Below are 288358 nucleotides of genomic sequence, written 5' to 3'. Positions count from 1 at the left end.
GACTGATGACAAATAAATAAAAGAATAAATAGATGAATGAATGAATGAATGAGAGAATGCCGCCGCCAGTTTAAAAGCGACACGTGCATCCCTATGATTACCACAGCACTATTCTCAAAAGCCAAGCTCAGTGTCCACCAGTAGATGAACATTGGAATATTATTCCGTCATATGAAAACAAATCCTACCATTGGCAGAAACATGGATGGTGTGAGAGTGCATCATACTCAGTGCAGTAAGGCAGGCAGGTGGAGAAACACAAATATCAAATGATTTCACTCGCCTGTGCAGGAGAACCAAGAGACCTCCGAGGAAGAAAAACGGCACCAGAAGAGTGCACTAACAGTTACCAAAGGGAAAGGGATGGAGGTGCACAGGTGGGAACGGAGCAGTAAGTCAGGGGGAGCGGGGGACAATGTGCACATTACCTTTGGCATGCATAAAGTGGAAGGGGGGCATGGGGAGGGACGTACAATGCAGAGAAGACAACAAGGGATTCTACAGCATCTTACTATGCTCATGGACCGTGACTGCAATGAGGTATCTGGGGGCATTTCGTTGCGGGGTCAGTTTAGTCAACCACATGTGACTCACGTCGATGTAGACTAATGATAAATAAATAAATAAATAAATAACAGATATCTAAGTGAGTAATTGACTAACTAAATACATTCACACATCCATACATACAAAAATAACCACTAGAATACAGCAGCCCAGTTTAAAAAAGACCTCTGAACCCGTATGATTATCAAGCACTATCCATAACGGCAAAGGTAAGTGTCTATCAGAGGATGAACAGTGGAATATTATTCTGCCATATGAAGAAACCAATCCTACCATGTGCAACAACATGGAGGGAGGTAGCGGGTATCACGCTCAGCGAAATAAGCCACGCAGAGAAAGACAAGTGTCAACTGATTTCGCTCACCTGGGGACTACCGGAAATAAGAAAGGGAGTGATAGAACAGGACAGTAGCACCCGCAGCGAACCCAAGAATGGACTCACGGTTACCAAAGGGAATGGGACTGAGGAGGACGGGTTAGGAGGGAGGGGAGAGAGGGAAAATGGGGCAGTACGAGTGGCACACAGGCTGCGGCCCGGCGGCGTGCTTAGGTAAGTCCGTATAACATAGCGATGATCAGCAGCACTTCTACGGCATATTCCTGGGCTGTTGGACAGCCACTCTTACGGGCTACGTGGTGGGGACTTGACAGTGGGGGTAGTCTAGGAACCATAATGTTGTTCATGTAACTGTGAAGTAGTGTCAACAAAATTAAAAGGAACACACAGTACCTTGGCTCTGGATTCCATTTACCCTGATGCTGTCAAGTTGGTCAGTGTCCACCTCACCGGAATCACACCTGCTCCTCTCAGCATACACATTATGTCTCTAGGACAGAGGAACCACTGTGACATCGTGGAATCTCCAGGCAACAGTGATGCGCTCACAAACTTCACCCACGGGGAGGGGCACTGCCCAGCCGTGGAGAGCTGCATCATCTTACCAAACATTAGAGTTACTTACCTACATATATATATATATATGTATATGTATAATGATATCACTCATCATTACAGTCTCAGAACAAACAAAAAACTGAAGAACAAAACAGCAGCAGTCTCAGAAAACCCATGAATGGACTAAAAGTTAACAGAGGGAAAGAGACTGAGGTGAATGGGTGGGCATGGAGGGATTAGGGAGGGGGGAAGTAAGGACACATTAGAATAAGAATATATAATGTGGGAGCGGGGGTCACAGGCAGGGCTGCAAAACCCAGAAAAGACAAGTAGGGCTTCTACAGTATCTTACTATGCTCATGGACTGTGACTGCAATGGGGTATCTCGGGGCACGTGCGTGATGGGAGGAGTCTAGTAAACATCATGTTACTCATCTAATTGTGTATTAATGACACAAAGATACACAGATAGATAGGTAGACAGATAAAAGAATGCATGAATGAATGGATGCATGGAAGGATGAATACATACATACATACATACATTCAAACATACATACATAAAGAATGCAGCAGCCCAGTTCAAGAAAGACATCTGCACCCCTAAATGTATGGCAGCACGATTCTCAATAACCAATCTACAATTATATAACAACATTAAGGATACTGGACTGCCCAGATCATCCAGTCGCCCCCGCAGACCCCATTACACTCACTGTTCACCAGCAGAGTAACATGCTACAGAATCACTGCTTGAATTCTCTGAACTATACTGCCTTCCCCATAGAATTCCCCCCCACATTATGTGAGCTCATCGTAATGCCCCCTTAGCAGCCTGCTCCCGTCCTTCACAACCAGCCTCCCTAGTCCATTAAACTTTGCTACGTTGGTGATGGGGGGAGTGTACTCAACATGATGTTATCCACATAATTGTAGACTGATGACAAATAAATAAAAGAATAAATAGATGAATGAATGAATGAATGAGAGAATGCCGCCGCCAGTTTAAAAGCGACACGTGCATCCCTATGATTACCACAGCACTATTCTCAAAAGCCAAGCTCAGTGTCCACCAGTAGATGAACATTGGAATATTATTCCGTCCTATGAAAACAAATCCTACCATTGGCAGAAACATGGATGGTGTGAGAGTGCATCATACTCAGTGCAGTAAGGCAGGCAGGTGGAGAAACACAAATATCAAATGATTTCACTCGCCTGTGCAGGAGAACCAAGAGACCTCCGAGGAAGAAAAACGGCACCAGAAGAGTGCACTAACAGTTACCAAAGGGAAAGGGATGGAGGTGCACAGGTGGGAACGGAGCAGTAAGTCAGGGGGAGCGGGGGACAATGTGCACATTACCTTTGGCATGCATAAAGTGGAAGGGGGGCATGGGGAGGGACGTACAATGCAGAGAAGACAACAAGGGATTCTACAGCATCTTACTATGCTCATGGACCGTGACTGCAATGAGGTATCTGGGGGCATTTCGTTGCGGGGTCAGTTTAGTCAACCACATGTGACTCACGTCGATGTAGACTAATGATAAATAAATAAATAAATAAATAACAGATATCTAAGTGAGTAATTGACTAACTAAATACATTCACACATCCATACATACAAAAATAACCACTAGAATACAGCAGCCCAGTTTAAAAAAGACCTCTGAACCCGTATGATTATCAAGCACTATCCATAACGGCAAAGGTAAGTGTCTATCAGAGGATGAACAGTGGAATATTATTCTGCCATATGAAGAAACCAATCCTACCATGTGCAACAACATGGAGGGAGGTAGCGGGTATCACGCTCAGCGAAATAAGCCACGCAGAGAAAGACAAGTGTCAACTGATTTCGCTCACCTGGGGACTACCGGAAATAAGAAAGGGAGTGATAGAACAGGACAGTAGCACCCGCAGCGAACCCAAGAATGGACTCACGGTTACCAAAGGGAATGGGACTGAGGAGGACGGGTTAGGAGGGAGGGGAGAGAGGGAAAATGGGGCAGTACGAGTGGCACACAGGCTGCGGCCCGGCGGCGTGCTTAGGTAAGTCCGTATAACATAGCGATGATCAGCAGCACTTCTACGGCATATTCCTGGGCTGTTGGACAGCCACTCTTACGGGCTACGTGGTGGGGACTTGACAGTGGGGGTAGTCTAGGAACCATAATGTTGTTCATGTAACTGTGAAGTAGTGTCAACAAAATTAAAAGGAACACACAGTACCTTGGCTCTGGATTCCATTTACCCTGATGCTGTCAAGTTGGTCAGTGTCCACCTCACCGGAATCACACCTGCTCCTCTCAGCATACACATTATGTCTCTAGGACAGAGGAACCACTGTGACATCGTGGAATCTCCAGGCAACAGTGATGCGCTCACAAACTTCACCCACGGGGAGGGGCACTGCCCAGCCGTGGAGAGCTGCATCATCTTACCAAACATTAGAGTTACTTACCTACATATATATATATATATGTATATGTATAATGATATCACTCATCATTACAGTCTCAGAACAAACAAAAAACTGAAGAACAAAACAGCAGCAGTCTCAGAAAACCCATGAATGGACTAAAAGTTAACAGAGGGAAAGAGACTGAGGTGAATGGGTGGGCATGGAGGGATTAGGGAGGGGGGAAGTAAGGACACATTAGAATAAGAATATATAATGTGGGAGCGGGGGTCACAGGCAGGGCTGCAAAACCCAGAAAAGACAAGTAGGGCTTCTACAGTATCTTACTATGCTCATGGACTGTGACTGCAATGGGGTATCTCGGGGCACGTGCGTGATGGGAGGAGTCTAGTAAACATCATGTTACTCATCTAATTGTGTATTAATGACACAAAGATACACAGATAGATAGGTAGACAGATAAAAGAATGCATGAATGAATGGATGCATGGAAGGATGAATACATACATACATACATACATTCAAACATACATACATAAAGAATGCAGCAGCCCAGTTCAAGAAAGACATCTGCACCCCTAAATGTATGGCAGCACGATTCTCAATAACCAATCTACAATTATATAACAACATTAAGGATACTGGACTGCCCAGATCATCCAGTCGCCCCCGCAGACCCCATTACACTCACTGTTCACCAGCAGAGTAACATGCTACAGAATCACTGCTTGAATTCTCTGAACTATACTGCCTTCCCCATAGAATTCCCCCCCACATTATGTGAGCTCATCGTAATGCCCCCTTAGCAGCCTGCTCCCGTCCTTCACAACCAGCCTCCCTAGTCCATTAAACTTTGCTACGTTGGTGATGGGGGGAGTGTACTCAACATGATGTTATCCACATAATTGTAGACTGATGACAAATAAATAAAAGAATAAATAGATGAATGAATGAATGAATGAGAGAATGCCGCCGCCAGTTTAAAAGCGACACGTGCATCCCTATGATTACCACAGCACTATTCTCAAAAGCCAAGCTCAGTGTCCACCAGTAGATGAACATTGGAATATTATTCCGTCCTATGAAAACAAATCCTACCATTGGCAGAAACATGGATGGTGTGAGAGTGCATCATACTCAGTGCAGTAAGGCAGGCAGGTGGAGAAACACAAATATCAAATGATTTCACTCGCCTGTGCAGGAGAACCAAGAGACCTCCGAGGAAGAAAAACGGCACCAGAAGAGTGCACTAACAGTTACCAAAGGGAAAGGGATGGAGGTGCACAGGTGGGAACGGAGCAGTAAGTCAGGGGGAGCGGGGGACAATGTGCACATTACCTTTGGCATGCATAAAGTGGAAGGGGGGCATGGGGAGGGACGTACAATGCAGAGAAGACAACAAGGGATTCTACAGCATCTTACTATGCTCATGGACCGTGACTGCAATGAGGTATCTGGGGGCATTTCGTTGCGGGGTCAGTTTAGTCAACCACATGTGACTCACGTCGATGTAGACTAATGATAAATAAATAAATAAATAAATAACAGATATCTAAGTGAGTAATTGACTAACTAAATACATTCACACATCCATACATACAAAAATAACCACTAGAATACAGCAGCCCAGTTTAAAAAAGACCTCTGAACCCGTATGATTATCAAGCACTATCCATAACGGCAAAGGTAAGTGTCTATCAGAGGATGAACAGTGGAATATTATTCTGCCATATGAAGAAACCAATCCTACCATGTGCAACAACATGGAGGGAGGTAGCGGGTATCACGCTCAGCGAAATAAGCCACGCAGAGAAAGACAAGTGTCAACTGATTTCGCTCACCTGGGGACTACCGGAAATAAGAAAGGGAGTGATAGAACAGGACAGTAGCACCCGCAGCGAACCCAAGAATGGACTCACGGTTACCAAAGGGAATGGGACTGAGGAGGACGGGTTAGGAGGGAGGGGAGAGAGGGAAAATGGGGCAGTACGAGTGGCACACAGGCTGCGGCCCGGCGGCGTGCTTAGGTAAGTCCGTATAACATAGCGATGATCAGCAGCACTTCTACGGCATATTCCTGGGCTGTTGGACAGCCACTCTTACGGGCTACGTGGTGGGGACTTGACAGTGGGGGTAGTCTAGGAACCATAATGTTGTTCATGTAACTGTGAAGTAGTGTCAACAAAATTAAAAGGAACACACAGTACCTTGGCTCTGGATTCCATTTACCCTGATGCTGTCAAGTTGGTCAGTGTCCACCTCACCGGAATCACACCTGCTCCTCTCAGCATACACATTATGTCTCTAGGACAGAGGAACCACTGTGACATCGTGGAATCTCCAGGCAACAGTGATGCGCTCACAAACTTCACCCACGGGGAGGGGCACTGCCCAGCCGTGGAGAGCTGCATCATCTTACCAAACATTAGAGTTACTTACCTACATATATATATATATATGTATATGTATAATGATATCACTCATCATTACAGTCTCAGAACAAACAAAAAACTGAAGAACAAAACAGCAGCAGTCTCAGAAAACCCATGAATGGACTAAAAGTTAACAGAGGGAAAGAGACTGAGGTGAATGGGTGGGCATGGAGGGATTAGGGAGGGGGGAAGTAAGGACACATTAGAATAAGAATATATAATGTGGGAGCGGGGGTCACAGGCAGGGCTGCAAAACCCAGAAAAGACAAGTAGGGCTTCTACAGTATCTTACTATGCTCATGGACTGTGACTGCAATGGGGTATCTCGGGGCACGTGCGTGATGGGAGGAGTCTAGTAAACATCATGTTACTCATCTAATTGTGTATTAATGACACAAAGATACACAGATAGATAGGTAGACAGATAAAAGAATGCATGAATGAATGGATGCATGGAAGGATGAATACATACATACATACATACATTCAAACATACATACATAAAGAATGCAGCAGCCCAGTTCAAGAAAGACATCTGCACCCCTAAATGTATGGCAGCACGATTCTCAATAACCAATCTACAATTATATAACAACATTAAGGATACTGGACTGCCCAGATCATCCAGTCGCCCCCGCAGACCCCATTACACTCACTGTTCACCAGCAGAGTAACATGCTACAGAATCACTGCTTGAATTCTCTGAACTATACTGCCTTCCCCATAGAATTCCCCCCCACATTATGTGAGCTCATCGTAATGCCCCCTTAGCAGCCTGCTCCCGTCCTTCACAACCAGCCTCCCTAGTCCATTAAACTTTGCTACGTTGGTGATGGGGGGAGTGTACTCAACATGATGTTATCCACATAATTGTAGACTGATGACAAATAAATAAAAGAATAAATAGATGAATGAATGAATGAATGAGAGAATGCCGCCGCCAGTTTAAAAGCGACACGTGCATCCCTATGATTACCACAGCACTATTCTCAAAAGCCAAGCTCAGTGTCCACCAGTAGATGAACATTGGAATATTATTCCGTCATATGAAAACAAATCCTACCATTGGCAGAAACATGGATGGTGTGAGAGTGCATCATACTCAGTGCAGTAAGGCAGGCAGGTGGAGAAACACAAATATCAAATGATTTCACTCGCCTGTGCAGGAGAACCAAGAGACCTCCGAGGAAGAAAAACGGCACCAGAAGAGTGCACTAACAGTTACCAAAGGGAAAGGGATGGAGGTGCACAGGTGGGAACGGAGCAGTAAGTCAGGGGGAGCGGGGGACAATGTGCACATTACCTTTGGCATGCATAAAGTGGAAGGGGGGCATGGGGAGGGACGTACAATGCAGAGAAGACAACAAGGGATTCTACAGCATCTTACTATGCTCATGGACCGTGACTGCAATGAGGTATCTGGGGGCATTTCGTTGCGGGGTCAGTTTAGTCAACCACATGTGACTCACGTCGATGTAGACTAATGATAAATAAATAAATAAATAAATAACAGATATCTAAGTGAGTAATTGACTAACTAAATACATTCACACATCCATACATACAAAAATAACCACTAGAATACAGCAGCCCAGTTTAAAAAAGACCTCTGAACCCGTATGATTATCAAGCACTATCCATAACGGCAAAGGTAAGTGTCTATCAGAGGATGAACAGTGGAATATTATTCTGCCATATGAAGAAACCAATCCTACCATGTGCAACAACATGGAGGGAGGTAGCGGGTATCACGCTCAGCGAAATAAGCCACGCAGAGAAAGACAAGTGTCAACTGATTTCGCTCACCTGGGGACTACCGGAAATAAGAAAGGGAGTGATAGAACAGGACAGTAGCACCCGCAGCGAACCCAAGAATGGACTCACGGTTACCAAAGGGAATGGGACTGAGGAGGACGGGTTAGGAGGGAGGGGAGAGAGGGAAAATGGGGCAGTACGAGTGGCACACAGGCTGCGGCCCGGCGGCGTGCTTAGGTAAGTCCGTATAACATAGCGATGATCAGCAGCACTTCTACGGCATATTCCTGGGCTGTTGGACAGCCACTCTTACGGGCTACGTGGTGGGGACTTGACAGTGGGGGTAGTCTAGGAACCATAATGTTGTTCATGTAACTGTGAAGTAGTGTCAACAAAATTAAAAGGAACACACAGTACCTTGGCTCTGGATTCCATTTACCCTGATGCTGTCAAGTTGGTCAGTGTCCACCTCACCGGAATCACACCTGCTCCTCTCAGCATACACATTATGTCTCTAGGACAGAGGAACCACTGTGACATCGTGGAATCTCCAGGCAACAGTGATGCGCTCACAAACTTCACCCACGGGGAGGGGCACTGCCCAGCCGTGGAGAGCTGCATCATCTTACCAAACATTAGAGTTACTTACCTACATATATATATATATATGTATATGTATAATGATATCACTCATCTTTACAGTCTCAGAACAAACAAAAAACTGAAGAACAAAACAGCAGCAGTCTCAGAAAACCCATGAATGGACTAAAAGTTAACAGAGGGAAAGAGACTGAGGTGAATGGGTGGGCATGGAGGGATTAGGGAGGGGGGAAGTAAGGACACATTAGAATAAGAATATATAATGTGGGAGCGGGGGTCACAGGCAGGGCTGCAAAACCCAGAAAAGACAAGTAGGGCTTCTACAGTATCTTACTATGCTCATGGACTGTGACTGCAATGGGGTATCTCGGGGCACGTGCGTGATGGGAGGAGTCTAGTAAACATCATGTTACTCATCTAATTGTGTATTAATGACACAAAGATACACAGATAGATAGGTAGACAGATAAAAGAATGCATGAATGAATGGATGCATGGAAGGATGAATACATACATACATACATACATTCAAACATACATACATAAAGAATGCAGCAGCCCAGTTCAAGAAAGACATCTGCACCCCTAAATGTATGGCAGCACGATTCTCAATAACCAATCTACAATTATATAACAACATTAAGGATACTGGACTGCCCAGATCATCCAGTCGCCCCCGCAGACCCCATTACACTCACTGTTCACCAGCAGAGTAACATGCTACAGAATCACTGCTTGAATTCTCTGAACTATACTGCCTTCCCCATAGAATTCCCCCCCACATTATGTGAGCTCATCGTAATGCCCCCTTAGCAGCCTGCTCCCGTCCTTCACAACCAGCCTCCCTAGTCCATTAAACTTTGCTACGTTGGTGATGGGGGGAGTGTACTCAACATGATGTTATCCACATAATTGTAGACTGATGACAAATAAATAAAAGAATAAATAGATGAATGAATGAATGAATGAGAGAATGCCGCCGCCAGTTTAAAAGCGACACGTGCATCCCTATGATTACCACAGCACTATTCTCAAAAGCCAAGCTCAGTGTCCACCAGTAGATGAACATTGGAATATTATTCCGTCATATGAAAACAAATCCTACCATTGGCAGAAACATGGATGGTGTGAGAGTGCATCATACTCAGTGCAGTAAGGCAGGCAGGTGGAGAAACACAAATATCAAATGATTTCACTCGCCTGTGCAGGAGAACCAAGAGACCTCCGAGGAAGAAAAACGGCACCAGAAGAGTGCACTAACAGTTACCAAAGGGAAAGGGATGGAGGTGCACAGGTGGGAACGGAGCAGTAAGTCAGGGGGAGCGGGGGACAATGTGCACATTACCTTTGGCATGCATAAAGTGGAAGGGGGGCATGGGGAGGGACGTACAATGCAGAGAAGACAACAAGGGATTCTACAGCATCTTACTATGCTCATGGACCGTGACTGCAATGAGGTATCTGGGGGCATTTCGTTGCGGGGTCAGTTTAGTCAACCACATGTGACTCACGTCGATGTAGACTAATGATAAATAAATAAATAAATAAATAACAGATATCTAAGTGAGTAATTGACTAACTAAATACATTCACACATCCATACATACAAAAATAACCACTAGAATACAGCAGCCCAGTTTAAAAAAGACCTCTGAACCCGTATGATTATCAAGCACTATCCATAACGGCAAAGGTAAGTGTCTATCAGAGGATGAACAGTGGAATATTATTCTGCCATATGAAGAAACCAATCCTACCATGTGCAACAACATGGAGGGAGGTAGCGGGTATCACGCTCAGCGAAATAAGCCACGCAGAGAAAGACAAGTGTCAACTGATTTCGCTCACCTGGGGACTACCGGAAATAAGAAAGGGAGTGATAGAACAGGACAGTAGCACCCGCAGCGAACCCAAGAATGGACTCACGGTTACCAAAGGGAATGGGACTGAGGAGGACGGGTTAGGAGGGAGGGGAGAGAGGGAAAATGGGGCAGTACGAGTGGCACACAGGCTGCGGCCCGGCGGCGTGCTTAGGTAAGTCCGTATAACATAGCGATGATCAGCAGCACTTCTACGGCATATTCCTGGGCTGTTGGACAGCCACTCTTACGGGCTACGTGGTGGGGACTTGACAGTGGGGGTAGTCTAGGAACCATAATGTTGTTCATGTAACTGTGAAGTAGTGTCAACAAAATTAAAAGGAACACACAGTACCTTGGCTCTGGATTCCATTTACCCTGATGCTGTCAAGTTGGTCAGTGTCCACCTCACCGGAATCACACCTGCTCCTCTCAGCATACACATTATGTCTCTAGGACAGAGGAACCACTGTGACATCGTGGAATCTCCAGGCAACAGTGATGCGCTCACAAACTTCACCCACGGGGAGGGGCACTGCCCAGCCGTGGAGAGCTGCATCATCTTACCAAACATTAGAGTTACTTACCTACATATATATATATATATGTATATGTATAATGATATCACTCATCATTACAGTCTCAGAACAAACAAAAAACTGAAGAACAAAACAGCAGCAGTCTCAGAAAACCCATGAATGGACTAAAAGTTAACAGAGGGAAAGAGACTGAGGTGAATGGGTGGGCATGGAGGGATTAGGGAGGGGGGAAGTAAGGACACATTAGAATAAGAATATATAATGTGGGAGCGGGGGTCACAGGCAGGGCTGCAAAACCCAGAAAAGACAAGTAGGGCTTCTACAGTATCTTACTATGCTCATGGACTGTGACTGCAATGGGGTATCTCGGGGCACGTGCGTGATGGGAGGAGTCTAGTAAACATCATGTTACTCATCTAATTGTGTATTAATGACACAAAGATACACAGATAGATAGGTAGACAGATAAAAGAATGCATGAATGAATGGATGCATGGAAGGATGAATACATACATACATACATACATTCAAACATACATACATAAAGAATGCAGCAGCCCAGTTCAAGAAAGACATCTGCACCCCTAAATGTATGGCAGCACGATTCTCAATAACCAATCTACAATTATATAACAACATTAAGGATACTGGACTGCCCAGATCATCCAGTCGCCCCCGCAGACCCCATTACACTCACTGTTCACCAGCAGAGTAACATGCTACAGAATCACTGCTTGAATTCTCTGAACTATACTGCCTTCCCCATAGAATTCCCCCCCACATTATGTGAGCTCATCGTAATGCCCCCTTAGCAGCCTGCTCCCGTCCTTCACAACCAGCCTCCCTAGTCCATTAAACTTTGCTACGTTGGTGATGGGGGGAGTGTACTCAACATGATGTTATCCACATAATTGTAGACTGATGACAAATAAATAAAAGAATAAATAGATGAATGAATGAATGAATGAGAGAATGCCGCCGCCAGTTTAAAAGCGACACGTGCATCCCTATGATTACCACAGCACTATTCTCAAAAGCCAAGCTCAGTGTCCACCAGTAGATGAACATTGGAATATTATTCCGTCATATGAAAACAAATCCTACCATTGGCAGAAACATGGATGGTGTGAGAGTGCATCATACTCAGTGCAGTAAGGCAGGCAGGTGGAGAAACACAAATATCAAATGATTTCACTCGCCTGTGCAGGAGAACCAAGAGACCTCCGAGGAAGAAAAACGGCACCAGAAGAGTGCACTAACAGTTACCAAAGGGAAAGGGATGGAGGTGCACAGGTGGGAACGGAGCAGTAAGTCAGGGGGAGCGGGGGACAATGTGCACATTACCTTTGGCATGCATAAAGTGGAAGGGGGGCATGGGGAGGGACGTACAATGCAGAGAAGACAACAAGGGATTCTACAGCATCTTACTATGCTCATGGACCGTGACTGCAATGAGGTATCTGGGGGCATTTCGTTGCGGGGTCAGTTTAGTCAACCACATGTGACTCACGTCGATGTAGACTAATGATAAATAAATAAATAAATAAATAACAGATATCTAAGTGAGTAATTGACTAACTAAATACATTCACACATCCATACATACAAAAATAACCACTAGAATACAGCAGCCCAGTTTAAAAAAGACCTCTGAACCCGTATGATTATCAAGCACTATCCATAACGGCAAAGGTAAGTGTCTATCAGAGGATGAACAGTGGAATATTATTCTGCCATATGAAGAAACCAATCCTACCATGTGCAACAACATGGAGGGAGGTAGCGGGTATCACGCTCAGCGAAATAAGCCACGCAGAGAAAGACAAGTGTCAACTGATTTCGCTCACCTGGGGACTACCGGAAATAAGAAAGGGAGTGATAGAACAGGACAGTAGCACCCGCAGCGAACCCAAGAATGGACTCACGGTTACCAAAGGGAATGGGACTGAGGAGGACGGGTTAGGAGGGAGGGGAGAGAGGGAAAATGGGGCAGTACGAGTGGCACACAGGCTGCGGCCCGGCGGCGTGCTTAGGTAAGTCCGTATAACATAGCGATGATCAGCAGCACTTCTACGGCATATTCCTGGGCTGTTGGACAGCCACTCTTACGGGCTACGTGGTGGGGACTTGACAGTGGGGGTAGTCTAGGAACCATAATGTTGTTCATGTAACTGTGAAGTAGTGTCAACAAAATTAAAAGGAACACACAGTACCTTGGCTCTGGATTCCATTTACCCTGATGCTGTCAAGTTGGTCAGTGTCCACCTCACCGGAATCACACCTGCTCCTCTCAGCATACACATTATGTCTCTAGGACAGAGGAACCACTGTGACATCGTGGAATCTCCAGGCAACAGTGATGCGCTCACAAACTTCACCCACGGGGAGGGGCACTGCCCAGCCGTGGAGAGCTGCATCATCTTACCAAACATTAGAGTTACTTACCTACATATATATATATATATGTATATGTATAATGATATCACTCATCTTTACAGTCTCAGAACAAACAAAAAACTGAAGAACAAAACAGCAGCAGTCTCAGAAAACCCATGAATGGACTAAAAGTTAACAGAGGGAAAGAGACTGAGGTGAATGGGTGGGCATGGAGGGATTAGGGAGGGGGGAAGTAAGGACACATTAGAATAAGAATATATAATGTGGGAGCGGGGGTCACAGGCAGGGCTGCAAAACCCAGAAAAGACAAGTAGGGCTTCTACAGTATCTTACTATGCTCATGGACTGTGACTGCAATGGGGTATCTCGGGGCACGTGCGTGATGGGAGGAGTCTAGTAAACATCATGTTACTCATCTAATTGTGTATTAATGACACAAAGATACACAGATAGATAGGTAGACAGATAAAAGAATGCATGAATGAATGGATGCATGGAAGGATGAATACATACATACATACATACATTCAAACATACATACATAAAGAATGCAGCAGCCCAGTTCAAGAAAGACATCTGCACCCCTAAATGTATGGCAGCACGATTCTCAATAACCAATCTACAATTATATAACAACATTAAGGATACTGGACTGCCCAGATCATCCAGTCGCCCCCGCAGACCCCATTACACTCACTGTTCACCAGCAGAGTAACATGCTACAGAATCACTGCTTGAATTCTCTGAACTATACTGCCTTCCCCATAGAATTCCCCCCCACATTATGTGAGCTCATCGTAATGCCCCCTTAGCAGCCTGCTCCCGTCCTTCACAACCAGCCTCCCTAGTCCATTAAACTTTGCTACGTTGGTGATGGGGGGAGTGTACTCAACATGATGTTATCCACATAATTGTAGACTGATGACAAATAAATAAAAGAATAAATAGATGAATGAATGAATGAATGAGAGAATGCCGCCGCCAGTTTAAAAGCGACACGTGCATCCCTATGATTACCACAGCACTATTCTCAAAAGCCAAGCTCAGTGTCCACCAGTAGATGAACATTGGAATATTATTCCGTCATATGAAAACAAATCCTACCATTGGCAGAAACATGGATGGTGTGAGAGTGCATCATACTCAGTGCAGTAAGGCAGGCAGGTGGAGAAACACAAATATCAAATGATTTCACTCGCCTGTGCAGGAGAACCAAGAGACCTCCGAGGAAGAAAAACGGCACCAGAAGAGTGCACTAACAGTTACCAAAGGGAAAGGGATGGAGGTGCACAGGTGGGAACGGAGCAGTAAGTCAGGGGGAGCGGGGGACAATGTGCACATTACCTTTGGCATGCATAAAGTGGAAGGGGGGCATGGGGAGGGACGTACAATGCAGAGAAGACAACAAGGGATTCTACAGCATCTTACTATGCTCATGGACCGTGACTGCAATGAGGTATCTGGGGGCATTTCGTTGCGGGGTCAGTTTAGTCAACCACATGTGACTCACGTCGATGTAGACTAATGATAAATAAATAAATAAATAAATAACAGATATCTAAGTGAGTAATTGACTAACTAAATACATTCACACATCCATACATACAAAAATAACCACTAGAATACAGCAGCCCAGTTTAAAAAAGACCTCTGAACCCGTATGATTATCAAGCACTATCCATAACGGCAAAGGTAAGTGTCTATCAGAGGATGAACAGTGGAATATTATTCTGCCATATGAAGAAACCAATCCTACCATGTGCAACAACATGGAGGGAGGTAGCGGGTATCACGCTCAGCGAAATAAGCCACGCAGAGAAAGACAAGTGTCAACTGATTTCGCTCACCTGGGGACTACCGGAAATAAGAAAGGGAGTGATAGAACAGGACAGTAGCACCCGCAGCGAACCCAAGAATGGACTCACGGTTACCAAAGGGAATGGGACTGAGGAGGACGGGTTAGGAGGGAGGGGAGAGAGGGAAAATGGGGCAGTACGAGTGGCACACAGGCTGCGGCCCGGCGGCGTGCTTAGGTAAGTCCGTATAACATAGCGATGATCAGCAGCACTTCTACGGCATATTCCTGGGCTGTTGGACAGCCACTCTTACGGGCTACGTGGTGGGGACTTGACAGTGGGGGTAGTCTAGGAACCATAATGTTGTTCATGTAACTGTGAAGTAGTGTCAACAAAATTAAAAGGAACACACAGTACCTTGGCTCTGGATTCCATTTACCCTGATGCTGTCAAGTTGGTCAGTGTCCACCTCACCGGAATCACACCTGCTCCTCTCAGCATACACATTATGTCTCTAGGACAGAGGAACCACTGTGACATCGTGGAATCTCCAGGCAACAGTGATGCGCTCACAAACTTCACCCACGGGGAGGGGCACTGCCCAGCCGTGGAGAGCTGCATCATCTTACCAAACATTAGAGTTACTTACCTACATATATATATATATATGTATATGTATAATGATATCACTCATCTTTACAGTCTCAGAACAAACAAAAAACTGAAGAACAAAACAGCAGCAGTCTCAGAAAACCCATGAATGGACTAAAAGTTAACAGAGGGAAAGAGACTGAGGTGAATGGGTGGGCATGGAGGGATTAGGGAGGGGGGAAGTAAGGACACATTAGAATAAGAATATATAATGTGGGAGCGGGGGTCACAGGCAGGGCTGCAAAACCCAGAAAAGACAAGTAGGGCTTCTACAGTATCTTACTATGCTCATGGACTGTGACTGCAATGGGGTATCTCGGGGCACGTGCGTGATGGGAGGAGTCTAGTAAACATCATGTTACTCATCTAATTGTGTATTAATGACACAAAGATACACAGATAGATAGGTAGACAGATAAAAGAATGCATGAATGAATGGATGCATGGAAGGATGAATACATACATACATACATACATTCAAACATACATACATAAAGAATGCAGCAGCCCAGTTCAAGAAAGACATCTGCACCCCTAAATGTATGGCAGCACGATTCTCAATAACCAATCTACAATTATATAACAACATTAAGGATACTGGACTGCCCAGATCATCCAGTCGCCCCCGCAGACCCCATTACACTCACTGTTCACCAGCAGAGTAACATGCTACAGAATCACTGCTTGAATTCTCTGAACTATACTGCCTTCCCCATAGAATTCCCCCCCACATTATGTGAGCTCATCGTAATGCCCCCTTAGCAGCCTGCTCCCGTCCTTCACAACCAGCCTCCCTAGTCCATTAAACTTTGCTACGTTGGTGATGGGGGGAGTGTACTCAACATGATGTTATCCACATAATTGTAGACTGATGACAAATAAATAAAAGAATAAATAGATGAATGAATGAATGAATGAGAGAATGCCGCCGCCAGTTTAAAAGCGACACGTGCATCCCTATGATTACCACAGCACTATTCTCAAAAGCCAAGCTCAGTGTCCACCAGTAGATGAACATTGGAATATTATTCCGTCATATGAAAACAAATCCTACCATTGGCAGAAACATGGATGGTGTGAGAGTGCATCATACTCAGTGCAGTAAGGCAGGCAGGTGGAGAAACACAAATATCAAATGATTTCACTCGCCTGTGCAGGAGAACCAAGAGACCTCCGAGGAAGAAAAACGGCACCAGAAGAGTGCACTAACAGTTACCAAAGGGAAAGGGATGGAGGTGCACAGGTGGGAACGGAGCAGTAAGTCAGGGGGAGCGGGGGACAATGTGCACATTACCTTTGGCATGCATAAAGTGGAAGGGGGGCATGGGGAGGGACGTACAATGCAGAGAAGACAACAAGGGATTCTACAGCATCTTACTATGCTCATGGACCGTGACTGCAATGAGGTATCTGGGGGCATTTCGTTGCGGGGTCAGTTTAGTCAACCACATGTGACTCACGTCGATGTAGACTAATGATAAATAAATAAATAAATAAATAACAGATATCTAAGTGAGTAATTGACTAACTAAATACATTCACACATCCATACATACAAAAATAACCACTAGAATACAGCAGCCCAGTTTAAAAAAGACCTCTGAACCCGTATGATTATCAAGCACTATCCATAACGGCAAAGGTAAGTGTCTATCAGAGGATGAACAGTGGAATATTATTCTGCCATATGAAGAAACCAATCCTACCATGTGCAACAACATGGAGGGAGGTAGCGGGTATCACGCTCAGCGAAATAAGCCACGCAGAGAAAGACAAGTGTCAACTGATTTCGCTCACCTGGGGACTACCGGAAATAAGAAAGGGAGTGATAGAACAGGACAGTAGCACCCGCAGCGAACCCAAGAATGGACTCACGGTTACCAAAGGGAATGGGACTGAGGAGGACGGGTTAGGAGGGAGGGGAGAGAGGGAAAATGGGGCAGTACGAGTGGCACACAGGCTGCGGCCCGGCGGCGTGCTTAGGTAAGTCCGTATAACATAGCGATGATCAGCAGCACTTCTACGGCATATTCCTGGGCTGTTGGACAGCCACTCTTACGGGCTACGTGGTGGGGACTTGACAGTGGGGGTAGTCTAGGAACCATAATGTTGTTCATGTAACTGTGAAGTAGTGTCAACAAAATTAAAAGGAACACACAGTACCTTGGCTCTGGATTCCATTTACCCTGATGCTGTCAAGTTGGTCAGTGTCCACCTCACCGGAATCACACCTGCTCCTCTCAGCATACACATTATGTCTCTAGGACAGAGGAACCACTGTGACATCGTGGAATCTCCAGGCAACAGTGATGCGCTCACAAACTTCACCCACGGGGAGGGGCACTGCCCAGCCGTGGAGAGCTGCATCATCTTACCAAACATTAGAGTTACTTACCTACATATATATATATATATGTATATGTATAATGATATCACTCATCATTACAGTCTCAGAACAAACAAAAAACTGAAGAACAAAACAGCAGCAGTCTCAGAAAACCCATGAATGGACTAAAAGTTAACAGAGGGAAAGAGACTGAGGTGAATGGGTGGGCATGGAGGGATTAGGGAGGGGGGAAGTAAGGACACATTAGAATAAGAATATATAATGTGGGAGCGGGGGTCACAGGCAGGGCTGCAAAACCCAGAAAAGACAAGTAGGGCTTCTACAGTATCTTACTATGCTCATGGACTGTGACTGCAATGGGGTATCTCGGGGCACGTGCGTGATGGGAGGAGTCTAGTAAACATCATGTTACTCATCTAATTGTGTATTAATGACACAAAGATACACAGATAGATAGGTAGACAGATAAAAGAATGCATGAATGAATGGATGCATGGAAGGATGAATACATACATACATACATACATTCAAACATACATACATAAAGAATGCAGCAGCCCAGTTCAAGAAAGACATCTGCACCCCTAAATGTATGGCAGCACGATTCTCAATAACCAATCTACAATTATATAACAACATTAAGGATACTGGACTGCCCAGATCATCCAGTCGCCCCCGCAGACCCCATTACACTCACTGTTCACCAGCAGAGTAACATGCTACAGAATCACTGCTTGAATTCTCTGAACTATACTGCCTTCCCCATAGAATTCCCCCCCACATTATGTGAGCTCATCGTAATGCCCCCTTAGCAGCCTGCTCCCGTCCTTCACAACCAGCCTCCCTAGTCCATTAAACTTTGCTACGTTGGTGATGGGGGGAGTGTACTCAACATGATGTTATCCACATAATTGTAGACTGATGACAAATAAATAAAAGAATAAATAGATGAATGAATGAATGAATGAGAGAATGCCGCCGCCAGTTTAAAAGCGACACGTGCATCCCTATGATTACCACAGCACTATTCTCAAAAGCCAAGCTCAGTGTCCACCAGTAGATGAACATTGGAATATTATTCCGTCCTATGAAAACAAATCCTACCATTGGCAGAAACATGGATGGTGTGAGAGTGCATCATACTCAGTGCAGTAAGGCAGGCAGGTGGAGAAACACAAATATCAAATGATTTCACTCGCCTGTGCAGGAGAACCAAGAGACCTCCGAGGAAGAAAAACGGCACCAGAAGAGTGCACTAACAGTTACCAAAGGGAAAGGGATGGAGGTGCACAGGTGGGAACGGAGCAGTAAGTCAGGGGGAGCGGGGGACAATGTGCACATTACCTTTGGCATGCATAAAGTGGAAGGGGGGCATGGGGAGGGACGTACAATGCAGAGAAGACAACAAGGGATTCTACAGCATCTTACTATGCTCATGGACCGTGACTGCAATGAGGTATCTGGGGGCATTTCGTTGCGGGGTCAGTTTAGTCAACCACATGTGACTCACGTCGATGTAGACTAATGATAAATAAATAAATAAATAAATAACAGATATCTAAGTGAGTAATTGACTAACTAAATACATTCACACATCCATACATACAAAAATAACCACTAGAATACAGCAGCCCAGTTTAAAAAAGACCTCTGAACCCGTATGATTATCAAGCACTATCCATAACGGCAAAGGTAAGTGTCTATCAGAGGATGAACAGTGGAATATTATTCTGCCATATGAAGAAACCAATCCTACCATGTGCAACAACATGGAGGGAGGTAGCGGGTATCACGCTCAGCGAAATAAGCCACGCAGAGAAAGACAAGTGTCAACTGATTTCGCTCACCTGGGGACTACCGGAAATAAGAAAGGGAGTGATAGAACAGGACAGTAGCACCCGCAGCGAACCCAAGAATGGACTCACGGTTACCAAAGGGAATGGGACTGAGGAGGACGGGTTAGGAGGGAGGGGAGAGAGGGAAAATGGGGCAGTACGAGTGGCACACAGGCTGCGGCCCGGCGGCGTGCTTAGGTAAGTCCGTATAACATAGCGATGATCAGCAGCACTTCTACGGCATATTCCTGGGCTGTTGGACAGCCACTCTTACGGGCTACGTGGTGGGGACTTGACAGTGGGGGTAGTCTAGGAACCATAATGTTGTTCATGTAACTGTGAAGTAGTGTCAACAAAATTAAAAGGAACACACAGTACCTTGGCTCTGGATTCCATTTACCCTGATGCTGTCAAGTTGGTCAGTGTCCACCTCACCGGAATCACACCTGCTCCTCTCAGCATACACATTATGTCTCTAGGACAGAGGAACCACTGTGACATCGTGGAATCTCCAGGCAACAGTGATGCGCTCACAAACTTCACCCACGGGGAGGGGCACTGCCCAGCCGTGGAGAGCTGCATCATCTTACCAAACATTAGAGTTACTTACCTACATATATATATATATATGTATATGTATAATGATATCACTCATCATTACAGTCTCAGAACAAACAAAAAACTGAAGAACAAAACAGCAGCAGTCTCAGAAAACCCATGAATGGACTAAAAGTTAACAGAGGGAAAGAGACTGAGGTGAATGGGTGGGCATGGAGGGATTAGGGAGGGGGGAAGTAAGGACACATTAGAATAAGAATATATAATGTGGGAGCGGGGGTCACAGGCAGGGCTGCAAAACCCAGAAAAGACAAGTAGGGCTTCTACAGTATCTTACTATGCTCATGGACTGTGACTGCAATGGGGTATCTCGGGGCACGTGCGTGATGGGAGGAGTCTAGTAAACATCATGTTACTCATCTAATTGTGTATTAATGACACAAAGATACACAGATAGATAGGTAGACAGATAAAAGAATGCATGAATGAATGGATGCATGGAAGGATGAATACATACATACATACATACATTCAAACATACATACATAAAGAATGCAGCAGCCCAGTTCAAGAAAGACATCTGCACCCCTAAATGTATGGCAGCACGATTCTCAATAACCAATCTACAATTATATAACAACATTAAGGATACTGGACTGCCCAGATCATCCAGTCGCCCCCGCAGACCCCATTACACTCACTGTTCACCAGCAGAGTAACATGCTACAGAATCACTGCTTGAATTCTCTGAACTATACTGCCTTCCCCATAGAATTCCCCCCCACATTATGTGAGCTCATCGTAATGCCCCCTTAGCAGCCTGCTCCCGTCCTTCACAACCAGCCTCCCTAGTCCATTAAACTTTGCTACGTTGGTGATGGGGGGAGTGTACTCAACATGATGTTATCCACATAATTGTAGACTGATGACAAATAAATAAAAGAATAAATAGATGAATGAATGAATGAATGAGAGAATGCCGCCGCCAGTTTAAAAGCGACACGTGCATCCCTATGATTACCACAGCACTATTCTCAAAAGCCAAGCTCAGTGTCCACCAGTAGATGAACATTGGAATATTATTCCGTCCTATGAAAACAAATCCTACCATTGGCAGAAACATGGATGGTGTGAGAGTGCATCATACTCAGTGCAGTAAGGCAGGCAGGTGGAGAAACACAAATATCAAATGATTTCACTCGCCTGTGCAGGAGAACCAAGAGACCTCCGAGGAAGAAAAACGGCACCAGAAGAGTGCACTAACAGTTACCAAAGGGAAAGGGATGGAGGTGCACAGGTGGGAACGGAGCAGTAAGTCAGGGGGAGCGGGGGACAATGTGCACATTACCTTTGGCATGCATAAAGTGGAAGGGGGGCATGGGGAGGGACGTACAATGCAGAGAAGACAACAAGGGATTCTACAGCATCTTACTATGCTCATGGACCGTGACTGCAATGAGGTATCTGGGGGCATTTCGTTGCGGGGTCAGTTTAGTCAACCACATGTGACTCACGTCGATGTAGACTAATGATAAATAAATAAATAAATAAATAACAGATATCTAAGTGAGTAATTGACTAACTAAATACATTCACACATCCATACATACAAAAATAACCACTAGAATACAGCAGCCCAGTTTAAAAAAGACCTCTGAACCCGTATGATTATCAAGCACTATCCATAACGGCAAAGGTAAGTGTCTATCAGAGGATGAACAGTGGAATATTATTCTGCCATATGAAGAAACCAATCCTACCATGTGCAACAACATGGAGGGAGGTAGCGGGTATCACGCTCAGCGAAATAAGCCACGCAGAGAAAGACAAGTGTCAACTGATTTCGCTCACCTGGGGACTACCGGAAATAAGAAAGGGAGTGATAGAACAGGACAGTAGCACCCGCAGCGAACCCAAGAATGGACTCACGGTTACCAAAGGGAATGGGACTGAGGAGGACGGGTTAGGAGGGAGGGGAGAGAGGGAAAATGGGGCAGTACGAGTGGCACACAGGCTGCGGCCCGGCGGCGTGCTTAGGTAAGTCCGTATAACATAGCGATGATCAGCAGCACTTCTACGGCATATTCCTGGGCTGTTGGACAGCCACTCTTACGGGCTACGTGGTGGGGACTTGACAGTGGGGGTAGTCTAGGAACCATAATGTTGTTCATGTAACTGTGAAGTAGTGTCAACAAAATTAAAAGGAACACACAGTACCTTGGCTCTGGATTCCATTTACCCTGATGCTGTCAAGTTGGTCAGTGTCCACCTCACCGGAATCACACCTGCTCCTCTCAGCATACACATTATGTCTCTAGGACAGAGGAACCACTGTGACATCGTGGAATCTCCAGGCAACAGTGATGCGCTCACAAACTTCACCCACGGGGAGGGGCACTGCCCAGCCGTGGAGAGCTGCATCATCTTACCAAACATTAGAGTTACTTACCTACATATATATATATATATGTATATGTATAATGATATCACTCATCATTACAGTCTCAGAACAAACAAAAAACTGAAGAACAAAACAGCAGCAGTCTCAGAAAACCCATGAATGGACTAAAAGTTAACAGAGGGAAAGAGACTGAGGTGAATGGGTGGGCATGGAGGGATTAGGGAGGGGGGAAGTAAGGACACATTAGAATAAGAATATATAATGTGGGAGCGGGGGTCACAGGCAGGGCTGCAAAACCCAGAAAAGACAAGTAGGGCTTCTACAGTATCTTACTATGCTCATGGACTGTGACTGCAATGGGGTATCTCGGGGCACGTGCGTGATGGGAGGAGTCTAGTAAACATCATGTTACTCATCTAATTGTGTATTAATGACACAAAGATACACAGATAGATAGGTAGACAGATAAAAGAATGCATGAATGAATGGATGCATGGAAGGATGAATACATACATACATACATACATTCAAACATACATACATAAAGAATGCAGCAGCCCAGTTCAAGAAAGACATCTGCACCCCTAAATGTATGGCAGCACGATTCTCAATAACCAATCTACAATTATATAACAACATTAAGGATACTGGACTGCCCAGATCATCCAGTCGCCCCCGCAGACCCCATTACACTCACTGTTCACCAGCAGAGTAACATGCTACAGAATCACTGCTTGAATTCTCTGAACTATACTGCCTTCCCCATAGAATTCCCCCCCACATTATGTGAGCTCATCGTAATGCCCCCTTAGCAGCCTGCTCCCGTCCTTCACAACCAGCCTCCCTAGTCCATTAAACTTTGCTACGTTGGTGATGGGGGGAGTGTACTCAACATGATGTTATCCACATAATTGTAGACTGATGACAAATAAATAAAAGAATAAATAGATGAATGAATGAATGAATGAGAGAATGCCGCCGCCAGTTTAAAAGCGACACGTGCATCCCTATGATTACCACAGCACTATTCTCAAAAGCCAAGCTCAGTGTCCACCAGTAGATGAACATTGGAATATTATTCCGTCCTATGAAAACAAATCCTACCATTGGCAGAAACATGGATGGTGTGAGAGTGCATCATACTCAGTGCAGTAAGGCAGGCAGGTGGAGAAACACAAATATCAAATGATTTCACTCGCCTGTGCAGGAGAACCAAGAGACCTCCGAGGAAGAAAAACGGCACCAGAAGAGTGCACTAACAGTTACCAAAGGGAAAGGGATGGAGGTGCACAGGTGGGAACGGAGCAGTAAGTCAGGGGGAGCGGGGGACAATGTGCACATTACCTTTGGCATGCATAAAGTGGAAGGGGGGCATGGGGAGGGACGTACAATGCAGAGAAGACAACAAGGGATTCTACAGCATCTTACTATGCTCATGGACCGTGACTGCAATGAGGTATCTGGGGGCATTTCGTTGCGGGGTCAGTTTAGTCAACCACATGTGACTCACGTCGATGTAGACTAATGATAAATAAATAAATAAATAAATAACAGATATCTAAGTGAGTAATTGACTAACTAAATACATTCACACATCCATACATACAAAAATAACCACTAGAATACAGCAGCCCAGTTTAAAAAAGACCTCTGAACCCGTATGATTATCAAGCACTATCCATAACGGCAAAGGTAAGTGTCTATCAGAGGATGAACAGTGGAATATTATTCTGCCATATGAAGAAACCAATCCTACCATGTGCAACAACATGGAGGGAGGTAGCGGGTATCACGCTCAGCGAAATAAGCCACGCAGAGAAAGACAAGTGTCAACTGATTTCGCTCACCTGGGGACTACCGGAAATAAGAAAGGGAGTGATAGAACAGGACAGTAGCACCCGCAGCGAACCCAAGAATGGACTCACGGTTACCAAAGGGAATGGGACTGAGGAGGACGGGTTAGGAGGGAGGGGAGAGAGGGAAAATGGGGCAGTACGAGTGGCACACAGGCTGCGGCCCGGCGGCGTGCTTAGGTAAGTCCGTATAACATAGCGATGATCAGCAGCACTTCTACGGCATATTCCTGGGCTGTTGGACAGCCACTCTTACGGGCTACGTGGTGGGGACTTGACAGTGGGGGTAGTCTAGGAACCATAATGTTGTTCATGTAACTGTGAAGTAGTGTCAACAAAATTAAAAGGAACACACAGTACCTTGGCTCTGGATTCCATTTACCCTGATGCTGTCAAGTTGGTCAGTGTCCACCTCACCGGAATCACACCTGCTCCTCTCAGCATACACATTATGTCTCTAGGACAGAGGAACCACTGTGACATCGTGGAATCTCCAGGCAACAGTGATGCGCTCACAAACTTCACCCACGGGGAGGGGCACTGCCCAGCCGTGGAGAGCTGCATCATCTTACCAAACATTAGAGTTACTTACCTACATATATATATATATATATGTATATGTATAATGATATCACTCATCATTACAGTCTCAGAACAAACAAAAAACTGAAGAACAAAACAGCAGCAGTCTCAGAAAACCCATGAATGGACTAAAAGTTAACAGAGGGAAAGAGACTGAGGTGAATGGGTGGGCATGGAGGGATTAGGGAGGGGGGAAGTAAGGACACATTAGAATAAGAATATATAATGTGGGAGCGGGGGTCACAGGCAGGGCTGCAAAACCCAGAAAAGACAAGTAGGGCTTCTACAGTATCTTACTATGCTCATGGACTGTGACTGCAATGGGGTATCTCGGGGCACGTGCGTGATGGGAGGAGTCTAGTAAACATCATGTTACTCATCTAATTGTGTATTAATGACACAAAGATACACAGATAGATAGGTAGACAGATAAAAGAATGCATGAATGAATGGATGCATGGAAGGATGAATACATACATACATACATACATTCAAACATACATACATAAAGAATGCAGCAGCCCAGTTCAAGAAAGACATCTGCACCCCTAAATGTATGGCAGCACGATTCTCAATAACCAATCTACAATTATATAACAACATTAAGGATACTGGACTGCCCAGATCATCCAGTCGCCCCCGCAGACCCCATTACACTCACTGTTCACCAGCAGAGTAACATGCTACAGAATCACTGCTTGAATTCTCTGAACTATACTGCCTTCCCCATAGAATTCCCCCCCACATTATGTGAGCTCATCGTAATGCCCCCTTAGCAGCCTGCTCCCGTCCTTCACAACCAGCCTCCCTAGTCCATTAAACTTTGCTACGTTGGTGATGGGGGGAGTGTACTCAACATGATGTTATCCACATAATTGTAGACTGATGACAAATAAATAAAAGAATAAATAGATGAATGAATGAATGAATGAGAGAATGCCGCCGCCAGTTTAAAAGCGACACGTGCATCCCTATGATTACCACAGCACTATTCTCAAAAGCCAAGCTCAGTGTCCACCAGTAGATGAACATTGGAATATTATTCCGTCCTATGAAAACAAATCCTACCATTGGCAGAAACATGGATGGTGTGAGAGTGCATCATACTCAGTGCAGTAAGGCAGGCAGGTGGAGAAACACAAATATCAAATGATTTCACTCGCCTGTGCAGGAGAACCAAGAGACCTCCGAGGAAGAAAAACGGCACCAGAAGAGTGCACTAACAGTTACCAAAGGGAAAGGGATGGAGGTGCACAGGTGGGAACGGAGCAGTAAGTCAGGGGGAGCGGGGGACAATGTGCACATTACCTTTGGCATGCATAAAGTGGAAGGGGGGCATGGGGAGGGACGTACAATGCAGAGAAGACAACAAGGGATTCTACAGCATCTTACTATGCTCATGGACCGTGACTGCAATGAGGTATCTGGGGGCATTTCGTTGCGGGGTCAGTTTAGTCAACCACATGTGACTCACGTCGATGTAGACTAATGATAAATAAATAAATAAATAAATAACAGATATCTAAGTGAGTAATTGACTAACTAAATACATTCACACATCCATACATACAAAAATAACCACTAGAATACAGCAGCCCAGTTTAAAAAAGACCTCTGAACCCGTATGATTATCAAGCACTATCCATAACGGCAAAGGTAAGTGTCTATCAGAGGATGAACAGTGGAATATTATTCTGCCATATGAAGAAACCAATCCTACCATGTGCAACAACATGGAGGGAGGTAGCGGGTATCACGCTCAGCGAAATAAGCCACGCAGAGAAAGACAAGTGTCAACTGATTTCGCTCACCTGGGGACTACCGGAAATAAGAAAGGGAGTGATAGAACAGGACAGTAGCACCCGCAGCGAACCCAAGAATGGACTCACGGTTACCAAAGGGAATGGGACTGAGGAGGACGGGTTAGGAGGGAGGGGAGAGAGGGAAAATGGGGCAGTACGAGTGGCACACAGGCTGCGGCCCGGCGGCGTGCTTAGGTAAGTCCGTATAACATAGCGATGATCAGCAGCACTTCTACGGCATATTCCTGGGCTGTTGGACAGCCACTCTTACGGGCTACGTGGTGGGGACTTGACAGTGGGGGTAGTCTAGGAACCATAATGTTGTTCATGTAACTGTGAAGTAGTGTCAACAAAATTAAAAGGAACACACAGTACCTTGGCTCTGGATTCCATTTACCCTGATGCTGTCAAGTTGGTCAGTGTCCACCTCACCGGAATCACACCTGCTCCTCTCAGCATACACATTATGTCTCTAGGACAGAGGAACCACTGTGACATCGTGGAATCTCCAGGCAACAGTGATGCGCTCACAAACTTCACCCACGGGGAGGGGCACTGCCCAGCCGTGGAGAGCTGCATCATCTTACCAAACATTAGAGTTACTTACCTACATATATATATATATATATGTATATGTATAATGATATCACTCATCATTACAGTCTCAGAACAAACAAAAAACTGAAGAACAAAACAGCAGCAGTCTCAGAAAACCCATGAATGGACTAAAAGTTAACAGAGGGAAAGAGACTGAGGTGAATGGGTGGGCATGGAGGGATTAGGGAGGGGGGAAGTAAGGACACATTAGAATAAGAATATATAATGTGGGAGCGGGGGTCACAGGCAGGGCTGCAAAACCCAGAAAAGACAAGTAGGGCTTCTACAGTATCTTACTATGCTCATGGACTGTGACTGCAATGGGGTATCTCGGGGCACGTGCGTGATGGGAGGAGTCTAGTAAACATCATGTTACTCATCTAATTGTGTATTAATGACACAAAGATACACAGATAGATAGGTAGACAGATAAAAGAATGCATGAATGAATGGATGCATGGAAGGATGAATACATACATACATACATACATTCAAACATACATACATAAAGAATGCAGCAGCCCAGTTCAAGAAAGACATCTGCACCCCTAAATGTATGGCAGCACGATTCTCAATAACCAATCTACAATTATATAACAACATTAAGGATACTGGACTGCCCAGATCATCCAGTCGCCCCCGCAGACCCCATTACACTCACTGTTCACCAGCAGAGTAACATGCTACAGAATCACTGCTTGAATTCTCTGAACTATACTGCCTTCCCCATAGAATTCCCCCCCACATTATGTGAGCTCATCGTAATGCCCCCTTAGCAGCCTGCTCCCGTCCTTCACAACCAGCCTCCCTAGTCCATTAAACTTTGCTACGTTGGTGATGGGGGGAGTGTACTCAACATGATGTTATCCACATAATTGTAGACTGATGACAAATAAATAAAAGAATAAATAGATGAATGAATGAATGAATGAGAGAATGCCGCCGCCAGTTTAAAAGCGACACGTGCATCCCTATGATTACCACAGCACTATTCTCAAAAGCCAAGCTCAGTGTCCACCAGTAGATGAACATTGGAATATTATTCCGTCCTATGAAAACAAATCCTACCATTGGCAGAAACATGGATGGTGTGAGAGTGCATCATACTCAGTGCAGTAAGGCAGGCAGGTGGAGAAACACAAATATCAAATGATTTCACTCGCCTGTGCAGGAGAACCAAGAGACCTCCGAGGAAGAAAAACGGCACCAGAAGAGTGCACTAACAGTTACCAAAGGGAAAGGGATGGAGGTGCACAGGTGGGAACGGAGCAGTAAGTCAGGGGGAGCGGGGGACAATGTGCACATTACCTTTGGCATGCATAAAGTGGAAGGGGGGCATGGGGAGGGACGTACAATGCAGAGAAGACAACAAGGGATTCTACAGCATCTTACTATGCTCATGGACCGTGACTGCAATGAGGTATCTGGGGGCATTTCGTTGCGGGGTCAGTTTAGTCAACCACATGTGACTCACGTCGATGTAGACTAATGATAAATAAATAAATAAATAAATAACAGATATCTAAGTGAGTAATTGACTAACTAAATACATTCACACATCCATACATACAAAAATAACCACTAGAATACAGCAGCCCAGTTTAAAAAAGACCTCTGAACCCGTATGATTATCAAGCACTATCCATAACGGCAAAGGTAAGTGTCTATCAGAGGATGAACAGTGGAATATTATTCTGCCATATGAAGAAACCAATCCTACCATGTGCAACAACATGGAGGGAGGTAGCGGGTATCACGCTCAGCGAAATAAGCCACGCAGAGAAAGACAAGTGTCAACTGATTTCGCTCACCTGGGGACTACCGGAAATAAGAAAGGGAGTGATAGAACAGGACAGTAGCACCCGCAGCGAACCCAAGAATGGACTCACGGTTACCAAAGGGAATGGGACTGAGGAGGACGGGTTAGGAGGGAGGGGAGAGAGGGAAAATGGGGCAGTACGAGTGGCACACAGGCTGCGGCCCGGCGGCGTGCTTAGGTAAGTCCGTATAACATAGCGATGATCAGCAGCACTTCTACGGCATATTCCTGGGCTGTTGGACAGCCACTCTTACGGGCTACGTGGTGGGGACTTGACAGTGGGGGTAGTCTAGGAACCATAATGTTGTTCATGTAACTGTGAAGTAGTGTCAACAAAATTAAAAGGAACACACAGTACCTTGGCTCTGGATTCCATTTACCCTGATGCTGTCAAGTTGGTCAGTGTCCACCTCACCGGAATCACACCTGCTCCTCTCAGCATACACATTATGTCTCTAGGACAGAGGAACCACTGTGACATCGTGGAATCTCCAGGCTACAGTGATGCGCTCACAAACTTCACCCACGGGGAGGGGCACTGCCCAGCCGTGGAGAGCTGCATCATCTTACCAAACATTAGAGTTACTTACCTACATATATATATATATATATGTATATGTATAATGATATCACTCATCATTACAGTCTCAGAACAAACAAAAAACTGAAGAACAAAACAGCAGCAGTCTCAGAAAACCCATGAATGGACTAAAAGTTAACAGAGGGAAAGAGACTGAGGTGAATGGGTGGGCATGGAGGGATTAGGGAGGGGGGAAGTAAGGACACATTAGAATAAGAATATATAATGTGGGAGCGGGGGTCACAGGCAGGGCTGCAAAACCCAGAAAAGACAAGTAGGGCTTCTACAGTATCTTACTATGCTCATGGACTGTGACTGCAATGGGGTATCTCGGGGCACGTGCGTGATGGGAGGAGTCTAGTAAACATCATGTTACTCATCTAATTGTGTATTAATGACACAAAGATACACAGATAGATAGGTAGACAGATAAAAGAATGCATGAATGAATGGATGCATGGAAGGATGAATACATACATACATACATACATTCAAACATACATACATAAAGAATGCAGCAGCCCAGTTCAAGAAAGACATCTGCACCCCTAAATGTATGGCAGCACGATTCTCAATAACCAATCTACAATTATATAACAACATTAAGGATACTGGACTGCCCAGATCATCCAGTCGCCCCCGCAGACCCCATTACACTCACTGTTCACCAGCAGAGTAACATGCTACAGAATCACTGCTTGAATTCTCTGAACTATACTGCCTTCCCCATAGAATTCCCCCCCACATTATGTGAGCTCATCGTAATGCCCCCTTAGCAGCCTGCTCCCGTCCTTCACAACCAGCCTCCCTAGTCCATTAAACTTTGCTACGTTGGTGATGGGGGGAGTGTACTCAACATGATGTTATCCACATAATTGTAGACTGATGACAAATAAATAAAAGAATAAATAGATGAATGAATGAATGAATGAGAGAATGCCGCCGCCAGTTTAAAAGCGACACGTGCATCCCTATGATTACCACAGCACTATTCTCAAAAGCCAAGCTCAGTGTCCACCAGTAGATGAACATTGGAATATTATTCCGTCCTATGAAAACAAATCCTACCATTGGCAGAAACATGGATGGTGTGAGAGTGCATCATACTCAGTGCAGTAAGGCAGGCAGGTGGAGAAACACAAATATCAAATGATTTCACTCGCCTGTGCAGGAGAACCAAGAGACCTCCGAGGAAGAAAAACGGCACCAGAAGAGTGCACTAACAGTTACCAAAGGGAAAGGGATGGAGGTGCACAGGTGGGAACGGAGCAGTAAGTCAGGGGGAGCGGGGGACAATGTGCACATTACCTTTGGCATGCATAAAGTGGAAGGGGGGCATGGGGAGGGACGTACAATGCAGAGAAGACAACAAGGGATTCTACAGCATCTTACTATGCTCATGGACCGTGACTGCAATGAGGTATCTGGGGGCATTTCGTTGCGGGGTCAGTTTAGTCAACCACATGTGACTCACGTCGATGTAGACTAATGATAAATAAATAAATAAATAAATAACAGATATCTAAGTGAGTAATTGACTAACTAAATACATTCACACATCCATACATACAAAAATAACCACTAGAATACAGCAGCCCAGTTTAAAAAAGACCTCTGAACCCGTATGATTATCAAGCACTATCCATAACGGCAAAGGTAAGTGTCTATCAGAGGATGAACAGTGGAATATTATTCTGCCATATGAAGAAACCAATCCTACCATGTGCAACAACATGGAGGGAGGTAGCGGGTATCACGCTCAGCGAAATAAGCCACGCAGAGAAAGACAAGTGTCAACTGATTTCGCTCACCTGGGGACTACCGGAAATAAGAAAGGGAGTGATAGAACAGGACAGTAGCACCCGCAGCGAACCCAAGAATGGACTCACGGTTACCAAAGGGAATGGGACTGAGGAGGACGGGTTAGGAGGGAGGGGAGAGAGGGAAAATGGGGCAGTACGAGTGGCACACAGGCTGCGGCCCGGCGGCGTGCTTAGGTAAGTCCGTATAACATAGCGATGATCAGCAGCACTTCTACGGCATATTCCTGGGCTGTTGGACAGCCACTCTTACGGGCTACGTGGTGGGGACTTGACAGTGGGGGTAGTCTAGGAACCATAATGTTGTTCATGTAACTGTGAAGTAGTGTCAACAAAATTAAAAGGAACACACAGTACCTTGGCTCTGGATTCCATTTACCCTGATGCTGTCAAGTTGGTCAGTGTCCACCTCACCGGAATCACACCTGCTCCTCTCAGCATACACATTATGTCTCTAGGACAGAGGAACCACTGTGACATCGTGGAATCTCCAGGCTACAGTGATGCGCTCACAAACTTCACCCACGGGGAGGGGCACTGCCCAGCCGTGGAGAGCTGCATCATCTTACCAAACATTAGAGTTACTTACCTACATATATATATATATATATGTATATGTATAATGATATCACTCATCATTACAGTCTCAGAACAAACAAAAAACTGAAGAACAAAACAGCAGCAGTCTCAGAAAACCCATGAATGGACTAAAAGTTAACAGAGGGAAAGAGACTGAGGTGAATGGGTGGGCATGGAGGGATTAGGGAGGGGGGAAGTAAGGACACATTAGAATAAGAATATATAATGTGGGAGCGGGGGTCACAGGCAGGGCTGCAAAACCCAGAAAAGACAAGTAGGGCTTCTACAGTATCTTACTATGCTCATGGACTGTGACTGCAATGGGGTATCTCGGGGCACGTGCGTGATGGGAGGAGTCTAGTAAACATCATGTTACTCATCTAATTGTGTATTAATGACACAAAGATACACAGATAGATAGGTAGACAGATAAAAGAATGCATGAATGAATGGATGCATGGAAGGATGAATACATACATACATACATACATTCAAACATACATACATAAAGAATGCAGCAGCCCAGTTCAAGAAAGACATCTGCACCCCTAAATGTATGGCAGCACGATTCTCAATAACCAATCTACAATTATATAACAACATTAAGGATACTGGACTGCCCAGATCATCCAGTCGCCCCCGCAGACCCCATTACACTCACTGTTCACCAGCAGAGTAACATGCTACAGAATCACTGCTTGAATTCTCTGAACTATACTGCCTTCCCCATAGAATTCCCCCCCACATTATGTGAGCTCATCGTAATGCCCCCTTAGCAGCCTGCTCCCGTCCTTCACAACCAGCCTCCCTAGTCCATTAAACTTTGCTACGTTGGTGATGGGGGGAGTGTACTCAACATGATGTTATCCACATAATTGTAGACTGATGACAAATAAATAAAAGAATAAATAGATGAATGAATGAATGAATGAGAGAATGCCGCCGCCAGTTTAAAAGCGACACGTGCATCCCTATGATTACCACAGCACTATTCTCAAAAGCCAAGCTCAGTGTCCACCAGTAGATGAACATTGGAATATTATTCCGTCCTATGAAAACAAATCCTACCATTGGCAGAAACATGGATGGTGTGAGAGTGCATCATACTCAGTGCAGTAAGGCAGGCAGGTGGAGAAACACAAATATCAAATGATTTCACTCGCCTGTGCAGGAGAACCAAGAGACCTCCGAGGAAGAAAAACGGCACCAGAAGAGTGCACTAACAGTTACCAAAGGGAAAGGGATGGAGGTGCACAGGTGGGAACGGAGCAGTAAGTCAGGGGGAGCGGGGGACAATGTGCACATTACCTTTGGCATGCATAAAGTGGAAGGGGGGCATGGGGAGGGACGTACAATGCAGAGAAGACAACAAGGGATTCTACAGCATCTTACTATGCTCATGGACCGTGACTGCAATGAGGTATCTGGGGGCATTTCGTTGCGGGGTCAGTTTAGTCAACCACATGTGACTCACGTCGATGTAGACTAATGATAAATAAATAAATAAATAAATAACAGATATCTAAGTGAGTAATTGACTAACTAAATACATTCACACATCCATACATACAAAAATAACCACTAGAATACAGCAGCCCAGTTTAAAAAAGACCTCTGAACCCGTATGATTATCAAGCACTATCCATAACGGCAAAGGTAAGTGTCTATCAGAGGATGAACAGTGGAATATTATTCTGCCATATGAAGAAACCAATCCTACCATGTGCAACAACATGGAGGGAGGTAGCGGGTATCACGCTCAGCGAAATAAGCCACGCAGAGAAAGACAAGTGTCAACTGATTTCGCTCACCTGGGGACTACCGGAAATAAGAAAGGGAGTGATAGAACAGGACAGTAGCACCCGCAGCGAACCCAAGAATGGACTCACGGTTACCAAAGGGAATGGGACTGAGGAGGACGGGTTAGGAGGGAGGGGAGAGAGGGAAAATGGGGCAGTACGAGTGGCACACAGGCTGCGGCCCGGCGGCGTGCTTAGGTAAGTCCGTATAACATAGCGATGATCAGCAGCACTTCTACGGCATATTCCTGGGCTGTTGGACAGCCACTCTTACGGGCTACGTGGTGGGGACTTGACAGTGGGGGTAGTCTAGGAACCATAATGTTGTTCATGTAACTGTGAAGTAGTGTCAACAAAATTAAAAGGAACACACAGTACCTTGGCTCTGGATTCCATTTACCCTGATGCTGTCAAGTTGGTCAGTGTCCACCTCACCGGAATCACACCTGCTCCTCTCAGCATACACATTATGTCTCTAGGACAGAGGAACCACTGTGACATCGTGGAATCTCCAGGCTACAGTGATGCGCTCACAAACTTCACCCACGGGGAGGGGCACTGCCCAGCCGTGGAGAGCTGCATCATCTTACCAAACATTAGAGTTACTTACCTACATATATATATATATATATGTATATGTATAATGATATCACTCATCATTACAGTCTCAGAACAAACAAAAAACTGAAGAACAAAACAGCAGCAGTCTCAGAAAACCCATGAATGGACTAAAAGTTAACAGAGGGAAAGAGACTGAGGTGAATGGGTGGGCATGGAGGGATTAGGGAGGGGGGAAGTAAGGACACATTAGAATAAGAATATATAATGTGGGAGCGGGGGTCACAGGCAGGGCTGCAAAACCCAGAAAAGACAAGTAGGGCTTCTACAGTATCTTACTATGCTCATGGACTGTGACTGCAATGGGGTATCTCGGGGCACGTGCGTGATGGGAGGAGTCTAGTAAACATCATGTTACTCATCTAATTGTGTATTAATGACACAAAGATACACAGATAGATAGGTAGACAGATAAAAGAATGCATGAATGAATGGATGCATGGAAGGATGAATACATACATACATACATACATTCAAACATACATACATAAAGAATGCAGCAGCCCAGTTCAAGAAAGACATCTGCACCCCTAAATGTATGGCAGCACGATTCTCAATAACCAATCTACAATTATATAACAACATTAAGGATACTGGACTGCCCAGATCATCCAGTCGCCCCCGCAGACCCCATTACACTCACTGTTCACCAGCAGAGTAACATGCTACAGAATCACTGCTTGAATTCTCTGAACTATACTGCCTTCCCCATAGAATTCCCCCCCACATTATGTGAGCTCATCGTAATGCCCCCTTAGCAGCCTGCTCCCGTCCTTCACAACCAGCCTCCCTAGTCCATTAAACTTTGCTACGTTGGTGATGGGGGGAGTGTACTCAACATGATGTTATCCACATAATTGTAGACTGATGACAAATAAATAAAAGAATAAATAGATGAATGAATGAATGAATGAGAGAATGCCGCCGCCAGTTTAAAAGCGACACGTGCATCCCTATGATTACCACAGCACTATTCTCAAAAGCCAAGCTCAGTGTCCACCAGTAGATGAACATTGGAATATTATTCCGTCCTATGAAAACAAATCCTACCATTGGCAGAAACATGGATGGTGTGAGAGTGCATCATACTCAGTGCAGTAAGGCAGGCAGGTGGAGAAACACAAATATCAAATGATTTCACTCGCCTGTGCAGGAGAACCAAGAGACCTCCGAGGAAGAAAAACGGCACCAGAAGAGTGCACTAACAGTTACCAAAGGGAAAGGGATGGAGGTGCACAGGTGGGAACGGAGCAGTAAGTCAGGGGGAGCGGGGGACAATGTGCACATTACCTTTGGCATGCATAAAGTGGAAGGGGGGCATGGGGAGGGACGTACAATGCAGAGAAGACAACAAGGGATTCTACAGCATCTTACTATGCTCATGGACCGTGACTGCAATGAGGTATCTGGGGGCATTTCGTTGCGGGGTCAGTTTAGTCAACCACATGTGACTCACGTCGATGTAGACTAATGATAAATAAATAAATAAATAAATAACAGATATCTAAGTGAGTAATTGACTAACTAAATACATTCACACATCCATACATACAAAAATAACCACTAGAATACAGCAGCCCAGTTTAAAAAAGACCTCTGAACCCGTATGATTATCAAGCACTATCCATAACGGCAAAGGTAAGTGTCTATCAGAGGATGAACAGTGGAATATTATTCTGCCATATGAAGAAACCAATCCTACCATGTGCAACAACATGGAGGGAGGTAGCGGGTATCACGCTCAGCGAAATAAGCCACGCAGAGAAAGACAAGTGTCAACTGATTTCGCTCACCTGGGGACTACCGGAAATAAGAAAGGGAGTGATAGAACAGGACAGTAGCACCCGCAGCGAACCCAAGAATGGACTCACGGTTACCAAAGGGAATGGGACTGAGGAGGACGGGTTAGGAGGGAGGGGAGAGAGGGAAAATGGGGCAGTACGAGTGGCACACAGGCTGCGGCCCGGCGGCGTGCTTAGGTAAGTCCGTATAACATAGCGATGATCAGCAGCACTTCTACGGCATATTCCTGGGCTGTTGGACAGCCACTCTTACGGGCTACGTGGTGGGGACTTGACAGTGGGGGTAGTCTAGGAACCATAATGTTGTTCATGTAACTGTGAAGTAGTGTCAACAAAATTAAAAGGAACACACAGTACCTTGGCTCTGGATTCCATTTACCCTGATGCTGTCAAGTTGGTCAGTGTCCACCTCACCGGAATCACACCTGCTCCTCTCAGCATACACATTATGTCTCTAGGACAGAGGAACCACTGTGACATCGTGGAATCTCCAGGCAACAGTGATGCGCTCACAAACTTCACCCACGGGGAGGGGCACTGCCCAGCCGTGGAGAGCTGCATCATCTTACCAAACATTAGAGTTACTTACCTACATATATATATATATATGTATATGTATAATGATATCACTCATCATTACAGTCTCAGAACAAACAAAAAACTGAAGAACAAAACAGCAGCAGTCTCAGAAAACCCATGAATGGACTAAAAGTTAACAGAGGGAAAGAGACTGAGGTGAATGGGTGGGCATGGAGGGATTAGGGAGGGGGGAAGTAAGGACACATTAGAATAAGAATATATAATGTGGGAGCGGGGGTCACAGGCAGGGCTGCAAAACCCAGAAAAGACAAGTAGGGCTTCTACAGTATCTTACTATGCTCATGGACTGTGACTGCAATGGGGTATCTCGGGGCACGTGCGTGATGGGAGGAGTCTAGTAAACATCATGTTACTCATCTAATTGTGTATTAATGACACAAAGATACACAGATAGATAGGTAGACAGATAAAAGAATGCATGAATGAATGGATGCATGGAAGGATGAATACATACATACATACATACATTCAAACATACATACATAAAGAATGCAGCAGCCCAGTTCAAGAAAGACATCTGCACCCCTAAATGTATGGCAGCACGATTCTCAATAACCAATCTACAATTATATAACAACATTAAGGATACTGGACTGCCCAGATCATCCAGTCGCCCCCGCAGACCCCATTACACTCACTGTTCACCAGCAGAGTAACATGCTACAGAATCACTGCTTGAATTCTCTGAACTATACTGCCTTCCCCATAGAATTCCCCCCCACATTATGTGAGCTCATCGTAATGCCCCCTTAGCAGCCTGCTCCCGTCCTTCACAACCAGCCTCCCTAGTCCATTAAACTTTGCTACGTTGGTGATGGGGGGAGTGTACTCAACATGATGTTATCCACATAATTGTAGACTGATGACAAATAAATAAAAGAATAAATAGATGAATGAATGAATGAATGAGAGAATGCCGCCGCCAGTTTAAAAGCGACACGTGCATCCCTATGATTACCACAGCACTATTCTCAAAAGCCAAGCTCAGTGTCCACCAGTAGATGAACATTGGAATATTATTCCGTCCTATGAAAACAAATCCTACCATTGGCAGAAACATGGATGGTGTGAGAGTGCATCATACTCAGTGCAGTAAGGCAGGCAGGTGGAGAAACACAAATATCAAATGATTTCACTCGCCTGTGCAGGAGAACCAAGAGACCTCCGAGGAAGAAAAACGGCACCAGAAGAGTGCACTAACAGTTACCAAAGGGAAAGGGATGGAGGTGCACAGGTGGGAACGGAGCAGTAAGTCAGGGGGAGCGGGGGACAATGTGCACATTACCTTTGGCATGCATAAAGTGGAAGGGGGGCATGGGGAGGGACGTACAATGCAGAGAAGACAACAAGGGATTCTACAGCATCTTACTATGCTCATGGACCGTGACTGCAATGAGGTATCTGGGGGCATTTCGTTGCGGGGTCAGTTTAGTCAACCACATGTGACTCACGTCGATGTAGACTAATGATAAATAAATAAATAAATAAATAACAGATATCTAAGTGAGTAATTGACTAACTAAATACATTCACACATCCATACATACAAAAATAACCACTAGAATACAGCAGCCCAGTTTAAAAAAGACCTCTGAACCCGTATGATTATCAAGCACTATCCATAACGGCAAAGGTAAGTGTCTATCAGAGGATGAACAGTGGAATATTATTCTGCCATATGAAGAAACCAATCCTACCATGTGCAACAACATGGAGGGAGGTAGCGGGTATCACGCTCAGCGAAATAAGCCACGCAGAGAAAGACAAGTGTCAACTGATTTCGCTCACCTGGGGACTACCGGAAATAAGAAAGGGAGTGATAGAACAGGACAGTAGCACCCGCAGCGAACCCAAGAATGGACTCACGGTTACCAAAGGGAATGGGACTGAGGAGGACGGGTTAGGAGGGAGGGGAGAGAGGGAAAATGGGGCAGTACGAGTGGCACACAGGCTGCGGCCCGGCGGCGTGCTTAGGTAAGTCCGTATAACATAGCGATGATCAGCAGCACTTCTACGGCATATTCCTGGGCTGTTGGACAGCCACTCTTACGGGCTACGTGGTGGGGACTTGACAGTGGGGGTAGTCTAGGAACCATAATGTTGTTCATGTAACTGTGAAGTAGTGTCAACAAAATTAAAAGGAACACACAGTACCTTGGCTCTGGATTCCATTTACCCTGATGCTGTCAAGTTGGTCAGTGTCCACCTCACCGGAATCACACCTGCTCCTCTCAGCATACACATTATGTCTCTAGGACAGAGGAACCACTGTGACATCGTGGAATCTCCAGGCAACAGTGATGCGCTCACAAACTTCACCCACGGGGAGGGGCACTGCCCAGCCGTGGAGAGCTGCATCATCTTACCAAACATTAGAGTTACTTACCTACATATATATATATATATGTATATGTATAATGATATCACTCATCATTACAGTCTCAGAACAAACAAAAAACTGAAGAACAAAACAGCAGCAGTCTCAGAAAACCCATGAATGGACTAAAAGTTAACAGAGGGAAAGAGACTGAGGTGAATGGGTGGGCATGGAGGGATTAGGGAGGGGGGAAGTAAGGACACATTAGAATAAGAATATATAATGTGGGAGCGGGGGTCACAGGCAGGGCTGCAAAACCCAGAAAAGACAAGTAGGGCTTCTACAGTATCTTACTATGCTCATGGACTGTGACTGCAATGGGGTATCTCGGGGCACGTGCGTGATGGGAGGAGTCTAGTAAACATCATGTTACTCATCTAATTGTGTATTAATGACACAAAGATACACAGATAGATAGGTAGACAGATAAAAGAATGCATGAATGAATGGATGCATGGAAGGATGAATACATACATACATACATACATTCAAACATACATACATAAAGAATGCAGCAGCCCAGTTCAAGAAAGACATCTGCACCCCTAAATGTATGGCAGCACGATTCTCAATAACCAATCTACAATTATATAACAACATTAAGGATACTGGACTGCCCAGATCATCCAGTCGCCCCCGCAGACCCCATTACACTCACTGTTCACCAGCAGAGTAACATGCTACAGAATCACTGCTTGAATTCTCTGAACTATACTGCCTTCCCCATAGAATTCCCCCCCACATTATGTGAGCTCATCGTAATGCCCCCTTAGCAGCCTGCTCCCGTCCTTCACAACCAGCCTCCCTAGTCCATTAAACTTTGCTACGTTGGTGATGGGGGGAGTGTACTCAACATGATGTTATCCACATAATTGTAGACTGATGACAAATAAATAAAAGAATAAATAGATGAATGAATGAATGAATGAGAGAATGCCGCCGCCAGTTTAAAAGCGACACGTGCATCCCTATGATTACCACAGCACTATTCTCAAAAGCCAAGCTCAGTGTCCACCAGTAGATGAACATTGGAATATTATTCCGTCCTATGAAAACAAATCCTACCATTGGCAGAAACATGGATGGTGTGAGAGTGCATCATACTCAGTGCAGTAAGGCAGGCAGGTGGAGAAACACAAATATCAAATGATTTCACTCGCCTGTGCAGGAGAACCAAGAGACCTCCGAGGAAGAAAAACGGCACCAGAAGAGTGCACTAACAGTTACCAAAGGGAAAGGGATGGAGGTGCACAGGTGGGAACGGAGCAGTAAGTCAGGGGGAGCGGGGGACAATGTGCACATTACCTTTGGCATGCATAAAGTGGAAGGGGGGCATGGGGAGGGACGTACAATGCAGAGAAGACAACAAGGGATTCTACAGCATCTTACTATGCTCATGGACCGTGACTGCAATGAGGTATCTGGGGGCATTTCGTTGCGGGGTCAGTTTAGTCAACCACATGTGACTCACGTCGATGTAGACTAATGATAAATAAATAAATAAATAAATAACAGATATCTAAGTGAGTAATTGACTAACTAAATACATTCACACATCCATACATACAAAAATAACCACTAGAATACAGCAGCCCAGTTTAAAAAAGACCTCTGAACCCGTATGATTATCAAGCACTATCCATAACGGCAAAGGTAAGTGTCTATCAGAGGATGAACAGTGGAATATTATTCTGCCATATGAAGAAACCAATCCTACCATGTGCAACAACATGGAGGGAGGTAGCGGGTATCACGCTCAGCGAAATAAGCCACGCAGAGAAAGACAAGTGTCAACTGATTTCGCTCACCTGGGGACTACCGGAAATAAGAAAGGGAGTGATAGAACAGGACAGTAGCACCCGCAGCGAACCCAAGAATGGACTCACGGTTACCAAAGGGAATGGGACTGAGGAGGACGGGTTAGGAGGGAGGGGAGAGAGGGAAAATGGGGCAGTACGAGTGGCACACAGGCTGCGGCCCGGCGGCGTGCTTAGGTAAGTCCGTATAACATAGCGATGATCAGCAGCACTTCTACGGCATATTCCTGGGCTGTTGGACAGCCACTCTTACGGGCTACGTGGTGGGGACTTGACAGTGGGGGTAGTCTAGGAACCATAATGTTGTTCATGTAACTGTGAAGTAGTGTCAACAAAATTAAAAGGAACACACAGTACCTTGGCTCTGGATTCCATTTACCCTGATGCTGTCAAGTTGGTCAGTGTCCACCTCACCGGAATCACACCTGCTCCTCTCAGCATACACATTATGTCTCTAGGACAGAGGAACCACTGTGACATCGTGGAATCTCCAGGCAACAGTGATGCGCTCACAAACTTCACCCACGGGGAGGGGCACTGCCCAGCCGTGGAGAGCTGCATCATCTTACCAAACATTAGAGTTACTTACCTACATATATATATATATATGTATATGTATAATGATATCACTCATCATTACAGTCTCAGAACAAACAAAAAACTGAAGAACAAAACAGCAGCAGTCTCAGAAAACCCATGAATGGACTAAAAGTTAACAGAGGGAAAGAGACTGAGGTGAATGGGTGGGCATGGAGGGATTAGGGAGGGGGGAAGTAAGGACACATTAGAATAAGAATATATAATGTGGGAGCGGGGGTCACAGGCAGGGCTGCAAAACCCAGAAAAGACAAGTAGGGCTTCTACAGTATCTTACTATGCTCATGGACTGTGACTGCAATGGGGTATCTCGGGGCACGTGCGTGATGGGAGGAGTCTAGTAAACATCATGTTACTCATCTAATTGTGTATTAATGACACAAAGATACACAGATAGATAGGTAGACAGATAAAAGAATGCATGAATGAATGGATGCATGGAAGGATGAATACATACATACATACATACATTCAAACATACATACATAAAGAATGCAGCAGCCCAGTTCAAGAAAGACATCTGCACCCCTAAATGTATGGCAGCACGATTCTCAATAACCAATCTACAATTATATAACAACATTAAGGATACTGGACTGCCCAGATCATCCAGTCGCCCCCGCAGACCCCATTACACTCACTGTTCACCAGCAGAGTAACATGCTACAGAATCACTGCTTGAATTCTCTGAACTATACTGCCTTCCCCATAGAATTCCCCCCCACATTATGTGAGCTCATCGTAATGCCCCCTTAGCAGCCTGCTCCCGTCCTTCACAACCAGCCTCCCTAGTCCCTTAACCTTTGCTACGTTGGTGATGGGGGGAGTGTACTCAACATGATGTTATCCACATAATTGTAGATTGATGACAAATAAATAAAAGAATAAATAGATGAATGAATGAATGAATGAATGAGAGAATGCCGCCGCCGCCAGTTTAAAAGCGACACGTGCATCCCTATGATTACCACAGCACTATTCTCAAAAGCCAAGCTCAGTGTCCACCAGTAGATGAACATTGGAATATTATTCCGTCCTATGAAAACAAATCCTACCATTGGCAGAAACATGGATGGTGTGAGAGTGCATCATACTCAGTGCAGTAAGGCAGGCAGGTGGAGAAACACAAATATCAAATGATTTCACTCGCCTGTGCAGGAGAACCAAGAGACCTCCGAGGAAGAAAAACGGCACCAGAAGAGTGCACTAACAGTTACCAAAGGGAAAGGGATGGAGGTGCACAGGTGGGAACGGAGCAGTAAGTCAGGGGGAGCGGGGGACAATGTGCACATTACCTTTGGCATGCATAAAGTGGAAGGGGGGCATGGGGAGGGACGTACAATGCAGAGAAGACAACAAGGGATTCTACAGCATCTTACTATGCTCATGGACCGTGACTGCAATGAGGTATCTGGGGGCATTTCGTTGCGGGGTCAGTTTAGTCAACCACATGTGACTCACGTCGATGTAGACTAATGATAAATAAATAAATAAATAAATAACAGATATCTAAGTGAGTAATTGACTAACTAAATACATTCACACATCCATACATACAAAAATAACCACTAGAATACAGCAGCCCAGTTTAAAAAAGACCTCTGAACCCGTATGATTATCAAGCACTATCCATAACGGCAAAGGTAAGTGTCTATCAGAGGATGAACAGTGGAATATTATTCTGCCATATGAAGAAACCAATCCTACCATGTGCAACAACATGGAGGGAGGTAGCGGGTATCACGCTCAGCGAAATAAGCCACGCAGAGAAAGACAAGTGTCAACTGATTTCGCTCACCTGGGGACTACCGGAAATAAGAAAGGGAGTGATAGAACAGGACAGTAGCACCCGCAGCGAACCCAAGAATGGACTCACGGTTACCAAAGGGAATGGGACTGAGGAGGACGGGTTAGGAGGGAGGGGAGAGAGGGAAAATGGGGCAGTACGAGTGGCACACAGGCTGCGGCCCGGCGGCGTGCTTAGGTAAGTCCGTATAACATAGCGATGATCAGCAGCACTTCTACGGCATATTCCTGGGCTGTTGGACAGCCACTCTTACGGGCTACGTGGTGGGGACTTGACAGTGGGGGTAGTCTAGGAACCATAATGTTGTTCATGTAACTGTGAAGTAGTGTCAACAAAATTAAAAGGAACACACAGTACCTTGGCTCTGGATTCCATTTACCCTGATGCTGTCAAGTTGGTCAGTGTCCACCTCACCGGAATCACACCTGCTCCTCTCAGCATACACATTATGTCTCTAGGACAGAGGAACCACTGTGACATCGTGGAATCTCCAGGCAACAGTGATGCGCTCACAAACTTCACCCACGGGGAGGGGCACTGCCCAGCCGTGGAGAGCTGCATCATCTTACCAAACATTAGAGTTACTTACCTACATATATATATATATATGTATATGTATAATGATATCACTCATCATTACAGTCTCAGAACAAACAAAAAACTGAAGAACAAAACAGCAGCAGTCTCAGAAAACCCATGAATGGACTAAAAGTTAACAGAGGGAAAGAGACTGAGGTGAATGGGTGGGCATGGAGGGATTAGGGAGGGGGGAAGTAAGGACACATTAGAATAAGAATATATAATGTGGGAGCGGGGGTCACAGGCAGGGCTGCAAAACCCAGAAAAGACAAGTAGGGCTTCTACAGTATCTTACTATGCTCATGGACTGTGACTGCAATGGGGTATCTCGGGGCACGTGCGTGATGGGAGGAGTCTAGTAAACATCATGTTACTCATCTAATTGTGTATTAATGACACAAAGATACACAGATAGATAGGTAGACAGATAAAAGAATGCATGAATGAATGGATGCATGGAAGGATGAATACATACATACATACATACATTCAAACATACATACATAAAGAATGCAGCAGCCCAGTTCAAGAAAGACATCTGCACCCCTAAATGTATGGCAGCACGATTCTCAATAACCAATCTACAATTATATAACAACATTAAGGATACTGGACTGCCCAGATCATCCAGTCGCCCCCGCAGACCCCATTACACTCACTGTTCACCAGCAGAGTAACATGCTACAGAATCACTGCTTGAATTCTCTGAACTATACTGCCTTCCCCATAGAATTCCCCCCCACATTATGTGAGCTCATCGTAATGCCCCCTTAGCAGCCTGCTCCCGTCCTTCACAACCAGCCTCCCTAGTCCCTTAACCTTTGCTACGTTGGTGATGGGGGGAGTGTACTCAACATGATGTTATCCACATAATTGTAGATTGATGACAAATAAATAAAAGAATAAATAGATGAATGAATGAATGAATGAATGAGAGAATGCCGCCGCCGCCAGTTTAAAAGCGACACGTGCATCCCTATGATTACCACAGCACTATTCTCAATAGCCAAGCTCAGTGTCCACCAGTAGATGAACATTGGAATATTATTCCGTCATATGAAAACAAATCCTACCATTGGCAGAAACATGGATGGTGTGAGAGTGCATCATACTCAGTGCAGTAAGGCAGGCAGGTGGAGAAACACAAATATCAAATGATTTCACTCGCCTGTGCAGGAGAACCAAGAGACCTCCGAGGAAGAAAAACGGCACCAGAAGAGTGCACTAACAGTTACCAAAGGGAAAGGGATGGAGGTGCACAGGTGGGAACGGAGCAGTAAGTCAGGGGGAGCGGGGGACAATGTGCACATTACCTTTGGCATGCATAAAGTGGAAGGGGGGCATGGGGAGGGACGTACAATGCAGAGAAGACAACAAGGGATTCTACAGCATCTTACTATGCTCATGGACCGTGACTGCAATGAGGTATCTGGGGGCATTTCGTTGCGGGGTCAGTTTAGTCAACCACATGTGACTCACGTCGATGTAGACTAATGATAAATAAATAAATAAATAAATAACAGATATCTAAGTGAGTAATTGACTAACTAAATACATTCACACATCCATACATACAAAAATAACCACTAGAATACAGCAGCCCAGTTTAAAAAAGACCTCTGAACCCGTATGATTATCAAGCACTATCCATAACGGCAAAGGTAAGTGTCTATCAGAGGATGAACAGTGGAATATTATTCTGCCATATGAAGAAACCAATCCTACCATGTGCAACAACATGGAGGGAGGTAGCGGGTATCACGCTCAGCGAAATAAGCCACGCAGAGAAAGACAAGTGTCAACTGATTTCGCTCACCTGGGGACTACCGGAAATAAGAAAGGGAGTGATAGAACAGGACAGTAGCACCCGCAGCGAACCCAAGAATGGACTCACGGTTACCAAAGGGAATGGGACTGAGGAGGACGGGTTAGGAGGGAGGGGAGAGAGGGAAAATGGGGCAGTACGAGTGGCACACAGGCTGCGGCCCGGCGGCGTGCTTAGGTAAGTCCGTATAACATAGCGATGATCAGCAGCACTTCTACGGCATATACCTGGGCTGTTGGACAGCCACTCTTACGGGCTACGTGGTGGGGACTTGACAGTGGGGGTAGTCTAGGAACCATAATGTTGTTCATGTAACTGTGAAGTAGTGTCAACAAAATTAAAAGGAACACACAGTACCTTGGCTCTGGATTCCATTTACCCTGATGCTGTCAAGTTGGTCAGTGTCCACCTCACCGGAATCACACCTGCTCCTCTCAGCATACACATTATGTCTCTAGGACAGAGGAACCACTGTGACATCGTGGAATCTCCAGGCAACAGTGATGCGCTCACAAACTTCACCCACGGGGAGGGGCACTGCCCAGCCGTGGAGAGCTGCATCATCTTACCAAACATTAGAGTTACTTACCTACATATATATATATATATGTATATGTATAATGATATCACTCATCATTACAGTCTCAGAACAAACAAAAAACTGAAGAACAAAACAGCAGCAGTCTCAGAAAACCCATGAATGGACTAAAAGTTAACAGAGGGAAAGAGACTGAGGTGAATGGGTGGGCATGGAGGGATTAGGGAGGGGGGAAGTAAGGACACATTAGAATAAGAATATATAATGTGGGAGCGGGGGTCACAGGCAGGGCTGCAAAACCCAGAAAAGACAAGTAGGGCTTCTACAGTATCTTACTATGCTCATGGACTGTGACTGCAATGGGGTATCTCGGGGCACGTGCGTGATGGGAGGAGTCTAGTAAACATCATGTTACTCATCTAATTGTGTATTAATGACACAAAGATACACAGATAGATAGGTAGACAGATAAAAGAATGCATGAATGAATGGATGCATGGAAGGATGAATACATACATACATACATACATTCAAACATACATACATAAAGAATGCAGCAGCCCAGTTCAAGAAAGACATCTGCACCCCTAAATGTATGGCAGCACGATTCTCAATAACCAATCTACAATTATATAACAACATTAAGGATACTGGACTGCCCAGATCATCCAGTCGCCCCCGCAGACCCCATTACACTCACTGTTCACCAGCAGAGTAACATGCTACAGAATCACTGCTTGAATTCTCTGAACTATACTGCCTTCCCCATAGAATTCCCCCCCACATTATGTGAGCTCATCGTAATGCCCCCTTAGCAGCCTGCTCCCGTCCTTCACAACCAGCCTCCCTAGTCCATTAAACTTTGCTACGTTGGTGATGGGGGGAGTGTACTCAACATGATGTTATCCACATAATTGTAGACTGATGACAAATAAATAAAAGAATAAATAGATGAATGAATGAATGAATGAGAGAATGCCGCCGCCAGTTTAAAAGCGACACGTGCATCCCTATGATTACCACAGCACTATTCTCAAAAGCCAAGCTCAGTGTCCACCAGTAGATGAACATTGGAATATTATTCCGTCATATGAAAACAAATCCTACCATTGGCAGAAACATGGATGGTGTGAGAGTGCATCATACTCAGTGCAGTAAGGCAGGCAGGTGGAGAAACACAAATATCAAATGATTTCACTCGCCTGTGCAGGAGAACCAAGAGACCTCCGAGGAAGAAAAACGGCACCAGAAGAGTGCACTAACAGTTACCAAAGGGAAAGGGATGGAGGTGCACAGGTGGGAACGGAGCAGTAAGTCAGGGGGAGCGGGGGACAATGTGCACATTACCTTTGGCATGCATAAAGTGGAAGGGGGGCATGGGGAGGGACGTACAATGCAGAGAAGACAACAAGGGATTCTACAGCATCTTACTATGCTCATGGACCGTGACTGCAATGAGGTATCTGGGGGCATTTCGTTGCGGGGTCAGTTTAGTCAACCACATGTGACTCACGTCGATGTAGACTAATGATAAATAAATAAATAAATAAATAACAGATATCTAAGTGAGTAATTGACTAACTAAATACATTCACACATCCATACATACAAAAATAACCACTAGAATACAGCAGCCCAGTTTAAAAAAGACCTCTGAACCCGTATGATTATCAAGCACTATCCATAACGGCAAAGGTAAGTGTCTATCAGAGGATGAACAGTGGAATATTATTCTGCCATATGAAGAAACCAATCCTACCATGTGCAACAACATGGAGGGAGGTAGCGGGTATCACGCTCAGCGAAATAAGCCACGCAGAGAAAGACAAGTGTCAACTGATTTCGCTCACCTGGGGACTACCGGAAATAAGAAAGGGAGTGATAGAACAGGACAGTAGCACCCGCAGCGAACCCAAGAATGGACTCACGGTTACCAAAGGGAATGGGACTGAGGAGGACGGGTTAGGAGGGAGGGGAGAGAGGGAAAATGGGGCAGTACGAGTGGCACACAGGCTGCGGCCCGGCGGCGTGCTTAGGTAAGTCCGTATAACATAGCGATGATCAGCAGCACTTCTACGGCATATTCCTGGGCTGTTGGACAGCCACTCTTACGGGCTACGTGGTGGGGACTTGACAGTGGGGGTAGTCTAGGAACCATAATGTTGTTCATGTAACTGTGAAGTAGTGTCAACAAAATTAAAAGGAACACACAGTACCTTGGCTCTGGATTCCATTTACCCTGATGCTGTCAAGTTGGTCAGTGTCCACCTCACCGGAATCACACCTGCTCCTCTCAGCATACACATTATGTCTCTAGGACAGAGGAACCACTGTGACATCGTGGAATCTCCAGGCAACAGTGATGCGCTCACAAACTTCACCCACGGGGAGGGGCACTGCCCAGCCGTGGAGAGCTGCATCATCTTACCAAACATTAGAGTTACTTACCTACATATATATATATATATGTATATGTATAATGATATCACTCATCATTACAGTCTCAGAACAAACAAAAAACTGAAGAACAAAACAGCAGCAGTCTCAGAAAACCCATGAATGGACTAAAAGTTAACAGAGGGAAAGAGACTGAGGTGAATGGGTGGGCATGGAGGGATTAGGGAGGGGGGAAGTAAGGACACATTAGAATAAGAATATATAATGTGGGAGCGGGGGTCACAGGCAGGGCTGCAAAACCCAGAAAAGACAAGTAGGGCTTCTACAGTATCTTACTATGCTCATGGACTGTGACTGCAATGGGGTATCTCGGGGCACGTGCGTGATGGGAGGAGTCTAGTAAACATCATGTTACTCATCTAATTGTGTATTAATGACACAAAGATACACAGATAGATAGGTAGACAGATAAAAGAATGCATGAATGAATGGATGCATGGAAGGATGAATACATACATACATACATACATTCAAACATACATACATAAAGAATGCAGCAGCCCAGTTCAAGAAAGACATCTGCACCCCTAAATGTATGGCAGCACGATTCTCAATAACCAATCTACAATTATATAACAACATTAAGGATACTGGACTGCCCAGATCATCCAGTCGCCCCCGCAGACCCCATTACACTCACTGTTCACCAGCAGAGTAACATGCTACAGAATCACTGCTTGAATTCTCTGAACTATACTGCCTTCCCCATAGAATTCCCCCCCACATTATGTGAGCTCATCGTAATGCCCCCTTAGCAGCCTGCTCCCGTCCTTCACAACCAGCCTCCCTAGTCCATTAAACTTTGCTACGTTGGTGATGGGGGGAGTGTACTCAACATGATGTTATCCACATAATTGTAGACTGATGACAAATAAATAAAAGAATAAATAGATGAATGAATGAATGAATGAGAGAATGCCGCCGCCAGTTTAAAAGCGACACGTGCATCCCTATGATTACCACAGCACTATTCTCAAAAGCCAAGCTCAGTGTCCACCAGTAGATGAACATTGGAATATTATTCCGTCATATGAAAACAAATCCTACCATTGGCAGAAACATGGATGGTGTGAGAGTGCATCATACTCAGTGCAGTAAGGCAGGAAGGTGGAGAAACACAAATATCAAATGATTTCACTCGCCTGTGCAGGAGAACCAAGAGACCTCCGAAGAAGAAAAACGGCACCAGAAGAGTGCACTAACAGTTACCAAAGGGAAAGGGATGGAGGTGCACAGGTGGGAACGGAGCAGTAAGTCAGGGGGAGCGGGGGACAATGTGCACATTACCTTTGGCATGCATAAAGTGGAAGGGGGGCATGGGGAGGGACTTACAACACAGAGAAGACAACAAGGGATTCTACAGCATCATACTATGCTCATGGACCGTAACTGCAATGAGGTATCTGGGGGCATTTCGTTGCGGGGGGCAGTTTAGTCAACCACATGTGACTCACGTCGATGTAGACTAATGATAAATAAATAAATAAATAACAGATATCTAAGTGAGTAAGTGACTAACTAAATACATTCACACATCCATACATACAAAAATAACCACTAGAATACAGCAGCCCAGTTTAAAAAAGACCTCTGAACCCGTATGATTATCAAGCACTATCCATAACTGCAAAGGTAAGTGTCTATCAGAGGATGAACAGTGGAATATTATTCTGCCATATGAAGAAACCAATCCTACCATGTGCAACAACATGGAGCGAGGTAGCGGGTATCATGCTCAGCGAAATAAGCCACGAAGAGAAAGACAAGTATCAACTTATTTCGCTCACCTGGGGACGACCGGAAATAAGAAAGGGAGTGATAGAACAGGACAGTAGCACCCGCAGCGAACCCAAGAATGGACTCACGGTTACCAAAGGGAATGGGACTGAGGAGGACGGGTTAGGAGGGAGGGGAGAGAGGGAAAATGGGGCAGTACGAGTGGCACACAGGCTGCGGCCCGGCGGCGTGCTTAGGTAAGTCCGTATAACATAGCGATGATCAGCAGCACTTCTACGGCATATTCCTGGGCTGTAGGACAGCCACTCTTACGGGCTACGTGGTGGGGACTTGACAGTGGGGGTAGTCTAGGAACCATAATGTTGTTCATGTAACTGTGAAGTAGTGTCAACAAAATTAAAAGGAACACACAGTACCTTGGCTCTGGATTCCATTTACCCTGATGCTGTCAAGTTGGTCAGTGTCCACCTCACCGGAATCACACCTGCTCCTCTCAGCATACACATTATGTCTCTAGGACAGAGGCACCACTGTGACATCGTGGAATCTCCATGCAACAGTGCTGCGCTTACAAACTTCACCCACGGGGAGGGGCACTGCCCAGCCGTGGAGAGCTGCATCATCTTACCAAACATTAGAGTTACTTACCTACATATATATATATAAATATATATATATATATATGTATAATGATATCACTCATCATTACAGTCTCAGAACAAACAAAAAACTGAAGAACAAAACAGCAGCAGTCTCAGAAAACCCATGAATGGACTAAAAGTTAACAGAGGGAAAGAGACTGAGGTGAATGGGTGGGCATGGAGGGATTAGGGAGGGGGGAAGTAAGGACACATTAGAATAAGAATATATAATGTGGGAGCGGGGGTCACAGGCAGGGCTGCAAAACCCAGAAAAGACAAGTAGGGCTTCAACAGTATCTTACTATGCTCATGGACTGTGACTGCAATGGGGTATCTCAGGGCACGTGCGTGATGGGAGGAGTCTAGTAAACATCATGTTACTCATCTAATTGTGTATTAATGACACAAAGATACACAGATAGATAGGTAGACAGATAAAAGAATGCATGAATGAATGGATGCATGGAAGGATGAATACATACATACATACATACATTCAAACATACATACATAAAGAATGCAGCAGCCCAGTTCAAGAAAGACATCTGCACCCCTAAATGTATGGCAGCACGATTCTCAATAACCAATCTACAATTATATAAGGAACATTAAGGATACTGGACTGCCCAGATCATCCAGTCGCCCCCGCAGACCCCATTACACTCACTGTTCACCAGCAGAGTAACATGCTACAGAATCACTGCTTGAATTCTCTGAACTATACTGCCTTCCCCATAGAATTCCCCCCCACATTATGTGAGCTCATCGTAATGCCCCCTTAGCAGCCTGCTCCCGTCCTTCACAACCAGCCTCCCTAGTCCCTTAACCTTTGCTACGTTGGTGATGGGGGGAGTGTACTCAACATGATGTTATCCACATAATTGTAGATTGATGACAAATAAATAAAAGAATAAATAGATGAATGAATGAATGAATGAATGAGAGAATGCCGCCGCCGCCAGTTTAAAAGCGACACGTGCATCCCTATGATTACCACAGCACTATTCTCAAAAGCCAAGCTCAGTGTCCACCAGTAGATGAACATTGGAATATTATTCCGTCATATGAAAACAAATCCTACCATTGGCAGAAACATGGATGGTGTGAGAGTGCATCATACTCAGTGCAGTAAGGCAGGCAGGTGGAGAAACACAAATATCAAATGATTTCACTCGCCTGTGCAGGAGAACCAAGAGACCTCCGAGGAAGAAAAACGGCACCAGAAGAGTGCACTAACAGTTACCAAAGGGAAAGGGATGGAGGTGCACAGGTGGGAACGGAGCAGTAAGTCAGGGGGAGCGGGGGACAATGTGCACATTACCTTTGGCATGCATAAAGTGGAAGGGGGGCATGGGGAGGGACGTACAATGCAGAGAAGACAACAAGGGATTCTACAGCATCTTACTATGCTCATGGACCGTGACTGCAATGAGGTATCTGGGGGCATTTCGTTGCGGGGGGCAGTTTAGTCAACCACATGTGACTCACGTCGATGTAGACTAATGATAAATAAATAAATAAATAACAGATATCTAAGTGAGTAATTGACTAACTAAATACATTCACACATCCATACATACAAAAATAACCACTAGAATACAGCAGCCCAGTTTAAAAAAGACCTCTGAACCCGTATGATTATCAAGCACTATCCATAACGGCAAAGGTAAGTGTCTATCAGAGGATGAACAGTGGAATATTATTCTGCCATATGAAGAAACCAATCCTACCATGTGCAACAACATGGAGGGAGGTAGCGGGTATCACGCTCAGCGAAATAAGCCACGCAGAGAAAGACAAGTGTCAACTGATTTCGCTCACCTGGGGACTACCGGAAATAAGAAAGGGAGTGATAGAACAGGACAGTAGCACCCGCAGCGAACCCAAGAATGGACTCACGGTTACCAAAGGGAATGGGACTGAGGAGGACGGGTTAGGAGGGAGGGGAGAGAGGGAAAATGGGGCAGTACGAGTGGCACACAGGCTGCAGCCCGGCGGCGTGCTTAGGTAAGTCCGTATAACATAGCGATGATCAGCAGCACTTCTACGGCATATTCCTGGGCTGTTGGACAGCCACTCTTACGGGCTACGTGGTGGGGACTTGACAGTGGGGGTAGTCTAGGAACCATAATGTTGTTCATGTAACTGTGAAGTAGTGTCAACAAAATTAAAAGGAACACACAGTACCTTGGCTCTGGATTCCATTTACCCTGATGCTGTCAAGTTGGTCAGTGTCCACCTCACCGGAATCACACCTGCTCCTCTCAGCATACACATTATGTCTCTAGGACAGAGGAACCACTGTGACATCGTGGAATCTCCAGGCAACAGTGATGCGCTCACAAACTTCACCCACGGGGAGGGGCACTGCCCAGCCGTGGAGAGCTGCATCATCTTACCAAACATTAGAGTTACTTACCTACATATATATATATATATGTATATGTATAATGATATCACTCATCATTACAGTCTCAGAACAAACAAAAAACTGAAGAACAAAACAGCAGCAGTCTCAGAAAACCCATGAATGGACTAAAAGTTAACAGAGGGAAAGAGACTGAGGTGAATGGGTGGGCATGGAGGGATTAGGGAGGGGGGAAGTAAGGACACATTAGAATAAGAATATATAATGTGGGAGCGGGGGTCACAGGCAGGGCTGCAAAACCCAGAAAAGACAAGTAGGGCTTCTACAGTATCTTACTATGCTCATGGACTGTGACTGCAATGGGGTATCTCGGGGCACGTGCGTGATGGGAGGAGTCTAGTAAACATCATGTTACTCATCTAATTGTGTATTAATGACACAAAGATACACAGATAGATAGGTAGACAGATAAAAGAATGCATGAATGAATGGATGCATGGAAGGATGAATACATACATACATACATACATTCAAACATACATACATAAAGAATGCAGCAGCCCAGTTCAAGAAAGACATCTGCACCCCTAAATGTATGGCAGCACGATTCTCAATAACCAATCTACAATTATATAACAACATTAAGGATACTGGACTGCCCAGATCATCCAGTCGCCCCCGCAGACCCCATTACACTCACTGTTCACCAGCAGAGTAACATGCTACAGAATCACTGCTTGAATTCTCTGAACTATACTGCCTTCCCCATAGAATTCCCCCCCACATTATGTGAGCTCATCGTAATGCCCCCTTAGCAGCCTGCTCCCGTCCTTCACAACCAGCCTCCCTAGTCCATTAAACTTTGCTACGTTGGTGATGGGGGGAGTGTACTCAACATGATGTTATCCACATAATTGTAGACTGATGACAAATAAATAAAAGAATAAATAGATGAATGAATGAATGAATGAGAGAATGCCGCCGCCAGTTTAAAAGCGACACGTGCATCCCTATGATTACCACAGCACTATTCTCAAAAGCCAAGCTCAGTGTCCACCAGTAGATGAACATTGGAATATTATTCCGTCATATGAAAACAAATCCTACCATTGGCAGAAACATGGATGGTGTGAGAGTGCATCATACTCAGTGCAGTAAGGCAGGCAGGTGGAGAAACACAAATATCAAATGATTTCACTCGCCTGTGCAGGAGAACCAAGAGACCTCCGAGGAAGAAAAACGGCACCAGAAGAGTGCACTAACAGTTACCAAAGGGAAAGGGATGGAGGTGCACAGGTGGGAACGGAGCAGTAAGTCAGGGGGAGCGGGGGACAATGTGCACATTACCTTTGGCATGCATAAAGTGGAAGGGGGGCATGGGGAGGGACGTACAATGCAGAGAAGACAACAAGGGATTCTACAGCATCTTACTATGCTCATGGACCGTGACTGCAATGAGGTATCTGGGGGCATTTCGTTGCGGGGTCAGTTTAGTCAACCACATGTGACTCACGTCGATGTAGACTAATGATAAATAAATAAATAAATAAATAACAGATATCTAAGTGAGTAATTGACTAACTAAATACATTCACACATCCATACATACAAAAATAACCACTAGAATACAGCAGCCCAGTTTAAAAAAGACCTCTGAACCCGTATGATTATCAAGCACTATCCATAACGGCAAAGGTAAGTGTCTATCAGAGGATGAACAGTGGAATATTATTCTGCCATATGAAGAAACCAATCCTACCATGTGCAACAACATGGAGGGAGGTAGCGGGTATCACGCTCAGCGAAATAAGCCACGCAGAGAAAGACAAGTGTCAACTGATTTCGCTCACCTGGGGACTACCGGAAATAAGAAAGGGAGTGATAGAACAGGACAGTAGCACCCGCAGCGAACCCAAGAATGGACTCACGGTTACCAAAGGGAATGGGACTGAGGAGGACGGGTTAGGAGGGAGGGGAGAGAGGGAAAATGGGGCAGTACGAGTGGCACACAGGCTGCGGCCCGGCGGCGTGCTTAGGTAAGTCCGTATAACATAGCGATGATCAGCAGCACTTCTACGGCATATTCCTGGGCTGTTGGACAGCCACTCTTACGGGCTACGTGGTGGGGACTTGACAGTGGGGGTAGTCTAGGAACCATAATGTTGTTCATGTAACTGTGAAGTAGTGTCAACAAAATTAAAAGGAACACACAGTACCTTGGCTCTGGATTCCATTTACCCTGATGCTGTCAAGTTGGTCAGTGTCCACCTCACCGGAATCACACCTGCTCCTCTCAGCATACACATTATGTCTCTAGGACAGAGGAACCACTGTGACATCGTGGAATCTCCAGGCAACAGTGATGCGCTCACAAACTTCACCCACGGGGAGGGGCACTGCCCAGCCGTGGAGAGCTGCATCATCTTACCAAACATTAGAGTTACTTACCTACATATATATATATATATGTATATGTATAATGATATCACTCATCATTACAGTCTCAGAACAAACAAAAAACTGAAGAACAAAACAGCAGCAGTCTCAGAAAACCCATGAATGGACTAAAAGTTAACAGAGGGAAAGAGACTGAGGTGAATGGGTGGGCATGGAGGGATTAGGGAGGGGGGAAGTAAGGACACATTAGAATAAGAATATATAATGTGGGAGCGGGGGTCACAGGCAGGGCTGCAAAACCCAGAAAAGACAAGTAGGGCTTCTACAGTATCTTACTATGCTCATGGACTGTGACTGCAATGGGGTATCTCGGGGCACGTGCGTGATGGGAGGAGTCTAGTAAACATCATGTTACTCATCTAATTGTGTATTAATGACACAAAGATACACAGATAGATAGGTAGACAGATAAAAGAATGCATGAATGAATGGATGCATGGAAGGATGAATACATACATACATACATACATTCAAACATACATACATAAAGAATGCAGCAGCCCAGTTCAAGAAAGACATCTGCACCCCTAAATGTATGGCAGCACGATTCTCAATAACCAATCTACAATTATATAACAACATTAAGGATACTGGACTGCCCAGATCATCCAGTCGCCCCCGCAGACCCCATTACACTCACTGTTCACCAGCAGAGTAACATGCTACAGAATCACTGCTTGAATTCTCTGAACTATACTGCCTTCCCCATAGAATTCCCCCCCACATTATGTGAGCTCATCGTAATGCCCCCTTAGCAGCCTGCTCCCGTCCTTCACAACCAGCCTCCCTAGTCCATTAAACTTTGCTACGTTGGTGATGGGGGGAGTGTACTCAACATGATGTTATCCACATAATTGTAGACTGATGACAAATAAATAAAAGAATAAATAGATGAATGAATGAATGAATGAGAGAATGCCGCCGCCAGTTTAAAAGCGACACGTGCATCCCTATGATTACCACAGCACTATTCTCAAAAGCCAAGCTCAGTGTCCACCAGTAGATGAACATTGGAATATTATTCCGTCATATGAAAACAAATCCTACCATTGGCAGAAACATGGATGGTGTGAGAGTGCATCATACTCAGTGCAGTAAGGCAGGCAGGTGGAGAAACACAAATATCAAATGATTTCACTCGCCTGTGCAGGAGAACCAAGAGACCTCCGAGGAAGAAAAACGGCACCAGAAGAGTGCACTAACAGTTACCAAAGGGAAAGGGATGGAGGTGCACAGGTGGGAACGGAGCAGTAAGTCAGGGGGAGCGGGGGACAATGTGCACATTACCTTTGGCATGCATAAAGTGGAAGGGGGGCATGGGGAGGGACGTACAATGCAGAGAAGACAACAAGGGATTCTACAGCATCTTACTATGCTCATGGACCGTGACTGCAATGAGGTATCTGGGGGCATTTCGTTGCGGGGTCAGTTTAGTCAACCACATGTGACTCACGTCGATGTAGACTAATGATAAATAAATAAATAAATAAATAACAGATATCTAAGTGAGTAATTGACTAACTAAATACATTCACACATCCATACATACAAAAATAACCACTAGAATACAGCAGCCCAGTTTAAAAAAGACCTCTGAAACCGTATGATTATCAAGCACTATCCATAACGGCAAAGGTAAGTGTCTATCAGAGGATGAACAGTGGAATATTATTCTGCCATATGAAGAAACCAATCCTACCATGTGCAACAACATGGAGGGAGGTAGCGGGTATCACGCTCAGCGAAATAAGCCACGCAGAGAAAGACAAGTGTCAACTGATTTCGCTCACCTGGGGACTACCGGAAATAAGAAAGGGAGTGATAGAACAGGACAGTAGCACCCGCAGCGAACCCAAGAATGGACTCACGGTTACCAAAGGGAATGGGACTGAGGAGGACGGGTTAGGAGGGAGGGGAGAGAGGGAAAATGGGGCAGTACGAGTGGCACACAGGCTGCGGCCCGGCGGCGTGCTTAGGTAAGTCCGTATAACATAGCGATGATCAGCAGCACTTCTACGGCATATTCCTGGGCTGTTGGACAGCCACTCTTACGGGCTACGTGGTGGGGACTTGACAGTGGGGGTAGTCTAGGAACCATAATGTTGTTCATGTAACTGTGAAGTAGTGTCAACAAAATTAAAAGGAACACACAGTACCTTGGCTCTGGATTCCATTTACCCTGATGCTGTCAAGTTGGTCAGTGTCCACCTCACCGGAATCACACCTGCTCCTCTCAGCATACACATTATGTCTCTAGGACAGAGGAACCACTGTGACATCGTGGAATCTCCAGGCAACAGTGATGCGCTCACAAACTTCACCCACGGGGAGGGGCACTGCCCAGCCGTGGAGAGCTGCATCATCTTACCAAACATTAGAGTTACTTACCTACATATATATATATATATGTATATGTATAATGATATCACTCATCTTTACAGTCTCAGAACAAACAAAAAACTGAAGAACAAAACAGCAGCAGTCTCAGAAAACCCATGAATGGACTAAAAGTTAACAGAGGGAAAGAGACTGAGGTGAATGGGTGGGCATGGAGGGATTAGGGAGGGGGGAAGTAAGGACACATTAGAATAAGAATATATAATGTGGGAGCGGGGGTCACAGGCAGGGCTGCAAAACCCAGAAAAGACAAGTAGGGCTTCAACAGTATCTTACTATGCTCATGGACTGTGACTGCAATGGGGTATCTCGGGGCACGTGCGTGATGGGAGGAGTCTAGTAAACATCATGTTACTCATCTAATTGTGTATTAATGACACAAAGATACACAGATAGGTAGACAGATAAAAGAATGCATGAATGAATGGATGCATGGAAGGATGAATACATACATACATACATACATTCAAACATACATACATAAAGAATGCAGCAGCCCAGTTCAAGAAAGACATCTGCACCCCTAAATGTATGGCAGCACGATTCTCAATAACCAATCTACAATTATATAACAACATTAAGGATACTGGACTGCCCAGATCATCCAGTCGCCCCCGCAGACCCCATTACACTCACTGTTCACCAGCAGAGTAACATGCTACAGAATCACTGCTTGAATTCTCTGAACTATACTGCCTTCCCCATAGAATTCCCCCCCACATTATGTGAGCTCATCGTAATGCCCCCTTAGCAGCCTGCTCCCGTCCTTCACAACCAGCCTCCCTAGTCCATTAAACTTTGCTACGTTGGTGATGGGGGGAGTGTACTCAACATGATGTTATCCACATAATTGTAGACTGATGACAAATAAATAAAAGAATAAATAGATGAATGAATGAATGAATGAGAGAATGCCGCCGCCAGTTTAAAAGCGACACGTGCATCCCTATGATTACCACAGCACTATTCTCAAAAGCCAAGCTCAGTGTCCACCAGTAGATGAACATTGGAATATTATTCCGTCATATGAAAACAAATCCTACCATTGGCAGAAACATGGATGGTGTGAGAGTGCATCATACTCAGTGCAGTAAGGCAGGCAGGTGGAGAAACACAAATATCAAATGATTTCACTCGCCTGTGCAGGAGAACCAAGAGACCTCCGAGGAAGAAAAACGGCACCAGAAGAGTGCACTAACAGTTACCAAAGGGAAAGGGATGGAGGTGCACAGGTGGGAACGGAGCAGTAAGTCAGGGGGAGCGGGGGACAATGTGCACATTACCTTTGGCATGCATAAAGTGGAAGGGGGGCATGGGGAGGGACGTACAATGCAGAGAAGACAACAAGGGATTCTACAGCATCTTACTATGCTCATGGACCGTGACTGCAATGAGGTATCTGGGGGCATTTCGTTGCGGGGTCAGTTTAGTCAACCACATGTGACTCACGTCGATGTAGACTAATGATAAATAAATAAATAAATAAATAACAGATATCTAAGTGAGTAATTGACTAACTAAATACATTCACACATCCATACATACAAAAATAACCACTAGAATACAGCAGCCCAGTTTAAAAAAGACCTCTGAACCCGTATGATTATCAAGCACTATCCATAACGGCAAAGGTAAGTGTCTATCAGAGGATGAACAGTGGAATATTATTCTGCCATATGAAGAAACCAATCCTACCATGTGCAACAACATGGAGGGAGGTAGCGGGTATCACGCTCAGCGAAATAAGCCACGCAGAGAAAGACAAGTGTCAACTGATTTCGCTCACCTGGGGACTACCGGAAATAAGAAAGGGAGTGATAGAACAGGACAGTAGCACCCGCAGCGAACCCAAGAATGGACTCACGGTTACCAAAGGGAATGGGACTGAGGAGGACGGGTTAGGAGGGAGGGGAGAGAGGGAAAATGGGGCAGTACGAGTGGCACACAGGCTGCGGCCCGGCGGCGTGCTGAGGTAAGTCCGTATAACATAGCGATGATCAGCAGCACTTCTACGGCATATTCCTGGGCTGTTGGACAGCCACTCTTACGGGCTACGTGGTGGGGACTTGACAGTGGGGGTAGTCTAGGAACCATAATGTTGTTCATGTAACTGTGAAGTAGTGTCAACAAAATTAAAAGGAACACACAGTACCTTGGCTCTGGATTCCATTTACCCTGATGCTGTCAAGTTGGTCAGTGTCCACCTCACCGGAATCACACCTGCTCCTCTCAGCATACACATTATGTCTCTAGGACAGAGGAACCACTGTGACATCGTGGAATCTCCAGGCAACAGTGATGCGCTCACAAACTTCACCCACGGGGAGGGGCACTGCCCAGCCGTGGAGAGCTGCATCATCTTACCAAACATTAGAGTTACTTACCTACATATATATATATATATGTATATGTATAATGATATCACTCATCATTACAGTCTCAGAACAAACAAAAAACTGAAGAACAAAACAGCAGCAGTCTCAGAAAACCCATGAATGGACTAAAAGTTAACAGAGGGAAAGAGACTGAGGTGAATGGGTGGGCATGGAGGGATTAGGGAGGGGGGAAGTAAGGACACATTAGAATAAGAATATATAATGTGGGAGCGGGGGTCACAGGCAGGGCTGCAAAACCCAGAAAAGACAAGTAGGGCTTCTACAGTATCTTACTATGCTCATGGACTGTGACTGCAATGGGGTATCTCGGGGCACGTGCGTGATGGGAGGAGTCTAGTAAACATCATGTTACTCATCTAATTGTGTATTAATGACACAAAGATACACAGATAGATAGGTAGACAGATAAAAGAATGCATGAATGAATGGATGCATGGAAGGATGAATACATACATACATACATACATTCAAACATACATACATAAAGAATGCAGCAGCCCAGTTCAAGAAAGACATCTGCACCCCTAAATGTATGGCAGCACGATTCTCAATAACCAATCTACAATTATATAACAACATTAAGGATACTGGACTGCCCAGATCATCCAGTCGCCCCCGCAGACCCCATTACACTCACTGTTCACCAGCAGAGTAACATGCTACAGAATCACTGCTTGAATTCTCTGAACTATACTGCCTTCCCCATAGAATTCCCCCCCACATTATGTGAGCTCATCGTAATGCCCCCTTAGCAGCCTGCTCCCGTCCTTCACAACCAGCCTCCCTAGTCCATTAAACTTTGCTACGTTGGTGATGGGGGGAGTGTACTCAACATGATGTTATCCACATAATTGTAGACTGATGACAAATAAATAAAAGAATAAATAGATGAATGAATGAATGAATGAGAGAATGCCGCCGCCAGTTTAAAAGCGACACGTGCATCCCTATGATTACCACAGCACTATTCTCAAAAGCCAAGCTCAGTGTCCACCAGTAGATGAACATTGGAATATTATTCCGTCATATGAAAACAAATCCTACCATTGGCAGAAACATGGATGGTGTGAGAGTGCATCATACTCAGTGCAATAAGGCAGGAAGGTGGAGAAACACAAATATCAAATGATTTCACTCGCCTGTGCAGGAGAACCAAGAGACCTCCGAAGAAGAAAAACGGCACCAGAAGAGTGCACTAACAGTTACCAAAGGGAAAGGGATGGAGGTGCACAGGTGGGAACGGAGCAGTAAGTCAGGGGGAGCGGGGGACAATGTGCACATTACCTTTGGCATGCATAAAGTGGAAGGGGGGCATGGGGAGGGACTTACAACACAGAGAAGACAACAAGGGATTCTACAGCATCATACTATGCTCATGGACCGTAACTGCAATGAGGTATCTGGGGGCATTTCGTTGCGGGGGGCAGTTTAGTCAACCACATGTGACTCACGTCGATGTAGACTAATGATAAATAAATAAATAAATAACAGATATCTAAGTGAGTAAGTGACTAACTAAATACATTCACACATCCATACATACAAAAATAACCACTAGAATACAGCAGCCCAGTTTAAAAAAGACCTCTGAACCCGTATGATTATCAAGCACTATCCATAACTGCAAAGGTAAGTGTCTATCAGAGGATGAACAGTGGAATATTATTCTGCCATATGAAGAAACCAATCCTACCATGTGCAACAACATGGAGCGAGGTAGCGGGTATCATGCTCAGCGAAATAAGCCACGAAGAGAAAGACAAGTATCAACTTATTTCGCTCACCTGGGGACGACCGGAAATAAGAAAGGGAGTGATAGAACAGGACAGTAGCACCCGCAGCGAACCCAAGAATGGACTCACGGTTACCAAAGGGAATGGGACTGAGGAGGACGGGTTAGGAGGGAGGGGAGAGAGGGAAAATGGGGCAGTACGAGTGGCACACAGGCTGCGGCCCGGCGGCGTGCTTAGGTAAGTCCGTATAACATAGCGATGATCAGCAGCACTTCTACGGCATATTCCTGGGCTGTAGGACAGCCACTCTTACGGGCTACGTGGTGGGGACTTGACAGTGGGGGTAGTCTAGGAACCATAATGTTGTTCATGTAACTGTGAAGTAGTGTCAACAAAATTAAAAGGAACACACAGTACCTTGGCTCTGGATTCCATTTACCCTGATGCTGTCAAGTTGGTCAGTGTCCACCTCACCGGAATCACACCTGCTCCTCTCAGCATACACATTATGTCTCTAGGACAGAGGCACCACTGTGACATCGTGGAATCTCCATGCAACAGTGCTGCGCTTACAAACTTCACCCACGGGGAGGGGCACTGCCCAGCCGTGGAGAGCTGCATCATCTTACCAAACATTAGAGTTACTTACCTACATATATATATATAAATATATATATATATATATGTATAATGATATCACTCATCATTACAGTCTCAGAACAAACAAAAAACTGAAGAACAAAACAGCAGCAGTCTCAGAAAACCCATGAATGGACTAAAAGTTAACAGAGGGAAAGAGACTGAGGTGAATGGGTGGGCATGGAGGGATTAGGGAGGGGGGAAGTAAGGACACATTAGAATAAGAATATATAATGTGGGAGCGGGGGTCACAGGCAGGGCTGCAAAACCCAGAAAAGACAAGTAGGGCTTCAACAGTATCTTACTATGCTCATGGACTGTGACTGCAATGGGGTATCTCGGGGCACGTGCGTGATGGGAGGAGTCTAGTAAACATCATGTTACTCATCTAATTGTGTATTAATGACACAAAGATACACAGATAGATAGGTAGACAGATAAAAGAATGCATGAATGAATGGATGCATGGAAGGATGAATACATACATACATACATACATTCAAACATACATACATAAAGAATGCAGCAGCCCAGTTCAAGAAAGACATCTGCACCCCTAAATGTATGGCAGCACGATTCTCAATAACCAATCTACAATTATATAAGGAACATTAAGGATACTGGACTGCCCAGATCATCCAGTCGCCCCCGCAGACCCCATTACACTCACTGTTCACCAGCAGAGTAACATGCTACAGAATCACTGCTTGAATTCTCTGAACTATACTGCCTTCCCCATAGAATTCCCCCCCACATTATGTGAGCTCATCGTAATGCCCCCTTAGCAGCCTGCTCCCGTCCTTCACAACCAGCCTCCCTAGTCCCTTAACCTTTGCTACGTTGGTGATGGGGGGAGTGTACTCAACATGATGTTATCCACATAATTGTAGATTGATGACAAATAAATAAAAGAATAAATAGATGAATGAATGAATGAATGAATGAGAGAATGCCGCCGCCGCCAGTTTAAAAGCGACACGTGCATCCCTATGATTACCACAGCACTATTCTCAATAGCCAAGCTCAGTGTCCACCAGTAGATGAACATTGGAATATTATTCCGTCATATGAAAACAAATCCTACCATTGGCAGAAACATGGATGGTGTGAGAGTGCATCATACTCAGTGCAGTAAGGCAGGCAGGTGGAGAAACACAAATATCAAATGATTTCACTCGCCTGTGCAGGAGAACCAAGAGACCTCCGAGGAAGAAAAACGGCACCAGAAGAGTGCACTAACAGTTACCAAAGGGAAAGGGATGGAGGTGCACAGGTGGGAACGGAGCAGTAAGTCAGGGGGAGCGGGGGACAATGTGCACATTACCTTTGGCATGCATAAAGTGGAAGGGGGGCATGGGGAGGGACGTACAATGCAGAGAAGACAACAAGGGATTCTACAGCATCTTACTATGCTCATGGACCGTGACTGCAATGAGGTATCTGGGGGCATTTCGTTGCGGGGGGCAGTTTAGTCAACCACATGTGACTCACGTCGATGTAGACTAATGATAAATAAATAAATAAATAACAGATATCTAAGTGAGTAATTGACTAACTAAATACATTCACACATCCATACATACAAAAATAACCACTAGAATACAGCAGCCCAGTTTAAAAAAGACCTCTGAACCCGTATGATTATCAAGCACTATCCATAACGGCAAAGGTAAGTGTCTATCAGAGGATGAACAGTGGAATATTATTCTGCCATATGAAGAAACCAATCCTACCATGTGCAACAACATGGAGGGAGGTAGCGGGTATCACGCTCAGCGAAATAAGCCACGCAGAGAAAGACAAGTGTCAACTGATTTCGCTCACCTGGGGACTACCGGAAATAAGAAAGGGAGTGATAGAACAGGACAGTAGCACCCGCAGCGAACCCAAGAATGGACTCACGGTTACCAAAGGGAATGGGACTGAGGAGGACGGGTTAGGAGGGAGGGGAGAGAGGGAAAATGGGGCAGTACGAGTGGCACACAGGCTGCAGCCCGGCGGCGTGCTTAGGTAAGTCCGTATAACATAGCGATGATCAGCAGCACTTCTACGGCATATTCCTGGGCTGTTGGACAGCCACTCTTACGGGCTACGTGGTGGGGACTTGACAGTGGGGGTAGTCTAGGAACCATAATGTTGTTCATGTAACTGTGAAGTAGTGTCAACAAAATTAAAAGGAACACACAGTACCTTGGCTCTGGATTCCATTTACCCTGATGCTGTCAAGTTGGTCAGTGTCCACCTCACCGGAATCACACCTGCTCCTCTCAGCATACACATTATGTCTCTAGGACAGAGGAACCACTGTGACATCGTGGAATCTCCAGGCAACAGTGATGCGCTCACAAACTTCACCCACGGGGAGGGGCACTGCCCAGCCGTGGAGAGCTGCATCATCTTACCAAACATTAGAGTTACTTACCTACATATATATATATATATGTATATGTATAATGATATCACTCATCATTACAGTCTCAGAACAAACAAAAAACTGAAGAACAAAACAGCAGCAGTCTCAGAAAACCCATGAATGGACTAAAAGTTAACAGAGGGAAAGAGACTGAGGTGAATGGGTGGGCATGGAGGGATTAGGGAGGGGGGAAGTAAGGACACATTAGAATAAGAATATATAATGTGGGAGCGGGGGTCACAGGCAGGGCTGCAAAACCCAGAAAAGACAAGTAGGGCTTCTACAGTATCTTACTATGCTCATGGACTGTGACTGCAATGGGGTATCTCGGGGCACGTGCGTGATGGGAGGAGTCTAGTAAACATCATGTTACTCATCTAATTGTGTATTAATGACACAAAGATACACAGATAGATAGGTAGACAGATAAAAGAATGCATGAATGAATGGATGCATGGAAGGATGAATACATACATACATACATACATTCAAACATACATACATAAAGAATGCAGCAGCCCAGTTCAAGAAAGACATCTGCACCCCTAAATGTATGGCAGCACGATTCTCAATAACCAATCTACAATTATATAACAACATTAAGGATACTGGACTGCCCAGATCATCCAGTCGCCCCCGCAGACCCCATTACACTCACTGTTCACCAGCAGAGTAACATGCTACAGAATCACTGCTTGAATTCTCTGAACTATACTGCCTTCCCCATAGAATTCCCCCCCACATTATGTGAGCTCATCGTAATGCCCCCTTAGCAGCCTGCTCCCGTCCTTCACAACCAGCCTCCCTAGTCCATTAAACTTTGCTACGTTGGTGATGGGGGGAGTGTACTCAACATGATGTTATCCACATAATTGTAGACTGATGACAAATAAATAAAAGAATAAATAGATGAATGAATGAATGAATGAGAGAATGCCGCCGCCAGTTTAAAAGCGACACGTGCATCCCTATGATTACCACAGCACTATTCTCAAAAGCCAAGCTCAGTGTCCACCAGTAGATGAACATTGGAATATTATTCCGTCATATGAAAACAAATCCTACCATTGGCAGAAACATGGATGGTGTGAGAGTGCATCATACTCAGTGCAGTAAGGCAGGCAGGTGGAGAAACACAAATATCAAATGATTTCACTCGCCTGTGCAGGAGAACCAAGAGACCTCCGAGGAAGAAAAACGGCACCAGAAGAGTGCACTAACAGTTACCAAAGGGAAAGGGATGGAGGTGCACAGGTGGGAACGGAGCAGTAAGTCAGGGGGAGCGGGGGACAATGTGCACATTACCTTTGGCATGCATAAAGTGGAAGGGGGGCATGGGGAGGGACGTACAATGCAGAGAAGACAACAAGGGATTCTACAGCATCTTACTATGCTCATGGACCGTGACTGCAATGAGGTATCTGGGGGCATTTCGTTGCGGGGTCAGTTTAGTCAACCACATGTGACTCACGTCGATGTAGACTAATGATAAATAAATAAATAAATAAATAACAGATATCTAAGTGAGTAATTGACTAACTAAATACATTCACACATCCATACATACAAAAATAACCACTAGAATACAGCAGCCCAGTTTAAAAAAGACCTCTGAACCCGTATGATTATCAAGCACTATCCATAACGGCAAAGGTAAGTGTCTATCAGAGGATGAACAGTGGAATATTATTCTGCCATATGAAGAAACCAATCCTACCATGTGCAACAACATGGAGGGAGGTAGCGGGTATCACGCTCAGCGAAATAAGCCACGCAGAGAAAGACAAGTGTCAACTGATTTCGCTCACCTGGGGACTACCGGAAATAAGAAAGGGAGTGATAGAACAGGACAGTAGCACCCGCAGCGAACCCAAGAATGGACTCACGGTTACCAAAGGGAATGGGACTGAGGAGGACGGGTTAGGAGGGAGGGGAGAGAGGGAAAATGGGGCAGTACGAGTGGCACACAGGCTGCGGCCCGGCGGCGTGCTTAGGTAAGTCCGTATAACATAGCGATGATCAGCAGCACTTCTACGGCATATTCCTGGGCTGTTGGACAGCCACTCTTACGGGCTACGTGGTGGGGACTTGACAGTGGGGGTAGTCTAGGAACCATAATGTTGTTCATGTAACTGTGAAGTAGTGTCAACAAAATTAAAAGGAACACACAGTACCTTGGCTCTGGATTCCATTTACCCTGATGCTGTCAAGTTGGTCAGTGTCCACCTCACCGGAATCACACCTGCTCCTCTCAGCATACACATTATGTCTCTAGGACAGAGGAACCACTGTGACATCGTGGAATCTCCAGGCAACAGTGATGCGCTCACAAACTTCACCCACGGGGAGGGGCACTGCCCAGCCGTGGAGAGCTGCATCATCTTACCAAACATTAGAGTTACTTACCTACATATATATATATATATGTATATGTATAATGATATCACTCATCATTACAGTCTCAGAACAAACAAAAAACTGAAGAACAAAACAGCAGCAGTCTCAGAAAACCCATGAATGGACTAAAAGTTAACAGAGGGAAAGAGACTGAGGTGAATGGGTGGGCATGGAGGGATTAGGGAGGGGGGAAGTAAGGACACATTAGAATAAGAATATATAATGTGGGAGCGGGGGTCACAGGCAGGGCTGCAAAACCCAGAAAAGACAAGTAGGGCTTCTACAGTATCTTACTATGCTCATGGACTGTGACTGCAATGGGGTATCTCGGGGCACGTGCGTGATGGGAGGAGTCTAGTAAACATCATGTTACTCATCTAATTGTGTATTAATGACACAAAGATACACAGATAGATAGGTAGACAGATAAAAGAATGCATGAATGAATGGATGCATGGAAGGATGAATACATACATACATACATACATTCAAACATACATACATAAAGAATGCAGCAGCCCAGTTCAAGAAAGACATCTGCACCCCTAAATGTATGGCAGCACGATTCTCAATAACCAATCTACAATTATATAACAACATTAAGGATACTGGACTGCCCAGATCATCCAGTCGCCCCCGCAGACCCCATTACACTCACTGTTCACCAGCAGAGTAACATGCTACAGAATCACTGCTTGAATTCTCTGAACTATACTGCCTTCCCCATAGAATTCCCCCCCACATTATGTGAGCTCATCGTAATGCCCCCTTAGCAGCCTGCTCCCGTCCTTCACAACCAGCCTCCCTAGTCCATTAAACTTTGCTACGTTGGTGATGGGGGGAGTGTACTCAACATGATGTTATCCACATAATTGTAGACTGATGACAAATAAATAAAAGAATAAATAGATGAATGAATGAATGAATGAGAGAATGCCGCCGCCAGTTTAAAAGCGACACGTGCATCCCTATGATTACCACAGCACTATTCTCAAAAGCCAAGCTCAGTGTCCACCAGTAGATGAACATTGGAATATTATTCCGTCATATGAAAACAAATCCTACCATTGGCAGAAACATGGATGGTGTGAGAGTGCATCATACTCAGTGCAGTAAGGCAGGCAGGTGGAGAAACACAAATATCAAATGATTTCACTCGCCTGTGCAGGAGAACCAAGAGACCTCCGAGGAAGAAAAACGGCACCAGAAGAGTGCACTAACAGTTACCAAAGGGAAAGGGATGGAGGTGCACAGGTGGGAACGGAGCAGTAAGTCAGGGGGAGCGGGGGACAATGTGCACATTACCTTTGGCATGCATAAAGTGGAAGGGGGGCATGGGGAGGGACGTACAATGCAGAGAAGACAACAAGGGATTCTACAGCATCTTACTATGCTCATGGACCGTGACTGCAATGAGGTATCTGGGGGCATTTCGTTGCGGGGTCAGTTTAGTCAACCACATGTGACTCACGTCGATGTAGACTAATGATAAATAAATAAATAAATAAATAACAGATATCTAAGTGAGTAATTGACTAACTAAATACATTCACACATCCATACATACAAAAATAACCACTAGAATACAGCAGCCCAGTTTAAAAAAGACCTCTGAACCCGTATGATTATCAAGCACTATCCATAACGGCAAAGGTAAGTGTCTATCAGAGGATGAACAGTGGAATATTATTCTGCCATATGAAGAAACCAATCCTACCATGTGCAACAACATGGAGGGAGGTAGCGGGTATCACGCTCAGCGAAATAAGCCACGCAGAGAAAGACAAGTGTCAACTGATTTCGCTCACCTGGGGACTACCGGAAATAAGAAAGGGAGTGATAGAACAGGACAGTAGCACCCGCAGCAAACCCAAGAATGGACTCACGGTTACCAAAGGGAATGGGACTGAGGAGGACGGGTTAGGAGGGAGGGGAGAGAGGGAAAATGGGGCAGTACGAGTGGCACACAGGCTGCGGCCCGGCGGCGTGCTTAGGTAAGTCCGTATAACATAGCGATGATCAGCAGCACTTCTACGGCATATTCCTGGGCTGTTGGACAGCCACTCTTACGGGCTACGTGGTGGGGACTTGACAGTGGGGGTAGTCTAGGAACCATAATGTTGTTCATGTAACTGTGAAGTAGTGTCAACAAAATTAAAAGGAACACACAGTACCTTGGCTCTGGATTCCATTTACCCTGATGCTGTCAAGTTGGTCAGTGTCCACCTCACCGGAATCACACCTGCTCCTCTCAGCATACACATTATGTCTCTAGGACAGAGGAACCACTGTGACATCGTGGAATCTCCAGGCAACAGTGATGCGCTCACAAACTTCACCCACGGGGAGGGGCACTGCCCAGCCGTGGAGAGCTGCATCATCTTACCAAACATTAGAGTTACTTACCTACATATATATATATATATGTATATGTATAATGATATCACTCATCATTACAGTCTCAGAACAAACAAAAAACTGAAGAACAAAACAGCAGCAGTCTCAGAAAACCCATGAATGGACTAAAAGTTAACAGAGGGAAAGAGACTGAGGTGAATGGGTGGGCATGGAGGGATTAGGGAGGGGGGAAGTAAGGACACATTAGAATAAGAATATATAATGTGGGAGCGGGGGTCACAGGCAGGGCTGCAAAACCCAGAAAAGACAAGTAGGGCTTCTACAGTATCTTACTATGCTCATGGACTGTGACTGCAATGGGGTATCTCGGGGCACGTGCGTGATGGGAGGAGTCTAGTAAACATCATGTTACTCATCTAATTGTGTATTAATGACACAAAGATACACAGATAGATAGGTAGACAGATAAAAGAATGCATGAATGAATGGATGCATGGAAGGATGAATACATACATACATACATACATTCAAACATACATACATAAAGAATGCAGCAGCCCAGTTCAAGAAAGACATCTGCACCCCTAAATGTATGGCAGCACGATTCTCAATAACCAATCTACAATTATATAACAACATTAAGGATACTGGACTGCCCAGATCATCCAGTCGCCCCCGCAGACCCCATTACACTCACTGTTCACCAGCAGAGTAACATGCTACAGAATCACTGCTTGAATTCTCTGAACTATACTGCCTTCCCCATAGAATTCCCCCCCACATTATGTGAGCTCATCGTAATGCCCCCTTAGCAGCCTGCTCCCGTCCTTCACAACCAGCCTCCCTAGTCCATTAAACTTTGCTACGTTGGTGATGGGGGGAGTGTACTCAACATGATGTTATCCACATAATTGTAGACTGATGACAAATAAATAAAAGAATAAATAGATGAATGAATGAATGAATGAGAGAATGCCGCCGCCAGTTTAAAAGCGACACGTGCATCCCTATGATTACCACAGCACTATTCTCAAAAGCCAAGCTCAGTGTCCACCAGTAGATGAACATTGGAATATTATTCCGTCATATGAAAACAAATCCTACCATTGGCAGAAACATGGATGGTGTGAGAGTGCATCATACTCAGTGCAGTAAGGCAGGCAGGTGGAGAAACACAAATATCAAATGATTTCACTCGCCTGTGCAGGAGAACCAAGAGACCTCCGAGGAAGAAAAACGGCACCAGAAGAGTGCACTAACAGTTACCAAAGGGAAAGGGATGGAGGTGCACAGGTGGGAACGGAGCAGTAAGTCAGGGGGAGCGGGGGACAATGTGCACATTACCTTTGGCATGCATAAAGTGGAAGGGGGGCATGGGGAGGGACGTACAATGCAGAGAAGACAACAAGGGATTCTACAGCATCTTACTATGCTCATGGACCGTGACTGCAATGAGGTATCTGGGGGCATTTCGTTGCGGGGTCAGTTTAGTCAACCACATGTGACTCACGTCGATGTAGACTAATGATAAATAAATAAATAAATAAATAACAGATATCTAAGTGAGTAATTGACTAACTAAATACATTCACACATCCATACATACAAAAATAACCACTAGAATACAGCAGCCCAGTTTAAAAAAGACCTCTGAACCCGTATGATTATCAAGCACTATCCATAACGGCAAAGGTAAGTGTCTATCAGAGGATGAACAGTGGAATATTATTCTGCCATATGAAGAAACCAATCCTACCATGTGCAACAACATGGAGGGAGGTAGCGGGTATCACGCTCAGCGAAATAAGCCACGCAGAGAAAGACAAGTGTCAACTGATTTCGCTCACCTGGGGACTACCGGAAATAAGAAAGGGAGTGATAGAACAGGACAGTAGCACCCGCAGCGAACCCAAGAATGGACTCACGGTTACCAAAGGGAATGGGACTGAGGAGGACGGGTTAGGAGGGAGGGGAGAGAGGGAAAATGGGGCAGTACGAGTGGCACACAGGCTGCGGCCCGGCGGCGTGCTTAGGTAAGTCCGTATAACATAGCGATGATCAGCAGCACTTCTACGGCATATTCCTGGGCTGTTGGACAGCCACTCTTACGGGCTACGTGGTGGGGACTTGACAGTGGGGGTAGTCTAGGAACCATAATGTTGTTCATGTAACTGTGAAGTAGTGTCAACAAAATTAAAAGGAACACACAGTACCTTGGCTCTGGATTCCATTTACCCTGATGCTGTCAAGTTGGTCAGTGTCCACCTCACCGGAATCACACCTGCTCCTCTCAGCATACACATTATGTCTCTAGGACAGAGGAACCACTGTGACATCGTGGAATCTCCAGGCAACAGTGATGCGCTCACAAACTTCACCCACGGGGAGGGGCACTGCCCAGCCGTGGAGAGCTGCATCATCTTACCAAACATTAGAGTTACTTACCTACATATATATATATATATGTATATGTATAATGATATCACTCATCATTACAGTCTCAGAACAAACAAAAAACTGAAGAACAAAACAGCAGCAGTCTCAGAAAACCCATGAATGGACTAAAAGTTAACAGAGGGAAAGAGACTGAGGTGAATGGGTGGGCATGGAGGGATTAGGGAGGGGGGAAGTAAGGACACATTAGAATAAGAATATATAATGTGGGAGCGGGGGTCACAGGCAGGGCTGCAAAACCCAGAAAAGACAAGTAGGGCTTCAACAGTATCTTACTATGCTCATGGACTGTGACTGCAATGGGGTATCTCGGGGCACGTGCGTGATGGGAGGAGTCTAGTAAACATCATGTTACTCATCTAATTGTGTATTAATGACACAAAGATACACAGATAGATAGGTAGACAGATAAAAGAATGCATGAATGAATGGATGCATGGAAGGATGAATACATACATACATACATACATTCAAACATACATACATAAAGAATGCAGCAGCCCAGTTCAAGAAAGACATCTGCACCCCTAAATGTATGGCAGCACGATTCTCAATAACCAATCTACAATTATATAAGGAACATTAAGGATACTGGACTGCCCAGATCATCCAGTCGCCCCCGCAGACCCCATTACACTCACTGTTCACCAGCAGAGTAACATGCTACAGAATCACTGCTTGAATTCTCTGAACTATACTGCCTTCCCCATAGAATTCCCCCCCACATTATGTGAGCTCATCGTAATGCCCCCTTAGCAGCCTGCTCCCGTCCTTCACAACCAGCCTCCCTAGTCCCTTAACCTTTGCAACGTTGGTGATGGGGGGAGTGTACTCAACATGATGTTATCCACATAATTGTAGATTGATGACAAATAAATAAAAGAATAAATAGATGAATGAATGAATGAATGAATGAGAGAATGCCGCCGCCGCCAGTTTAAAAGCGATACGTGCATCCCTATGATTACCACAGCACTATTCTCAATAGCCAAGCTCAGTGTCCACCAGTAGATGAACATTGGAATATTATTCCGTCATATGAAAACAAATCCTACCATTGGCAGAAACATGGATGGTGTGAGAGTGCATCATACTCAGTGCAGTAAGGCAGGCAGGTGGAGAAACACAAATATCAAATGATTTCACTCGCCTGTGCAGGAGAACCAAGAGACCTCCGAGGAAGAAAAACGGCACCAGAAGAGTGCACTAACAGTTACCAAAGGGAAAGGGATGGAGGTGCACAGGTGGGAACGGAGCAGTAAGTCAGGGGGAGCGGGGGACAATGTGCACATTACCTTTGGCATGCATAAAGTGGAAGGGGGGCATGGGGAGGGACGTACAATGCAGAGAAGACAACAAGGGATTCTACAGCATCTTACTATGCTCATGGACCGTGACTGCAATGAGGTATCTGGGGGCATTTCGTTGCGGGGGGCAGTTTAGTCAACCACATGTGACTCACGTCGATGTAGACTAATGATAAATAAATAAATAAATAACAGATATCTAAGTGAGTAATTGACTAACTAAATACATTCACACATCCATACATACAAAAATAACCACTAGAATACAGCAGCCCAGTTTAAAAAAGACCTCTGAACCCGTATGATTATCAAGCACTATCCATAACGGCAAAGGTAAGTGTCTATCAGAGGATGAACAGTGGAATATTATTCTGCCATATGAAGAAACCAATCCTACCATGTGCAACAACATGGAGGGAGGTAGCGGGTATCACGCTCAGCGAAATAAGCCACGCAGAGAAAGACAAGTGTCAACTGATTTCGCTCACCTGGGGACTACCGGAAATAAGAAAGGGAGTGATAGAACAGGACAGTAGCACCCGCAGCGAACCCAAGAATGGACTCACGGTTACCAAAGGGAATGGGACTGAAGAGGACGGGTTAGGAGGGAGGGGAGAGAGGGAAAATGGGGCAGTACGAGTGGCACACAGGCTGCGGCCCGGCGGCATGCTTAGGTAAGTCCGTATAACATAGCGATGATCAGCAGCACTTCTACGGCATATTCCTGGGCTGTTGGACAGCCACTCTTACGGGCTACGTGGTGGGGACTTGACAGTGGGGGTAGTCTAGGAACCATAATGTTGTTCATGTAACTGTGAAGTAGTGTCAACAAAATTAAAAGGAACACACAGTACCTTGGCTCTGGATTCCATTTACCCTGATGCTGTCAAGTTGGTCAGTGTCCACCTCACCGGAATCACACCTGCTCCTCTCAGCATACACATTATGTCTCTAGGACAGAGGAACCACTGTGACATCGTGGAATCTCCAGGCAACAGTGATGCGCTCACAAACTTCACCCACGGGGAGGGGCACTGCCCAGCCGTGGAGAGCTGCATCATCTTACCAAACATTAGAGTTACTTACCTACATATATATATATATATGTATATGTATAATGATATCACTCATCATTACAGTCTCAGAACAAACAAAAAACTGAAGAACAAAACAGCAGCAGTCTCAGAAAACCCATGAATGGACTAAAAGTTAACAGAGGGAAAGAGACTGAGGTGAATGGGTGGGCATGGAGGGATTAGGGAGGGGGGAAGTAAGGACACATTAGAATAAGAATATATAATGTGGGAGCGGGGGTCACAGGCAGGGCTGCAAAACCCAGAAAAGACAAGTAGGGCTTCAACAGTATCTTACTATGCTCATGGACTGTGACTGCAATGGGGTATCTCGGGGCACGTGCGTGATGGGAGGAGTCTAGTAAACATCATGTTACTCATCTAATTGTGTATTAATGACACAAAGATACACAGATAGATAGGTAGACAGATAAAAGAATGCATGAATGAATGGATGCATGGAAGGATGAATACATACATACATACATACATTCAAACATACATACATAAAGAATGCAGCAGCCCAGTTCAAGAAAGACATCTGCACCCCTAAATGTATGGCAGCACGATTCTCAATAACCAATCTACAATTATATAAGGAACATTAAGGATACTGGACTGCCCAGATCATCCAGTCGCCCCCGCAGACCCCATTACACTCACTGTTCACCAGCAGAGTAACATGCTACAGAATCACTGCTTGAATTCTCGGAACTATACTGCCTTCCCCATAGAATTTCCCCCCACATTATGTGAGCTCATCGTAATGCCCCCTTAGCAGCCTGCTCCCGTCCTTCACAACCAGCCTCCCTAGTCCCTTAACCTTTGCTACGTTGGTGATGGGGGGAGTGTACTCAACATGATGTTATCCACATAATTGTAGATTGATGACAAATAAATAAAAGAATAAATAGATGAATGAATGAATGAATGAATGAGAGAATGCCGCCGCCGCCAGTTTAAAAGCGATACGTGCATCCCTATGATTACCACAGCACTATTCTCAATAGCCAAGCTCAGTGTCCACCAGTAGATGAACATTGGAATATTATTCCGTCCTATGAAAACAAATCCTACCATTGGCAGAAACATGGATGGTGTGAGAGTGCATCATACTCAGTGCAATAAGGCAGGCAGGTGGAGAAACACAAATATCAAATGATTTCACTCGCCTGTGCAGGAGAACCAAGAGACCTCCGAAGAAGAAAAACGGCACCAGAAGAGTGCACTAACAGTTACCAAAGGGAAAGGGATGGAGGTGCACAGGTGGGAACGGAGCAGTAAGTCAGGGGGAGCGGGGGACAATGTGCACATTACCTTTGGCATGCATCAAGTGGAAGGGGGGCATGGGGAGGGACGTACAATGCAGAGAAGACAACAAGGGATTCTACAGCATCTTACTATGCTCATGGACCGTGACTGCAATGAGGTATCTGGGGGCATTTCGTTGCGGGGGGCAGTTTAGTCAACCACATGTGACTCACGTCGATGTAGACTAATGATAAATAAATAAATAAATAACAGATATCTAAGTGAGTAATTGACTAACTAAATACATTCACACATCCATACATACAAAAATAACCACTAGAATACAGCAGCCCAGTTTAAAAAAGACCTCTGAACCCGTATGATTATCAAGCACTATCCATAACGGCAAAGGTAAGTGTCTATCAGAGGATGAACAGTGGAATATTATTCTGCCATATGAAGAAACCAATCCTACCATGTGCAACAACATGGAGGGAGGAAGCGGGTATCATGCTCAGCGAAATAAGCCACGCAGAGAAAGACAAGTGTCAACTGATTTCGCTCATCTGGGGACTACCGGAAATAAGAAAGGGAGTGATAGAACAGGACAGTAGCACCCGCAGCGAACCCAAGAATGGACTCACGGTTACCAAAGGGAATGGGACTGAGGAGGACGGGTTAGGAGGGAGGGGAGAGAGGGAAAATGGGGTCAGTACGAGTGGCACACAGGCTGCGGCCCGGCGGCGTGCTGAGGTAAGTCCGTATAACATAGCGATGATCAGCAGCACTTCTACGGCATATTCCTGGGCTGTTGGACAGCCACTCTTACGGGCTACGTGGTGGGGACTTGACAGTGGGGGTAGTCTAGGAACCATAATGTTGTTCATGTAACTGTGAAGTAGTGTCAACAAAATTAAAAGGAACACACAGTACCTTGGCTCTGGATTCCATTTACCCTGATGCTGTCAAGTTGGTCAGTGTCCACCTCACCGGAATCACACCTGCTCCTCTCAGCATACACATTATGTCTCTAGGACAGAGGAACCACTGTGACATCGTGGAATCTCCAGGCAACAGTGATGCGCTCACAAACTTCACCCACGGGGAGGGGCACTGCCCAGCCGTGGAGAGCTGCATCATCTTACCAAACATTAGAGTTACTTACCTACATATATATATATATATATATGTATAATGATATCACTCATCATTACAGTCTCAGAACAAACAAAAAACTGAAGAACAAAACAGCAGCAGTCTCAGAAAACCCATGAATGGACTAAAAGTTAACAGAGGGAAAGAGACTGAGGTGAATGGGTGGGCATGGAGGGATTAGGGAGGGGGGAAGTAAGGACACATTAGAATAAGAATATATGATGTGGGAGCGGGGGTCACAGGCAGGGCTGCAAAACCCAGAAAAGACAAGTAGGGCTTCTACAGTACCTTACTATGCTCATGGACTGTGACTGCAATGGGGTATCTCGGGGCACGTGCGTGATGGGAGGAGTCTAGTAAACATCATGTTACTCATCTAATTGTGTATTAATGACACAAAGATACACAGATAGATAGGTAGACAGATAAAAGAATGCATGAATGAATGGATGCATGGAAGGATGAATACATACATACATACATACATTCAAACATACATACATTAAGAATGCAGCAGCCCAGTTCAAGAAAGACATCTGCACCCCTAAATGTATGGCAGCACGATTCTCAATAACCAATCTACAATTATATAAGGAACATTAAGGATACTGGACTGCCCAGATCATCCAGTCGCCCCCGCAGACCCCATTACACTCACTTTTCACCAGCAGAGTAACATGCTACAGAATCACTGCTTGAATTCTCTGAACTATACTGCCTTCCCCATAGAATTCCCCCCCACATTATGTGAGCTCATCGTAATGCCCCCTTAGCAGCCTGCTCCCGTCCTTCACAACCAGACTCCCTAGTCCCTTAACCTTTGCTACGTTGGTGATGGGGGGAGTGTACTCAACATGATGTTATCCACATAATTGTAGATTGATGACAAATAAATAAAAGAATAAATAGATGAATGAATGAATGAATGAATGAGAGAATGCCGCCGCCAGTTTAAAAGTGACACGTGCATCCCTATGATTACCACAGCACTATTCTCAATAGCCAAGCTCAGTGTCCACCAGTAGATGAACATTGGAATATTATTCCGTCCTATGAAAACAAATCCTACGATTGGCAGAAACATGGATGGTGTGAGAGTGCATCATACTCAGTGCAATAAGGCAGGCAGGTGGAGAAACACAAATATCAAATGATTTCACTCGCCTGTGCAGGAGAACCAAGAGACCTCCGAGGAAGAAAAACGGCACCAGAAGAGTGCACTAACAGTTACCAAAGGGAAAGGGATGGAGGTGCACAGGTGGGAACGGAGCAGTAAGTCAGGGGGAGCGGGGGACAATGTGCACATTACCTTTGGCATGCATCAAGTGGAAGGGGGGCATGGGGAGGGACGTACAATGCAGAGAAGACAACAAGGGATTCTACAGCATCTTACTATGCTCATGGACCGTGACTGCAATGAGGTATCTGGGGGCATTTCGTTGCGGGGGGCAGTTTAGTCAACCACATGTGACTCACGTCGATGTAGACTAATGATAAATAAATAAATAAATAACAGATATCTAAGTGAGTAATTGACTAACTAAATACATTCACACATCCATACATACAAAAATAACCACTAGAATACAGCAGCCCAGTTTAGAAAAGACCTCTGAACCCGTATGATTATCAAGCACTATCCATAACGGCAAAGGTAAGTGTCTATCAGAGGATGAACAGTGGAATATTATTCTGCCATATGAAGAAACCAATCCTACCATGTGCAACAACATGGAGGGAGGTAGCGGGTATCACGCTCAGCGAAATAAGCCACGCAGAGAAAGACAAGTGTCAACTGATTTCGCTCACCTGGGGACTACCGGAAATAAGAAAGGGAGTGATAGAACAGGACAGTAGCACCCGCAGCGAACCCAAGAATGGACTCACGGTTACCAAAGGGAATGGGACTGAGGAGGACGGGTTAGGAGGGAGGGGAGAGAGGGAAAATGGGGCAGTACGAGTGGCACACAGGCTGCGGCCCGGCGGCGTGCTTAGGTAAGTCCGTATAACATAGCGATGATCAGCAGCACTTCTACGGCATATTCCTGGGCTGTTGGACAGCCACTCTTACGGGCTACGTGGTGGGGACTTGACAGTGGGGGTAGTCTAGGAACCATAATGTTGTTCATGTAACTGTGAAGTAGTGTCAACAAAATTAAAAGGAACACACAGTACCTTGGCTCTGGATTCCATTTACCCTGATGCTGTCAAGTTGGTCAGTGTCCACCTCACCGGAATCACACCTGCTCCTCTCAGCATACACATTATGTCTCTAGGACAGAGGCACCACTGTGACATCGTGGAATCTCCAGGCAACAGTGATGCGCTCACAAACTTCACCCACGGGGAGGGGCACTGCCCAGCCGTGGAGAGCTGCATCATCTTACCAAACATTAGAGTTACTTACCTACATATATATATATATATATGTATATGTATAATGATATCACTCATCATTACAGTCTCAGAACAAACAAAAAACTGAAGAACAAAACAGCAGCAGTCTCAGAAAACCCATGAATGGACTAAAAGTTAACAGAGGGAAAGAGACTGAGGTGAATGGGTGGGCATGGAGGGATTAGGGAGGGGGGAAGTAAGGACACATTAGAATAAGAATATATAATGTGGGAGCGGGGGTCACAGGCAGGGCTACAAAACCCAGAAAAGACAAGTAGGGCTTCTACAGTACCTTACTATGCTCATGGACTGTGACTGCAATGGGGTATCTCGGGGCACGTGCGTGATGGGAGGAGTCTAGTAAACATCATGTTACTCATCTAATTGTGTATTAATGACACAAAGATACACAGATAGATAGGTAGACAGATAAAAGAATGCATGAATGAATGGATGCATGGAAGGATGAATACATACATACATACATACATTCAAACATACATACATAAAGAATGCAGCAGCCCAGTTCAAGAAAGACATCTGCACCCCTAAATGTATGACAGCACGATTCTCAATAACCAATCTACAATTATATAAGGAACATTAAGGATACTGGACTGCCCAGATCATCCAGTCGCCCCCGCAGACCCCATTACACTCACTGTTCACCAGCAGAGTAACATGCTACAGAATCACTGCTTGAATTCTCTGAACTATACTGCCTTCCCCATAGAATTCCCCCCCACATTATGTGAGCTCATCGTAATGCCCCCTTAGCAGCCTGCTCCCGTCCTTCACAACCAGACTCCCTAGTCCCTTAACCTTTGCTACGTTGGTGATGGGGGGAGTGTACTCAACATGATGTTATCCACATAATTGTAGATTGATGACAAATAAATAAAAGAATAAATAGATGAATGAATGAATGAATGAATGAGAGAATGCCGCCGCCAGTTTAAAAGTGACACGTGCATCCCTATGATTACCACAGCACTATTCTCAATAGCCAAGCTCAGTGTCCACCAGTAGATGAACATTGGAATATTATTCCGTCCTATGAAAACAAATCCTACGATTGGCAGAAACATGGATGGTGTGAGAGTGCATCATACTCAGTGCAATAAGGCAGGCAGGTGGAGAAACACAAATATCAAATGATTTCACTCGCCTGTGCAGGAGAACCAAGAGACCTCCGAGGAAGAAAAACGGCACCAGAAGAGTGCACTAACAGTTACCAAAGGGAAAGGGATGGAGGTGCACAGGTGGGAACGGAGCAGTAAGTCAGGGGGAGCGGGGGACAATGTGCACATTACCTTTGGCATGCATCAAGTGGAAGGGGGGCATGGGGAGGGACGTACAATGCAGAGAAGACAACAAGGGATTCTACAGCATCTTACTATGCTCATGGACCGTGACTGCAATGAGGTATCTGGGGGCATTTCGTTGCGGGGGGCAGTTTAGTCAACCACATGTGACTCACGTCGATGTAGACTAATGATAAATAAATAAATAAATAACAGATATCTAAGTGAGTAATTGACTAACTAAATACATTCACACATCCATACATACAAAAATAACCACTAGAATACAGCAGCCCAGTTTAGAAAAGACCTCTGAACCCGTATGATTATCAAGCACTATCCATAACGGCAAAGGTAAGTGTCTATCAGAGGATGAACAGTGGAATATTATTCTGCCATATGAAGAAACCAATCCTACCATGTGCAACAACATGGAGGGAGGTAGCGGGTATCACGCTCAGCGAAATAAGCCACGCAGAGAAAGACAAGTGTCAACTGATTTCGCTCACCTGGGGACTACCGGAAATAAGAAAGGGAGTGATAGAACAGGACAGTAGCACCCGCAGCGAACCCAAGAATGGACTCACGGTTACCAAAGGGAATGGGACTGAGGAGGACGGGTTAGGAGGGAGGGGAGAGAGGGAAAATGGGGCAGTACGAGTGGCACACAGGCTGCGGCCCGGCGGCGTGCTTAGGTAAGTCCGTATAACATAGCGATGATCAGCAGCACTTCTACGGCATATTCCTGGGCTGTTGGACAGCCACTCTTACGGGCTACGTGGTGGGGACTTGACAGTGGGGGTAGTCTAGGAACCATAATGTTGTTCATGTAACTGTGAAGTAGTGTCAACAAAATTAAAAGGAACACACAGTACCTTGGCTCTGGATTCCATTTACCCTGATGCTGTCAAGTTGGTCAGTGTCCACCTCACCGGAATCACACCTGCTCCTCTCAGCATACACATTATGTCTCTAGGACAGAGGCACCACTGTGACATCGTGGAATCTCCAGGCAACAGTGATGCGCTCACAAACTTCACCCACGGGGAGGGGCACTGCCCAGCCGTGGAGAGCTGCATCATCTTACCAAACATTAGAGTTACTTACCTACATATATATATATATATATGTATATGTATAATGATATCACTCATCATTACAGTCTCAGAACAAACAAAAAACTGAAGAACAAAACAGCAGCAGTCTCAGAAAACCCATGAATGGACTAAAAGTTAACAGAGGGAAAGAGACTGAGGTGAATGGGTGGGCATGGAGGGATTAGGGAGGGGGGAAGTAAGGACACATTAGAATAAGAATATATAATGTGGGAGCGGGGGTCACAGGCAGGGCTACAAAACCCAGAAAAGACAAGTAGGGCTTCTACAGTACCTTACTATGCTCATGGACTGTGACTGCAATGGGGTATCTCGGGGCACGTGCGTGATGGGAGGAGTCTAGTAAACATCATGTTACTCATCTAATTGTGTATTAATGACACAAAGATACACAGATAGATAGGTAGACAGATAAAAGAATGCATGAATGAATGGATGCATGGAAGGATGAATACATACATACATACATACATTCAAACATACATACATAAAGAATGCAGCAGCCCAGTTCAAGAAAGACATCTGCACCCCTAAATGTATGACAGCACGATTCTCAATAACCAATCTACAATTATATAAGGAACATTAAGGATACTGGACTGCCCAGATCATCCAGTCGCCCCCGCAGACCCCATTACACTCACTGTTCACCAGCAGAGTAACATGCTACAGAATCACTGCTTGAATTCTCTGAACTATACTGCCTTCCCCATAGAATTCCCCCCCACATTATGTGAGCTCATCGTAATGCCCCCTTAGCAGCCTGCTCCCGTCCTTCACAACCAGACTCCCTAGTCCCTTAACCTTTGCTACGTTGGTGATGGGGGGAGTGTACTCAACATGATGTTATCCACATAATTGTAGATTGATGACAAATAAATAAAAGAATAAATAGATGAATGAATGAATGAATGAATGAGAGAATGCCGCCGCCAGTTTAAAAGTGACACGTGCATCCCTATGATTACCACAGCACTATTCTCAATAGCCAAGCTCAGTGTCCACCAGTAGATGAACATTGGAATATTATTCCGTCCTATGAAAACAAATCCTACGATTGGCAGAAACATGGATGGTGTGAGAGTGCATCATACTCAGTGCAATAAGGCAGGCAGGTGGAGAAACACAAATATCAAATGATTTCACTCGCCTGTGCAGGAGAACCAAGAGACCTCCGAGGAAGAAAAACGGCACCAGAAGAGTGCACTAACAGTTACCAAAGGGAAAGGGATGGAGGTGCACAGGTGGGAACGGAGCAGTAAGTCAGGGGGAGCGGGGGACAATGTGCACATTACCTTTGGCATGCATCAAGTGGAAGGGGGGCATGGGGAGGGACGTACAATGCAGAGAAGACAACAAGGGATTCTACAGCATCTTACTATGCTCATGGACCGTGACTGCAATGAGGTATCTGGGGGCATTTCGTTGCGGGGGGCAGTTTAGTCAACCACATGTGACTCACGTCGATGTAGACTAATGATAAATAAATAAATAAATAACAGATATCTAAGTGAGTAATTGACTAACTAAATACATTCACACATCCATACATACAAAAATAACCACTAGAATACAGCAGCCCAGTTTAGAAAAGACCTCTGAACCCGTATGATTATCAAGCACTATCCATAACGGCAAAGGTAAGTGTCTATCAGAGGATGAACAGTGGAATATTATTCTGCCATATGAAGAAACCAATCCTACCATGTGCAACAACATGGAGGGAGGTAGCGGGTATCACGCTCAGCGAAATAAGCCACGCAGAGAAAGACAAGTGTCAACTGATTTCGCTCACCTGGGGACTACCGGAAATAAGAAAGGGAGTGATAGAACAGGACAGTAGCACCCGCAGCGAACCCAAGAATGGACTCACGGTTACCAAAGGGAATGGGACTGAGGAGGACGGGTTAGGAGGGAGGGGAGAGAGGGAAAATGGGGCAGTACGAGTGGCACACAGGCTGCGGCCCGGCGGCGTGCTTAGGTAAGTCCGTATAACATAGCGATGATCAGCAGCACTTCTACGGCATATTCCTGGGCTGTTGGACAGCCACTCTTACGGGCTACGTGGTGGGGACTTGACAGTGGGGGTAGTCTAGGAACCATAATGTTGTTCATGTAACTGTGAAGTAGTGTCAACAAAATTAAAAGGAACACACAGTACCTTGGCTCTGGATTCCATTTACCCTGATGCTGTCAAGTTGGTCAGTGTCCACCTCACCGGAATCACACCTGCTCCTCTCAGCATACACATTATGTCTCTAGGACAGAGGCACCACTGTGACATCGTGGAATCTCCAGGCAACAGTGATGCGCTCACAAACTTCACCCACGGGGAGGGGCACTGCCCAGCCGTGGAGAGCTGCATCATCTTACCAAACATTAGAGTTACTTACCTACATATATATATATATATATGTATATGTATAATGATATCACTCATCATTACAGTCTCAGAACAAACAAAAAACTGAAGAACAAAACAGCAGCAGTCTCAGAAAACCCATGAATGGACTAAAAGTTAACAGAGGGAAAGAGACTGAGGTGAATGGGTGGGCATGGAGGGATTAGGGAGGGGGGAAGTAAGGACACATTAGAATAAGAATATATAATGTGGGAGCGGGGGTCACAGGCAGGGCTACAAAACCCAGAAAAGACAAGTAGGGCTTCTACAGTACCTTACTATGCTCATGGACTGTGACTGCAATGGGGTATCTCGGGGCACGTGCGTGATGGGAGGAGTCTAGTAAACATCATGTTACTCATCTAATTGTGTATTAATGACACAAAGATACACAGATAGATAGGTAGACAGATAAAAGAATGCATGAATGAATGGATGCATGGAAGGATGAATACATACATACATACATACATTCAAACATACATACATAAAGAATGCAGCAGCCCAGTTCAAGAAAGACATCTGCACCCCTAAATGTATGGCAGCACGATTCTCAATAACCAATCTACAATTATATAAGGAACATTAAGGATACTGGACTGCCCAGATCATCCAGTCGCCCCCGCAGACCCCATTACACTCACTGTTCACCAGCAGAGTAACATGCTACAGAATCACTGCTTGAATTCTCGGAACTATACTGCCTTCCCCATAGAATTCCCCCCCACATTATGTGAGCTCATCGTAATGCCCCCTTAGCAGCCTGCTCCCGTCCTTCACAACCAGCCTCCCTAATCCCTTAACCTTTGCTACGTTGGTGATGGGGGGAGTGTACTCAACATGATGTTATCCACATAATTGTAGATTGATGACAAATAAATAAAAGAATAAATAGATGAATGAATGAATGAATGAATGAATGCCGCCGCCGCCAGTTTAAAAGCGATACGTGCATCCCTATGATTACCACAGCACTATTCTCAATAGCCAAGCTCAGTGTCCACCAGTAGATGAACATTGGAATATTATTCCGTCCTATGAAAACAAATCCTACCATTGGCAGAAACATGGATGGTGTGAGAGTGCATCATACTCAGTGCAATAAGGCAGGCAGGTGGAGAATCACAAATATCAAATGATTTCACTCGCCTGTGCAGGAGAACCAAGAGACCTCCGAAGAAGAAAAACGGCACCAGAAGAGTGCACTAACAGTTACCAAAGGGAAAGGGATGGAGGTGCACAGGTGGGAACGGAGCAGTAAGTCAGGGGGAGCGGGGGACAATGTGCACATTACCTTTGGCATGCATCAAGTGGAAGGGGGGCATGGGGAGGGACGTACAATGCAGAGAAGACAACAAGGGATTCTACAGCATCTTACTATGCTCATGGACCGTGACTGCAATGAGGTATCTGGGGGCATTTCGTTGCGGGGGGCAGTTTAGTCAACCACATGTGACTCACGTCGATGTAGACTAATGATAAATAAATAAATAAATAACAGATATCTAAGTGAGTAATTGACTAACTAAATACATTCACACATCCATACATACAAAAATAACCACTAGAATACAGCAGCCCAGTTTAAAAAAGACCTCTGAACCCGTATGATTATCAAGCACTATCCATAACGGCAAAGGTAAGTGTCTATCAGAGGATGAACAGTGGAATATTATTCTGCCATATGAAGAAACCAATCCTACCATGTGCAACAACATGGAGGGAGGAAGCGGGTATCATGCTCAGCGAAATAAGCCACGCAGAGAAAGACAAGTGTCAACTGATTTCGCTCATCTGGGGACTACCGGAAATAAGAAAGGGAGTGATAGAACAGGACAGTAGCACCCGCAGGGAACCCAAGAATGGACTCACGGTTACCAAAGGGAATGGGACTGAGGAGGACGGGTTAGGAGGGAGGGGAGAGAGGGAAAATGGGGTCAGTACGAGTGGCACACAGGCTGCGGCCCGGCGGCGTGCTGAGGTAAGTCCGTATAACATAGCGATGATCAGCAGCACTTCTACGGCATATTCCTGGGCTGTTGGACAGCCACTCTTACGGGCTACGTGGTGGGGACTTGACAGTGGGGGTAGTCTAGGAACCATAATGTTGTTCATGTAACTGTGAAGTAGTGTCAACAAAATTAAAAGGAACACACAGTACCTTGGCTCTGGATTCCATTTACCCTGATGCTGTCAAGTTGGTCAGTGTCCACCTCACCGGAATCACACCTGCTCCTCTCAGCATACACATTATGTCTCTAGGACAGAGGCACCACTGTGACATCGTGGAATCTCCAGGCAACAGTGATGCGCTCACAAACTTCACCCACGGGGAGGGGCACTGCCCAGCCGTGGAGAGCTGCATCATCTTACCAAACATTAGAGTTACTTACCTACATATATATATATATATATGTATATGTATAATGATATCACTCATCATTACAGTCTCAGAACAAACAAAAAACTGAAGAACAAAACAGCAGCAGTCTCAGAAAACCCATGAATGGACTAAAAGTTAACAGAGGGAAAGAGACTGAGGTGAATGGGTGGGCATGGAGGGATTAGGGAGGGGGGAAGTAAGGACACATTAGAATAAGAATATATGATGTGGGAGCGGGGGTCACAGGCAGGGCTGCAAAACCCAGAAAAGACAAGTAGGGCTTCTACAGTACCTTACTATGCTCATGGACTGTGACTGCAATGGGGTATCTCGGGGCACGTGCGTGATGGGAGGAGTCTAGTAAACATCATGTTACTCATCTAATTGTGTATTAATGACACAAAGATACACAGATAGATAGGTAGACAGATAAAAGAATGCATGAATGAATGGATGCATGGAAGGATGAATACATACATACATACATACATTCAAACATACATACATTAAGAATGCAGCAGCCCAGTTCAAGAAAGACATCTGCACCCCTAAATGTATGGCAGCACGATTCTCAATAACCAATCTACAATTATATAAGGAACATTAAGGATACTGGACTGCCCAGATCATCCAGTCGCCCCCGCAGACCCCATTACACTCACTTTTCACCAGCAGAGTAACATGCTACAGAATCACTGCTTGAATTCTCTGAACTATACTGCCTTCCCCATAGAATTCCCCCCCACATTATGTGAGCTCATCGTAATGCCCCCTTAGCAGCCTGCTCCCGTCCTTCACAACCAGACTCCCTAGTCCCTTAACCTTTGCTACGTTGGTGATGGGGGGAGTGTACTCAACATGATGTTATCCACATAATTGTAGATTGATGACAAATAAATAAAAGAATAAATAGATGAATGAATGAATGAATGAATGAGAGAATGCCGCCGCCAGTTTAAAAGTGACACGTGCATCCCTATGATTACCACAGCACTATTCTCAATAGCCAAGCTCAGTGTCCACCAGTAGATGAACATTGGAATATTATTCCGTCCTATGAAAACAAATCCTACGATTGGCAGAAACATGGATGGTGTGAGAGTGCATCATACTCAGTGCAATAAGGCAGGCAGGTGGAGAAACACAAATATCAAATGATTTCACTCGCCTGTGCAGGAGAACCAAGAGACCTCCGAGGAAGAAAAACGGCACCAGAAGAGTGCACTAACAGTTACCAAAGGGAAAGGGATGGAGGTGCACAGGTGGGAACGGAGCAGTAAGTCAGGGGGAGCGGGGGACAATGTGCACATTACCTTTGGCATGCATCAAGTGGAAGGGGGGCATGGGGAGGGACGTACAATGCAGAGAAGACAACAAGGGATTCTACAGCATCTTACTATGCTCATGGACCGTGACTGCAATGAGGTATCTGGGGGCATTTCGTTGCGGGGGGCAGTTTAGTCAACCACATGTGACTCACGTCGATGTAGACTAATGATAAATAAATAAATAAATAACAGATATCTAAGTGAGTAATTGACTAACTAAATACATTCACACATCCATACATACAAAAATAACCACTAGAATACAGCAGCCCAGTTTAGAAAAGACCTCTGAACCCGTATGATTATCAAGCACTATCCATAACGGCAAAGGTAAGTGTCTATCAGAGGATGAACAGTGGAATATTATTCTGCCATATGAAGAAACCAATCCTACCATGTGCAACAACATGGAGGGAGGTAGCGGGTATCACGCTCAGCGAAATAAGCCACGCAGAGAAAGACAAGTGTCAACTGATTTCGCTCACCTGGGGACTACCGGAAATAAGAAAGGGAGTGATAGAACAGGACAGTAGCACCCGCAGCGAACCCAAGAATGGACTCACGGTTACCAAAGGGAATGGGACTGAGGAGGACGGGTTAGGAGGGAGGGGAGAGAGGGAAAATGGGGCAGTACGAGTGGCACACAGGCTGCGGCCCGGCGGCGTGCTTAGGTAAGTCCGTATAACATAGCGATGATCAGCAGCACTTCTACGGCATATTCCTGGGCTGTTGGACAGCCACTCTTACGGGCTACGTGGTGGGGACTTGACAGTGGGGGTAGTCTAGGAACCATAATGTTGTTCATGTAACTGTGAAGTAGTGTCAACAAAATTAAAAGGAACACACAGTACCTTGGCTCTGGATTCCATTTACCCTGATGCTGTCAAGTTGGTCAGTGTCCACCTCACCGGAATCACACCTGCTCCTCTCAGCATACACATTATGTCTCTAGGACAGAGGCACCACTGTGACATCGTGGAATCTCCAGGCAACAGTGATGCGCTCACAAACTTCACCCACGGGGAGGGGCACTGCCCAGCCGTGGAGAGCTGCATCATCTTACCAAACATTAGAGTTACTTACCTACATATATATATATATATATGTATATGTATAATGATATCACTCATCATTACAGTCTCAGAACAAACAAAAAACTGAAGAACAAAACAGCAGCAGTCTCAGAAAACCCATGAATGGACTAAAAGTTAACAGAGGGAAAGAGACTGAGGTGAATGGGTGGGCATGGAGGGATTAGGGAGGGGGGAAGTAAGGACACATTAGAATAAGAATATATAATGTGGGAGCGGGGGTCACAGGCAGGGCTACAAAACCCAGAAAAGACAAGTAGGGCTTCTACAGTACCTTACTATGCTCATGGACTGTGACTGCAATGGGGTATCTCGGGGCACGTGCGTGATGGGAGGAGTCTAGTAAACATCATGTTACTCATCTAATTGTGTATTAATGACACAAAGATACACAGATAGATAGGTAGACAGATAAAAGAATGCATGAATGAATGGATGCATGGAAGGATGAATACATACATACATACATACATTCAAACATACATACATAAAGAATGCAGCAGCCCAGTTCAAGAAAGACATCTGCACCCCTAAATGTATGACAGCACGATTCTCAATAACCAATCTACAATTATATAAGGAACATTAAGGATACTGGACTGCCCAGATCATCCAGTCGCCCCCGCAGACCCCATTACACTCACTGTTCACCAGCAGAGTAACATGCTACAGAATCACTGCTTGAATTCTCTGAACTATACTGCCTTCCCCATAGAATTCCCCCCCACATTATGTGAGCTCATCGTAATGCCCCCTTAGCAGCCTGCTCCCGTCCTTCACAACCAGACTCCCTAGTCCCTTAACCTTTGCTACGTTGGTGATGGGGGGAGTGTACTCAACATGATGTTATCCACATAATTGTAGATTGATGACAAATAAATAAAAGAATAAATAGATGAATGAATGAATGAATGAATGAGAGAATGCCGCCGCCAGTTTAAAAGTGACACGTGCATCCCTATGATTACCACAGCACTATTCTCAATAGCCAAGCTCAGTGTCCACCAGTAGATGAACATTGGAATATTATTCCGTCCTATGAAAACAAATCCTACGATTGGCAGAAACATGGATGGTGTGAGAGTGCATCATACTCAGTGCAATAAGGCAGGCAGGTGGAGAAACACAAATATCAAATGATTTCACTCGCCTGTGCAGGAGAACCAAGAGACCTCCGAGGAAGAAAAACGGCACCAGAAGAGTGCACTAACAGTTACCAAAGGGAAAGGGATGGAGGTGCACAGGTGGGAACGGAGCAGTAAGTCAGGGGGAGCGGGGGACAATGTGCACATTACCTTTGGCATGCATCAAGTGGAAGGGGGGCATGGGGAGGGACGTACAATGCAGAGAAGACAACAAGGGATTCTACAGCATCTTACTATGCTCATGGACCGTGACTGCAATGAGGTATCTGGGGGCATTTCGTTGCGGGGGGCAGTTTAGTCAACCACATGTGACTCACGTCGATGTAGACTAATGATAAATAAATAAATAAATAACAGATATCTAAGTGAGTAATTGACTAACTAAATACATTCACACATCCATACATACAAAAATAACCACTAGAATACAGCAGCCCAGTTTAGAAAAGACCTCTGAACCCGTATGATTATCAAGCACTATCCATAACGGCAAAGGTAAGTGTCTATCAGAGGATGAACAGTGGAATATTATTCTGCCATATGAAGAAACCAATCCTACCATGTGCAACAACATGGAGGGAGGTAGCGGGTATCACGCTCAGCGAAATAAGCCACGCAGAGAAAGACAAGTGTCAACTGATTTCGCTCACCTGGGGACTACCGGAAATAAGAAAGGGAGTGATAGAACAGGACAGTAGCACCCGCAGCGAACCCAAGAATGGACTCACGGTTACCAAAGGGAATGGGACTGAGGAGGACGGGTTAGGAGGGAGGGGAGAGAGGGAAAATGGGGCAGTACGAGTGGCACACAGGCTGCGGCCCGGCGGCGTGCTTAGGTAAGTCCGTATAACATAGCGATGATCAGCAGCACTTCTACGGCATATTCCTGGGCTGTTGGACAGCCACTCTTACGGGCTACGTGGTGGGGACTTGACAGTGGGGGTAGTCTAGGAACCATAATGTTGTTCATGTAACTGTGAAGTAGTGTCAACAAAATTAAAAGGAACACACAGTACCTTGGCTCTGGATTCCATTTACCCTGATGCTGTCAAGTTGGTCAGTGTCCACCTCACCGGAATCACACCTGCTCCTCTCAGCATACACATTATGTCTCTAGGACAGAGGCACCACTGTGACATCGTGGAATCTCCAGGCAACAGTGATGCGCTCACAAACTTCACCCACGGGGAGGGGCACTGCCCAGCCGTGGAGAGCTGCATCATCTTACCAAACATTAGAGTTACTTACCTACATATATATATATATATATGTATATGTATAATGATATCACTCATCATTACAGTCTCAGAACAAACAAAAAACTGAAGAACAAAACAGCAGCAGTCTCAGAAAACCCATGAATGGACTAAAAGTTAACAGAGGGAAAGAGACTGAGGTGAATGGGTGGGCATGGAGGGATTAGGGAGGGGGGAAGTAAGGACACATTAGAATAAGAATATATAATGTGGGAGCGGGGGTCACAGGCAGGGCTGCAAAACACAGAAAAGACAAGTAGGGCTTCAACAGTATCTTACTATGCTCATGGACTGTGACTGCAATGGGGTATCTCGGGGCACGTGCGTGATGGGAGGAGTCTAGTAAACATCATGTTACTCATCTAATTGTGTATTAATGACACAAAGATACACAGATAGATAGGTAGACAGATAAAAGAATGCATGAATGAATGGATGCATGGAAGGATGAATACATACATACATACATACATTCAAACATACATACATAAAGAATGCAGCAGCCCAGTTCAAGAAAGACATCTGCACCCCTAAATGTATGGCAGCACGATTCTCAATAACCAATCTACAATTATATAAGGAACATTAAGGATACTGGACTGCCCAGATCATCCAGTCGCCCCCGCAGACCCCATTACACTCACTGTTCACCAGCAGAGTAACATGCTACAGAATCACTGCTTGAATTCTCGGAACTATACTGCCTTCCCCATAGAATTCCCCCCCACATTATGTGAGCTCATCGTAATGCCCCCTTAGCAGCCTGCTCCCGTCCTTCACAACCAGCCTCCCTAGTCCCTTAACCTTTGCTACGTTGGTGATGGGGGGAGTGTACTCAACATGATGTTATCCACATAATTGTAGATTGATGACAAATAAATAAAAGAATAAATAGATGAATGAATGAATGAATGAATGAGAGAATGCCGCCGCCGCCAGTTTAAAAGCGACACGTGCATCCCTATGATTACCACAGCACTATTCTCAATAGCCAAGCTCAGTGTCCACCAGTAGATGAACATTGGAATATTATTCCGTCCTATGAAAACAAATCCTACCATTGGCAGAAACATGGATGGTGTGAGAGTGCATCATACTCAGTGCAATAAGGCAGGCAGGTGGAGAATCACAAATATCAAATGATTTCACTCGCCTGTGCAGGAGAACCAAGAGACCTCCGAAGAAGAAAAACGGCACCAGAAGAGTGCACTAACAGTTACCAAAGGGAAAGGGATGGAGGTGCACAGGTGGGAACGGAGCAGTAAGTCAGGGGGAGCGGGGGACAATGTGCACATTACCTTTGGCATGCATCAAGTGGAAGGGGGGCATGGGGAGGGACGTACAATGCAGAGAAGACAACAAGGGATTCTACAGCATCTTACTATGCTCATGGACCGTGACTGCAATGAGGTATCTGGGGGCATTTCGTTGCGGGGGGCAGTTTAGTCAACCACATGTGACTCACGTCGATGTAGACTAATGATAAATAAATAAATAAATAACAGATATCTAAGTGAGTAATTGACTAACTAAATACATTCACACATCCATACATACAAAAATAACCACTAGAATACAGCAGCCCAGTTTAAAAAAGACCTCTGAACCCGTATGATTATCAAGCACTATCCATAACGGCAAAGGTAAGTGTCTATCAGAGGATGAACAGTGGAATATTATTCTGCCATATGAAGAAACCAATCCTACCATGTGCAACAACATGGAGGGAGGAAGCGGGTATCATGCTCAGCGAAATAAGATACGCAGAGAAAGACAAGTGTCAACTGATTTCGCTCACCTGGGGACTACCGGAAATAAGAAAGGGAGTGATAGAACAGGACAGTAGCACCCGCAGCGAACCCAAGAATGGACTCACGGTTACCAAAGGGAATGGGACTGAGGAGGACGGGTTAGGAGGGAGGGGAGAGAGGGAAAATGGGGTCAGTACGAGTGGCACACAGGCTGCGGCCCGGCGGCGTGCTGAGGTAAGTCCGTATAACATAGCGATGATCAGCAGCACTTCTACGGCATATTCCTGGGCTGTTGGACAGCCACTCTTACGGGCTACGTGGTGGGGACTTGACAGTGGGGGTAGTCTAGGAACCATAATGTTGTTCATGTAACTGTGAAGTAGTGTCAACAAAATTAAAAGGAACACACAGTACCTTGGCTCTGGATTCCATTTACCCTGATGCTGTCAAGTTGGTCAGTGTCCACCTCACCGGAATCACACCTGCTCCTCTCAGCATACACATTATGTCTCTAGGACAGAGGAACCACTGTGACATCGTGGAATCTCCAGGCAACAGTGATGCGCTCACAAACTTCACCCACGGGGAGGGGCACTGCCCAGCCGTGGAGAGCTGCATCATCTTACCAAACATTAGAGTTACTTACCTACATATATATATATATATATATATATATATATGTATAATGATATCACTCATCATTACAGTCTCAGAACAAACAAAAAACTGAAGAACAAAACAGCAGCAGTCTCAGAAAACCCATGAATGGACTAAAAGTTAACAGAGGGAAAGAGACTGAGGTGAATGGGTGGGCATGGAGGGATTAGGGAGGGGGGAAGTAAGGACACATTAGAATAAGAATATATAATGTGGGAGCGGGGGTCACAGGCAGGGCTGCAAAACACAGAAAAGACAAGTAGGGCTTCAACAGTATCTTACTATGCTCATGGACTGTGACTGCAATGGGGTATCTCGGGGCACGTGCGTGATGGGAGGAGTCTAGTAAACATCATGTTACTCATCTAATTGTGTATTAATGACACAAAGATACACAGATAGATAGGTAGACAGATAAAAGAATGCATGAATGAATGGATGCATGGAAGGATGAATACATACATACATACATACATTCAAACATACATACATAAAGAATGCAGCAGCCCAGTTCAAGAAAGACATCTGCACCCCTAAATGTATGGCAGCACGATTCTCAATAACCAATCTACAATTATATAAGGAACATTAAGGATACTGGACTGCCCAGATCATCCAGTCGCCCCCGCAGACCCCATTACACTCACTTTTCACCAGCAGAGTAACATGCTACAGAATCACTGCTTGAATTCTCTGAACTATACTGCCTTCCCCATAGAATTCCCCCCCACATTATGTGAGCTCATCGTAATGCCCCCTTAGCAGCCTGCTCCCGTCCTTCACAACCAGACTCCCTAGTCCCTTAACCTTTGCTACGTTGGTGATGGGGGGAGTGTACTCAACATGATGTTATCCACATAATTGTAGATTGATGACAAATAAATAAAAGAATAAATAGATGAATGAATGAATGAATGAATGAGAGAATGCCGCCGCCAGTTTAAAAGTGACACGTGCATCCCTATGATTACCACAGCACTATTTTCAATAGCCAAGATCAGTGTCCACCAGTAGATGAACATTGGAATATTATTCCGTCCTATGAAAACAAATCCTACGATTGGCAGAAACATGGATGGTGTGAGAGTGCATCATACTCAGTGCAATAAGGCAGGCAGGTGGAGAAACACAAATATCAAATGATTTCACTCGCCTGTGCAGGAGAACCAAGAGACCTCCGAGGAAGAAAAACGGCACCAGAAGAGTGCACTAACAGTTACCAAAGGGAAAGGGATGGAGGTGCACAGGTGGGAACGGAGCAGTAAGTCAGGGGGAGCGGGGGACAATGTGCACATTACCTTTGGCATGCATCAAGTGGAAGGGGGGCATGGGGAGGGACGTACAATGCAGAGAAGACAACAAGGGATTCTACAGCATCTTACTATGCTCATGGACCGTGACTGCAATGAGGTATCTGGGGGCATTTCGTTGTGGGGGGCAGTTTAGTCAACCACATGTGACTCACGTCGATGTAGACTAATGATAAATAAATAAATAAATAACAGATATCTAAGTGAGTAATTGACTAACTAAATACATTCACACATCCATACATACAAAAATAACCACTAGAATACAGCAGCCCAGTTTAGAAAAGACCTCTGAACCCGTATGATTATCAAGCACTATCCATAACGGCAAAGGTAAGTGTCTATCAGAGGATGAACAGTGGAATATTATTCTGCCATATGAAGAAACCAATCCTACCATGTGCAACAACATGGAGGGAGGTAGCGGGTATCACGCTCAGCGAAATAAGCCACGCAGAGAAAGACAAGTGTCAACTGATTTCGCTCACCTGGGGACTACCGGAAATAAGAAAGGGAGTGATAGAACAGGATAGTAGCACCCGCAGCGAACCCAAGAATGGACTCACGGTTACCAAAGGGAATGGGACTGAGGAGGACGGGTTAGGAGGGAGGGGAGAGAGGGAAAATGGGGCAGTACGAGTGGCACACAGGCTGCGGCCCGGCGGCGTGCTTAGGTAAGTCCGTATAACATAGCGATGATCAGCAGCACTTCTACGGCATATTCCTGGGCTGTTGGACAGCCACTCTTACGGGCTACGTGGTGGGGACTTGACAGTGGGGGTAGTCTAGGAACCATAATGTTGTTCATGTAACTGTGAAGTAGTGTCAACAAAATTAAAAGGAACACACAGTACCTTGGCTCTGGATTCCATTTACCCTGATGCTGTCAAGTTGGTCAGTGTCCACCTCACCGGAATCACACCTGCTCCTCTCAGCATACACATTATGTCTCTAGGACAGAGGCACCACTGTGACATCGTGGAATCTCCAGGCAACAGTGATGCGCTCACAAACTTCACCCACGGGGAGGGGCACTGCCCAGCCGTGGAGAGCTGCATCATCTTACCAAACATTAGAGTTACTTACCTACATATATATATATATATGTATATGTATAATGATATCACTCATCATTACAGTCTCAGAACAAACAAAAAACTGAAGAACAAAACAGCAGCAGTCTCAGAAAACCCATGAATGGACTAAAAGTTAACAGAGGGAAAGAGACTGAGGTGAATGGGTGGGCATGGAGGGATTAGGGAGGGGGGAAGTAAGGACACATTAGAATAAGAATATATAATGTGGGAGCGGGGGTCACAGGCAGGGCTGCAAAACACAGAAAAGACAAGTAGGGCTTCTACAGTATCTTACTATGCTCATGGACTGTGACTGCAATGGGGTATCTCGGGGCACGTGCGTGATGGGAGGAGTCTAGTAAACATCATGTTACTCATCTAATTGTGTAGTAATGACACAAAGATACACAGATAGATAGGTAGACAGATAAAAGAATGCATGAATGAATGGATGCATGGAAGGATGAATACATACATACATACATACATTCAAACATACATACATAAAGAATGCAGCAGCCCAGTTCAAGAAAGACATCTGCACCCCTAAATGTATGGCAGCACGATTCTCAATAACCAATCTACAATTATATAACAACATTAAGGATACTGGACTGCCCAGATCATCCAGTCGCCCCCGCAGACCCCATTACACTCACTGTTCACCAGCAGAGTAACATGCTACAGAATCACTGCTTGAATTCTCTGAACTATACTGCCTTCCCCATAGAATTCCCCCCCACATTATGTGAGCTCATCGTAATGCCCCCTTAGCAGCCTGCTCCCGTCCTTCACAACCAGCCTCCCTAGTCCATTAAACTTTGCTACGTTGGTGATGGGGGGAGTGTACTCTACATGATGTTATCCACATAATTGTAGACTGATGACAAATAAATAAAAGAATAAATAGATGAATGAATGAATGAATGAGAGAATGCCGCCGCCAGTTTAAAAGCGACACGTGCATCCCTATGATTACCACAGCACTATTCTCAATAGCCAAGCTCAGTGTCCACCAGTAGATGAACATTGGAATATTATTCCGTCCTATGAAAACAAATCCTACCATTGGCAGAAACATGGATGGTGTGAGAGTGCATCATACTCAGTGCAATAAGGCAGGCAGGTGAAGAATCACAAATATCAAATGATTTCACTCGCCTGTGCAGGAGAACCAAGAGACCTCCGAAGAAGAAAAACGGCACCAGAAGACTGCACTAACAGTTACCAAAGGGAAAGGGATGGAGGTGCACAGGTGGGAACGGAGCAGTAAGTCAGGGGGAGCGGGGGACAATGTGCACATTACCTTTGGCATGCATAAAGTGGAAGGGGGGCATGGGGAGGGACGTACAACACAGAGAAGACAACAAGGGATTCTACAGCATCATACAATGCTCATGGACCGTAACCTCAATGAGGTATCTGGGGGCATTTCGTTGCGGGGGGCAGTTTAGTCAACCACATGTGACTCACGTCGATGTAGACTAATGATAAATAAATAAATAAATAACAGATATCTAAGTGAGTAAGTGACTAACTAAATACATTCACACATCCATACATACAAAAATAACCACTAGAATACAGCAGCCCAGTTTAAAAAAGACCTCTGAACCCGTATGATTATCAAGCACTATCCATAACTGCAAAGGTAAGTGTCTATCAGAGGATGAACAGTGGAATATTATTCTGCCATATGAAGAAACCAATCCTACCATGTACAACAACATGGAGCGAGGTAGCGCGTATCATGCTCAGCGAAATAAGCCACGAAGAGAAAGACAAGTATCAACTGATTTCGCTCACCTGGGGACGACCGGAAATAAGAAAGGGAGTGATAGAACAGGACAGTAGCACCCGCAGCGAACCCAAGAATGGACTCACGGTTACCAAAGGGAATGGGACTGAGGAGGACGGGTTAGGAGGGAGGGGAGAGAGGGAAAATGGGGCAGTACGAGTGGCACACAGGCTGCGGCCCGGCGGCGTGCTTAGGTAAGTCCGTATAACATAGCGATGATCAGCAGCACTTCTACGGCATATTCCTGGGCTGTAGGACAGCCACTCTTACGGGCTACGTGGTGGGGACTTGACAGTGGGGGTAGTCTAGGAACCATAATGTTGTTCATGTAACTGTGAAGTAGTGTCAACAAAATTAAAAGGAACACACAGTACCTTGGCTCTGGATTCCATTTACCCTGATGCTGTCAAGTTGGTCAGTGTCCACCTCACCGGAATCACACCTGCTCCTCTCAGCATACACATTATGTCTATAGGACAGAGGCACCACTGTGACATCGTGGAATCTCCAGGCAACAGTGCTGCGCTTACAAACTTCACCCACGGGGAGGGGCACTGCCCAGCCGTGGAGAGCTGCATCATCTTACCAAACATTAGAGTTACTTACCTACATATATATATATATATATATATGTATAATGATATCACTCATCATTACAGTCTCAGAACAAACAAAAAACTGAAGAACAAAACAGCAGCAGTCTCAGAAAACCCATGAATGGACTAAAAGTTAACAGAGGGAAAGAGACTGAGGTGAATGGGTGGGCATGGAGGGATTAGGGAGGGGGGAAGTAAGGACACATTAGAATAAGAATATATAATGTGGGAGCGGGGGTGACAGGCAGGGCTGCAAAACCCAGAAAAGACAAGTAGGGCTTCAACAGTATCTTACTATGCTCATGGACTGTGACTGCAATGGGGTATCTCGGGGCACGTGCGTGATGGGAGGAGTCTAGTAAACATCATGTTACTCATCTAATTGTGTATTAATGACACAAAGATACACAGATAGATAGGTAGACAGATAAAAGAATGCATGAATGAATGGATGCATGGAAGGATGAATACATACATACATACATACATTCAAACATACATACATAAAGAATGCAGCAGCCCAGTTCAAGAAAGATATCTGCACCCCTAAATGTATGGCAGCACGATTCTCAATAACCAATCTACAATTATATAAGGAACATTAAGGATACTGGACTGCCCAGATCATCCAGTCGCCCCCGCAGACCCCATTACACTCACTGTTCACCAGCAGAGTAACATGCTACAGAATCACTGCTTGAATTCTCTGAACTATACTGCCTTCCCCATAGAATTCCCCCCCACATTATGTGAGCTCATCGTAATGCCCCCTTAGCAGCCTGCTCCCGTCCTTCACAACCAGCCTTCCTAGTCCCTTAACCTTTGCTACGTTGGTGATGGGGGGAGTGTACTCAACATGATGTTATCCACATAATTGAAGATTGATGACAAATAAATAAAAGAATAAATAGATGAATGAATGAATGAGAGAATGCCGCCACCGCCAGTTTAAAAGCGACACGTGCATCCCTATGATTACCACAGCACTATTCTCAATAGCCAAGCTCAGTGTCCACCAGTAGATGAACATTGGAATATTATTCCGTCCTATGAAAACAAATCCTACCATTGGCAGAAACATGGATGGTGTGAGAGTGCATCATACTCAGTGCAATAAGGCAGGCAGGTGGAGAATCACAAATATCAAATGATTTCACTCGCCTGTGCAGGAGAACCAAGAGACCTCCGAAGAAGAAAAACGGCACCAGAAGAGTGCACTAACAGTTACCAAAGGGAAAGGGATGGAGGTGCACAGGTGGGAACGGAGCAGTAAGTCAGGGGGAGCGGCGGACAATGTGCACATTACCTTTGGCATGCATAAAGTGGAAGGGGGGCATGGGGAGGGACGTACAATGCAGAGAAGACAACAAGGGATTCTAGAGCATCTTACTATGCTCATGGACCGTGACTGCAATGAGGTATCTGGGGGCATTTCGTTGTGGGGGGCAGTTTAGTCAACCACATGTGACTCACGTCGATGTAGACTAATGATAAATAAATAAATAAATAACAGATATCTAAGTGAGTAATTGACTAACTAAATACATTCACACATCCATACATACAAAAATAACCACTAGAATACAGCAGCCCAGTTTAAAAAAGACCTCTGAACCCGTATGATTATCAAGCACTATCCATAACGGCAAAGGTAAGTGTCTATCAGAGGATGAACAGTGGAATATTATTCTGCCATATGAAGAAACCAATCCTACCATGTGCAACAACATGGAGGGAGGTAGCGGGTATCATGCTCAGCGAAATAAGCCACGCAGAGAAAGACAAGTGTCAACTGATTTCGCTCACCTGGGGACTACCGGAAATAAGAAAGGGAGTGATAGAACAGGACAGTAGCACCCGCAGTGAACCCAAGAATGGACTCACGGTTACCAAAGGGAATGGGACTGAGGAGGACGGGTTAGGAGGGAGGGGAGAGAGGGAAAATGGGGGCAGTACGAGTGGCACACAGGCTGCGGCCCGGCGGCCTGCTTAGGTAAGTCCGTGTAACATAGCGATGATCAGCAGCACTTCTACGGCATATTCCTGGACTGTTGGACAGCCACTCTTACGGGCTACGTGGTGGGGACTTGACAGTGGGGGTAGTCTAGGAACCATAATGTTGTTCATGTAACTGTGAAGTAGTGTCAACAAAATTAAAAGGAACACACAGTACCTTGGCTCTGGATTCCATTTACCCTGATGCTGTCAAGTTGGTCAGTGTCCACCTCACCGGAATCACACCTGCTCCTCTCAGCATACACATTATGTCTCTAGGACAGAGGCACCACTGTGACATCGTGGAATCTCCAGGCAACAGCGATGCGCTCACAAACTTCACCCACGGGGAGGGGCACTGCCCAGCCGTGGAGAGCTGCATCATCTTACCAAACATTAGAGTTACTTACCTACATATATATATATATATATATATGTATAATGATATCACTCATCATTACAGTCTCAGAACAAACAAAAAACTGAAGAACAAAACAGCAGCAGTCTCAGAAAACCCATGAATGGACTAAAAGTTAACAGAGGGAAAGAGACTGAGGTGAATGGGTGGGCATGGAGGGATTAGGGAGGGGGGAAGTAAGGACACATTAGAATAAGAATATATAATGTGGGAGCGGGGGTCACAGGCAGGGCTGCAAAACCCAGAAAAGACAAGTAGGGCTTCAACAGTATCTTACTATGCTCATGGACTGTGACTGCAATGGGGTATCTCGGGGCACGTGCGTGATGGGAGGAGTCTAGTAAACATCATGTTACTCATCTAATTGTGTATTAATGACACAAAGATACACAGATAGATAGGTAGACAGATAAAAGAATGCATGAATGAATGGATGCATGGAAGGATGAATACATACATACATACATACATTCAAACATACATACATAAAGAATGCAGCAGCCCAGTTCAAGAAAGACATCTGCACCCCTAAATGTATGGCAGCACGATTCTCAATAACCAATCTACAATTATATAAGGAACATTAAGGATACTGGACTGCCCAGATCATCCAGTCGCCCCCGCAGACCCCATTACACTCACTGTTCACCAGCAGAGTAACATGCTACAGAATCACTGCTTGAATTCTCTGAACTATACTGCCTTCCCCATAGAATTCCCCCCCACATTATGTGAGCTCATCGTAATGCCCCCTTAGCAGCCTGCTCCCGTCCTTCACAACCAGCCTCCCTAGTCCCTTAACCTTTGCTACGTTGGTGATGGGGGGAGTGTACTCAACATGATGTTATCCACATAATTGTAGATTGATGACAAATAAATAAAAGAATAAATAGATGAATGAATGAATGAATGAATGAGAGAATGCCGCCGCCGCCAGTTTAAAAGCGACACGTGCATCCCTATGATTACCACAGCACTATTCTCAATAGCCAAGCTCAGTGTCCACCAGTAGATGAACATTGGAATATTATTCCGTCCTATGAAAACAAATCCTACCATTGGCAGAAACATGGATGGTGTGAGAGTGCATCATACTCAGTGCAATAAGGCAGGCAGGTGGAGAATCACAAATATCAAATGATTTCACTCGCCTGTGCAGGAGAACCAAGAGACCTCCGAAGAAGAAAAACGGCACCAGAAGAGTGCACTAACAGTTACCAAAGGGAAAGGGATGGAGGTGCACAGGTGGGAACGGAGCAGTAAGTCAGGGGGAGCGGGGGACAATGTGCACATTACCTTTGGCATGCATCAAGTGGAAGGGGGGCATGGGGAGGGACGTACAATGCAGAGAAGACAACAAGGGATTCTACAGCATCTTACTATGCTCATGGACCGTGACTGCAATGAGGTATCTGGGGGCATTTCGTTGTGGGGGGCAGTTTAGTCAACCACATGTGACTCACGTCGATGTAGACTAATGATAAATAAATAAGTAAATAACAGATATCTAAGTGAGTAATTGACTAGCTAAATACATTCACACAGCCATACATACAAAAATAACCACTAGAATACAACAGCCCAGATTAAAAAAGACCTCTGAACCCGTATGATTATCAAGCACTATCCATAACGGCAAAGGTAAGTGTCTATCAGAGGATGAACAGTGGAATATTATTCTGCCATATGAAGAAACCAATCCTACCATGTGCAACAACATGGAGGGAGGTAGCGGGTATCATGCTCAGCGAAATAAGCCACGCAGAGAAAGACAAGTGTCAACTGATTTCGCTCACCTGGGGACTACCGGAAATAAGAAAGGGAGTGATAGAACAGGACAGTAGCACCCGCAGCGAACCCAAGAATGGACTCACGGTTACCAAAGGGAATGGGACTGAGGAGGACGGGTTAGGAGGGAGGGGAGAGAGGGAAAATGGGGGCAGTACGAGTGGCACACTGGCTGCGGCCTGGCGGCGTGCTTAGGTAAGTCCGTATAACATAGCGATGATCAGCAGCACTTCTACGGCATATTCCTGGGCTGTTGGACAGCCACTCTTACGGGCTACGTGGTGGGGACTTGACAGTGGGGGTAGTCTAGGAACCATAATGTTGTTCATGTAACTGTGAAGTAGTGTCAACAAAATTAAAAGGAACACACAGTACCTTGGCTCTGGATTCCATTTACCCTGATGCTGTCAAGTTGGTCAGTGTCCACCTCACCGGAATCACACCTGCTCCTCTCAGCATACACATTATGTCTCTAGGACAGAGGCACCACTGTGACATCGTGGAATCTCCAGGCAACAGCGATGCGCTCACAAACTTCACCCACGGGGAGGGGCACTGCCCAGCCGTGGAGAGCTGCATCATCTTACCAAACATTAGAGTTACTTACCTACATATATATATATATATATATATATGTATAATGATATCACTCATCATTACAGTCTCAGAACAAACAAAAAACTGAAGAACAAAACAGCAGCAGTCTCAGAAAACCCATGAATGGACTAAAAGTTAACAGAGGGAAAGAGACTGAGGTGAATGGGTGGGCATGGAGGGATTAGGGAGGGGGGAAGTAAGGACACATTAGAATAAGAATATATAATGTGGGAGCGGGGGTCACAGGCAGGGCTGCAAAACCCAGAAAAGACAAGTAGGGCTTCAACAGTATCTTACTATGCTCATGGACTGTGACTGCAATGGGGTATCTCGGGGCACGTGCGTGATGGGAGGAGTCTAGTAAACATCATGTTACTCATCTAATTGTGTATTAATGACACAAAGATACACAGATAGATAGGTAGACAGATAAAAGAATGCATGAATGAATGGATGCATGGAAGGATGAATACATACATACATACATACATTCAAACATACATACATAAAGAATGCAGCAGCCCAGTTCAAGAAAGACATCTGCACCCCTAAATGTATGGCAGCACGATTCTCAATAACCAATCTACAATTATATAAGGAACATTAAGGATACTGGACTGCCCAGATCATCCAGTCGCCCCCGCAGACCCCATTACACTCACTGTTCACCAGCAGAGTAACATGCTACAGAATCACTGCTTGAATTCTCTGAACTATACTGCCTTCCCCATAGAATTCCCCCCCACATTATGTGAGCTCATCGTAATGCCCCCTTAGCAGCCTGCTCCCGTCCTTCACAACCAGCCTCCCTAGTCCCTTAACCTTTGCTACGTTGGTGATGGGGGGAGTGTACTCAACATGATGTTATCCACATAATTGTAGATTGATGACAAATAAATAAAAGAATAAATAGATGAATGAATGAATGAATGAATGAGAGAATGCCGCCGCCGCCAGTTTAAAAGCGACACGTGCATCCGTATGATTACCACAGCACTATTCTCAATAGCCAAGCTCAGTGTCCACCAGTAGATGAACATTGGAATATTATTCCGTCCTATGAAAACAAATCCTAGCATTGGCAGAAACATGGATGGTGTGAGAGTGCATCATACTCAGTGCAATAAGGCAGGCAGGTGGAGAATCACAAATATCAAATGATTTCACTCGCCTGTGCAGGAGAACCAAGAGACCTCCGAAGAAGAAAAACGGCACCAGAAGAGTGCACTAACAGTTACCAAAGGGAAAGGGATGGAGGTGCACAGGTGGGAACGGAGCAGTAAGTCAGGGGGAGCGGGGGACAATGTGCACATTACCTTTGGCATGCATCAAGTGGAAGGGGGGCATGGGGAGGGACGTACAATGCAGAGAAGACAACAAGGGATTCTACAGCATCTTACTATGCTCATGGACCGTGACTGCAATGAGGTATCTGGGGGCATTTCGTTGCGGGGGGCAGTTTAGTCAACCACATGTGACTCACGTCGATGTAGACTAATGATAAATAAATAAATAAATAACAGATATCTAAGTGAGTAATTGACTAACTAAATACATTCACACATCCATACATACAAAAATAACCACTAGAATACAGCAGCCCAGTTTAAAAAAGACCTCTGAACCCGTATGATTATCAAGCACTATCCATAACGGCAAAGGTAAGTGTCTATCAGAGGATGAACAGTGGAATATTATTCTGCCATATGAAGAAACCAATCCTACCATGTGCAACAACATGGAGGGAGGTAGCGGGTATCATGCTCAGCGAAATAAGCCACGCAGAGAAAGACAAGTGTCAACTGATTTCGCTCACCTGGGGACTACCGGAAATAAGAAAGGGAGTGATAGAACAGGACAGTAGCACCCGCAGCGAACCCAAGAATGGACTCACGGTTACCAAAGGGAATGGGACTGAGGAGGACGGGTTAGGAGGGAGGGGAGAGAGGGAAAATGGGGGCAGTACGAGTGGCACACAGGCTGCGGCCCGGCGGCGTGCTTAGGTAAGTCCGTATAACATAGCGATGATCAGCAGCACTTCTACGGCATATTCCTGGGCTGTTGGACAGCCACTCTTACGGGCTACGTGGTGGGGACTTGACAGTGGGGGTAGTCTAGGAACCATAATGTTGTTCATGTAACTGTGAAGTAGTGTCAACAAAATTAAAAGGAACACACAGTACCTTGGCTCTGGATTCCATTTACCCTGATGCTGTCAAGTTGGTCAGTGTCCACCTCACCGGAATCACACCTGCTCCTCTCAGCATACACATTATGTCTCTAGGACAGAGGCACCACTGTGACATCGTGGAATCTCCAGGCAACAGTGATGCGTTCACAAACTTCACCCACGGGGAGGGGCACTGCCCAGCCGTGGAGAGCTGCATCATCTTACCAAACATTAGAGTTACTTACCTACATATATATATACATATATATATATATATATATATATATATATATATATGTATAATGATATCACTCATCATTACAGTCTCAGAACAAACAAAAAACTGAAGAACAAAACAGCAGCAGTCTCAGAAAACCCATGAATGGACTAAAAGTTAACAGAGGGAAAGAGACTGAGGTGAATGGGTGGGCATGGAGGGATTAGGGAGGGGGGAAGTAAGGACACATTAGAATAAGAATATATAATGTGGGAGCGGGGTTCACAGGCAGGGCTGCAAAACACAGAAAAGACAAGTAGGGCTTCAACAGTATCTTACTATGCTCATGGACTGTGACTGCAATGGGGTATCTCGGGGCACGTGCGTGATGGGAGGAGTCTAGTAAACATCATGTTACTCATCTAATTGTGTATTAATGACACAAAGATACACAGATAGATAGGTAGACAGATAAAAGAATGCATGAATGAATGGATGCATGGAAGGATGAATACATACATACATACATACATTCAAACATACATACATAAAGAATGCAGCAGCCCAGTTCAAGAAAGACATCTGCACCCCTAAATGTATGGCAGCACGATTCTCAATAACCAATCTACAATTATATAAGGAACATTAAGGATACTGGACTGCCCAGATCATCCAGTCGCCCCCGCAGACCCCATTACACTCACTGTTCACCAGCAGAGTAACATGCTACAGAATCACTGCTTGAATTCTCTGAACTATACTGCCTTCCCCATAGAATTCCCCCCCACATTATGTGAGCTCATCGTAATGCCCCCTTAGCAGCCTGCTCCCGTCCTTCACAACCAGCCTTCCTAGTCCCTTAACCTTTGCTACGTTGGTGATGGGGGGAGTGTACTCAACATGATGTTATCCACATAATTGAAGATTGATGACAAATAAATAAAAGAATAAATAGATGAATGAATGAATGAGAGAATGCCGCCACCGCCAGTTTAAAAGCGACACGTGCATCCCTATGATTACCACAGCACTATTCTCAATAGCCAAGCTCAGTGTCCACCAGTAGATGAACATTGGAATATTATTCCGTCCTATGAAAACAAATCCTACCATTGGCAGAAACATGGATGGTGTGAGAGTGCATCATACTCAGTGCAATAAGGCAGGCAGGTGGAGAATCACAAATATCAAATGATTTCACTCGCCTGTGCAGGAGAACCAAGAGACTTCCGAAGAAGAAAAACGGCACCAGAAGAGTGCACTAACAGCTACCAAAGGGAAAGGGATGGAGGTGCACAGGTGGGAACGGAGCAGTAAGTCAGGGGGAGCGGGGGACAATGTGCACATTACCTTTGGCATGCATCAAGTGGAAGGGGGGCATGGGGAGGGACGTACAATGCAGAGAAGACAACAAGGGATTCTACAGCATCTTACTATGCTCATGGACCGTGACTGCAATGAGGTATCTGGGGGCATTTCGTTGTGGGGGGCAGTTTAGTCAACCACATGTGACTCACGTCGATGTAGACTAATGATAAATAAATAAATAAATAACAGATATCTAAGTGAGTAATTGACTAACTAAATACATTCACACAGCCATACATACAAAAATAACCACTAGAATACAGCAGCCCAGTTTAAAAAAGACCTCTGAACCCGTATGATTATCAAGCACTATCCATAACGGCAAAGGTAAGTGTCTATCAGAGGATGAACAGTGGAATATTATTCTGCCATATGAAGAAACCAATCCTACCATGTGCAACAACATGGAGGGAGGTAGCGGGTATCATGCTCAGCGAAATAAGCCACGCAGAGAAAGACAAGTGTCAACTGATTTCGCTCACCTGGGGACTACCGGAAATAAGAAAGGGAGTGATAGAACAGGACAGTAGCACCCGCAGCGAACCCAAGAATGGACTCACGGTTACCAAAGGGAATGGGACTGAGGAGGACGGGTTAGGAGGGAGGGGAGAGAGGGAAAATGGGGCAGTACGAGTGGCACACAGGCTGCGGCCCGGCGGCGTGCTTAGGTAAGTCCGTATAACATAGCGATGATCAGCAGCACTTCTACGGCATATTCCTGGGCTGTTGGACAGCCACTCTTACGGGCTACGTGGTGGGGACTTGACAGTGGGGGTAGTCTAGGAACCATAATGTTGTTCATGTAACTGTGAAGTAGTGTCAACAAAATTAAAAGGAACACACAGTACCTTGGCTCTGGATTCCATTTACCCTGATGCTGTCAAGTTGGTCAGTGTCCACCTCACCGGAATCACACCTGCTCCTCTCAGCATACACATTATGTCTCTAGGACAGAGGCACCACTGTGACATCGTGGAATCTCCAGGCAACAGTGATGCGCTCACAAACTTCACCCACGGGGAGGGGCACTGCCCAGCCGTGGAGAGCTGCATCATCTTACCAAACATTAGAGTTACTTACCTACATATATATATATATATATATGTATAATGATATCACTCATCATTACAGTCTCAGAACAAACAAAAAACTGAAGAACAAAACAGCAGCAGTCTCAGAAAACCCATGAATGGACTAAAAGTTAACAGAGGGAAAGAGACTGAGGTGAATGGGTGGGCATGGAGGGATTAGGGAGGGGGGAAGTAAGGACACATTAGAATAAGAATATATAATGTGGGAGCGGGGGTCACAGGCAGGGCTGCAAAACCCAGAAAAGACAAGTAGGGCTTCAACAGTATCTTACTATGCTCATGGACTGTGACTGCAATGGGGTATCTCGGGGCACGTGCGTGATGGGAGGAGTCTAGTAAACATCATGTTACTCATCTAATTGTGTATTAATGACACAAAGATACACAGATAGATAGGTAGACAGATAAAAGAATGCATGAATGAATGGATGCATGGAAGGATGAATACATACATACATACATACATTCAAACATACATACATAAAGAATGCAGCAGCCCAGTTCAAGAAAGACATCTGCACCCCTAAATGTATGGCAGCACGATTCTCAATAACCAATCTACAATTATATAAGGAACATTAAGGATACTGGACTGCCCAGATCATCCAGTCGCCCCCGCAGACCCCATTACACTCACTGTTCACCAGCAGAGTAACATGCTACAGAATCACTGCTTGAATTCTCTGAACTATACTGCCTTCCCCATAGAATTCCCCCCCACATTATGTGAGCTCATCGTAATGCCCCCTTAGCAGCCTGCTCCCGTCCTTCACAACCAGCCTCCCTAGTCCCTTAACCTTTGCTACGTTGGTGATGGGGGGAGTGTACTCAACATGATGTTATCCACATAATTGTAGATTGATGACAAATAAATAAAAGAATAAATAGATGAATGAATGAATGAATGAATGAGAGAATGCCGCCGCCGCCAGTTTAAAAGCGACACGTGCATCCCTATGATTACCACAGCACTATTCTCAATAGCTAAGCTCAGTGTCCACCAGTAGATGAACATTGGAATATTATTCCGTCCTATGAAAACAAATCCTACCATTGGCAGAAACATGGATGGTGTGAGAGTGCATCATACTCAGTGCAATAAGGCAGGCAGGTGGAGAAACACAAATATCAAATGATTTCACTCGCCTGTGCAGGAGAACCAAGAGACCTCCGAAGAAGAAAAACGGCACCAGAAGAGTGCACTAACAGTTACCAAAGGGAAAGGGATGGAGGTGCACAGGTGGGAACGGAGCAGTAAGTCAGGGGGAGCGGGGGACAATGTGCACATTACCTTTGGCATGCATCAAGTGGAAGGGGGGCATGGGGAGGGACGTACAATGCAGAGAAGACAACAAGGGATTCTACAGCATCTTACTATGCTCATGGACCGTGACTGCAATGAGGTATCTGGGGGCATTTCGTTGTGGGGGGCAGTTTAGTCAACCACATGTGACTCACGTCGATGTAGACTAATGATAAATAAATAAATAAATAACAGATATCTAAGTGAGTAATTGACTAACTAAATACATTCACACAGCCATACATACAAAAATAACCACTAGAATACAGCAGCCCAGTTTAAAAAAGACCTCTGAACCCGTATGATTATCAAGCACTATGCATAACTGCAAAGGTAAGTGTCTATCAGAGGATGAACAGTGGAATATTATTCTGCCATATGAAGAAACCAATCCTACCATGTGCAACAACATGGAGGGAGGAAGCGGGTATCATGCTCAGCGAAATAAGCCACGCAGAGAAAGACAAGTGTCAACTGATTTCGCTCACCTGGGGACTACCGGAAATAAGAAAGGGAGTGATAGAACAGGACAGTAGCACCCGCAGCGAACCCAAGAATGGACTCACGGTTACCAAAGGGAATGGGACTGAGGAGGACGGGTTAGGAGGGAGGGGAGAGAGGGAAAATGGGGCAGTACGAGTGGCACACAGGCTGCAGCCCGGCGGCCTGCTTAGGTAAGTCCGTATAACATAGCGATGATCAGCAGCACTTCTACGGCATATTCCTGGGCTGTTGGACAGCCACTCTTACGGGCTACGTGGTGGGGACTTGACAGTGGGGGTAGTCTAGGAACCATAATGTTGTTCATGTAACTGTGAAGTAGTGTCAACAAAATTAAAAGGAACACACAGTACCTTGGCTCTGGATTCCATTTACCCTGATGCTGTCAAGTTGGTCAGTGTCCACCTCACCGGAATCACACCTGCTCCTCTCAGCATACACATTATGTCTCTAGGACAGAGGCACCACTGTGACATCGTGGAATCTCCAGGCAACAGTGATGCGCTCACAAACTTCACCCACGGGGAGGGGCACTGCCCAGCCGTGGAGAGCTGCATCATCTTACCAAACATTAGAGTTACTTACCTACATATATATATATATATATATGTATATGTATAATGATATCACTCATCATTACAGTCTCAGAACAAACAAAAAACTGAAGAACAAAACAGCAGCAGTCTCAGAAAACCCATGAATGGACTAAAAGTTAACAGAGGGAAAGAGACTGAGGTGAATGGGTGGGCATGGAGGGATTAGGGAGGGGGGAAGTAAGGACACATTAGAATAAGAATATATAATGTGGGAGCGGGGGTCACAGGCAGGGCTGCAAAACCCAGAAAAGACAAGTAGGGCTTCTACAGTATCTTACTATGCTCATGGACTGTGACTGCAATGGGGTATCTCGGGGCACGTGCGTGATGGGAGGAGTCTAGTAAACATCATGTTACTCATCTAATTGTGTATTAATGACACAAAGATACACAGATAGATAGGTAGACAGATAAAAGAATGCATGAATGAATGGATGCATGGAAGGATGAATACATACATACATACATACATTCAAACATACATACATAAAGAATGCAGCAGCCCAGTTCAAGAAAGACATCTGCACCCCTAAATGTATGGCAGCACGATTCTCAATAACCAATCTACAATTATATAACAACATTAAGGATACTGGACTGCCCAGATCATCCAGTCGCCCCCGCAGACCCCATTACACTCACTGTTCACCAGCAGAGTAACATGCTACAGAATCACTGCTTGAATTCTCTGAACTATACTGCCTTCCCCATAGAATTCCCCCCCACATTATGTGAGCTCATCGTAATGCCCCCTTAGCAGCCTGCTCCCGTCCTTCACAACCAGCCTCCCTAGTCCATTAAACTTTGCTACGTTGGTGATGGGGGGAGTGTACTCAACATGATGTTATCCACATAATTGTAGACTGATGACAAATAAATAAAAGAATAAATAGATGAATGAATGAATGAATGAGAGAATGCCGCCGCCAGTTTAAAAGCGACACGTGCATCCCTATGATTACCACAGCACTATTCTCAAAAGCCAAGCTCAGTGTCCACCAGTAGATGAACATTGGAATATTATTCCGTCATATGAAAACAAATCCTACCATTGGCAGAAACATGGATGGTGTGAGAGTGCATCATACTCAGTGCAATAAGGCAGGCAGGTGGAGAAACACAAATATCAAATGATTTCACTCGCCTGTGCAGGAGAACCAAGAGACCTCCGAAGAAGAAAAACGGCACCAGAAGAGTGCACTAACAGTTACCAAAGGGAAAGGGATGGAGGTGCACAGGTGGGAACGGAGCAGTAAGTCAGGGGGAGCGGGGGACAATGTGCACATTACCTTTGGCATGCATAAAGTGGAAGGGGGGCATGGGGAGGGACGTACAACACAGAGAAGACAACAGGGGATTCTACAGCATCATACTATGCTCATGGACCGTAACTGCAATGAGGTATCTGGGGGCATTTCGTTGCGGGGGGCAGTTTAGTCAACCACATGTGACTCACGTCGATGTAGACTAATGATAAATAAATAAATAAATAACAGATATCTAAGTGAGTAAGTGACTAACTAAATACATTCACACATCCATACATACAAAAATAACCACTAGAATACAGCAGCCCAGTTTAAAAAAGACCTCTGAACCCGTATGATTATCAAGCACTATCCATAACTGCAAAGGTAAGTGTCTATCGGAGGATGAACAGTGGAATATTATTCTGCCATATGAAGAAACCAATCCTACCATGTGCAACAACATGGAGCGAGGTAGCGGGTATCATGCTCAGCGAAATAAGCCACGAAGAGAAAGACAAGTATCAACTGATTTCGCTCACCTGGGGACGACCGGAAATAAGAAAGGGAGTGATAGAACAGGACAGTAGCACCCGCAGCGAACCCAAGAATGGACTCACGGTTACCAAAGGGAATGGGACTGAGGAGGACGGGTTAGGAGGGAGGGGAGAGAGGGAAAATGGGGCAGTACGAGTGGCACACAGGCTGCGGCCCGGCGGCGTGCTTAGGTAAGTCCGTATAACATAGCGATGATCAGCAGCACTTCTACGGCATATTCCTGGGCTGTAGGACAGCCACTCTTACGGGCTACGTGGTGGGGACTTGACAGTGGGGGTAGTCTAGGAACCATAATGTTGTTCATGTAACTGTGAAGTAGTGTCAACAAAATTAAAAGGAACACACAGTACCTTGGCTCTGGATTCCATTTACCCTGATGCTGTCAAGTTGGTCAGTGTCCACGTCACCGGAATCACACCTGCTCCTCTCAGCATACACATTATGTCTCTAGGACAGAGGCACCACTGTGACATCGTGGAATCTCCAGGCAACAGTGCTGCGCTTACAAACTTCACCCACGGGGAGGGGCACTGCCCAGCCGTGGAGAGCTGCATCATCTTACCAAACATTAGAGTTACTTACCTACATACATATATATAAATATATATATATATATATGTATAATGATATCACTCATCATTACAGTCTCAGAACAAACAAAAAACTGAAGAACAAAACAGCAGCAGTCTCAGAAAACCCATGAATGGACTAAAAGTTAACAGAGGGAAAGAGACTGAGGTGAATGGGTGGGCATGGAGGGATTAGGGAGGGGGGAAGTAAGGACACATTAGAATAAGAATATATAATGTGGGAGCGGGGGTCACAGGCAGGGCTGCAAAACACAGAAAAGACAAGTAGGGCTTCAACAGTATCTTACTATGCTCATGGACTGTGACTGCAATGGGGTATCTCGGGGCACGTGCGTGATGGGAGGAGTCTAGTAAACATCATGTTACTCATCTAATTGTGTATTAATGACACAAAGATACACAGATAGATAGGTAGACAGATAAAAGAATGCATGAATGAATGGATGCATGGAAGGATGAATACATACATACATACATACATTCAAACATATATACATAAAGAATGCAGCAGCCCAGTTCAAGAAAGACATCTGCACCCCTAAATGTATGGCAGCACGATTCTCAATAACCAATCTACAATTATATAAGGAACATTAAGGATACTGGACTGCCCAGATCATCCAGTCGCCCCCGCAGACCCCATTACACTCACTGTTCACCAGCAGAGTAACATGCTACAGAATCACTGCTTGAATTCTCTGAACTATACTGCCTTCCCCATAGAATTCCCCCCCACATTATGTGAGCTCATCGTAATGCCCCCTTAGCAGCCTGCTCCCGTCCTTCACAACCAGCCTCCCTAGTCCCTTAACCTTTGCTACGTTGGTGATGGGGGGAGTGTACTCAACATGATGTTATCCACATAATTGTAGATTGATGACAAATAAATAAAAGAATAAATAGATGAATGAATGAATGAATGAATGAATGAGAGAATGCCGCCGCCGCCAGTTTAAAAGCGACACGTGCATCCCTATGATTACCACAGCACTATTCTCAATAGCCAGCTCAGTGTCCACCAGTAGATGAACATTGGAATACTATTCCGTCCTATGAAAACAAATCCTACCATTGGCAGAAACATGGATGGTGTGAGAGTGCATCATACTCAGTGCAATAAGGCAGGCAGGTGGAGAAACACAAATATCAAATGATTTCACTCGCCTGTGCAGGAGAACCAAGAGACCTCCGAAGAAGAAAAACGGCACCAGAAGAGTGCACTAACAGTTACCAAAGGGAAAGGGATGGATGTGCACAGGTGGGAACGGAGCAGTAAGTCAGGGGGAGCGGGGGACAATGTGCACATTACCTTTGGCATGCATAAAGTGGAAGGGGGGCATGGGGAGGGACGTACAATGCAGAGAAGACAACAAGGGATTCTACAGCATCTTACTATGCTCATGGACCGTGACTGCAATGAGGTATCTGGGGGCATTTCGTTGTGGGGGGCAGTTTAGTCAACCACATGTGACTCACGTCGATGTAGACTAATGATAAATAAATAAATAAATAACAGATATCTAAGTGAGTAATTGACTAACTAAATACATTCACACATCCATACATACAAAAATATCCACTAGAATACAGCAGCCCAGTTTAAAAAAGACCTCTGAACCCGTATGATTATCAAGCACTATCCATAACGGCAAAGGTAAGTGTCTGTCAGAGGATGAACAGTGGAATATTATTCTGCCATATGAAGAAACCAATCCTACCATGTGCAACAACATGGAGGGAGGTAGCGGGTATCATGCTCAGCGAAATAAGCCACGCAGAGAAAGACAAGTGTCAACTGATTTCGCTCACCTGGGGACTACCGGAAATAAGAAAGGGAGTGATAGAACAGGACAGTAGCACCCGCAGCGAACCCAAGAATGGATTCACGGTTACCAAAGGGAATGGGACTGAGGAGGACGGGTTAGGAGGGAGGGGAGAGAGGGAAAATGGGGCAGTACGAGTGGCACACAGGCTGCGGCCCGGCGGCGTGCTTAGGTAAGTCCGTATAACATAGCGATGATCAGCAGCACTTCTACGGCATATTCCTGGGCTGTTGGACAGCCACTCTTACGGGCTACGTGGTGGGGACTTGACAGTGGGGGTAGTCTAGGAACCATAATGTTGTTCATGTAACTGTGAAGTAGTGTCAACAAAATTAAAAGGAACACACAGTACCTTGGCTCTGGATTCCATTTACCCTGATGCTGTCAAGTTGGTCAGTGTCCACCTCACCGGAATCACACCTGCTCCTCTCAGCATACACATTATGTCTCTAGGACAGAGGCACCACTGTGACATCGTGGAATCTCCAGGCAACAGTGATGCGCTCACAAACTTCACCCACGGGGAGGGGCACTGCCCAGCCGTGGAGAGCTGCATCATCTTACCAAACATTAGAGTTACTTACCTACATATATATATATATATATATGTATAATGATATCACTCATCATTACAGTCTCAGAACAAACAAAAAACTGAAGAACAAAACAGCAGCAGTCTCAGAAAACCCATGAATGGACTAAAAGTTAACAGAGGGAAAGAGACTGAGGTGAATGGGTGGGCATGGAGGGATTAGGGAGGGGGGAAGTAAGGACACATTAGAATAAGAATATATAATGTGGGAGCGGGGGTCACAGGCAGGGCTGCAAAACCCAGAAAAGACAAGTAGGGCTTCAACAGTATCTTACTATGCTCATGGACTGTGACTGCAATGGGGTATCTCGGGGCACGTGCGTGATGGGAGGAGTCTAGTAAACATCATGTTACTCATCTAATTGTGTATTAATGACACAAAGATACACAGATAGATAGGTAGACAGATAAAAGAATGCATGAATGAATGGATGCATGGAAGGATGAATACATACATACATACATACATTCAAACATACATACATAAAGAATGCAGCAGCCCAGTTCAAGAAAGACATCTGCACCCCTAAATGTATGGCAGCACGATTCTCAATAACCAATCTACAATTATATAAGGAACATTAAGGATACTGGACTGCCCAGATCATCCAGTCGCCCCCGCAGACCCCATTACACTCACTGTTCACCAGCAGAGTAACATGCTACAGAATCACTGCTTGAATTCTCTGAACTATACTGCCTTCCCCATAGAATTCCCCCCCACATTATGTGAGCTCATCGTAATGCCCCCTTAGCAGCCTGCTCCCGTCCTTCACAACCAGCCTCCCTAGTCCCTTAACCTTTGCTACGTTGGTGATGGGGGGAGTGTACTCAACATGATGTTATCCACATAATTGTAGATTGATGACAAATAAATAAAAGAATAAATAGATGAATGAATGAATGAATGAATGAGAGAATGCCGCCGCCGCCAGTTTAAAAGCGACACGTGCATCCCTATGATTACCACAGCACTATTCTCAATAGCTAAGCTCAGTGTCCACCAGTAGATGAACATTGGAATATTATTCCGTCCTATGAAAACAAATCCTACCATTGGCAGAAACATGGATGGTGTGAGAGTGCATCATACTCAGTGCAATAAGGCAGGCAGGTGGAGAAACACAAATATCAAATGATTTCACTCGCCTGTGCAGGAGAACCAAGAGACCTCCGAAGAAGAAAAACGGCACCAGAAGAGTGCACTAACAGTTACCAAAGGGAAAGGGATGGAGGTGCACAGGTGGGAACGGAGCAGTAAGTCAGGGGGAGCGGGGGACAATGTGCACATTACCTTTGGCATGCATCAAGTGGAAGGGGGGCATGGGGAGGGACGTACAATGCAGAGAAGACAACAAGGGATTCTACAGCATCTTACTATGCTCATGGACCGTGACTGCAATGAGGTATCTGGGGGCATTTCATTGTGGGGGGCAGTTTAGTCAACCACATGTGACTCACGTCGATGTAGACTAATGATAAATAAATAAATAAATAACAGATATCTAAGTGAGTAATTGACTAACTAAATACATTCACACAGCCATACATACAAAAATAACCACTAGAATACAGCAGCCCAGTTTAAAAAAGACCTCTGAACCCGTATGATTATCAAGCACTATGCATAACTGCAAAGGTAAGTGTCTATCAGAGGATGAACAGTGGAATATTATTCTGCCATATGAAGAAACCAATCCTACCATGTGCAACAACATGGAGGGAGGAAGCGGGTATCATGCTCAGCGAAATAAGCCACGCAGAGAAAGACAAGTGTCAACTGATTTCGCTCACCTGGGGACTACCGGAAATAAGAAAGGGAGTGATAGAACAGGACAGTAGCACCCGCAGCGAACCCAAGAATGGACTCACGGTTACCAAAGGGAATGGGACTGAGGAGGACGGGTTAGGAGGGAGGGGAGAGAGGGAAAATGGGGTCAGTACGAGTGGCACACAGGCTGCGGCCCGGCGGCCTGCTTAGGTAAGTCCGTATAACATAGCGATGATCAGCAGCACTTCTACGGCATATTCCTGGGCTGTTGGACAGCCACTCTTACGGGCTACGTGGTGGGGACTTGACAGTGGGGGTAGTCTAGGAACCATAATGTTGTTCATGTAACTGTGAAGTAGTGTCAACAAAATTAAAAGGAACACACAGTACCTTGGCTCTGGATTCCATTTACCCTGATGCTGTCAAGTTGGTCAGTGTCCACCTCACCGGAATCACACCTGCTCCTCTCAGCATACACATTATGTCTCTAGGACAGAGGCACCACTGTGACATCGTGGAATCTCCAGGCAACAGTGATGCGCTCACAAACTTCACCCACGGGGAGGGGCACTGCCCAGCCGTGGAGAGCTGCATCATCTTACCAAACATTAGAGTTACTTACCTACATATATATATATATATATATGTATATGTATAATGATATCACTCATCATTACAGTCTCAGAACAAACAAAAAACTGAAGAACAAAACAGCAGCAGTCTCAGAAAACCCATGAATGGACTAAAAGTTAACAGAGGGAAAGAGACTGAGGTGAATGGGTGGGCATGGAGGGATTAGGGAGGGGGGAAGTAAGGACACATTAGAATAAGAATATATAATGTGGGAGCGGGGGTCACAGGCAGGGCTGCAAAACCCAGAAAAGACAAGTAGGGCTTCTACAGTATCTTACTATGCTCATGGACTGTGACTGCAATGGGGTATCTCGGGGCACGTGCGTGATGGGAGGAGTCTAGTAAACATCATGTTACTCATCTAATTGTGTATTAATGACACAAAGATACACAGATAGATAGGTAGACAGATAAAAGAATGCATGAATGAATGGATGCATGGAAGGATGAATACATACATACATACATACATTCAAACATACATACATAAAGAATGCAGCAGCCCAGTTCAAGAAAGACATCTGCACCCCTAAATGTATGGCAGCACGATTCTCAATAACCAATCTACAATTATATAACAACATTAAGGATACTGGACTGCCCAGATCATCCAGTCGCCCCCGCAGACCCCATTACACTCACTGTTCACCAGCAGAGTAACATGCTACAGAATCACTGCTTGAATTCTCTGAACTATACTGCCTTCCCCATAGAATTCCCCCCCACATTATGTGAGCTCATCGTAATGCCCCCTTAGCAGCCTGCTCCCGTCCTTCACAACCAGCCTCCCTAGTCCATTAAACTTTGCTACGTTGGTGATGGGGGGAGTGTACTCAACATGATGTTATCCACATAATTGTAGACTGATGACAAATAAATAAAAGAATAAATAGATGAATGAATGAATGAATGAGAGAATGCCGCCGCCAGTTTAAAAGCGACACGTGCATCCCTATGATTACCACAGCACTATTCTCAAAAGCCAAGCTCAGTGTCCACCAGTAGATGAACATTGGAATATTATTCCGTCATATGAAAACAAATCCTACCATTGGCAGAAACATGGATGGTGTGAGAGTGCATCATACTCAGTGCAATAAGGCAGGCAGGTGGAGAAACACAAATATCAAATGATTTCACTCGCCTGTGCAGGAGAACCAAGAGACCTCCGAAGAAGAAAAACGGCACCAGAAGAGTGCACTAACAGTTACCAAAGGGAAAGGGATGGAGGTGCACAGGTGGGAACGGAGCAGTAAGTCAGGGGGAGCGGGGGACAATGTGCACATTACCTTTGGCATGCATAAAGTGGAAGGGGGGCATGGGGAGGGACGTACAACACAGAGAAGACAACAGGGGATTCTACAGCATCATACTATGCTCATGGACCGTGACTGCAATGAGGTATCTGGGGGCATTTCGTTGCGGGGGGCAGTTTAGTCAACCACATGTGACTCACGTCGATGTAGACTAATGATAAATAAATAAATAAATAACAGATATCTAAGTGAGTAAGTGACTAACTAAATACATTCACACATCCATACATACAAAAATAACCACTAGAATACAGCAGCCCAGTTTAAAAAAGACCTCTGAACCCGTATGATTATCAAGCACTATCCATAACTGCAAAGGTAAGTGTCTATCGGAGGATGAACAGTGGAATATTATTCTGCCATATGAAGAAACCAATCCTACCATGTGCAACAACATGGAGCGAGGTAGCGGGTATCATGCTCAGCGAAATAAGCCACGAAGAGAAAGACAAGTATCAACTGATTTCGCTCACCTGGGGACGACCGGAAATAAGAAAGGGAGTGATAGAACAGGACAGTAGCACCCGCAGCGAACCCAAGAATGGACTCACGGTTACCAAAGGGAATGGGACTGAGGAGGACGGGTTAGGAGGGAGGGGAGAGAGGGAAAATGGGGCAGTACGAGTGGCACACAGGCTGCGGCCCGGCGGCGTGCTTAGGTAAGTCCGTATAACATAGCGATGATCAGCAGCACTTCTACGGCATATTCCTGGGCTGTAGGACAGCCACTCTTACGGGCTACGTGGTGGGGACTTGACAGTGGGGGTAGTCTAGGAACCATAATGTTGTTCATGTAACTGTGAAGTAGTGTCAACAAAATTAAAAGGAACACACAGTACCTTGGCTCTGGATTCCATTTACCCTGATGCTGTCAAGTTGGTCAGTGTCCACGTCACCGGAATCACACCTGCTCCTCTCAGCATACACATTATGTCTCTAGGACAGAGGCACCACTGTGACATCGTGGAATCTCCAGGCAACAGTGCTGCGCTTACAAACTTCACCCACGGGGAGGGGCACTGCCCAGCCGTGGAGAGCTGCATCATCTTACCAAACATTAGAGTTACTTACCTACATACATATATATAAATATATATATATATATATGTATAATGATATCACTCATCATTACAGTCTCAGAACAAACAAAAAACTGAAGAACAAAACAGCAGCAGTCTCAGAAAACCCATGAATGGACTAAAAGTTAACAGAGGGAAAGAGACTGAGGTGAATGGGTGGGCATGGAGGGATTAGGGAGGGGGGAAGTAAGGACACATTAGAATAAGAATATATAATGTGGGAGCGGGGGTCACAGGCAGGGCTGCAAAACACAGAAAAGACAAGTAGGGCTTCAACAGTATCTTACTATGCTCATGGACTGTGACTGCAATGGGGTATCTCGGGGCACGTGCGTGATGGGAGGAGTCTAGTAAACATCATGTTACTCATCTAATTGTGTATTAATGACACAAAGATACACAGATAGATAGGTAGACAGATAAAAGAATGCATGAATGAATGGATGCATGGAAGGATGAATACATACATACATACATACATTCAAACATATATACATAAAGAATGCAGCAGCCCAGTTCAAGAAAGACATCTGCACCCCTAAATGTATGGCAGCACGATTCTCAATAACCAATCTACAATTATATAAGGAACATTAAGGATACTGGACTGCCCAGATCATCCAGTCGCCCCCGCAGACCCCATTACACTCACTGTTCACCAGCAGAGTAACATGCTACAGAATCACTGCTTGAATTCTCTGAACTATACTGCCTTCCCCATAGAATTCCCCCCCACATTATGTGAGCTCATCGTAATGCCCCCTTAGCAGCCTGCTCCCGTCCTTCACAACCAGCCTCCCTAGTCCCTTAACCTTTGCTACGTTGGTGATGGGGGGAGTGTACTCAACATGATGTTATCCACATAATTGTAGATTGATGACAAATAAATAAAAGAATAAATTGATGAATGAATGAATGAATGAATGAATGAGAGAATGCCGCCGCCGCCAGTTTAAAAGCGACACGTGCATCCCTATGATTACCACAGCACTATTCTCAATAGCCAGCTCAGTGTCCACCAGTAGATGAACATTGGAATACTATTCCGTCCTATGAAAACAAATCCTACCATTGGCAGAAACATGGATGGTGTGAGAGTGCATCATACTCAGTGCAATAAGGCAGGCAGGTGGAGAAACACAAATATCAAATGATTTCACTCGCCTGTGCAGGAGAACCAAGAGACCTCCGAAGAAGAAAAACGGCACCAGAAGAGTGCACTAACAGTTACCAAAGGGAAAGGGATGGATGTGCACAGGTGGGAACGGAGCAGTAAGTCAGGGGGAGCGGGGGACAATGTGCACATTACCTTTGGCATGCATAAAGTGGAAGGGGGGCATGGGGAGGGACGTACAATGCAGAGAAGACAACAAGGGATTCTACAGCATCTTACTATGCTCATGGACCGTGACTGCAATGAGGTATCTGGGGGCATTTCGTTGTGGGGGGCAGTTTAGTCAACCACATGTGACTCACGTCGATGTAGACTAATGATAAATAAATAAATAAATAACAGATATCTAAGTGAGTAATTGACTAACTAAATACATTCACACATCCATACATACAAAAATATCCACTAGAATACAGCAGCCCAGTTTAAAAAAGACCTCTGAACCCGTATGATTATCAAGCACTATCCATAACGGCAAAGGTAAGTGTCTGTCAGAGGATGAACAGTGGAATATTATTCTGCCATATGAAGAAACCAATCCTACCATGTGCAACAACATGGAGGGAGGTAGCGGGTATCATGCTCAGCGAAATAAGCCACGCAGAGAAAGACAAGTGTCAACTGATTTCGCTCACCTGGGGACTACGGGAAATAAGAAAGGGAGTGATAGAACAGGATAGTAGCACCCGCAGCGCACCCAAGAATGGACTCACGGTTACCAAAGGGAATGGGACTGAGGAGGACGGGTTAGGAGGGAGGGGAGAGAGGGAAAATGGGGCAGTACGAGTGGCACACAGGCTGCGGCCCGGCGGCGTGCTTAGGTAAGTCCGTATAACATAGCGATGATCAGCAGCACTTCTACGGCATATTCCTGGGCTGTTGGACAGCCACTCTTACGGGCTACGTGGTGGGGACTTGACAGTGGGGGTAGTCTAGGAACCATAATGTTGTTCATGTAACTGTGAAGTAGTGTCAACAAAATTAAAAGGAACACACAGTACCTTGGCTCTGGATTCCATTTACCCTGATGCTGTCAAGTTGGTCAGTGTCCACCTCACCGGAATCACACCTGCTCCTCTCAGCATACACATTATGTCTCTAGGACAGAGGAACCACTGTGACATCGTGGAATCTCCAGGCAACAGTGATGCGCTCACAAACTTCACCCACGGGGAGGGGCACTGCCCAGCCGTGGAGAGCTGCATCATCTTACCAAACATTAGAGTTACTTACCTACATATATATATATATATATATATATATATATATATATATATATATGTGTATAATGATATCACTCATCATTACAGTCTCAGAACAAACAAAAAACTGAAGAACAAAACAGCAGCAGTCTCAGAAAACCCATGAATGGACTAAAAGTTAACAGAGGGAAAGAGACTGAGGTGAATGGGTGGGCATGGAGGGATTAGGGAGGGGGGAAGTAAGGACACATTAGAATAAGAATATATAATGTGGGAGCGGGGGTCACAGGCAGGGCTGCAAAACACAGAAAAGACAAGTAGGGCTTCAACAGTATCTTACTATGCTCATGGACTGTGACTGCAATGGGGTATCTCGGGGCACGTGCGTGATGGGAGGAGTCTAGTAAACATCATGTTACTCATCTAATTGTGTATTAATGACACAAAGATACACAGATAGATAGGTAGACAGATAAAAGAATGCATGAATGAATGGATGCATGGAAGGATGAATACATACATACATACATACATTCAAACATATATACATAAAGAATGCAGCAGCCCAGTTCAAGAAAGACATCTGCACCCCTAAATGTATGGCAGCACGATTCTCAATAACCAATCTACAATTATATAAGGAACATTAAGGATACTGGACTGCCCAGATCATCCAGTCGCCCCCGCAGACCCCATTACACTCACTGTTCACCAGCAGAGTAACATGCTACAGAATCACTGCTTGAATTCTCTGAACTATACTGCCTTCCCCATAGAATTCCCCCCCACATTATGTGAGCTCATCGTAATGCCCCCTTAGCAGCCTGCTCCCGTCCTTCACAACCAGCCTCCCTAGTCCATTAAACTTTGCTACGTTGGTGATGGGGGGAGTGTACTCAACATGATGTTATCCACATAATTGTAGATTGATGACAAATAAATAAAAGAATAAATAGATGAATGAATGAATGAATGAATGAATGAGAGAATGCCGCCGCCGCCAGTTTAAAAGCGACACGTGCATCCCTATGATTACCACAGCACTATTCTCAATAGCCAGCTCAGTGTCCACCAGTAGATGAACATTGGAATACTATTCCGTCCTATGAAAACAAATCCTACCATTGGCAGAAACATGGATGGTGTGAGAGTGCATCATACTCAGTGCAATAAGGCAGGCAGGTGGAGAAACACAAATATCAAATGATTTCACTCGCCTGTGCAGGAGAACCAAGAGACCTCCGAAGAAGAAAAACGGCACCAGAAGAGTGCACTAACAGTTACCAAAGGGAAAGGGATGGATGTGCACAGGTGGGAACGGAGCAGTAAGTCAGGGGGAGCGGGGGACAATGTGCACATTACCTTTGGCATGCATAAAGTGGAAGGGGGGCATGGGGAGGGACGTACAATGCAGAGAAGACAACAAGGGATTCTACAGCATCTTACTATGCTCATGGACCGTGACTGCAATGAGGTATCTGGGGGCATTTCGTTGTGGGGGGCAGTTTAGTCAACCACATGTGACTCACGTCGATGTAGACTAATGATAAATAAATAAATAAATAACAGATATCTAAGTGAGTAATTGACTAACTAAATACATTCACACATCCATACATACAAAAATATCCACTAGAATACAGCAGCCCAGTTTAAAAAAGACCTCTGAACCCGTATGATTATCAAGCACTATCCATAACGGCAAAGGTAAGTGTCTGTCAGAGGATGAACAGTGGAATATTATTCTGCCATATGAAGAAACCAATCCTACCATGTGCAACAACATGGAGGGAGGTAGCGGGTATCATGCTCAGCGAAATAAGCCACGCAGAGAAAGACAAGTGTCAACTGATTTCGCTCACCTGGGGACTACGGGAAATAAGAAAGGGAGTGATAGAACAGGATAGTAGCACCCGCAGCGCACCCAAGAATGGACTCACGGTTACCAAAGGGAATGGGACTGAGGAGGACGGGTTAGGAGGGAGGGGAGAGAGGGAAAATGGGGCAGTACGAGTGGCACACAGGCTGCGGCCCGGCGGCGTGCTTAGGTAAGTCCGTATAACATAGCGATGATCAGCAGCACTTCTACGGCATATTCCTGGGCTGTTGGACAGCCACTCTTACGGGCTACGTGGTGGGGACTTGACAGTGGGGGTAGTCTAGGAACCATAATGTTGTTCATGTAACTGTGAAGTAGTGTCAACAAAATTAAAAGGAACACACAGTACCTTGGCTCTGGATTCCATTTACCCTGATGCTGTCAAGTTGGTCAGTGTCCACCTCACCGGAATCACACCTGCTCCTCTCAGCATACACATTATGTCTCTAGGACAGAGGAACCACTGTGACATCGTGGAATCTCCAGGCAACAGTGATGCGCTCACAAACTTCACCCACGGGGAGGGGCACTGCCCAGCCGTGGAGAGCTGCATCATCTTACCAAACATTAGAGTTACTTACCTACATATATATATATATATATATATATATATATATATATATATGTGTATAATGATATCACTCATCATTACAGTCTCAGAACAAACAAAAAACTGAAGAACAAAACAGCAGCAGTCTCAGAAAACCCATGAATGGACTAAAAGTTAACAGAGGGAAAGAGACTGAGGTGAATGGGTGGGCATGGAGGGATTAGGGAGGGGGGAAGTAAGGACACATTAGAATAAGAATATATAATGTGGGAGCGGGGTTCACAGGCAGGGCTGCAAAACCCAGAAAAGACAAGTAGGGCTTCAACAGTATCTTACTATGCTCATGGACTGTGACTGCAATGGGGTATCTAGGGGCACGTGCGTGATGGGAGGAGTCTAGTAAACATCATGTTACTCATCTAATTGTGTATTAATGACACAAAGATACACAGATAGATAGGTAGACAGATAAAAGAATGCATGAATGAATGGATGCATGGAAGGATGAATACATACATACATACATACATTCAAACATACATACATAAAGAATGCAGCAGCCCAGTTCAAGAAAGACATCTGCACCCCTAAATGTATGGCAGCACGATTCTCAATAACCAATCTACAATTATATAAGGAACATTAAGGATACTGGACTGCCCAGATCATCCAGTCGCCCCCGCAGACCCCATTACACTCACTGTTCACCAGCAGAGTAACATGCTACAGAATCACTGCTTGAATTCTCTGAACTATACTGCCTTCCCCATAGAATTCCCCCCCACATTATGTGAGCTCATCGTAATGCCCCCTTAGCAGCCTGCTCCCGTCCTTCACAACCAGCCTCCCTAGTCCCTTAACCTTTGCTACGTTGGTGATGGGGGGAGTGTACTCAACATGATGTTATCCACATAATTGTAGATTGATGACAAATAAATAAAAGAATAAATAGATGAATGAATGAATGAATGAATGAGAGAATGCCGCCGCCGCCAGTTTAAAAGCGACACGTGCATCCCTATGATTACCACAGCACTATTCTCAATAGCCAAGCTCAGTGTCCACCAGTAGATGAACATTGGAATATTATTCCGTCCTATGAAAACAAATCCTACCATTGGCAGAAACATGGATGGTGTGAGAGTGCATCATACTCAGTGCAATAAGGCAGGCAGGTGGAGAAACACAAATATCAAATGATTTCACTCGCCTGTGCAGGAGAACCAAGAGACCTCCGAAGAAGAAAAACGGCACCAGAAGAGTGCACTAACAGTTACCAAAGGGAAAGGGATGGAGGTGCACAGGTGGGAACGGAGCAGTAAGTCAGGGGGAGCGGGGGACAATGTGCACATTACCTTTGGCATGCATCAAGTGGAAGGGGGGCATGGGGAGGGACGTACAATGCAGAGAAGACAACAAGGGATTCTACAGCATCTTACTATGCTCATGGACCGTGACTGCAATGAGGTATCTGGGGGCATTTCGTTGTGGGGGGCAGTTTAGTCAACCACATGTGACTCACGTCGATGTAGTCTAATGATAAATAAATAAATAAATAACAGATATCTAAGTGAGTAATTGACTAACTAAATACATTCACACATCCATACATACAAAAATAACCACTAGAATACAGCAGCCCAGTTTAAAAAAGACCTCTGAACCCGTATGATTATCAAGCACTATCCATAACTGCAAAGGTAAGTGTCTATCAGAGGATGAACAGTGGAATATTATTCTGCCATATGAAGAAACCAATCCTACCATGTGCAACAACATGGAGGGAGGTAGCGGGTATCATGCTCAGCGAAATAAGCCACGCAGAGAAAGACAAGTGTCAACTGATTTCGCTCACCTGGGGACTACCGGAAATAAGAAAGGGAGTGATAGAACAGGACAGTAGCACCCGCAGCGAACCCAAGAATGGACTCACGGTTACCAAAGGGAATGGGACTGAGAAGGACGGGTTAGGAGGGAGGGGAGAGAGGGAAAATGGGGGCAGTACGAGTGGCACACAGGCTGCGGCCCGGCGGCGTGCTTAGGTAAGTCCGTGTAACATAGCGATGATCAGCAGCACTTCTACGGCATATTCCTGGACTGTTGGACAGCCACTCTTACGGGCTACGTGGTGGGGACTTGACAGTGGGGGTAGTCTAGGAACCATAATGTTGTTCATGTAACTGTGAAGTAGTGTCAACAAAATTAAAAGGAACACACAGTACCTTGGCTCTGGATTCCATTTAGCCTGATGCTGTCAAGTTGGTCAGTGTCCACCTCACCGGAATCACACCTGCTCCTCTCAGCATACACATTATGTCTCTAGGACAGAGGAACCACTGTGACATCGTGGAATCTCCAGGCAACAGTGATGCGCTCACAAACTTCACCCACGGGGAGGGGCACTGCCCAGCCGTGGAGAGCTGCATCATCTTACCAAACATTAGAGTTACTTACCTACATATATATATATATATATATGTATATGTATAATGATATCACTCATCATTACAGTCTCAGAACAAACAAAAAACTGAAGAACAAAACAGCAGCAGTCTCAGAAAACCCATGAATGGACTAAAAGTTAACAGAGGGAAAGAGACTGAGGTGAATGGGTGGGCATGGAGGGATTAGGGAGGGGGGAAGTAAGGACACATTAGAATAAGAATATATAATGTGGGAGCGGGGGTCACAGGCAGGGCTGCAAAACCCAGAAAAGACAAGTAGGGCTTCTACAGTATCTTACTATGCTCATGGACTGTGACTGCAATGGGGTATCTCGGGGCACGTGCGTGATGGGAGGAGTCTAGTAAACATCATGTTACTCATCTAATTGTGTATTAATGACACAAAGATACACAGATAGATAGGTAGACAGATAAAAGAATGCATGAATGAATGGATGCATGGAAGGATGAATACATACATACATACATACATTCAAACATACATACATAAAGAATGCAGCAGCCCAGTTCAAGAAAGACATCTGCACCCCTAAATGTATGGCAGCACGATTCTCAATAACCAATCTACAATTATATAACAACATTAAGGATACTGGACTGCCCAGATCATCCAGTCGCCCCCGCAGACCCCATTACACTCACTGTTCACCAGCAGAGTAACATGCTACAGAATCACTGCTTGAATTCTCTGAACTATACTGCCTTCCCCATAGAATTCCCCCCCACATTATGTGAGCTCATCGTAATGCCCCCTTAGCAGCCTGCTCCCGTCCTTCACAACCAGCCTCCCTAGTCCATTAAACTTTGCTACGTTGGTGATGGGGGGAGTGTACTCAACATGATGTTATCCACATAATTGTAGACTGATGACAAATAAATAAAAGAATAAATAGATGAATGAATGAATGAATGAGAGAATGCCGCCGCCAGTTTAAAAGCGACACGTGCATCCCTATGATTACCACAGCACTATTCTCAAAAGCCAAGCTCAGTGTCCACCAGTAGATGAACATTGGAATATTATTCCGTCATATGAAAACAAATCCTACCATTGGCAGAAACATGGATGGTGTGAGAGTGCATCATACTCAGTGCAATAAGGCAGGCAGGTGGAGAAACACAAATATCAAATGATTTCACTCGCCTGTGCAGGAGAACCAAGAGACCTCCGAAGAAGAAAAACGGCACCAGAAGAGTGCACTAACAGTTACCAAAGGGAAAGGGATGGAGGTGCACAGGTGGGAACGGAGCAGTAAGTCAGGGGGAGCGGGGGACAATGTGCACATTACCTTTGGCATGCATAAAGTGGAAGGGGGGCATGGGGAGGGACGTACAACACAGAGAAGACAACAAGGGATTCTACAGCATCATACTATGCTCATGGACCGTAACTGCAATGAGGTATCTGGGGGCATTTCGTTGCGGGGGGCAGTTTAGTCAACCACATGTGACTCACGTCGATGTAGACTAATGATAAATAAATAAATAAATAACAGATATCTAAGTGAGTAAGTGACTAACTAAATACATTCACACATCCATACATACAAAAATAACCACTAGAATACAGCAGCCCAGTTTAAAAAAGACCTCTGAACCCGTATGATTATCAAGCACTATCCATAACTGCAAAGGTAAGTGTCTATCAGAGGATGAACAGTGGAATATTATTCTGCCATATGAAGAAACCAATCCTACCATGTGCAACAACATGGAGCAAGGTAGCGCGTATCATGCTCAGCGAAATAAGCCACGAAGAGAAAGACAAGTATCAACTGATTTCGCTCACCTGGGGACGACCGGAAATAAGAAAGGGAGTGATAGAACAGGACAGTAGCACCCGCAGCGAACCCAAGAATGGACTCACGGTTACCAAAGGGAATGGGACTGAGGAGGACGGGTTAGGAGGGAGGGGAGAGAGGGAAAATGGGGCAGTACGAGTGGCACACAGGCTGCGGCCCGGCGGCGTGCTTAGGTAAGTCCGTATAACATAGCGATGATCAGCAGCACTTCTACGGCATATTCCTGGGCTGTAGGACAGCCACTCTTACGGGCTACGTGGTGGGGACTTGACAGTGGGGGTAGTCTAGGAACCATAATGTTGTTCATGTAACTGTGAAGTAGTGTCAACAAAATTAAAAGGAACACACAGTACCTTGGCTCTGGATTCCATTTACCCTGATGCTGTCAAGTTGGTCAGTGTCCACGTCACCGGAATCACACCTGCTCCTCTCAGCATACACATTATGTCTCTAGGACAGAGGCACCACTGTGACATCGTGGAATCTCCAGGCAACAGTGCTGCGCTTACAAACTTCACCCACGGGGAGGGGCACTGCCCAGCCGTGGAGAGCTGCATCATCTTACCAAACATTAGAGTTACTTACCTACATACATATATATAAATATATATATATATATATGTATAATGATATCACTCATCATTACAGTCTCAGAACAAACAAAAAACTGAAGAACAAAACAGCAGCAGTCTCAGAAAACCCATGAATGGACTAAAAGTTAACAGAGGGAAAGAGACTGAGGTGAATGGGTGGGCATGGAGGGATTAGGGAGGGGGGAAGTAAGGACACATTAGAATAAGAATATATAATGTGGGAGCGGGGGTCACAGGCAGGGCTGCAAAACACAGAAAAGACAAGTAGGGCTTCAACAGTATCTTACTATGCTCATGCACTGTGACTGCAATGGGGTATCTAGGGGCACGTGCGTGATGGGAGGAGTCTAGTAAACATCATGTTACTCATCTAATTGTGTATTAATGACACAAAGATACACAGATAGATAGGTAGACAGATAAAAGAATGCATGAATGAATGGATGCATGGAAGGATGAATACATACATACATACATACATTCAAACATACATACATAAAGAATGCAGCAGCCCAGTTCAAGAAAGACATCTGCACCCCTAAATGTATGGCAGCACGATTCTCAATAACCAATCTACAATTATATAAGGAACATTAAGGATACTGGACTGCCCAGATCATCCAGTCGCCCCCGCAGACCCCATTACACTCACTGTTCACCAGCAGAGTAACATGCTACAGAATCACTGCTTGAATTCTCTGAACTATACTGCCTTCCCCATAGAATTCCCCCCCACATTATGTGAGCTCATCGTAATGCCCCCTTAGCAGCCTGCTCCCGTCCTTCACAACCAGCCTCCCTAGTCCCTTAACCTTTGCTACGTTGGTGATGGGGGGAGTGTACTCAACATGATGTTATCCACATAATTGTAGATTGATGACAAATAAATAAAAGAATAAATGGATGAATGAATGAATGAATGAATGAGAGAATGCCGCCGCCGCCAGTTTAAAAGCGACACGTGCATCCCTATGATTACCACAGCACTATTCTCAATAGCCAAGCTCAGTGTCCACCAGTAGATGAACATTGGAATATTATTCCGTCCTATGAAAACAAATCCTACCATTGGCAGAAACATGGATGGTGTGAGAGTGCATCATACTCAGTGCAATAAGGCAGGCAGGTGGAGAAACACAAATATCAAATGATTTCACTCGCCTGTGCAGGAGAACCAAGAGACCTCCGAAGAAGAAAAACGGCACCAGAAGAGTGCACTAACAGTTACCAAAGGGAAAGGGATGGAGGTGCACAGGTGGGAACGGAGCAGTAAGTCAGGGGGAGCGGGGGACAATGTGCACATTACCTTTGGCATGCATCAAGTGGAAGGGGGGCATGGGGAGGGACGTACAATGCAGAGAAGACAACAAGGGATTCTACAGCATCTTACTATGCTCATTGACCGTGACTGCAATGAGGTATCTGGGGGCATTTCGTTGTGGGGGGCAGTTTAGTCAACCACATGTGACTCACGTCGATGTAGACTAATGATAAATAAATAAATAAATAACAGATATCTAAGTGAGTAAGTGACTAACTAAATACATTCACACATCCATACATACAAAAATAACCACTAGAATACAGCAGCCCAGTTTAAAAAAGACCTCTGAACCCGTATGATTATCAAGCACTATACATAACTGCAAAGGTAAGTGTCTATCAGAGGATGAACAGTGGAATATTATTCTGCCATATGCAGAAACCAATCCTACCATGTGCAACAACATGGAGAGAGGTAGAGGGTATCATGCTCCGCGAAATAAGCCACGCAGACAAAGACAAGTGTCAACTGATTTCACTCACCTGTGGAGTAGGAGAAAAAAGAAAAGGAGTGATAGAAAAGGACAGTAGAAGCCGCACCGAACCAAAGAATGGACTCACAGTTACCAAAGGGAATGGGACTGAGGAGGATGGGTTAGGAGGGAAGGGAGAGAGGGAAAATGGGGCACTATGAGTGGCACACAGGGTGTGGCCCGGCGGCAAGCTTACGTAGGTCCGTATAACATAGCGATGATCAGCAGCACTTCTACAGCATATTCCTGGGCTGTTGGACAGCGATTCTTACGGGTACGTGGTGGGGACTTGACAGTGGGGGTAGCCTAGGAACCATAATGTTGTTCATGCAACTTTGAAGCAGTGACAACAAAATGAAAAGGAACACAAAGTACCTTGGCTTTGGATTCCATTTAGCCTGATGCTGTCAAGTTGGTCAGTGTCCACCTCACCGGAATCACACCTGCTCCTCTCAGCATACACATTATGTCTCTAGGACAGAGGCACCACTGTGACATCGTGGAATCTCCAGGCAACAGTGCTGCGCTTACAAACTCCTCACACGGGGAGGGGGGGGCAGTACCCAGCCGTGCGGAGCTGCATCATCTTAGCAAACATTAGAGTTACTTACCTACATACATACATATATATATATATATATAAATATCTATATATGTATAATGATATCACTCATCACTAGAGTATCAGAACAAACAAAAAACTGAAGAAGGAAACAGCACCAGTCTCAGAAAACCCAAGAATGGACTAAAAGTTAACAGAGGGAAAGAGACTGAGGTGTATGGGTGGGAATGGAGGGATTAGGGAGGGGCGAAGTAAGGACACATTAGAAGAAGAATATATAATGTGGGAGGGGTGTCACAGACAGGGCGGAAAAACACAGAAAAGACAAGTAGGGATTCTACAGTATCTTACTATGCTCATGGACAGTGACTGCAATGGGGTATCTGGGGGCACGTGCGTGATGGGGGGAGTCTTGTAAACATAATGGAACTCCTCTAATGGGCATTAATGACAGAAACATCCATGGATAGATAGGTAGACAGATAATAAATGAATGAATGAATGAATGGATGCATGGATGGATGAATACATACATACACAAATACATACATACAAACATACATACATAAAGAACGCAGCAGCCCAGTTCTAGAAAGACATCTGCACCTCTAAATTTATGGCAGCACTATTCACAATAACCAATCTACAATTACATAAGGAACATCAAGGTTACTAGACTGCCCAGATCATCAAGTCGCCCCCCAGACCCCATTACACTCACTGTTCACCAGCATAGTAAGATCCTACAGAATCACTGCTTGAATTCTCTGAACTATACTGCCTTCCCTATAGAATTCCCCCACACATTATGTGAGCTAATCGTAATGCCCCCTTACCAGCCTGCAACCGTCCTTCACAACCAGCCTTCTTAGTCCCTTAACCATTCCTACGTTGGTGATGGGGGGAGTGTAATAAACATGATGTGATCCACATAATTGTAGATTCATGATAAAAAAATAAATGAATAAACAGATGAATGAATGAATGAGACATTGCCGCCCCCAGTTTAAAAGCGACACGTGCATCCCTATGATGACCACAGCACTATTCTCAATAGCCAAGCTCAGTGTCCATCAGTAGATGAACAATGGAATATTATTCAGTCATAGGAAAACAAATCCCACCATTTGCAGAAACACGGATGGTGTGAGAGGGCATCATACTCAGTGTAATAAGGCAGGCAGGTGGAGAAACAGAAGTATCAAATGATATCACTCGCCTGTGCAGGAGGGGAACCAAGAGACATCCGAAGAAGAAAAACGGCACCACAAGAGTGGACTCACAGTTACCAAACGGAAAGGGATGGACGTGGACAGGTGGGAACGGAGGAAAATGTCAGGCGGAGCGGGGGCGAATGTGCACATTACCTTTGGCATGCATAAAGCAGAAGGGTGGGCACGGGGAGGGACGTACGACACAGAGAAGACAACAAGGGATTCTACAGCATCTTAATATGCTCATGGACAGTGACTGCAATGAGGTATCTGGGGGCATCTCATTGTGGGGGGCAGTTTACTAAACTACATGAGACTCACGTAGATGAAGACTAATGATAAATAAATAAATAAATAACAGATATGCAAGGGAGTAATGAACTAACTAAATATATTCAAACATCCGGACATACAGAAATAGACACTAGAATACAGCAGCCCAGTTTAAAAAAGACCTGTGCACCCGTATAATTATCACAGCACTGTCCACAACAACAGACAAGGTAAGTGTCTATCAGAGGATGAAAAGTGGAATATTATTCTGCCATATGTAGAAACCAATCCTACCATGTGCAACAACATGGAGAGAGGTAGAGGGTATCATGCTCCGCGAAATAAGCCACGCAGACAAAGACAAGTGTCAACTGATTTCACTCACCTGTGGAGTAGGAGAAAAAAGAAAAGGAGTGATAGAAAAGGACAGTAGAAGCCGCACCGAACCAGAGAATGGTCTCATAGTTACCAAAGGGAATGGGACTGAGGAGGATGGGTTAGGAGGGAAGGGAGAGAGGGAAAATGGGGCACTATGAGTGGTACACAGGGTGTGGCCCGGCGGCAAGCTTACGTAGGTCCGTATAACATAGCGATGATCAGCAGCACTTCTACAGCATATTCCTGGGATGTTGGACAGCGACTCTAATGGGTACGTGGTGGGGACTTGACAGTGGGGGTAGCCTAGGAACCATAATGTTGTTCATGCAACTTTGAAGCAGTGACAACAAAATGAAAAGGAACACAAAGTACCTTGGCTCTGGATTCCATTTAGCCTGATGCTGTCAAGTTGGTCAGTGTCCACCTCACCGGAATCACACCTGCTCCTCTCAGCATACACATTATGTCTCTAGGACAGAGGCACCACTGTGACATCGTGGAATCTCCAGGCAACAGTGCTGCGCTTACAAACTCCTCCCACGGGGAGGGGGGGGCAGTACCCAGCCGTGCGGAGCTGCATCATCTTAGCAAACATTAGAGTTACTTACCTACATACATACATATATATATATATATAAATATCTATATATGTATAATGATATCACTCATCACTACAGTATCAGAACAAACAAAAAACTGAAGAAGGAAACAGCACCAGTCTCAGAAAACCCAAGAATGGACTAAAAGTTAACAGAGGGAAAGAGACTGAGGTGTATGGGTGGGAATGGAGGGATTAGGGAGGGGCGAAGTAAGGACACATTAGAAGAAGAATATATAATGTGGGACGGGTGTCACAGACAGGGCGGAAAAACACAGAAAAGACAAGGAGGGATTCTACAGTATCTTACTATGCTCATGGACAGTGACTGCAATGGGGTATCTGGGGGCACGTGCGTGATGGGGGGAGTCTTGTAAACATAATGGAACTCCTCTAATGGGCATTAATGACAGAAACATCCATGGATAGATAGGTAGACAGATAATAAATGAATGAATGAATGAATGGATGCATGGATCGATGAATACATACATACACACATACATATATACAAACATACATACATAAAGAACGCAGCAGCCCAGTTCTAGAAAGACATCTGCACCCCTAAATTTATGGCAGCACTATTCACAATAACCAATCTACAATTACATAAGGAACATCAAGGTTACTAGACTGCCCAGATCATCAAGTCGCCCCCCAGACCCCATTACACTCACTGTTCACCAGCATAGTAAGATCCTACAGAATCACTGCTTGAATTCTCTGAACTATACTGCCTTCCCTATAGAATTCCCCCCCACATTATGTGAGCTAATCGTAATGCCCCCTTACCAGCCTGCAACCGTCCTTCACAACCAGCCTTCTTAGTCCCTTAACCATTCCTACGTTGGTGATGGGGGGAGTGTAATAAACATGATGCGATCCACATAATTGTAGATTCATGATAAAAAAATAAATGAATAAACAGATGAATGAATGAATGAGACATTGCCGCCCCCAGTTTAAAAGCGACACGTGCATCCCTATGATGACCACAGCACTATTCTCAATAGCCAAGCTCAGTGTCCATCAGTTGATGAACAATGGAATATTATTCAGTCATAGGAAAACAAATCCCACCATTTGCAGAAACACGGATGGTGTGAGAGGGCATCATACTCAGTGTAATAAGGCAGGCAGGTGGAGAAACACAAGTGTCAAATGATATCACTCGCCTGGGCAGGAGGGGAACCAAGAGACATCCGAAGAAGAAAAACGGCACCACAAGAGTGGACTCACAGTTACCAAACGGAAAGGGATGGACGTGGACAAGTGGGAACGGAGGAAAATGTCAGGCGGAGCGGGGGCGAATGTGCACATTACCTTTGGCATGCATAAAGCAGAAGGGTGGGCACGGGGAGGGACGTACGACACAGAGAAGACAACAAGGGATTCTACAGCATCTTAAAATGCTCATGGACAGTGACTGCAATGAGGTATCTGGGGGCAACTCATTGTGGGGGGCAGTTTACTAAACTACATGAGACTCACGTAGATGAAGACTAATGATAAATAAATAAATAAATAACAGATATGCAAGGGAGTAATGAACTAACTAAATATATTCAAACATCCGGACATACAGAAATAGACACTAGAATACAGCAGCCCAGTTTAAAAAAGACCTGTGCACCCGTATAATTATCACAGCACTGTCCACAACAACAGACAAGGTAAGTGTCTATCAGAGGATGAAAAGTGGAATATTATTCTGCCATATGCAGAAACCAATCCTACCATGTGCAACAACATGGAGAGAGGTAGAGGGTATCATGCTCCGCGAAATAAGCCACGCAGACAAAGACAAGTGTCAACTGATTTCACTCACCTGTGGAGTAGGAGAAAAAAGAAAAGGAGTGATAGAAAAGGACAGTAGAAGCCGCACCGAACCAAAGAATGGACTCACAGTTACCAAAGGGAATGGGACTGAGGAGGATGGGTTAGGAGGGAAGGGAGAGAGGGAAAATGGGGCACTATGAGTGGCACACAGGGTGTGGCCCGGCGGCAAGCTTACGTAGGTCCGTATAACATAGCGATGATCAGCAGCACTTCTACAGCATATTCCTGGGCTGTTGTGCAGCGACTCTAACGGGCTACGTTGTGGGGACTTGACAGTGGGGGTAGTCTTAGGAACCATAATGTTGTTCATGTAACTTTGAAGCAGTGACAACAAAATGAAAAGGAACACAGAACCTTGGTTCTGGATTCCATTTAGCCTGATGCTGTCAAGTTGGTCAGTGTCCACCTCACCGGAATCACACCTGCTCCTCTCAGCATACACATTATGTCTCTAGGACAGAGGCACCACTGTGACATCGTGGAATCTCCAGGCAACAGTGCTGCGCTTACAAACTCCTCACACGGGGAAGAGGGGGCAGTGCCCAGCCGTGCGGAGCTGCATCATCTTAGCAAACATTAGAGTTACTTACCTACATACATACATATATATATATATAAATATCTATATATGTATAATGATATCACTCATCACTACAGTATCAGAACAAACAAAAAACTGAAGAAGGAAACAGCAGCAGTCTCAGAAAACCCAAGAATGGACTAAAAGTTAACAGAGGGAAAGAGACTGAGGTGTATGGGTGGGAATGGAGGGATTAGGGAGGGGCGAAGTAAGGACACATTAGAAGAAGAATATATAATGTGGGAGGGGTGTCACAGACAGGGCGGAAAAACACAGAAAAGACAAGTAGGGATTCTACAGTATCTTACTATGCTCATGGACAGTGACTGCAATGGGGTATCTGGGGGCACGTGCGTGATGGGGGGAGTCTTGTAAACATAATGGAACTCCTCTAATGGGCATTAATGACAGAAACATCCATGGATAGATAGGTAGACAGATAATAAATGAATGAATGAATGAATGGATGCATGGATGGATGAATACATAGATACACACATACATACATACAAACATACATACATAAAGAATGCAGCAACCCAGTTCTAGAAAGACATCTGCACCCCTAAATTTATGGCAGCACTATTCACAATAATAAATCTACAATTACATAAGGAACATTAAGGTTACTAAACTGCCCAGATCATCAAGTCGCCCCCCAGACCCCATTACACTCACTGTTCACCAGCATAGTAACATCCTACAGAATCACTGCTTGAATTCTCTGAACTATACTGCCTTCCCTATAGAATTCCCCCCCACATTATGTGAGCTAATCGTAATGCCAACTTACCAGCCTGCAACCGTCCTTCACAACCAGCCTTCTTAGTCCCTTAACCATTCCTACGTTGGTGATGGGGGGAGTGTAATAAACATGATGTGATCCACATAACTGTAGATATATGATAAAAACATAAATGAATAAACAGATGAATGAATGAATGAGACATTGCCGCCCCCAGTTTAAAAGCGACACGTGCATCCCTATGACTACCACAGCACTATTCTCAATAGCCAAGCTCAGTGTCCATCAGTAGATGAACAATGTAATATTATTCAGTCATAGGAAAACAAATCCCACCATTTACAGAAACACGGATGCTGTGAGACGGCATCATACTCAGTGTAATAAGGCAGGCAGGTGGAGAAACACAAGTGTCAAATGATATCACTCGCCTGTGCAGGAGGGGAATCAAGAGACATCCGAAGAATAAAAACGGCACCACAAGAGTGGACTCACAGTTAACAAAGGGAAAGGGATGGAGGTGGACAGGTGGGAACGGAGGAAAATGTCAGGCGGAGCGGGGGCTAATGTGCACATTACCTTTGGCATGCATAAAGCAGAAGGGCGGCACGGGGAGGGACGTACGACACAGAGAAGAAAACAAAGGATTCTACAGCATCTTAAAATGCTCATGGACAGTGACTGCAATGAGGTATCTGGGGGCATCGCATTGTGGGGGGCAGTTTACTAAACTACATGAGACTCACGTAGATGAAGACTAATGATAAATAAATAAATAAATAAAAGATATACAAGTGAGTAATGAACTAAATATATTCATACATCCGGACATACAGAAATAAACACTAGAATACAGCAGCCCAGTTTTAAAAAAGACCTGTGCACCCGTATAATTATCACAGCACAATCCACAAAAACAGACAAGGTAAGTGTCTATCAGAGGATGAAAAGTGGAATATTATTCTGCCATATGCAGAAACCAATCCTACCATGTGCAACAACATGGAGGGAGGTAGAGGGTATCATGCTCAGCGAAATAAGCCACGCAGAGAAAGACAAGTGTCAACTGATTTCACTCACCCGTGGAGTTCCAGAAAAAAGAAAAGGAGTGATAGAAAAGGACAGTAGAAGCCGCACCGAACCCAAGAATGGACTCACAGTTACCAAAGGGAATGGGACTGAGGAGGATGGCTTAGGAGGGAAGGGAGAGAGGGAAAATGGGGCATTATGAGTGGCACACAGGGTGTGGCCCGGCGGCAAGCTTAGGTAGGTCCGTATAACATAGCGATGATCAGCAGCACTTCTACAGCATATTCCTGGGCTGTTGTGCAGCGACTCTTACGGGCTACGTGCTGGGGACTTGACAGTGGGGGTAGTCTTAGGAACCATAATGTTGTTCATGTAACTTTGAAGTAGTGACAACAAAATGAAAAGGAACACACAGTACCTTGGCTCTGGATTCCATTTAGCCTGATGCTGTCAAGTTGGTCAGTGTCCACCTCACCGGAATCACACCTGCTCCTCTCAGCATACACATTATGTCTCTAGGACAGAGGCACCACTGTGACATCGTGGAATCTGCAGGCAACAGTGCTGCGCTTACAAACTCCACCCACGGGAGGGGGAGCAGTGCCCAGCCGTGCGGAGCTGCATCATCTTAGCAAACATTAGAGTTACTTAGCTACATACATATATATATATATGTAAATATCTGTATATGTATAATGATATCACTCATCATTACTGTATCAGAACAAACAAAAAACTGAAGAAGGAAACAGCAGCAGTCTCAGAAAACCCAAGAATGGACTAAAAGTTAACAGAGGGAAAGAGACTGAGGTTTATGGGTGGGAATGGAGGGATTAGGGAGGGGCGAAGTAAGGACACATTAGAAGAAGAATATATAATGTGGGACGGGTGTCACAGACAGGGCGGAAAAACACAGAAAAGACAAGGAGGGATTCTACAGTATCTTACTATGCTCACGGACAGTGACTGCAATGGGGTATCTGGGGGCACGTGCGTGATGGTGGAAGTCTAGTAAACATAATGGAACTCATCTAATTGTGCATTAATGACAGAAACATCCATGGATAGATAGGTAGACAGATAATAAATGAATGAATGAATGAATGAATGGATGCATGGATGGATGAATACATACATACACACATACATACATACAAACATACATACATAAGGAATGCAGCAACCCAGTCCTAGAAAGACATCTGCACCCCTAAATTTATAGCAGCACTATTCACAGTAACCAGTCTACGATTACATAAGGAACATTAAGGTTACTAGACTGCCCAAATCATCGAGCCCCCCCGCCCCGGACCCCATTACACTCACTGTTCACCAGCATAGTAACATCCTACAGAATCACTGCTTGAATTCTCTGAACTATACTGCCTTCCCTATAGAATTCCCCCCCACATTATGTGAGCTAATCGTAATGCCCCCTTACCAGCCTGCAACCGTCCTTCACAACCAGCCTTCTTAGTCCCTTAACCATTCCTACGTTGGTGATGGGGGGAGTGTAATAAACATGATGCGATCCACATAACTGTAGATATATGATAAAAAAATAAATGAATAAACAGATGAATGAATGAGACATTGCCGCCCCCAGTTTAAAAGCGACACGTGCATCCCTATGACTACCACAGCACTATTCTCAATAGCCAAGCTCAGTGTCCATCAGTAGATGAACAATGGAATATTATTCAGTCATAGGAAAACAAATCCCACCATTTACAGAAACACGGATGGTGTGAGAGGGCATCATACTCAGTGTAATAAGGCAGGCAGGTGGAGAAACACAAGTGTCAAATGATATCACTCGCCTGGGCAGGAGGGGAATCAAGAGACATCCGAAGAATAAAAACGGCACCACAAGAGTGGACTCACAGTTAACAAAGGGAAAGGGATGGAGGTGGACAGGTGGGAACGGAGGAAAATGTCAGGCGGAGCGGGGGCTAATGTGCACATTACCTTTGGCATGCATAAAGCAGAAGGGGGGCACGGGGAGGGACGTACGACACAGAGAAGAAAACAAAGGCTTCTACAGCATCTTAAAATGCTCATGGACAGTGACTGCAATGAGGTATCTGGGGGCATCGCATTGTGGGGGGCAGTTTACTAAACTACATGAGACTCACGTAGATGAAGACTAATGATAAATAAATAAATAAATAACAGATATACAAGTGAGTAATGAACTAAATATATTCATACATCCGGACATACAGAAATAAACACTAGAATACAGCAGCCCAGTTTTAAAAAAGACCTGTGCACCCGTATAATTATCACAGCACAATCCACAAAAACAGACAAGGTAAGTGTCTATCAGAGGATGAAAAGTGGAATATTATTCTGCCATATGCAGAAACCAATCCTACCATGTGCAACAACATGGAGGGAGGTAGAGGGTATCATGCTCAGCGAAATAAGCCACGCAGAGAAAGACAAGTGTCAACTGATTTCACTCACCCGTGGAGTACCAGAAAAAAGAAAAGGAGTGATAGAAAAGGACAGTAGCAGCCGCACCGAACCCAAGAATGGACTCACACTTACCAAAGGGAATGGGAATGAGGAGGATGGCTTAGGAGGGAAGGGAGAGAGGGAAAATGGGGCATTATGAGTGGCACACAGGGTGTGGCCCGGCGGCAAGCTTAGGTAGGTCCGTATAACATAGCGATGATCAGCAGCACTTCTACAGCATATTCCTGGGCTGTTGGACAGCGACTCTTACGGGCTACGTGCTGGGGACTTGACAGTGGGGGTAGTCTTAGGAACTATAATGTTGTTCATGTAACTTTGAAGTAGTGACAACAAAATGAAAAGGAACACACAGTTCCTTGGCTCTGGATTCCATTTAGCCTGATGCTGTCAAGTTGGTCAGTGTCCACATCACCCGAATCACACCTGCTCCTCTCAGCATACACATTATGTCTCTAGGACAGAGGCACCACTGTGACATCGTGGAATCTGCAGGCAACAGTGCTGCGCTTACAAACTCCACCCACGGGGGGGGGCAGTGCCCAGCCGGGCGGAGCTGCATCATCTTAGCAAACATTAGAGTTACTTATCTACATACATACATATATATATATATATATATATGTATATATATATAAATATCTGTATATGTATAATGATATCACTCATCATTACTGTATCAGAACAAACAAAAAACTGAAGAAGGAAACAGCAACAGTCTCAGAAAACCCAAGAATGGACTAAAAGTTTACAGAGGGAAAGAGACTGAGGTGTATGGGTGGGAATGGAGGGATTACGGAGGGGCGAAGTAAGGACACAATAGAAGAAGAATATATAATGTGGGAGGGGTGTTACAGACAGGGCGGAAAAACACAGAAAAGACAAGGAGGGATTCTACAGTATCTTACTATGCTCATGGATAGTGACTGCAATGGGGTATCTGGGGGCACGTGCGTGATGGTGGAAGTCTAGTAAACATAATGGAACTCATCTAATTGTGCATTAATGACAGAAACATCCATGGATAGATAGGTAGACAGAAAATAAATGAATGAATGAATGAATGAATGGATGCATGGATGGATGAATACATACATACACACATACATACATACAAACATACATACATAAAGAATGCAGCAACCCAGTTCTAGAAAGACATCTGCACCCCTAAATTTATGGCAGCACTATTCACAATAACAAGTCTACGATTACGTAAGGAACATTAAGGTTACTAGACGGCCCAGATCATCAAGACCCCCCCCGGACCAATTAAACTCACTATTCACCAGCATAGTAACATACTACAGAATCACTACTTGAATTCTCTGAACTATACTGCCTTCCCTATAGAATTCCCCCCCACATTATGTGAGCTAATCGTAATGCCCCCTTACCAGCCTGCAACCGTCCTTCACAACCAGCCTTCTTAGTCCCTTAACCATTCCTACGTTGGTGATGGGGGGAGTGTAATAAACATGATGTGATCCACATAACTGTAGATATATGATAAAAAAATAAATGAATAAACAGATGAATGAATGAGACATTGCCGCCCCCAGTTTAAAAGCGACACGTGCATCCCTATGATTACCACAGCACTATTCTCAATAGCCAAGCTCAGTGTCCATCAGTAGATGAACAATGGAATATTATTCAGTCATAGGAAAACAAATCCCACCATTTGCACAAACACGGATGGTGTGAGAGGTCATCATACTCAGTGTAATAAGGCAGGCAGGTGGAGAAACACAAGTGTCAAATGATATCACTCGCCTGTGCAGGAGGGGAATCAAGAGACATCCGAAGAATAAAAACGGCACCACAAGAGTAAACTCACAGTTAACAAAGGGAAAGGGATGGAGGTGGACAGGTGGGAACGGAGGAAAATGTCAGGCGGAGTGGGGGCGAATGTGCACATTACCTTTGGCATGCATAAAGCAGAAGGGGAGCACGGGGAGGGACGTACGACACAGAGAAGACAACAAGGGATTCTACAGCATCTTAAAATGCTCATGGACAGTGACTGCAATGAGGTATCTGGGGGCATCGCATTGTGGGGGGCAGTTTACTAAACTACATGAGACTCACGTAGATGAAGACTAATGATAAATAAATAAATAAATAACAGATATACAAGTGAGGAATGAACTAAATATATTCATACGTCCGGACATACAGAAATAAACACTAGAATACAGCAGCCCAGTTTAAAAAAGACCTGTGCACCCGTATAATTATCACAGCACTGTCCACAACAACAGACAAGGTAAGTGTCTATCAGAGGATGAAAAGTGGAATATTATTCTGCCATATGCAGAAACCAATCCTACCATGTGCAACAACATGGAGGGAGGTAGAGGGTATCATGCTCAGCGAAATAAGCCACGCAGAGAAAGACAAGTGTCAACTGATTTCACTCACCCGTGGAGTACCAGAAAAAAGAAAAGGAGTGATAGAAAAGGACAGTAGCAGCCGCACCGAACCCAAGAATGGACTCACACTTACCAAAGGGAATGGGACTGAGGAGGATGGCTTAGGAGGGAAGGGAGAGAGGGAAAATGGGGCATTATGAGTGGCACACAGGGTGTGGCCCGGCGGCAAGCTTAGGTAGGTCCGTATAACATAGCGATGATCAGCAGCACTTCTACAGCATATTCCTGGGCTGTTGTGCAGCGACTCTTACGGGCTACGTGCTGGGGACTTGACAGTGGGGGTAGTCTTAGGAACCATAATGTTGTTCATGTAACTTTGAAGTAGTGACAACAAAATGAAAAGGAACACACAGTACCTTGGCTCTGGATTCCATTTAGCCTGATGCTGTCAAGTTGGTCAGTGTCCACATCACCCGAATCACACCTGCTCCTCTCAGCATACACATTATGTCTCTAGGACAGAGGCACCACTGTGACATCGTGGAATCTGCAGGCAACAGTGCTGCGCTTACAAACTCCACCCACGGGAGGGGGGGCAGTGCCCAGCCGTGCGGAGCTGCATCATCTTAGCAAACATTAGAGTTACTTATCTACATACATATATATATATATATATATATAAATATCTGTATATGTATAATGATATCACTCATCATTACTGTATCAGAACAAACAAAAAACTGAAGAAGGAAACAGCAGCAGTCTCAGAAAACCCAAGAATGGACTAAAAGTTAACAGAGGGAAAGAGACTGAGGTGTATGGGTGGGAATGGAGGGATTAGGGAGGGGCGAAGTAAGGACACATTAGAAGAAGAATATATAATGTGGGACGGGTGTCACAGACAGGGCGGAAAAACACAGAAAAGACAAGGAGGGATTCTACAGTATCTTACTATGCTCACGGACAGTGACTGCAATGGGGTATCTGGGGGCACGTGCGTGATGGTGGAAGTCTAGTAAACATAATGGAACTCATCTAATTGTGCATTAATGACAGAAACATCCATGGATAGATAGGTAGACAGATAATAAATGAATGAATGAATGAATGAATGGATGCATGGATGGATGAATACATACATACACACATACATACATAAAAACATACATACATAAAGAATGCAGCAACCCAGTCCTAGAAAGACATCTGCACCCCTAAATTTATAGCAGCACTATTCACAGTAACCAGTCTACGATTACATAAGGAACATTAAGGTTACTAGACTGCCCAAATCATCGAGCCCCCCCGCCCCGGACCCCATTACACTCACTGTTCACCAGCATAGTAACATCCTACAGAATCACTGCTTGAATTCTCTGAACTATACTGCCTTCCCTATAGAATTCCCCCCCACATTATGTGAGCTAATCGTAATGCCCCCTTACCAGCCTGCAACCGTCCTTCACAACCAGCCTTCTTAGTCCCTTAACCATTCCTACGTTGGTGATGGGGGGAGTGTAATAAACATGATGCGATCCACATAACTGTAGATATATGATAAAAAAATAAATGAATAAACAGATGAATGAATGAGACATTGCCGCCCCCAGTTTAAAAGCGACACGTGCATCCCTATGACTACCACAGCACTATTCTCAATAGCCAAGCTCAGTGTCCATCAGTAGATGAACAATGGAATATTATTCAGTCATAGGAAAACAAATCCCACCATTTGCACAAACACGGATGGTGTGAGAGGGCATCATACTCAGTGTAATAAGGCAGGCAGGTGGAGAAACACAAGTGTCAAATGATATCACTCGCCTGTGCAGGAGAGGAATCAAGAGACATCCGAAGAATAAAAATGGCACCACAAGAGTAAACTCACAGTTAACAAAGGGAAAGGGATGGAGGTGGACAGGTGGGAACGGAGGAAAATGTCAGGCGGAGCGGGGGCGAATGTGCACATTACCTTTGGCATGCATAAAGCAGAAGGGGGGCACGGGGAGGGACGTACGACACAGAGAAGACAACAAGGGATTCTACAGCATCTTAAAATGTTCATGGACAGTGACTGCAATGAGGTATCTGGGGGCATCGCATTGTGGGGGGCAGTTTACTAAACTACATGAGACTCACGTAGATGAAGACTAATGATAAATAAATAAATAAATAACAGATATACAAGTGAGTAATGAACAAAATATATTCATACATCCGGACATACAGAAATAAACACTAGAATACAGCAGCCCAGTTTAAAAAAGACCTGTGCACCCGTATAATTATCACAGCACAATCCACAAAAACAGACAAGGTAAGTGTCTATCAGAGGATGAAAAGTGGAATATTATTCTTCCATATGCAGAAACCAATCCTACCATGTGCAACAACATGGAGGGAGGTAGAGGGTATCATGCTCAGCGAAATAAGCCACGCAGAGAAAGACAAGTGTCAACTGATTTCACTCACCCGTGGAGTACCAGAAAAAAGAAAAGGAGTGATAGAAAAGGACAATAGCAGCCGCAACGAACCCAAGAATGGACTCACACTTACCAAAGGGAATGGGACTGAGGAGGACGGCTTAGGAGGGAAGGGAGAGAGGGAAAATGGGGCATTATGAGTGGCACACAGGGTGTGGCCCGGCGGCAAGCTTAGGTAGGTCCGTATAACATAGCGATGATCAGCAGCACTTCTACAGCATATTCCTGGGCTGTTGTGCAGCGACTCTTACGGGCTACGTGCTGGGGACTTGACAGTGGGGGTAGTCTTAGGAACCATAATGTTGTTCATGTAACTTTGAAGTAGTGACAACAAAATGAAAAGGAACACACAGTACCTTGGCTCTGGATTCCATTTAGCCTGATGCTGTCAAGTTGGTCAGTGTCCACATCACCCGAATCACACCTGCTCCTCTCAGCATACACATTATGTCTCTAGGACAGAGGCACCACTGTGACATCGTGGAATCTGCAGGCAACAGTGCTGCGCTTACAAACTCCATCCACGGGAGGGGGGGCAGTGCCCAGCCGTGCGGAGCTGCATCATCTTAGCAAACATTAGAGTTACTTATCTAAATACATATATATATATATATATATATATATATGTATATGTATAATGATATCACTCATCATTACTGTATCAGAACAAACAAAAAACTGAAGAAGGAAACAGCAGCAGTCTCAGAAAACCCAAGAATGGACTAAAAGTTAACAGAGGGAAAGAGACTGAGGTGTATGGGTGGGAATGGAGGGATTAGGGAGGGGCGAAGTAAGGACACATTAGAAGAAGAATATATAATGTGGGACGGGTGTCACAGACAGGGCGGAAAAACACAGAAAAGACAAGGAGGGATTCTACAGTATCTTACTATGCTCACGGACAGTGACTGCAATGGGGTATCTGGGGGCACGTGCGTGATGGTGGAAGTCCAGTAAACATAATGGAACTCATCTAATTGTGCATTAATGACAGAAACATCCATGGATAGATAGGTAGACAGATAATAAATGAATGAATGAATGAATGAATGGATGCATGGATGGATGAATACATACATACACACATACATACATACAAACATACATACATAAAGAATGCAGCAACCCAGTCCTAGAAAGACATCTGCACCCCTAAATTTATAGCAGCACTATTCACAGTAACCAGTCTACGATTACATAAGGAACATTAAGGTTACTAGACTGCCCAAATCATCGAGCCCCCCCGCCCCGGACCCCATTACACTCACTGTTCACCAGCATAGTAACATCCTACAGAATCACTGCTTGAATTCTCTGAACTATACTCCCTTCCCTATAGAATTCCCCCCCACATTATGTGAGCTAATCGTAATGCCCCCTTACCAGCCTGCAACCGTCCTTCACAACCAGCCTTCTTAGTCCCTTAACCATTCCTACGTTGGTGATGGGGGGAGTGTAATAAACATGATGTGATCCACATAACTGTAGATATATGATAAAAAAATAAATGAATAAACAGATGAATGAATGAGACATTGCCGCGCCCAGTTTAAAAGCGACACGTGCATCCCTATGATTACCACAGCACTATTCTCAATAGCCAAGCTCAGTGTCCATCAGTAGATGAACAATGGAATATTATTCAGTCATAGGAAAACAAATCCCACCATTTGCACAAACACGGATGGTGTGAGAGGGCATCATACTCACTGTAATAAGGCAGGCAGGTGGAGAAACACAAGTGTCAAATGATATCACTCGCCTGTGCAGGAGGGGAATCAAGAGACATCCAAAGAATAAAAACGGCACCACAAGAGTAAACTCACAGTTAACAAAGGGAAAGGGATGGAGGTGGACAGGTGGGAACGGAGGAAAATGTCAGGCGGAGCGGGGGCGAATGTGCACATTACCTTTGGCATGCATAAAGCAGAAGGGGGGCACGGGGAGGGACGTACGACACAGAGAAGACAACAAGGGATTCTACAGCATCTTAAAATGCTCATGGACGTGACTGCAATGAGGTATCTGGGGGCATCGCATTGTGGGGGGCAGTTTACTAAACTACATGAGACTCACGTAGATGAAGACTAATGATAAATAAATAAATAAGTAACAGATATACAAGTGAGTAATGAACTAAATATATTCATACGTCCGGACATACAGAAATAAACACTAGAATACAGCAGCACAGTTTAAAAAAGACCTGTGCACCCGTATAATTATCACAGCACTGTCCACAACAACAGACAAGGTAAGTGTCTATCAGAGGATGAAAAGTGGAATATTATTCTGCCATATGCAGAAACCAATCCTACCATGTGCAACAACATGGAGGGAGGTAGAGGGTATCATGCTCAGCGAAATAAGCCACGCAGAGAAAGACAAGTGTCAACTGATTTCACTCACCTGTGGAGTACCAGAAAAAAGAAAAGGAGTGATAGAAAAGGACAGTAGAAGCCGCACCGAACCCAAGAATGGACTCACAGTTACCAAAGGGAATGGGACTGAGGAGGATGGCTTAGGAGGGAAGGGAGAGAGGGAAAATGGGGCATTATGAGTGGCACACAGGGTGTGGCCCGGCGGCAAGCTTAGGTAGGTCCGTATAACATAGCGATGATCAGCAGCACTTCTACAGCATATTCCTGGGCTGTTGTGCAGCGACTCTTACGGGCTACGTTGTGGGGACTTGACAGTGGGGGTAGTCTTAGGAACCATAATGTTGTTCATGTAACTTTGAAGCAGTGACAACAAAATGAAAAGGAACACACAGTACCTTGGTTCTGGATTCCATTTAGCCTGATGCTGTCAAGTTGGTCAGTGTCCACCTCACCGGAATCACACCTGCTCCTCTCAGCATACACATTATGTCTCTAGGACAGAGGCACCACTGTGACATCGTGGAATCTCCAGGCAACAGTGCTGCGCTTACAAACTCCTCACACGGGGAAGAGGGGGCAGTGCCCAGCCGTGCGGAGCTGCATCATCTTAGCAAACATTAGAGTTACTTACCTACATACATACATATATATATATATAAATATCTATATATGTATAATGATATCACTCATCACTACAGTATCAGAACAAACAAAAAACTGAAGAAGGAAACAGCAGCAGTCTCAGAAAACCCAAGAATGGACTAAAAGTTAACAGAGGGAAAGAGACTGAGGTGTATGGGTGGGAATGGAGGGATTAGGGAGGGGCGAAGTAAGGACACATTAGAAGAAGAATATATAATGTGGGAGGGGTGTCACAGACAGGGCGGAAAAACACAGAAAAGACAAGTAGGGATTCTACAGTATCTTACTATGCTCATGGACAGTGACTGCAATGGGGTATCTGGGGGCACGTGCGTGATGGGGGGAGTCTTGTAAACATAATGGAACTCCTCTAATGGGCATTAATGACAGAAACATCCATGGATAGATAGGTAGACAGATAATAAATGAATGAATGAATGAATGGATGCATGGATGGATGAATACATAGATACACACATACATACATACAAACATACATACATAAAGAATGCAGCAACCCAGTTCTAGAAAGACATCTGCACCCCTAAATTTATGGCAGCACTATTCACAATAATAAATCTACAATTACATAAGGAACATTAAGGTTACTAAACTGCCCAGATCATCAAGTCGCCCCCCAGACCCCATTACACTCACTGTTCACCAGCATAGTAACATCCTACAGAATCACTGCTTGAATTCTCTGAACTATACTGCCTTCCCTATAGAATTCCCCCCCACATTATGTGAGCTAATCGTAATGCCAACTTACCAGCCTGCAACCGTCCTTCACAACCAGCCTTCTTAGTCCCTTAACCATTCCTACGTTGGTGATGGGGGGAGTGTAATAAACATGATGTGATCCACATAACTGTAGATATATGATAAAAACATAAATGAATAAACAGATGAATGAATGAATGAGACATTGCCGCCCCCAGTTTAAAAGCGACACGTGCATCCCTATGACTACCACAGCACTATTCTCAATAGCCAAGCTCAGTGTCCATCAGTAGATGAACAATGTAATATTATTCAGTCATAGGAAAACAAATCCCACCATTTACAGAAACACGGATGCTGTGAGACGGCATCATACTCAGTGTAATAAGGCAGGCAGGTGGAGAAACACAAGTGTCAAATGATATCACTCGCCTGTGCAGGAGGGGAATCAAGAGACATCCGAAGAATAAAAACGGCACCACAAGAGTGGACTCACAGTTAACAAAGGGAAAGGGATGGAGGTGGACAGGTGGGAACGGAGGAAAATGTCAGGCGGAGCGGGGGCTAATGTGCACATTACCTTTGGCATGCATAAAGCAGAAGGGGGGCACGTGGAGGGACGTACAACACAGAGAAGAAAACAAAGGATTCTACAGCATCTTAAAATGCTCATGGACAGTGACTGCAATGAGGTATCTGGGGGCATCGCATTGTGGGGGGCAGTTTACTAAACTACATGAGACTCACGTAGATGAAGACTAATGATAAATAAATAAATAAATAAAAGATATACAAGTGAGTAATGAACTAAATATATTCATACATCCGGACATACAGAAATAAACACTAGAATACAGCAGCCCAGTTTTAAAAAAGACCTGTGCACCCGTATAATTATCACAGCACAATCCACAAAAACAGACAAGGTAAGTGTCTATCAGAGGATGAAAAGTGGAATATTATTCTGCCATATGCAGAAACCAATCCTACCATGTGCAACAACATGGAGGGAGGTAGAGGGTATCATGCTCAGCGAAATAAGCCACGCAGAGAAAGACAAGTGTCAACTGATTTCACTCACCCGTGGAGTTCCAGAAAAAAGAAAAGGAGTGATAGAAAAGGACAGTAGAAGCCGCACCGAACCCAAGAATGGACTCACAGTTACCAAAGGGAATGGGACTGAGGAGGATGGCTTAGGAGGGAAGGGAGAGAGGGAAAATGGGGCATTATGAGTGGCACACAGGGTGTGGCCCGGCGGCAAGCTTAGGTAGGTCCGTATAACATAGCGATGATCAGCAGCACTTCTACAGCATATTCCTGGGCTGTTGTGCAGCGACTCTTACGGGCTACGTGGTGGGGACTTGACAGTGGGGGTAGTCTTAGGAACCATAATGTTGTTCATGTAACTTTGAAGTAGTGACAACAAAATGAAAAGGAACACACAGTACCTTGGCTCTGGATTCCATTTAGCCTGATGCTGTCAAGTTGGTCAGTGTCCACATCACCCGAATCACACCTGCTCCTCTCAGCATACACATTATGTCTCTAGGACAGAGGCACCACTGTGACATCGTGGAATCTGCAGGCAACAGTGCTGCGCTTACAAACTCCACCCACGGGAGGGGGAGCAGTGCCCAGCCGTGCGGAGCTGCATCATCTTAGCAAACATTAGAGTTACTTAGCTACATACATATATATATATATGTAAATATCTGTATATGTATAATGATATCACTCATCATTACTGTATCAGAACAAACAAAAAACTGAAGAAGGAAACAGCAGCAGTCTCAGAAAACCCAAGAATGGACTAAAAGTTAACAGAGGGAAAGAGACTGAGGTGTATGGGTGGGAATGGAGGGATTAGGGAGGGGCGAAGTAAGGACACATTAGAAGAAGAATATATAATGTGGGACGGGTGTCACAGACAGGGCGGAAAAACACAGAAAAGACAAGGAGGGATTCTACAGTATCTTACTATGCTCACGGACAGTGACTGCAATGGGGTATCTGGGGGCACGTGCGTGATGGTGGAAGTCTAGTAAACATAATGGAACTCATCTAATTGTGCATTAATGACAGAAACATCCATGGATAGATAGGTAGACAGATAATAAATGAATGAATGAATGAATGAATGGATGCATGGATGGATGAATACATACATACACACATACATACATACAAACATACATACATAAGGAATGCAGCAACCCAGTCCTAGAAAGACATCTGCACCCCTAAATTTATAGCAGCACTATTCACAGTAACCAGTCTACGATTACATAAGGAACATTAAGGTTACTAGACTGCCCAAATCATCGAGCCCCCCCGCCCCGGACCCCATTACACTCACTGTTCACCAGCATAGTAACATCCTACAGAATCACTGCTTGAATTCTCTGAACTATACTGCCTTCCCTATAGAATTCCCCCCCACATTATGTGAGCTAATCGTAATGCCCCCTTACCAGCCTGCAACTGTCCTTCACAACCAGCCTTCTTAGTCCCTTAACCATTCCTACGTTGGTGATGGGGGGAGTGTAATAAACATGATGCGATCCACATAACTGTAGATATATGATAAAAAAATAAATGAATAAACAGATGAATGAATGAGACATTGCCGCCCCCAGTTTAAAAGCGACACGTGCATCCCTATGACTACCACAGCACTATTCTCAATAGCCAAGCTCAGTGTCCATCAGTAGATGAACAATGGAATATTATTCAGTCATAGGAAAACAAATCCCACCATTTACAGAAACACGGATGGTGTGAGAGGGCATCATACTCAGTGTAATAAGGCAGGCAGGTGGAGAAACACAAGTGTCAAATGATATCACTCGCCTGGGCAGGAGGGGAATCAAGAGACATCCGAAGAATAAAAACGGCACCACAAGAGTGGACTCACAGTTAACAAAGGGAAAGGGATGGAGGTGGACAGGTGGGAACGGAGGAAAATGTCAGGCGGAGCGGGGGCTAATGTGCACATTACCTTTGGCATGCATAAAGCAGAAGGGGGGCACGGGGAGGGACGTACGACACAGAGAAGAAAACAAAGGCTTCTACAGCATCTTAAAATGCTCATGGACAGTGACTGCAATGAGGTATCTGGGGGCATCGCATTGTGGGGGGCAGTTTACTAAACTACATGAGACTCACGTAGATGAAGACTAATGATAAATAAATAAATAAATAACAGATATACAAGTGAGTAATGAACTAAATATATTCATACATCCGGACATACAGAAATAAACACTAGAATACAGCAGCCCAGTTTTAAAAAAGACCTGTGCACCCGTATAATTATCACAGCACAATCCACAAAAACAGACAAGGTAAGTGTCTATCAGAGGATGAAAAGTGGAATATTATTCTGCCATATGCAGAAACCAATCCTACCATGTGCAACAACATGGAGGGAGGTAGAGGGTATCATGCTCAGCGAAATAAGCCACGCAGAGAAAGACAAGTGTCAACTGATTTCACTCACCCGTGGAGTACCAGAAAAAAGAAAAGGAGTGATAGAAAAGGACAGTAGCAGCCGCACCGAACCCAAGAATGGACTCACACTTACCAAAGGGAATGGGAATGAGGAGGATGGCTTAGGAGGGAAGGGAGAGAGGGAAAATGGGGCATTATGAGTGGCACACAGGGTGTGGCCCGGCGGCAAGCTTAGGTAGGTCCGTATAACATAGCGATGATCAGCAGCACTTCTACAGCATATTCCTGGGCTGTTGGACAGCGACTCTTACGGGCTACGTGCTGGGGACTTGACAGTGGGGGTAGTCTTAGGAACTATAATGTTGTTCATGTAACTTTGAAGTAGTGACAACAAAATGAAAAGGAACACACAGTTCCTTGGCTCTGGATTCCATTTAGCCTGATGCTGTCAAGTTGGTCAGTGTCCACATCACCCGAATCACACCTGCTCCTCTCAGCATACACATTATGTCTCTAGGACAGAGGCACCACTGTGACATCGTGGAATCTGCAGGCAACAGTGCTGCGCTTACAAACTCCACCCACGGGGGGGGGCAGTGCCCAGCCGGGCGGAGCTGCATCATCTTAGCAAACATTAGAGTTACTTATCTACATACATACATATATATATATATATATATGTATATATATATAAATATCTGTATATGTATAATGATATCACTCATCATTACTGTATCAGAACAAACAAAAAACTGAAGAAGGAAACAGCAACAGTCTCAGAAAACCCAAGAATGGACTAAAAGTTTACAGAGGGAAAGAGACTGAGGTGTATGGGTGGGAATGGAGGGATTACGGAGGGGCGAAGTAAGGACACAATAGAAGAAGAATATATAATGTGGGAGGGGTGTTACAGACAGGGCGGAAAAACACAGAAAAGACAAGGAGGGATTCTACAGTATCTTACTATGCTCATGGATAGTGACTGCAATGGGGTATCTGGGGGCACGTGCGTGATGGTGGAAGTCTAGTAAACATAATGGAACTCATCTAATTGTGCATTAATGACAGAAACATCCATGGATAGATAGGTAGACAGAAAATAAATGAATGAATGAATGAATGAATGGATGCATGGATGGATGAATACATACATACACACATACATACATACAAACATACATACATAAAGAATGCAGCAACCCAGTTCTAGAAAGACATCTGCACCCCTAAATTTATGGCAGCACTATTCACAATAACAAGTCTACGATTACGTAAGGAACATTAAGGTTACTAGACGGCCCAGATCATCAAGACCCCCCCCGGACCAATTAAACTCACTATTCACCAGCATAGTAACATACTACAGAATCACTACTTGAATTCTCTGAACTATACTGCCTTCCCTATAGAATTCCCCCCCACATTATGTGAGCTAATCGTAATGCCCCCTTACCAGCCTGCAACCGTCCTTCACAACCAGCCTTCTTAGTCCCTTAACCATTCCTACGTTGGTGATGGGGGGAGTGTAATAAACATGATGTGATCCACATAACTGTAGATATATGATAAAAAAATAAATGAATAAACAGATGAATGAATGAGACATTGCCGCCCCCAGTTTAAAAGCGACACGTGCATCCCTATGATTACCACAGCACTATTCTCAATAGCCAAGCTCAGTGTCCATCAGTAGATGAACAATGGAATATTATTCAGTCATAGGAAAACAAATCCCACCATTTGCACAAACACGGATGGTGTGAGAGGTCATCATACTCAGTGTAATAAGGCAGGCAGGTGGAGAAACACAAGTGTCAAATGATATCACTCGCCTGTGCAGGAGGGGAATCAAGAGACATCCGAAGAATAAAAACGGCACCACAAGAGTAAACTCACAGTTAACAAAGGGAAAGGGATGGAGGTGGACAGGTGGGAACGGAGGAAAATGTCAGGCGGAGTGGGGGCGAATGTGCACATTACCTTTGGCATGCATAAAGCAGAAGGGGAGCACGGGGAGGGACGTACGACACAGAGAAGACAACAAGGGATTCTACAGCATCTTAAAATGCTCATGGACAGTGACTGCAATGAGGTATCTGGGGGCATCGCATTGTGGGGGGCAGTTTACTAAACTACATGAGACTCACGTAGATGAAGACTAATGATAAATAAATAAATAAATAACAGATATACAAGTGAGGAATGAACTAAATATATTCATACGTCCGGACATACAGAAATAAACACTAGAATACAGCAGCCCAGTTTAAAAAAGACCTGTGCACCCGTATAATTATCACAGCACTGTCCACAACAACAGACAAGGTAAGTGTCTATCAGAGGATGAAAAGTGGAATATTATTCTGCCATATGCAGAAACCAATCCTACCATGTGCAACAACATGGAGGGAGGTAGAGGGTATCATGCTCAGCGAAATAAGCCACGCAGAGAAAGACAAGTGTCAACTGATTTCACTCACCCGTGGAGTACCAGAAAAAAGAAAAGGAGTGATAGAAAAGGACAGTAGCAGCCGCACCGAACCCAAGAATGGACTCACACTTACCAAAGGGAATGGGACTGAGGAGGATGGCTTAGGAGGGAAGGGAGAGAGGGAAAATGGGGCATTATGAGTGGCACACAGGGTGTGGCCCGGCGGCAAGCTTAGGTAGGTCCGTATAACATAGCGATGATCAGCAGCACTTCTACAGCATATTCCTGGGCTGTTGTGCAGCGACTCTTACGGGCTACGTGGTGGGGACTTGACAGTGGGGGTAGTCTTAGGAACCATAATGTTGTTCATGTAACTTTGAAGTAGTGACAACAAAATGAAAAGGAACACACAGTACCTTGGCTCTGGATTCCATTTAGCCTGATGCTGTCAAGTTGGTCAGTGTCCACATCACCCGAATCACACCTGCTCCTCTCAGCATACACATTATGTCTCTAGGACAGAGGCACCACTGTGACATCGTGGAATCTGCAGGCAACAGTGCTGCACTTACAAACTCCACCCACGGGAGGGGGGGCAGTGCCCAGCCGTGCGGAGCTGCATCATCTTAGCAAACATTAGAGTTACTTATCTACATACATATATATATATATATATAAATATCTGTATATGTATAATGATATCACTCATCATTACTGTATCAGAACAAACAAAAAACTGAAGAAGGAAACAGCAGCAGTCTCAGAAAACCCAAGAATGGACTAAAAGTTAACAGAGGGAAAGAGACTGAGGTGTATGGGTGGGAATGGAGGGATTAGGGAGGGGCGAAGTAAGGACACATTAGAAGAAGAATATATAATGTGGGACGGGTGTCACAGACAGGGCGGAAAAACACAGAAAAGACAAGGAGGGATTCTACAGTATCTTACTATGCTCACGGACAGTGACTGCAATGGGGTATGTGGGGGCACGTGCATGATGGTGGAAGTCTAGTAAACATAATGGAACTCATCTAATTGTGCATTAATGACAGAAACATCCATGGATAGATAGGTAGACAGATAATAAATGAATGAATGAATGAATGAATGGATGCATGGATGGATGAATACATACATACACACATACATACATAAAAACATACATACATAAAGAATGCAGCAACCCAGTCCTAGAAAGACATCTGCACCCCTAAATTTATAGCAGCACTATTCACAGTAACCAGTCTACGATTACATAAGGAACATTAAGGTTACTAGACTGCCCAAATCATCGAGCCCCCCCGCCCCGGACCCCATTACACTCACTGTTCACCAGCATAGTAACATCCTACAGAATCACTGCTTGAATTCTCTGAACTATACTGCCTTCCCTATAGAATTCCCCCCCACATTATGTGAGCTAATCGTAATGCCCCCTTACCAGCCTGCAACCGTCCTTCACAACCAGCCTTCTTAGTCCCTTAACCATTCCTACGTTGGTGATGGGGGGAGTGTAATAAACATGATGCGATCCACATAACTGTAGATATATGATAAAAAAATAAATGAATAAACAGATGAATGAATGAGACATTGCCGCCCCCAGTTTAAAAGCGACACGTGCATCCCTATGACTACCACAGCACTATTCTCAATAGCCAAGCTCAGTGTCCATCAGTAGATGAACAATGGAATATTATTCAGTCATAGGAAAACAAATCCCACCATTTGCACAAACACGGATGGTGTGAGAGGGCATCATACTCAGTGTAATAAGGCAGGCAGGTGGAGAAACACAAGTGTCAAATGATATCACTCGCCTGTGCAGGAGAGGAATCAAGAGACATCCGAAGAATAAAAATGGCACCACAAGAGTAAACTCACAGTTAACAAAGGGAAAGGGATGGAGGTGGACAGGTGGGAACGGAGGAAAATGTCAGGCGGAGCGGGGGCGAATGTGCACATTACCTTTGGCATGCATAAAGCAGAAGGGGGGCACGGGGAGGGACGTACGACACAGAGAAGACAACAAGGGATTCTACAGCATCTTAAAATGTTCATGGACAGTGACTGCAATGAGGTATCTGGGGGCATCGCATTGTGGGGGGCAGTTTACTAAACTACATGAGACTCACGTAGATGAAGACTAATGATAAATAAATAAATAAATAACAGATATACAAGTGAGTAATGAACAAAATATATTCATACATCCGGACATACAGAAATAAACACTAGAATACAGCAGCCCAGTTTAAAAAAGACCTGTGCACCCGTATAATTATCACAGCACAATCCACAAAAACAGACAAGGTAAGTGTCTATCAGAGGATGAAAAGTGGAATATTATTCTTCCATATGCAGAAACCAATCCTACCATGTGCAACAACATGGAGGGAGGTAGAGGGTATCATGCTCAGCGAAATAAGCCACGCAGAGAAAGACAAGTGTCAACTGATTTCACTCACCCGTGGAGTACCAGAAAAAAGAAAAGGAGTGATAGAAAAGGACAATAGCAGCCGCAACGAACCCAAGAATGGACTCACACTTACCAAAGGGAATGGGACTGAGGAGGACGGCTTAGGAGGGAAGGGAGAGAGGGAAAATGGGGCATTATGAGTGGCACACAGGGTGTGGCCCGGCGGCAAGCTTAGGTAGGTCCGTATAACATAGCGATGATCAGCAGCACTTCTACAGCATATTCCTGGGCTGTTGTGCAGCGACTCTTACGGGCTACGTGCTGGGGACTTGACAGTGGGGGTAGTCTTAGGAACCATAATGTTGTTCATGTAACTTTGAAGTAGTGACAACAAAATGAAAAGGAACACACAGTACCTTGGCTCTGGATTCCATTTAGCCTGATGCTGTCAAGTTGGTCAGTGTCCACATCACCCGAATCACACCTGCTCCTCTCAGCATACACATTATGTCTCTAGGACAGAGGCACCACTGTGACATCGTGGAATCTGCAGGCAACAGTGCTGCGCTTACAAACTCCATCCACGGGAGGGGGGGCAGTGCCCAGCCGTGCGGAGCTGCATCATCTTAGCAAACATTAGAGTTACTTATCTAAATACATATATATATATATATATATATATATATATATCTGTATATGTATAATGATATCACTCATCATTACTGTATCAGAACAAACAAAAAACTGAAGAAGGAAACAGCAGCAGTCTCAGAAAACCCAAGAATGGACTAAAAGTTAACAGAGGGAAAGAGACTGAGGTGTATGGGTGGGAATGGAGGGATTAGGGAGGGGCGAAGTAAGGACACATTAGAAGAAGAATATATAATGTGGGACGGGTGTCACAGACAGGGCGGAAAAACACAGAAAAGACAAGGAGGGATTCTACAGTATCTTACTATGCTCACGGACAGTGACTGCAATGGGGTATCTGGGGGCACGTGCGTGATGGTGGAAGTCCAGTAAACATAATGGAACTCATCTAATTGTGCATTAATGACAGAAACATCCATGGATAGATAGGTAGACAGATAATAAATGAATGAATGAATGAATGAATGGATGCATGGATGGATGAATACATACATACACACATACATACATACAAACATACATACATAAAGAATGCAGCAACCCAGTCCTAGAAAGACATCTGCACCCCTAAATTTATAGCAGCACTATTCACAGTAACCAGTCTACGATTACATAAGGAACATTAAGGTTACTAGACTGCCCAAATCATCGAGCCCCCCCGCCCCGGACCCCATTACACTCACTGTTCACCAGCATAGTAACATCCTACAGAATCACTGCTTGAATTCTCTGAACTATACTCCCTTCCCTATAGAATTCCCCCCCACATTATGTGAGCTAATCGTAATGCCCCCTTACCAGCCGGCAACCGTCCTTCACAACCAGCCTTCTTAGTCCCTTAACCATTCCTACGTTGGTGATGGGGGGAGTGTAATAAACATGATGTGATCCACATAACTGTAGATATATGATAAAAAAATAAATGAATAAACAGATGAATGAATGAGACATTGCCGCCCCCAGTTTAAAAGCGACACGTGCATCCCTATGATTACCACAGCACTATTCTCAATAGCCAAGCTCAGTGTCCATCAGTAGATGAACAATGGAATATTATTCAGTCATAGGAAAACAAATCCCACCATTTGCACAAACACGGATGGTGTGAGAGGGCATCATACTCAGTGTAATAAGGCAGGCAGGTGGAGAAACACAAGTGTCAAATGATATCACTCGCCTGTGCAGGAGGGGAATCAAGAGACATCCGAAGAATAAAAACGGCACCACAAGAGTAAACTCACAGTTAACAAAGGGAAAGGGATGGAGGTGGACAGGTGGGAACGGAGGAAAATGTCAGGCGGAGCGGGGGCGAATGTGCACATTACCTTTGGCATGCATAAAGCAGAAGGGGGGCACGGGGAGGGACGTACGACACAGAGAAGACAACAAGGGATTCTACAGCATCTTAAAATGCTCATGGACGTGACTGCAATGAGGTATCTGGGGGCATCGCATTGTGGGGGGCAGTTTACTAAACTACATGAGACTCACGTAGATGAAGACTAATGATAAATAAATAAATAAATAACAGATATACAAGTGAGGAATGAACTAAATATATTCATACGTCCGGACATACAGAAATAAACACTAGAATACAGCAGCACAGTTTAAAAAAGACCTGTGCACCCGTATAATTATCACAGCACTGTCCACAACAACAGACAAGGTAAGTGTCTATCAGAGGATGAAAAGTGGAATATTATTCTGCCATATGCAGAAACCAATCCAACCATGTGCAACAACATGGAGGGAGGTAGAGGGTATCATGCTCAGCGAAATAAGCCACGCAGAGAAAGACAAGTGTCAACTGATTTCACTCACCCGTGGAGTACCAGAAAAAAGAAAAGGAGTGATAGAAAAGGACAGTAGCAGCCGCACCGAACCCAAGAATGGACTCACACTTACCAAAGGGAATGGGACTGAGGAGGATGGCTTAGGAGGGAAGGGAGAGAGGGAAAATGGGGCATTATGAGTGGCACACAGGGTGTGGCCCGGCGGCAAGCTTAGGTAGGTCCGTATAACATAGCGATGATCAGCAGCACTTCTACAGCATATTCCTGGGCTGTTGTGCAGCGACTCTTACAGGCTATGTGGTGGGTACCTGACAGTGGGTTAGTCTTAGGAACCATAATGTTGTTCATGTAACTTTGAATTAGTGACAACAAAATGAAAAGGAACACACAGTACCTTGGCTCTGGATTCCATTTAGCCTGATGCTGTCAAGTTGGTCAGTGTCCACCTCACCCGAATCACACCTGCTCCTCTCAGCATACACATTATGTCTCTAGGACAGAGGCACCACTGTGACATCGTGGAATCTCCAGGCAACAGAGCTGCTCTTACAAACGCCACCCACGGGGGGGGGGGGGGGCAGTGCCCAGCCTTGCGGAGCTGCATCATCTTAGCAAACATTAGAGTTACTTATCTACATACATATATATATATACACATATATATATATAAATATCTGTATATGTATAATGATATCACTCATCATTACTGTATCAGAACAAACAAAAAACTGAAGAAGGAAACAGCAGCAGTCTCAGAAAACCCAAGAATGGACTAAAAGTTAACAGAGGGAAAGAGACTGAGGTGTATGGGTGGGAATGGAGGGATTAGGGAGGGGCGAAGTAAGGACACATTAGAAGAAGAATATATAATGTGGGACGGGTGTCACAGACAGGGCGGAAAAACACAGAAAAGACAAGGAGGGATTCTACAGTATCTTACTATGCTCACGGACAGTGACTGCAATGGGGTATCTGGGGGCACGTGCGTGATGGTGGAAGTCCAGTAAACATAATGGAACTCATCTAATTGTGCATTAATGACAGAAACATCCATGGATAGATAGGTAGACAGATAATAAATGAATGAATGAATGAATGGATGCATGGATGGATGAATACATACATACACACATACATACATACAAACATACATACATAAAGAATGCAGCAACCCAGTCCTAGAAAGACATCTGCACCCCTAAATTTATAGCAGCCCTATTCACAGTAACCAGTCTACGATTACATAAGGAACATTAAGGTTACTAGACTGCGTAAATCATCGAGCCCCCCTGCCCCGGACCCCATTACACTCACTGTTCACCAGCATAGTAACATCCTACAGAATCACTGCTTGAATTCTCTGAACTATACTGCCTTCCCTATAGAATTCCCCCCCACATTATGTGAGCTAATCGTAATGCCCCCTTACCAGCCTGCAACCGTCCTTCACAACCAGCCTTCTTAGTCCCTTAACCATTCCTACGTTGGTGATGGGGGGAGTGTAATAAACATGATGCGATCCACATAACTGTAGATATATGATAAAAAAATAAATGAATAAACAGATGAATGAATGAGACATTGCCGCCCCCAGTTTAAAAGCGACACGTGCATCCCTATGACTACCACAGCACTATTCTCAATAGCCAAGCTCAGTGTCCATCAGTAGATGAACAATGGAATATTATTCAGTCATAGGAAAACAAATCCCACCATTTGCAGAAACACGGATGGTGTGAGAGGGCATCATACTCAGTGTAAAAAGGCAGGCAGGTGGAGAAACACAAGTGTCAAATGATATCACTCGCCTGTGCAGGAGGGGAATCAAGAGACATCCGAAGAATAAAAACGGCACCACAAGAGTAAACTCACAGTTAACAAAAGGAAAGGGATGGAGGTGGACAGGTGGGAATGGAGGAAAATGTCAGGCGGAGCGGGGGCGAATGTGCACATTACCTTTGGCATGCATAAAGCAGAAGGGGGGCACGGGGAGGGACGTACGACACAGAGAAGACAACAAGGGATTCTACAGCATCTTAAAATGCTCATGGACAGTGACTGCAATGAGGTATCTGGGGGCATCGCATTGTGGGGGGCAGTTTACTAAACTACATGAGACTCACGTAGATGAAGACTAATGATAAATAAATAAATAAATAACAGATATACAAGTGAGTAATGAACTAAATATATTCATACATCCGGACATACAGAAATAAACACTAGAATACAGCAGCCCAGTTTAAAAAAGACCTGTGCACCCGTATAATTATCACAGAACTGTCCACAACAACAGACAAGGTAAGTGTCTATCAGAGGATGAAAAGTGGAATATTATTCTGCCATATGCAGAAACCAATCCTACCATGTGCAACAACATGGAGGGAGGTAGAGGGTATTATGCTCAGCGAAATAAGCCACGCAGAGAAAGACAAGTGTCAACTGATTTCACTCACCTGTGGAGTACCAGAAAAAAGAAAAGGAGTGATAGAAAAGGACAGTAGCAGCCGCACCGAACCCAAGAATGGACTCACAGTTACCAAAGGGAATGGGACTGAGGAGGATGGCTTAGGAGGGAAGGGAGAGAGGGAAAATGGGGCATTATGAGTGGCACACAGGGTGTGGCCCGGCGGCAAGCTTAGGTAGGTCCGTATAACATAGCGATGATCAGCAGCACTTCTACAGCATATTCCTGGGCTGTTGTGCAGCGACTCTTACGGGCTACGTGGTGGGGACTTGACAGTGGTGGTAGTCTTAGGAACCATAATGTTGTTCATGTAACTTTGAAGTAGTGACAACAAAATGAAAAGGAACACACAGTACCTTGGCTCTGGATTCCATTTAGCCTGATGCTGTCAAGTTGGTCAGTGTCCACCTCACCCGAATCACACCTGCTCCTCTCAGCATACACATTATGTCTCTAGGACAGAGGCACCACTGTGACATCGTGGAATCTGCAGGCAACAGTGCTGCGCTTACAAACTCCATCCACGGGAGGGGGGGCAGTGCCCAGCCGTGCGGAGCTGCATCATCTTAGCAAACATTAGAGTTACTTATCTACATACATATATATATATATATATATATATAAATATCTGTATATGTATAATGATATCACTCATCATTACTGCATGAGAACAAACAAAAAACTGAAGAAGGAAACAGCAGCAGTCTCAGAAAACCCAAGAATGGACTAAAAGTTAACAGAGGGAAAGAGACTGAGGTGTATGGGTGGGAATGGAGGGATTAGGGAGGGGCGAAGTAAGGACACATTAGAAGAAGAATATATAATGTGGGACGGGTGTCACAGACAGGGCGGAAAAACACAGAAAAGACAAGGAGGGATTCTACAGTATCTTACTATGCTCACGGACAGTGACTGCAATGGGGTATCTGGGGGCACGTGCGTGATGGTGGAAGTCCAGTAAACATAATGGAACTCATCTAATTGTGCATTAATGACAGAAACATCCATGGATAGATAGGTAGACAGATAATAAATGAATGAATGAATGAATGAATGGATGCATGGATGGATGAATACATACATACACACATACATACATACAAACATACATACATAAAGAATGCAGCAACCCAGTCCTAGAAAGACATCTGCACCCCTAAATTTATAGCAGCACTATTCACAGTAACCAGTCTACGATTACATAAGGAACATTAAGGTTACTAGACTGCCCAAATCATCGAGCCCCCCCGCCCCGGACCCCATTACACTCACTGTTCACCAGCATAGTAACATCCTACAGAATCACTGCTTGAATTCTCTGAACTATACTGCCTTCCCTATAGAATTCCCCCCCACATTATGTGAGCTAATCGTAATGCCCCCTTACCAGCCTGCAACCGTCCTTCACAACCAGCCTTCTTAGTCCCTTAACCATTCCTACGTTGGTGATGGGGGGAGTGTAATAAACATGATGTGATCCACATAACTGTAGATATATGATAAAAAAATAAATGAATAAACAGATGAATGAATGAGACATTGCCGCCCCCAGTTTAAAAGCGACACGTGCATCCCTATGATTACCACAGCACTATTCTCAATAGCCAAGCTCAGTGTCCATCAGTACATGAACAATGGAATATTATTCAGTCATAGGAAAAAAAATCCCACCATTTGCACAAACACGGATGGTGTGAGAGGGCATCATACTCAGTGTAATAAGGCAGGCAGGTGGAGAAACACAAGTGTCAAATGATATCACTCGCCTGTGCAGGAGGGGAATCAAGAGACATCCGAAGAATAAAAACGGCACCACAAGAGTAAACTCACAGTTAACAAAGGGAAAGGGATGGAGGTGGACAGGTGGGAACGGAGGAAAATGTCAGGCGGAGCGGGGGCGAATGTGCACATTACCTTTGGCATGCATAAAGCAGAAGGGGGGCACGGGGAGGGACGTACGACACAGAGAAGACAACAAGGGATTCTACAGCATCTTAAAATGCTCATGGACAGTGACTGCAATGAGGTATCTGGGGGCATCGCATTGTGGGGGGCAGTTTACTAAACTACATGAGACTCACGTAGATGAAGACTAATGATAAATAAATAAATAAATAACAGATATACAAGTGAGGAATGAACTAAATATATTCATACGTCCGGACATACAGAAATAAACACTAGAATACAGCAGCCCAGTTTAAAAAAGACCTGTGCACCCATATAATTATCACAGCACTGTCCACAACAACAGACAAGGTAAGTGTCTATCAGAGGATGAAAAGTGGAATATTATTCTGCCATATGCAGAAACCAATCCTACCATGTGCAACAACATGGAGGGAGGTAGAGGGTATCATGCTCAGCGAAATAAGCCACGCAGAGAAAGACAAGTGTCAACTGATTTCACTCACCCGTGGAGTACCAGAAAAAAGAAAAGGAGTGATAGAAAAGGACAGTAGCAGCCGCACCGAACCCAAGAATGGACTCACACTTACCAAAGGGAATGGGACTGAGGAGGATGGCTTAGGAGGGAAGGGAGAGAGGGAAAATGGGGCATTATGAGTGGCACACAGGGTGCGGCCCGGCGGCAAGCTTAGGTAGGTCCGTATAACATAGCGATGATCAGAAGCACTTCTACTGGGCTGTTGTGCAGCGACTCTTACAGGCTATGTGGTGGGTACCTGACAGTGGGTTAGTCTTACGAACCATAATGTTGTTCATGTAACTTTGAATTAGTGACAACAAAATGAAAAGGAACACACAGTACCTTGGCTCTGGATTCCATTTAGCCTGATGCTGTCAAGTTGGTCAGTGTCCACATCACCCGAATCACACCTGCTCCTCTCAGCATACACATTATGTCTCTAGGACAGAGGCACCACTGTGACATCGTGGAATCTCCAGGCAACAGAGCTGCGCTTACAAACTCCACCCACGGGGGGGGGGGGGCAGTGCCCAGCCGTGCCGAGCAGCATCATCTTAGCAAACGTTAGAGTTACTTACCTACATACATAGATATATATATATATGAATATCTATATATGAATAATGATATCACTCATCATTACAGTATCAGAATAAACAAAAAACTAAAGAAGGAAACAGCAGCAGTCTCAGTAAACCCACGAATGGACTAAAAGTTAACAGAGGGAAAGAGACTGAGGTGTATGGGTGGGAATGGAGGGATTAGGGAGGGGCGAAGTAAGGACACATTAGAAGAAGAATATATAATGTGGGAGGGGTGTCACAGACAGGGCTGAAAAACACAGAAAACACAAGTAGGGATTCTACAGTATCTTACTATGCTCATGGACAGTGACTTCAGTGGGGTATCTGGGGCCACGTGATTGATGGGTGGAGTCTAGTAAACATAATGGAACTCATCTAATTGTGCATTAATGACAGAAACATCCATGCATAGATAGGTAGAAAGATAATAAATGAATGAATGAATGAATGAATGGATGCACATACATACACACATAAATACATAAGGAATGCAGCAGCACAGTTCAAGAAAGACATCTGCACCCCTAAATTTATGGCAGCACTATTCACAATAACCAATCTACAATTACATAAGCAACATTAAGGTTACTAGACTGCCCAGATCATCAAGTCGCCCCCCAGACCCGATTACACTTACTGTTCACCAGCATAGTAAGATCCTACAGAATCACTGCTTGAATTCTCTGAACTATACTGCCTTGCCTATAGAATTCCTCCCCAAATTATATGAGGTAATCGTAATGCCCCCTTAACAGCCTGTAACCGTCCTTCACAACCAGCCTTCCTCGTCTCTTAAACATTAATACATTGGTGAAGGGGGAGTGTACTAAACATGATGTTATCCACATAATTGTAGATTAATGATAAAAAAATAAATGAATAAACAGATGAATGAATGAATGAGACATTGCCGCCCCCAGTTTAAAAGCGACACGTGCATCCCTATGATTACCACAGCACTATTCTCAATAGCCATGCTCAGTGTCCATCAGTAGATGAACAACGGAATAATATTCAGTCATAGGAAAACAAATCCCACCATTTGCAGAAACACGGATGGTGGGAGAGGGCATCATACTCAGTGTAATAAGGCAGGAAGGTGGAGAAACACAAATATCAAATGATATCACTCGCCTGTGCAGGAGGTGAACCAGGAGACATCAGAAGAAGAAAAACGGCACCACAAGAGTGGACTAACAGTTACCAAAGGGAAAGGGATGGAGGTGGACAGTTGGGAACGGAGGAGTAAGTCAGGGGGAGCTGGGGAGAATATGCACATTACCTGTGGCATGCATAAAGCGGAAGGGGGGAACGGGGAGGGACGTATGACACAGAGAAGACAACAAGGGATTCTACAGCACCTTACTATGCTCATGGACAGTGACTGTAATGAGGTATCTGGGGGCAACTCATTGTGGGGGGCAGTTTAGTAAACTACATGTGACTCACGCAGATGAAGACTAATGATAAATAAATAAATAAATTAACAGATATGTAAGTGAGTAATGAATTAACTAAATACATTCATACATCCGGACATACAGAAATAAACACTACTATACAGCAGTCAAGTTTAAAAAAGACCTATACACCCGTATGATTATCACAGCAATATCCACAATAGCCAAGGTAAGTGCCTATCAGAGGAGGAACAGTGGAATATTATTCTGCCATATGAAGAAACCAATCCTACCATGTGCAAAAACATGGAAGGAGGTAGAGTGTATCATGCTCAGTGAAATAAGCCACGCAGAGAAAGACAAGTGTCAACTGATTTGACTCACCTGTGGAGTACCAGAAAAAAAGACAAGGAGTGATAGAATAGGGCAGTAGCAGCCTCAGCGAACCAAAGACTGGACCCACAGTTACCAAAGGGACTGGGACTGAGGAGGATGGGTTAGGAGGGGGGGAGAGAGGGAAAATGGGGCATTATGAGTGGCACACAGGGTGTGGCCCGGCAGCACGCTTAGGTAGGTCCGCATAACATAGCGATGATCAGCAGCACTTCTACAACATATTCCTGGGCAGTTGTGCAGCGACTCTTACGGGCTACGTGGTGGGGACTTGACAGTGGGGGTAGTCTAGGAAATATAATGTTGTTCATGTAACTGTGAAGTTGTGACAACAAAATGAAAAGGAACACACAGTACCTTGGCTCTGGATTCCATTTACCCTGATGCTGTCAAGTTGGTCAGTGTCCACCTCACCTTAATCACACCTGCTCCTCTCAGCATACACATTATGTCTCTAGGACAGAGGCACCACTGTGACACCCTGGAATCTCCAGGCAACAGTGCTGCGCTTACAAACACCACACACGGGGGAAGGGAAAATGCCCAGACGTTCGGAGCTGCATCATCTTACCAAACATTAGAGTTACTTACCTACATATATATATATATATGTATAACGATATCACTCATCATTACAATCTCAGAACAAACAAAAAACTGAAGAAGAAAACAGCAGCAGTCTCAGAAAACCAAAGAATGGACTAAAAGTTAACAGAGGGAAAGAGACTGAGGTGAATGGGTGGGAATGGAGGGAATAGGGAGGGGGGAAGTAAGGATACATTAGAATAAGAATATATAAGGTGGGAGGGGTGTCACAGGCAGGGCGGCAGAACACACAAAAACACGAGTAGGGATTCTACAGTATCGTACTATGCTCATGGACAGTGACTGCAATGGGGAATCTGGGGGCATGTGCGTGATGGGAGGTGTCTAGTAAACATAATGTTACTCATCTAATAGGGCATTAATGACAGAAAGATACACAGATAGATAGGTAGACAGATAATAAATGAATGAATGAATAAATGGATGCATGGACAGATGAATACATACATACACAAATACATACATACAAATATACATAAATAAGGACTTCAACAGCCCAGTTCAAGAAAGACATCTGCACCCCTAAATTTCTGGCAGCACTATTCACAATAACCAATCTACAATTACATAAGTAACATTAAGGTTACTAGACTGCCCAGATAATCAAGTCGGCCCCCAGACCCCATTACACTCACTGTTCCCAAGCATAGTAAGATGCTACAGAATCACTGCTTGAATTCTCTGAACTATACTGCCTTTCCCACAGAATTCCCCCCCACATTATGTGAGCTAATCGTAATGCCCCCTTTACCAGCCTGCAACCGTCCTTCACAACCACCCTTCCTAGTCCCTTAACCATTCCTACATTGGTGATGGGGGAGTGTACTAAACATGATGTTATCCACATAATTGTAGATTAATGATAAATAAATAAATGAATAAATAGATGAATGAATGAATGAGACAATGCCACCCACCGTTTAAAAGCGACACGTGCGTCCCTATGATTACCACAGCACTATTCTCAATAGTCAAGCTCAGTGTCCATTAGTAGATGAACAATGGAATATTATTCAGTCAAACGAAAACAAATCTCAACATTTGCAGAAACACGGATGTTGTTAGAGGGCTTCATACACAGTGCATTAAGGCATGCACGTGGAGAAACACAAATATCTAATTATTTCACTCGCCTGTGCAGGAGGGGAACCAAGAGACATCCGGAGAAGAAAAACGGCACCACAAGAGTGGTCTAACAGTTACCAAAGTGAAAGGGATGGAGGTGGACAGGTGGGAACGGAGGAGTAAATCAGGGGGAGCTGGGGAGAATGTGCACATTACCTGTGGCATGCATAAAGCGGAAGTGGGGCACGGGGAGGGACGTACAACACAGAGAAAACAACAAGGGATTCTACAGCATCTTACTATGCTCATGGACAGTGACTGCAAAGAGATATCTGGGGTCATCTCATTGTGGGGGGAAGTTTACTAAACTACATGTGACTCACGTAGATAAAGACTAATTATAAATAAATAAATAAATAAATAACAGATATATAAGTGAGTAATGAACTAACTAAATACATTCATACATCCGGACATACAGAAATGAACACTACTTTACAGCAGACAAGTTTAAAAAAGACCTGTGCACCCGTATGATTATCAGAGCAATGTCCACAACAGCCAAGGTAAGTGTCTGTCAGAGGATGAACAGTGGAATATTATTCTGCCATACGAAGAAACCAATCCTACCATGTGCAACAACATGGAGGGAGGTAGAGGGTAACATGCTCAGCGAAATAAGCCACGCAGAGAAAGACAAGTGTCAACTGATTTGACTCACCTGTGGAGTACCAGAAAAAAGAAAAGGAGTGATAGAACAGGACAGTAGCAGCCTCAGCGAACCCAAGAGATGACTCACGTTTACCAAAGGGAATGGGACTGAGGAGGAAGCGTTAGGAGGGAGGGGAGAGAGGGAAAATGGGGCATGACGAGTGTAACACAGGGTGTGGCCTGGCGGCATGCTTAGGTAGGTCCGTATAACATAGCGATGATCAGCAGCACTTCTACAGCATATTCCGGGCTGGTGGACAGCTACTCTTACGGGCTACGTGGTGGACACTTGACAGTGGGGTTAGTCTAGGAACCATAATGTTGTTCATGTAACTGTGAAGTAGTGACAACAAAATGAAAAGGAACACACAGTACCTTGGCTCTGAATTCCATTTATCCTGATGCTGTCAAGTTGGTCAGTGTCCACATCACCAGAATCACACTTGCTCCTCTCAGCATACACATTATGTCTCTAGGACAGAGGCACCACTGTGACATCGTGGAATCTCCAGGCAACAGTGCTGCACTTACAAACTCCACCCACGGGGGGAGGCACTGCCCAGCTGTGCGGAGCTGAATCATCTTAGCAAACATTAGAGATACTTACCTATATTTTTATATATATATATATATATGTATATATATGTATGTATGTATATATATATGTATATATATATATAGATGTATATATATGTATGTATGTATATATATATGTATGATGATATCACTCATCATTACAATATCAGAACAAACAAAAAGTGAAGAAGAAAACAGCAGTAGTCTCAGAAAACCCAAGAATGGACTAAAAGTTAACAGAAGGAAAGAGACTAAGGTGAATGGGTGTTAATGGAAGGATTAGGGAGGGGGTAAGAAAGGACACATTAGAATAAGAATATATAATGTGGGAGGGGGGTCACAGGCAGGGCGGCAAAACACACAAAAAGACAAGTAGGGATTCTACATTATCTTATTATGCTCATGTACACTGACTGCAATGGGGTATCAGGGGGCACGTGCGTGATGGGAGGAGTCTAGTAAACATAATTTACTCATCTAATTGTACATTAATGACAGAAAGATACATGGGTAGATAGGTAGACAGATAATAAATGAACGAATGAATGAATGGATGCATGGATGGATGAATACATACATACACACATACATACATACACACATACATACATAAGGAATGCAGCAGCCCAGGTCAAGAAAGACATCTGCACCCCTAAACTTATGGCAGCACTATTCACAATAACCAATCTACAATTACATAAGCAACATTAAGGTTACTAGACTGCCCAGATCATCAAGTCGCCCCCCAGAACCGATTACACTTACTGTTCACCAGCATAGTAAGATCCTACAGAATCACTGCTTGAATTCTCTGAACTATATTGCCTTGCCTATAGAATTCCTCCCCAAATTATATGAGGTAATCGTAATACCCCCTTACCAGCCTGTAACCGTCCTTCACAAACAGCCTTCCTAGTCCCTTAACCATTCCTACATTGGTGAAAGGGGACTGTACTAAACATGATGTTATCCACATAATTGTAGATTAATGATAAATAAATGAATAAATAGATGAAGGAATGAATGAGACATTGACGCCCCCAGTTTAAAAGCGACACGTGCATCCCTATGATTACCACAGCACTATTCTCAATAGCCAAGCTCAGTGTCCATCAGTAGATGAACAATGGAATATTATTCAGTCATAGGAAAACAAATCCCACCATTTGCACAAACACGGATGGTGTGAGAGGGTATCATACTCAGTGTAATAAGGCAGGCAGGTGGAGAAACACAAGGATCAAATGATATCACTCGCCTGTGCAGGAGGGGAACCAAGAGACATCCAAAGAATAAAAACGGCACCACAAGAGTTGACTCACAGTTAACAAAGGGAAAGGGATGGAGGTGGACAGGTGGGAATGGAGGAAAATGTCAGGCGGAGCGGGGGCTAATGTGCACATTACCTTTGGCATGCATAAAGGAGAAGGGGGGCACGGGGAGGGACGTACGACACAGAGATGACAACAAGGGATTCTACAGAATCTTAATAGGCTCATGGACAGAGACTGCAATGAGGTATGTGGGGGCATCTCATTGTGGGGGGCAGTTTACTAAACTACATGAGACTCACGTAGATGAAGACTAATGATAAATACATAAATAAATAACAGATATATAAGTGAGTAATGAACTAACTAAATATATTCATACATCCGGACATACAGAAATAAACACTAGAATACAGCAGCCCAGTTTAAAAAAGACCTGTGCACCCGTATAATTATCACAGCACTGTCCACAACAACAGACAAGGTAAGTGTCTATCAGAGGATGAAAAGTGGAATATTATTCCGCCATATGCAGAAAGCAATCGTAACATGTGCAACAAAATGGATGGAGGTAGGGGGTATCATGCTCAGCGAAATAAGCCACGCAGAGAAAGACAAGTGTCAACTGATTTCACTCACCTGTGGAGTACCAGAAAGAAGAAAAGGAGTGATAGAAAAGGACAGTAGCAGCCGCACCGAACCCAAGAATGGACTCACACTTACCAAAGGGAATGGGACTGAGGAGGATGGCTTAGGAGGGAAGGGAGAGAGGGAAAATGGGGCATTATGAGTGGCACACAGGGTGTTGACCGGCGGCATGCTTAGGTAGGTCCGTATAACATAGCGATGATCAGCAGCACTTCTACAGCATATTCCTGGGCTGTTGGACAGCGACTCTTACGGGCTACGTCAAGGGGACTTGACAGTGGGGGTAGTCTTAGGAACCATAATGTTGTTCATGTAACTGTGAAGTAGTGAGAACAAAATAAAAAGGAACACACAGTACCTTGGCTCTGGATTCCATTTACCCTGATGCTGTCAAGTTGTTTAGTGTCCACCTCACCTTAATCACAACTGCTCCTCTCAGCACACACATTATGTCTCTAGGACAGAGGCACCACTGTGACATCATGGAATCTCCAGGCAACAGTGCTCCACATACAAACTCCACCCACGGGGGGGTCGGGGCACTGCCCAGCCGTGCGGAGCTGCATCATCTTACCAAACATTAGAGTTACTTACCTTTAGGGAGAGGGGAAGTAAGGACACATTAGAATAAGAATATATAATGTGGGAGGGGTGTCACAGTCAGGGCAATAAAACACAGAAAACACAAGTAGGGATTCTACAGTACCTTACTATGCTCATGGACAGTGACTGCAATGGGGTATTTGGCGGCACGTGCGTGATGGGAGGAGTCTAGTAAACATAATGTTACTCATCTAGTTGTGCAGTAATGACAGAAAGATACACAGATAGGTAGGTAGACAGATAATAAATGGATGAATGAATGAATGGATGCATGGATGGATAAATACATACATACACACATACATATACACAAACATACATACATAAGGAATGCAGAAGCCCAGTTCAAGAAAGACATCTGCACCCCTATATTTATGGCAGCACTATTCACAATATCCAATCTACAATTACATAGGAACATTAAGGTTACTAGACTGCCCAGATCAACAAGTCGCCCCCGCAGACCTGCCTTGTATGTAAATTATACCTTGATAAAGATGTTATAAAACTATATGTTTGATGTTCTTCAATGCTTGAAGCTCAGGATCCTTTTCCTTAAAGGATCCTTCACCACTCAATCTAGTGACCACCATTCTTTTATCTCAACTCCTGGTATTATACCTTTTCCTATCACTCACTTAGCAATTAATTTTATCCCCCATATGACAAATCTCTGGTGTTTTTTAATTACCATTACACCTTAATTATTTCATTATGCTTTGTTTACAAAACTAGTTTCGTTGCTCAAATTATCAAATTAAGACCCATATTTAATTTTTGTTTTTACTATTTTTCAAACAAGATTAATAACAGCTCACTCTTAAATCAGGATCCAGAAGCCCTCTGCCTTCTTCAAATCATCAAAAATAATTCAATTTTATACTTGTACAAATACATGAAGTAAAAATTTCAATTATGTTAAGAGAAAGCATTCTGGGAAAAAATAATCAGAATATTCATTACTTGGGCTCTCCAATTAATAAGGGATGTAACAGATTTAGTTCAGTAAAATTATTTTTAAAAATAAGATATTTTCTACAGAAAATTTTCTGATTGACTTGTCATTTTTCTTTTTCCCCAACTGAATTAAAGACAAAACCCTACACATAAAAAATTAAAACAAAATAGTCAAAGAATACACAAACATTCAGCACATGTACTGATATATTTTATGTATAAGTAGAAATGTTCAGGATATATACTTCTACTCCTGGATGGAATTAACTAAAATATGTAATTACACAGATTATTTAGTTACAATAAAGAAGGGTGTTTTGGGGCCAATGAATATTTTTGTTTACTTAAAAAGTTCATTTAATGATTACAGTGAACTTAAATTTTACTCAAGTATTTGGGGTAAAATAATGAAAGAGTAGACTTTAAAGAAAGGAAAAAGATGGATGAATATGTATTTTTTCTTTCTTTGAAAAACAGCATAAAATGTTTTTAAATGTAAAAACCAGTACACTTGAAATAAAGCCATATACTTACAGAACAGAAACATAAAGGCTAGGTGAATTTCCTACCTATGTCCTAAATTATAGGCTTTGTGAATCCACAGCAGGGCTTTAATATTTCTTGTCTGAAGAATATCTGAAATTACTTGCTCTTAAGTATGTCTTTCAAAACATATAAATACATACAGTATCAAGTTTCATGAAATTTAAGACATAATTTTGATCTAAAGGCAAACGTTTAAGTATTTGAAATATGGCATCATTACCGCAAAAGCAAACGTTTCAATGGACACCAATATACCCATTTCCTACTGAAATAGAAGGACTTATGTTCAATTTCACAGTGAAAATAGCCATTGGCATCTCAGAGAATATTGCTTTTCCAGTCAGAAAAACAGCTCTTTATCAAACTCACCTCCCCAGAAAACAGCCAATAAAGGGAAAGAAACAAAAAATGGCTTCTGTGAGACAAAATACATGCGTTAAAACTAATGGTTCATTAATTAGGAAGTCCTTAATCTCTGAGGTTTTATAATTTACACGATTCCAATAAGCTTGATTTGCTATTGCCCAGGCCACAACATGCTAGAGGGGGAGATAAAGACGACGATGACAGCAGCTGTGGTTTTCTAAGTACGTATTAAGCACTACACGTGGGAATGGAGGCTGGGGAAAGAGGACCTTCTGTAAGAGCCAACTGTACTGACAGCTGCAGTTCAAAAAATAATAACCAATGATAGGACTCCACTTCCTTGCAACATTAAACAAAAGTTTAAAAATTCACAAAGTTAAAAAATAGACATTTAAAAAATAAGGAACATGGGCAATAGGATCTAAAGACCTACATTTTAATCCACACTGATCGCTTAATATATCACTGACCTCTGGCAATGTTAATCTCTCTCAGACCCAGTTTCTCCAAATGTAAAATAGGAGTCATGTTTTGTTAAGGAACTATGGTAAAAATCAATATATGTAAAAGCACCCAGTACAACTTATGGATACAGCAGCCGCTGAAATACTCTGAAAACTTGACCCAGAATAATTTGTTGAGATAAAAAATCTTATTGCTTTTTAAATAATACTCTTTAGATGTTTAGATATTACAATGTAGTAGTAAAATAGAGAATGCGTAAAGTAGATAATGCCAAGATTCATTTAAGTGTATAAAGAATGCTTTCAAATCTCATCATAAATCACCTCTTTGTTATGTCCAATTTATTCTTCAACCTCGATTTAGATGGTATTCCTCTGGAAAGTTTTCAACAATCTCCACTTGTGTATCTACTAGACACTTAAACACCTACTATATCCAAAACCAAACTCCTGAATTCCCCATTCCTATCCCAAACCTGCTCCATCTGACAAACTTCAACATCTCACAGTTGATGACAACACCATCTTGCCAGTTGCTCAGCCAGAAAGTCAAATTGGGATTCATCTTGTCTTCTCGTTTTCTCATATCACATATCCACCCAATCAAAGAAACTTTTTTGTACCTTATAAACATTCAGAATTTGACTGCTACCACTATTATACAAGCCACTATCTTCAAATACTGACTCTTTGTTCCTTATGCAGACGTCCATGTCACACAAAACTTGTACCACATAAATTTGTATGCTTTCCTCCTGTTGAGCTCTTATGTCAGTTTAACCCCCAGGCCCAGGCAAAAGAACTCTAAAAAGGTGAAAGTTTACCTCTCTTACAACAGAATTAGCCCAGTTATTTGCACATACTAGGTATCCAATATATGACATTGTTATAAATTAAATAGAGGCACTACATAGGCACTACTGTTAAGTCTCACTTCATTAATCTCACTAAGCTAGAATATTTGCTAAACATCTTAGAATCTCCTTAGGAAGCACCAATAATTTATATTAAAAAATCCTGAGTTACTAAATAACTCTGATAAGCATTTTGTAAAATAAGGTACCTTTAACTCTCTCAATAAAAGTAGGATTCTATTTACATCATCAGAGACTATACCTGTATAATATAGTAAGAGCATTAAATGTCAGCTATTTGAATGAATTAATAAATGCAGGTAATCTAGTCTGGCTGTGTATAGACCATATGCAGAAAATAGTGGTTGAAAAGGTAGTTTAGGACCTTATAATAGATAACCCTGAATACCACATTAAGTGTTTAAATTTAACACTGCAAACAATGGTAAACTACTTACATGAGAAATACTGATCTAGCACTTTTAAGCAGGATGGATTGGAGCAGGAAGAGATTTCCAATAGAGAGACTACAATATTCACTCCGGTGCAATAGTTTAGGAAACAAGTAAGGGTCTCATCTAAGGTTGTAGCAGTAGAGTCAAAAATACAGAGATGATTAGGAATACGAGATAAAATGAATCAAAAATTTTTCTCACTTCGTGGCTGGGCAAAGAAGAGCTAGAAATAAAAAATTGTTGAAGTAAAATCTACTGGACTTCATAGCAAGTTCTATATAGAGAAAGTGGGAAGGCAAAAAACAAGGAACTCCCAAAGATTGGCAAAAATGTAGAGCAGGAAATCTCTTACGCACTGGTGGTGCCAACGGGTATCAACACTGTCTAAAAATATTAAGCAGTACATTGTAAAATCAAAGCTGAATGCCATTTCCATCACAGCAATTCCACTTCCAGATATAGAATCCAGAAAAGTTCTCATCCATGTGCACAAGAGGTCATTTACAAAAATGTAAATTTCAGCACTATTTGTATACTGAAATATTGGAAAAATAAATTAAGAGGCTGTGGTATGTTTATAAAACAAATTAGTATATACCAGTTAAAATGAATGAACTAGAGCTACACATATTAACATGGACATGTATCTTTAGTATATAAACACAACCACCTGAGGAAAGAAAAAGTTATGTTTATTTACTTCTATTCATCATTTTTAAGACAGAGCAATCCTAATAAACCAGTGAAAAAAGGAAATGGGTATGTCTTATGAATGATCAATGAAACAAGTCTCTGGAGAACATAGAAGAGGAAGAAAATCAAAAAGTACGAATAGTCTCAGGTTTAGTGGGGGGATGAAACAGTTTTTTGTTTGTTTTGACAAATATAACACTTGAAACCATAGAACTCTGGAGAGAAAGAATAGGTAGTAAGCGCTTGGATGTCGGTTTCAGCAAACTTTTTCTGCGTATGTCTCCCCAGGCAGGGGAAACAAAAGCAAAAGTAAACAAGTGTGGCTACATCAAACTAAATGGCTTCTGGGCAGGAAATGAAACCCTCTAAAAGACAAAAAGGAAACCTACTTGTTAGGCAGGAAAATAGCTGTAGCGAGGTGGAAAGAGAAAAAGGCCAGAAAGTCCACTAAAAAGACCCAAAATTAATCAATCAAAGCTCAAAACGCCAAGAGCAACTTAGTTACTTCTGGGCAAATAGTGAATCTGTGGCATCTTACTACACTGATGGACAGTGACTGCACTGGGGTAATGGGGGTGGCGTCTAGATAATATGGGTGAATGTAGTAACCACATTGTTTTTTCATGTGAAACTCTCATAGGGGTGTATATCACAATACTTTAATAATAATAATAAAAAGAATCTTACTTCTCAACTGCCTGGGTGTTAAAATGCAATCTCATCTTTAAGATGGGATGCTTCCTGCCTTTTACTATGTTGTCTGTGGCTGGGCTTACTTGCCATATTAATTGTCCAGGTTATACATTACTTGATTAGGGGCTGGAGGAGGAAAAGCAGCATCTGGGCAAAGTTAAAGGTAAACTGGGCCTTTTACTGGGCTTAAGTAAATTTCACAACAGCCTCATTTAATTGACACAATGAAGACATGATCTATTGAACTTGCTGGGTGTAAAAATGCAATCTTATCCTTAGGATGGGGTGCTTCCTGCCTTTTAGTATGTTGTCTGTGGCTGAGCTTACTTGCCATATTAATTGCCCAGGTTATATAGTACGTGATTGGGGCTAGAGGAGGAAAAGCAGCATCTGGGCAATGTTAAAGATAAGCTTGACCTTTTAGCGGCTAAAGTAAATGTCACAACAGCCTCATTAAATTGACACAATGAAGTCATGGGCTATGTGGAGGTATTTTCTTATCTGGGGGATATTTAATCAAACATTCCAGGACAGGTTACTCCTGGCTTTTTAGTTTTAAATAATCTTCACTGAAGAATGCTTATACTCGTAATTTGGTATTTTACTTTAGAGAATTAATGTGATCCTGACTTTGCTGAATTGTTTAACATGGAATTTTGGTAGGGGTATTTTTCCAGAGGCCCCCACTCTACTGTGACTACACCCACGGTCCCTGTCTCAGAATCTCTGTGGCTAGTTATAAATTACCCAACTGAAGATTACAAACAGAAAAGATAGAAAGATAGGAGTTTCTAAATACAAGAGAATGCACTGTCAGTTCCCAGACCAAAGTAAAGAAACTTGATTCAAAAAAAAATACAGGAGGTGCCTCATGAAAAACTTCTAATTCTAAAGCTGCCCCACCGCGGGTCACACTTGAACCTCAGCCCACCCGGCCCGCGCCCTCGAGGCCCCCGCCGAGAAAAGCCACACACGTCAGGGCGTCCGCCAGCCTCCCCATCTGCCCGGCCCAGCCCGGCCCCTCTGCCTGGAGCCCCGGCCCGGGCGGCAGCGCGACACCGGGCCAGGCAGACGCGCGCCGCGGCGCGGAGAGCAGCCGCTCTCATTATACGGGCCGGACGGAGGAGCAGCGGCTCCAGCGGGCCCCTTTATCCCCACCCCGGCAAACTTCGCAGGCCGGTGGGGCGTCCGCCCCGGGCCCTCCTACACCGCACCCTCCCTTCCCGGGCGGCCCCTTTGGCGGAGTGCGCCAACTCCTGACCCCAGGCAGGGCCCCGCGAGTCCCCCACGCGTGCTGGCCGCCCGCACGACCCCGCGGGCCACGCGCCGCCCGCCGACCTCGCACGGCCTTCCAACTCCGGGCCCCGCGGCCACGTACCTTAAGGCCCGCAGAGCCGTCGCTGTCGCCTTCACCCCTGAAGAGGGGCCCTATCTAGACGCTCCGCCGCAGGTCTGACGGCGACAGGCTGGAGGCGGCAGAGCTGGACGAGCGCAGGTCAGCCCGGGGCGGCGGCTCCAAGTCCGAGCCGGTCGCCGCCCTCCGTCCGCCGCGGGAGAGCCGCGAAGGGGCGAGTGCGGCGCTGGGAGCCCAGCCGGCCCAAGGAGGAGATCCGAGGCCGAGGGCGAGGTCGGTGCGGCCTGGCGCCTGCGCGCCGGTAGGACGGCGCAAGTCCGCCATCTAGGCTCCGCCGGTCTCGCTGCGCGGACGGGACGGCGGGCCAGAGGCGCCCGGACAGGGATCGCTGGCCGGAGGATGGACTGAGCAATGGGAGCAGCCCCTCCCAACGGTGCTCGCAACGCTTCTGACTCTTCAACATGGCGGCGGCGGCGCCGGCGGCTACAACGCAGCCGCTGGAGTTACGTGTTTGGCGCACGCGCCCAATGGCGGCCTGCTCCACGGAGCCGCTCCCTCATTGGTCGCGAGTGCCGCCAGTCGGGGGCGGGCCCGAGCGCGGCGCCCCAAGCTCATTGGCGGCGAGGGCTGTCAGGCAAGTGCTTTCATTTTGTTCAAAGTAGTTTCCAATTTTTCATGAGATGACCCACTGGTTATTTTTTACTTATTTATTTTAATTAATTTTGCTGTCGTTAATCCACGATCACATGAGCAACAATGTGGTTACTAGAGTACCCCCGTTATCAAGTCCCCGCAACACACCCCATTACAGTCACTGTCCTTCTGCGTAGTGAGATGCTGTAGAGTCACTACTTGTCATCTCCGTGTTGTACCGCCCTCCCCGCGCCCCCCCTGCATTATGTGTGCTGATCTCAATGCCCTCATTTCCCTTCTCCCTCCCTTCCCACCCGCCTCCCCAGTCCCTTTCCGTTTGGTAACTGTCAGTCCATTCTTGGGTTCTGCGAGTCTGGGGCTCTTTCGTTCCTTTAGGTTTTTCTTTGCTCTTATACTCCACAGATGAGTGAAATCATTTGGTGCCTGTCTTTCTCCACCTGGCTTATTTCACTGAGCATAATACCCTCTAACTCCATCCATGTTGTTGCAAATGGTTGGATTAGTTTTCTTCCTATGGTTGAATAATATTCTACTGTGTATATGCACCACCTCTTCTTTATCCATTCATCTACTGATGGACACTTAGGTTGCTTCCATTTCTTGGCTATTGTAAGTAACTCACGTGTTATTAAGTTACTTAATTTTCAAGTGACTGGGATTTTCTAGATATCTTTCTGAAGGAACAAAACAGCAGCAGACTCACAGAACCCAAGAATGGACTGACAGTTACCAAATGGAAAAGGACTGCGGAGGGTGGGTGGGAAGGGAGGGATAAGGTGGAAAAGGGGCATAAAGATTAGCACACATAATGTAGCGGGGGGACACGAGAAAGGCAGGAAATACAGAGAAGACAAGTAATGACTCTAGCATCTTACTACGTTGATGGACAGTGACTGTAATGGGGTATGTGGGAGGGGACTTGATAATAGGGGGAGTCTAGTAACCATAATGTTATTGTAGGTAATTGTACATTAACGATACCAAAATAATAATAATAATAATAAAAATAAGCAAATCCATTTAAGCACTACTGTTGTTTTTGTGTCTGTTCTTTGGATCCTCCCTTAAAGTACTAGTGACATCTACTGGTTCCCTTGTTAATTAATGAATTTAATAGAATCTTTACAAATGTTCGTTTTATGTTTGTATGAAAGTCATGATCGTACCTTTTTAAAATGATTATCCCCTACCAGCATTTCAAATACTAAACTATGATAGGATTATAGTAAATGAAACTGCAGAGAAATCAGAGTGAATTTTAGAATTACTTTCTGCATGGCCAGCGCTATGCCAGAGGCTGGAATAAATGAAGCTCAAGACCTGGCATCTGGCCCTGGGAGCTTAGATGCTGTCATGCACGGCCAACGTATGTGGCTCTTATCCCATCAGTGTTCCTCAGGGATTGGTTAGTTTTTCTCATCCATTCTCCCCTCTCCTGTGCTCTCAGCTATGCCTTAGTTGTCACTCCCATCTTCACAAGATCCCCTCATCCATTGCTTCTCCACCATCCACTTCTTGCCCCCCCACCAGAGCCCTGTAAACAACCACCTGCTTGTACTATTTCACTTTGATGCCCCACCAGTGCCTCAAGCTCAGCATGTTCAACGCATTTCCAAGGTCCATCCAGGAGTACCAGCCTCCTCCAACCTGCTGTACTTTCAGTATGGCTGAGACCATGCCTGGAACTGCTGGGACTATGGGCAGTACCCACTTTAGCTAAGCCTGAATAGTCTCTATGTGCCATCCACCTTTGCACAGGCCAGACAGGACCTACTGTACAGCAAATCTGTGGACACCAGCGCTCCAGCTTCCAGCATGTCACTCCTAAGAATGGTGATATGTTTGTCACCTTCCAGCCATTCCCAATTTAGCATGTCCGACTAAACAGGCCTGAGGGCAGGCTTACATGCCTTCTGTTCTACTGTATTAGGCAGGGGAAGCCAACCCCAGTCAGACATAGTATCCATCCCAATAATACTTTCAGGTAAAGGGGATGCAACCACCTCAAGAAAAACCTGATCAAACACCCAATTTTCACCCAAACTTCCACCTCAATACCATCAGCCACTGCATCTCCATACCTTCTCAATCTAACCTTAGCCCTGCTAGGACTTCACCAACAGGTTTTGGTATCACAGAGCATTGGGCTCCTGTACCAAGGAGTCCCAGGGCCATTTTCCTCCTCTCCTGGCCATTTTTCTCACACATCCAACTAAAATGCTCTGTACTGCGAAGGACACCATCAACCATACAGAAGAATAATGTACTGAATGGTAGAAGATGTTCGCACAGGATATGTTCAATTTGGGGTTAACATACAAAACATACAAACTACTCCTACAACTACTATTGAAAAGACAATCCAATTAAAGAAATGGTCAGAGGACCTAGACAGGCACTTTTCCAAGGAAGATATGTAGATGGACAACTGACAGGAAACAAGTCTCAGTATCACTAAACGTCAGGGATATAAAAATCAAAACCACAATGAGATCTCAATTCAAACCTGTTAGAATGGAAGTTAGAACTGAAGACAAAAAGTAAGTAGACAAGGATGTGGAGAAAATGCAACCCTTGATTATTGGGAATGGGAATTGGCATATCCAATGCGAAGAACAGTATGGAGGCTCCTCAAACAATTCAAAATAAAACTCTCATATATCCCAGCAATTTTGCTGTAGTATTTACCCCAAGACAGTGAAAATATTAATTTGAAAAGATATATGCACTTCTATGTTCACTACAGCATTATTTACAATAGACAAGATGAGGAAGCAGCCTAAATTTCTGTAGATACATAAATGGATAAACATATCACACACACACACACACACACACACACACACACACATACACAGTGGCATATTACTCAGCTTTAAGAAAGAAAAAAATCCCTGCCATTTGGGACAACATCAACAATATCAGTCTCTTTCAGAGCACTTGCCCTTGACATGAAGTGCTGTGAACTGGACTTGCCCTCTGTGACCTTCTTCCCCATAAAACACAACTCCAAGTAATCACAAGAGAAATGTCACAGTAAGTGCCATTGGGGAAAAATTCTACAATATTAATAGCAAAGAATCTTGAAATGGAAAACATCATCCAAAACAAAGAATGTCTCAGAAATGCCAACAACAAAGAGTGTCCTAAGAAGAAGAGGTCACTGGATGTACTGAGGTGTCATGAACTGGATCTTCGAGAAAGGGTCCAACTATGGAAATCTGAGGGAAAGAATGGATGGTGGATGGTGACAGTGCAGCATCACTGTTTGTAACTGTAACAAAGAACTGTAATGATGGTAGGAAGAGGCAAGGTGATCTGAGCAAACTGCGAAACCCTGCCCCGTCTTTGCAAATTTTCTGTAAATCTGAAACCATCTTAAAATAAAAATGTACTAAAACACTTTTCATAGTTCAACACTTATTACCTTTCAACTATCTGCTAGAAATTACTATTATTTTTGATTGTCAACTAGTTCTGTTTTGTTTTTTAAAGATACTATTTACGTCACAGAGAAATAATTAACCCAGGAAGATAATTTCCAAACTATGTTGCAGTTTTCACATCTAATGGAGAATGCACGTGCGTATTTACTTATTACACATAACATTTGCAGGGTCTTTTTTAAGTCACTGTTTCACTGGTATGGCTGTGTCCTGGGGTCCCACTGTAAAAGTGTCATCATAAATATATGTAGAGATTCAGATACTATGGGTGTGTATTTCACTTCATGGCTGAACATATTCAAAAGACTGCTTAAAAGAACACAAAATAAAGTGGTCCAGTGTGACTGGCTCACAAACTCCAAGAATATCTCTATATTTCAGTAGTAATGAAACAAAATCAACTGTCTGTGACTCAAATACTCAGATTACAATAACGAGAACAGACATGTGACCATGAAGAGATTCAATGTTTCATCTCGATATTTTATAATCAGAAAATGTCTAAAACATATTCAAACATCAGTTCCTATGTGAAAGTGAGCAAACAGTGAAAAAAATCAAAGAATTAGAACTGGCAGACATTCCTGCAAATGATAGTAGGGGTTGATACACTGTGTGCCAGACGTAAGTGATTCTTAAGCGATCACAGATAATTATTCAAAGCTAGAACACTGGTATGCTCCACAATTTGATAAAACTTACAAGTTGATGTAATTCTTTATACCTAATGATGTAGGTTAACACAAAAAGTGATCCATTGCTTTATGCTTACAATTCAAAAGGAACATATAACGTGCCTAAGAAACTGGGTTAGATCTGAAATACAACTCAGAACATAAAAATCTAATCATTTTCCTACACTTTTGATTGCATAAGAGAAGTAACCCTGCATGAATACGTCAGAGGACAAGCTATGTTTAAGGTAAGAGGACTGCCATCACCACAGAAGCACGGCCCCTCAACAGACCCAAAGGCACATCTAGCAGAGATGCACCCCACTGCCCCTCTCAGTCTACAATCACAGGAAATGCAAAAATAGGAAAGAAACGTGGGACAGAGAGAACACCTGGCAAACAAACAGTGATCAGAAAGAGTAATTTTTCCACTAGCCTCTGGGAATATCTTGCCAAGTGTTTCTATGCAGTTTTAGAAAGATTTTGCTTGAAATGTGGTGGGGACCACTCTGAACTATGAAGTTAGTTAACGTAATAAACCAGGACAGGAGAGCAAAGAGCACCAATGGTGTGTCTCCTGTCTATTAGGCCAAGGTGTAGGGGCTATATTTCTACTACATCACTTCATCTCGACATGACTGATGTGACTTTACTCATCACTTTCATACATGTGTAAAAAATTACTTCACAATCATTTCCCTAAACAGAAATGCAAGGACATAAATATTCTTAGAATTCCTGCCACCTTCACCCAACTCTTTAGGCTCAGCACCTTTTTCATACAAACAAAAATAAACATAGCTCTAAAAGCTACAATTCCATTTCAAATAGAACTCACTCAAACCTAAATGCCTAAATGTAGTGAAATACCACCTCCACCTTGACAGAAGAGAGGGAAGCAATTTCCCAGCAAGCTAGCTGGCCTGCCACCTCAGCAAGCTCAAGGGCCACTAATCCAAACTAGGCCTAGGTATCCCCAAAAGGTGACTCTCTTACCTGTGACTACCCATACACTCTGGAGATGGGCCACCAGGCAGGGCCATGGGGGTGACATCAGTGCACAGGCACAAAGACCTACTGGGCCTGCACCTGCCTCGGACCCCACAGGCAAGCCAGGGTGCTCCCTCTGTGGGGCCTCACATCCAGCACCTGGTCAGCCTCTCTCTCCATGAGGGTGTACCCTCGCCTTGTAGCCTGGGTGACAGTGGTCGATCACCTCCTCTGCCAGGCCTACTGGGCTTCACCACTGCTAACCACCATGGCCTGCACCTTGCCTTGATTTCCCTCTTGCCTTCCTACTAAGCAAGAGTCACCTCAGAGCTCTGGATTTTTAGTGCGACCTTACCAGTGTGCTCCTACTTTATGCCTTTTGGGAGTTCTAATCTAGATCCTACTTTTCTCTGCACAAGCTTTAGCATAGTACACTCTGGATCATTCCTTGAGAGCCCCCTGCCTGTCTGATAAGTGCAGGGACTGTGTGACCTCTCACTGCCAGAGCCTTGGTCAGAGTCACAAGCCTTCTACTAGTCTGGTCTGCCCTCGCAGTCTGCAGATCAGGAGAGGAAAGGAAGAGATTTGCTCTGCCACTCCCTGACATACCTGTCCATCCAGAGGCGGGGGACCAAGGAGTGGCAGACACTGGAAACCTTTCACACGAGACTTAAGACTGGTAGACGATGATGATTGTCTTTTAAGTGGCTAACTGGTGTCCACACACACTTTTAGGACATACACACAACAGCATTTAGTCAGGAATAAAAGTGACCCGAAGATCTCGTACCTTGTGGTGGTGAGCATTGGGTTCTGTGACATTGATGAAGTTAGAAGAGAGTTAGGGATGCCCCCTGCCTCACAAAGAGGCCAGAGCAGCCTTAAGAACCAGACTGTAAGTGAAAGAGAGACAGAAAGAGAGACACTCCTCATGGATACCCAGTTGGGCTGCCGGAGTCTGATTCCAGACATGCGGGCCTTTAAGGAGCCGCAGAAGTATAGCCTCAGCCTAGACTCTGGCAGTTGCCCATGGCCTTCCTCAGTCCCTCGCATCCAAGGAGATGCCTCTCAAGGGGAATCCTGGCCTCCACTCAGGTGACATTCCTGGCTCCCAAGGGAGATGGGGGATCCACTGAGGGAGACACAGGGGAACCTGTCACTCGAGACTTTGAGATCGGCAGCTGGGCTAGTCCCATTTAAGTGGCTGACGAGTGCCCAATGTTCTGTGCCATAGACGGCTTCCTTCTATAAAGACAGTGAAAGAAAAGGCAGGCTGGGATGCTGATACTCACATCCGAAATTATCCCAGATGAGCCCTCAGAAATGATGCAGCTTCTCACACCACAAGGGTATGAAACTAGAAATAACTTGCATGAATAAAATGAAAAAGCATACCATCATGTGGAGACTTAACAACATGCTCCTAAATAACCAACACATCAATGACCAAATAAAAACAGAAATCAAGCAATATGTGGAGACAAATGACACAATAATTCAATGATGCAAAATCTGTGGGACACAGACAAGGTGGTGCTATGAGGGAAGTATAGTGCAATACAGGCCTACCTCAGGGAAGAACAATCCCATATGAACAGTATAAATTCACAATTATCACAACTAAAAAAAGAAGAACAAATGAGGCCCAAAGTCAGAAGAAGGAGGAACATAATAAAGACTAGGGCAGAAATAAAGAAAATTGAGAAGAAAAAGCCATACAAAGAATCAATGAAAGCAGGAGCTGTTTCTTTGAGAAAATAAGCAAAACAGACAAATCCCTTGCCAGACTAATCAAGAAAAAAAGAGAGCCTGCACACATAAACAGAATCAGAAATGAGGAAGAAAAAATCACTACAGAAACCACAGAAATACAAAGAATTATTAGAGAAAACTATGAAAATGTATATGCTAACTGGATAACCTACAAGAAATGAACAACTTTATAGAAAAATGAAACCCTCCAAGGCTCACCCAGAAAGAACAGAAAATCTGAACAGATCAATTACTAGCAACAAAATTGTACTGCTAATGAAAAAACTACCTGAGAACAAAACACCTGAACCAGATGGCTTAGCCGATGACTTTAATCAAACATGCAGTGTAGATTTAATAGTCATCCTCCTTAAACTTTTCCAAAATGTAGAAGAGGAAGGAATACTTCCAAACTCATTCTACGAAGCCAGCATCACCTTAATACCAAAACCATCCAAAGCCTGGAAAAAATAAAATTACAGACCAATATCGTTGACAAATATACATGCAAAAATACTCAACAATCTACTTCTAGGAATTTACCCTAAGAATGCAGCAGCCCAGTTTGAAAAAGACAGATGCACCCCTATGTTTATCGCAGCACTATTTACAATAGGCAAGAAATGGAAGCAACCTAAGTGTGCATCAGTAGATGAATGGACAAGGAAGATGTGGTACATATACACAATGGAATATTATTCAGTCATAAGAAGAAAACAAATCCTACCATTTGCAACAACATGGATGGAGCTAGAGGGTATTATGCTCAGTGAAATAAGCCAGGTGGAGAAAGACAAGCACCAAATGATTTCACTCATGTGGAATGTAAGAACAAAGAAAAACTGAAGGAACAAAACAGCAGCAGAATCACATGAACCCAAGAATGGACAAGCAGTACCAAAGGAAAAGGGACTGGGGAAGATGGGTGGGAAGGGAGGGATAAGGGCGGGGAAACAAAAAGGGGGAATTATGATAAGCATGTATAATTTAGGTGGGGAGCATTGGGAGGGCTGTGCAACATAGAGAAGAAAAGTAGTGATTCTACAACATCTTACTACGCTGATAGACAGTGACTGTAATGGGGTTTTTAGGGGGGACTTGAAGAGGGGAGCCTAGTAAACATAATGTTCTTCATGTAATTGTAGATTAATGGTAACAAAATTAAAAAATTATTAGATAAATAAATAAATAAAAGAAGAGCATCAGAGTAAATATTGTTACCTTTTTGGAAAGATACAGCTAACCTTAACATAGTGCTCCACTTATTGTTATAAGGCCACAGATTAACTGTTGAATAGCCTTAGTTTCTTCACTTTTAAAATAGGGAAGGATAACAGAGCCAACCTCATAGTATATAATTCAACATGATTAGCACAATTCCCATTGCACAGCAAAAACACAATAAGTATTAGCATGTATCTATTATAAGTCCTTCCTATCAAACATGAACTCATGGAGGTAAACTTTTGATGGAGATAATAGGACCAACCTTAAATAGGCTGAAGACCAGACTCTATTCAACATCCTGGAGATGTTACTTTTGCAAAGGCAATGTGCTATAAACAATTTTTTCTTTCTCTTTATTTTTCCAGTCAGCTCACACAACACACTTCTTGTTTCTGAGGGCCACCAGTAGGGAATCTCACTGTAATTAAAATATTGATCTTCTGGAAACAATGCTTAATAACAGGCATGAAAAAGTGTGAGTAATTCTGCATTTTCAAACACTGTCCTCAAGTTAATTTAACCTGGGTTGTTTGTGAACAACCTAGAAAGTCTACAATCAGTATGTCCAGGCTGAAATCAATGGACCAGAGAGAAGAGGAGACAAACTACAATTTGCCAGTTCATTTGGATCAGGGGAGCCTAGTTAAAAAAAAAAAAGAGGTGAACACACATTTTATATGCTCCAGATGCTAACAGTTCAAATTTGCAATGGTAATTTTTTTGTATTTTCTGTGTTCTCTAAAGGAAAAATCTATCCTTATACATATGTGTGTGTGAGTGTTTGCGCACGCGTGCTGCAGGTATAGTGGGAAAATCACTTTGTATATTGAAAGGCAAAAAATAAAAGTGGCTCTGTTTTTTTTTTTTGTTGTTGTTTTTTGTGAGGGCATCTCTCATATTTATTGATCAAATGGTTGTTAACGACAATAAAATTCTGTATAGGGGAGTCAATGCTCAATGCACAATCATTAATCCACCCCAAGCCTAATTTTCGTCAGTCTCCAATCTTCTGAGGCATAACAAACAAGTTCTTACATGTAGAACAAATTCTTACATAATGAATAAGTTACATGGTGAACAGTACAAGGGCAGTCATCACAGAAACTTTCGGTTTTGCTCATGCATTATGAACTATAAACAGTCAGTTCAAATATGAATACTCATTTGGTTTTTATACTTGATTTATATGTGGATACCACATTTCTCTCTTTATTATTATTATTTTTAATAAAATGCTGAAGTGGTAGGTAGATACACGATAAAGGTAGAAAACATAGCTTAGTGTTGTAAGAGAGCAAATGTAGATGATCAGGTGTGTGCCTGTAGACTATGTGTTAATCCAAGCTAGACAAGGGCAATAAAACATCCACGTATGCAGAAGATTTCTCTCAGAACAGGGGGGGGTGAGGTTCTAAGCCTCACCTCTGTTGATCCCCAATTTCTCAATTGACGGCCCCCCTGCGACTGTGCCTGTCTTAGGTTGTTCCTCCCTTGAGGAATCTTACCCGTCTCTGGCTAAGCAGTCATTTCCGGGGCCATACAGCGAAATGTAAAGTTGGTAAGTGAGAGAGAAGCCTTATTGTTTGAAAAGGTTAGCTTTTTACTTCTTTACATATTTATGCCCTGTGGCTTCTATGCCCAGCATTTGTCTTGAGGTATCTTTACCACTTGGAAGAATTATGATAATCGGTAAATTTGATATGATAAGGGTTGTAATTAGGAAGGAAGAAGAAAAGCTATAGAAGTAGCAGGCGGAAGAAAACATGGGAAGATTGATTATTTCTTTGACATATCTTCTTGTAGAGTAACTTCAGCCTATATAGGTTTTAAGCTACTACTTAAATTGCGCACACACATTTACATAATAGGAGTATAGTTACATAACCAAAGCATACCTGTAATTACCAGCCATCTCCAGTGAAACCAAGAAAGCCAGTTAGGCACCTTAGGCATTTGTGAAAACTTATCTATGATATGGCGGATATTGTCCAACTGAACTTGACAGTCTGAGAGAAATCAGAAAAATTAAAACAACCCACTCCTGGGGAATGTACACATCCCTTATGTTCTTTTAACAGTAAATAGTCTGTAGTTGTAAGATTTTGGAGCGCTACAATTTGCACTTCTCCTAATTCTTGATTGAGTTTCAACAGTATAGATCCAGTCAAATTTGTTGTTTTACTGTATGCACAGGCCAGCTAAGATATCTCCTTCCTCATTCCCATGGCAAGTCCAGGAAATGGTGGGATGAGTGCATCTACAGCTGTAGCAGTGTGTGGATCTTTGTTGGTGTTTTTTGATGATCATCTTCTGGCATGAGTCTTCCAGAGAGTGCTGATGTTGGAAGTTATTTTTCATATCGTATCTTAGTTCATTTTTGGGGTAGCCCAATTAGGCTTTGATCCTCTGTATAAACACAAACAGACCCTTTGCCTACACTTTTATATGCCCTTTATACTCTTGTGTAGAATTCATTTGAGGTTACCACACAGGAACTGCCCGTTTTTGTTTTTTTTTTGGTATCACTAATCTACACTTACATGACGAATATTATGTTTACTAGGCTCTCACCTATACCAGGTCCCCCCTATAAACCCCTTTACAGTCACTGTCCATCAGCATAGCAAAATGTTGTAGAATCCCTACTTGCCTTCTCTGTGTTGTACAGCCCTCCCTTTTTTCCTACCCCCCCATGCATGCTCATCTTAATACCCCTCTACTTCTCTCCCCCCTTATCCCTCCCTACCCACCCATCCTACTCAGTCCCTTTCCCTTTTGTACCTGTTAGTCCATTCTTGAGTTCTGTGATTCTGGTGCTGTTTTGTTCCTTCAGTTTTTCCTTTGTTCTTATATTCCACAGATAAGTGAAATCATTTGGTATTTCTCTTTCTCCGCTTGGCTTGTTTCACTGAGCATAATACCCTCCAGCTCCATCCATGTTGCTGCAAATGGTTGGATTTGCCCTTTTCTTATGGCTGAGTAGTATTCCATTGTGTATATGTACCACATCTTCTTTATCCATTCATCTATCGATGGACATTTATTATATCGATGGAAGATCTATCGATGCTTCCAATTCTTCGCTATTGTAAATAGTGCTGCGATAAACATAGGGGTGCACTGATCTTTCTCATACTTGATTGCTGCATTCTTAGGGTAAATTAATAGGAGTGCAATTCCTGGGTCAAATGGTAAGTCTGTTTTGAGCATTTTGATGTACCTCCATACTGCTTTCCACAATGGTTGAACTAACTTACATTCCCACCAGCAGTGTAGGAGGGTTCCCCTTTCTCCACAGCCTCACCGACACTTGTTGTTCTCTGTCTTTTGGATGGCAGCCATCCTTACTGGTGTGAGGTGATACCTCATTGTAGTTTTAATTTGCATTTCTCTGATAATTAGCGATGTGGAGCATCTTTTCATGTGTCTGTTGGCCATCTGTATTTCTTTTTTGGAGAACTATCTGTTCAGTTCCTCTGCCCATTTTTTAATTGTGTTATTTGTTTTTTGTTTGTTGAGGCGTGTGAGCTCTTTATATATTCTGGACATCAAGCCTTTATCGGATGTGTCATTTTCAAATATATTCTCCCATACTGTAGGGATCCTTTTTGTTCTATTGATGGTGTCTTTTGCTGTACAGAAGCTTTTCAGCTTAATATAGTCCCACTTACTCATTTTTGCTGTTGTTTTCCTTGCCCGGGGAGATATGTTCAAGAGGTCACTCATGTTTATGTCTAAGAGGTTTTTGCCTATGTTTTCTTCCAAGAGTTTAATGCTTTCATGACTTACATTCAGGTCTTTGATCCATTTTGAGTTTACTTTTGTATTTGGGGTTAGACAATGGTCCAGTTTCATTCTCCTACATGTAGCTGTCCAGTTTTGCCAGCACCATCTGTTGAAGAGACTGTCATTTCCCCATTGTATGTCCATGGCTCCTTTATCAAATATTAATTGACCATATATGTCTGGGTTAATGTCTGGATTCTCTGGTCTGTTCCATTGGTCTGTGGCTCTGCTCTTGTGCCAGTACCAAATTGTCTTGATTACTATGGCTTTATAGTAGAGCTTGAAGTTCGGGAGTGAGATCCCCCCTACTTTATTCTTCTTTCTCAGGATTGCTTTGACTATTCGGGGTCTTTGGTGTTTCCATATGAATTTTTGAATTATTTGTTCCAGTTCATTGAAGAATGTTGCTGGTAGTTTCATAGGGATTGCATCAAATCTGTATATTGCTTTGGGATGGATGGCCATTTTGACGATATTAATTCTTCCTAGCCACGAGCATGGGATGAGTTTCCATCTGTTAGTGTCCCCTTTAATTTCTCTTAAGAGTGACTTGTAGTTTTCAGAGTATAAGTCTTTCACTTCTTTGGTTAGGTTTATTCCTAGGTATTTTATTTTTTTGATGCAATTGTGAATGGAGTTGTTTTTAAGGAACCATTCTTTTTAAAAAAGGCCAATAGTCTTTCTTAATGGAAACTATTTTGACAGACATTTTCAAGATTGAAAAAGTAAGGCTCAGCTATTTTCAGTGAGTTCACGAACATCATAAGACCATGGCAGTGACTTCAAGTGCTGTCTCTGGTTCTAGTCTCTTGCCTATATGACATTACCAAGCCTGCTCCCGTATTTAGATTCGGCTATATAATCCCCTGCAGTTTTATGTCAAATCTCCTTCTAATTGTCACTATCATTTAAAAAGTTTCATTTGGTTTTTGAAACAATGCTCTTGCACTCCCTCTGCTGGCCTAGCTGATTAAAAGAGCCAGTGCCCAAGCAGGCCTGGTGTGTACCCAGGGGTCATCCATGGCTAGCTGATCCACTGAGCTCCGCTTTTGGGTTGGAACCCAGTAGGGGAGTCATGTTGGTTGGCCTTCATATGAAACAAACAAGCCAAAAGAAAATGTGTTTGTAGATGGTGAAACAAAAAGCATGATTATTTTAATACTCTTAAGAAAGACTTTAATGCAATGGACAAATTCAGAAATCTTAAAAATGTGTCTATTTTTCAAAACAATAAACCTGTTATCTATATTCTATTAAAATGTATATGCATTTACTGAAAGGCATATTTTACTACAGGGTGTATCACTTTTGCATCTCTGTGTTTAAACATTGGAGGATTAAATGAAAGGTTGCCTGGCTCTGTTGGTAGGACTCTGAACCTCAATTAGATATATATGTAGCTTCCCACATCCTAGAGTTCCATTATGGGGGTACAGAGAATGACAGCGCTTGGTAAATCCCAGGCCTAATCATAGCATACAGAAGTGACTTTTGGAAGGTACATTACCAAGAAATTAGGACCCATTTAATAAATCACCCCTTATGGAACACTTTGAACCCTAGTGGTCTGAAGAGGCTAATGCACATCTCACAACTGAGTGCTACTCACTTTCCAGGGGTAACTTCAATGCCACAGTTAATCCAAACCTTCTTCTCATCAATGGCCTCTTACTCTTGAGCCACTTCTGTAGTCTGGCATCAGTGAGCACCACACACTTGCATTTCCCCATGCGCATTTTACATGCTTTCATTTTCTTGCAGCTGAATCTGCTGGGTGGAGTGTTCATGTGGCCAGATGACCCAGTGCTGCACATTAACTCCCTTTGGCTTCCATGCTTCCTATTTGGAGTCTTTCTGTTTTTCTTAATTACAGAGAGTTTTAACTTCTGGGTTTAGTGTAAATGTTACACCTAATGTAATAAACTTTCCTCCAAAATTGTTGAGTAGCAACCACATTTTATATGAATCTAATACACAAAATTAGGCTTTAGGGTATTATTAAATTTGGAAAAAACCCATAGTAGACATGTATTTGTAAACTGGAATCTTAACTATGGATAGACACTAAAAAATATTTAAGATTTAACTGTAAGGGAGAAAAAGACTGATGCTACAATATAGTTAGACCTTTTAGATTCTATTTTAATTTTTGAAAATTCAACTTGAGTTTTTGGAATAAAAGTGCTGAGGAAACTTTACGTACTTTTTATTTAAAAAGATATCCCAGGAATGGAACTGGAATAGATAGAAATATAAAAATGTTACTGTGCATCAGTAATGGCTGACACTGCTGTCACGTGTCCCTGGTCTGCTGAATGACACTCCTGTAAGTCATGATTAAAATCATAACGATCTCTAGCACATGTATTGAATGTTTTTTCTATCCAAGCTCTGCTGAGAGCTACAAGAGATGAGCAAGAGATGGCTTATGCCTTCAAGAAGTTTACAATTGTATTGTAGAGCTTGGATATACAGGCATGCAGAAAAAGAACTCACACCCTTAATTAGGATTTTGATAGGAAAGCTGAAAATTAGAAAATGAAAGGAACTGTTCCAACACTGAGAAGTAATTAAAGTTGCCTTCAGATGTGTCTATGAACATATTTTGCAGGATATACTGGGGAGGCAGCTTTTCAACATGAGAGTAGACAACAGTAAATTTTTTGGAATATTCTACTTTACCTTTATTACATACAGAGAAACAAATAAGACACAACATTTTCCATCAAGTAAGGTGATATAATATGGCAAGTATTGTCTGTTGTCAACTCGATAATCAGGATATATTTTAAAGTTTTTTTAAAGCCAATATAACTATAAAATGACAAATTACCCTTTCCTAGGGTTTTCAATGATTCACTGGATGAGTCATACCTTTTAAAATCCCTTCTCCACTCATTGTAATGTGAAAAAAAATTTCCATATTGTAAATTGGGTTATCTTACATGCCTGTAGAAACAAAGACTATGTTTGGAAATCCAGCTTCCACCATATTTGTGCTGTACAACTTGGTTCTTCCTGAATTTTTTAAAATTACAAGGCCAGAGATGTGGCAAATTCTTTACTATGCCACAGTTTCAAAGGTTTGTAGAAAGACCTGAGTATTGTGTAGCACACTAGATGTGGTACGCCAGTGGGTGTGATTTATCTGGTTGTACCTTGAAAGCAACCTCTACTTCTATTAACAGAGTTGCACATCAGAAGTGAACTAGTATTTTTTTTATCACTGGTAAGTAAACAGTTAAAAAACTGGAACCCCACCTTAGGTGTAATGGTGAGATTTTATTGCTCTTCATTCATACCTAGAAGAACCTTACTCTGGTTACCCCATAAGCAAAGCATTACTTGTGCAATACTCCCTCTTGTTTTTGCCTCTTACATTATTCACACTAATGCCAGTACAGATTTAATAACACCAGTCTGCAAATGGCATTAATCCACAAACTCCAATAATTTGCCTTCTGGAATTAGCAACATTTATAGAGTGATTAAAGTAGTATCAGTGGATAGAAATCACACTGTCTGCTGCATTTTTCCTTCTAGGATATCTAAATGTACCCAGACTGTTGATCAGCAAACCCTGACTTAAAGACCACTGCGTTTGGGCACTGCATCCCAGAGGTACAGAACTCTAAGAAGAGTTCCCTACTTCAAAGAACCTAGAGACTAGCCTGGAATGGATCGACATTTAGGAAACACCAGCAAACACAATGATGCTCTATAATTACATACTAAGTACTATGGTACAAACTATTCATGTTATAGACATGCATGAGCCATATGGCAGCTACTAGATACATGTGGCTATTGGGTATTTGAAATATAGTTATTCTGACTTGAACGAGCTATCTGTGCAAAATATATGCTGGGTTACAAAGCTATGATGTGACAGAGGGAATATAGAGTAACTCACTAATGATTAAAAATAGAGATATGCTGAAATAATATTTTGGATATATTGGGTTAAATAAAAATATTATTGAAATTAATTTAATTCAATTTTAATATTTTTAGTTTCTTAACCTGGCCATATAAAATATAAAATTACAGATGTGGCCCACATTATATTTCTATTGGACAGTGCTATAATAACCTTCAAAGAACGGATTCAGCAACAAGTTGAAAAATATGAAAAACTAGGGAGAACAGGTGAGATCTCAAGCTGGGTTTGAAGAGATACATGGGCTTTGAATGGAAAATGAAAGCCAGAGAAGGGTTAGGTGGCCTCAGGGACTTGGTGGAGGTCACACGGCTAGGTAGGGATTGAAACCTTGGTGGGCCTGGCCCCTAATCTTGTGCTTTTAACTACTGCAGCTGAGGCAGATTCCTCATGAAGTTCATGAAGGTTACAATCTCAGGTCCCACACTTGTGTGTACACTTTCCATGGGAGGCACACAAGGGATATGTTCCTATGGTTATATACTTTTGGAAATTTTGCCATATTAAACTATTTTAACCAAAATCAATTATGATTCTCTTTGTTTCCACTCTGATGTTCCACTAGTCATAAATTCTTTCACTTCAGGCAAAGATTGGCATTGGATTGGCATTTGGGGAGATCTGGCTAAAGGGAGAGTTCAGGAGGCCATATAATTGATTTGGGTTTACTGGGTTATTTATGTGTTTCACAGTTGCTTTTATGTATAGTTAACTATTTCTCTAGCCCCCCCCCCCAGGGTAGGAATGGCAACTTTGAGTACTCTTACTTTCACTCTACCAACTTACCTGGGTTCTTGGCCAAAGATACAGAGCAAGTGTTCAAATTGTACTATTAACTTGTCCTATGGTATCAGAAGGATGTAGATCATTGAAGAAAGAGAGAAAGACACTAAATGCAAACAGACAGAACTAGTTTGTGAAATATCCTTCCAATCCCCAGGTGTGTAAAATTAGAAGTAGAAAATTCAATTATCTTGAAATTTAGTCAAAATGGAATACTTGATTTAGGGGCTTATACAATCATGAAATAAGGCATATTAATTTTCTATTTTTATTTGAGTCATGCAAAATAGAATGTAAGAATCATGTGTTTGTAGACACAGACCTGTAACATGACTCTGAACAATGAATGTGGCCATGTGAAGTCATAATATATGGGATTTTGTTTTAGTCCATCCAGCAGGCCTTGTTCTGACAGAGTGTGGTGGTTCCAGATATTGTAACACATCAAAATTGCTGTCAACAGAGCAAAAAAGACTGAAGCTTTTCTAAACTATTAGTAATAAAAAGTTTTTGATGACCATGCTAGATGAAAGAATGAACTTCTCCTCTATTATAAAATTATTGTAATATGTAGTATACAGCCAAAAAGTAGTAGAGATGTCAGATAGTTAATGAGGAGGAACATTATATTATTTTTTCTGAACTTTATGGTGTTTCTGGTACTTCTCATTCCTTAATATTTGTATTTTATTGTGATTTATTTCTTGTCCTATAGAAATATTTACTTTTAGACCTAAGTTACCGTTGGCAATTTTTTCTTACATACAGCTTCCCAAATTGTATATGCATCAGGTTTTATAGGACATGGACTCATCCTTGAGCTAAACTGTATAACTTCACAGGCATTATTGTGGATTCTGGAGAAGCACATATGAAATATTTAAAGGTCACAAAACCCTAAAGGATGTGTAGAGGGAAAGCCTATTATGTTATTGATTCTTGCAACTTCCCTTTGCATAGCAGTGGATCGGACAACGAGCTCTCTAATTTGCAAGAAGAGAAAGTAGATCCAAGACAGATTCCATATTATGTATACCAAAATCCATAGCTGAGGCTGATAATCACATTCATTCCCATTACCAAGAGATTAGATTGCCTTCTACAATGTAGTGAAGCAGCAATAAGATGATGGCTAATGAGAGAGAGAGAAAAAAAGAAGTGAGGTGAAGGAGAGTGAATTAAGGAGGGTAGGAAGAGATGAAGGTAATAAATGAACATTTATTGAGGGCCTGACTCTGTGTCAGGATGTGTGTTATTCACTCTCACATGATAATCTTAGCTAATGAATCTTGAATGTCTGTAATATATAAAGAAATACCTATGATGCATTACATTCTTACTAGTTGATTTTGTGACTTCTTTAGGCCCATCTGGACTGCTCATAATTCAACAGAAAATAGGGTAAAGAAAGAGGGCTTTTGAGACACACTCAGAATGTTTAGATAGATGGATCATCTTAAAATTCACCCATCACATTGAATGACACCATAGAGATATTTTCCTTGAGAGTTCAAACACTTTCAACTCTGGGAAAACATTACCTCACCCAATACTTGTCAGGCACTACAGTGTAGGACCCATGATCCGGGTTGGCAAAAAGCAATTATTTTATTCATCTAAGGAAGCAACTTAGGAGAAAGTCCAAGGTGGTGGTGTAGAAAGAGCCTGGACTCACCTCCTCTCACATTTTTCTGAATTCACACTTAGATACAGAGCAATTCCTCCTGAGGAAAAACTAAGGGCGAGGGGAACACCTTCTGCACAACAAGGAATAGAAAGGCCATATAAAAATAGGAGAGACAGACCCAGTAACGTGGGAACCTCATCCCCAGTCCCATTACCTGAGGTAGGGAGGGATTATCACTGTGGGACCCATGCACAGATTCTCCTGCCCTGGGCACAGGAGAAAAAGCATAACAAAATGCAGCTAGCCTATAAGTGAAGGAAGCCAACTTAAAAAACAAAGCACATATCAAATGGCTGGGGAACTGCTACAACTCCCAGATAAGAGGTGCTGGCAAGTGCCATTGTTTACACTTCCCCTGCACACTGATAGCATGGAGCAGGATGCCCACACTGGCTCTGGATGTGCCCCAAGTTACCTATCCACCTAGGCCCAAGTGTGCCCACTGGTGATCTGGCAGTCTTACCAAGGCAGTACCAGTAAGCAGAGGGACTCTCTTGACCTATTCCTTATTGGCCCCTGGCTGTCCCTACAGAGAAATCTTGGCCCAAGGCATACTGAGATACGATTGTCTGATGCTCTGTTGCCCCCCAGTCCCTCCACCAGGGTGACTGCAGTGTGGTGCACACTGGGACACCCCCATCCCATGCTTATCCAGACTCTACTCAGCCAGCCAAAGCTGCCTGGAACAGGCAGTGCACCAAGGGGACATTCCTACACAAGGCCGCTCCATCAAGACTGGGACAGGTAGCTATTGCACCTAATTCAGAGAAACAAACACAGAAAGTCAGACAAATAAGGAGATGGAAGAACATGCTCCAAATGTAGAACAAGACAAAACTTCAGAAGAATAGCTAAATGGAACTGAGTAAAGCAATCTAACTGATAAAGAATTGAAAGTAATGGTTATAATGACATGCACTGGGCTTGATAGAAGAATGGATGAACTCATGGAAGATGTCAGCAAAGAGAGAGAAAATATAAAGGGAATCAGTCAGAGTTGAAGAATACAACAAATGAAATGAAAAAATAAACTAGAGGGAATCAACATCACATTGATCTGGAATTAATCTGGAAAAATCAGTGATCTGGAAGACAGGGTAATGGAAAGCACCCAAGCTGAACAGCAAAAGGAAAAAATAATATAAAGAAATGAGGATAGGTCACGGGATCCCAAGTCAACATCAAATGTCTTAACATTTGCATTATAGGAGTACCAGAAGGAGGAGAGAGAAAGGGCTGGAAAACTTATTTGAAAAAATAGCAGCCAAAAACATCCCTATCCTGGGAAAGGAAATGGACATCTGGGTCCAGGAAGCACAGAGAGCCCAAGCAAGATGCACCCAAGGAGGTCCGCACCAACACATGTCATGATTAAAATGTCCAAAGCTAAGGGAATCTTACAATCAGCAAGAGAAAAACAATTAGTTATATATATATGGGAAACCCCATAAGGCTATCAACTGACTTTTCATCTGAAACTATAGGCCAGAAGGGAATAGCATGACATATTCAAAGTGCTGAAAGGAGAAAACCTACAACCAAGAATATGCTACCTGTAAAGGTCATCATTCAGAATTGAAGGAGAGAGAGTTTCCCAGATAAACATAAGTGGCTTTATAAAAAAATGTTAAGGAGGAAAATAAAAGGCCATAACTAGAAGCAACTAAATTATGAAAGGAAACAATGTCACTGGTAAAAACAAATACATTAAAGGTAGTAGGCCAATCACTTAAAAGCTAATATGAAGTTTAAGTTAAAAGACAAAAAGTAGTGAAATAAATTGTGCCTAAAAATAAGGGAATCATCAAATTAAAAGGCATAAAGTAAGACATCACGTACATAAAATGTGGAGGAGAGGGAGTAAAAATGTAGTGCTGTTAGAATGTGTTTGAACTTAAGCTACCATCAATTTAGCATAAACTGTTGTATATGTAGGACATCACATATGAACCCCACAGTAACCACAAACTAAAAGCCTATGATGGATACACAAAAAATACAGAGAAAGAAATCCAACTGTAACACTGAAGAAAGTCATCATGCACAAAGGAAGGGAGCAAGAAAAGAAGAAAGGATCCGAGAAGAATGACAAGAACAAAAAGAATACTTTACAACATAGCAGTAAATATATACCTATCAATAATTATTCTAAATGTAAATTAATTAATGCTCCAATCAAAAGATTAGTGACAAAATGGGATAAAAAACAAGACCCATCTTTAAGCTGCCTATAAGATACTCTCTTCAGACCTCAAATAAACAATCTAACACCACATCTAAAGGAGCTAGAAGAAGCACAAAGCCCAAAGTAAGTAGAAGGAAGTAAAAAGTAAAGATTAGAGCAGAAGTGAAATAGAGACTAAAAATATTTATATATAAAAGAACAATGAAACTAAGAAATGTTCATTGAAAATATTTTTAAAACTTATAAATTTTTAGCTAGACTCATCAAGAAAAAAAGAAGACTCAAATAAAAACAGTGAACAATGAGGAGAAGTAACAGTGAACACCACAGAAACACAAAAGATTATAAGAAACACAGAAACAAAGAATTATAAAAGATTACTGTGTAAACTTTATTGCCAACACATTGGACAACCTAGAAGAAATGCATAAATTCTTAGAAATATACAATCATCTAAGACTGAACCAGGAATAAATAGAAAATCTGGACAGACTGATCATTAGAAATCAAGTTGAATCAGTAATAATAATAAATTAAAAAACTACCAAACAAAAGATGGCTTCACAGGTGAATTCTAGCAAACATTTAAAGAAGGGTTCATTCCTATTCTGCTCAAACCATTCAAAAAAAAAAAGAGGAAGAAAAAGAAGAAGAAAGAATGCTTCTAAATTCATAGTGGCCAGCATTACCCTGATACAAAAAGAAAAGACACTACAAAAAAAAAGAAAATTACAGATCAATTACATCCCTGATAAATACAGACATAAAACTCCTCAACATAATATTAGCAAACCAAATTTTAAAGATACATTATAAGGACCATTCACCATGACCATGTGGGATTTTTACTAGGAATGCAAGGATAGGTCAATCACAAATCAATCAGTGTGATACACCACACTACCAAAAGGAAGGATAAAAACCTTAAGTTTATCTCAATAGATGCTGAAAGAGCATTTGACTGAATTTGACATCCATTCATGATTAAAACTCTCAATAAAGTGGGTATAAAAGGAAAATATCTCAACATAATAAAGGCCATATATGACAAACCTGCAGCTAACATCATACTTAGTGGTGAGAAACTGAAAGACCAGGAACAGGACAAGATGCCCACTTTCACCAATTTTATTAAACATAGTTTTGGAAACCCTAGTCACAGCAATCAGACAAAAAAAGAGAAATAAAAGGCACCCAAATCTGTAAGGAAGTAGTAAAACTGTCACTATTTACAACATGATACTATATATATAAAACCTTAAGGACTCCTCCAAAAAACTATTAGAATCAGTACACGAATTCAATAAAGTTGTGGAATATAAAATCACTATACAGAAATCTATTGCATTTCTTTATGCTAATAAATAAGTAGCAGAAAGAGAAAATAAGAAAACAATCCCACTTAAAACTGCATCAAAAAATACAACACCTAGGAATAAATTTAACCAAGGAGATAAAAGATCTGTACTCTGAAATCTGTAAGACAGTGATGAAAGAAATCAAAGAAAACACAAATAAATGGAAAAATATTCCACGCTCATGGATTGGAAGAATTAATACTGTTAATATGGCCATACTGCCCAATGCAATCTACAGATTCAGTGCAATCCCTATCCATATACCAATGACATTTTTTATAGAACTAGAGAAAAAATCCCTAAAACATGTAGGGAATGACAAAAGACCCCAAATAACTAAAGAAATTTTTAGAAAGAGGAACAAAAATGGAGGTGTCATGCTCCCTAATTTCAAGCTATACTATAAAGCTACAGTAATACAAACGGTATGGTACTGGCACAAAAAAGACACATAGATCAATGGAACAGAATAGAGAGCCCAGGTACAAACCCATACTTATACGATCAATTAATCTATGACAGAGGCAAGACTATGCAATGGGAAAAAGACAGTTTCTTCCATAAGTGGTGTTGGAAAAACTGGATAACTATGTGAAAAAGAATGAAACTGGACTGCTGTCTTATACCATACACAAAAATAAATTTGGAATGGAATAAAACCTACATATAAAACACCTGAAACCACAAAACTCCTAGAAGAAAACAGGCAGTAAACTCTTGAACATCAGCATTAGCAATTTTTTGGAGAGGTATGTCTCCCCAAGCATGGGAAACAAAAGCTAAAATAAACAAATGGGACCACATCAAACTTAAAAGCTTTTGTATAGAAAAGGAAACCACCAAAATGAAAGGCAACCGATTTAATGGAAGAATATACTTGCAAATAATATATCTGATAAGGGGCTAATATCCAAAGTATACAAATAACTCATACAAATTAACACCAAAAACCCCAAATAATCCGATTTAAAAATGGGCAGATGACCTGAATAGACATTTTCCCAAAGAAGACATACAGATGTCCAACAGACACATGAAAATATGCCTGACATTTTATTAAAAACATCAGGGAAATGTAAATTAATATCACAACAAGGCATCATCTCACACCAGTCAGAATGGCTAGTGTCAAAAAGACAAGAGTTAAGTGTTAGCAAAGATGTGGACAAAAGGAAACCCTTGTGGACTGTTGGTGGAATGAAAATTGGTGCAGCTACTATGTAAAACTGTATGGATGTTTGTGAAAAAATTAAAAATAGAAGTAACATATGACCCAGTAACTCTACTTCTGGGTACTTAATTAAACAAGATATATGCACCCCTATGTTTGGTGTAGCATTATTTGCAATAGCCAAGATATGGAAGCAGCCAAAGTGTCCATCAATTGATGAATGAATAAGGAAGATATGGTACATAAACAGAATGAACAAAACAACAGTAAACTCATAGATACTGAGAAGTGACTGGTGGTTACCATGGTGGAGGGGTTGGGGTGGAAGGGTGGGAAGGTTGAGGAGGATAAAGGGGATCAAAAAAAATTCTCAATCATAACATAAGCTGGTCATGCGGATTGTAGTAGAGCATGGAGAACATAGTCAATGATTCTGTAACATCTTTCAATGTTAACAGAGAGCAACTGTACTACTGAGGGGATGAGGATTTAATATATGGGTTAACTGTTGAACCACTGTGTTATATACTTGAAAATACTATGCGATTGTATATGATTGATACTTCAATAAAAATAAGAAGTGGTATAAACACACAATGGAATATTACTTAGCCATAAAAAGGAATGAAATCTTGCCTTTTGTAGCAAAATGGACTGACCTAGAGGAATTATGCCAAGTGAAATAAGTCAGAGAAAGACAAAAGCCATGTGATTTCACTTATATGTGGAATCTACAGAAAAAAAAGAAACAAAGAAACAAAACACAAAAAGACTCATAAATACAGAGAACAAGCTGGAGGTTGCCATAGGGGAGGAGGACAGCATCTTGACTGAAATAGGTGAAAGGTATAAAGAAGTACAAACTTCCAATTATAAAATAAATAAGTCATTGGGGTGAAAAGTATAACTCAGGGAATATAGTCAATAATATTTTAATATCTTTGTATGGTGACAGGAGACACTGATACCTTTATACTTTAGACATGGCTCTGCCCTATTCTGGGGAGTGTGATACTTAGTCACACAATGTAGTACTAACAGATTTTTATTTAATGCAAGGAAAGGAGAGAAAGTCTTTAAAAAATTCCATTTGTATACATCGTCATATTTATTACTTAATAAAATAACTTGAAATTTGACAAGTGGATCATTCTTCAGAATACGATAACTTAATTTATAAGTTTACTGCCAGTTGTAGCTCTTCTTCAATTTTAAAACTTGTGTCTCCACTGTGGGCAGAAACTGAGGCCAGGCTGGCATAATAAATCAATAAATGGCTCTGTGTACAAGGAGGGAAGATACGGGTTTCTTGGCACATGGCATACTACTAAGGTTTCATTTTCAATTCTTTAAAAAATGGCCAAATAATCTGATCAAATTTTCTGGATTTTGACTTGACTGTGTAATAAATTATTGAGCATCTTTTGTGAACTGTACTGGAATGCTAAAAAGAAAAAACCATTACCAGCTGCTTCCAAGGTTACAATCTTACATCTGCCATGTATTTGTGATTGATGCTACCAGAGCTGAAACCAGACTTCTCTCCCTGGGAACCAGTTTATAGGTCTTTGTTTTCTGTTTCAAAGTGGAGTATTTTAAGTGCAATGGGTTGTTTGGACTCTTGAAAGAACTTATCTTATCAACCTTAGGGAATCTTTGTTTCTGAACCCCAGGCATCACAGAAAGGTGGAACTATTTATCAGATGATTTGACGTCATAGATGGGGACACTAGGGCAGCAATTTATGTTATTAAACTGGTGAACATAAAACAACAGTAGTTTGGAACTAAAATTTATAGTTCATTAAAAATGGCAGAATTCTGAAGGTTTGGTTTTAACTTACAACATTTCCTCAATGATTCATTGTAAATGCTCAGAAAAGGTTAGCCATTACACTCAATCCTTTTTCTACTTTACTGTTCTTTTAGAAGAATCTTGCTTGTTATTACTGAGATAGGAATTACTTCCCCATGAGCAAGTTATTACAGATTTATCTAAATTAAATCTCGTTCCATTAAAAATTTTCCACCTATGATTTCCTTTGTGCTTGCAGGCCTTTCTACTTTGGTATGTTCACAGCTGTTTGCTTTTCCATTAGGGCATTAATTTGGACATTTCATTTAGCATTGGTCCCAACCCTATTTCTTCAAAACCCCACTGTACCCAATTTAATGATGTATTACTAACAGTTGCTAATTATTTATAGCCTATCAGTCCATTTGAGAATAATCCTAATGTGACAGAATATTACCAATGTCTATAAATTTTATTTGTTTCCAGAAGAAATTCTGGGAACTTTAAGAAGCTGCTTATAGCAATCTATTAAATAGTCTTCATGGTATGTTTTAGAAAGAAGATGGCATATTTATGCCATTTTTTCTTGCTAAATGATGCTATTTGGAATAAAGTTCTTAGAATAAGGAATCATTCAGGGTAAAGAAGAGGAGAAGATAGGGCATCCTCTTCTGGAGAACCTGGTGCCTTCTTTATCACCTTAGGTGTATCACAAACTTTCTTTCGCCTTAGTCCCCTTCAGGCCACCGTCCCTCCCATTCAGTTTTGCAGAAACTGGGGATAAAATAGTAACCCAACTCTATGACACAGTGAGAGTAACATGAAATATCAGATATAAATGAATTTGGAAACACAAAACCACTTACATGCAATCCTTTCACAGGAAGATGACTCTGCTAATCCAATTTGAAGGACATGCACGGTAGGAGGCACTGAGACCTTCCTACTATTTTGCCTGATTCTTGCAATATTAATGGCATATATGCACATGGAGTATGTGGCCTGTGCCTGTTTCATTTGTTAAATAAGAATATCTGAAAGGAATGTTTTAACATGAAATTCACTGCTATCAGTGTTCCATATTGAGCTTCAGAGGTGCCTGGTTCTAAGAAGTATTAGAGGGAGTTCTTGGGGCAATGGTAGGCTCTTCCAGAAATAAGTGCCAGGTGTCTAGTGAAGCCCTGTAGGAACTCAGTCGTTCAGTTACCCTCTGGTCCTTTGCTGCCTTCAATCTTCCCTCCTCTTCTGTCTCAATTCTCATGATATTCCAACAAATAAGGGCTTTCTCTACCTTATAAAGTGTTGGCTTGACTTTCCTATTTGCAATATTTAAATTTTTGAGTATCCGATTTAGAACCCCTGCTACTCATGCTTTTCTGCAATCTTTTATCTGGTCTCTAGTTCTCAGTCCATTCTTATGAAATAGTTCTTGTACAAATGCCTCCCTAAAGCCTTTGTGGATGGAGTGTGGACAGGTAAATAGATGAAGTGGAGCACTTGAAATGTGACCGGGAATGGTATGCTCTTTTAGATTGGGCTGAGGGTTGCTGCTGGCTGGAGCAGAAGTGGTCTTTTTGGAAGACAGTCAGTTAGGTGCAGCTGTTCAAAAAGAACCAAGATGCTACAAAACTTCTGGAGCCTGGAATTCCTCAAAGAAAGTCCAATTTATAAATTCATACATTCATATACAGAAAACTGTTGAGACTCTGAGTTGACACCTAAATTTCCTGATCCAATAGACAAAAATCCCAAGTTCTGATATCAATTGAAACAGCTATAAATGAACTGTTTTCCCTGTATGTTATAAGATCTGGTCCATGAGTAGGAGGTTCTTGACTGCATGAGAACAATGGAGGAAATTACAGTGACCCCTAGGCTGCGTGCATTTACCCTGCCACTGTCTTTCTAAGCATAGCAGAGGTCATTCTCTATGTCTCAATTTATGTGAATGAGAAAAATACCAGGTAAAACTTTATATTACTCAACAACATGAAAACAGTTCACTATATAACCTTTGCAACAAAAAGGCAGTTTCTCTCGAAATTTGTGAGAAAATGAGAAAGGGTGCTAAGAAAACATAAATCTTCATTAACACAAAATAATTAAATAAGTGCCATGGATGCTCATCTAACTTGAATGTCAGAAAAGGGTAACAAGGTGGTGAAAGAAACAGAACATTGTACAAATAATGGAAGATGTCCAGGAAAGACAGAAATAGAAAGAAACCTGATGGAAATCTTTAGCTTTTTGAAGGCTAGAGTGAAATCTGCCAACTAATAGAAGAGGAAGTCACACTGTGCAATTAATAACCAGTAAATTTAGAACAAATAAAACAGAAATGCTTCTGCACAGCCTTTAAGCAGCCCATGGTACTGATAACTGCAGGAGGTCAGAGAGCTAAATTCTGCCAAATCAGAATTAAAGAAGTGAAGAGCGACATTGTCATTCTTACCACCATCATTGGCAGCTAGGTGGACGGTGATTCGGGTAACTTCATTGTTGGCTTTAGAATTTAATTATGATTGCACTTTGTGGAAGGCTAATAAGGATGTAAGATAAAACAGCACGAGTGCAAGTAGATAAGGGCCCCTCTCTGTGAGGCTACCGACAGAGTGAACACGGGAAAAGTATTTGATGATACGGACAACTGCTGAGTTTCACAATCTTGCAGCTATGTAGGGTAGTCTGATTCTTGAGATTTCATTCAACCTTCTCATCTTCAGCAGGACAATGCATAGTGATTCTTGGGAAATCAGAATTCCTTTCAATTTACAAAATTTACATGAAGAAGGAGATTTATTTATTATCCTACTCCCCTGAAATCTAGTATTTAGTAAAATCATTGTTTTCTCTGGATCTGTTAATCCCAGTTGGGGCCCCCCAAATGATACCTTTTGGCAAATATTGGGTTTGATGCTAATGCTCTTGGTCAGGGTACCCCTGGCTTTTTTCATAGCACAGGAGTGGCATCATCTCAGGTGTAAAAGATGCCTCACCTAAGCCTTACCTAAGATCATTAGCACATCGAGTACTGTAGCAGCCAAGCCCAAGCTCCAGTTCTAAAAATGAGCCTTAAATGTGACTTTGAGTTTCATTGCTAACTATAATCAATGCCCAGCCACTGGTCGGCACTATTCTTCCTATGCACAGAAGGAGCTGTGGGTCCCCCTCCTCCCTTCTCCACCCCCAGCATAACCAGTTTGAGTTAATGTTCAACTAGGAATTACTTGGTGTGGTGAGGAGGTAAAAACATGTGGACACTTGATTTTTCATTAATCTTTTCCTTGCCATAACTAGCAAAGGTATAAATATTAACATGTCTGTTCTAGACATGAGTAGAAACTATTACTCATAAACTTGTTACCACAGAGGGCACATCCTTCAAAGACAATGACACCTGACCATTTCACCCAGTATCTTAATTTGTTCACATTTTGGCCACTAAGCATTCCACTTTCTTGCTACTGTAATATAAACAATTGTGCTCCATTAGTTTGCATTATTTTTCACTCACTTTAGAATTGTTAGGTTGAAATTGAACAGTATGTTTTTTTGGTTATTCTTTCTATTTTTGACTTTAAATGCAGTTGGCCTTTTGTTTCCTTCCCTATGTTATATATGTATTTTTTATTTTTATTTCACTATTTACATTGTGATCATGGTTATAATCAACAGCTTTATTATACCAGGGGGCACAGTTGAGGTCTTTCTCTTTTCAAACACTCTTCTCAATCCACAGCAAGGGCTGTTTTCCTTTGTTTCTTTGCTGTCTGAGAAGAGGCAGAAGATCAGAGAGAGTTCCTGGTGGTGGTAGACTATTACATTCCATTGTAACTGGTAGTTTACATAGACTGTGCTGCTAAATATTCTGTGAAAACAATTGAAAAATACTTTTCTTTTTCCTGTGCAAATACAAGGTTTTCAAAAACCAGGAGGAAAATACTATGGTTTTGAAAACCTGAAATATTTGTATCTACTTCTTAATTGTTGATGTGCTGATGTCAAACCACCACACTGAGTATTTTTAGTACCTATTCCTGTGACTGATGGTGTGTGTAGAAATCAGAAGTAAGGGTATTACTCCTGGCAGAACTGGAGTGAATTAGAAATTCCATTTTCAAGGCATTTAAAAATATTCACTTTATACCCTCCTTTTAAAGCTGCCTCTTGCTGCATTTTGCAAGGGTGAGGACTTAATGCGTGATGCCTACACATGTGTACATAATATTCTCTATCTTTTGTCTTTAATATTCCTCAGTTTTTAATTATTAAAGATAAGTATTTGAATTATAAATATTCTAGTTATACAGGAATAGGCAAAGCAGGCATGTACCCTTCTGTCTCCTGCCTCCATTTCTCTGCTTCCTATCTTTATGTTGCCTCAAAAAACAGAGGCATTCTTTTAAACCAACCTTCTCCTCCCCACTTAAACCATAGAAATCCCTTCTCAATATGTATAGGGGCCTCTTCCTTGAAGTGTTATGTCATACTTGTCCTAAATATAATAAAGTGCTATCTTCAAGGCATTTCTGCATCCAAAACACTCCCCAGAAACCTGCCGAGCCCTCCCATCTAACCAGTCTGAATGTTACAAATCAGAGCCCAGAAACTGCTTTATAGTGAATCATTAACATTGTCAGGAATGAGGTGGCAGAGGAAAGAAAGCTTTCTGTTAGAGAACTGAAGGAGAATATACAAATGACAGCATTGTCATTCTACTCCTATTGTTTTATGAAGCTCAGAACTGATTAGTAAGCATTTATTACAAAGGAATATGACTGTGTATTTTATAGACAGCATGCATTGTGCTAGGTATTTTCATCTTAGAACTTCATGGCTTATTTTAAATGTTTTGTTTTTGAATTATACTTGCAGTGCTGACTGAAACTTTATAGGATGAATGAAGGTGGTGAAAATATATAGAGAGATGTATGTAAAATATATATATACATATACAGCTATATTGATAGACATATAGACGTATGCAAGACAGCTGAGCTGATTATTTGGTAAGTGAGAAGCCACTGTCATGGCTGCCTGTTGGGATCTCAGTTCTGCTGGTTCTTCTGCCCAGCAGGGGCAGGGATGCCTCAAGCAGACAGCATGCTGCACCAATTATGGGATGGGCAAGAGTGAGTTTGGAGGAGTATTCTTTGCCAGCAGGGCTTGCATTACTTTCAAAGGGTAGGGTTTAGAATCATTTGTTGCTTAGTATTTATCTGAAGTTGCATTCTCCAACATTAGAACAGCTGGTTCTAATTGACACTGATGGTTGAACTGACAGTTCTAGTTGATCACCTGGTATCTCTCTGTCTCCTTCACCTTGTGTTGACAGGTGAACTGAATGTGGCGGTATGCTAGCAGATTTCTGCTGGGATGGACACACTCACTCCCCTAGGCCACAGTGTTCCTTGTCACTGGCTCACTGTCATGAGCGACCCTAGGAATTACCTTGGCCAAAGGAAGTGATCTTTCCCAAAGTTATAACCTTTCTCCAGGTCCAGCCTGAACCCAATGACTGACCCAGCTTCAGAGCCCCCTGGGGGATTGGCTGAGGCTTCTGTTGTGACCCCATCACAGTTCAACATCTCTCTGACAAGTCCTGATACTTTTACTCTCTTATACATCATGTACCTGAAAGTGTTCCCCATTAAACCCCTTGTACACAAATCCTAGTCTCAGAGTCTGTTTATAGGAAACTCAATCTATGACAGTTGATACTGGAGATGGTCCTATGGAAGCAGGCTCTAAAAGGGGATTTTGGAGTTTAATTATCTGCTGGCTGGTTATACCTAACTGGTGGTAGGTAAGGTATCAGCAGCACTGGGATGTGGCAGTGGTGCAGTTGTTAAAACCTTTACTGATACTGAATTGTGATGGAATATCAGCAGAAAAGAGTACTTTGAAAGGTGTTAATAGCTCAGGCATTTGAGAGTTTAAGAGTAAATCATTAAAGGACTATAGAATTGGATAGCTGTTGCTGCAAGCTATCCATGCATTGGAGAAGACATGAAAAGTTGATGGGTGATTAATTACCAAATCGAGGTGAAGTATAAAAGCCAGAGGACCCCTTGGCAACATACAAAGAGACTGCCATCTCCTGCAGCTGGGAAGTGAAAAAGAAGAGGATCTGAGTCAGGATTTGATAATGCAAGAAGACTATCTCTAGAGATGGCTGAGTTTTTAACTCCACGTTGTCTCTGCCAAGGTTTGGGGCCTGGTTGGGAAGGAGTGGGACCCTGGCTCAATATGATTCAAAATCTTGAATCCCCAAATTTCCCTGTCTGAGCCTGCAGAAGTGGCCCACTCTTCCCCATTGAAAGCTAATGCTCTTCCCTTACTTGAAGGAATGCAGACACTTCAGTAAGGGTGGATGTGCCCTTTCCCTCGGTTTCTACTCTCAACTTCCCTTCTGGTTACCAAAACCACAATGAGGATTTAGGCATAGCACCTTCCAGCCGGAGATGTGTTGGGCCTGAGTTGCTGCACAATGTAGCCAATATGTGCCTGTGAAGCCCAGGAGAATACGTATGGAAACTGGATCCTGAAGTGATGAATAAAGTGGGCAGAACATAGAGTTGGAAAGGAGAGAATTTACTGACAAGGGAACATTATCCTGTGATAGGTTGTAACATTCTGTTAAGGACTCCAAGAGGAGGAGCTAATATGAATCTAATGGCACTCTGAATTTTAAAGAAAGTGATGGCTCACACAAAGTGGAATAGAAAGTGCCATGGATGATGGTAGAAGAAGGGATCAAAAGATCCAGGGAGTGGGAATCCTATAGTGGACATCCATAAGGCCCAAACGCCAACCGAATGTGTTCCTTTGCAGGGCCTAGCTGAAACTGGTTAGAAGTTTATGGCAAATCACAATAGGAGAATCACAACACTGAACTCATGAGTTCTGAAGAAAGGCCAATGCTCCTCAGTGGAAAATTTTACAACATTTCAACATTTGAGAAATTATTCCTGGCTTTCTACTGGGCCTGATTCCAACCCTAGAACACCACACAGCTAAGTGGACAGAAATGCCCATCCTGCCCTGAGCACCCCCAAGATCCATAGCAAGGTGGAAGTGCCACATCTCTGAGCTGGAGCTGCCAGAGCCAGAGAACATGATCAAGCACCTTGGGCAAGGAGCCCACTGTCCCAGGAACCGACCACTGCTGCATCAGTGCTTCTCTCTCAGCTCACACGGAGGGCCATGGCAATGACCCTTTGGTTAGCTAATCAGCAAGAAAGAGGACACATTTGGTTCAGGGCTCAGTATGAGAGTGCATGCTAACAGCAGACTGCTCTGACCTACATCCCCACATGGGTGCTGCCCTGAAAGCCTATAGTGAGGGGGATTCTCCCAATGGGTGTACCTGGTCATTCACTTCACGTGGAAAGGGAAGAGGCCCTAGGTTAGAAAATATGTGGACTTTTGGACAGTAGCAAATTGCTTGAATGGTTGATCAAGGTCCTGGAAGGAGAAAGAGTAGAAGGGTGGTGGGATCAAGGAGTTTTGGAGAAAAGGAATTTATATAGACACAGGAGAATGGTCACAGAGCATGAAGAAATTTGTATCACATGTTGATACTCACCAGAGAGCACCTATCATGTACTAAATGACCAAGTAGATAGAATAACAAGCCAGTGGATATCAGCCAGCCTGTCATTATTTATCCACGGGCTGGTGCAGTGGATGTATCAACAGAATAGTCATGGTGTTGGAAACGGGAACTGAGCATGTGTCCAGCAGCATGAAATCCCACTTACCAAGGCTGTTACAGTAACTAGAACTGCCAAATGTTAAATCTGCAAACAACAGAGATCTACTAAGCCCTCAATATGCCACCATTTCTTGAAGAGATCAACCAGCTACTTGTCAGCAATTGATTACAATGGATCCCTTCTACCCTAAAAGGGCAACAATTCATTTAACTAGCATAAACGATGTTCCAGATTTGGATAAGCTTTTTTTGGTCCACAGGGCCTATATCAGTTTTCTAAGCTGCATTACAAATTACCACAAATTTAGTGGCTTAAAATAACACATATTTGTTATCTCATCGTTTCTCTAGGTCAGAAGTCTGGGTGTGGATTAACTGGGCATTGTGTTCCAGTGTCTCACCAGGCTGTGCTGCCAAGTGTCAACCAGGGCTCTGGTCTCATCAGGGGCTTTGTGTGTACAATCAGTGCCACTACCTGAAGACCTTCAGAGACTCAGTATTCCGACATGAGATTCCACATCACACTTAACAAATCATGGACACATAGTCACAAGACTCCCTGGTTCTATCACTACCATACCATCCAGAAGCTGCTGGCCCATAAAGCAATTAAATAGCTTTTTGAAGATGTATCTAAGTCACACGCTTGGAGATGATACCCTGAGAGGTCAGCATCTCAAGGATGCAGTGGAATGCAAATGCCCTAATCCAATGACCATTTTATGATGCTATGTACCCAAAAGGTAGAATATATCAGCTTGAAACCAAGGATAGAAGTATGCATGGATATTTTTTGCCTTCAGTTGTAGTAACTCACTTGGGAATTTGTGCTGCTTGTCTCCACAACTCTGCAAGTCTTGAAGTGTTTGTTCAGAAAGGGGGAATACTCCTACCGGAGTACACAGCAGGAGTCCCATTCAGCTTTAAGCTATGATTGCCAACTGGTCGCTTCACAGTTCTTGTGCCAGGGAAATAGCAGACAAGGAAAGGAGTCACTCTCCTGGCAGGTGTAATTGACTCTGGTCATTAGGATGAGATAGGGCTGCTATTTCATAACTACAGGAAATAGCTGAAATTCCATTACAGGAAAAATACATTTAGCCCTCCTTTTGGCACTCTCCTGTCCAGTGGTGGTTAAGGGGACAAGAGCATAAACGACATCCTGAAAAGGATACAGTGATCAGGGGCTCAAGGAAATGAAAACAATATCCCAAAAAGACAATGTGCCCCCCAATGTTCATAGCAGCACTATTTACAACAGCCAAGGCATGGTAATGACCTAAGCTTGCATAGATGGATAATGGACAAAGACGTTGTATACACACACGAACACACACACACACACACACTACTATTATGCCATAAAAATGAGGAAATCCTGCTATGCTACAACATGCATGGACCTAATGGACTTATGCTAAGTGAGATGAGGTGCACAGAGAAAGACAAATACCATATAATCTCACTTATGTTTGGAATCTTAAAAAAAAAACACAGAAAAAAGACAAACTCATAGAAAAAGAGATCAAATTGGTGTTACCAAAGACAGGGGGAGAGGAGAGGAAATTGGAATAACGTGATATTCAACTATAAGAAATAAGTACTGATCAGAAGATACAAAACTTTTAATTACAAGAAGTACAGTATGAGGATACCAGACTGCTGGGTGTGATAGGTATGGAAGTTGTTCAGAGTAAATTCTAAGAGTTCTAAGATCCTAACAAATTGTTTTCTTTTCTTGCTTTCTTTGCATTCTATGTATATGAGACGACAGATGCTGAAATCAGGAAAACAATTCTATTCACAAATGCATCAACAAGAATAAAATACCTAGGAATAAACCTAACCAAGGAAGTGAAAGACCTACTATATGCTGAGAAACTACAAGACACTCTTTAGAGAAATTAAAGAGGACACTAACAAATGGAAACTCATCCCATGCTCTTGGCTAGGAAGAATTAATATTGTCAAAATGGCCATCGTGCCTACAGCAATCTACAGATTCAATGCAATCCCCATCAAAATACCAACAGCATTCTTCAATGAACGAGACACATTTTTATGAGATAAAAAGTACAGCATTTTGTCAGGAATGAGAGCAAAGCATACATCTCCTACCTTGCGGTGGTGAGCATTAAGTTCCGTGATGTTGATGATGTTAGAAGTGATTAGGGACGCCCCCTGCCTCACTCAGAGGCCTGGGTGGCCTGAAGAATCAGGCTGGAAGTCAAAGAGAGACAGAAAGAGAGACACTCCTCATGGACACCCAGTCGGGCTGTCAGGGTCTGATTCCAGACACACGGGCCTTTGAGAAGCCGCTAAAGTGTAGCCGCAGCCTAGACTCTCACAGTTGCCCACAGCCTTCCTCAGTCCCTTGCATCAAGGGACATGCCTCTGAAGGGGAATCCTGGCCTCCACTCAGGTGACTTTCCCGGCACCCAAGGGAGATGGGGGATCCCCTGAGGGAGATGCCTGGAACCTGTCACTAGAGACTTTGAGATTGGCAGCCGGGCTAGTCCCATTTAAGTGGTTGATGAGCGCCCGATGTTGTGTGCCACAGACGGCTTCCTTCTATAAGGACAGTGAAAGAAAAGGCAGGCTTGGATGCTGATACTCACCTCCAAACTTATCCCGGACGAGCCCCCAAAAATGATGCAGCTTATCACACCACAAGGGTATGAAACTAGAAATAAATTATGCAGATAAAATGAAAAATCCTACCATCACATGGAGGCTTAACAACATGTTCCTAAATAACCAACAGATTAATGACCAAATAAAAACATAGATCAAGCAATATATCGAGACAAATGACAACAATAATTCAACAATGCAAAAATCTGTGAGACACTGAAAAGGAGGTGCTAAGAGAGAAGTACACTGCAATAAAGGCCTACCTCAGGAAAGAACAACAATCCCATATGAACAGTCTAAGCTCACAATTATCACAGCTAGAAAAAGAACAAATGAGGCCCACAATCAGCAGAAGGAGGAACATAATAAAGATTAGAGCAGAAATCAATAAAATCAAGAAGAATGAAACAGTACAAAGAATCAATGAAAGCAGGAGAAAGTTCTTTGTTTATTTCAAAATAAACAAGGTAGATAAACCCCTAGCCAGACCAAACAAGAGAAAAGGAGAGCTTGCACACATAAACAGAATCAGAAAAGAGAAAGGAAAAATCACTACGGAAACCACAGAAATACAAAAAATTATTAGATAATACTATGGAAAATTATATGGTAACAAACTGGATAACCCAGAAGTAATGGACAACTTTCTAGAAAAATGCAACCTTCCAAAGCTAACCCAGAAAGAATAGAAAATCTGAACAGACCAATTACTAGCAACCAAATTGAACTAGTAATCCAAAAATTACCTAAGAACAGAAGACCTGAACCACATGGCTTCACCGCTGACTTTAGTCAAACATTTAGTGAAAATCTAATACCCGTCCTCCTGAAACTTTTCCACAAAGTAGAAGAGGAAAGGATACTTCCAAACTCATTCTATGAGGCCAGCATCACCCTAATACCAAAAAACAGGCGAAGACACCACAAAAAAAGAAAATTACAGACCAACATCCCTGATGAACACAGATGCAGAAATACAAAACAAAAGATTAGCAAACCGAATTGAAAAACACATCAAAAAGATCATCCGTCGTGAACAAGTAGGATTTATTCCAGGGATGCAAGGATGGTACAGTATTAGAAAATCCATCAACATCATTCACCACATCAACAAAAAGGAGGACAAAAACCGCATGATCATGTCCATAGATGCTTAAAAAACATTCGACAAAATTCAACATTCATTCATGATAAAAACTCTCAACAAAATGGGTAAAGAGGGCTAGTACCTCAACATAATGAAGGCCATTTAGGACAATCCCACAGCCAACAACATACTTCACAGTGAGAAGCTGAAAGCATTTCCTCTAAGATTGGGAACAAGACAAGGAAGCCCACTCTCCCCACTTTTATTCCGCATAGTTCTGGAGGTCCTAGCCATGGCAATCAGACAACACAAAGAAATAAAAGGCATCCAGATTGGCAAGGAAGAAGTTAAACTCTCCCTGTTTACAGATGACATGATATTGTACATAAGAAACCCTAAAGTATCCACTCCAAAACTACTAGAACTAATATGTGAATTCAACAAAGTTGCAGGAGACAAAATTAATACACAGAAATCTGTTGCTTTCCTATGCACTAACGATGAACTAGCAGAAAGAGAAATCAGGAAAACAATTCTGTTCACAATTGCATGAAAAATAATAAAATACCTACGAATAAATCTAACCAAGGAAGTGAATGACCGGTGCCCTGAAAACTAAGACAGTCTTCAGAGAAATTAAAGAGGACACTAATAAATAGAAATTCATCCCATACTCTTGGGTAGGAAGAATTAATATTGTTAAAATGACCATCCTGCCTAAAACAATCTACAGATTCAATGCAATTGCATTCAAAATACCAACAGCATTCCTCAATGAACTGGAACAAATAGTTCAACAATTCATATGGAACCACAAAGACCCAAACTAGCCAAAGCAATACTGAGAAGAAAGAAAAAAGCAGGGGGGACTTCCCTTCCCAACTTCAAGCTCTCCTACAAAGCCACAGTAATCAAGACAATATAGTACTGCCACAAGAACAGACCCACAGACCAGGGGTACAGAATTGAGATTCCAGATATTAACCCAAGCATATATGGTCAATTAATATACGATAAAGGAGCCATGAATATACAATGGGGAAATGATCGCCTCTTCAACAGCTGGTGTTGGCAAAACTGGACAACTACATGTAAGAGAATGAAACTGGATTATTGTATAACCCCATATACAATAATAAACTCAAAATGGATTTTAAAAAGACCTGAATGTAAGTCATGAATCCATAAAACTCTTGGGAAAAAGCACAGGCTAAAATCTCTTAGACATAAACATGAGCAATTTCTTCATGAACATATCTCCCCAGGCAAGGGAAACAAAAGCAAAAATGAACAAGTGGGACTATATCAAACTAAGAAGCTTCTGTACAGCAAAGGATACCATCAGAAGAAAAAAAAGACATCCTACACTATGGGAGAATATACTCATAAATGACATATCCGATAAGGGATTGACATCCAAAACATATGAAGAGCTCATGCATCTCAACAAACAAAAAGCAAATAATACAGTTAAAATTTGGGCTAAGTATCCGAACAGAAACTTCTCCAAAGAAGAAATTCAGATGGTCAACAGGCACATGAAAAGATGCTCCACCTCACTAATTATCAGGGAAAATCAAATTAAAACCACAATGATATATCATCTCATACCAATTAGGATGATCAACATCAAAAAGACTAAGAACAACAAATGCTGGAGAGGATGTGGAGAAAAGGGAAACCTCTTACACTGCTGGGGGGAATGTAAAGTAGTTCAACTACTGTGGAAAGCAGTATGGAGGTTCCTCAAAAAACTCAAAATAGAAATACCATTTGACCTGGGAATTCCACTCCCAGGGATCCGCCCAAAGAAAACAACCTCTCACATTCAAAAAGACATGCACCCCTATGTGTACTGCAGCACTATTTACAGGAGCCGAGATATGGAAGCAACCTAAGTGTCCATCAGTAGATGAATGGATAAAGGAGAGGTAGTACATTTACGCAATGGAATACTACTCAGCCATAAGAAATAAACAAATCCTATCAATTGCAACAACATGGATGGAGATAGAGGGTATTATGCTCAGTGAAATAAGCCAGGCAGTGACAGACAAGTACCTAATGATTTCCCTCATTTGTGAAGTATAACAGCAAAGAAAAACTGAAGGAACAAAACAGCAGCAGTCACAGAACCTGCTGCCTGGGGCCCACATCCCACTAAACACACAGCCCACCTACCTGCACCTCAGGGGTCCCCGCGCCCATGCCCCGCCTACCTTAAACCAGCGTCTGGAGAAGGTGTAGCTGGAGCGTCATGAGCGTCCATCACCTGCGCCACCAGGCTGCTCAACTTTGGGGTCGGCCGCCCGCAGCAACACCCCACGTCCTGTCAGGGCTCTCGGGCACTGCGCGGACTCAGCAGCGCAGCCGCCACAGCCGCTCGGGGTGGGAAAAGGAGCCCCGTGGGCCATATTGAGGGGATGCAACCTACCCATGGCTTAGGGCCCTCACGTGCTCGCAGAATGGCCCATTAATGGTGCGGGGGTGCAGTCTTTGAAGGGCATGGCAGCGGCGGCGGCAGCGGCCAAATTGTCAGCATGGCAATTCCCGTCGGAATGCCTTCAGCGGCCCTGCAGCAAGAGCACCCGGTCCATGCCACGCCTCGCGAGGAGTCCGACTGCAGCTGAGGAGACGCTGCTTTTGTTTTCCTCCCCTCCCGGTGCAGGGGAGAAAGTGCACCCCCACAGGTGCCCGCTGCAGCTGCTGATTGGCCAAAGGGAGGTGGCTCGTGGGCCCCGCGTGCCCCACCCTCCCCGCCACCCTCATGTGTTTTCTAACTTATCGAACTGCCTGCTTGGAATTTTGCACAGACCAGCAAGCCCAGGCGGCTGGCCGCATGGCTCGCCCCCTAAGGACATGCGGCAGGCCCTCCTGCCCTTAAACCTTTGGTAACCACATATCCAAAGCCTGCAATGGCAGTAAGTATATATCTATCAATAATTACCCTAAATCTAAATGGACTGAATGCAACAACCAAAAGACAGAATTGCACAGTGGCTAAAAAAGCAAGACCCATCTATATGCTGCCTACAAGAGACTCACTTCAAACCCAAAGACATACAAAGACCCAAAGTGAAGGGATGGAAAAAGATATTTCATGCAAACAATAGGGAGAAAAACACAGGTGTTGCAGTACCTGTATCAGACAAAATAGACTTCAAAACAAAGAAAGTAACAAGAGACAAGGAAGGACAGGACATAATGATAAAGGGGTCAGTCCAAAGAGTGGATATAACCATTATAAATATCCATGCATCCAACACAGGAGGGAGCACCAACATATGTGAAACAAGAACTAACAGAATTAAAGGGGGAAATAGAATGCAATGCGTTCATTTTAGGAGACTTCAACACACCACTCAAAGGACAGACCAACCAGACAGAAAATAAGGAAGGACACAGAAGCCCTGAACGACACCCTAGAACAGATGGACCTAACAGACATCTACAGAACTCTACACCCAAAATGGCAGGATACACATTCTTCTCAAGTGCACATGGAACATTTTCAAGAATAGATCATATACTAGGCCACAAAAAAAGCCTCAGTAAATTCAAAAAGATGGAAATTGTACCAACCAGCTCCTCAGACCACAAAGGTATGAAACAAGAAGTATATTATGCAAAGAAAATGAAAAAGCCCACAAACACATGGAGGCTTAACAACATGCTCCAAAAAACCAATGGATCAATGACCAAGTAAAAACCGAGAACACGCAATTTATGGAAACAAATGACAACAGTAATTCAACACTGCAATATCTGTGGGATGCAGCAAAGGCCATGCTAAGAGGGAAGAATATTGCAATACAGGCCTACCTCAGGAGACAACAACAATCCCATATGAACAGTCTAAACTCACAATTAATGAAACTAGAAAAGAAGAAAACCTGAGGCACAAAGTCAGAAGGAGGAGGGACATAATAAAGATTTGAGCAGAAAAAAATAAAACTGAGAAAAATAAAACAACAGAAATCAATGAAAGCAGGAGCTGGTTCATTGAGAAAATAAAATAAATAAACCCCTAGCCAGACTTATCAAGAAAAAGAGTGTCTACATGCATAAACAAAATCAGAAATGAGAAATGAAAAATCACTACAGATGCCACAGGAAAAAAAATTATTAGAGAATACTATGAAAAATGATATGCTGACAAACTGCATACCCTAGAAGAAATGGACAACTTTCTATAAAAATACAACCTAGCAAGGCTGACCCAGGGAGAAACAGAAAATCTGAACAGACCAATTACCAGCAACGAAATTTAATTTGTAATCAACAAACTACCTAAGAACAAAATCCCTGGACCACATGGCTTCAATGCTGAATTTTATCAAACATTTAGTGAAGACCTAATACCCATCCCCCTTAAAGTTTTCCAAAACGTAGAAGAGGAGGGACTTACACTCATTCTATGAGGCCAGCATCACTTTAATGCCAAAACCAGGCAAAGACACCACAAAGAAGGAAAATCACAGTCCAACATCCCTGATGAGTATAGATGCAAACTACTCAACAAAATACTCCAAACCAAATACAAAAATACATCAGAAAGATCATCCATAATGATAAAGCAGGATTTATTCCAGGAATGCAAGGATGGTACAACATTTTAAAACCTATCAACATCATCCATCACATCAACAAAAAGGGTAAAAACCACATGATCATCTCCATAGATGCTGAAAACCTATTCAACAAAATTCAACATCCATTTGTGATAAAAATTCCCAACAAAATGGGTATAGAGGGCAAGTACCTCAACATAATCAAGTCCATATATGACAAACCCACAGCCAACATCATACTTAACAGAGAGAAGCTGAAAGCTTTTCCTTTAAAATTGGGAATAAGAGGAGGATGCCCAATCTCCCTCCTTTTAGTCCACATAGTTCTGGAGATCCTAGCCACGGCAATCAGACAACACAAAGAAATAAAAGGCATCCAGATTGGTAACGAAGAATTTCAACTCTGACTGCTTGCAGATGATGTGATATGGTACATAAGAAAACAAGAAGAATCCACAACAAAACTATGAGATCTAATATCTGAATTCAGGAATGTTGAAGGAGACAAAATTAACACATACAAACCTTGCATTCATTTACAATAATGATGAATTAGGAGAAAGAAATCAAGAAATCAATTCCATTCACAATTGCATCAAAAAGAATAAAATACCTAGGAATAAACCTAACCAAGGAATTGAAAGACATATACCATGAAATTACAAGACACTCATTAGAGAAATTAAAGATACCAATAAACGGCTAGGAAGAATTAATATCATCAAAATGGCCATCCTGCCCAAAGCAGTATACAGATCCAATGCAATACCTATCGAATTACCAACAGCATTCTTCAATGAACTGGAACAAATGGTCAAAAAATTCATATGGAACCGTCAAAGACCCCGAATAGCCAAAGCAATCCTGAGAATGAAGAATAAAGTGGGGGGGATCTCGCTCCCCAACTCCAAGCTCTACTACAAAGTCACAGTAATCAATACAATTTGGTACTGGCACAAGAACAGAGACACAGACTAGTGGAAGAGAATAGAGACTCCAGACATTAACCCAAACATATATGGTCACTTAATATATGATAACGGAGCCATGGACATACAATGGGGAAATGAAAGTCTCTTCAACAGATGGTGCTGGCAAAACTGGACAGCTACATGTAAGAGAATGAAACTAGATCATTGTCTAACCCCAAACACAAAAATAAACTCCAAATGGATCAAAGACCTGAATGTAAGTCATGAAACCATGTATAAAAAAACATAGGCAAAAATCTCATGAACATAAATATGAGTGACTTCTTCATGAACATATCTCCCGGGGCAAGGGAAACAAAGGCAAAAATGAACAAGTGGGACTATACCAAGCCAAAAAGCTTCTGTAGAGCAAAGGACACCATCAATAGAACAAAAAGGTATCCTACAGTATGGGACAACATATTCATAAATGAAAGATCCGATAAAGGATTGACGTGTAAAATATATAAAGAGCTCACATGCCTCAACAAACAAAAAGCAAATAATCCAATTAAAAAATGGGCAGAGGAGACTGAATAGACAGTTCTCTAAAGAAGAAATCCAGAAGTCTAACAGGCACATGAAAAGATGATCCACATCGCTAATCATAAGAGAAATGCAAATTAAAACCACAATGAGATATCACCTCACACCAGTAAGGATCGCCATCATTGAAAAGACAAACAACAACAAATGTTGGCGAGGTTGTGGAGAAAGGGGAACACTTCTACACAGCTGGTGGGAATGTAAACTAGTTCAACCATTGTGGAAAGCAGTATGGAGTTTCCTCAGAACGCTCAAAATAGGAATACCATTTGACCCAGGAATTCTACTCTTAGGAATTTACCCTAAGATTGCAGCAGCCCAGTTTGAAAAAGACAGATGCACCCCTATGTTAATTGCGGCATGTTTACAATAGCCTAGATATGGAAGCAACCTAAATGTCCATCAGTAGATGAATGGATAAAGAAAAGGTGGTATATATACACAATGGAATATTGTACAGCCAAAAGAAAAAAACAGATCCTACCATTCGTAACAACATGGATGGAGATAGAGGGTATTATGCTCAGTGAAATAAGCCAGGCAGAGAAAGAAAAGTACCAAGTGATATCACTCATATGTGGAGAATAAGAACAAAGGAATACTGAAGGAACACAACAGAAGCAGTAACACAGAACCCAAGAATGGACTAATAATTACCAAAGGGAAAGGGACTGGGAACGATGGGTAGGAAGGGAGGGATAAGGGAGGGGAAAAAGAAAGAGGGCATTACGATTAGCATGTGTAGTGCGTTTGGGGCACGGGGAGGGCTGTGCAACACAGAGAAGACAAGTAGTGATTTTACAGCTTCTTACAACGCAGATGGACAGTGACTGTGATGGGGTATGTGGGGGGTACTTGGTGAAGGGGGGAACCTAGTAAACATAAAGTTCTTTCTGTAATTGTAGATTAATGATACCAAAAGAAAATAAAGCAGTAAAAATAAATAAATAAATAAATATAGGAAAGCATGCTGGCAAAATGTAGGAGGGAACCTCAAATAGTTTGCAGAACGTCTACTTCTGTGTTATTGTCTTCCATTGATGATAAAGTGCTTAACAGTTGTTTATTTTCAGTGGCATACACAACACTGAGCCAGTAAATATGTAAATTATGTGACATACATACATACAAGTTTTCTTTGGTATCTATAGTCTCAGTTGTATAAAGCTGAATTTGGAAAAACTTCTTGAGTTCTTGCATTTTATGCCCTATGAATGGCTGATGCACACGGATGAGAAATCACACTGAAAAACAGGCAGGCAATGTGACTGCAAAGAAATGGGCCAGAACTGTCACATTCTCTCTAGACCTGAGCTGTCTAGTATGGTATCCACCAACTACAGATGGCTACTAGTACTTGAGATGCGTGTAAGTCTGAAGGGAGGTGTGCCACAGGGCATACTCCACGCAAGATGTGAAAGACTTTGTGCAATAAAACAGTGCAAAGGATCTCAAGAATAATTTTATATGAATTTCATGTTGACATATTTTGGCATGCTGGGAGAAATAAAACACATCATTCAATTTAAAAGTAAAGATACCAATAAATGGGAAAAAGCATAGCGCTTATGAATAGGAAGAATTAATACTGTCAAAATGTCCATACTGCCTAACGCAAAGTACAGATTCAATGCTATCTATCAAAACACCAACACCATTCTTCAACAAACTGGAACTAACAGTTCTAAGATTCATATGGAACCACCCAAGAACCCGAATAGCCAAAGCAATACTGAGAAGAAAGAATAAAACAGCAGGGATCTTGCTACCCCACATCAAGCTCTACTACAAAGCCACAGTAATCAAGACAATTTGGTACTGGCACAAGAACAGACTCAAAGACCAGTGGAACGGAATTGAGAGGCCAGATATTAACCCAAACATATATTCTCAATTAATATACAATAAAGGAGTCATGAATACAAAATGGGGAAATGACAGCCTCTTCAATAGCTGCTGTTGGCAAAACTGGACAGCTACATGTAAGAGAATAAAAGTAGATCATTGTCTAACCCCATACACAAAAGTAAATTTGAAATGGATCAAAGACTGGAATGTGAGTTATGAAACCATAAAACCCTTAGAAGAAAACATAGGAAAAATCTCTTGGACATAAACACAAGCAACATCTTCATGAACAATATCTCCCCGGGCAAGGGAAACAAAAGCAGAAATGAACAAGTGGGACTATATCAAACCTTAAAGCTTCTGTACAGCAAAGGACACCTTCAGAAGAACAAAAAGACATTCTACAGTATGAGAGAATATACTTATAAATGACATATCTGATAAGAGGTTGACATACAAATTATATAAAGAGCTCATGACCCTCAACAAACACAAAGCAAATAAGCCAATTAAAAGATGGGCAGAGGAGCTGAGCAGACACTTCTCCAAAGAAGAAACTCAGATGGCCAAGAGGCACATGAAAACATACTCCACGCAGCTAATCACCAGAGATATGCAAATTATAACCACAATGAGATATCACCTCACACCAGTAAGGATCGCCATCATTGAAAAGACAAACAACAACAAATGTTGGCGAGGTTGTGGAGAAAGGGGAACCCTCCTACACTGCTGGTGGGAATGTAAACTAGTTCAACCATTGTGGAAAGCAGTATGGAGGTTCCTCAGAATGCTCAAAATAGGAATACCATTTGACCCAGGAATTCTCCTTCTAGGAATTTACCCTAAGAATGCAGCAGCCCAGTTGGAAAAAGACAGATGCACCCCTATGTTTATTGCGGCATGTTTACAATAGCCTAGATATGGAAGCAACCTAAATGTCCATAAGTAGATGAATGGATAAGGAAAAGGTGGTACATATACACAATGGAATATTATACAGCCATAAAAAAACAGATCCTACCATTCGCAACAACATGGTTGGAGATAGAGGGTATTCTGCTCAGTGAAATAAGCCAGGCAGAGAAGGAAAAGTACCAAGTGATATCACTCATATGTGGAGAATAAGAACAAAGGAAAACTGAAGGAACAAAACAGCAGCACTATCACAGAACCCAAGAATGGACTAATAATTACCAAAGGGAAAGGGACTGGGGACGATGGGTGGGAAGGGAGGGATAAGGGCGGGGAAAAAGAAAGAGGGCATTGCGATTAGCATGTATAGTGCATTTGGGGCACGGGGAGGGCTGTGCAACACAGAGAAGACAAGTAGTGATTTTACAGCTTCTTACAACGCAGATTGACAGTGACTGTGATGGGGTATGTGGGGAGTACTTTCTGTAGGGGGGATCCTAGTAAACATAATGTTCTTTCTGTAACTGTAGATTAGTGATACCAAAAGAAAATAAAGCAGTAAAAATAAATAAATAAATAAATATATGAAAGCATGCTGGCAAAATGTAGGAGGGAAGTTCAAATAGTTTGCAGATCGTCTACTTCTGTGTTATTATCTTCCATTGATGATAAAGTGCTTAGCAGCTGTTTATTTTCAGTGGCATACACAACACTGAGCCAGAAAATATGTAAATTATGTGACATACATACATACAAGTTTTCTTTGGTATCTATAGTCTTAGTTGTATAAAGCTGAATTTGGAAAAAGTTCTTGAGTTCTTGCATTTTATGCCCTATGAATGGCTGATGCACACGGATCGGAAATAACACTGAAAAACAGGCAGGCCATGTGACTGCAAAGAAATGGGCCAGAACTGTCACATTCTCTCTAGACCTGAGCTGTCTAGTATGGTATCCACCAACTACAGACGGCTACTAGTACTTGAGATGCGTGTAAGTCTGAAGGGAGGTGTGCCACAGGGCACAATACACGCTAGATGTGGAAGACACTGTGCAATAAAGCAATGCGAAGGATCTCAAGAATAATTTTATATGAATTTCATGTTGACATATTTTGGCATGCTGGGAGAAATAAAATACATCATTCAATTTAAAAGAAAAGATACCAATAAATGGGAAAAAGCACAGTGCTTATGAAAAAAAGAATTAATATTGTCAAAATGTCCATACTGCCTAAAGCAAAGTACAGATTCAATGCTATCTATCAAAACACCAACACCATTCTTCAACAAACTGGAACTAACAGTTCTAAGATTCATATGGAACCACCCAAGACCCTGAATAGACAAAGCAATACTGAGAAGAAAGAATAAAACAGCAGGGATCTTGCTTCCACACTTCAAGCTCTACTACAAAGCCACAGTAATCAAGACAATTTGGTACTGGCACAAGAACAGACTCAAAGACCAGTGGAACGGAATTGAGAGGCCAGATATTAACCCAAACATATATTCTCAATTAATATACAATAAAGGAGTCATGAATACACAATGGGGAAATGACAGCCTCTTCAATAGCTGGTGTTGGCAAAACTGGACAGCTACATGTAAGAGAATGAAACTAGATCATTGTCTAACCCCATACACAAAAGTAAATTCGAAATGGATCAAAGACTGGAATGTGAGTTATGAAACCATAAAACCCTTAGAAGAAAACATAGGAAAAATATCTTGGACATAAACACAAGCAACATCTTCATGAACAATATCTCCCCAGGCAAGGGAAACAAAAGCAGAAATGAACAAGTGGGACTATATCAAACTTTAAAGCTTCTGTACAGCAAAGGACACCTTCAGAAGAACAAAAAGACATTCTACAGAATGAGAGAATATACTTATAAATGACATATCTGATAAGAGGTTGACATCCAAATTATATAAAGAGCTCATGACCCTCAACCAACAGAAAGCATATAAGCCAATTAAAAGATGGGCAGAGGAGCTGAACAGACACTTCTCCAAAGAAGAAACTCAGATGGCCAAGAGGCACATGAAAACATACTCCACGCAGCTAATCACCAGAGATATGCAAATTATAACCACAATGAGATATCACCTCACACAAGTAAGGATCGCCATCATTGAAAAGACAAACAACAACAAATGTTGGCGAGGTTGTGGAGAAAGAGGAACCCTCCTACACTGCTGGTGGGAATGTAAACTAGTTCAACCATTGTGGAAAGCAGTATGGAGGTTCCTGAGAATGCTCAAAATAGGAATACCATTTGACCCAGGAATTCTCCTTCTAGGAATTTACCCTAAGAATGCAGCAGCCCAGTTGGAAAAAGACAGATGCACCCCTATGTTTATTGCGGCATGTTTACAATAGCCTAGATATGGAAGCAACCTAAATGTCCATCAGTAGATGAATGGATAAAGAAAAGGTGGTACATATACACAATGGAATATTATACAGCCATAAGAAAAAAACATATCCTACCATTCGCAACAACATGGATGGAGATAGAGGGTATTATGCTCAGTGAAATTAGCCAGGCAGAGAAGGAAAAGTACCAAGTGATATCACTCATATGTGGAGAATAAGAACAAAGGAAAACTGAAGGAACAATACAGCAGCACTATCACAGAACCCAAGAATGGACTAATAATTACCAAAGGGAAAGGGACTGGGGACGATGGGTGGGAAGGGAGGGATAAGGGCGGGGAAAAAGAAAGAGGGCATTACGATTAGCATGTGTAGTGCGCTTGGGGCACGGGGAGGGCTGTGCAACACAGAGAAGACAAGTAGTGATTTTACAGCTTCTTACAACGCAGATGGACAGTGACTTTGATGGGGTATGTGGGGGGTACTTGGTGAAGGGGGGAACCTAGTAAACATAATGTTCTTTCTGTAATTGTACATTAATGATACCAAAAGAAAATAAAGCAGTAAAAATAAATAAATAAATAAATATAGGAAAGCATGCTGGCAAAATGTAGGAGGGAACCTCAAATAGTTTGCAGAACGTCTACTTCTGTGTTATTGTCTTCCATTGATGATAAAGTGCTTAACAGTTGTTTATTTTCAGTGGCATACACAACACTGAGCCAGAAAATATGTAAATTATGTGGCATACATACATACAAGTTTTCTTTGGTATCTATAGTCTCAGTTGTATAAAGCTGAATTTGGAAAAACTTCTTGAGTTCTTGCATTTTATGCCCTATGAATGGCTGATGCACATGGATGAGAAATCACACTGAAAAACAGGCAGGCCATGTGACTGCAAAGAAATGGGCCAGAACTGTCACATTCTCTCTAGACCTGAGCTGTCTAGTATGGTATCCACCAACTACAGATGGCTACTAGTACTTGAGATGCGTGTAAGTCTGAAGGGAGGTGTGCCACAGGGCATACTCCAGGCTAGATGTCGAAGACTTTGTGAAATAATAGAGTGCAAAGGATCTCAAGAATAATTTTATATGAATTTCATGTTGACATATTTTGGCATGCTGGGAGAAATAAAATACATCATTCAATTTAAAAGTAAAGATACCAATAAATGGAAAAAAGCACAGCGCTTATGAATAGGAAGAATTAATACTGTCAAAATGTCCATACTGCCTAACGCAAAGTACAGATTCAATGCTATCTATCAAAACACCAACACCATTCTTCAACAAACTGGAACTAACAGTTCTAAGATTCATATGGAACCACCCAAGAACCCGAATAGCCAAAGCAATACTGAGAAGAAAGAATAAAACAGCAGGGATCTTGCTACCCCACATCAAGCTCTACTACAAAGCCACAGTAATCAAGACAATTTGGTACTGGCACAAGAACAGACTCAAAGACGAGTGGAACGGAATTGAGAGGCCAGATATTAACCCAAACATATATTCTCAATTAATATACAATAAAGGAGTCATGAATACACAATGGGGAAATGACAGCCTCTTCAATAGCTGGTATTGGCAAAACTGGAGAGCTACATGTAAGAGAATGAAACTAGATCATTGTCTAACCCCATAAACAAAAGTAAATTCAAAATGGATCAAAGACTGGAATGTGAGTTATGAAACCATAAAACTCTTAGAAGAAAACATAGGAAAAATCTCTTGGACATAAACACAAGCAACATCTTCATGAACAATATCTCCCCGGGCAAGGGAAACAAAAGCAGAAATGAGCAAGTGGGACTATATCAAACCATAAAGGTTCTGTACAGCAAAGGACACCTTCAGAAGAACAAAAAGATATTCTACAGTATGAGAGAATATACTTATAAATGACATATCTGATAAGAGGTTGACATCCAAATTATATAAAGAGCTCATGACCCTCAACAAACAGAAAGCAAATAAGCCAATTAAATGATGGGCAGAGGAGCTGAACAGACACTTCTCCAAAGAAGAAACTCAGATGGCCAACAGGCACAGGAAAACATACTCCACGCAGCTAATCACCAGAGATATGCAAATTATAACCACAATGAGATATCACCACACACCAGTAAGGATCGCCATCATTGAAAAGACAAACAACAACAAATGTTGGCGAGGTTGTGGAGAAAGGGGAACCCTCCTACACTGCTGGTGGGAATGTAAACTAGTTCAACCATTGTGGAAAGCAGTATGGAGGTTCCTGAGAATGCTCAAAATAGGAATACCATTTGACCCAGGAATTCTCCTTCTAGGAATTTACCCTAAGAATGCAGCAGCCCAGTTGGAAAAAGACAGATGCACCCCTATGTTTATTGCGGCTTGTTTACAATAGCCTAGATATGGAAGCAACCTAAATGTCCATCAGTAGATGAATGGATAAAGAAAAGGTGGTACATATACACAATGGAATATTATACAGCCATAAGAAAAAAACAGATCCTACCATTCGCAACAACATGGATGGAGATAGAGGGTATTATGCTCAGTGAAATTAGCCAGGCAGAGAAGGAAATGTACCAAGTGATATCACTCATATATGGAGAATAAGAACAAAGGAATACTGAAGGAACAAAACAGCAGCAGTATCACAGAACCCAAGAATGGACTAATAATTACCAAAGGGAAAGGGACTAGGGACGATGGGTGGGAAGGGAGGGATAAGGGCGGGGAAAAAGTAAGAGGGCATTACCATTAGCATGTATAGTGCGTTTGGGGCACGGGGAGGGCTGTGCAACACAGAGAAGACAAGTAGTGATTTTACAGCTTCTTACAACGCAGATGGACAGTGACTGTGATGGTGTATGTGGGGGAAACTTGGTGAAGGGTGGAACCTAGTAAACATAATGTTCTTTCTGTAACTGTAAATTAATGATACCAAAAGAAAATAAAGCAGTAAAAATAAATAAATAAATAAATATAGGAAAGCATGCTGGAAAAATGTATTAGGGAAGCTCAAATAGTTTGCAGAAAGTCTACTTCTGTGTTATTATCTTCCATTGATGATAAAGTGCTTAGCAGTTGTTTATTTTCAGTGGCATACACAACACTGAGCCAGAAAATATGTAAATTATGTGACATACATACATACAAGTTTTCTTTGGTATCTATAGTTTTAGTTGTATAAAGCTGAATTTGGAAAAACTTCTTGAGTTCTTGCATTTTATGCCCTATGAATGGCTGATGCACACGGATGAGAAATAACACTGACAAACAGGCAGGCCATGTGACTGCAAAGAAATGGGCCAGAATAGTCACATTCTCTCTAGACCTGAGCTGTCTAGTATGGTATCCATCAACTACAGATGGCTACTAGTACTTGAGATGCGTGTAAGTCTGAAGGGAGGTGTGCCACAGGGCATAATCCACGCAAGATGTGGAAGACTTTGTGCAATAAAACAGTGCAAAGGATCTCAGGAATAATTCTTTTTATTTATTTATTTATTTATTTATTTATTTATTTATTTATTTATTTATTTATTTATTTATTTATGTGAGGGCATCTCTCATATTTATTGATCAAATGGTTGTTAACGACAATAAAATTCTGTATAATGGAGTCAATGCTCAATGCACAATCATTAATCCACCCCAAGCCTAATTTTCGTCAGTCTCCAATCTTCTGAGGCATAACAAACAAGTTCTTACATGTAGAAGAAATTCTTACATAATGAATAAGTTACATGGTGAACAGTACAAGGGCAGTCATCACAGAAACTTTCGGTTTTGCTCATGCATTATGAACTATAAACAGTCAGTTCAAATATGAATACTCATTTGGTTTTTATACTTGATTTATATGTGGATACCACATTTCTCTCTTTATTATTATTATTTTTAATAAAATCCTGAAATGGTAGGTAGATACAAGATAAAGGTAGAAAACATAGTTTAGTGTTGTAAGAGAGCAAATGTAGATGATCAGGTGTGTGCCTGTAGACTATGTGTTAATCCAAGCTAGACAAGGGCAATGAAACATCCACGGATGCAGAAGATTTCTCTCAAAACAGGGGGGTGAGGTTCTAAGCCTCACCTCTGTTGATCCCCAATTTCTCACCTGATGGCCCCCCTGCGACTGTGCCTGTCTTAGGTTGTTCCTCCCTTGAGGAATCTTACCTGTCTGTGGCTAACCAGTCATCTTCCGGGGCCATACAGGGAAATGTAAAATTGGTAAGTGAGAGAGAAGCAATATTGTTTGAAAAGGTTAGCTTTTTACTTCTTTGCATATTTATGCCCTTTGGCTTCCATGCCCAGCATTTGTCTTGAGGTATCTTTACCACTTGGAAGAATTATGATACTCGGTAAATTTGATATGAGTCACGAATTCTATTTAGGGGTTGTAATTAGGAAGGAAGAAGAAAAGCTATAGAAGTAGCAGGCGGAAGAAAATATGGGAAGATTTATTATTTCTTTGATATATCTTCTTGTAGAGTAACTTCAGCATGTATAGGTTTTAAACTACTAATTAAATTGCACACACACATTAACATAATAGGAGTATAGTTACATAACCAAAGCATACCTGTAATAACCAGCCATCTCCAGTGAAACCAAGAAAACCAGTTAGGCACTTTAGGCATTTGTGAAAACTTATCTATGATATGGTGGATATTGTCCAACTGAACTTGAACAGTCTGAGAGAAATCAGACAAATTAAAACAACCCATTCCTGGGGAATGTTCACATCCTTTATGTTCTTTTAACAGTAAATAGTCTGTAGTTGTAAGATTTTGGAGCGCTACAATTTGCACTTCTCCTAATTCTTGGTTGAGTTCTAACAGTATAAATCCAGTCAAATTTGGTGTTTTACTGTATGCACAGGCCAGCTTAGATATCTCCTTCCTCAATCCCATGGCAAGTCCAGGAGCTGGTGGAATGAGTGCATCTACAGCTGTAGCAGTGCGTGGATCATTGTTGGGGTTTTTTGATGATCATCTTCTGGCATGAGTCTTCCAGAGAGTGCTGATGTTGGAAGTTCTCTTTCATATCGTATCTTAGTTCATTTTCGGGGTAGCCCAATTAGGCTTTGATCTTCTGTATAGACGCAAACAGACCCTTTGCTTACACTTTTATATGCCCTTTACACTCTTGTGTAGAACTCATTGGAGGTTACCACACAGGAACTGCCCTTTTTTTTTTTTTTTTTGGTATCACTAATCTACACTTACATGACGAATATTATGTTTACTAGGCTCTCCCCTATACCAGGTATCCCCTATAAACCCCTTTACAGTCACTGTCCAACAGCATAGCAAAATGTTGTAGAATCACTACTTGCCTTCTCTGTGTTGTACAGCCCTCCCTTTTCTCCTACCACCCCATGCATGTTAATCTTAATACCCCCCTACTTCTCCCCCCCTTATCCCTCCCTACCCACCCATCCTCCCCAGTCCCTTTCCCTTTGGTACCTGTTAGTCCATTCTTGAGTTCTGTGATTCTGGTGCTGTTTTGTTCCTTCAGTTTTTCCTTTGTTCTTATATTCCACAGATAAGTGAAATCATTTGGTATTTCTCTTTCTCCGCTTGGCTTGTTTCACTGAGCATAATACCCTCCAGCTCCATCCATGTTGCTGCAAATGATTGGATTTGCCCTTTTCTTATGGCTGAGTAGTATTCCATTGTGTATATGTACCACATCTTCATTATCCATTCATCTATCGATGGACATTTAGGTTGCTTCCAATTCTTGGCTATTGTAAATAGTGCTGCAATAAACATAGGGGTGCATCTGTCTTTCTCAAACTTGATTGCTGTGTTCTTAGGGTAAATTCCTAGGAGTGGAATTCCTGGGTCAAATGGTAAGTCTGTTTTGAGCATTTTGATGTACCTCCATACTGCTTTCCACAATGGTTGAACTAACTTACATTCCCACCAGCAGTGTAGGAGGGTTCCCCTTTCTCCACAGCCTCACCAACATTTGTTGTTGTTTGTCTTTTGGATGGCAGCCATCCTTACTGGTGTGAGGTGATACCTCATTGTAGTTTTAATTTGCATTTCTCTGGTAATTAGCGATGTGGAGCATCTTTTCATGTGTCTGTTGGCCATCTGTATTTCTTTTTTGGAGAACTGTCTGTTCAGTTCCTCTGCCCATTTTTTAATTGGGTTATTTGTTTTTTGTTTGTTGAGGCGTGTGAGCACTTTATATATTCTGGATGTCAAGCCTTTATCGTATGTGTCATTTTCAAATATATTCTCCCATACTGTAGGGTTCCTTTTTGTTCTATTGATGGTGTCTTTTGCTGTACAGAAGCTTTTCAGCTTAGTATAGTCCCACTTACTCATTTTTGCTGTTGTTTTCCTTGCCCGGGGAGATATGTTCAAGAAGAGGTCACTCATGTTTATGTCTAAGAGGTTTTTGCCTGTTTTCTTCCAAGAGTTTAATGGTTTCATGGCTTACATTCAGGTCTTTGATCCATTTTGAGTTTACTTTTGTATTTGGGGTTAGACAATGGTCCAGTTTCATTCTCCTACATGTAGCTGTCCAGTTTTGCCAGCACCACCTGTTGAAGAGACTGTCATTTTGCCATTGTATGTCCATGGCTCCTTTATCAAATATTAATTGACCATATATGTCTGGGTTAATGTCTGGATTCTCTAGTCTGTTCCATTGATCTGTGGCTCTGCTCTTGTGCCAGTACCAAATTGTCTTGATTACTATGGCTTTATAGTAGAGCTTGAAGTTGGTGAGTGAGATCCCCCCTACTTTATTCTTCTTTCTCAGGATTGCTTTGGCTATTCGGGGTCTTTGGTGTTTCCATATGAATTTTTGAATTATTTGTTCCAGTTCATTGAAGAATGTTGCTGGTAGTTTCATAGGGATTGCATCAAATCTGTATATTGCTTTGGGCAGGATGGCCATTTTGACGATATTAATTCTTCCTCGCCACGAGCATGGGATGAGTTTCCATCTGTTAGTGTCCCCTTTAATTTCTCTTAAGAGTGACTTGTAGTTTTCAGAGTATAAGTCTTTCACTTCTTTGGTTAGGTTTATTCCTAGGTATTTTGTTTTTTTTGATCAATTTTGAATGGAGTTGTTTTCCTGATTTCTCTTTCTGTTGGTTCATTGTTAGTATATAGGAAAGTCACAGATTTCTGTGTGTTGATTTTGTATCCTGCAACTTTGCTGTATTCCGATATCAGTTCTAGTAGTTTTGGGGTGGAGTCTTTAGGGTTTTTTATGTACAGTATCATGTCATCTGCAAATAGTGACAGTTTAACTTCTTCTTTACCAATCTGGATTCCTAGTATTTCTTTGTTTTGTCTGATTGCCGTGGCTAGGACCTCCAGTACTATGTTAAATATCAGTGGAGAGAGTGGGCATCCCTGTCTAGTGCCCGATCTCAGAGGAAATGCTTTCAACTTCTCGCTGTTCACTATAATGTTGGCTGTGGGTTTATCATAGATGGCCTTTATTATGTTGAGGTACTTTCCCTCTATTCCCATTTTGCTGAGAGTTTTTAACATGAATGGATGTTGAACTTTGTCAAATGCTTTTTCAGCATCTATGGAGATGATCATGTGGTTTTTGTCTTTCTTTTTGTTGATGTGGTGGATGATGTTGATGGACTTTCGAATGTTGTACCATCCTTGCATCCCTGGGATGAATCCCACTTGGTCATGGTGTATGATCCTTTTGATGTATTTTTGAATTCGGTTTGCTAATATTTTGTTGAGTATTTTTGCATCTACGTTCATCAGGGATATTGGTCTGTAGTTTTCTTTTTTGGTGGGGTCTTTGCCAGGTTTTGGTATTAGGGTGATGTTAGCTTCATAGAATGAGTTTGGGAGTATCCCCTCCTCCTCTATTTTTTGGAAAACTTTAAGGAGAATGGGTATTATGTCTTCCCTGTATGTCTGATAAAATTCCGAGGTAAATCCATCTGGCCCGGGGATTTTGTTCTTTGGTAGTTTTTTGATTACCGCTTCAATTTCGTTGCTGGTAATTGGTCTGCTTAGATTTTCTGTTTCTTCCTGGGTCAATCTTGGAAGGTTGTATTTTTCTAGGAAGTTGTCCATTTCTCCTAGGTTTCCCAGCTTGTTAGCATATAGGTTTTCATAGTAGTCTCCAATAATTCTTTGCATTTCCGTGGGGTCCGTCGTGATTTTTCCTTTCTCGTTTCTGATACTGTTGATTTGTGTTGACTCTCTTTTCTTCTTAATAAGTCTGGCTAGAGGCTTATCTATTTTGCTTATTTTCTCGAAGAACCATCTCTTGGTTTCATTGATTTTTGCTATTGTTTTATTCTTCTCAATTTTATTTATTTCTTCTCTGATCTTTATTATGTCCCTCCTTCTGCTGACCTTAGGCCTCGTCTGTTCTTCTTTTTCCAATTTCGATAATTGTGACATTAGACCATTCATTTGGGATTGCTCTTCCTTTTTTAAGTATGCTTGGATTGCTATGTACTTTCCTCTTAAGACTGCTTTTGCTGTGTCCCACAGAAGTTGGGGCTTAGTGTTGTTGTTGTCATTTGTTTCCATATATTGCTGGATCTCCATTTTGATTTGGTCATTGATCCATTGATTATTTAGGAGCATGTTGTTAAGCCTCCATGTGTTTGTGAGCCTCTTTGCTTTCTTTGTACAGTTTATTTCTAGTTTTATGCCTTTGTGGTCTGAAAAGTTGGTTGGTAGGATTTCAATCTTTTGGAATTTTCTGAGGCTCTTTTTGTGGCCTAGTATGTGGTCTATTCTGGAGAATGTTCCATGTGCACTTGAGAAGAATGTATATCCCGCTGCTTTTGGATGTAGAGTTCTATAGATGTCTATTAGGTCCATCTGCTCTACTGTGTTGTTCAGTGCTTCCGTGTCCTTACTTATTTTCTGCCCAGTGGATCTATCCTTTGGGGTGAGTGCTGTGTTGAAGTCTCCTAGAATGAATGAATTGCAGTCTATATTCCCCTTTAGTTCTGTTAGTATTTGTTTCACATATGCTGGTGCTCCTGTGTTGGGTGCATAAATATTTAGAATGGTTATATCCTCTTGTTTGACTGAGCCCTTTATCATTATGTAGTGTCCTTCTTTATCTCTTGTTACTTTCTTTGTTTTGAAGTCTATTTTGTCTGATATTAGTACTGCAAACCCTGCTTTCTTCTCACTGTTGTTTGCTTGAAATATGTTTTTCCATCCCTTGACTTTTAGTCTGTACATGTCTTTGGGTTTGAGGTGAGTTTCTTGTAAGCAGCATATAGATGGGTCTTGCTTTTTTATCCATTCTGGTACTCTGTGTCTTTTGATTGGTGCATTCAACCCATTAACATTTAGGGTGACTATTGAAAGATATGTACTTATTGCCATTGCAGGCTTTAAATTCGTGGTTACCAAAGGTTCAAGGTTAGCCTCTTTAGTATCTTACTGCCTAACTTAGCTCGCTTATTGAGCTGTTATATACACTGTCTGGAGATTCTTTTCTTCTCTCCCTTCTTGTTCCTCCTCCTCGATTCTTCATATGTTGGGTGTTTTGTGCTGTGCTCTTTCTTGGAGTGCTCCCATCTAGAGCAGTCCCTGTAAGATGTTCTGTAGAGGTGGTTTGTGGAAAGCAAATTCCCTCAGCTTTTGTTTGTCTGGGAATTGTTTAATCCCACCATCATATTTGAATGATAGTCGTGCTGGATACAGTATCCTTGGTTCAAGGCCCTTCTGTTTCATTGTATTAAATATATCATGCCATTCTCTTCTGGCCTGTAGGGTTTCTGTTGAGAAATCTGACGTTAGCCTGATGGGTTTCCCTTTATAGGTGACCTTTTTCTCTCTAGCTGCCTTTAACACTTTTTCCTTGTCCTTGATCTTTGCCATTTTAATTATTATGTGTCTTGGTGTTGTCCTTCTTGGATCCTATTTGTTGGGGGTTCTGTGTATTTCCGTGGTCTGTTCGATTACTTCCTCCCCCAGTGTGGGGAAGTTTTCAGCAATTATTTCTTCTAAGATACTTTCCATCTCTTTTCCTCTCTCTTCTTCTTCTGGGACACCTATAATACGGATATTGTTCCTTTTGGATTGGTCACACAGTTCTCTTAATATTGTTTCATTCCTGGAGATCCTTTTGTCTCTCTCTGTGTCAGCATCTATGTGTTCCTGTTCTCTGATTTCAATTCCATCAATGGCCTCTTGCATTCTATCCATTCTGCTTATAAACTCTTCCAGAGTTTGTTTCATTTCTGCGATCTCCTTTCTGGCATCTTTGATCTCCTTCCGGACTTCATCCCATTTCTCTTGCGTATTTCTCTGCATCTCTGTCAGCATGTTTATGATTCTTATTTTGAATTCTTTTTCAGGAAGACTGGTTAGGTCTGTCTCCTTCTCTGGTGTTGTCTCTGTGATCTTTGTCTGTCTGTAGCTTTGCCTTTCCATGGTGATAGGAATAGTCTGCAGAACTGCGACGAGTGACGGGTGGAAGGACTTCCTTTCTTGTTGGTTTGTGGCCCTCCTCTCCTGGGAGAACAGCGACCTCTAGTGGCTTGTGCTGCGCAACTGCGCGCAGACAGGGTTTCTGCTTCCTGCCTGGTTGCTATGGAGTTAATCTCTGCTGTTGCTGTGGGCGTGGCCTGGCTCGGGCAGCTACTCCAAAATGGTGGAGTCGCGTTGGAGCAGGAGCTGCTGGGAGGCTATTTATCTCCGTAATGTTCCTCCCTGCTCCCTGCAGCCCAGGGGTTAGGGTGCCCAGAGATCCCCGGATTCCGTACATCTGGATTAAGGGACCCGCCCTGCCTCTTTAAGACTTCCAAAAAGCACCCGCCAAAACAAAACAATGACCACCAAAAAAAAAAAAAAAAGAAAAAAATTTTTAAATTAAAAAAAAAAAAAAGGTGGTCGTTCGTTTTTCTTTATTCTCCGGTGCCAGCCTCAGGCCTCCGCTCACCGGTCTTTCTGCCCTGTTTCCCTAGTATTGGGGTCCCTATCCCTTTAAGACTTCCAATAAGCGCTCGCCAAAACAAAACAGCAAAAAAGCAAAAAAAAAATGGTCGCGCACTTTTCTTATGTCCTCCGGCGCCCGGCCTCCGGTGCCAGGTCACTGTTCTTGCTGCCCTGTTTTCCTAGCATCCAGGGCTCCCTGGGCACATACTGTGTCTGCGCTCTGGCCCGGATGGCTGGGGCTGCGTGTTCGGCAGTCCTGGGCTCCGTCTCCCTCCCGCTCTGCCTACTCTTCTCCCGCCGGGAGCTGGGGGGAGGGGCGCTCGGCTCCTGCCGGGCCGGGGCTTGTATCTTACCCCCTTCGCGATGCGCTGGGTTCTCTCAGGTGCGGATGTGGTCTGGATATTGTCCTGTGTCCTCTGGTCTTTATTCTAGGAAGGGTTGTTTTTGTTATATTTTCATAGATATATGTTGTTTTGGGAGGAGATTTCCGCTGCTCTACTCATGCCGCCATCTACCGCCCCTCTCCCTCAAGAATAATTTTATATGAATTTGATGTTGACATATTTTGGCATGCTGGGAGATATAAAATACATCATTCAATTTAAAAGACAAGATACCAATAAATGGAAAAAAGCACAGTGCTTATGAATAGGAAGAATTAATATTGTCAAAATGTCCATACTGCCTAACGCAAAGTACAGATTCAATGCTATCTATCAAAACACCAACACCATTCTTCAACAAACTGGAACTAACAGTTCTAAGATTCATAAGGAACAACCAAAGACCCCGAATAGCCAACGCAATACTGAGAAGAAAGAATAAAACAGCAGGGATCTTGCTTCCCAACTTCAAGCTCTACTACAAAGCCACAGTAATCAAGACAATTTGGTACTGGCACAAGAACAGACTCAAAGACCAGTGGAACGGAATTGAGAGGCCAGATATTAACCCAAACATATATTCTCAATTAATATACAATAAAGGGGTCATGAATACACAATGGGGAAATGACAGCCTCTTCAATAGCTGGTGTTGGCAAAACTGGACAGCTACACGTAAGAGAATGAAACTAGATCATTTTCTAACCCCATACACAAAAGTAAATTCGAAATGGATCAAAGACTGGAATGTGAGTTATGAAACCATAAAACCCTTAGAAGAAAACATAGGCAAAAATCTCTTGGACATAAACACAAGCAACATCTTCATGAACAATATCTCCCCGGGCAAGGGAAACAAAAGCAGAAATGAACAAGTGGGACTATATCAAACCATAAAGCTTCTGTACAGCAAAGGACACCTTCAGAAGAACAAAAAGACATTCTACAGAATGAGAGAATATACTTATAAATGACATATCTGATAAGGGATTGACATCCAAATTATATAAAGTGCTCATGACCCTCAACAAACAGGAAGCATATAAGTCAATTAAAAGATGGGCAGAGGAGCTGAACAGACACTTCTCCAAAGAAGAAACTCAGATGGCCAACAGGCACATGAAAACATACTCCACGCAGCTAATCACCAGAGATATGCAAATTATAACCACAATGAGATATCACCTCACACCTGTAAGCATCGCCACCATTGAAAAGACAAACAACAACAAATGTTGGCGAGGTTGTGGAGAAAGGGGAACCCTCCTACACTGCTGGTGGGAATGTAAACTAGTTCAACCATTGTGGAAAGCAGTATGGAGGTTCCTGAGAATGCTCAAAATAGGAATACCATTTGACCCAGGAATTCTCCTTCTAGGAATTTACCCTAAGAATGCAGCAGCCCAGTTGGAAAAAGACAGATGCACTCCTATGTTTATTGCGGCTTGTTTACAATAGCCTAGATATGGAAGCAACCTAAATGTCCATCAGTAGATGAATGGATAAAGAAAAGGTGGTACATATACACAATGGAATATTATACAGCCATAAGAAAAAAACAGATCCTACCATTCGCAACAACATGGATGGAGATAGAGGGTATTCTGCTCAGTGAAATTAGCCAGGCAGAGAAGGAAAAGTACCAAGTGATATCACTCATATGTGGAGAATAAGAACAAAGGAAAACTGAAGGAACAATACAACAGCACTATCACAGAACCCAAGAATGGACTAATAATTACCAAAGGGAAAGGGACTAGGGACGATGGGTGGGAAGGGAGGGATAAGGGCGGGGAAAAAGAAAGAGGGCATTACGATTAGCATGTGTAGTGCGTTTGGGGCACGGGGAGGGCTGTGCAACACAGAGAAGACAAGTAGTGATTTTACAGCTTCTTACAACGCAGATGGACAGTGACTGTGATGGGGTATGTGGGGAGTACTTGGTGAAGTTGGGAACCTAGTAAACATAATGTTCTTTCTGTAATTGTACATTAATGATACCAAAAGAAAATAAAGCAGTAAAAATAAATAAATAAATAAATATAGGAAAGCATGCTGGCAAAATGTAGGAGGGAACCTCAAATAGTTTGCAGAACGTCTACTTCTGTGTGATTGTCTTCCGTTGATGATAAAGTGCTTAGCAGTTGTTTATTTTCAGTGGCATACACAACACTGAGCCAGAAAATATGTAAATTATGTGACATACTTACATACAAGTTTTCTTTGGTATCTATAGTCTTAGTTGTATAAAGCTGAATTTGGAAAATCTTCTTGAGTTCTTGCATTTTATGCCCTATGAATGGCTGATGCACACGGATGAGAAATCACAGTGAAAAACAGGCAGGCCATATGACTGCAAAGAAATGGGCCAGAACTGTCACATTCTCTATAGACCTGAGCTGTCTAGTATTATATCCACCAACTACAGATGGCTACTAGTACTTGAGATGCGTGTAAGTCTGAAGGGAGGTATGCCACAGGGCATAATCCATGCTAGATGTGGAAGACTTTGTGCCATAAAACAGTGCAAAGGATCTCAAGAATAATTTTATATGAATTTCATGTTGACATATTTTGGCATGCTGGGAGAAATAAAATACATCATTCAATTTAAAAGTAAAGATACCAATAAATGGGAAAAAGCATAGCGCTTATGAATAGGAAGAATTAATATTGTCAAAGTGTCCATACTGCCTAAAGCAAAGTACAGATTCAATGCTATCTATCAAAACACCAACACCATTCTTCAACAAACTGGAACTAACAGTTCTAAGATTCATATGGAACCACCCAAGACCCCGAATAGCCAAAGCAATACTGAGAAGAAAGAATAAAACAGCAGGGATCTTGCTACCCCACTTCAAGCTCTACTACAAAGCCACAGTAATCAAGACAATTTGGTACTGGCACAAGAACAGACTCAAAGACCAGTGGAACGGAATTGAGAGGCCAGATATTAACCCAAACATATATTCTCAATTAATATACAATAAAGGAGTCATGAATACACAATGGGGAAATGACAGCCTCTTCAATAGCTGGTGTTGGCAAAACTGGAGAGCTACATGTACGAGAATGAAACTAGATCATTGTCTAACCACATACACAAAAGTAAATTCGAAATGGATCAAAGACTGGAATGTGAGTTATGAAACCATAAAACCCTTAGAAGAAAACATAGGCAAAAATCTCTTGGACATAAACACAAGCAACATCTTCATGAACAATATCTCCCCGGGCAAGGGAAACAAAAGCAGAAATGAGCAAGTGGGACTATATCAAACCATAAAGCTTTTGTACAGCAAAGGACACCTTCAGAAGAACAAAAAGACATTCTACAGTATGATTGAATATACTTATAAATGACATATCTGATAAGGGATTGACTACCAAATTATATAAAGAGCTCATGACCCTCAACAAACAGGAAGCAAATAAGCCAATTAAAAGATGGGCAGAGGAGCTGAACAGACACTTCTCCAAAGAAGAAACTCAGATGGCCAACAGGCACATGAAAACATACTCCACGCAGCTAATCACCAGAGATATGCAAATTATAACCACAATGAGATATCACCTCACACCAGTAAGGATCGCCATCATTGAAAAGACAAACAACAACAAATGTTGGCGAGGTTGTGGAGAAAGGGGAACCCTCCTACACTGCTGGTGGGAATGTAAACTAGTTCAACCATTGTGGAAAGCAGTATGGAGGTTCCTTAGAATGCTCAAAATAGGAATTCCATTTGACCCAGGTATTCTACTCCTAGGAATTTACCCTAAGAATGCAGCAGCCCAGTTTGAAAAAGACCTATCCCCCATGTTTACTCCAGCACTATTTACAACAACCAAGATATGGAAGGTACATAAGTGTCCATCAGTAGATGAATGGATAAAGAAGATGTGGCACATATACACAATAGAATATTATTCACCGTAAGAAGAAAGCAAATCCTACCATTTGCAACAACATGGATGGAGCTAGAGGGTATTATACTCTGTGAAATAAGCCAGGCGGAGAAAAACAAGTACCAAATGATTTCACTCATCTGTGGAGTATAAGAATAAAGAAAGAAAAACTGAAGGAGCAAAACAACAGCAGACTCACAGAACCCACGAATGGACTAACAGTTACCAAAGGAAAAGGGACTGGGGAGAATGGGTGGAAAGGGAGGGATAAGAGGGGGAAGAAATGGAAGGGGGCATTATGATCAGCAGACATAATGTAGGGGGTCACGGGGAGAGCTGTACAACACAGAGAAGACAAGTAGTGATTCTACAGCATCTTACTACGCTGATGGACAGTGACTGTAATGGGGGTATGTGGGGGGGAGATGGGTGATGGGAGAAGTCTAGTAAACATAATGTTCCTCATGTAATTGTAGATTAATGATACCAAAGAAAAAAAACACAGTGAGATATCACCTCACACCAGTTAGGATGGCCAGTGTCGAAAAGACTAAGCAACAAATGCTTGCAATGACATGGAAAAGTGGAACCCTCCTACACTGCTGGTGGGAATGTAAGCTAATTCAACCATTGTGGAAAGAAATATGGAGGTTTCTCAGAAAACTAAAACGAGAAATACCATTTGACCTGGGAATTCCACTCCTAGGAATTTACCCAAAGACTATAATTTCTCAGATTCAAAAACACATATGCACCCCTATGGTTATTGCAGCACTACTTAAGATAGCTAAGATATGGAAGCAACCTAAGTGTCCATCAGTAGATGAATGGATAAAGAAGATGTGGTACATATACACAATGGAATACTACTCAGCCATAAGAAGAAAACAAATCCTACCATTTGCAACCACATGGATGGAGCTTCAGGATATGCTTGGTGAAATAAGGCAGGCTGAGAAAGACAAGTACCAAATGATTTCCCCCATTTGTGGAAGTTAACAAGGAAGCAAAACTGAAGGAACAAAACAGCAACAGACTCACAGACTCCAAGAAGGGACTAGCAGTTACCAAAGAGGAGGGGTAAGGGAGGAAGGGAGAAGAGGATTCAGGGGTATTATGATTGGCACACATGGTGTGTGGGGGGATCAAATGGAAGACAGTGCAGCACAGAGAAGGCAAACAGTTGACTCTGTGGCATCTTACTCCACTGATGGGCAGTGACCGCAATGGGGCATGGGCAGAACACGATAAAGGGGTGAATGTAGTAACCACATGGTTTTTTCATGTGAAACCTTTATGAGAATATATATCAATAATACCTTAATAAAATAAATAAATAAATGAAAGAAAATATCTTACTTCTTGGCAAAAAGTAAATCTGTGACAAATTACTACACTGAGGGACAGTGGCTGCAATAGGGTATGGGGGGGCAACTCGATAATATGGGTGAATGTAGTAACCACATTGGTTTTTCATGTGAAACCCTCAAATGGGGGTATATCAGTAATACCTTAATAATAATAATAAAAAGAATCTTACTTCTCAACTTCCTGAGTGCTAAAATGCAATCTCATCTTTAAGATGGGATCCTTCGTGCCTTTTACTATGTAGTCTGTGGCTGGGCTTACTTGCCATATTAATTGCCCAGGTTATATATTACGTCATTAGGGGCTCGAGGAGGAAAAGCAGCATCCAGGCAAAGCTAAAGTTATACTGGGCCTTTTAGCAGGCTAAAGTAAAGTTTACAATAGCCTCATTTAATTGACACAATGAAGGCATGGGCCATGCTGAGCTATTTTCTTATCTGGGGGATGTTCACACATTCCAGGCCAAGTTTCTCCTGGCTTTTTAGTTTTAACTCAGCTTCACTGAACAATGCTTATACTCCTACTAGTCTGACATTTTACTTTAGAGAATTAATGTGACTCTGCGCTCAACTGTTTAATACAGAGTTTTGGTAGGGGTCTTTTTCAGAGGCCTCCACGCTACTCTTACTATACCCACGGTCCCTGTCTCAGAATCTCTGCCGCTAATTGCAAACTACTCAGCTGCAGACCACAAACCTCAATGACTGAAAGACAGTAATTTTTAAATACAAGAAAATGCACTGTCAATTCCAAAACCAAAGTAAAGAAACTTCATTCCCAAATAGAAAATACGAGAGGTACCTCATGAAAAAATTTTCAATTCTAAAGGCGCTGCCTCCGGGCAGCCTCTACCCCGCCGCCCCGCTGCGGGTCCCACTTGAACTTCAGCTCCCCCAGCCCTCGCCCTCGAGGCCCCCGCCTAGAAAATCTACACAAGGCAAACCGCCCACGGGTCTCCACATATACGTGGCCTCACCTGTGCCCTCCACCTGTGGCCCCGGCCCAGGCAGCGGTAGCAGGTCGGCGGCGCGGCACCAGGCCAGACAGAGAGCAGCCGCCTTCACCGCCCGGTCCCAGACAGAGGAGCAGCGGTCCAGCGAGCCCCTCTCCCCTGCCTGGCAGACTTCGGCGGCGGCGCGGACAGCCTTCTCAGCGCACTTGCTCCACCTCCCTCCCTCCCCGAACAGCCCCTCTGGTGGAGTGCGCCATCTCCCGACCCCCGGCCGGGCCCGGCAGGCCCACCACCCGTGTCGGTCGCTTCCCGGTCACACGGGTGATGCAGTATCCGCCAAGCAACTTGCACGGACGCCCCTCACCAGCTCCACCGCGACCTCAGGTGGAGACAGGGGTCCCCGCGCCCCGTCCGGGTCCGGCCGCCCACCGAGGTCACGTACCTTCCAGCCCGCAGAGCCGTCGCTTCACCTTCATCCTTCAACTAGGGCCTGCTCTTGACCACCCACCGTAGATCTGCGGCAGCGTGAGCCGCTTCTCGGCCGAGCTCTCAATCTCAATGGACTCGGCGATGCGGTCGGCATGGGACAGGTTGCACCACGCGCTGTGGCCGGACGAGCTGCTGTTGCGCGGCTGCCCCTCAGTGGCCACCGAGGCAGAAGGGAGGCCCTCGGCGGCATCAGGGTTCCTGGTTGCGCCACCCCACGGCGCTAGGCTGGAGGTGGCAGAGCTGTAATGGCTCACGTCCGACCGGGGCAGCGGCTTCAAGTCCGGGTCAATCGCCGCCTTTCGCCCGCCACTGGAGAGAAGAGAAGGGGCGAGGGCGGCGCCGGGGGCCCAGCAAGCGCGAAGAGATGATCTGAGGCTGGGGAGTGAGGTCAGTGCTGCCAGCACATTCGTGCCGGGAGGAAGGCACAGCCGAGGACAGCGCGGGTCCAACATCTGGTCTCCGCTGGGCACACGGTGCGAAGGAGTCGGCTGTCTGAGGGCGCCGGGTCGACCCTGCGGACAGGGCCGGAGGACAGAAGAACGGAGGGAGCCGTTAGAAACCCCTCTCCTGGCGGCGCTCGCGAAGCTAATGAGTACTGAACACGGAGGCGGGAAAGCCTGCATCTACTGTGCAGCTGCCTGAAACACGTGTTCTGTGGGCGCCCCCAAAGGCGGTCTGCTCTGCGTTGGTGCTCACTCATTGGCCACGAGGGACACCTGTCTGGGGCGGGCCTGCGAGTGACTCTGCGCAATAAATGGCAGTCAGCGCCATCAATCGAAGCGAGGCAGCCAATGGGCGTGCACGCAGAACACATTGAATAAGCAAAATAGCACCAGATTCACATAACCCAAGAATGGACTAACAGTTACCAAAGGGAAAGGGACTGGGGTGGATAGCTGGTAATGGAGAGATAAGGGGAGAGGGAAAGAAAACGTGCATTACTATTAGTACGTATAATGTGGGAGTGGGGATCACAGGGAGGGCTATACAACACAGAGAAGACAAGTAGGGATTCTACAGTATCTTACTCTGCTCATGGACAGTGACTGCAATGGGGTACCTGGAGGCATCTTCATGATGGGGGGAGTCTAGCAAACATAATGTTACTCATCTAATTATATATTAATGACAGAAAGATAGATAGACAGATAGGTAGATAGATAGATAATGAATGAGTGAATGAATGAATGAATGAATGAATAAATAAATAAATAAATAAATAAAAGAATGCAGCAGACCAGTATAAAAAAGATATGTGCACCCCTATGTTTATCACAGCACTATTCACAATAACCAATCTACAATTATATGAGCAACATTATGGTTACTAGACTCCCCAGGTCATCAAGTAGCCCCACCACATACCCCATTACAGTCACTGACCATCAGCCTAGTAAGCTGATATAGAATCACTACTTGACTTCTCTGTACTAAACTGACTTCCCCTTGGGACCCCTCCCACATTATGTGAGCTAATTGTAATACCCCTTTGTTTTTCCCCGCCCTTATCCCTCCCTTCCCACCCATTCTCTCCAGTCTCTTTCCCTTTGGTAACTGTTAGTCCATTCTTGGGTTCTGTGATTCTGCTGCTGTTTTGTTCCTTCAGTTTTCCTTTGTTCTCTTACTCTACATATGAGTGAAATAATTTGGTACTTGTCTCTTTCCACCTGGCTTATTTCACTGAGCATAATACCCTCTAGCTCCATCCATGTTGTTGCAAATGGTAGGATTTGTTTTCTTCTTATGGCTGAATAATATTCCATTGTGTATATGTACCACATCTTCTTTATCCATTCATCTACTGATGGACACTTGGGTTGCTTCCATTTCTTGGCTATTGTAAATAGTGCTGCAATAAACATAGGGGTGCAACTGTCTTTTTGAAACTGGGCTGCTGCATTTCTCTGAATTTTTAATACTGGCTTCCTGCATCCAGTACATGGGCTCCAGATTTTAATAGTAAACATGAATTTGTAACACTCCATCCTAAATTTCAGCTTTTCACTAACTTTATTCTAACGATTTCAGTCCCATTTTGTTAAGTGCCTGAACCTGGCAAATATTCCACATGTAATTCCAGTTTGGTTCCTAGAGTCTCGGTATTTTTGGTTTAATCATTGGTCTGAAAGCTTTCAGGATACTCTGCAGGAGAAGAAAATGGTATTGGCTCCCTTTTGGCATTTAGTATTGATCCTTCTTCCATAATTAAAAAAGATATTTTTTTGAGAGGGCATCTCTCATATTTATTGATCAAATGGTTGTTAACAACAATAAAATTCTGTATAGGGGACTCAATGCACAATCATTAATCAACCCCAAGCCTAATTCTCAACAGTCTCCATTCTTCTGAAGCATAACAAACAAGTTCTTACATGGTGAACAATTTCTTACACAGTAAATAAGTTCTTACATGGTGAACAGTGCAAGGGCAGTCATATCACAGAAACTTTCAGTTTTGATCTCGCATCATGAACTATAAACAATCAAGTCAGATATGATTATTCGTTTGATTTTTATACTTGATTTATATGTGAATCCCACATTTTTCCCTTATTATTATTATTGTTTTTTAATAAAATGCTGAAGTGGTAGGTAGATGCAAGATAAAGGTAGAAAACATAATTTAGTGCTGTAAGAGGGCAAATGTAGATGATCAGGTCTGTGCCTATAGACTAAGTATTAATCCAAGCTAGACAAGGGAAACAAAACATCCACGGATGCAGAAGATTTCTATCAAAACCCGGGGGGGTGAGGTTCTTAGCCTCACCTCTGTTGATCCCCAATTTCTCTCCTGATGGCCCCCCTGCAACTGTGCGTGTCTTAGGTTGTTCCTCCCTTGAGGAATCTTACCTGTCTCTGGCTAACCAGTCATCTTCCAGGGCCATACAGGGAAATGTAAAGTTCGTAAGTGAGAGAGAAGCAATATTCTTTGAAAAGGATAGCTTTCTACTTCTTTTCAGATTTATGCCGTGTGGCTTCTATGCCCAGCATTTGTCTTGAGGTATCTTTACCACTTGGAAGAATTATGATACTCAGTAATTTTCGATATGAGGCACGAATTCTACTAAAGGGTTGTAATTAGGAAGAAGAAAAGCTACAGAAGTAGCAGACAGAAGAAAACATGGGAAAATTGATTATTTCTTTGACATATCTTCTTGTAGAGTAACATAAGCATGTATAGGTTTTAACAAACTACTAATTAAGTTGCATACACACATTAACAGAATAGGAATACAGATACATCACAAAAGCAGACCTACAATTACCAGCCATATCCAGTGAAACCAAGAAAACCAGTTAGGTACCCTATGCATTTGTAAAAACTTATCAATGATATGATGGATAATGTCTGACTGAATTTGAATAGTTTGAGAAAAATCAGACAAATTAAAACAACACATTCCTGGGAACTGTTCACATCCCATATGTTCTTTTAACAGTAGATAGTCTATAGACGCACGATTTTGGAGCACTGCAACTTGCCCTTCTCCTAATTCTTGGTTGAGTTCCGACAGTATAGATCCAGTCAAATTTGTTGTTTTACTGTATGCACAGGCCAGCTTAGATATCTCCTTCTTCATTCCAATGGCAAGTCCAGGAACCGGTGGGATGAATGCAGCTACAACTGCAACAGTGCCAGGGTCTTTGTTGAAGTTCTTTGATGATCATCTTCTGAAATGACTCTTCCAGAGGATGTTGATGTTGGAAGATCTTCTTCATACAGTATCTTAATTCATTTTCTGGGTAGCCAAATTAGGCCTTGATCCTCTGTATAAACACAAACAAACCCTTTGCCCACACTTTGATATGACCTTTATACCATTGTGAAGAACCTATTGGAGATAACCACACAGGAACTGCTTTTTTTTAAGAGAAAGATATATTATCAGAAAAGTGTACTTCCATAGCTGATCATCCCACAACCTTTAAAAGATCAAAATTAAGGATATGTAAAGGATGCATTAATCATTGATTTACAGTTAGTTTTATCCTATCGGGAAGTAATCCCCCATTTCTTTCTTTTTTTGTTATCATTAATCTACAATTACATGAAGAATATTATGTTTACTAGGCTCTCCCCTACACCAAGTCCCCCCCACAAACCCCATTACAGTCACTGTCCATCAGCATAGCAAAATGTTGTAGAATCACTACTTGTCTTCTCTGTGTTGCACAGCCCTTCCCTTTCTCCCACCCCCCACATTATGCATGCTAATCATACTACCCCTTTCTTCTCCCCCCCCTTATCCCTCCCCATCCACCCATCCTCCCCAGTCCCTTTCCCTTTGGTAACTGTTAGTCCATTCGTGGGTTCTGTGATTCTGCTGCTGTTTTGTTTCTTCAGTCTTTCCTTTTTTCTTATACTCCACAGATGAGTGAAATAATTTGGTACTTGTCTCTTTCCACCTGGCTTATTTCACTGAGCATAATACCCTCTAGCTCCATCCATGTTGTTGCAAATGGTAGGATTTGTTTTCTTCTTACGGCTGAATAATATTCCATTGTGTATATGTACCACATCTTCTTTTCTTAGGTTGCTTCCAATTCTTGGTTATTGTAAATAGTGTTGTGATTAACATAGTGGTGCATCTGTATTTCAAACTGGAGTGCTGCATTCTTATGGTAAATTCCTAGGAGTGGAATTCCTGGGTCAAATGGTAAGTCTATTTTGAGCATTTTGAGGAAACTCCATACTGCTTTCCACAATGGTTGAACTAATTTACATTCCCACCAGCAGAGTAGGAGGGTCCCCCTTTCTCCACAACCTCACCAACATTTGTTGTTGTTTGTCTTTCGGATGGCAGCCATCCTTACTGGTGTGAGGTGATATCTCATTGTGCTTTTAATTTGCATTTCTCTGATAACTAGTGATGTGGAGCATCTTTTCATGTGTCTGTTGGTCATCTGAATTTCTTCTTTGGAGAACTGTCTGTTCAGCTCCTCTGCCCATTTTTTAATTGGATTTTCACTTTTTGTTTGTTGAGGTACATGAGCTCTTTAAATATCTTGGATGTCAAGCCTTTATCGGATCTGTCATTTACAAATATATTGTCCCATACTGTAGGGTACCTTTTTGTTGTATTGATGGTGTCTTTTGCTGTACAGAAGCTTTTCAGCTTGATATAGTCCACTTGTTCATTTTTGCTTTTGTTTTCCTTGCCTGGGGAGATATGTTCAAGAAGAGGTCACTCTTGTTTATGTCTAAGAGATTTTTGCCTCTGTTTTTTTCTAAGAGTTTTATGGTTTCATGAGTTACATTCAAGTATTTGATCCATTTCGAATTTACTTTTGTGTATGGGGTTAGACAATGGTCCAGTTTCATTCTCTTACATGTAGCTGTCCAGATTTGCCAAAACCCTCTGTTGAAGAGACTGTCATTTCCCAATTGTATATCCATGGCTCTTTTATCAAATATTAATTGACCATATATGTTTGGGTTAACGTCTGGATTCTCTAATCTGTTCCACTGGTCTGTGGCTCTGTTCTTGTGCCAGTACCAAATTGTCTTGATTACTATGGCTTTGTAGTAGAGCTTGAAGCTGGGGAGTGAGATCCCCCCAACACTTTGTTCTGCTTTGTGAGGATTGCTTTGGCTATTTGGGGTCTTTGGTGTTTCCATATGAATTTTTGAACTATTTGTTCCAGTTCATTGAAGAATGTTGCTATTAATTTGATAGGGATTGCATCAAATCTGTATACTGCTTTGGGAAGGATGGCCATTTTGACAATATTAATTATTCCTAGCCAAGAGCATGGGATGAGTTTCCATTTCTTAGTGTCCCCTTTAATTTGTCTTAAGAGTGTCTTGTAGTTTTCAGGGTATAGGTCTTTCACTTCCTTGGTTAGGATTATTCCTATTTATTTGATTCTTTTTGATGCAGTTGTGAATGGAGTTGTTTTCCTGATTTCTCTTTCTATTGGTTCATTATTAGTGTATAGGAAAGCCACAGATTTCTGTGTGTTAATTTTGTATCCTGCAACTTTGCTATATTCCGATATCAGTTCTAGTAGTTTTGGAGTGGAGTCTTTAGGGTTTTTTATGTACAATATCATGTCATCTGCAAATAGTGACAGTTTAACTTCCTCTTTACCAATCTGGATTCCTTGTATATCTTTGTTTTGTCTAATTGCCATGGCTAGGACCTCCAGTACTAAGTTAAATAACAGTGAGGAGGGTGGGCATCCCTGTTTTGTTCCCGATCTCAGAGGAAAACCTTTCAGCTTCTTGCTGTTCAGTATGATGTTGGCTGTGGGTTTATCATATATGGCCTTCATTATGTTGAGGTACTTGCCCTCTACACCCATTTTGCTGAGAAGCTTTTTTCATGAATGAATGTTGAATTTTGTCAAATGCTTTTTCAGCATCTATGGAGATGATCATGTGGTTTTTGTCTTTCTTTTGGTTTATGTGGTGGATGTTGTTGTTGGATTTTCAAATGTTGTACCATCCTTGCATCCCTGGGATGAATCCCACTTGGACATGGTGTATGATCCTTTTGATATATTTTTGAATTCAGTTTGCTAATATTTTATTGAGTATTTTTGCATCTACATTCATCAGGGATATTGGTCTGTAATTTTCTTTTTTGGTGGGGTCTTTGACAGGTTTTGGTATTAGGGTGATGTTGGCTTCATAGAATGAGTTGTGGAGTATTCCCTCTTCTTCTATTTTTTGGAAAACTTTAAGGAGAATGGGTATTATGTCTTCTCTGTATGTTTGATAAAATTCCGAGGTAAATCAATCGGGCCGGGGGATTTGTGTTTGGGTAGTTTTTTGAGTAAAATTTCAATTTTTTTGCTCGTAATTGGTTTGTTTAAATTTGTGTTTCTTCCGTGGTCAATCTTGGAAGGTTGTATTTTTCTAGGAAGTTGTCCATTTCTTCTAGATTTTGCAGCTTGTTAGCATATAGCTTTTCATAGTAGTCTTTAATAATTCTTTGTACTTCTGTGGAGTCTGTCGTGATTTTTCCATTCTCATTTCTGATTCTGTTGATGTGTGTTGATTCTTTTTCTCTTAATAAGTTTGGCTAGAGGTTTATCTATTTTGTTTATTTTCTCAAAGAACCAGCTCTTGGTTTCATTGACTTTTTCTATTGTTTTATTCTTCTCAATTTTGTTTATTTCTTCTCTGATCTTTATTATGTCCCTCCTTCTGCTGACTGTAGGCCTCATTTGTTCTTCTTTTTCCAGTTTCGATCATTCTGATGTTAGACTATTTATTTCGGATTGTTCTTCCTTCTTTAAGTGTGCCTGGATTGCTGTATACTTTCCTCTTAAGACTGCTTTCACTGTGTCCCACAGAAGCTGGGGCTTTGTGTTGTTGTTGTCATTTGTTTCCATATATTCCTTGATGTCTATTTTAATTTGTTCGTTGAACCATTGATTATTTAGTTACATGTTGTTAAGCCTCCATGTGTTTGTGAGCCTTTTTGGTTTCTTTGTAGAATTTATTTCTAGTTTTATACCTTTGTGGTCTGAAAAGTTGGTTGGTAGAATTTCAATCATTTGGAATTTTCTGAGGCTCTTTTTGTGACCTACTATGTGGTCTCTTCTGGAGAATGTTCCATGTGCAGTTGAGAAGAATGTGTATCCTGTTGCTTTTGGATGTAGAGTTCTATAGATGTCTATTAGGTCCATCTGTTCTAGTGTGTTGTTCAGTGCCTCCGTGTCCTTACTTATTTTCTGTCCAGTGGATCTATCCTATGGGGTGAATGGCGTGTTGAAGTCTCCTAAAATGAATGCATTGCATTCTATTTCCCTCTTTAGTTCTGTTAGTATTTGTTTCACATATGCTGGTGCTCCTGTGTTGGGTGTATATATATATTTAGAATGGTTATATCCTCTTTTTGGACTGAGCCCTTTATCATTACGTAATGTACTTCTTTATCTCTTGTTACTTTCTTTGTTTTGAAGTCTATTTTGTCTGATACTAGTACTGCAACCCCTGCTTTCTTCTCCCTATTGTTTGCATGAAATATCTTTTTCCATCCCTTGACTTTTAGTCTGTGCATGTCTTTGGGTTTGAGGTCTGTTTCTTGTAAGCAGCATATAGATGGGTCTTGCTTTTTCATCCATTCTATTACTCTGTGTCTTTTGATTGGTGCATTCAGTCCATTTACATTTAGGGTGACTATTGAAAGATCTGTACTTATTGCCATTGCAGGCTTTAGATTCGTGTCTACCAAAGGTTCAAGGTTAGCTTCTTTAGTATCTTACTGCCTAACTTAGCTCGCTTATTGAGCTGTTATATACACTGTCTGGAGATTCCTTTCTTCTCTCCCTTCTTATTCCTCCTCCTCATTTCTTTATATGTTGGTTGTTTTATTCTGTGCTCTTTCGTGTTTCCTTTAACTGCTTTTAGTGGGTTGTTGATTTTATTTTTTGCCTTTAGTTAGTATTTGGTTGGTCTGCTTTCTTTGCTGTGATTTTATTTTCTCTGGTGACATCTGTTTAGTCTTAGGAGTGCTCCCGTCTAGACTAGTCCCTCTAGAATACCCTGTAGAATTGGTTTGTGGGTGGCAAATTCCCTCAACTTTTGCCTGTCTGGGAATTGTTTAATCCCTCCTTCATATTTAAATGATAATCGTGCTGGATACAGTATCCTTGGTTCAAGGCCCTTCTGTTTCATTGCATTAAATATATCATGCCATTCTCTTCTGGCCTGTAAGGTTTCTGTTGAGAAGTCTGATGATAGCCTCATGAGTTTTCCTTTATAGGTGATCTTTTTCTTCTCTCTAGCTGCCTTCAAAACTCTGTCCTTGTCCTTGTTCTTTGCCATTTTAATTATTATGTGTCTTGGTGTTGTCCTCCTTGGGTCCTTTCTGTTGGGAGTTCTGTGTATTTCCATGGTCTGTTCGATTATTTCCTCCCCCAGTTTGGGGAAGTTTTCAGCAATTATTTCTTCAAAGACACTTTCTATCCCTATTTCTCTCTCTTATTCTTCTGGTACCCCTATAATGCGGATATTGTTCCTTTTGGTTGGTCACACAGTTCTCTTAATATTGTTTCATTCCTGGAGATTCTTTATCTCTCTGTGTCAGCTTCTATGGGTTCCTGTTCTCTGCTTTCTATTCCATCAATGGCCTCTTGCATCTTACCCATTCTGCTTATAAATCCTTCCAGAGTTTGTTTCACTTCTGTAATCTCCTTCTGGACATCTGTAATCTCCCTCCGGACTTCATCCCTTAGCTCTTGTATATTTCTCTGCATCTCTGTCAGCATGTTTATGATTTTTATTTTGAATTCTTTCTCAGGAAGACTGGTTAGGTCTGTCTCCTTCTCATGTGTTGACTCTGTAATCTTTGTCTGCCTCAAATTTTACCTTTTCATTTTGATAGAGACAGTTTGCAGAGCTGGCACGAGTGACGGCTGGAAGAACTTCCCTTCTTGTTGGTTTGTGGCCTTCCTCTCCTGGGAGAACAGTGACCTCTAGTGGCTTGTGCTGGGCAGCTGCATGCAGACGCGGCTTCTGATTCTTGCCCGGCCGCTATGGAGTTTATCTCTGCTGTTGCTGTGGGCATGGCCTGCCTCGGGCTGCTGCTCTGATATGGCGGAGCCGCGTTGGAGGGGAAACGGCCGGGAGGCTGTTTATCTCTGTGAGGGCCCTCTGTCTGACCTGCCCTGCTATACAGGGGTTTAGGGTGCCCGGAGTTCCCTGCTGCTGGACTAAGTGTCCCAGGACGCTTCCGTCTGGCTGTGTGGTCCCTGTCCCTTTAACACTTCCAAAAAGCACTCGCTTTTCTTTTTCCCTGGGGCACCGGCTGCCGGGACCTACTCACACATCTTACTGTCCTTTTTCCCTAGTATCCAGCACCCCACGCATGCACTGTCTGCGGTCCAGTGTGGATGGCAAGGGCTGGCTGATTAGCAGTCCTGGGCTCCTTCTCCCTCCCTCTCTGACTCCTCTCCTCCTGCTGGGGAGCTAGTGTGAGGGGCGCTCAGGTCCCACTTGGCTGCAGCTTGTATCTTACCCCCTTCGTGAGGTGCTGGGTTCTCGCAGGTGTGGATGTAGTCTGGTTGTTTTCCTGTGTCTTCTGGTCTCTCTTTCAGGAAGAGTTGTCTTTGTTGTATTTTCAAACATATATGTGGTTTTGGGAGGAGATTTCTGCTCCTCTACTCACGCCGCCATCTTGGCTTCACCTCTAAAAAAGATTTTGACATCTTAGGAAAAATGATTGATTCCATGTATGGTACCAAAAGATCACAAAGTTAAATTGAGAATTGTAGGGTTATCCCAAAGGAAAAGGAATATGCCATTATATTTTTAGAGGAATCAATTCTTTCTTTAAGACATACTGAGAATTAATCTTGCCTTTAGAGCCCTCTGGCTGTATTTTTTCTTAGCAATATTATGATCTATTTTTGATGTTTTAGTTCATAGAAAATTTCAATCTGTTACATACGTTTACATTTATTGAATTCTTTTTCTTCTTTGAGGTTCTATTCATGGTCTTCATAGGACTGACTTTATCTTGGTTTTCACAGTGTATATTGTGGTACCTCATTAATTTGGTGAAAGTAGAAGTTGGTTTGGTATATCTAATCTGTATTGCTCTCATCTTCATGAATTTAAACAAACATCTTTCTCCTAGGCTTGAGTTTCTATATCTTAAGCAGTTTGGATTAAGTGACCCCTACCACCTCTGAGATGTTTGGACTTAGTATTGTTCCCAGGTTGAAGGCTGTTTCATTCTTAGTCCCCTCCCTAGTTGCTTCACTGTACCAATCCAAGACCATTTCATAATTTAGAACAGGTGAGTAGCTGTTTGGTTCTTGGTAAAAACTAAGAAAAATGATTTTAGAAGGAATTTTGAAGCCACATCTTAAATGTTATCAAAATGGAATTTACCTTTAATTAATGATGCTGTAAATATTTGTGGTGTAAAATTTAATGTGCTGTAGAAATTAGTGATGCTACAGTTGGAATTTGAAGAATTTTTATAGCCAACATGTAATTTTTTATTTAAATACAGTTCATCTGTATATTACTATTTCATCCAATTTACGATGCCATTAATGGATAGACACAACCTTATTTAAAATACTGCTAAGAAAGACTGCCAGCTAACAGACTCACCATTGAGTCTAAGGTATACCCCTATTTCAGAGACATTAAAATGTAAATCTTAGCCATTTTGAGTTTTCAGGCCCTTTTCTGTCCTAACAGTGACATGGGACCACTCTTCTATTGACAGTTTATCTTAAAACACCTGCAAAACCGGAAGGAGTTCCTGTTTCATAAGAACAAGTGGACCTCTTTCCTTCACCGTCACTAGTAAGAGTTAAAAATTAGATTTTGTAGTTTTCAAAGAAACCATGCTTATCTTATTGCTGATTTTGTGTATTTATGTGTGTCCCTTTATTAGCACCTCAGGCAAGTAGAAGTGGCTGGAAAGTTTGTTGAGTTTTTTGGAAGTGGAGTTTCACAATTATCTATAGTGGATCAAACTACAATAGCAAATATGTGTCCAGAATATGGTGCTATCCTCAGCTTTTTCCCTGTTGACAATGTGACTTTAAAACATTTAGAACATACAGGTAAGAAGCAAGATCATTTAGGATAAACTTGTTACATTTCCAGTGTGTGTCTCTGAAATATTCTATAGTAAGTCACTATTCTTGTACATGTTATTTAGTTATTCATGAAATTGTCTTATTTTAAAAGAATGCATAAAATGCATATTAAACTTCCCAGATTCTGGTCTGTTCCTGGTTCCCTGGGGCCCATTTACGGCAACGTAAAGGGATTATCTATACTGCCTACCTTCAGCTTTGTTTTTCCCCATAATGATGGAGACCTCCATTCTGCTTAGGGATCAGAGGTTGCAGTTTAATGGGAGTCAAGCTTGAGAATATTCTCCTCTGTTCTTTTAGCAGGAATAGGTGGTCACCAGACAAAGAGTTTGGGACCCAGTGCTCTGACAGTAAGAAGCACGTGATTTGGTGAAAAGCAGCACAGGGTTACAAGTTCCGAATCTTCTGTAGCCTGGTAAGCTAGGAGTTTTTACCACTCTTATGTTGAGTAGTTTATGTATTATAAGAAGTACCTGAAAACCCACAATGTGTTGATACTACATAAGGCCCCTTGTTTTTAAAAAGCAGGACCTCTTTTCTTATTTTGATCCACTTCCTCTTTTTTTTAAGTAAAAACAATTTTGTTTTTTTATTGAAGCATAGTTGCTATACAATCTTATATTGGTTTCAGGTATACAACACAGTGATTCAATACTTACATACATCATTAAATGCTCACCCCAGAACTGTTGACTATATGCTGTACTTTCATGTCTGTGACTAATTTATATTATGATTGAGATTTTGTGACTCTCTGTTTCACCCACCAACCCCAATTCCTCCCCCATGGTAACCACCAGTGACTTCTCAGCGTCTATCAGCCTATTGTCTGTTTTTTTCATTTTGTTTTGTTTTGTTTTTAAATTGCCCCTCTTCCTCTTTTAAAGAGATCATTGCTGAACTCCTAATCTCTAATCATACATATATTTGGGAAATATATTCTAGTATTTTTCATTTTGGGAGAAGATTATTATAAGTCACATGGCAAAATGAATAATTCATTTGGATTCTTGGAGAGGGAATAGTCCTCATAAAATGCTGAGATTTCTTCAAGCTGGATTTTGATGGGTGGCTTCTACATGGGTCTGGGCTTTCTCATGTGGTGGCTTTAGGAATCCAGTGGTCCGAGGACACAGAGACAGCCAGCCTTCTGGAAATCACACTGCTTTGGTGCAGGGGGAACACAGACCCCACCCCTTGCTGGAGGAATGTTACTGTTACATTGTGAGAAGAACTTATAACTTGGAGGATGTGTTCTGTGACAATCCTGCGGAAAGACCATCTGCATAAGTCACTTTACTTCTCATCAGGCTTACAGACAACCACCCCAATGTTCAATTGGAAACTTTTAATATCAACATCTAAATTCTTTAATTTCTGCTTTTTCTCTGTAAAACTGTTCTTAACTTTCACTTTATTCTTTCATTTTAACTATTAATATTGTTTATTGTTTACGGAAAGTGATGGATTTCTTCCTTCATGGTGGATAGTAATTTATTATGTTCGGTTTTATTACTGGTTTTTCTTTTGCAAATAATATTTTTTGCGAGTCTTATAGAAGTTGCTCAGTATTTATCATCAGTGATTAACTTTTAAGTAAGGGCTGGTAGGGGTTTTTAGCAAGTAGCGTTTTCATGAAGGGTAAACTTTACTCTTGAGAATAATATCAAATATTAATTTGGAAAAAAATCTATTCTGAGTATTATGTAATCTGGAATATTTGTTTCTTGCTCATCATTGGAACGCAGAACCGTACCCCCAAAGATTTCACAATTCCTTACTTGATTTTTGTTATTCTTCTTTTTAGGTTTTGACAAAGACAAACTCAAGTCAATGGAAGCATACCTTAAAGCTGTGAAATTGTTTAGCAATAACCAGAATAATTCAGGAACACCTGAGTACTCCCAAGTATATACAGAATAACCCAAGTAGTAGTGAAGAGTGTAAATTCTGGAGCCTAACCACCTGGGTTTGAATCCCAGCCCTAAAATTTATTAGTTTTGTAACCTTGGGCACTTTATTTAGCCTTTCTGCCTCAGTTTCCCCATCTCTAAGATAGGAAGATCCTATCTAACTCAGGATTCTTTAAAGATCAAACACAAATTCATTAGAACAGCCTCAGGCACATAGTAAGTGCTCAATAAATTTTAGCCATTATTACTATTTAACAAGCTAATGGGTATGTGAGTCTCATTTTATTAATTAATTTTACATAGATTTCTATTACAGTGAATTTTTCAACTTTTTATGGGGTCTAAATTTTTAGTATTTAAAGTACAAAATTGACTCTTAATTTAGCACTCTAATTTTTTTCTACTTCATGATCACTATAATATCCTCCCAAAATACCAGTTTTGATGATGTCTGCATCTGGTTAATGTCTATATTTTGTGAAAATCCACAATTATGAAAGGGATATCCAGTTATGCAGTCTTAAAATATTAAATATATTTTACAATCTAAGCAAATGTTTCTAATCTGTTGAGGATTTGTGTTTATATTGAAGTAGGTAGTATTCACTTTCAGGAGTCTTAATTTTAATAACATTCATTTTCTAGTAGTGTGTCAAGGATCTAAATAAACAACAGGATGTTATCATAGGTGTGGTTAACTGTTAGCTATATTTTTTGTGGGGGGTGGGAATCCATTTTCTCACCCAGCTGTATTGTTCTTGATAGCATGTATCCCTCCTTGAAATCTTAATTTGTGTACTGGTTTGTCTGTCTTTCCAAATGGAAGGTACACATAGGCTCCATTAGGACAGGAACTTGTGTCTGCACTATTTATTTTTATTTATTTTTATTTTTTGCATTGCATCTTCAGCTCCTAGAACACTGACTGGCACACAGTAGATATTCAGGAAACATGTTAGGCAAATAGGTGAATACATTACTGGCATATTGAAGGCTAGTATAGGACCCGTCGGGATTGAATTCGTGTAAATTTGCTTTGGTCAGGTCTTCTAACTTCTGTGAGGATTTTCTGGTCCACTTCACCACTGTTTATTGACTCTAGTGCTTTGTCCACATTAAAAAACAAAGAAGGGAAGAAAGAATTGTAGGAAAGAGTAAGAAAAAGTAAGTAGAAACGTGGTAGTGGTAAAATAAAATGGAATACATTTGCTTATTAAAAACCTGACCAGAGAGGGGCGGAAGATGGCGGCGTGAGTAGAGCAGCGGAAATCTCCTCCCAAAACAACATATATCTATGAAAATATAACAAAGACAACCCTTCCTAGAATAAAGACCAGAGGACACAGGACAATATCCAGACCACATCCGCACCTGAGAGAACTCAGCGCCACGCGAAGGGGGTAAGATACAAGCCCCGGCCCCGCCGGAGCCGAGCGCCCCTCCATCCAGCTCCCGGTGGGAGAAGAGCAGGCAGAGAGGGAGGGAGACGGAGCCCAGGACTGCCGAACACCCAGCCCCAGCCATACGGGCCAGAGTGCAGGGCGCTTGATACTAGGAAAACAGGGCAGCAAGAACAGTGAGCACGCACGGGAGGCTGGGTGACAGAGGACATAAGAAAAGCACGCGACCATTTTTTTTTTGCTTTTTTTCTGTTTTGTTTTGGCGAGCGCTTTTTGTAAGTCTTAAAGGGATAGGGACCCCAATACTAGGGAAACAGGGCAGAAAGACCGACCGGTGAGCAGAGGCCTGAGGCTGGCACCGGAGAATAAAGAAAAACGAACGACCACCTTTTTTTTTAATTAAAAACATTTTTTTTTTTTAATTAAAAAAATTTTTTTTTCTTTTTTTTTTGGTGGGCGTTGTTTTGTTTTGGTGGGTGCTTTTTGGAAGTCTTAAAGGGGCAGGGCGGGTCACTTAATCAAGAGGTAGGGAATCCGGGATTTCTGGGCACCCTAACCCCTGGGCTGCAGGGAGCAGGGAGGCCCCTTACGGAGATAAATAGCCTCCCAGCAGCTCCTGCTCCAACGCGACTCCACCATTTTGGAGTAGCTGCCCGAGCTAGGCCACGCCCACAGCAACAGCGGAGATTAACTCCATAGCAGCCGGGCACGAAGCAGAAACCCTGTCTGCACGCAGCTGCGCAGCACAAGCCACTAGAGGTCGCTGTTCTCCCAGGAGAGGAGGGCCACAAACCTACAAGAAAGGAAGTCTTTCCAGCTGTCACTCGTCCCAGTTCTGCAGACTATTCCTATCACCATGAAAAGGCAAAGTTACAGGCAGAGAAAGATCACAAAGACAACACCAGAGAAGGAGACAGACCTAACCAGTCTCCCTGAAAAAGAATTCAAAATAAGAATCATAAACATGCTGACAGAGATGCAGAGAAATATGCAAGAGAAATGGGATGAAGTCCGGAAGGAGATCACAGATGCCAGAAAGGAGATCGCAGAAATGAAACAAACTCTGGAAGGGTTTATAAGCAGAATGGATAGAATGCAAGAGGCCATTGATGGAATTGAGTCAGAGAAGAGGAACGCATAGAAGCTGACACAGAGAGAGACAAAAGGATCTCCAGGAATGGAACAATATTAAGAGAACTGTGTGACCAATCCAAAAGGAACAATATCCGTATTATAGGGGTCCCAGAAGAAGAAGAGAGAGGAAAAGAGATGGAAAGTATCTTAGAAGAAATAATTGCTGAAAACTTCCCCACACTGGGGGAGGAAGTAATCGAACAGACCACGGAAATACACAGAACCCCCAACAGAAAGGATCCAAGAAGGGCAACACCAAGACACATAATAATTAAAATGGCAAAGATCAAGGACAAGGAAAGAGTGTTAAAGGCAGCTAGAGAGAAAAAGGTCACCTATAAAGGGAAACCCATCAGGCTAACGTCAGATTTCTCAACAGAAACCCTACAGGCCAGAAGAGAATGGCATGATATATTTAATACAATGAAACAGAAGGGCCTTGAACCAAGGATACTGTATCCAGCACGACTATCATTCAAATATGACGGTGGGATTAAACAATTCCCAGACAAACAAAAGCTGAGGGAATTTGCTTTCCACAAACCACCTCTACAGAACATCTTACAGGGACTGCTCTAGATGGGAGCACTCCTAGAAAGAGCACAGCACAAAACACCCAACATATGAAGAATCGAGGAGGAGGAACAAGAAGGGAGAGAAGAAAAGAATCTCCAGACAGTGTATATAACAGCTCAATAAGCGAGCTAAGTTAGGCAGTAAGATACTAAAGAGGCTAACCTTGAACCTTTGGTAACCACGAATTTAAAGCCTGCAATGGCAATAAGTACATATCTTTCAATAGTCACCCTAAATGTTAATGGGTTGAATGCACCAATCAAAAGACACAGAATAACAGAATGGATAAAAAAGCAAGACCCATCTATATGCTGCTTACAAGAAACTCACCTCAAACCCAAAGACATGTACAGACTAAAAGTTAAGGGATGGAAAAACATATTTCAAGCAAACAACAGTGAGAAGAAAGCAGGGGTTGCAGTACTAATATCAGACAAAATAGACTTCAAAACAAAGAAAGTAACAAGAGATAAAGAAGGACACTACATAATGATAAAGGGCTCAGTCAAACAAGAGGATATAACCATTCTAAATATATATGCACCCAACACAGGAGCACCAGCATATGTGAAACAAATACTAACAGAACTAAAGGGGGATATAGACTGCAATGCATTCATTCTAGGAGACTTCAACACACCACTCACCCCAAAGGATAGATCCACTGGGCAGAAAATAAGTAAGGACACGGAAGCACTGAACAACACAGTAGAGCAGATGGACCTAATAGACATCTGTAGAACTCTACATCCAAAAGCAGCGGGATATACATTCTTCTCAAGTGCACATGGAACATTCTCCAGAATAGACCACATACTAGGCCACAAAAAGAGCCTCAGAAAATTCCAAAAGATTGAAATCCTACCAACCAACTTTTCAGACCACAAAGGTATAAAACTAGAAATAAATTCTACAAAGAAACCAAAAAGGCTCACAAACACATGGAGGCTTAACAACATGTAACTAAATAATCAATGGTTCAACGAACAAATTAAAATAGACATCAAGGAATATATGGAAACAAATGACAACAACAACACAAAGCCCCAACTTCTGTGGGACACAGCAAAAGCAGTCTTAAGAGGAAAGTATATAGCAATCCAAGCATATTTAAAAAAGGAAGAGCAAACCCAGATGAATGGTCTAATGTCACAATTATTGAAATTAGAAAAAGAAGAACAGATGAGGCCTAAGGTCAGCAGAAGGAGGGACATAATAAAGATCAGAGAAGAAATAAATAAAATTGAGAAGAATAAAACAATAGCAAAAATCAATGAAACCAAGAGCTGGTTCTTTGAGAAAATAAACAAAATAGATAAGCCTCTAGCCAGACTTATTAAGAAGAAAAGAGAGTCAACACAAATCAACAGTATCAGAAACGAGAAAGGAAAAATCACGACGGACTCCACGGAAATGCAAAGAATTATTGGAGAATACTATGAAAACCTATATGCTAACAAGCTGGGAAACCTAGGAGAAATGGACAACTTCCTAGAAAAATATAACCTTCCAAGATTGACCCAGGAAGAAACAGAAAATCTAAACAGACCAATTACCAGCAACGAAATTGAAGCGGTAATCAAAAAACTACCAAAGAACAAAACCCCCGGGCCAGATGGATTTACCTCGGAATTTTACCAGACATACAGGGAAGACATAATACCCATTCTCCTTAAAGTTTTCCAAAAAATAGAGGAGGAGGGGATACTCCCAAACTCATTCTATGAAGCTAACATCACCCTAATACGAAAACCAGGCAAAGACCCCACCAAAAAAGAAAACTACAGACCAATATCCCTGATGAACGTAGATGCAAAAATACTCAACAAAATATTAGCAAACCGAATTCAAAAATACATCAAAAGGATCATACACCATGACCAAGTGGGATTCATCCCAGGGATGCAAGGATGATACAACATTCGAAAGTCCATCAACATCATCCACCACATCAACAAAAAGAAAGACAAAAACCACATGATCATCTCCATAGATGCTGAAAAAGCATCTGACAAAGTTCAACATCCATTCATGTTAAAAACTCTTAGCAAAATGGGAATAGAGGGCAAGTACCTCAACATAATAAAGTCCATCTATGATAAACCCACAGCCAACATTATATTGAACAGCGAGAAGCTGAAAGCATTTCCTCTGAGATCGGGAACTAGACAGGGATGCCCACTCTCTCCACTGTTAGTTAACATAGTACTGGAGGTCCTAGCCACGGCAATCAGACAAAATAAAGAAATACAAGGAATCCAGATTGGTAAAGAAGAAGTTAAACTGTCACTATTTGCAGATGACATGATACTGTACATAAAAAACCCTAAAGACTCCACCCCAAAACTACTAGAACTGATATAGGAATACAGCAAAGTTGCAGGATACAAAATCAACACACAGAAATCTGTGGCTTTCCTATATACTAACAATGTACCAACAGAAAGAGAAATCAGGAAAACAACTCCATTCACAATTGCATCAAAAAAAATAAAATACCTAGGAATAAACCTAACCAAAGAAGTGAAAGACTTACACTCTGAAAACTACAAGTCACTCTTAAGAGAAATTAAAGGGGACACTAACAGATGGAAACTCATCCCATGCTCGTGGCTAGGAAGAATTAATATCGTCAAAATGGCCATCCTGCCCAAAGCAATATACAGATTTGATGCAATCCCTATGAAACTACCAGCAACATTCTTCAATGAACTGGAACAAATAATTCAAAAATTCATATGGAAACACCAAAGACCCCGAATAGCCAAAGCAATCCTGAGAAAGAAGAATAAAGTAGGGGGGATCTCACTCCCCAACTTCAAGCTCTACTATAAAGCCATAGTAATCAAGACAATTTGGTACTGGCACAAGAGCAGAGCCACAGACCAATGGAACAGACTAGAGAATCCAGACATTAACCCAGACATATATGGTCAATTAATATTTGATAAAGGAGCCATGGACATACAATGGCGAAATGACAGTCTCTTCAACAGGTGGTGCTGGCAAAACTGGACAGCTACATGTAGGAGAATGAAACTGGACCATTGTCTAACCCCATATACAAAAGTAAACTCAAAATGGATCAAAGACCTGAATGTAAGCCATGAAACCATTAAAGTCTTGGAAGAAAACATAGGCGAAAACCTCTTAGACATAAACATGAGTGACCTCTTCTAGAACATATCTCTCCGGGCAAGGAAAACAACAGCAAAAATGAACAAGTGGGACTATATTAAGCTGAAAAGCTTCTGTACAGCAAAAGACACCATCAATAGAACAAGAAGGATCCCTACAGTATGGGAGAATATATTTGAAAATGACACATCCGATAAAGGCTTGACGTCCAGAATATATAAGCAGCTCACACGCCTCAACAAACAAAAAACAAATAACCCAATTAAAAAATGGGCAGAGGAACTGAACAGACAGTTCTCCAAAAAAGAAATACAGATGGCCAACAGACACATGAAAAGATGCTCCACATCGCTAATTCTCAGAGAGATGCAAATTAAAACTACAATGAGGTATCACCTCACACCAGTAAGGATGGCTGCCATCCAAAAGACAAACAACAACAAATGTTGGCGAGGCTGTGGAGAAAGGGGAACCCTCCTACACTGCTGGTGGGAATGTAAGTTAGTTCAACCATTGTGGAAAGCAGTATGGAGGTATATCAAAATGCTCAAAACAGACTTACCATTTGACCCAGGAATTCCACTCCTAGGAATTTACCCTAAGAACGCAGCAATCAAGTTTGAGTAAGACAGATGCACCCCTATGTTTATTGCAGCACTATTTACAATAGCCAAGAATTGGAAGCAACCTAAATGTCCATCAATAGATGAATGGATAAAGAAGATGTGGTACATATACACAATGGAATACTACTCAGCCATAAGAAAAGGGCAAATCCAATCATTTGCAGCAACATGGATGGAGCTGGAGGGTATTTTTCTCAGTGAAACAAGCCAAGCGGAGAAAGAGAAATACCAAATGATTTCACTTATCTGTGGAATATAAGAACAAAGGAAAAACTGAAGGAACAAAACAGCAGCAGAATCACAGAACTCAAGAATGGACTAACAGGTACCAAAGGGAAAGGGACTGGGGAGGATGGGTGAGTAGGGAGGGATAAGGGGGGGAAAAGTAGGGGGGTATTAAGATTAACTTGCATGGGGGGGTAGGAGAAAAGGGAGGGCTGTACAACACAGAGAAGGCAAGTAGTGATTCTATAACATTTTGCTATGCTGATGGACAGTGACTGTAAAGGGGTTTATAGGGGAGACCTGGTATAGGGGAGAGCCTAGTTAACATAATATTCGTCATGTAAGTGTAGATTAGTGATACCAAAAACAAAGAAAAAAAAAAAAAAGGGCAGTTCCTGTGCAGTAACCTCCAACGAGTTCTACGCAAGGGTATAAAGGGCATATAAAAGTGTAGGCAAAGGGTCTGTTTGTGTTTATACAAAGGATCAAAGCCTAATTGGGCTACCCCGAAAATGAACTAAGATACGATATGAAAAAGAACTTCCAACATCTGCACTCTCTGGAAGACTCATGCCAGAAGATGATCATCAAAAAACACCAACAAAGATCCACGCACTGCTACAGCTGTAGATGCACCCATCCCACCAGTTCCTGGACTTGCCATGGGGATGAGGAAGGAGATATCTAAGCTGGCCTGTGCATACAGTAAAACAACAAATTTGACTGGATCTATACTGTTGGAACTCAACCAAGAATTTGAAGAAGTGCAAATTGTAGCGCTCCAAACTCTTACAACTACAGACTATTTACTGTTAAAAGAACATAAAGGATGTGAACATTCCCCAGGAATGGGTTGTTTTAATTTGTCTGATTTCTCTCAGACTGTTCAAGTTCAGTTGGACAATATCCACCATATCATAGATAAGTTTTCACAAATGCATAAGGTGCCTTAGTGGTTTTCTTGGTTTCACTGGAGATGGCTGGTAATTACAGATATGCTTTGGTTATGTAACTATACTCCTATTATGTTAATGTGTGTGCGCAATTTAAGTAGTAGCTTAAAACCTATATAGGCTGAAGTTACTCTACAAGAAGATATGTCAAAGAAATAATCAATCTTCCCATGTTTTCTTCCGCCTGCTACTTCTATAGCTTTTCTTCTTCCTTCCTAATTACAACCCTTAAATAGAATTCGTGCCTCATATCAAATTTACCGAGTATCATAACTCCTCCAAGTGGTAAAGATACCTCAAGACAAATGCTGGGCATAGAAGCCACAGGACATAAATATGCAAAGAAATAAAAAGCTAACCTTTTCAAACAATAAGGCTTCCCTCTCACTTACCAACTTCACATTTCCCTGTATGGCCCCGGAAGATGACTGGTTAGCCAGAGACGGGTAAGATTCCTCAAGGGAGGAACAACCTAAGACAGGCACAGTCGCAGGGGGGCCATCAGGTGAGAAATTGGGGATCAACAGAGGTGAGGCTTAGAACCTCACCCCCCCTGTTCTCAGAGAAATCTTCTGCATACGTGGATGTTTTATTGCCCTGGTCTAGCTTGGATTAACACATAGTCTACAGGCACACACCTGATCATCTACATTTGCTCTCTTACAACACTAAACTATGTTTTCTACCTTTATCTTGTATCTACCTACCACTTCAGCATTTTATTAAAAATAATAATAATAAAGAGAGAAATGTGGTATCCACATATAAATCAAGTATAAAAACCAAATGAGTATTCATATTTGAACTGACTGTTTAGAGTTCATAATGCATGAGCAAAACCGAAAGTTTCTGTGATGACTGCCCTTGTACTGTTCACCATGTAACTTATTCATTATGTAAGAATTTGTTCTACATGTAAGAATTTGTTTGTTATGCCTCAGAAGATTGGAGACTGACGAAAATTAGGCTTGGGGTGGATTAATGATTGTGCATTGAGCATTGACTCCCCTATACAGAATTTTATTGTCGTTAACAACCATTTGATCAATAAATATGAGAGATGCCCTCACAAAAAAAAAAAAAAAAAGAACAGACTTCCAATGGTAAAATAAATAAGTAACTGGGATGTAATGTATAGCATAAGGAATATAGTCAGATATTGTAACAGCTTGGTAGGGTGATAGCTGGAACCTAGAATTATGTATATAAATGTTCTACCACTGTGTTGTACACTTGAAACTAATGTAATGTAATACTGTGCGTCAACTACCCTTCAATAAAAAATAATTATTTAAAAAAAAAATAATAATAATAATAAAGGGAGAAATGTGGTATCCACATATAAATCAAGGATAAATATCAAATGAGTATTCATTTTTGAACTGACTGTTTATAGTTCATAATGCATGAGGAAAACTGAAAGTTTCTGTGATGATTGCCCTTGTCCTGCTCACCATGTAACTTATTCACTATGTAAGAATTTGTTCTCCATGTAAGAACTTGTTTGTTATGCTTCAGAAGATTGGAGACTGATCAAAATTAGGCTTGGGGTGGATTAATGATTGTGCATTGAGCATTGACTCCCCTATACAGAATTTTATTGTTGTTAACAACCATTTGATCAATAAATATGAGAGATGCCCTCACAAAAAGAAAAAGTATACACTTCCAATTGTAAAATAAATAAGTAACTGGGATGTAATGTATAGCATAAAAATATAGTCTAAATATTGTAACAACTTAGCATGGTGATAGCTGGTACCTAGAATTATCATGTATATAAATGTTGAATCACTGTGTTGTACACCTGAAACTAATGTAATACTGTGTGTCAACTACCCTTCAATAAAAAATAATTACCTACAAAAAAAAATTAAAAAAAAGAAATTGAATAATTTCAGCCTTATATTTCTTGGTAGAAAGCGAATTAAGTTTTATTTCTGAATACATTTGGATATTTTAGACTCTATGAAAGCAAACTTTAATTAGAAAACAATTTTTAAAGAGGTAGTTCTAAACAGATTCTACATATGACAAAAGTAAGTTGATAGCAACAATGATCTAAGAAAACGTGATTGCTTGACTGTGAGATCAGAAAGGGAAACTGACTTTCTTCTAACTTTGAAGCATAAGATGTTCAATGACTCTAATTACAACTTTTGTTCATTGCAGACTCTCACCCTGGGTTTTATTAATTTCTTAATTCATCTTAACTAAGCTTTACCTTTTTTAATTTCTTAGACAAAGTAAAGTTTAAATTCTATCTTTGCAATTTATGTTTCACTGGGGAATTTGTACAATGGGAAACAGTATACTAACTTTAATAAAACAGGACTTACTTGTGGAGTTTACCTTCTACCACCCGTTTATCTCTCCTCAAGTTTGACATATAATCAATGTTCTTGTCAATTTCACTGTTAATACAAATTATTAGAAGACAGAAATTAATCTATTATGCAATATGTTAACATGGTGAGTAAACTGTTGCCATTCTTGCTAAGTAAAAATGATGTCAATGAGTAGCAAAAACAAATGAAAAATTATATCAATACAGTAACACAGCTAAGAGATGTACAGAAGACTTAATATGTCCACCAATGGTAGAAATGCATGGCTCAGAAATATATGGATTGGTCCTTTTCATAGAAAGGTAAAGAGCTAAAAGTAACATAACTGAAATATGTAAAATAACGAATAGCAAGAACAAGATGAATATGGATATGTTCGCCAACACTTGAAATACTAGAGTGCAAATTTTACTTTGACTATTAAATGTGAGTAAGTAGTTTTTAAAAAGTACAATACATCAATAAACTAATACTATTAAATTGTTATTAGCACATAAAATAAAAAGCTGGATAATTCTATTAATGGCTGCAAAGGAAAATCAGGTAGTTATTTATCACTGAAAGATGTCAAAGAAAGAAAAAATTCCGGATTCTTGCAAAGGTGCTACATTCCGGTGCTATAGTAAGAAAAAACTATTTTTATGTTTCCTTATATGAATAATTAACAGATTTATTAAGTAAACAAAATGGTTGCAAATAGAACGTGGTCCTCAGGCTTTCAGTGAGCTCAGTCTGTCCACAACGGGCCTCCATAAAGATCTGCAAGATCTCAGAAGCATTGTCTCCATTCACACCAACATTCAGCAAATGTTCTCCAAGAGCTGTTTCGGCCTATAAAAGTCTGGCATTTTTGTCTGTATTGATCCTAACCACACAGAACATAAAAACAATTAAGATTTTAATATATTGTTATTATATGATCTATATATTACTGAAAAGGGCTTTATTCAGACTTTACATGAAGTGAAGATAAAAATAGGCAACAGATAATAGACAAGTATTTGAGTACTTGCATCTTTCTATTCCTTCTTTAGACCCTTGGTTAACAGCGGGAAGGAGAGTATGTAATCAGATGAGTAGATATCATACCTTCTTTGACTACAGAAACTATCTCAAGATTTCTAAGGCTTTATCTAGGCGTTCTATCAGTAGTGGTTGCGGGAGTTCCAGGGGCACTATTGTTGTGTTTTCCAGCTCTAGAGTGTCATGGACTTTATTGTCTGGTATACTAAATAGGAAAATGGAATAACAAGCAACTGGTGCATCTGGGAACTTCTCTCTCCACCATATTATCTACAGCAAAGCTGACTGAAATGTGTATCATTGCTGGAATTATGATAAATTTGAATTTCTTGAGTATCCACTGAGAGGTACAGAGTCGTAACATGCTGATCTTAGAGGTGCTGCCATTAGCCTCCATTATTCACAGTGATTGAGAGCACACAGCATAATTTCAAAAGGCATACATAAATTTTAATTCTTTATGATTTATAAATTCTCTTTTGCTGAATATCACTTTCCTTAAGTCTGCTTGCTTTTGGCCAAAAGCTAGAGGAAATTAAGAGTAATTTGGGAATATCCACATTCCCTAGGCTTTATGAACGAGGTTTTCCTAGATGTGGACCATTTGCAACTGAATGCAAATTTACACTTAACTTTGTGAGATGGGGAAAAAATTGGATCAGTGTGTATACACTCTTCTGCTAATATGCTAAAGCCAGCTATCAATGCACTGAGGGTACCAATTAAAATGAATTTATGTATTTTTGTTTTTTTACCTTGTATCCTGTAATTAGATCTGGATCACATACAGCAGCTGAGAGAAGCCTCACAAGCAAGTCTTGTACTTCACCTACGCTGTCCCCTATATTTAGCAATCCCATTTGAAGAACACTCAGTATTGGAACATCAATATTCACATCAAAGCCCAAAACTTTACCAAACTTTCATAAGATCTGCACCACCATGAGACAGTCTGAAAATGTACTTCCAGAGAGAACATGTCCTGGAACACGAGGCAACTCTGGCAAAGGCTGAAAAATAAAATTAAATAAAAAAGCTAATTAATTAAAAAGGCTATGACTTCAGATCTTCTGAAATAGAACAAGTTGCTATCTTTCTTTGCTCTTGAATTCTACCAGTGATTTTCTGTCTAGACTGTGGATTCTCTGAGGGCATTTCTGCAACCCCATAGTACTAAGCACAGGATTTTGAAACCAAGCACCCATCAATAAATTTTAGTTGAACTCAATATGAACTCAGAACTCTGAAAAGAGAACACAAATTTTAATTAACATATATTGATAGAACATGTGTTACATAACTGGAGCAACATAAGAAATAAGCATTTCAAATTACTTGGCCATGGACATCTAAGTAGGGCACGTGTACTAATTTCTTCTAATGATGGAGACTGATTAATAATTCACACTTTTTTGGTAGCTTAGAAAATACCATGCATCTATGGGCTGATGGGAGAATGGTACCAATCTTTGGCTAATTAATGCAGATAAATTATTCGGTCCACATGACCAGAACCCATGATCCTATCAAGAACCCAGTTACACTGCAACTAATAGTCTCTAGGCTTGTAGCAAAACACTAATATTGAATTTCAATACTACAATTAGAAAGCGGCCTCTTTTGCTACTTCTCAAGTATGCTCACATATGAACATTTTAATGACTAAACTGTAGTACCAGTTGTCATGGATATTTAAGAAGTAAATAAGGTAATAAGGTCCATGAATTAGATTTAATAATAGTATTTTAAATTTTGATTTACAAAAAGGAACTTTTAAATATTTCTATTTCACTGGTCTTTGTTAAACAATGTTCCTTCACCCTTCACTTACTGAAACAACTAACCAATGACATTTTCCCCTAATAGTGAGTGGAAACAGAACTATGGATAATATCTGATAACATACAAACATTTTATATTCCATTTGAAAACCAACTAAGTCTGAATCTTTTTTCTTAAACCATATCAGACATACACATAGCATATGATTAAAACATTTATATAACAAAGCTAACAAAAGTAAGGCTTAACAGAGGCAGGCCACACTCACAGCAACCACGGAGCTAAACTCCATAGCGGCCGGGCAAGATTCAGAAACCCCATCTGCAAACAGCTGCCCAGCACAAGCCACTAGAGGTCCCTGTTCTCCCAGAAGAGGAAGGCCACAAACCAACAAGAAGGGATGTTCTCCCAGCCATCACTTGTGCCAGCTCTGCAAACTACCTCTATTGACAAGAAAAGGCAGAAGAATTTGATACAGACCAAAATCCCAAACCCTGAGAAGGACATAGACCTAACCAGTCTCCCTGAAAAATAATTCAAAATAAAAATCATGAACATGCTGATGGAGCTGCAGAGAAATATACAAGAGCTAAGGGATGACATCTGGAGGGAGATTGCAGAAGTGAAACAATCTCTGGAAGAATTTATAAGCAGAATGGATAAGATGCAAGAGGCCATTGATGGAATAGAAACCAGAGAACAGGAACACATAGAAGCTGATGCAGAGAGAGACAAAAGGATCTCCAGGAATGAAACAATATTAAGAGAACTGTGTGACCAATCCAAAAGGAACAATGTCCGCATTATAGGGGTACCAGAAGAAGAAGAGAGAAATAGGGATAGAAAGTGTCTTTGAAGAAATAATTGCTGAGAATTTCCCAAAACTGGGGGTGGAAATAGTTGCTCAGACTACGGAAGTACACAGAACTCCCAATAGTAGGGACCCAAAGAGGACAACAGCAAGACACATAATAATTAAAATGGCAAAGATCAAAGACAAGGACAGAGTATTAAAGGCAGCAAGAGAGAGAAAAAAGGTCACCTACAAAGGAAAACCCATCAGGCAATCATCAGACTTCCCAACAGAAACCTTACAGGCCAGAAGAGAATTTCATGATATAATTAATGCAACGAAACAGAAGGGCCTCCAACCAAGGATACTCTATCCAGCACGATTATCATTTAAATATGAAGGAGGGTTTAAACAATTCCAAGACAAGCAAAAGTTGAGGGAATTTGCCTCCCACAAACCACCTCTATAGGGCATCTTACAGGGACTGCTCTAGATGGGAGCACTCCAAAAAGAGCACAGAACAAAACACTAAACATGTGAAGAATGGAGGAGGAGGAATAAGAAGGGAGAGAAATAATCATCAGACTGTTTATAACAGCTCAATAAGCGAGTTAAGTTAGAAAGGTAGTAAACAAGCTGACCTTGAACCTTTGGTAACCATGAATCTAAAGCCTGCAATGTCAATAAGTACATACCTTTCAATAATCACCCTAAATGCAAATGGACTCAATGCACCAATCAAAAGACACAGAGTACTGGAATGGATAAAAAAGCAAGACCCATCTATATGCTGCTTACAAGAGACTCACCTCAAACCCAAAGACATGTACAGATAAAAAGTCAAGGGATGGAAAAATATATTTCATGCAACCAACAGGAAGAAAAAAGCAGGTGTTGCAATCCTAGTATCAGACAAAATAGACTTCAAAACAAAGAAAGTAACGAGATAAAGGACACTACATAATGATAAACGGCTCGGTCCAACACGAGGATATAACCACTATAAACATATATGCACCCAATACGGAAGCACCAATATATGTGAAACAAATACTATCAGAATTAAATGAAGAAATGGAATGCAATGCATTCATTTTGGGAGACTTTAACACACCTCTCACTCCAAAGGACAGATCCACCAGACAGAAAATAAGTAAGGACACAGAGGCACTGAACAACAAACTAGAACAGATGGACCTAACACACATCTATACAACTATACACCCAAAAGCAACAGGATACACATTCTTCTCAAGTGCACATGGGACATTGCCAGAATAGACCACATACTAGCCCACATAAAGAGCCTTAGAAAATACAAAAAAGGGCCTTTGTAAATTCAAAAATTTGAATTACCTCAAAAAAACCAAGAATTCTACCAACCAACATTTCAGACCACAAAGGTATAAAACTAGAAATAAATTGTACAAAAAAAGCAAAAAGGCAAACAAACACATGGAGGCCTAACAACATGCTCCTAAATAATAAATGGATCAATGACCAAATTAAAATGGAGATCCAGCAATATATGGAAACAAATGACAACAACAACACAAAGCCCCAACTTCTGTGGGATGCAGCAAAAGCAGTCTTAAGAGGAAAGTATATAGCAATGAAGGCATATTTAAAGAAGGAAGAACAATCCCAAGTGAATAGTCTAATGTCACAATTATCGAAACTGGAAAGAGTAGAACAAATGAGGCCTAAGGTCAGCAGACAAAGGGATATAATAAAAATCAGAGAATAAATCAGTAAAATTGAGAAGAATAAAGCAATAGCAAAAATCAATGAAACCAAGAGCTGGTTCTTTGAGAAAATAAACAAAATAGATAAGACTCTAGCCAAACTTATTAAGAGAAAAAGAGAATCAACACACATCAACAGAATCAGAAACGAGAAAGGAAAAATCACGGTGGACCCCACAGAAATATAAAGAATTCTTAGAGAGTACTATGAAATCTATATGCTAGCAAGCTGGAAAAACTAGGAGAAATGGACAACTTCCTAGAAAAATACAACCTTCCAAGACTGACCAAGGAAGAAACAGAAAATCTAAAAAGACCAATTACCAGCAACAAAATTGAAGCACTAATAAAAAAAACTTCCCAAAAACAAAACCCCCAGGCCAGACAGATTTACCTAAGAATTTTATCAGACATACAGAGAAGACATAATACCCACTCTCATTAAAGTTTTCCAAAAATGGAAGAGGAGGGAATACTCCCAAACTCATCCTATGAAGCCATCATCACCCTAATACCAAAACCAGGCAAAGACCCCACCAAAAAAGAAACTTACAGACCAATTTCCCTGATAAACGTAGATGCAAAAATACTCAACAAAATATTAGCAAACCGAATTCAAAAATACATCGAAAGGATTATACACTATGACCAAGTGGGATTCATCCCAGGGATGCAAGGATGGTACAACATTAGAAATTTCATGAACATCATCCACCACATCAACAAAAAGAAAGACAAAAAACACATGATTATCTTCATAGATGCTGAAAAAGTGTTCGACAAAATTCAACATCCATTCATGATAAAAACTCTCAACAAAATGGGCATACAGGGCAAGTACCTCGACATAATAAAGGCCATATATGATAAACCCACAGCTAACATCATACTGAACAGCGAGAGGCTGAAAACTTTTCCTCTGAGATCGGGAACAAGACAGGGATGCCCACTCTCCCCACTATTATTCAACATAGTACTGGAGGTCCTAGCCATGGCAATTAGACAAAACAAAGAAATACAAGAATCCAGATTGGTAAAGAAGAAATCAAACTGTTACTATGTGCAGATGACATGTTATTGTACATGAAAAACCCTAGATTCCACTCCAAAACTACTAGAACTAATATCAGAATTCAGAAAAGTTGCAGGATACAAAATTAATACACAGAAATCTGTGGCTTTCCTATACACTAACAATGAACTACGAGAAAGAGATATCAGGAAAACAATTCCATTCACAATAGCATCAAAAGAATAAAATACCTTGAAATAAACCTACCCAAGGAAGTGAAAGACCTATACTCTGAAAACTAGAGGACACTCTTAAGAGAAATTAAAGAGGACACTAACAAATGGAAACTCACCCCATGCTCCTGGCTAGGAAGAATTAATATCATGAAAATGGCCATCTGGCCCAAAGCAATATACAGATTCGATGCAATCCCTATAAAATTACCAACAGCATTCTTCAATGAACTGGAACAAATAGTTCAAAAATTCATATGGAAACACCAAAGACCCTGAGTTGTCAAAGCAATCCTGAGAAGGAACAATAAATTGGGGGGGGAATGCACTCCCCAACTTCAAGCTCTACTACAAAGCCACAGTAATCAAGACAATTTGGTACTGGCACAAGAACAGAGCCACAGACCAGTGGAACAGAATAGAGACTCCAAACATTAACCCAAACATATATGGCCAATTAATATAGAATAAAGGAGCCATGGACATACAATGGGGTAATGACAGTCTCTTCAACAGATGGTGCTGGCAAAACTGGACAGCTACATGTATGAAAATGAAACTGGATCACTGTCTAACCCCGTACACAAAAGTAAATTCGAAATGGATCAATGACCTGAATGTAAGTCATGAAACCATAAAACTCTGAGAAAAAAACATAGGCAAAAATCTCATGAACATAAACATGAGTGGCTTCTTCATGAACATATCTCCCCAAGCAAGGGAAAGAAAGGCAAAAAATGAACAAGTGGGACTATATCAAGCTAAGAAGCTTCTGTACAGCAAAGGACACCATGAATAGAACAAAAAGGTATCCTACAGTATGGGAGAATATATTCATAAATGACAGATACGATAAAGGGTTGACATCCAAAATATATAAAGAGCTCACACACCTCAACAAACAAAAAGCAAATAATCCAATTAAAAAATGGGCAGAGGAGCTGAATAGACAGTTCTCTAAAGAAGAAATTCAGATAGCCAACACACACATGAAAAGATGCTCCACATTGCTTGTCATCAGATAAATGCAAATTAAAACCACAAAGAGATATCACCTCACACCAGTAAGGAGAGCCATCATCGAAAAGACAAACAACAACAAATGTTGGCGAGGTTGTGCAGAAAGGGGAACCCTCCTACACTGCAGTGGGAATGTAAATTAGTTCAACCAGTGTGGAAAGCAGTATGGAGGTTCCTCAGAATGCTCAAAATAGAAATACCATTTGACCCAGGAATTCCACTTTTAGGAATCTACCCTAAGAATTCAGCACTCCAGTTTGAAAAAGACAGATGCACCCCTATGTTTATCACTGCACTATTTACAATAGCCAAGATATGAAAGCAACCTAAATGTCCATCAGTAGATGAATGGATAAAGAAGATGTAGTACATATACACAATGGAATAATACTCAGCCATAAGAAAAAAACAGATCCATTTGCAACAACATGGATGGTGCTAGAGGGTATTATGCTCAGTGAAATAAGCCAGGTGGAGAAAGACAAGTACCAAATGATTTCACTCATATGTGGATTATAAGAACAGAGGAAAACTGAAGGAACAAAACAGCAGCAGAATCACAGAGCCCAAGAATGGACTAACAGTTACCAAAGGGAAAGGGCCTGGGGAGTATGGATGGGAAGGGAGGGGCAAGGGTGGGGAAAAAGAAAGGGGGCTTTACGATTAGCATGTATAGTATGGGGGTACGGCAAGGGTTGTATGACACAGAGAAGACATGTAGTGATTTTACAACATCTTTATGCTGATGGACAGTGACTGTGAAGGGGTATGTCGGGGGGACTTGGGGAAGGGGGGAGCTTAGTAAAGATAATATTCTCCATGTAATTGTAGATTAATGATACCAAAAAAAAAGTCAAAATGTCCACCTAAAAGCAAAACAAAACAAAAGAGATAATTTTAAAAAGTAAGGCTTAAAATGGACTTCCATATTTGATTTATTGCATATGGATTTAAACAGAAGTAACAAATTCAAGAAAATGAAAGTCATTTAGGATTTTAAAAACTGCTCACTGTGAGCCTACTAAATGTGTCAACTGACCTATGTACCCTCTCTGGACTTCGGAAATCTTAAACATCCAGTTTTACTCAAACTAGTATTTATACTTTTATTTGTAGTTAAAAGCATTTGTGCTAAGTAAGAATATTATAACTAAATCCCCACTGGGATATTAAGTTTGCTTTAAGTGCTTTAGAAAAAGCTGAAAAGAGACTCAATCATTCTTTGTATTATCAGATGAACATGGCATATAATATAGATGCTATTGACTAAATACAGTATTTTTGACAGTATTACAGAAATAATATGCATTATTGATGATTTTCTAGAAATACCATCTTAACTATAGTCAAACATAATTGATTTATTCTGATAAGTATGTAAATCGTGCCAGTTAACATGATTATCTCGCTCTTTCCAAATTTTTACTTTTACATATTTTAGCAACATCACACGTCTGTGGAAACAGCAGGAGAGAAAACACATGAGGTACTCTGACTGGATGCATTTCTTGGCTTTCAAGGTGATAAACAGTATGGACCCTGGAGTTTAACAGATTGGAGTTTGGATTCAAGGTGCCACTTATTAGTTGTGTCATCTTGGGCAAGTTCCTTAACCCTTTGTGGAAAAGTTTCTCTCTTGTAAATGGGCATAAATACCTGTTCTACAGGATTGTGGTGAGGATTAAATGGGAGAATTCATACATAAAAACACTTAGCACAGTGCCTGGAAAGTAGTCAACATACTCAATGAAATTTAGCTAACAAGTCTAGAGCAAGGAAGGAGGTTACATATTATAAATCCTGATTTATTTAAATATCTAAGTGGGTTTGGGGAGAAGGTAGATCTTTCTGTATCTAAACATATAGGAAGGACAAATGAAACACAGAAATCTTATCTACTTTTATCATTCACCCTTGTAGATCTGTAGTGTTTTTATTTCAATGAGAAAGATTTGCAGCACTCCACTTATATATTTAGAACTTCCATTTCCAGTGCAGGAGGTCAAGAGACTTATTGGTGACCATCCAGGAGAAGCACACTGACGTAGACTTGGAAATCCACTGCTCAGCTGAAAGGGAAAGCTTTCATCCTGGCAGCTCTGGCAGACAAATGAGGTGAGAAAACAGGAAAAATTAAATTTATTAATGAAATGGTTTACATGATAAATTACCTTTCAGTCTGCTATGCACATGTCTTCATAAAGCTTCTTTAGTTCTTTTGCCATTTCTATCTAATCTTCGTTGCTCTACTTTATGCTCTTTCTTTAATCTTTTCTCATCGTGTTTTTCTTGCTTCAACCGTTTTTTTCTTTAAAAAGAAAACCATGTCAGAGATGCAGCCAAGATGGCGGCATGAGTAGGACAGTGGGAATCTCCGCCCAAAAACATACATATTTTTGAAAATACAACAAATACAACTAATCCTAAAAGAGAGACCAGAAGACACAGGACAACAGCTAGGCTACATCCACACTGGTGAGAACCCAGCACCTGGTGAAAGGGATGAGATACAAGGACTGGCCCAGCAGTACCCGAGCGCCCCTCAGCCTAGCTCCCAGTGGGAGGAGAGGAGTCGGAGTGGGGAGGGAGAGGGAGGCCAGGTCTGTTAATCACAAAGCCCTAGCCATCTACACCAGAGCACAGACACAGTGCATGCATGGGGTACTGGAAACTAGGGAAACAGGGCAGCAAGATCTTTGAGCAGGTCCCGAAGCCGACGCTACTGTGACAAAGAAAAGCGAGTGCTTTTTGAAAGTCTTAAAGGGACAGGGATGCCACCGCTGGAAGGAAGCATCCCGGGTCACAGTCCAGCAGCTGGAAATTCCAGGGAACTCCGGGCGCACTAACGCCCTGGGCAACACCTCTGAGACCCCTCACGGAGGTAAACAGCCAAACATCCCCCTGACCATTACCCTTTCTGGACCCCGCCATAGCAGAGCAGCAGCCTGAGGCTGCCACGCCCACAGCAAGGAAGCTTCCTCCATACTGGCTGGGCAAGATACAGAGATCCAGTCTACATGCAATTGCCCAACATGAGAGACTAGGGGTTGCAGTTGTCCCAGTAAAGAAAGGCCAGGAGCAAGTGGAAAGCCTTGGCTCTCCCAGCTGACAGAAAGTCAATAGCTCACCATTGCACCTATCAACATGAAAAGGAAAAAAATTTGATCCAGACAAGACTAACCCAGACAGCTTCAACATCTACATCTTCCCCTGAGAAGTAACCTGGGGAGATAGATTTAACCAGTCTTCCTGAAAAAGAATTCAAAACATAAGTGATAACCATGCTGACAGACTTTCAGAGAAATATGCAAGAGCTAAGGAGGGAGAATACAGAAATAAAACAAGCTCTGGAAGGACTTCAAAACAGAATGGATGAGATGCAAGAGACCATTAATGGACTAGAAAACAGAGAACAGGAATGCAGAGAAGCTGATGCAGAGAGAGATAAAAGGATCTCCAGGAATGAAAGAATTTTAAGAGACCTGAGCGACCAATCGAAACAGAACAATATCCGCATTATAGGGGTACCAAAAGAAGAAGAAGAGAGAAAAAGGGATAGAAAGTGTCTTTGAAGAAATAATTGTTGAAAACTCCCCCAAACTCGGGAAGGTAATGGCCTCTCAGACCACAGAGGTACACAGAACTCCCATGACAAGGGATCCAAGGAGGGCAACACGAAGACACATAATAACTAAAATGGCAAAGATCAAAGACAAGGACAAAGTATTAAAGGCAGCCAGAGAGAAAAGAAAGGTTACCTACAAAGGAAAACACATCAGACTACTCAACAGAAACCCTACAGGCCAGAAGAGAATGGCGTGATATACTTAATGCAATGAAACAGAACAGCCTCGAACCAACATTACTGTATCCAGCATGATTATCATTTAAGTATGAAGGAGGGATCAAACAATTCCCAGACAAGCAAAAGTTGAGGGAATTTGCCTCCCACAAACCACCTCTACAGGGCATCTTACAGGGACTGCGCTACATGGGAGCACTCCTACAAAGAGCACAGAACAAAACACACGACATGAAGAAGGGAGGAGGAGGAATAAGAAGGGAGATAAATAGAGAATCATCAGACCGTGTTTATAATAGCTCAATAAGTGAGTTGTTAGACAGTAAGATGGTAAAGAAGCTAACCTTTTACCTTTGGTTAAACTTAAACAAACTTAAAACCTGCAATGGCAATAAGTACATACCTTTCAATAATCACCCTAAATGTAAATGGACTGAATGCACCAATCAAAAGACACAGAGTAACAGAATGGATAAAAAAGCAAGACCCATCCATATGCTGCTTACAAGAGACACACAAACCCAAAGACATGCACAGACTTAAAGTCAAGGGATGGAGAAAGATATTTCATGCAAAGAACCAAGAGAAAAAAGCAGGTTTTGCAATACTAGTATCAGACAAAATAGACTTCAAAATAAAGAAAGTAACAAAAGACAAAGAATGATATTACATAATGATAAAGGGCTCAGTCCATGAAGAGGATATAACCATTAAAATATATATGCACCCAATACAGGAGCACCAACATATGTGAAACAAATACTAACATAATTAAAGGAGGAAATAGAATGCAATGCATTCATTCTGGGAGACTTCAACACACCACTCACTCCAAAGTACAGATCCACCAGACAGAAAATAAGTAAGGACACAGAGGCACTGAACAACACTCTAGAACAGATGGACCTAATAGACATCTACAGAACTCTACATCCAAAAGCAACAGGATACACATTCTTTTCAAGTGCACATGGACCATTCTCCTGAATAGACCACATACTAGCCACAAAAAGAGCCTCAGTAAATTACAAAAGATTGAAATCCTACCACCCAACTTTTAAGACCACAAAGGCATAAAACTAGAAATAAACTGTACAAAGAATGCAAAAAGGCTCACAAACACATGGAGGCTTAACAACATGCTCCTAAATAATCAATGGATCAATGGCCAAATCAAAATGGAGATCAAGCAATATATGGAAACAAAAGACAACAACAACACAAAGCCCCAAGTACTGTGGGATACAGCAAAAGCAGTCTTAAGAGGAAAGTATAAAGCAATCCAGGCATATTTAAAGAAGGAAAAACAATCCCAAATGAATGGTCTAATGTCACAAATATTGAAATTGGAAAAAGAAGAACAAGTGAGGCCTAAGGTCAGCAGGAGGAGGGACATAATAAGATCAGAGGAGAAATAAATAAAATTGAGAAGAATAAAGCAATAGGAAAAATCAATGAAACTAAGAGCTGGTTCTCTGAGAAAATAAAGAAAATAGATAAGTCTCTAGCCAGACTTATTAAGAGGAAAAGAGAGTCAACACACATCAACAGAATCAGAAACGAGAAAGGAAAAATCACCACGGAACCCACAGAAATACAAAGAATTCTTAGAGAGTACTATGAAAATCTATACGCTAGCAAGCTGGGAAACCTAGGAGAAATGGACAACTTCCTAGAAAAATACAAACTTCCAAGACTGACTCAGAAAGAAACAGAAAATCTAAACAGACAAATGGCCAGCAACGAAATTGAAGCGGTAATCAAAAAACTACCAAAGAACAAACCCTCCGGGCCAGATGGATTTTCCTCGGAATTTTATCAGACATACATAGAAGACATAATACCCACTCTCCTTAAAGTTTTCCAAAAAATAGAAGAGGAGGGAATACTCCCAAACTCATTCTATGAAGCCAACATCAAACTAATACCAAAACCAGGCAAAGACCACACCAAAAAAGAAAACTACAGACCAATATCCCTGATGAACGTAGATGCAAAAATACTCAACAAAATATTAGCAAACTGAATTCAAAAATGCATCAAAAGGATCATACACCATGACCAAGTGGGATTCATCCCAGGGATGCAAGGATGGTACAACACTCGAAAATCCATGAACATCATCCACTACATGAAAAAAAGGAGAACAAAACCACATGATCATCTCCATAGATGCTGAAAAAGCATTCGATAAAATTCAACATCCGTTCATGATAAAAACTCTCAACAAAATGGATATAGAGGGCAAGTACCTCAACATGATAAAGACCATATATGATAAACCCACAGCCAACATCATACTGAACAGCGAGGAGCTGAAAGCTATTCCTCTGCAATTGGGAACAAGACAGGGATGCCCACTCTCCCCATTGTTATTCAACATAGTACTGGAGGTCCTAGCCACGGCAATTAGACAAAACAAAGAAATACAAGGAATCCATATTGCTAAAGAAGAGTTCAAACTGTCACTATTTGCAGATGACATGATATTGTACATAAAAACCCTAAAGACACCACTCTGAAACTACTACAGCTAATATCAGAATTCAGCAAAGTTGCAGCATACAAAATTAACACATAAATCTTTGGCTTTCCTATACACTAACAATAAACTAATAGAAAGAGAAATCAGGAAGACAATTCTATTCACAATAGCATCAAAAAGAATAAAATATCAAGGAATAAACCTAACCAAGGAAGTGAAAGAACTATACCCTGAAAACTATAAGACACTCTTAAGAGAAATTAAACAGGTCACTAACAAATGGAAACTCATCCCATTCTCCTGGCTAGGAAGAATTAATATAGTCAAAATGGCCATCCTGCCCAAACAGTATACAGATTTGATGCAATCCCTATCAAACTACCAACAGCATTCTTCAATGAACTGTAACAAATAGTTCAAAAATTCATATGGAAACAACAAAGACCCCGAATAGCTACAGCAATACTGAGAAGGAAGAATAAAGGGGGGCGGACTCACTCCCCAACTTCAAGCTCTACTACAAAGCCACAGTAATCAAGAGAATTTGGTACTGGCACAAGAACAGAGCCACAGACCAATGGAACAGAATAGATACTCCAAACATTAACCCAAACATGTATGGTCAACTAATATTCGATAAAGGGGCCATGGACATACAATGGGGAAATGACAGTCTCTTCAACAGATGGTGCTGGCAAAACTGGACAGCTACATGTAAGAGAATGAAACTGGATCACTGTCTAACCCCATACACCAAAGTAATTCGAAATGGATCAAAGACCTGAATGGAAGTCATGAAACCACAAAACTCTTAGAAAAAAACATAGGCAACAATCTCTTAGACATAAACATGAGTGACTTCTTCTTCAACATATCTCCCCAGGCAAGGAAAACAAAAGCAAAAATGAACAAGTGGGACTATATTAAGCTGAACAGCTTCTGTACAGCAAAAGACACCATCAATAGAACAAAAAGGTACCCTACAGTATGGGAGAATATATTCATAAATGACAGATCTGATAAAGGCTTGACATCCAAAATATATAAAGAGCTCACACACCTCAACGAACAAAAAACAAATAATACAATTAAAAAATGGGCAGAGGAACTGAACAGACAGTTCTCCAGAAAAGAAATTCAGATGGCCAACAGACACATGAAAAGATGCTCCACATCGCTAATTATCAGAGAAATGCAAATTAAAACCACAATGAGATATCACCTCACACCAGTAAGGATGGCTACCATCCAAAAGACAAACAACAACAAATGTTGGCGAGGTTGTGGAGAAAGGGGAACCCTCCTACACTGCTGGTGGGAATGTAAATTAGTTCAAACATTTGGAAAGCAGTATGGAGGTTCCTCAGAATGCTCAAAATAGAAATACCACTTGACCCAGGAATTCCACTTCTAGGAATTTTCCCCAAGAATGCAGCACTCCAGTTTGAAAAAGACAGATGCACCCCTATGTTTATCGCAGCACTATTTACAGTAGCCAAGAAATGGAAGCAACCTAAGTGTCCATCAGTAGATGAATGGATAAAGAAGATGTGGTACATATACAGAATGGAATATTATGCAGCCATAAGAAAAAAACAGATCCTTCCATTCGCAACAACATGGATGGAGCTAGAGGGTATTATGCTCAGTGAAATAAGCCAGGCAGAGAAAGACAAGTACCAAATGATTTCAGTCATATGCGTAGTATAAGAACAAAAGAAAACTGAGGGAACAAAAGAGCAGCAGAAGCACAGAACCCAAGAATGGACTAATAGTTACCAAAGGGAAAGGGACTGGGGAGGATGGGTTGAAAGGGAGGGTAACGGTGGGAACAAAAGAAAGGGGGCATTACGATTAGCATGTATAGTGTAGCAGGGGACATGGGGAGGGCTGTGCAACACAGAGAAGATGAGTAGTGATTTTACAGTATCTTACTATGTTGATGGACAGTGATTGTGAACGGGGATGTGGGGGGAACTTGGTGAAGAGGGAGCCTAGTAAACATAATGTCCTTCATGCAATTGTAGATTAATGATACCAAAATAAAAATTTAAAATAAAAGAAAAACATAGGAAAAAACAACCATGTCCACATAGTCTCTTTAACCATTATTACGTTTGAAAAACCTTTAGTTAAAATTTAAAAAGTGATCTGTGTATGTACATGAACAGAACTGTCCTAGAAGGTTTAGCAACAGACTAAGGATTGCAGAGAAGTAACTTATTTTGCTTTTCAGTATTGTCACTCTTTGAATTTCAAAATAGTCTTATGACTGTATATATTTTTGTGCAGTTGATCCTTGAACAGCAAAGGCTTGAACTGCATCGGTCCACTTATATGTAGGTTTTTTTTTTTTACATGTTCTGTTTTCAATACTTACTTTTGTTTTTATTGAAGGGTAGTTGACACACAGTATTACACTACTTTCAGGTGTACAACACAGTGATTCAACATTTATATACATGATAATTCTAGGTACTAGCTATCACCATACCAAGTTTTTATAATATTTTGACTATATTCCTTATGCTATACATTACATCCCGGTTACTTATTTATTTTACAATTGGAAGTGTGTACATTTTTTTTTGTGAGGGCATCTCTCATATTTATTGATCAAATGGTTGCTAACAACAATAAAATTCTGTATAGGGGAGTCAATGCACAATGCACAATCATTAATCCACCCCAAGCCTAATTTTCATCAATCTCCAATCTTCTGAAGCATAATGAACAAGTTCTTACATGGACAACAAATTCTTACACAGTGAATAAGTTACATGGTGAACAGGACAAGGGCAGTCATCACAGAAACTTTTGGTTTTGCTCATGCATTATGAACTATAAACAGTCAGTTCAAATATGAATACTCATTTGATTTTTTTTAAAATAATTAATTTTATTGAAGGGTAGTTGATGCACAGTATTACATTACATTAGTTTCAAGTGTACAACACAGTGGTAGAACATTTATATACATAATTCTAGGTTCCAGCTATCACCCTACCAAGCTGTTACAATATCTTGACTATATTCCTTATGCTATACATTACATCCCAGTTACTTATTTATTTTACCATTGGAAGTCTGCCCTTTTTTTTTTTTTTGTGAGGGCATCTCTCATATTTATTGATCAAATGGTTGTTAACGACAATAAAATTCTGTATAGGGGAGTCAATGCTCAATGCACAATCATTAATCCACCCCAAGCCTAATTTTCATGAGTCTCCAATCTTCTGAGGTATAACAAACAAGTTC

The sequence above is a fragment of the Manis pentadactyla genome, chromosome 6 (assembly GCF_030020395.1).
Source record: "Manis pentadactyla isolate mManPen7 chromosome 6, mManPen7.hap1, whole genome shotgun sequence".
Classification (NCBI taxonomy): domain Eukaryota; kingdom Metazoa; phylum Chordata; class Mammalia; order Pholidota; family Manidae; genus Manis; species Manis pentadactyla.
Note: the sequence above shows the minus strand (reverse complement) of the source record.